Source organism: Rhinolophus ferrumequinum, chromosome 11 (genome assembly GCF_004115265.2).
Source record: "Rhinolophus ferrumequinum isolate MPI-CBG mRhiFer1 chromosome 11, mRhiFer1_v1.p, whole genome shotgun sequence".
Taxonomy (NCBI): domain Eukaryota; kingdom Metazoa; phylum Chordata; class Mammalia; order Chiroptera; family Rhinolophidae; genus Rhinolophus; species Rhinolophus ferrumequinum.
In genome coordinates, this window is record NC_046294.1 from 7,853,252 (window position 1) to 8,074,908 (window position 221,657).

General features: G+C 48.6%; 13 protein-coding genes, 1 long non-coding RNA gene, 10 other non-coding genes and 1 pseudogene across 41 annotated transcripts; 20 read left to right on the top strand and 5 right to left on the bottom strand.

The window, feature by feature from the left end:
* Window positions 1-33,610: 33,610 nt before the first annotated feature.
* On the top strand, window positions 33,611-54,563 carry SLC22A8 (solute carrier family 22 member 8). 2 transcript variants are annotated; one of them, XM_033120871.1, is made up of 11 exons: window positions 33,611-33,821; window positions 34,540-34,899; window positions 45,668-45,771; window positions 46,299-46,453; window positions 47,014-47,182; window positions 49,328-49,451; window positions 49,669-49,784; window positions 50,719-50,933; window positions 51,658-51,766; window positions 51,915-52,118; window positions 52,217-54,563. In XM_033120871.1, exons 2-11 carry the CDS (start codon window positions 34,564-34,566, stop codon window positions 52,416-52,418), a joined length of 1,734 nt encoding a protein of 577 aa, XP_032976762.1. In that variant the 5' UTR covers window positions 33,611-33,821; window positions 34,540-34,563; the 3' UTR covers window positions 52,419-54,563. The 2 variants fall into 2 exon arrangements, with proteins under 2 accessions (XP_032976762.1, XP_032976763.1); XM_033120872.1 differs by having other exon boundaries at window positions 52,207-52,429.
* A 4,456-nt stretch (window positions 54,564-59,019) lies between these two features.
* Window positions 59,020-66,267, top strand: LOC117030678 (solute carrier family 22 member 6). Of its 4 annotated transcripts, none has more exons than XM_033120873.1 (10): window positions 59,020-59,660; window positions 60,016-60,119; window positions 60,348-60,502; window positions 61,662-61,830; window positions 62,281-62,404; window positions 62,562-62,677; window positions 63,726-63,940; window positions 64,078-64,186; window positions 65,504-65,707; window positions 66,003-66,267. In XM_033120873.1, exons 1-10 carry the CDS (start codon window positions 59,298-59,300, stop codon window positions 66,091-66,093), a joined length of 1,650 nt encoding a protein of 549 aa, XP_032976764.1. In that variant the 5' UTR covers window positions 59,020-59,297; the 3' UTR covers window positions 66,094-66,267. The 4 variants fall into 4 exon arrangements, with proteins under 4 accessions (XP_032976764.1, XP_032976766.1, XP_032976767.1 ...); XM_033120874.1 differs by having other exon boundaries at window positions 59,298-59,660; window positions 65,636-65,707; XM_033120875.1 differs by lacking the exon at window positions 62,281-62,404 and having other exon boundaries at window positions 59,078-59,660; window positions 60,039-60,119.
* A 4,164-nt stretch (window positions 66,268-70,431) lies between these two features.
* LOC117030958 (solute carrier family 22 member 6-like) lies at window positions 70,432-90,420 on the top strand. Its single transcript, XM_033121223.1, is given in 12 exon segments — window positions 70,432-70,794; window positions 75,673-75,776; window positions 77,841-77,998; window positions 79,165-79,312; window positions 79,679-79,802; window positions 79,909-79,955; window positions 79,957-80,022; window positions 85,024-85,235; window positions 85,380-85,488; window positions 89,831-89,925; window positions 89,928-90,034; window positions 90,367-90,420. Coding segments are annotated over 12 exon segments (1,587 nt in total).
* An 8,217-nt stretch (window positions 90,421-98,637) lies between these two features.
* Window positions 98,638-109,884, top strand: CHRM1 (cholinergic receptor muscarinic 1). Of its 4 annotated transcripts, XM_033120878.1 has the most exons (4): window positions 98,638-99,170; window positions 99,605-99,696; window positions 100,459-100,657; window positions 107,370-109,880. In XM_033120878.1, the coding sequence occupies exon 4, from the start codon at window positions 107,446-107,448 to the stop codon at window positions 108,826-108,828; it is 1,383 nt and encodes a 460-aa protein (XP_032976769.1). In that variant the 5' UTR covers window positions 98,638-99,170; window positions 99,605-99,696; window positions 100,459-100,657; window positions 107,370-107,445; the 3' UTR covers window positions 108,829-109,880. The 4 variants fall into 4 exon arrangements, with proteins under 4 accessions (XP_032976769.1, XP_032976768.1, XP_032976770.1 ...); XM_033120877.1 differs by lacking the exon at window positions 100,459-100,657; XM_033120879.1 differs by lacking the exons at window positions 99,605-99,696; window positions 100,459-100,657 and having other exon boundaries at window positions 107,370-109,884.
* A 3,291-nt stretch (window positions 109,885-113,175) lies between these two features.
* Window positions 113,176-113,249, top strand: TRNAI-GAU (transfer RNA isoleucine (anticodon GAU)). Its single transcript has one exon. It is a non-coding gene; the product is annotated as a tRNA-Ile (tRNA).
* Window positions 113,250-129,551: 16,302 nt separating this feature from the next.
* On the bottom strand, window positions 129,552-155,514 carry SLC3A2 (solute carrier family 3 member 2). 3 transcript variants are annotated; one of them, XM_033120610.1, is made up of 10 exons: window positions 155,305-155,514; window positions 134,770-135,209; window positions 134,248-134,421; window positions 133,570-133,664; window positions 131,925-131,993; window positions 131,768-131,826; window positions 131,422-131,602; window positions 131,170-131,313; window positions 130,196-130,276; window positions 129,552-130,084 (listed from the first exon to the last, which is right to left on the bottom strand). In XM_033120610.1, the coding sequence occupies exons 2-10, from the start codon at window positions 135,194-135,196 to the stop codon at window positions 129,704-129,706; spliced, it is 1,611 nt and encodes a 536-aa protein (XP_032976501.1). In that variant the 5' UTR covers window positions 135,197-135,209; window positions 155,305-155,514; the 3' UTR covers window positions 129,552-129,703. The 3 variants fall into 3 exon arrangements, with proteins under 3 accessions (XP_032976501.1, XP_032976503.1, XP_032976502.1); XM_033120612.1 differs by lacking the exon at window positions 155,305-155,514 and adding an exon at window positions 135,895-136,116; XM_033120611.1 differs by lacking the exon at window positions 155,305-155,514 and having other exon boundaries at window positions 129,553-130,084; window positions 134,770-135,549.
* Window positions 150,813-150,987, bottom strand: LOC117031366 (uncharacterized; annotated as a pseudogene).
* Window positions 155,515-155,729: 215 nt separating the features above from the next.
* Window positions 155,730-159,233, top strand: LOC117029619 (uncharacterized). The gene is made up of 12 exons (XR_004424295.1): window positions 155,730-155,835; window positions 156,178-156,230; window positions 156,489-156,575; window positions 156,791-156,841; window positions 157,187-157,219; window positions 157,391-157,439; window positions 157,723-157,769; window positions 157,949-157,983; window positions 158,182-158,218; window positions 158,623-158,674; window positions 158,911-158,940; window positions 159,100-159,233. It is a non-coding gene; the product is annotated as an uncharacterized LOC117029619 (long non-coding RNA).
* On the top strand, window positions 156,300-156,375 carry LOC117031425 (small nucleolar RNA SNORD26). The gene has a single exon (XR_004424561.1). It is a non-coding gene; the product is annotated as a small nucleolar RNA SNORD26 (small nucleolar RNA).
* LOC117031424 (small nucleolar RNA SNORD27) lies at window positions 156,646-156,717 on the top strand. The gene has a single exon (XR_004424560.1). It is a non-coding gene; the product is annotated as a small nucleolar RNA SNORD27 (small nucleolar RNA).
* LOC117031423 (small nucleolar RNA SNORD28) lies at window positions 157,043-157,117 on the top strand. The gene has a single exon (XR_004424559.1). It is a non-coding gene; the product is annotated as a small nucleolar RNA SNORD28 (small nucleolar RNA).
* On the top strand, window positions 157,482-157,609 carry LOC117031429 (small nucleolar RNA SNORD22). The gene has a single exon (XR_004424565.1). It is a non-coding gene; the product is annotated as a small nucleolar RNA SNORD22 (small nucleolar RNA).
* On the top strand, window positions 157,811-157,877 carry LOC117031421 (small nucleolar RNA SNORD29). Its single transcript, XR_004424557.1, has one exon. It is a non-coding gene; the product is annotated as a small nucleolar RNA SNORD29 (small nucleolar RNA).
* Window positions 158,046-158,115, top strand: LOC117031426 (small nucleolar RNA SNORD30). Its single transcript, XR_004424562.1, has one exon. It is a non-coding gene; the product is annotated as a small nucleolar RNA SNORD30 (small nucleolar RNA).
* Window positions 158,360-158,428, top strand: LOC117031427 (small nucleolar RNA SNORD31). The gene has a single exon (XR_004424563.1). It is a non-coding gene; the product is annotated as a small nucleolar RNA SNORD31 (small nucleolar RNA).
* Window positions 158,716-158,841, top strand: LOC117031428 (small nucleolar RNA SNORD22). Its single transcript, XR_004424564.1, has one exon. It is a non-coding gene; the product is annotated as a small nucleolar RNA SNORD22 (small nucleolar RNA).
* Window positions 159,234-164,398: 5,165 nt separating the features above from the next.
* On the top strand, window positions 164,399-164,589 carry LOC117031433 (U2 spliceosomal RNA). The gene has a single exon (XR_004424569.1). It is a non-coding gene; the product is annotated as a U2 spliceosomal RNA (small nuclear RNA).
* Window positions 164,590-165,708: 1,119 nt separating this feature from the next.
* On the top strand, window positions 165,709-170,278 carry WDR74 (WD repeat domain 74). 2 transcript variants are annotated; one of them, XM_033118825.1, is made up of 12 exons: window positions 165,709-165,863; window positions 165,971-166,122; window positions 166,204-166,310; window positions 166,390-166,511; window positions 168,021-168,096; window positions 168,235-168,381; window positions 168,534-168,635; window positions 168,900-169,000; window positions 169,087-169,142; window positions 169,459-169,604; window positions 169,725-169,741; window positions 170,052-170,236. In XM_033118825.1, exons 1-12 carry the CDS (start codon window positions 165,856-165,858, stop codon window positions 170,092-170,094), a joined length of 1,077 nt encoding a protein of 358 aa, XP_032974716.1. In that variant the 5' UTR covers window positions 165,709-165,855; the 3' UTR covers window positions 170,095-170,236. The 2 variants fall into 2 exon arrangements, with proteins under 2 accessions (XP_032974716.1, XP_032974715.1); XM_033118824.1 differs by lacking the exon at window positions 165,709-165,863 and having other exon boundaries at window positions 165,905-166,122; window positions 169,685-169,741; window positions 170,052-170,278.
* Window positions 170,279-170,421: 143 nt separating this feature from the next.
* Window positions 170,422-170,821, top strand: TEX54 (testis expressed 54). The gene is made up of 2 exons (XM_033121231.1): window positions 170,422-170,503; window positions 170,610-170,821. Exons 1-2 carry the CDS (start codon window positions 170,422-170,424, stop codon window positions 170,819-170,821), a joined length of 294 nt encoding a protein of 97 aa, XP_032977122.1.
* Window positions 170,822-171,112: 291 nt separating this feature from the next.
* On the top strand, window positions 171,113-184,051 carry STX5 (syntaxin 5). Of its 4 annotated transcripts, none has more exons than XM_033121177.1 (11): window positions 171,113-171,267; window positions 171,925-172,168; window positions 173,196-173,266; window positions 173,423-173,478; window positions 173,596-173,666; window positions 178,231-178,347; window positions 178,432-178,488; window positions 178,665-178,746; window positions 179,219-179,325; window positions 179,490-179,611; window positions 183,300-184,051. In XM_033121177.1, exons 2-11 carry the CDS (start codon window positions 171,944-171,946, stop codon window positions 183,457-183,459), a joined length of 1,068 nt encoding a protein of 355 aa, XP_032977068.1. In that variant the 5' UTR covers window positions 171,113-171,267; window positions 171,925-171,943; the 3' UTR covers window positions 183,460-184,051. The 4 variants fall into 4 exon arrangements, with proteins under 4 accessions (XP_032977068.1, XP_032977071.1, XP_032977070.1 ...); XM_033121180.1 differs by having other exon boundaries at window positions 171,127-171,267; window positions 172,077-172,168; window positions 183,300-184,047; XM_033121179.1 differs by having other exon boundaries at window positions 171,129-171,267; window positions 172,010-172,168; window positions 183,300-184,047.
* A 1,163-nt stretch (window positions 184,052-185,214) lies between these two features.
* NXF1 (nuclear RNA export factor 1) lies at window positions 185,215-195,164 on the top strand. The gene is made up of 21 exons (XM_033121176.1): window positions 185,215-185,609; window positions 187,111-187,294; window positions 187,511-187,664; window positions 188,230-188,313; window positions 188,423-188,527; window positions 188,644-188,724; window positions 188,808-188,877; window positions 189,005-189,093; window positions 189,220-189,327; window positions 189,509-189,618; window positions 191,450-191,486; window positions 191,792-191,860; window positions 191,941-191,996; window positions 192,129-192,236; window positions 192,353-192,411; window positions 192,506-192,621; window positions 192,739-192,781; window positions 193,383-193,455; window positions 193,985-194,167; window positions 194,618-194,678; window positions 194,805-195,164. Exons 1-21 carry the CDS (start codon window positions 185,582-185,584, stop codon window positions 194,841-194,843), a joined length of 1,857 nt encoding a protein of 618 aa, XP_032977067.1. The 5' UTR covers window positions 185,215-185,581; the 3' UTR covers window positions 194,844-195,164.
* On the top strand, window positions 195,156-196,477 carry TMEM223 (transmembrane protein 223). The gene is made up of 2 exons (XM_033121182.1): window positions 195,156-195,626; window positions 196,057-196,477. Exons 1-2 carry the CDS (start codon window positions 195,311-195,313, stop codon window positions 196,347-196,349), a joined length of 609 nt encoding a protein of 202 aa, XP_032977073.1. The 5' UTR covers window positions 195,156-195,310; the 3' UTR covers window positions 196,350-196,477.
* A 100-nt stretch (window positions 196,478-196,577) lies between these two features.
* Window positions 196,578-198,793, bottom strand: TMEM179B (transmembrane protein 179B). The gene is made up of 5 exons (XM_033121181.1): window positions 198,637-198,793; window positions 197,588-197,775; window positions 197,373-197,507; window positions 197,134-197,212; window positions 196,578-196,928 (listed from the first exon to the last, which is right to left on the bottom strand). The coding sequence occupies exons 1-5, from the start codon at window positions 198,730-198,732 to the stop codon at window positions 196,767-196,769; spliced, it is 660 nt and encodes a 219-aa protein (XP_032977072.1). The 5' UTR covers window positions 198,733-198,793; the 3' UTR covers window positions 196,578-196,766.
* A 29-nt stretch (window positions 198,794-198,822) lies between these two features.
* Window positions 198,823-208,922, bottom strand: TAF6L (TATA-box binding protein associated factor 6 like). Of its 5 annotated transcripts, none has more exons than XM_033121170.1 (12): window positions 208,797-208,922; window positions 207,997-208,056; window positions 206,263-206,422; window positions 205,756-205,842; window positions 204,944-205,094; window positions 204,739-204,789; window positions 204,129-204,223; window positions 202,777-202,851; window positions 202,412-202,632; window positions 201,926-202,058; window positions 199,730-199,858; window positions 198,823-199,637 (listed from the first exon to the last, which is right to left on the bottom strand). In XM_033121170.1, the coding sequence occupies exons 2-12, from the start codon at window positions 208,002-208,004 to the stop codon at window positions 198,867-198,869; spliced, it is 1,881 nt and encodes a 626-aa protein (XP_032977061.1). In that variant the 5' UTR covers window positions 208,005-208,056; window positions 208,797-208,922; the 3' UTR covers window positions 198,823-198,866. The 5 variants fall into 5 exon arrangements, with proteins under 5 accessions (XP_032977061.1, XP_032977063.1, XP_032977062.1 ...); XM_033121172.1 differs by having other exon boundaries at window positions 207,943-208,056; XM_033121171.1 differs by lacking the exon at window positions 208,797-208,922 and adding an exon at window positions 208,581-208,763.
* A 3,536-nt stretch (window positions 208,923-212,458) lies between these two features.
* POLR2G (RNA polymerase II subunit G) lies at window positions 212,459-215,892 on the bottom strand. Its single transcript, XM_033119553.1, has 8 exons — window positions 215,756-215,892; window positions 215,525-215,634; window positions 214,104-214,263; window positions 213,473-213,523; window positions 213,303-213,368; window positions 213,128-213,199; window positions 212,893-212,926; window positions 212,459-212,675 (listed from the first exon to the last, which is right to left on the bottom strand). Exons 1-8 carry the CDS (start codon window positions 215,765-215,767, stop codon window positions 212,662-212,664), a joined length of 519 nt encoding a protein of 172 aa, XP_032975444.1. The 5' UTR covers window positions 215,768-215,892; the 3' UTR covers window positions 212,459-212,661.
* Between the last annotated feature and the right edge of the window lie 5,765 nt (window positions 215,893-221,657).

The window sequence follows — 221,657 nt, forward strand, 5'->3', positions numbered from 1 at the left end:
AATATTGTATGATTCTATTTATATGAAATATCCAGAATTGGCAAATCCATGGAGGCAGAAAGCAGATTAATGATTGCCAGGGACTGGAGAAGGCAGTGAAGGAATGGGAAGTGACCAGTTCATGGGTACAGGGTTTTCACGTGGGGTAATGAAAAAGTTCTGGAATCAAATAGTGATTATGGTCACACAACATCGTAAATGTACTTAGTGCCACTGAATTGTACAATTTACAAGGCTAAAATGGTAAATTTTATGATATATAAAAAGTCTTGGGAAGGCCGGATGGTTCAGTTGGTTAGAGCGTGAGCTCTCAACAACAGGGTTGCCATTCAAGTCCCACATGGGATGGTGGGCTGCGCCTCCTGCAACTAAAGATTGAAAATGGCAACTGTACTTGGAGCTGAGCTGTGCCGTCCACAACTAGATTGAAGGACAACAACTTGGAGCTGATGGACCCTGGAGAAACACACTGTTCTCCAATATAAAATTATTAAAAAATAAAAAAGAATTCATCTTTTTAAAAAAAAAAAAAAAGTGTTACTACACATACAAAGTAGGAAAATGTGAATAATTACTGAGTGGGAAAAAGTCAACAGAAACAGGTCCGGAGATAACAAAATTGTTAGAATTAGCAGAAAATGACTTTTTAGCAGTTGTTAAAAGTATACTCAAAGATTTAAAGGTAAAGATGGAAATAAAAAGTGAAAAGATAAGGAATTGCAACAAGAAGTGGAAATGATTTTTTTAAAAAGAATGAAATGGAAATTCTAAGACTGAAAATACAACTTCCAAAATGAAAATTTTACTGACGTGAACATAGCAGATTGGGCACTGCAGAAGAAAAGATCACTGAATTTTAATACATGCCGATAGTAACAAGAATAGAAAAAAGACTAGAAAAAAAGAGAACAAAGGCATAGTGACCTATGAAATAATAGCAGGCAGACTGACACACATGAAATGGTTTTCCAAAAGGAAAACATTTGAAGCTGAAAAAATATTTAAAGTAATAATGAGCAAATTTTTCCTAATTTGAAGAAAACAACATCTCACATATTCAAGAAGCTCAACACAATTCAAGCAGAATAAACAAAAATAAAATCAAATTTATGCACATCAGAGTCAAATTGTTGGGGGGTGAAGACAAAGAGAAAATATTAAATTAAAACAGAGGAAAAAACATATTACCTAAAGAAACAATACAAATGATAGCTGATTCCTCATTAGAAACAATTCTAGCCAGAAAACAATGAAAAAACATTTTCAAAGTGCTGAAAGAAAAAAAAAACTGTGAACCAGATTTCTATCTGGCAAAAGTATTCTTCAAAAATGAAGAAGAGGGCCGGCCCGGTGGCTCAGGTGGTTGGAGCTCCATGCTCCTAACGTCAAAGGCTGCCGGTTCTATTCCCACATGGGCCAGTGGGCTCTCAACCACAAGGTTACTGGTTCGACTCCTTGATTCCTGCAAGGGATGGTGGGCTCCACCTCCTGCAACTAAGATTGAACACAGCACCTTGAGCTGAGCTGCCACTGAGCTCCGGGGTGGCTCAGTTGGTTGGAGCGCATCCTCTCAACAACAAGGTTGCCGGTTCGACTCCTGCAAGGGATGGTGGGCTGTGCCCCCTGCAACTAACAACGGCAACTGGACCTGGAGCTGAACTGTGCCCTCCACAACTACGATTGAAAGGACAACAACTTGACTTGGAAAAAAATCGTGGAAGTACACACTGTTCCCCAGTAAAGTCCTGTTCCCCTTCCCCAATAAAATCTTAAAAAAAAAAAAATGCATTATACTCTCAAGACCCATCCATGTTGTCACAAATGTCCCTATATAATGCTAAGCGAAATAAGTCAGACAGAAAAAGCAGAGAACCATATGATTTCACTGATATGTGGTATATAAACCAAAACAACAAAAGAACAAGACAAACAAATGAGAAACAAAAACTCATAGACACAGCCAATAGTTTAGTGGTTACCAGAGGGTAAGGGGGGTGGAGGGTGGGAGATGAGGGTAAGGGGGATCAAATATATGGTGATGGAAGGATAACTGACTCCGGGTGGTGAACACACAATGGGATTTATAGATGATGTAATACAGAATTGTACGCTTGAAATCTATGTAATTTCACTAACAATTGTCACCCCAATAAATTTTTTTAAAAAAATGAAGAAGAACAGGGGTGTCTGAATGGCTCAGTTGGTTAGAGGGTGAGCTCTTAACAACAAGGTTGCCGATTCAATTCCCACATGGGATGGTGGGCTGCGCCCCCTGCAACTAAGATTGAAAATGGCCACTGGACTTGGAGCTGAGCTGCACCCTCCACAATTAGTTTGAAAGACAATGACTTGACTTGGAGCTGATGGGTCCTGGAAAAACACATTGTTACCCAATATTCCCCAATAAATTTTTTTTAAAAAAGTTAAAAAAGAAATGAAGGAGAATAAAACTCATAGATACCAAGAACAGATTTGTGGTTGCTAGAGGCAGCAGTTGGAGGAGTAGATGAAGGGGTGAGGTGGTCAAAAGGTACAAACTTCCAGTCATAAAATAAATAAGTCATGGATTGTAATGTACAGCAATGACGATTGCAGTTAATAATACTGTGTTGTATATTTGAACATTGCTGAGAGAGTGAATCTTAACTTCTCATCACAAGAAAAAATATTGTAACTATGTGTGTTACTAATGAATGTTAACTAGATTTATTATGGTGATCACTTCACAATATACACAAATATTGAATCATTATGTTGTACACCTAAAACTAATATTATGTTATATGTCAATTATATCTCAATTAAATAAATAAATATGTAAATAATTTTTAAATGAAGGAGAAATAAAGATGCTTTCAAATTAATAAAAGCTAAGCTAGAACTTGTTACCATCAGAAACGTACAACAGAAATGTTCCAGAAGTTCTTCAGGCTAAAGGAAAAACACTAGACACAAAATCACATCCACACAAATAAAGGAAGAGTAACAGAAATGGTAAATAAATAGATAAAAGCAAAAGACATTTTTCTCATTTATTAATGTCTTTGAAAAGCAACTGACTATTTTAAGCAAAAACAATAACATTACATCATAGCATTTATAACACATATAAATATAAAACCAATGACAACAATAGCATGAAGAATAGATGAGGAAAAATGGAAGTATTTTGGTGAAAGGTTCATATATTATACATGAAGTAGTATAACAGTAATTCAAGGTAAGCTATGGTAAATTAAGAATGCAAATTGTAATCTCTAGAGCAACAACTATTTAAAAGAACTATTTAAAAAAAAGGAATAACTACAAAATCAACACAATAGATAAAATAAAAACTAAGAAATATTTGATTACTCCAAATGTAGGCCATGAAAGGAGTAAAAAAAGAACAAACAAATGGAACAAAGAGAAAACAAGTTGCAAGATGGTGGTACATCCAAATCAATAATTACATTAAATGCAGGGGGTGGCTCAGGCTGTTGGAGCTCTGTGCTCCTAATGCCAAGGTCGCCAGTTCAATTCCCACATGGGCCACTGAGCTGCGCCCTCTACAGCTAAGATTGTGAACAACGGCTCAACCTGGAGCTGGGCTGCCTTAGGCAGGTGGAGCGCAAGGCTCATAACACCACCATGGGCCAGGGAGCTGCATCCTACACAACTAGGCTGAGAAACAACGGCTTGAACCAGAGTTGGGGGTGGGAGGAGGGAAAAAAATAATAATTACATTAAATGCAAATGGGTTAAGCAACCCCATTAAAAGACAAGATTGTCAGACTGAATATAAACTCAAGACTAATCGGGTGATGTTTAAAAGGGAGATGTACTTTAACTATGATGACACAAATAATTTTAAAGTCAAAGGATAAAATGAATACACTATGATGCATATACTAAGTATAAGTACTCGCCTTTCTCATCATAATGTCACACAACACAGACATCAAGACAAGGAATATTACCAAAACTAAATAGGGATATTTCATAATGGTAAAAGCTTCAAAATCATCAACAAAAAAATAAGAACTCTAAATGTGTATGCAACTAGCTTCAAGTATATATGACAGGAATAAAGGAAGCAATGGACAAATCTATAATTGTAGTTGAAGATTTTAATATTCCTCTGTTGGCAACTGATAGAACAAATAAACAAAGAATGAGTAAGTGTATAGAAGACTTGAACAACACTGTCAACCACCTTAAGATAATTGACACCTAACAACTGCAAAACATATTATTTTCAAGTACACATGTAACATCCACCACGATATACTGTATGATGGGTCATAAAAGGAGTCTTCTTAAATATCAAAAGATTGAAATTATATAGAGTATGTTCTCTGATCACAACAATATTAGATTAAAAATTAAAAATCTAGAAAATTATCATGAATTCTAAATAATCTTTGAGTCAGAGAAAAAACTCAAAGGTGAAATTTGAAAATATTTTGCACAAAATAATAATTAAAACAGACCATATCAAAATTTGTGGGATTCTGCTAATCAATACACAGAGAAAAATCCATAGTCATCATTGCTTATATTATAAAAGACATTTTTAAATTAATTACCTAAGCTTCCACCTTAAGAAACTAGAATAAAAATAATAAATTAAACCCAAAGTAAATAGAAGGAAGAAAACAATGAATAAAAACCAATGTACAAAGAATAAATAGTACACTGAAAAGTATAAGACAAGTATAAAAGACATTGAAGAAGACACAAATAAATGGAAAGATACTCCATTCTCATGGACTGAAATAATTAATATTGTTAAAATGTCCATACTACCCAAAGCAACCTACAGATTCAATGCAATCCCTATCAAAATTCCAATGGCTTTTTTTTTTTTTTTTACAGAAATAGAACAAACAAATCTGAAATTTGTATGGAACCACAAAAGTCTCCAAATAACCAAAGTAATTTTGAGAAAAATAAAAAACAAAGCTGAGTCATCATGATCCCAGATTTCAAACTATATTACAAAGCATTAGCAATCAAAACAGTATGGTATTGGCATAAAATAGACACACAGTTCTATGAACAGAATAAAGAGTCCAGAAATAAACCCATGCATAAATGATGAATTAATTTATGACAAAGGAGTCAAGAATACACTGTGGGGAAAAGGACAGTCTCTTCAATAAATGGTGTTAGGAGAACTAGACAGCCATATGCAAAAGAATGACACTGGACCATTATCTTACACCATACACAAAAATTAACTCAAAATGGATTAAAGACTTGAATGTAAGACCTGCAACTATAAAACTCCTAAAACAAAACACAGGCAATAACCTCCTTGATGTAGGCCTTGGCAATCATTTCTTGAATCTGACACAAAAAGCAAAAGCAACAAAGTAAAAATAAACAAGTGAGACTACATCAAACTAAAAAGTTTCTGCACAGCAAAGAAAACCATCAACAAAATGAAAAGGCAACCTGTGGAATGGGAGAATATATTCGCAAATCACATATCTGACAAGAGGTTAAAAGACCTCATAAAACTCAGTAGCAAAAAAACAAACAAACCATCCAGTTCCCATCAAAATGGTGGAGTAGGTAAACGCTGTGTTCACCTCCTCTCAGGACCATATCAGTTACAACTAAACTACAGAATAGCCATCACTGAGAATCACCTGATCACCTGAAGTCTAGCTGAACCAAAGCCCTACAACTATGGACATACAGAAGAAGCCACCTCAAGACTATTAGGAGGGCAGAGACATGGAGCAGGCTGGTCCCACACCAACCTCTGTGACCACTAAAAATCATGAGGGATATCTTGGCTGCAGAGGTACTCCCCAAAGGAGCGAGGGGTCCCATCCACATACCAGGCTCCCCGGCCCAAGGTTCCAGTGCCAGGGAGAAAAGTCTCCATAATTTCTCATTGTGGAAACCAGCAGAGATTGTAGATGAGTGAGATGGAAGGCAGCTGGAGACCCAAATGCTCCTCCTAAAGGGACCACACACGGAATTACTTGCTGACAGATTCATTTGCTCTGAACTCCAGTGCTGGAACAACAGCTTGAAAGGTGCGAGGGATATACAGGGAGAAACTAAATTCTCTGCCTTCAGGGTGAGGGCTGGAGGGGCAGCTTTCTCCTAGATGAAGGAGCTGGCAAAAGCCATTGTTTCTTTGTTGAGCCTTCCTCATTCTCCTGCATACAGATGTTGGCAGATGCCATATCTGAGTCACCATCAAACTGGCTAACACCTTTCATCTGCCCCACCCTACTGATTCCCTGAGACCACACCCCACCCAACTTTCAGGCACACCCAAGCTGCTTTCAGTGGCTTTTCCATACAAACAACTTGTCTTAGCTCATGCTGTGGACTTTCATAAAATCTCTCAAAAGTTCACAAAACCCAACAAAGCAGCATCTGGTTTGAGCATGTTGAGTACCTCTGGCTCAGCAGATCTAAGCCCAGCATTAGCACCAGCCAGCCTTGGTTCACAGATTGCCCTCTCAAGGCACCTCTAAGCCCAGTGCAGGGGGCAACCATCTGCGGATTTCTTTGTGGCTCATACCAGGTGGCCCCAGGCAGAGCACAGGCTGCAGCAAAACTTGGCATGCAGTGGGTCCCCTCCCAGGAGGCCCCAGTGCTGGCACACCTGGTGACCAGCTTCAGATCAAGCCGGAGCATCACCAGGCCACCTCCAAGGACAACACACCCAAACGATAGACTAGACAGGCACCAGAGCCCCACTAACACAAACTGTACTCTGTAGGGTCAGCCCTTGCACCCAGCCCCTCCACTGTAGTCATTGCCAGTCCTCACAACCAATCAGCCTGAGGGTCAATCCCTCCAATTTTTGTGTAAACCGCAACCAAGGCTCAACTACAACAGGAGGGCCCACACAAGGGACACACCTGGAGCACCCAGCCCTGTTGACCAGGGAGACTGCATCACTGTGTTCCACAGGACACCTACTACATAAGGCCACTCTACTAAGATCAGGAAGCATAGCAGCCCTACCTAATAAATAGAAACAAACACAGAGAGGCAGACAAAATGGGGAGACAAAGAAACACGTCCCAAATAAAAGAACAGAACAAAGCTCCAGAAAAACTAAACAAAATGGAGACAAGCGATCTACCAGATGCAGAGTTCTGAACACTGGTTATAAGGATGCTTAATGATCTCAGGGAGAACTTCAACAAAGAGATTGGAAACATAAAACTGGACATAGAAAACATAAAAAAGAACCAGTCAGAAATAAAGAATACAATAATTAAAATAAAGAATACATTATAGGAAATCAATGGTAGATTAGAGGAAGCAGAGGATCAAATTAGTGATTTAGAAAATAAAGTAGCAGAAAACACCCAATGAGAAAAGCAGAAAGAACAAAGAATCCAAAAGTATGAGGAGAGTTTAAGAGGCCTCTGGGACAACATCAAGCATACCAACCTTGCATTATAGAGGCACCAGAAGGAGAGGAGAGAGAGCAAGGAATTGAAAACCTATTTGAAGAAATAATGATGGAAAAACTTCCTGTGGGGACAGAGTCCCAGAGAGCAATTTCCAGGCTCTCGACCTCACGTGGAAAAGTGCTGGCTCGGGTAGTAGATGGCCATCAGCTGTAATGAGTTAGCCATTAGCCACTGATACAACTGCCATGGCTATGCTGGGGGGTGTGTTGGTTGGCAGAGAAGCATGGATTGTGGACAGCAAGGGGGATTGGTTGGCAGAGAAGTGGATGGCAGATTGCGGCCCCTGCTTCCTGTGTCTACAACACAGCTACCAGCGAGAATATAGTGGTATGGCTCCCCTACCTATGGCTCCATTGGTGTTCCTTTTTGGCCTCTCCATATCCTGCGTTCTGGTACAGGGAGTGGGACCAGAGACGCTGCATGACACTTCCCTAACCTGGCAACGGAAATAGATATACAAGTGCACAGAGTCGCAAACAAGATGAGCCCAAAGAGGACCACACCAAGACACATCATAATTAAAATGCCAAAGGTTAAAGACAAAGAGAGAATCTTAAAAGCAGCAAGAGAAAAGCAGTTATCAGCTGATTTCTCAAAGAAACTTTGCAGACCAGAAGGGATTGGCAGGAAATATTTAAAGTGATGAAAAGTAAGGACCTACAACCAAGATTACTCTACCCAAAAAAGCTATCATTTAGAATCAAAGGGCAGATAAAGAGCTTCCCAGACTAGAAAAAGCTAAAGGAGTTCATCACCACCAAACCAGCATTACAAGGAATGCTAGAGGGAGAAGAAGAAGGAGGAGGAGGAGGAGGAGGAGAAAGAGGAGAAGAAGGGAAAAAATATGAATAATAAAATGACAATAACTACATATCAAGCAACAATTACTTTAAGTGTAAATGGATTAAATGCTCTAATCAAAAGATAGGGTGGCTGATTGAATGAAAAAACAAGACCCTTACATATGCTGCCGACAAGAGACTCACTTCAGATTGAAAGGGACACACAGACTGAAAGTAAAGGGATGGGAAAAAGATATTTCATGAAAATGGAAACAAAAACAAACAAACAAAAATGCTGAGGTAGCAATACTTACACATGACAAAACAGATTTCATAACAAGAGATAAAGAAGGACCCAGTAATCCTACTTCTCGTATTTATCCAAAGAAACCCAAAACACTACTTTGAGGGGAAGTGTGCACCCATATGTTCATTGAAGCATTGTTTACAATGGCCAAGATGTGGAGACAGCCTGGGTGTCTGTCGATAAAAGAATGGATAAAGAGAAGGTAGGACATATATATAGTGGAATATTGCTTGGCCATGGATGGGAATGTGTTCTTGCCATCTGTACAGCAGCATGGATGGATAGAACTGGAGGGTATTGTGCTGAGTGGAGTATGTCAGACAGAGAAAGACAGATGCAATGTGATTTTGCTTAGATGTGGAATCTAAAGAAAATAAACAAATAAAACAGAAACAAACTTATAAATACACAGAACATCTTGATGGTTGCCAGATGGGAGGGTCGAGGGTGAGTGAGAAAGGAGAAGAGATTAAGAAGTACAAATTGGTTGTTACAAAGTAGTCATGGGGATGGAGGGTATAGCATAAGGAATACAATCAATAATATTGTAACAATTATGTTTGGTGTCAGATGGGTACTACATTTATTGGGGTGATAGATGGGAGGGAGGTTGGGGGACAGGATGAAAAAGGTGAAGGAATTAAGAAGTACAAATTGGTAGTTACAAAATAGTTATGGGACTGTAAAGTAAAGAAAAGAGAATATAGTCAATAATATGGGAATAACTATGTGCCACGTGGATAGTAGACTAGTCAGGGGGATCACTTCTTAAATTATATAAATGTCTAACCACTATGCTGTACACCTGAAAGTAATATAAAATCATATTGAATGTCAAAAATAAATAAATAAAGTGGAAAAAAATAGTCGGGAGACTTTTTTTTAATCCAATTAAAAAAATAATCAGAGGAAGAGTGATATCATAAAAATTGCGGCCTGAGGTGAGCCTCTTGAAATCTTCCCTGGAATTTACAACAAATTGACAACTGTAACTCCACAAAGGACTCCCTGCGCAGCACACAGGTAAGACTAAGAGGTGCACTACTGAAATCACATAAAGGTGGGCAAATTGCGTGAGCAGGGGAGGAGGGAAGGGAGAGGTGTGGAGAAGGGGCCACCTGGGCGCAGGAAGCAGACCTAGCTCGGTGCTCCGAGCTCACTGCATTCCAGAACTATTGCAGCTGTAAGAGGGGGAAGAACTCACACTGCTAGCGCTCTGCTTATGGTCCACAGGGCTGAGAGGACAGCATATAACACAGCTGAACCTAACGCTCACGGAAGAGACCTTGGAGCAAAGACTGAGAGAAGAAGGCTGAAAACAGTGGTTTAAGCCCTCACTTCTGAGCAGAGAATGGAAGCCTTAGGCACTGAGCCTAGCCACCGCCTCCCAACCCTCCAAGAGCTCACCCTGCCCCCACCTGCCCAGTGCTAGAAGTGGAACAGTAGCAGTGTCAGATCAAAACACCAGAATATTTGCAGTTTTGAGAACTGTGGTCTGCAGACAGGACTCACAGCCCAATTAGTTCCAGAAAAGGGGAGGGAGCTTTGAAGCAGGACTGGCTGTGGTAGTGGTTGCCACCATTGCTCTGGGTCACCTCTCACAACCCACCACGCCCCTGTCCCCACCTATCTGGGTGGATCCCTGCAGGAGTAAACAGAACGGCTGAAACACACAGGCTCTGAATCTGGTGCAGGAAGAGTTTTGGAACTTCAGAAGCTCTCCACATCCCCCACACGGAGGTGCCACAGGACAACTGTTCACAGAGGAGAAGTCCACCTTCCAGGGAATCCCCCCATTGTGTGAGAAGCCAGAATAGTGCAGAGAAAACATAATACTACAGTGTGAGAGAGAATAAAAGTCTGCAGTCGGAGAAAATAAAACATTCTACCAACACCTACTAGAAAACAAAAGAAAGACCTCTTTCTATCAACCTGTTGCAGAACCCACTCCTGTAGATGTCTAGGAAGAGAAATCATAAATCATTAATTGCTATGAATAATCAAGGCAACAAGACAGCTCAGAAAGAAAATAAAAAGTTCCAGAAAATGAACTTAAAGATATGGAAATATGTGACTTAAATGACAGAGAATTCAACATTGAAGTTCTTAAAAAACTTAACAAGATGCAAGAAAATACAGACAGGCAGTTTAATGAACTCAGAAACACAATCAAAAAACAAAATGAACATTTTACCAAAGAGATTGAAAATTTTAAAAAAGACCCAAATAGAATTTCTGAGATTAAGAACTCAATAAAAGAAATGAAGAATGAAATAGCCAGCTTAGGTAGTAGAGTTGACCAGATGAAGAAAAGAATCAGTGACCTCGAAGATAGAAATCTGGAAATGACACAGATGGAAGAAGAAAGAGACTTGAGACTTAAAAGAAATGAAAGAACTCTACAAGAACTTTCTGACTCCATCAGAAAGAGCAATATAAGAATAATGGTCATACCAGAAGAAGAAAGAGAGAAGGGAACAGAGAGTATATTCAAACAAACAGTAGATGAGAACTTCTCAAATTTATGAAAAGAACTGGATCCTCGAATCCAAGAAGCAAATAGAACACCTAATTACCTCAACCCCAACAGGCCTCCTCCAAGGCACATTGTATTGAAGCTGTCAAAAATCAATGACAAAGAAAGAATCCTCAAGGCAGCCAGGGAAAAGAAGAAGATAACCTACAACGGAAAACCCATTAGAATATAATCAGCTTTTTCAGCAGAAATTCTACAAGCCAGGAGGGAGTGGAACCAAATATTCAAACTATTGAAAGAGAGAAATTATGAGCCAAGAATAATATACCCAGCAAAGATATCCTTTAGATATGAAGGAGGAATAAAGACCTTTCCAGACATACAGAAGCTGAGGGAATTTTCTAACAAGCGACCTGCACTACATGAAATACTGAAGGAGGCTATTCGACCAGCATCAATAAGGATAATTTGTGGCAACCAAAACCTAAAAGGGGGGAGAGTAAAGGCCTGAACCGGAATATAGGAATGGAGAAAGTAAGCATGCTGAAGAAAATGGAATACTCTAAATATCAAACTTCCTTTTACATAAACTTAATGGTAACCACTCAAAAAAAAATCCAGAACTGAAATATATAACATAATAAAAGAAACAGAGGGAAAAATCATAAAATACCTCCACACAGAAATAATAGACAACAACAAAAAGGCAAAGAAACAATGGAGACACAGTCTTACCGGAAAACTAAAGATAGAATGATAGGAAATCCTCACATATCAATAATCACCCTAAATGTAAATGGACTGAATTCAACAATAAAAAGGCACAGAGGAGCAGATTGGATCAAAAAACTAAACCCAACCATATGCTGCCTCCAAGAGATGCATCTCAGCTACGAGGACAAACACAGACTCAAAGTGAAAGGGTGGAAATTGACACTCCAAGCAAATGGTATCCAGAGAAAATCAGGTGTAACTATACTGATATCAGATGAAACAAACTTCAGGATAAAAAAGGTAACAAGAGACAAAGATGGACATTTCATAATGATAAAGGGGACTATACAACAAGAAGACATAACAGTCATCAATATTTATGCCACTAATCAGGGAGCACCGAAATATACTAAGCAACTACTAACAGAACTAAAGGGAGAAATTGACGGAAACACAATTACACTAGGGGACCTAAATACATCATTGACAACTATGGATAGATCATCCAAACAGAAAATAAATAACGAAATAGCAGCCCTAAATGACACATTAGATGAAATGGACATAATTGACATATATAGGGCACTTCATCCTAAACATCACACTATCCACTTTTTTCTAGTGTACATGGAACATTCTCAAGGATAGACCATATATTGGGACAGAAAAACACCAAATTTAAGAAGAATGAAATCATACCAAGCATATTCTCTGATCACAAGGCTTTGAAATTGTATATCAACTGCAAAAAGAAAGCAGAAAAAACCACAAATACGTGGAGATTAAACAACATACTTTTAAAGAACGACTGGGTCAGAGAAGAAATAAGAGGAGAGATCAAAAGATACATAGAAACAAATGAGAATGAAAATATAACCTACCAAAATTTTTGGGATGCAGTGAAAGCAGTTTTAAGAGGGAAATTTATATCATTGCAGGCCTATCTCAAGAAACAAGAAAAGTCCCAAATAAATAACCTCATGTTACACCTTAAAGAACTAGAAAAAGAAGAACAAATGAAACCCAAGGTCAGCAGAAGAAAGGAAATAATCAAAATCAGAACTAAATGAAATAGAGAACAAAAAGACGATAGAAAAAATTAACGTGACAAAGAGCTGGTTTTTTGAAAAGATTAATAAAATTGACAAACCCTTAGCTAGGCTCACTAAGATAAAAAGAGAAAAGACACTAATAAGCAAAACCAGAAATGAAAGAGGGGAAGTTATCACAGATACCACAGAAATACAAAGGATCATCCAAGAATACTATGAAGAACTATATGCCACCAAATTCAATAACCTAGAAGAAATGGACAAGTTCTTAAAAACATGTAGCCTTCCTAGGCTGAATCATGAAGAATTAGAAAATCTAAATAGACCCATTACCAGTAAGGAAATTGAATCTGTCATCCAAAACCTTCCCAAAAGCAAAAGTCCAGCACCACATGGCTTCACTAGTGAATTCTACCAAACCTTCAAAGAGGATCTAATACCAATCCTGCTCAAACTCTCTCAAAAAACTGAAGAAGAGACAATACTCCCTAACTCATTTTATGTGGCCAACATTACCCTGATACCAAAACCTGGTAAGGATAACACAAAAAAAGAAAACTACAGACCAATATCTCTGATGAATACAGATGCAAAAATCCTAAATAAAATTCTGCAAATCGAATGCAACAATACATTAAAAAGATTATTCATCACGACCAAGTGGGGTTCATCCCCGGGGCACAAGGATGGTTCAACATCTGCAAATCCATCAATGTGATACACCACATAAACAAAATAAAGGACAAAAATCATATGATTATATCAGTTGATGCAGAAAAAGCATTTGACAAGACACAACATCCATTTATGATTAAAACACTTAATAAAATAGGTATAGAAGGAAAGTACCTTAACATAATAAAGGCCATAGATGACAAACCCTCAGGTAATCTCCTAATTAACGGTGAAAAACTGAAGCCCTTTGCTCTACGTTCAGGAACATGACAGGGCTGTCCCCTATCGCCTCTGCTTTTTTTTTTTTTTTTAAAGATTTTATTGGGGAAGGGGAACAGGACTTTATTGGGAACAGTGTGTACTTCCAGGACTTTTTTCCAAGTCAACTTTTTGTCCTTTCAATCTTAGTTGTGGAGGGTGCAGCTCAGCTCCAGGTCCAGTTGCCATTGGTAATTGCAGGGGGTGCAGCCCACCATCCCTTGCGGGAGTCGAAACCGGCAACCTTGTGGTTAAGAGGACGCGCTCCAACCAACTGAGCCATCCAGGAGCTCAGTGGCAGCTCAGCTCAAGGTGCCATGTTCAATCTTTAGTTGCAGGGGGCGCAGCCCACCATCCCTTACAGGAGTCGTGGAATTGAACTGGCAACCTTGTGGTTCAGAGGATGCGCTCCAACCAACAGCCATTTGGGAGGCAGCTCAGCTCAAGGTGCTGTGTTCAATCTTAGTTGCAGAGGGCACTGCCCATCATCCCGTGCGGGACTCGAGGAATTGAACTGGCAACCTTGTGGTTGAGAGCGCACTGGCCTATGTGGGAATCGAACGGGCAGCCTTCGGAGTTAGAAGCATGGAGCTCTAACTGCCTGAGCCACCAGGCCGGCCCCACCTCTGCTTTTCAGCATAGTGTTGGAAGTGCTCGCCAGAGCAATCAGGCAAGAGAAAGAAATAAAAGGCATCCAAATTGGGAATGAAGAAGTTAAATTGTCACTCTTTGCAGATGACATGATGCATAGAAAACCCTGAAGACTCCACCAAAGAGCTACTAGAGCAATATACAAATACAGTAAAGTGGCTGGCTACAAAATCAACATACAAAAGTCCATTGCATTCCTATATACTAACAACGAAATCCCAGAAAGAAAACTAAAACAAATAATTCCTTTTGCAATTATAACAATAAGAATAAAATACCTAGGAATAAACTTAACTAAGGATGTGAAAGACCTATATGCTAAAACTATAAGACATTTTTTTAAAGAAATTGAAGAAGACACAAAGAAATGGAAAGACATTCTGTGCTCATGGATTGGAAGAATCAACATAGTTAAAATGGCCATATTACCCAAAGCAATATTCAGATTTAATGCAATCCCCATCAAAATCCCAATAGAATTTTTTAAAGAAATAGAACAAAAAATCATCAGATTTGTATGGAACCACAAAAGACCCCGAATAGCCAAAGCAATCCTAAGAAAAAAGAACAATGCTGGAGGTATCACACTCCCTGACTTTAGCTTGTACTACAAGGCAACAATAATCAAAACAGCATGGTATTGGCTGAAAAACAGACACATAGACCAATGGAATAGAATTGAGAACCCAGAAATAAAACCACATAAATATGGACAGATAATTTTTGACAAAGAAGCCAAAAACATAAAATAGAGAAAACACAGCCTGTTCAATAAATGGTGCTGGGAGAATTGGAAAGCCATGTGCAAAAGAATGAAACTGGACTGCTATCTGTCACCATGTACCAAAATTAATTTAAAATGGATCAAAGACTTAAGCATAAGACCTGAAACAATAAACTGCAGAGAAGAAAACATAGGTACTAAACTTATGGACCTTGGGTTCAAAGAGCATTTTATGAATTTGAGTCCAAAGGCAAGGGAAGTAAAAGCTAAAATAAATGAATGGGACTATATCAAACTTAAAAGCTTCTGCACAGCAAAAGAAACCATCAACAAAATAAAGAGGCAACCAACTGAATGGGAGAAGATTTTCGCAAACAGTGCCGCCTCCGATAAGGGGCTAATATCCAAAATATACAAGGAACTCATACAATTCAACAACAACAACAAAAAAAACAACCCAATTGAAAAATGGGCAGGGGACCTAAAGAAACATTTCTTCAAAGAGGACATACAAATGGCAAATAGACATATGAAAAAATGCTCAACATCACTAATCAACAGAGAAACGCAAATAAAAACCACAATGAGATATCACCTCACCCCAGTTAGAATGGCTATCGTCAACAAGACAAATAGTAACAAGTGTTGGAGAGGCTGTGGAGAAAAAGGAACCCTCATACACTGTTGGTGGGAATGCAGACTGGTGCAGCCGCTATGGAAGGCAGTGTGGAGGTTCCTCAAAAAATTAAGAATAGAATTACCATATGACCCAGCAAACCCTCTCCTGGGTATCTACCCAAAAAATCTGAAAACATTTATCCATAAAGACATATGTGCTCCAATGTTCATTGCAGCTTTATTTACAGTGGCCAAGACATGGAAACAACCAAAATGTCTTCGATAGATGAATAACTAAAGAAGTTGTGGTATATACACACAATGGAATACTATTCGGTGGTAAGAAAAGATGATATAGGAACATTTGTGACAACATGGATGGATCTTGAGATTATAATGCTAAGCAAAATAAGTCAGACAGAAAAAGCAGAGAACCATATAATTTCAGTGACATGTGGTATATAAACCAAAAACAACAAAAGAACAAGACAAACAACTGAAAGAACAAAAACTCATAGACACAGACAATAGTTTAGCGTTTATCAGAGGGTAAGGGGGAGCAGGGCTCTAGAAGAGGGTAAACGGAGTCTAATATATGGTGATGGAAAGAGAACTGACTCTGGGTGGTGAACACACAATATGAGATATAGATGATGTATTACAGAACTGTACACCTGAGATCTATGTAACTTTACTAACAATTGTCACCCCAATAAACTCTAATTTAAAGGAAAAAAAATAAGCAGAAGACCTGAACAGACATTTTTCAAAACAGACTTACAAATGATCAACAGGTACATTCAAGTATTGTATATTTGAAAGTTGCTAAAGAAGTAGATCTTAAAAGTCCTCCCCACAAGAAAAAAAAAATTGTAACTATACACAGGAATGGATGCTAACTAGATTTTGTGTTGGTCATTTCCCAATATATACAAATATAAAATTATTGTTGCACACCTGAAACTAATATAATGTTATACGTCAATAATACCCTAATAAAAAATAGACATTTTTCAAAGAAGACATACAAATGGCCAACATATACTTGAAAACATGCTCAACATCACTAATTATCATGGAAATGCAATTAAAAACCACAATGAGATATCACCTCACATCTGTTAGAATGGCTATTACCAAAAAGGCAAGAGATAAGTGTTGGGGAAGATGTAGAGAAAGGTTACCCTTGTGCCCTGTTGGTAGAAATTTAAATTTGTTACAGCCACTATGGAAAACAATATGGAAGTTTCTCAAAAAATTAAAAATTCAACTACCATACAAGCCAGCAATCCCACTTCTGGGTATATAGCCAAAGGAAACCAAATCACTATCTCAAAAAGATAGCTGGACTCTCATGTTCATTGCAGCATTATTTACAATAGCCAAAACTTGGAAGCAACCTAAATGTCCATCAAATATTTTGAACAATTGACTTCTTTATGAGCATAATACAAAAGATAAACACTTGTAAGTTCCTAACCTTAAAAAAGGAATATCCTTTCCAGCTTTATCACTAAAAGAAACACCAGCACTTATGCCCACCACAAACATTCATGTGTACTTCCTAACCCCAGACTTTAATCACAATACTGTTCTCCACTGAAAGACTTATTGGAGGAAGTTTACATTAAGTTTGGAAACAGGAAAAATCCAAGATACAGCTATTATTACCAGAAATTAATGGTACTGTCAAAAACACCAGGACAATGCTTAAAGAACCAATAAGCCAGTTTACAGGGGCTCTCTTTTGCAATGTTGAGATAGTTCAACCTCAAGGAGAAGCATAAGGTGAAAGAGGAAAAGGAGGGAGGAAATGGAAAGAATAAAGGGCAAAAGATGGTTAATTGAAAAAAAAGTTGAGTGAGTGAAATTTCAAGAATTTGTAATAACATTTGAAGAAGAAAAGTTAATGCAAAACGTGCCCCCAAAACTGGGGAGATTAAAATACAAAACAAAAAAGTGAATGATTATTTTTGTTGATTTCTAATAAGTAGAAGAGTATATATTTGAGCTTTTCTAGTAAGTATATGCCTATCCATAAATAATTAATACGCATTTTTTTCTACTTGTCCATAGAGGAGGGAGTAAGCCAAATAACCTAGAAAGAGTAGGAAGTGTATGAAGAACAAGAAGGACTAATCGGCACTGATGGTAAATCGGATAGATCAGAGTTCCCACAGTGAACCAGCACTGGTGGTCACATGACGTGACCAAACACAAGGGGTGGCAGTCAACAGTGTGTTCCAAAGTGGTTAGTTAACCAATGGTTAGAGAAGAGAGCTGACTACTCAGACTTCATCACTCACCTCCTAGGAGATGAAACTCCCATATGACCCTATTAAACATAATAAGATGCCAATAAGGCAAACAGAAGTTTTTAAAAATGCTAACAGACCGGTTCAGCATAAACATAATGGCAGGACACCAGCCAAGGACCATTCTGAAGTACTGTTCCTGGGGGAGGCTCCAGCTTGTAAAATCTACTTGATGCAACAAAGCAAGTTTAACTACAAACAAAGAAGGAAGCTAAGCCTAATGACCAGTAGCTTGGATCTGAATCAGCTTGGAAGTCTCCCGCTCTAACTAAAAATCAGTCCATGTATAACCCACATTATTTAACCTCAGCTGCTTTGAGGATTTGTGGTTGAAATTGCCAATCAACCTCCAATATCTAGTTTTCCCTTCTTCCATAGTAACAGAATTTTGGCCACTCAGAAGAAAGACTACATTTCACAACCTTTCTTTAGAAAAATGTGGCCAATGAATCCTTATCAGCAGTGTTTCCTGGAAGATGGGATGTGAGCAGAAATAATGTGTACCAACGCGAGGTTGTGGTTTTAAAGAGAAGAGATGCACCTTTTCCTTCGAACTTAGCCTACCTCCAAAACAAAACAAAAGTACGTTCTTAACCATCGTGTTATATGTGTGATGTCTCCAGCTTCCTCTACCGCCAGCCCTAGGGTTTGCTTTCATCATCACGATCCAAAACGGTTCATTTCCCTGTCCCCATTCTACTCACCCTGAAGGGAAGAGATAGATGCAAACATTGGAGCCGCTTTCAGATCCCAAACTCTTAACACCGTGCTCTACTGCCCTCTAGTGGGATGAATGAGCTGGTACTTGACATAGTGGTTGAGTAATTGCATTAGCAAGGCTGAGGGCAGTGCGTGAAAGGGCCACCAGACCACCACGGGTCAGTGTGGAATGAGACCAATACTGGGATATGAAAAAGGGTACCAGCAGAACCTAGAAGGGGAGAAATTCCGATTATTCTCTCTACCACCTGACTCAGGACTCTCACCACTTTAGTGAAAAGCACTAAAAGTCCATGTCAGAACTGAGTACAGAATAGCCCTGGTTCCTTGTCTCAATTTCTATATATGTCTATCTTCTGCATCGTAGACGTATTGCCTCTGCACCGACAGTGCTAGGCACGGTTCTGTCTCTCGTGATCAAAACAAACAAGGTCTTTGCTCTCACAGAATTACATTCTATATAGAAGGAGATGGAAACAGGGGCAGGGGAAGAAAAAGACAACGAGGAAGAAATAAACTAATATACGTGGTGCCAGATTGTGGAGGGATTTGAATGCTGGGAGAAGTGAGTGGAAGCATTTAATGCAGGAGCCACAGTCTTGGATTCAGGTTTCTAAAACACTATTCTGGCTTCTAGGTGGAAAATGGATTACATGGGACAAGGATGAAAGCAGGCCCATCTGGAAGATTACTGCAGAGGTCCAGATGAGAGGGGAAAGGGAACAGCAAAGAAGATGAGAAGAAGGACTGGCCTACACTGTGCAGGTGATGTCAACCGGACTTGCAGATGGATTAGATGGGGAGGAAGAGTTGAGGAAAAAGGGAAGAAATCCAGATTTATATGTAGTTCTCTTTTCAGACCAGTGGTTCCATCTTTCTCGATATATCTTCTTGTTTTCTTAATAAAATTCCAATTTAAGGCACTGTCTAGGTGACAACTTGACGTGTCCTGCATAACACTGAAATGATTCTTGATCCAAAAGTGGGCAAAACCAGGTAAGAAGCCTTCTTCTAAGGACCGGCTTATTTTTGCTGTGGAAGCTGCCCACTGAGACTGTATGGTCCCTGGCCTGGAGCAGAGTGAGATGAGCCAGCCACCTCCAGGTAAGTACAGGCTGTCAGTCCTTCATCCCAAAGGCCACTATCCAAGAGGACTTAGAGATGCCTTGGCATAAGCCCTCCCAGGAATCCTAAGGATGTTCCCTCCTCCCAGCCCGTCAACAGCTCAATATTTCATGGCAGGAACACTTGCTAAAGGAAATACCCCTCCAGCCTTGAGTCCCTTGTCCCACATCTGAGGACAAAGAACGGTCCAGGTGGAACAATTGCCACATGTGGCAACCCAATGAAATATTTCCTGTGGCTAAAATTAGGACTGCCTTTAACCTGTCAGGCAAACTCTAGAGGCAAAAGTTTCTTAGGACATCAAGCTGAATGAGCAACTTCAAATAACTCCTTTATTAGGTAAAACTAAAGTAGTTTTTCTAACTCCCTTTTGGCCTGAGCCCAAATGTCCTAAATTCTACTCTTTTCAGTTCACTGGGAATTTGTTGTGGGTTGAATTGTGTCCCCACCCCACCCCCACCTCCCCTCCCCCCCAAAAACAGATATGTTGGAGTCAAATCCCCAGTACTTCAGAACGTGGCCTTATTCGGAAAGAGAGTCATTGCAGCTGTATTTAATTAAGTTAAGATGCGGTCACACTGGAGTAGGACGGGCCGCTAACCCCATATGACTGGTGTCCTTACAAGAAGACACACAGAGGGAGAATGCCATGTGAAGAGGAAGGATTGCAGTAATGCGCCTATAAGCCAAGAGACGCCTGGAGCTACCAGAAGCTAGGAGAGAGGCGCGGAGCAGATTCTTCCTAAGAACCTTCAGAAAGAACCAACCCTGGTGACACCTCCATTTTGGACTTCTAACCTCCAGAACTGTGAGACAATATCTATTGATTTAAGCCACACAGGTTTTGGTTCTTGTTACAGCAGCCCTAGGAAAGTAATTCCGAGTCAACTGCGTGGAGAAGGTGGTGGCTACAAGCCGTTGAGGGCCCCTCATATAAAAGCTGCTCTCGCCTCCAGAAGTATGGTGGCCCAGTGGAAAGGGCACATCTAGGGTGTGAACTGCATGGACCTAGGTAGGGATGCTGGCTTACTGACTGTTTATTCAGACATTTTTAACTTCTCTATGTCTTTCTTCATCTAGAAAAACAAAGGGAGGTGGGGATAATACAATCAAACTCAAATCCTGCTGAGGCATTTGAGTTGGTTTAATTGATGATTCAGGAACATGAACATTAGTTTTAAGATGTTTGGGTTTATTATCATAAATTAGGGAAGAAATCCACTATTAACCGTAAAAGTAATTAGATTCATTCTGTGTCTTACGTCTTTTAGATTTGGGACAGAATAGTAGGCGTCCTCTACGATGCTTCCAATGGTTCCCACCTCCTGGTACTTGAACTTTTGTGCAATCCCTCCCCCATAAGTGTGGGAGGCACTTATTGACTTGCTTCTAACAAATAGAAAACGCAAAATTGACAAGCTGTCACTTCCGAGATTCAGTTATAAAAGGACTATAGCTTCCATCTTGAGTCTCTCTCTCTCTCTCTCTCTCTCTCTCTCTCTCTCTCTCTCTCTCTCTCTCTCTGTCTCTCTCTCATCACTCACTCTAAAAAAAGCCAGCAGCCATATTGTGCGGTTGCCATGTGGAGGGGCCCACACAGTCACACAGTGAGGGACTGAGGCCTGACAATAACCACATAACAGTCATCCAGTGGCTTCATGACAAACCTTCTCCCTCCTGACCTCCCAGAGCCTGCTCAGTCACCCACCCACCCACCCACTCTCCCTTTCCACCTTTACAAGATTGAGCTGGACAAATCCAGTTTTCCAAAAATACACTTGGACTGGACTGAATGGTGGCTCCCAAAAAAGATACTTCTGCATCCTAATTCTTGAAACCTGTGAATATTACCTGATATGGTAAAAGAGTGAATACTACCTTATGTGACAAAAGGTGTGATTAAATTAAGGATTTTGAGAAGGATTATCCAGGCAGGCCATAAATTCAATGACAAGTGTCCTTATAAGAGTGACACAAAGGGAAATTCTACTGACAGAAGAGGAGGGCAATGTGACCGTGGATGCAGAGATTGGAGTGATGTGGCCACAAGTCAAGGAATGCCAGGAGCCCCAAGAAGCTGAAAGAGACAAAGAGCAGATGCTCTCCTAAAACCCACAGAAGCAGTGCAGCCCTGCTGACACCTTGACTTCTGTTATGGCAGCCTCACGAAACTAATACACCACTCTATTTCCATGCAGCGACATCTTCTTTGGTTCCTATATGCTACGGGCTAAATGTTTGTGTACTCTCAAAATTCATATGTTGAAGCCTCGATCCCCACTGTGATGGTATTTGGAGGTGGAACCTTTGAGAAGTGTTTAGGTTTAAATGAAGTCATGAGTGTGGGCCCCTCACGATGCGATTAGTGCCCTTATAAGAAGAGGAAGACAGAGAGATCGCCCTCTACATGCACACACAGAGGAAAGGCCATGTGAGTTTACAGCGAGATGACAGCAACCTACAAACCAGGAAATAGGATTTTAACCAGACACCCAATCTGCCAGTACCTTGATCTTAGACTCCCAGCCTCCAGAACTGTGAGAAATAAATATCTATTATTTAAACCACCCAGTCCTTGGTATGTTGCTGCAGCAGTCCAAGCTGACTAAGACACTGTGGTAGGCTGTGAAAATGGCCACAAATCCATGCCCACCCCTTACATGTATACCCTTGTAATGTGACATGATCTTCCCAGGAATACGTGGAGTCTCTTGCTCCATCCCTTGTCTGTGTAAATTGCTTTGGTCAAGGAGACGTTACCAATCATGATGCAGGCAGAAACTTGAAAATTGCTTGTTCCTGGAGCTTTCCTCTCTTGCTGAAGCCCATAGCTTGCTTCCTATGAAAACAAGATACAGAAATGAGCCAACCAGCTAAAGCGCCTCCTGCCAGCTGATCCCACCAGCTGACCACATACACAGGAGCAAGCCTGGCAGAGATCAGACAGAAGGACTCACAGATTCATGAGCCAAATAAATTATTGTTGTTTTAAACCATGACATTTGGAATAGTTTGTTACACAGCAGTAAGATAACTGATATACTTCCATAAGGTCACCTTGATTGGATAACAAATACTCATATCCACTCTCTGCTTAGCCTCTGCTTTTGGGACCCTGTTCCTTTCCAGGTTAACCTTCCTGGTTGAGCTGACTCAATTCAGTAAATGTTAGGACTGTGTCTGGCTCGTTCTGCAGGTGTGAGAGGAGCAGGGGGGAGGCTGAACCTGGGGCAGGACCAGGGATCTGGACGCACCTGGCATCTCTGTCATGAGCTCTTGATTCAAGTGTCCAGGCCCTGCCCTGCTGGAGCTCCAGCCACTGTCTGGCTTCACCTTCAACCAATAGACCAAAACGGTAAGAGTCCTCTGATCTGTACTGGCTGGCCGTCTGCAGACACTGTGACAAGTGCAGTAAACAGAGGAGACTAGCCCTGGGGTAGGTCCTTCCCTGCCCTCATGACTCTGCTGAGGCCCCAGGGCCAGAGGCACAGTGGCTTCTGCTGGACTTAACTGCCCGGTGACAAAAACAAACCTTTGCCCCTTAGCCCCAATCTAGGTACAAGGAGCTGAGAAATTCAAGAAAGACTGTTCCAAGTGAGAATTTCTTCCAAGACAGTTATAAGCCCAGGAAGAAGAGAGTGGTGTTTACACACACAGCCCACCAAAAAACACTCCTCAAGCCAGGTGAGGGGGACTTAGGAGCACCACTTAGAAGGCAGGGAGTTGCCAGAGGGGTCCCAGGCACCTCATCCCCACCCTTACCGCCCAGCCCTGCGTGTTGGCTGAGGCACTGACATTCAGGGGACCTGAGTGTGTCAGGAATGGACCAGGCAGAGCACACCCACCAGTACACCCCACATGCGTGACAGCAGCATAGTCCAGGAGCCCTCACCAGCCCTCACAGCTTCCTCTCATCCCTCCTCCCCTCTGGACCCTGAAGAAGCCAGAGAGCAGCTGCTAGCAGTGGGAGAGGAGGTGAATCAGAGAGCGGGGACACCCACCAGGACCACACACCCACCGCCCCCTCCCCCCACTGCAGAAAACCAGGTCAGCTTGAATAGGAGAAGCTTACATTGGATGGGAGATAAATGTTTTTATTTAGATAGGACCAGGCTTATTTTTCAACTTGGCAAAAACAGTTTCTTTTTTGCCCATCATTTTATAAGAATTTTCAAACACACAGACAAGTTGAAAGAATAACGCAATAAACACTCATATACTCACCATGTAGATTCAATATTTGTCGACATTGTGGGGTGTGTATGTGTGTGTGTATATGGTTGGTAGGCTGAACCATTTGAAAGCAGCCTCAGACATCACAACACTTCACTCCTAAACCTCAGTGTACATATCCTTAAAGAATCAGACTTGTTAATGTCTGAAGTTGAAATTGATCTCATACCCTGAAAGAAATCGGTGAAGCTATACTTAACTGACATTTTCAAGAAGGGGAAAGAGAGAAGCGACAGAGCAAGTGCTAGGATGGTGGTGGGAGAAAAATAAAACTATTTCCTGCCTGCATCCTACAAAGTCCAGCCAGTTGAACAAACCAGTTACATAAAGAAGATAAAGACCACTTCAGAGAATGATAGATGCCATGAAGAAAGAAAATAAAACAGGATAAAGGTGATCAAAGTCAGACTAGGAGGTGAGGCCACACTGGAGTAGGTGGTAAGGAGTGAAGTCCTCGAGGAGAAAAGGGGACATGTGTGTTAAGACCTGAACGAAAAGGAAAAGTCAGCAAATACAAGACAAGCGAGAATACAGTGTTCAAGGAAGAGTAGCCAGCAAGATAAAAGGCCTGGACGCAGAAAGGAGCGTAGCGTGATAGCTTGGGGACAAGAGGGAACAGAAAGTACGAGTGAGGAGAAGCAGTCATGGGTCAGATCTTGTCAGTCAAAGGGAGGAGTTTGGGGAGAATTTTAAGTCAGAGAGTAATGTGATCTGACTTACAGTTTTAGATTACCTGTGGCTGCTTAGTTGAAAAATACTTGGGCAGGAGGAGTGACAGTGAAGCCCAGAAACCAGGGAGGAGGCTGTGTGCAGTCCCCCAGGCAAGGGAGGAGGAGGGTGGTGGCAATGAGTTATGTATTATTGTTTCCCCCATTTTACAGATGAGGAAACTGAGGCTCAGAGAAGTTAAGCGACCTGACCAAGGTCATGCAGCCTTTAAGTGGCAGGTCCAGGATTTGGGGAGGGGCGGGGAAAGAAGGTAGTTTTTATTGTGGTAAAATATACATAACATAAAATTTACCATTTTACCCATTTTAAGTGTATCATTCAGTGGTATGTATTAAGTACATTCACAATGATGTGTGACCGTCACCACTATTTCCAGAACATTTTCATCATCTCACATGAAAACTCTGTACCCATTAAACAATAGCTCCCCACCCAGGCCCCGGTAGCCTCTAATTCTACTATTTGTATGTATGAATTTTCCTATTCTAGATACCTCCTACAAATGCAAAGTACTTGCAGTTTTTTAAATTATTTTTAACCTTTTAAACCACAATTACTTTTGCACCAAACTAATACAGGATTTGTTGTTTTGTTACAATGTGAGATATAGATGATGTATTACAGAATTATACACCTGAAATCTATGTAACTTTACTAACAATTGTCATCCCAATAAACTTTAATTTAAAAATATATATATTTGCTGTTTTGTGTCTGGTTCATTTCACTTAGCATAATGTTTTCAAGGCTCATCCATGTTGCAGCATGTATCAGAATTTCATTCCTTTTTAAGGCTCAATCATATTCCACTGTGTGTGTGTGTATATCACACTCTTTATCCAGTCAGTCATCTATCGATGGAGGTCCAGGATTTTTACCAAGTTGTCTGATTCCAACCCTAGCCTGGTGGGCTCTCCTCCAAGACCTTCCACGGAACCCAGTGCAGTGCCCCCTGTGGCCACCAGAGGGCACACAGGGACCCCAGGCCGGCGGCTGCAGGCACAGGCTGGTTTGTGGGAGGAAGAGGAACCTGGAGCCCAGCCTTTCGCACATGCAATTGTACACTCAAAATATGCAGATGAGAGGGAAGCTGGCTGTGAGGAAAGCGACCTGACTATAGGGTCAGCCTCAAATGGAAGAAAAGGGGGAGGTCCGGGTGGGAGGGGCCGCCCATGTAATCCTGGTCCAACCCCCACAAAGGAGACAGAAGCCTGCCACCCCCAGCTTCCCCTCCAGCTGTCCCCAGCTTGAACAACCCTGGTGCTGAGGAGCTCAGTGGGGTAGGCCGGGGGACTGAGTCCAGCGAGGCTCGGGCTCCCATTCCTGCCTTTCTCCAACAGCCGATTGACCTCAGGCTGTGGCCATTTTATAAATGAGGAAACTGAGGCTTGAAACCATTTACTGATTGTCCAGAGCAAGTGGAAGAGGCAAGGGTGAAATCCACCAAGTGGTTCTTGTGAACTTTTCTTTTCAGGCTCAGCGCCTGGGTTTCTTCAGCCGTACTTCAGGATGTGTGGTCTTTAGGCCTCACTCCCCACTTTATCTTGTGGGCTGGCTGGCAATGCAGAATGGTGTATGGCTCCTGAGGCTGGTCTGACCATTATGGCCTCCCTCCTTCTGAGCAAGGGCCTTCTCATGATGCCACCCGAGTTTGTCCTGGCTGGTTTGGGCAGTCACCTTCTGTTGACCAAAATTTCCATCAGCTTAAATCCCTTGGTTTTTCTCGCCTGTGCTGTTTGTGGGAAGCCATCTCTCCCCCCACCGCATCCATGTGCATCTGGGTCTTTGGATCCAAGTCCAAGAACTGACATTTATCCCTGTCAAATTTCATCTTGTTCATTCATCTGGCAAACATTTGTTCGGTGCCCACGCCGTACAAGGCACTGGGGATACAGCACAAAAAGGCAAGTCCCCTGCCCTTCGGGAGCCCACCCTGTCATTAACGGGCGGCAGCGACCACCAGTTAGTGAGGGCCTGCTATGTGCCAGGCACTGTGCTGGGTGCTGCCCTGTAGGTTGTCTCATTAACTCTCACTACCTTGCAGTGTGCATGACATTGCCCCCAGTTCGCAGATGGGGAAACCAAAGGTTAAAACATTCATGTGACTTGTCTGAAGTGGCATACCTAGCAAGTGGCAGGCTCAGTATTCAAGCCTCCGGCCACTTTGGATTCTGAGTCTGCCCTACATAGACACCCTGTATCCCAGCTCTGGGTTCTCTGCAAACCTGATCAACTTTCACCAACAGCACTGATGAAACTAAGATGAGGTCAGAGCCCTGCAGTGGGCCACCAACGTCCCCTACCCCAGATGGACAGCCATCTATGGTTCTGCGCCCTGTGGGTTCAGCAGATACAAATGCACCTGACCTTTCTTCCAACCCCACCTCCAGCCCCAGGCTCGCTCCGTTGTCCAAGCAGCTGTGTATCTGGTTGCCGGCACCTTTGCCATCAAACTGGTCCCCACAGCCAAGTTGTCTGCATGCAGGCGCACTTGCCTGCATTATGGTAAAGCTTCATCTGCCAATGTCCCTCCCCAGGAGGGAGACAAAGCCCAAGGACCAGGAAATGGCAACTGAGTTGGGATTTCTCAGTCTCTGAGCACCCCTTCTCTTCCCCCACTTCTGTGGCTTCTTCTCTTCTGTACCGTCAGCTCTCAGAGGCTCAACGCATCTTTTTCACTCAGCTCTTCTGCCAAGCTGAGGGAGACCAACTGCACAGCAGGCCTGTGTGAGGGCTGTGGGCAAGAAACAAGGCAAGCAGAATAAATGCACTGCTCAAGGGGAGGTTGGTGGGGGAAGAAGGAGATGAGCTCCAAGCTCCCCCCAGGACCCAGGGACACTATCCGGGACAGCGTTTGGGCTTAGCACCTCACATGACCACATGAACCCACCCTCCTCACAACTTCCAAGGTTGTACCCATTTTGCAAGCGAGCAAACCAAGGCTCAGCAAGTGGGGTCCATGGCTGAGCAGTACTTCTGCTAAGACTGCTTCCTGAAAAGAGATCGGAGGCTTGTGAACAAAGGGCATCTGCTGAATGTGAATTCAGTGAGCTTGGGCCGTAAGCCCAGTCAGCAGCAAATATAATGGGGCAGGCCTGCTCTCACGGCCTCACAGTCAGGGCAGGGGAGATAGATAATAAGTAAGTCCCTAGCTTCAAGAAGTGACAAATGGTATGAAGGGCACAAAGCAGAGAAGGCATTCCTAGAGTTGAAGGGAATGGGGCTGATCTAGCTAGCCTATTCCTGGAAGGCCTCTCTGAGGAGGTGACATTTGAGGACCTGAGAAGAAGCTGGCCTTAGGAATAGCGAGTGTAAAGATGCTAAAAGAGAAGGAGCATAGCATGGTCCGAATCCATCCACCCCACCAGGATGATTACAGGAAACCACATGGCTCTGATATAAGGAGTCAGCGGGGAAGCATGTGAGTGCCTGACACCTGGAACTGGCACCACCGCTCTGTGTCTTCTTCATTTTCTCCCATCTTCAACACTTTACTGCACAAGGCCCAGTCCCAAGCAGGTGCTGGATAAAGGTTTGCCAGATGAACAAACCGCAGAAGGCTCTGCTCACCAAATCCTGAGGTCCAGCAAGGACGCAGCACAAGGCCAAATCCGAGGAAGTCCTACTTTATTCTCCAGGGAATCTCTTAATGGAGTTTGTGGCTCCTATGGGTGGTAGAAGCAGAAAAGACAAAGGGATCCCAGAAGGTGGGAGGAGAGGTCGCCTACACAATTGGAAATTTTCACACAGAGTCCAGATTTCAAGCTATTTTTAAAATATCTGAAGATCGGCAACGCGGAGCCTGCATATCCCCATGGCAACACCAGCCGGTGCAGAGCGGCCACTGCCCCCTTCAGACTGGACATGCGCTCTGCGCTTCTCCACCGACCCGTCCACTCATTGTTGCCCACACCTAACCCCCACCCGGCTGTTCACATCACCAAGCCCCGTGGGCATTTGGTCGGACAACCCAAGTCTAAGACATTTGCTGAGCAAAAAACCGTGCCAGGGACAGGGGGACCGTGGCATCTTGTCCCATCAGCCTGCAGCTAGGACAGTGAGGTTAAGGTCCCGTCCCTCAGGTTCTTACAGCACACTGGATAGTGTGCGAGGTTCCCTGATCCACATAAATCCGTTCGCTGTGCTGGGGCTCAGGTAGCGGGAGGGCTCCACACCTCCGCCACTTTGAGGAGGCAAGAGATACAGTTCCTGCTGAGCACAGGCAGGGGGCGACTCTACCACAGGTCCTTCAGAGCGCCATGCCCGGGGCTGCCGAGCTCCATTTGCTAGAGTACAGTGCCTCGGTCGTCCTGGGTCCCGGAAGGGTCTTTGTGTCCCTTGCCCACTTGGGGACACCTGAGGCCCAGCCTGCCTGGCAACAGGATGGGTTCGGCAGTGATTGACTGGGCCACAACATACTCCAGGTGCCTAAGGACAGCCTCAAGAGCACACGCACCCACCTCAAAGCCCTTCTAGCCTGAGACCAAGAAGCCAAAGAGCACCCCTTGTGCCTTCCCTTCTCCCAGCAACCTTCTCTTCCTTCTCTTCTGAGACAACTCAGCCTTCCTGAGGCCAGTTCCCTCATGGTTGACCCTCAGATTAAGTACTATGTTCTTGTAATGACCTTACAAATTAAGCACTGTGTTCAGGGCTGTATAAACTTTATTTAAAACCCCAACAATCCTATCAGATAGGTATTGATCCTCATTTTACAAGGGGTAACTGAGGCTTAAACAGGTGACATCACCTGCCCAAAGCCACACAACCAGCAAGTGCTGGAGTCAAGATTCAAATCCAGGCCTGCAGAAACCCTCTTCCCTGGACTGCCTTGGTCCTGGGAAGGGAATTTTAGGATCAGCCCGTGGAGGGAAGAAGGGGTTGGTTAGGTTTTGAGGGCAGAGGACAATCCTTTGCTCAGGTCCAGCCTTAAACCACCCCACAAAGACCACCTATTCGTTTGGAGCTGCCCAAGGACAGGGGCTGAATCTGGGGCTCCTAAATCAGTGATGAAGGTCGGGGGCTTCAGCATGGCCACCAGGGGGGAATAGCTCCCAACCCTTGGGAGTTTACTCACTGCCTTGCCATCTCCACCTGAGGCCATAGTCTGAGCAGCAGGACAGGTCCCCATACATGCTACAGCTTCTGCCTTGAACCCACAAGGTGCTAGAGAGCAGGCAATCAGGCAGCAGAGACACCTGGAATGTTCAAATGACCCACTCAGCTGGACAGGACCTTTATGAGGGGCAAGAGACCCAGACTCTGCACAAAGTGAGTTTAGGTGCTTCCCTACTCCCAACTACAAGGGGACAGAGAAGCCCAGGGGATCATCAGCTCCTCTGAGACTATCACAGCAATGTCCCAGCCTGAGACCACGGTCACCACTGTGGTGGGAAGAGAGGTTCCACCTATGCTATATCATCCAATTTACTTCCCATCTTCCCAACGTGCCCTTCACTCAGACCCCTGGGCCTGCAGGTCTCACCCCCAATTCCCCCTGTCGATCCCCCCACCCAGTCATCAATGCCCAGTGTAAACGCCACCTTCTCCGGGCAGCCCACCCTGATCTGATCTCTCACACCTGGTCATTCTCTTCTCTCCTGAGACTGCTGGAGCTGTGAGGACCTCTCCTGCAGCATTGAGGTCCATCTCCTTTGCGCTACAATTGTTTCTGGGCTGCTGTCTTCTCTGACAAGCAGACCAAAGGTAGGGACCCATAGTTCTGAGCACAGGTCCTCACACATACAAGGCATGAGACTCCTTAGATGGATGGAAGGATGGATAGAAAAAAGGAAGAAGGAGAGGGAAGAAGGGAGGATGGATGGGGAGATAAACAGATGAACAGATGAGTGGATCGGAGGGTGGATGGCCCACAGTTCAGCGTGGTCCCTGTAATTGGCCAAAACACCCAGACTCCCTGTCATGCAGGAAACCCTGCTCGCTGCGCCATTTGTCGTGCGGGGCCTCTGCCTATGGGGTCTCTGGTCCCACTCCCCACATAAGAACGCAGGACATGGTGAGGCCAAACAGGAACACCCACGGAGCCATAGATAGGGGAGTCATACCACTATACTCTCACTGGCAGCTGGGTTGGAGATACAGGAAGCAGGAGCCACATGATCCACAACCTGCCGTCCACTTCTCTCTGCCAACCAACCTCGCTGTGCTAACTGCAATCCGCTGTGCTAACTGCAATCCGCGCTTGCTAGCTCAGCCACCATCCTCTTGCTAGCCCCCATTTGCTGCTAGCGTAGCCACGGCAGTTATATTTGTGGCCAGTGGCTCACTTGTTACAGCTGACGGCCAACTAGCCACAGCTGGTGGCCATCCAATCACAGTTGATGGCCATTTACTACCTGAGCCAGCACCTTTCCACGTGAGGCCGAGAGCCTGGAAACCGCACTCCTGGCTCTGTCCCCAAAGCGTGTAAGAAGTGATGGATCCTCTAATATAGTGGAGATGCCGCAGTGTGGGGACAGAGCCAGGAGTGCAGTTTCCAGGCTCTCGGCCTCACGTGGAAAGGTGCTGGCTCAGGTAGTAAATGGCCATCAGCTGTAGCTAGTTGGCCGTCAGCTGTAACCAGTGAGCCAATTAGCCACTAATATAACTGCCGCTGCTGCGCTGGTGAGTCAAGTCGAGAGAGTCGAGTCGGTCTTTTGGCAGGCAGAGAAGCGGACAGCAGGTTGCAGGTCGCGTGACTCCAGCCTTCAGTGAGACTATAGTGCCACCAGTGAGACCATAGTGGTATGACTCACCTACCTATGGCTCCGTGGGTGTTCCTTTTTGGCCTCACCATGTCCTGCGTTCTTATGTGGGGAGCGGGACCAGAGACCCCGCAGGCCGCCTCGCACGACAAATGGTGCAGCGAGCAGGGTCTCCCGCAGGACATGCAGACAGGGATGGCCTGGGGAGGAAGGATGAGCTTGTAAGGGAAGGGGGTTTGTGGGTTGTGGAGGGGGCCACTTTCGCTCTACCCTCTCCCCCACTTTAGCCAGTCCACCTCCTCTAGTATTTGTTTTATATATTGATCTTATGAATCCAATATATTGTTTGAATAAAAGATTTCTGGTGTTTTCTTTAAAGCCACTTAACTAATAAAGAGAAACGAGAGACCCAGAGGGAGGTGATTTGCCCAAGCTCATACAGCAAGTGCATGGACACCATCTGGATGGGCCTGGCTAATGGAAGACCTCAGTTCAGATGTAGTGAATCCAAGCACATGTGCTGGGGGCTGGGAGAGGGCTGCCCCTGACTGGGCAGCTGACACATCTATTATCTGGCTCACCTCCAGCAGCCTCAGTGGGAAATCACCAGGCTCCTTTAAACAACATTCCACTGGGACAGGAACAGACGGATAACTCAGGCCCAATTAGGAACCAGAAAACCTTGCAGAGGGCAAATGCCCAGAGCAGGGGGACTCAGGGCAGTGGCCCAGCTCTCCACAAGCCTCACAGTGGAAAACCTTTCTAAAACAACCCCTTGGCTGCCACAACCCCTTGGCTGCCTAGGAGCATAATTTAATCTTCCTTTGATGAGTCATCTGGCCCTGCCTGGGGCCACTCAGAGAACATCAACTTCTGCAGGGCCCACTGGGGAGCCGAGAGGGGCTAGACCTGGTTACCAGCTGACCCCGCCCTGGGGTGGGGGTGTGGGGATTGCGGAGGAGACTTTAGGGGGAACTGGATGCTGCCTGGGGTGGGGGAGGAAAATGGGAAACCCCTTCCCAAGCAGTAATGGGAGCCCTAGGTGGACCCCTCCCTTGCCCCAGAGCAGGCAGGTGGGATGGAGCAGCTGTGAAGTAGCAGTAGAAGGTGAGCTGGCGGCAGGCAGGAGTGCTGTGGGAAGCCAAGCCGGTGACTTTGCTAAGGGAGAGGCAGTACAATGTCCCTTAGACTGTGTAGAAAATATGGGTTTCAAGGGACAGAAGTGAGCTTAGGGCCACGCTGCCCCTGCTCTGCCATTTCCTGGCTGGGGAAGAGTGGGCAAGTTACTTAATCTCTCTGTGCCTCATTTCTTAATTTATAATGCCAGAATAGTAACAGGATTGCTGTGAGGGTAAAATGAGCCTCATGTTGGTTGCTAGAAGATGGGGTCTTAGACCACAGCCTTTGGTGAGCAAAGGGCTGGAAGAACATATATCAGCACACTCCCAGAGTTGGCTCTCCAGTGAGACTGGATGTTGCTTTTCTTTGGCTTGTTTTATTCCCTATGTCTTATGCATGAAATACATTATTATGTAGTTAAAATAATATTGAGGGAGAAAAAATAAAACAATAGAGACTACGGTTTGTCCCCACATGGAAGCAGCCAGTCAGAAGAGGAGCCTGACCGTTGAGAGTGGGCTGGAAGGTGGGGGTTCCCTTGGGTCCAAAACTCAGACAGGAAAGCCCTGGCTGCCCCAGGGGTGCCAGTCCTGAGCCCTTGGGGACACATGCAGGTGACATTTTCTGCCTGGGTGTGCCCTATCATTTTCTGGGAGGCAAGTTTCCAGGCCCCTTCTCAGGAGGCACGAGGCAGGAGAAGTTGGTGCCCTGGAAAATGTCCTCTGTTCACGGGCAGCAGAACCTCTCTCGAGCTGTTCTCAGCTCCGAGTCCTCAGAACGTCAGCTCAGGGATGACTCTGGGCCCTCAGGACTCAGTCAGACCCCCTCCCGGATTCCTCCTTCGGTGAGCCTGCCGGAACGACCCATCCCTCTGTCCAGCCAGCAGCCGTGCCAGGCTCAGCCACGTCACTGACCCAACCTTTGCTGAGGCAGCCCTTTGAGGAAAGCTAGGCTTGGTGGGTCCATAGCACACTCCCTGCGGCCGGCCGCTAATCCTCAGAAGAAAAGTCAAACATTAGCAGGGGAAACAGCTTGTGCCTTATGTAAGGCCCCCTGGGGAAGGCACAAACACAGCTTGTTGGAGCTGAGCTGCCCAACTCTAGCAGCTGCTGGACCCTGGACAGAGCAAGGGCTTCAGCCACCTCGACCACCAGCCCCACCGGAGGGAGCCAGGCCCAGCCATCAGGTGAGGAGGGATGGAAGACCCCCCCAGGAACTCCTGGGAAACCTCCAAAGCCAGGCCCTGCTTCCTCACTGCAACTCTCCAAGTCCCTAATGCCCTCTGGGACCTGCCTGGGCCCTTTCTGCTACCCCAGTTTAGTGGGCCTAACCCCAGGGGACAGCCAAAAGCCAGGAGACTCTGGGCTTAGGGAGGCCTTTCCCAGCAGGCAGCCTGAGCCAACCCTGTGTGTCTGCTCAGGACAACCAGGGACCTCCCTAACCTACCCCCACCATCCAGTGTCCAAGACTGGCCCTTTGGTCCCCGCTCCATGACCTTCACTGCCCCATGCATGCAGCACGTGTGACCGGCGTGGCTGGAGCACACGTGTTCACTCCCACAAGTCCACACACACACACCCCCCCAGGCTCACACAGCCAGGCCCTTATGCTCCAATCTAACTATACACATCCCTGTAGACGCCCTGTGGGACACATCTGTGACCTCACATCAATACGTGTCGTTGGGCGCCTGCTCATGCCGCCACACGCAAATCCGTGCATACACGCAGCTGAGCCCACACATCCTTATGCATTTATTCATACACTGTGCCACACGCTTGTGCTCCCACACACACCTGGGCACACCCTCCCACTTGTGTTTGCACACCTATCCACATGCCCACACGTCCGTCACACATGCGCCTACACACACACCGCTCCCCGGCCTGGTGCCTTGCCCGCAGCTCTGGACCATCTTGCCCGACGCAATGACCTTCTCCAAGCTCATGGACAACGTGAACAGCAAGGGCCCCTTCCAGTTCCTCGTCACGGTCCTGCTGGGCATCCCAATCCTGGGCATGGCCAACCACAACCTGCTGCAGATCTTCACGGCCGCGACCCCTGCCCACCACTGCCGCCCAGCCCCCAACGCCTCCGCGGGGCCCTGGCTGCTCCCCATGGGCCTGAATGGGAAGCCCGAACCATGCCTCCGCTTCGCATACCCCCCCAACGCCAGCCTGACCAACGACACCCAGGGGGACACCGAGCCCTGCCTGGACGGCTGGGTCTACAACATCAGCACCGGGAACTCCATTGTGACTGAGGTATGGCCACAGGCAGCCCCACTCCCTCCACTTCCAGCAGGCCCCCCACACCCTGCAGCACTTAGGAATGGGAGAGCAGGCTGGGGCCCAGTCTCCTAAAATCGGGGGACAGGCACTGGGCGGGCAGAGAGCAAGGACCTGGGTGCAGACGCACACCAGCAGAAAGGTTTGGTTTCTTCACACTCAGAGTACAAGCAGCCCGTTCTATGACAGGCATAGCTCTGAGGATACAAAACCCACGCCCCGATCCACAGCCGAGAGGGGGCACATCAACTAGTGAAAGTACCGCACAAAGACGTGTAAAATGCCAACTTCAAAGTACTGTGGCCTGTCACCTTAGAGACCACGGCCTAGCCCTGGGCTGGGGGAGGGGGGCGGGGGGGAGCGGGAAGGGCACTGGAGGAAAAGCATCCATAAAGAAGTGACCCTGGAGCCGGTATGAGAATGTCTGGTGACTGGCAAGAGTTAACCAGGCTAGGAGGAAAAGGAGGAAAATTCCATCTTGTTTGTGCCCAGGGTGGGAGGAGGAGGGAGTGGGCAGTGTAGAGGGTTGAAACATGCCTGAGCAGACCCAGAAAATACCCAGTCATTTCTGGGTTCACCCCCATGCATTCATGCCTCCATCATTCCCTGATTTGTTCACCTGCCATCTCCGGGAGTTACAGAGTTAAATCAGACTCTCGAATAAGCTGACAGGCCAGTCAGGAGACCGCAGTAGGATTAGGAGGAGGAAATGGAAACTGGCATTTATTGAGCGTCTACAAACTGCCAGGTACATTTTGGTGCTTTCCAGACATTGTCTCCCAATTTGATTCCCACAGTGATAGTCTGCTGAAGGTGATTTTATCTCTTTTTACAGAGCAAAAAAAACCTAAGACTCAGAGAAGGGGAGTGAAAGTCCAGCGCCACACAGCTGGTCAGTTTCAGGAGTGGAATTTAAAGCTAAAGTCCACAAGAGCCACAGGGGGACAAGTGTTTGTGGCACTTCAAAGTGGGAGGAGCCATAGGATGCTAGGAAGTCTTCCTGGAAGAGGTGGCATCTGAGCCGTGAGCGGAGGCCAATGTTTCCATTCTCCCCTAGGGGACCATGAGCTCCTCAAAGGCAGGATCATGCTTTTGCCTCACTAGAAGAGCTGTGTTTCAAAGTGTTTACCCAGTGCCGGTCCTGAGCTGGGCACGTTGTGTGTATGTGGGCTCCTAGAATCTCAGGAGATGGCACTTCAGCGAGGGAAGGATTATTAGTATCACAGACAAGGAAACTCAGGCTCAGCCTGGTTCCATGACTTTCCCAGGATTATACACAGTTAGTACCTGGCAAAGGTAGGACCTGAATCCAGGATTCCCTATGTTCAGAGTCTATATGATTGTTTTTCATTTGTTTAACTCATAGCGATTGACATATAAAGCACTTACTGTGTGCCAGGCACTGTTCTAAGTGTTTTATAAATATTAACACTTTCAACCTTCCTGACAACACTATAAGGTAGTTAGTATCATAAGCCCATTTCTCAGGGGGGCACGGGGACTGAAACACAGAGAAGTTAAGAAGCTTGTGCAAAGCCATACCCCTAGTAAGTGGCAGAGTCAGGATCCGAACCTGGCCAGCACCTGGCCCCAGAGCCAAGCTCCTAACCATGATAGTTGCTGACTCTCGTAGCCCCTAGATTATATTTCCTCCTTGTCATATGCATTTTTTCTCCCAGCACCAAGCATAATGCCTGAAATGCATCTAGTCGCCAACAAATATTTATTGACGGCTACATGCATGATACTGAGGACGGAGAGTCACAGAACACCTGAGCCCTGCCTGCCCTCCAGGAGCTCACCTCTAAGGAGGAGACAGGTCCAGCCCTCAAAGATTACCACCAGTGAGGTGGGACTTCCAAGCTTCCTGAGGCAGGGATTTTCAGCTGCTTTGCTCTATCCCCAGCAGCTAGAGCAGTGCCTGGCACAGAGGAGGTGCTCTGTGAAATAAACACTGGTGGAGTGAATCAATAGGAGCTTTATAAACTCAGAGTGCTCTTGGAGCCCAAAGGAGGGGCAGCTAACCAGCCTGGAGAGGACAGCCAGGAGGGCCCCCTGGAGGCAGCAACACCTGCGCTGAGTGTGCAGGTGAGAGTTAGCCAGCAGGCTGAGGTGGGCAAAAGGAGCTGTGTGTGGAGCCAAATGCACAGTCACAGAAGCATGAAGAAAGCAAAACAGGGCTGCAAGCAACCAATGAAGGCTGGAGTGGGGGGCAGTGGGGTGTGGAGGCTTCCGGACAGGGGCCTGGAGAGGACAGCAAGATGGCTTGGATGCTAACTCGAAGGTGTGGCCTCCATCCCGAGGCGACATGGACCATTGCATGGTGTTAAGCAGGAGAGTAGAGCTCTCAGATGGCCTCCTAAGGATGATCACTCTGTCTGCAGGGAGGAAAGTGGCTTGTGGAGGGTTTGGGTTCCCGCAGCTGGGGGACCCGTTAGCAGGTTGCCACAGGGCTCCAGGACAAAGATGACTGATGGGAAGGGCAGTAGGTACTGGACAGGCTGGGGAGTTAGAATCGGTGGGGCTTGGGAATTGAATGGATTTTGGGGGTTGAAGGAACAGGGAGTCGAAGACGTCTCACTGCCTGTAAATAAGTTTCCAAACGCTTGGGCAACTTTCTATACACCTGGTCCCTGGGAAGATGGGAGGAGTAAAAGCTACCCTCCATATCCTCCAAAAACACAGACCCTAGCCAAAGGAGCAAAAACTTCAAGGAATTGCTTGATTGCTTAAAAATTAAATAATTATAGTTGCCACCACTTCCTGCGTGCTGACCCCATGCCAAATAGTCCTAAGAACTTTGCACATGTTAACTCATTTCATCCTCACAACAACCCTCTGAGGTTAGCACCTTTATTATCCTAGTTTTACAGGTGAGGAAACCAAGGGACAGGCCCCTGGCTCAAGGCACCACATTTCATAAACGGGAGTCAAACCCAGGCAGTCAGGCTCCAGAGCCACCCCACCCCTGACCCCTGCATAACCCGGACCCACCATGGATGGGAATTCAGCTGTCATAGCTCTTCCCGCCCGCCCAGGCCCCTGGGCTTTGCCTCCCTCTGCGGCCCCCACTTAGCCCCCCTCTCTTGGGCACAGCACAGGCCTGAGTGCAGGTCCCAGCTCCAAGGCCATAGCCGCCAGTGACCTGTTGAGTCACCGGCCCCTCCACTTCAGTCCCCTCATTTGTAGAATAGGATAATAAGGAACTCCCCAGGAGAGAAGGGGCGAGGATGGGAGGGGGTGCCTCCCCCTCTATCCCCAAACTTTCCTGGCAGAGGTGACCACGAGTTCCTTTCTCTGGGTTCAGCAGAAACAAGGTTGGAATTTTTCCGAAGGACCTTTACTAAGACATTAAGAGGAAACAAAGGTCTTCCGTGTAAGTCTGGAGAGAGTGGGGAGCGTGGATTGTGAATAAAGGCCATGCCCCCTCAGAGCCAGGCAGGACACACGTGGCCCTTGCTGACTGCTCAGAGGCAGGGCACAGGGAACCTCGCCAAGAACAGAGGTTGCAGGTCTTGTACCTGGTTTTGCATCAGTTCTCATCCTTGCCAGCCAAGTTCCCAGTCTTAGCTGGCTTCCCTGTGGGCTCTGGATTCCCTGGACAGAAGCCATAGCCACAGCTCCCCCCCCACTGAACCTCAGCCCTGTGGGTGGGTGCCCAGCTGGGTCCAGGCACCCTGAAACCCCACCGGAGGCCCTCAGGGGCCTGGGCCTGACCTTGCATGAACAGGCCCTTCCCTCTAAGTTCCCTGCGATTCCTCTCTGGGGCTGGAGACTTCCTGTCCTGCCTCCAAGGCCACAAGAATCCTGTCCCTTTGCATGGGTCCCTGGAGGCTCCAGGTCAGCTGCTGGAGAAGCAGAGGCTTCCCAGTGGATCCTCCGGGAAGCAGGTCTCCACACTGGGGAGGTTCCCCTGATGAGGGTCTGGCCTTCCCCCATCCCAACTGCCATGTCCCCAGGCTGCCCAAATCCCAGACAATCTGCCCACCTCTTGTCTCCAGCTCTACCCTGCTGCACATCCCACTTGCTCCCTGTCCACCCTGCACTGGGTGCTCCTATCATCTCCCCTGTTCTAGTCTCCAATCTGACTCCTGGTAAGGACCTAGGAACCCCACCCCAGCCATGTTGCTGGCCCAGCCTGACCCCCAGTGACAGCCCTCACTTAGAAGGCCCTAATCATGTATGCAGGAGTGGCCTGGGGCCATCCTCTGGGCCTTCCAAGGTCAGGAATTTCCAAGGTCAGCACTTACTGTGTGCATGGCCCAGGGATAGTGCTTTGCACTTCTTTCATGAGCCTGTGAATATTGTCCCTGTTTTGCAAAGGAGTACACTAGGCTCATCACCACGGCTGATCCTCTCAGCTGTGGTGATGAGGTCAAGCTTTTACAGGAGGAGAAACAGGGGACCTACCTCCAGAATCCATGCGTTTTCTACTGCATCACATGTCCCTATAAGCACAGGCCTTACAATGCATATGACAATAAAGCAGCTGTCGTGTGTTGAGTGCAGATTGTTTGCGAAGGAACAGTGCTGGATGCTTTTCATTCCTTATGTTACTTACAATCCTGAGAAGCAGGTACTAGCATTACCCCCATAGTACAGAAGAGGAGACTGAGTCACAGAGAAAGTAAGTAACTGGCCCAGGAACACACAGCTACTAAGTGGCAGAGCTGGAGACTCATCCCCAGGTATCTGGTTCATCCTCTCCAGCCCTTGTGCCCCAGCACAGTTTCCATTGAGGGTCCAAGCGTCGGCAGGGGCTGCAGCAATTCTCCCCAAGGTCTCACCTGATTCTGAAAGACCCCAAAGCTAGAGAAGGTTGTTTCCTTTGTCCTTGCTCTGGGAGGTATGGCCCAGGTGTGGGGTCCCCTGGCAGAGTGAGCCCCCTCCCCCCACAACACACCACATAACAGGGCCCCATTTTGCTGATCATGGCCTTGATCACAAATGGCTCACCCTGACCTTTGACGGCCTGCTTTCTGCTTTGCCTCTGAGGGGCCTCCTGGCCTCTGATCTTGCTGCAGCTCCAGCTCCTAAGCCTGTCCCTCCCGCTCTGGACCTGATATCAGACCAGCCCACCTGGCTCTGGCCCTGGCTGCCTCCTCAACCACAATTCCAGCCCATCCTGGCCTACATGTCTTACAGGGGCTCACAGCAACTGCTCCCACATACTGAGCCTCCCCTCCTGCAGCCCAGAGCTCAATTAAGCACAAGTGGAGCATCAGCAAGCCAAGGTCAAGAGTGTCAGGTGGGGCTCCAGCAGACCTGAGTTTGAGTCTCTGCCTTGAGATGAACCGAGCTTTGCTTAGGAGAGTTATTTACCGTCTGTGCCTCAGTTTCTTTGTCTGTAAAATGGAGGTAATAATAGTACTTACTTCATAAGGTTATTACAGCATCATTTGCAAAGCTTGCTCCTGAGCACTGCAGACCCCCTTTTCCTCCCCTACCACATTCCTGGTGTATCAGCTCACTCAGGAAGACATGGCAGTGGGCTTTCTCCCCTTCCCTTCCAGAACCCAACTCCCTAGGGGCTCAGCAAACACTCCAAGAGAGTAAAAGGAGGCTAAGAATTTTGGACTAGGATATTGTGACCAAGAACTCTATGTGGAGTTGCCAAAAGTTGATGAGGAAGAGGTCAGTCCAGGCCATACCAAGGGCTGGAGGGAAGCACCAGGAAGCTCCATCCAACCAGCAAGTTATTTTTCCTGAGCCTCATTAGTAAAATATGGATAGTAACCCCAACCCTGTTCACTCATTAATAATTCACTGAACAAACATTAACATTGACCACGTACCAACTATTCTGTTAGGGAGAAAGAGTCAAAGGAGATCCTCTGCCCTCAGCGAGGTTACAGGATACTGGAGAGGCAAGTAAATAAGCAGCTAGAATGCTATATAACATGTGTCCTCTTGGAGGTACGGAAGACGCTGAGTGTGGAAGGAGAAATGAAAAATAACAGTGGGCATCTGGACATGCTTCTCAGCCACTCATCCGTTTTCACCAATATTTAGTGACCACCTGCTTGTGTCAAACACCGAGAAAAGATGTTCCTGGCACTCAGAAAAGATAATCTTGACATGAGTTTAAAAGGACTGGCAACATTATTAGAATAAGGAAATGGTGACAAGGGCAAAAGCAAAGAGAAACATAGTAGCATGAAGCTTTTATAGAATCACTAGTGTAACCAGATTAAACCCACAGACCCCCCATGGCCCAGCCTCTGGTGGAGTCAAAGGAAACATAAACCACCCTATTAACACCTTGAAGAATAACTGAGCCTTCAGCAAGAGGTTTTCTTAGCAGGACCTTCTCAAGGGTTTTGCACAGCTAGCCACACAGAATGTCACCAAAAATCTCTCTAAATATCTTTCCTTCCCCCTCAAATTCCAGGATATCTTTAAAATTCTCTCTGTATTGGATTCCCTCATTGCCATGCTCTCTATTCCCAATCCCTTCCCATCACCACCCACCAAGCCAGCAGGTACTTCAAGCAAACATACAGGAATCACACAGCATATTCATTTCCTAGGGCTTCCATAGCAAAGCACCACAACGTGGGTGGCTTAGAACAACAGAAATATATTGTCTCACAGTTCTGTCAGCCAGAAGTCCAAAACCAAGGTGTAGGCACGCTCTCTCAAGGGTCTCGGGAAGAATCCTTTCTTCCAGTTTCTGGTGGTTGCCCGCGATCCCTGGCACTGCTTGGCTTGTAGATACATCACTCCAGCTTTTGCCTCCAGTGTCCCGTGGTGTCCACCTGTGTGTGTATCTCTTCTCTTCTTAGAAGGACACCAGTCATACTGGATTGAGAGCCCATCTCTACCCGGGTAGGACCTCATCTTAACTAAATATATCTTCAATAACCCTGTTTTCAAATAAGGTTACATTCTGAGTTACTGGAGGTTAGGACTTCAACCTGTCTTTTGGGGGGACACAATTCCACCCATGATAGTTGCACATCTCAGATCTGAGCCCCCATGGATTTGTGTTGATCTTCAGAGTAACCATGGCCACGTTTTTATCTTCAGCTCTGATGGGCTTCATTAACCACGAAATCTCTAGGAGAAACTTAGAGTGAATTGAGGCCCAAGACATGTTCAATATGTACCCACAAAGTACCCCTCCTTCTGAGCTTCAGAACCTCATTTTATCATTCCCCCCCAACACCCCCAACACCCCGTAGACAGTTTTCCATAGAAGTTTTCCCAGTTCTTCTTACTAACATGTGGTTATGGATTTGATATATATATAGCCTAGACATTCTCCATCCTGACCTACACTCATTCTGGTGAAGGGAGGCAGTCCTCCACATAGCACAGGGTGTGGACCCTGTGACCTCTCACTGAGACATCGGCGTACCTCTAACCTCGAAGGCTCTCCAGCTCTCTGTTTTGCCCGTAGAATGTTCACTCATTCAATTTCACAAGTATTTACTGAGTGACTTTCAGGTGTCAGGCACTGTTCTAGACAATGGAAGTATCGTCATGAACAAAACAGACTTAAAGACTTGCCCTCATCAAGATGATATAGTTGGGGGAGAAAGAAAGAAAAGAAAGGAAAGAAGGAAGGAAGGAAGGAAGGAAGGAAGGAAGGAAGGAAGGAAGGAAGGAAAGAAAGAAAGAAAAAGAGAGAGACAGAGACAGAAAGAGGGAGGGTGGGAGGGAGGAAGGAAGGAAGGAAGGAAATATGTAATATGCCTGATGGTATAAGTGGTAAAGAGAAAATAAAGTACGGTAGAGAGATATGGACTGCTGCGGCTTACAATTTTAAATATGGTGGTGAAGAATGTCTTCTTTGAGAAGATAACATTTGAGAAAAGAGCTGAAGGAGGTGAAGGAGCAAGCCAAGTGGCTATCTGGGGGAAGAACATTGCAGGCCCAGAGAATACTACACACCGCGACTCTGGGGTGTGTGACATGTTTAAGGAACAGCAAGGAAACCAACGCAGCTGGAGGAGAGTATGTGGGGAGACAGCAGGATGAGGTGAGAGCAGGGAAGTGATGAAGATAAATATGGGGGCAGATTCTGCCGGGATGTGGAAGGACTGCGGCATATTTTAAATGTGACCCAAAGTCCCTCCAATGGTATTTTCCGCAAATTGCTCCGTCTTCTGGAAGAAACTGGCTTGCGACAGTTATTCTAAAGCCTACATCGTCACCAGTACCATGGGAGAAATGAAGACCCAGCAGATCTGGTCTCAAGACAGTAGAGCAGGGCAATAGACTTAAACTAATCCAAGCATGTCTGACACTGACCTTCTCAAGATCCAAACAGACTGATTGCTTAAGGCACTAAATAACACAGAGGAATGGCGGGGGGTGGGGCCCCCACCCCCCCAGGTGGGGGGAATCCAACTTCCATTTGCAACTTCTTGTGGATGTATCAGGATAGGCTATATTGCCATAACAACGGAGTCAATAATAATTCGATGGCTTAAAGGATATAGAAGTGTTTCCCTTTCTCATGCGATAGTTCTAAGGTGAGTGAGCATTTCAGGCCAATGGGTGACTCTGCTCCACAGGGACCCAGACTGACAGCAGCTCTGACATCTTCACCACATGGCTTCCAGAGTTGCTCTAGTTGTCACTATTCCCACCAACAGGAAGGGAGAAAGCATGCAAGTCCAGGCCAGGGATTCCCTCTTAATCTAATGAGGTGGTAGCACACATTTCTTCTATTCACATTCCATTGTCAAGAACTAAATGGTCCCACCCAGCCAGAGGACCACATATAGCTTTACACAGCATGCCACAGAATGCCAGAAGTCTCTCTAGACACCCAGCGGGATACTCCTCTTACACCCCCTCACTTCCTCCTTTACCCTTTTCCCTCCTCCACCCCCACATACAACCATGCAGGCTTCCTTTCCAGCCAGAAGAGCCCACTGGGTTTGCTTGCCACGCTGGGCTCCTCGGTGACAGCTGTAGAACTTAGGGTTTTATCCACCCCCATCCTTCCTCACTTCCAGCAGAGGAAAGTGGAAAGAGCTCCCTGGAATGTGTAGTTCTTCCCCTACACTGCTTTACTTCCAAAACATTCTTGTGAGGCCTTTCTAGTGAATAAAATTCTCCACTTCATTACACAAGTAATTCAGGTTAGCTGGACAAAGGGTGCATGTTGGGGATTAGCAAGAGATTAGGCCAGACAGGTAGGCAGGGGCCAGCAAGCTGAGGGCTTTACAAATCCGTGTTAATAGAGCTTTCTCTTTACCCAAAGGGCAAGAGGAAGCCAGTGAGTGCTCTAGGCAAGACAGGACCCTGATCTGAGAGGTGTTTTAGAAAGTCATTCCAGTTATCAGGGTAAGAATGGACAGGAGGGTCTGAGATCATAGGCTGGGGATCTGCCAGGAGAATGTCACAGTGATCGTCTCTGGTCTCAGTCTCTTCATCTGCAAAATGGGTATGATAGTGCTACATCATAAGGTTGTTGTGAGGATTGAAGAAGTGGAGGCACGGAATGTGCTGGGTGCATGGCAAACCCTCAGTAAATATCGGCCATTGTTCTTAATCCAAGTGCAAGATGACGAGGCCTGCACTAAGACAGTAGCAGTGGAAATAGAAGAATCCAGATTCAGGAAATATTAAAAAGTTACAAACTGAAGGATTGAATGATTATGAAGTGAAAGATAAAGAAGTTAAAAAAGGTTTACTAGTCACTGAGCTTGAGACCGTACAGGGAGTGGGATGATAAGGTAACTCTGAGATGCCCGTGGGACATCATCCATGTGGAGACTTCAAGTTGGCAGCTGAATCTACTGGTGTCAAGGCCAGAAGAAAGCTCGGGCTGAAGATATGGTGTTGGAGTCTTCATCATAAAATAGTGATTGAAGCCATAGGAACCAATGGCATTTCCTGGGGAGAATGGATAACAAAAGAGAGGAGAGCCTCGGGAAACTTAAGGGAGCGAGAGAAAGGAGCCCTCGGAGGAAAAGGAGGAAATCCAGGTGGAGGGAGAGGTCAGCGGTGTCACGGGCTGCCGGAGGCCCAGTCGGGTCAGGACACAGAAGGCTGCACGGATTGGGTGAAAAAGACGTTGTTGGTGGCTTTGATGAGTGCAGTTTCAGTGGAGTGGCAGAGGTGGAATTGAGACATCAGTGGGGAGAGGATGATGGTATAGTAGCAAGTGTAGTGCCTCCTGCGAGAGATTTGGCCTTGAAGGGAAGGGAGACATGGAGCAGACAGGGAGGGGAAAGAGGTTCTAAGGAGAGATTTGAGCCCATGCAGATGCTGACATGCGGGGTCAGGAGAGAGTGAGAGCGAGTGAGGATGTGTGATGGAATGAATGAGGTGGCCCCAGCGGAAGGATGTCCCCATGGAGGAGGCCGGGGAGGCTGCGGGTGCAGCAGAGGGCCTGATCTTGGATGTGTGAAGTGGGGAGAGAAGAAGCGGGGGGCCGCGGGCATGCAGGCAAGTTCCGAGGGGCTGAGGGAGGAGGTTGAGGACAGACCTAGGTAGATGTGACAGCTGAGCAGACTTTCTAAGTCATGTGAGAGGCCACACATGCTAGAGGGAGGTTGTCATTACACAGCCAGGGGTCAGGGAGCCAAAGAGCCACAGGCAGACCTAAGGAGCCCAGGGCCAGGCTGAAAGAGGCAATCGTGCCTGGGAAGCAGGGGGCCAGGCTCAGGGAAGTCAGATGAGGGTGCTGGGAGAGTGAGCGCGCATGTGTGGGGGTACAGGCTGAGCCTGACTGACAGGGCTGGTCTGCACTGAGCCAGGCTGGCGCTACCTTTCTCTTGCACAGTGGGACTTGGTCTGCGACTCCAACAAACTGAAGGAGATGGCCCAGTCTGTGTTCATGGCGGGCATACTGATTGGGGGGATCGTGCTGGGAGACCTGTCTGACAGGTGAGACATTGGAGCCTCCCAAGGGGAGGTGGAGATGACCCTGGCGCTCTCTGCTCCACCCATGAACCCCCAAAGAGGCAAAGAGCTGGGGGAGGCGAGAAGGATGGTCCTTGCTGTGTAACCTTGGACAAGTCCCAATCCCTTTCCCGGCCACAGCCTTCTCTCTGCCCCAAAGCCCTTGCAACTTTCCCCAGACCCAGCGGGGAAAGCCTCAAGGTTTCAGGACACAGTGCAGTGGCTGTGTGGCAGTGGAAGTGGGGTGAATGGACTGCTTAGAGATGGGTGGTTCTTTGACCCCTGCTCAAGCAGCTAAGCTATGTGTAGAGATGACTCATTAACTCAAACTTCTAATTGCAAACTTGTCCAAAAAAAAGCAATTACAAGCAGAGCGCTGTCTGGGGAGGAAGTTACACGCTGTGCCTGGGAGGTTGGAGGTAGAAGGTGAAGCCCTTTACTGCAAGCCTGCAGTCACTAACCTGGGCTGGCTCACAGTGGCTAACCCGCCCCCGCTCTCCTTTGAGCTACAGGTTTGGCCGAAAGCCCATCCTGTCCTTCAGCTACCTGATGCTGGCGGCCAGTGGCTCAGGTGCAGCCTTCAGCCCCACCCTCCCCACCTATATGGCCTTGCGCTTCCTGTGTGGCTTCAGCATCTCAGGTGTTAGCCTGAGCACCGTGATCTTGAGTGAGCCACAGGAGGGGGGGAGGGGACCGGGAGTTTAGGGAGCAACAGCCTGAAGTGGAGAGAGTAGAGTCTGGGCCTGGCTCAGCCATGGGCCCCCTATGACCTTGGTAAAGCAAGGTGTCACCCCTCTCAGGACCTCAGAGGCCCCCTCTAAACATAACGACAGCAAACATAGTAGCAGCAGCTGTCAATACTGAGGATTTACCCGGGACCTGTCACTCTGCTAGGTACATGATCTCATCCCGTCTACACACACTAGTAGATAATACTATTATCCCCATTATACAGATGAGGAAATTGAGGCAAAACAAGGGAAGTCACTTGGCACTGGAAAGGCAGTCAAGAGAGTGGCTTGGCAGCCAGACAGAGTCCTAAATTTGAGCCCTACCTTCTTGAGCCTCAGCCATAGCATCTGTAAAATGGGGGCGATGAAGCCTTAGGATCAGAGTCAGATCAAGTAGCCAGTGGGGTGGAGGGGTGGGCAGGAGCATGTGTTCCTTCACAGGGAGGTGCCCAGGGCCCAGCAGGCCCCTGATCTGGTCCTTGGGCTCCTCCTGCAGATGTCGAGTGGGTGTCTACCCGGATGCGAGCCATCACATCGACTACAATCGGCTACTTCTACACCTTCGGCCAGTTCATTCTGCCCGGCCTGGCCTATGGCATCCCCCGGTGGCGCTGGCTACAGTTAACCGTGTCCATTCCCTACTTTGCCTTCTTCCTGTTGTCCTGGTATGTGACCCTCTCCCCTTCACATCCTGTCTTAGGTCCACCAGAGCCAAACAGGGGAAGCCCATGCTTGACCAGGCTGGCCAACTACGCCTGTCCTGGGCACCACCATCTCAGAGTCAGGGCTTTCCAGGGAGGAGGAGTTACCCACACAAAGGCACGCTGCACAAGGGAGCAGGTGTCTGGGGGCATTCAGGGACTGCCTACGGCAGAAGGGGTAAGTTGAGATGGACGGGATGGGGCCAGGCTGTGGAGAGCACAAAAAGCCAGGAAGAGACAGAGACCACCTCTGACGGTGTCTGTGGTGCTGAAAGTTCTGACCGAGCTTCTGTTTATGAAATAACAGCACAGAAGGACAGGCTCAAGCACGTGGGGATGAGAGACAGAAGAAGGTGACTGTATGAGCAGGAGGAGCAAGGGGACAAGTCTGAGAGGCATGTTGAAGGAAAAACCACAGTTTGGGGACTTCTGGATTTGAGATATAAAGGAAAGGAAAGCTCAAAACCTGAGAACCTGGGACAATCTAGGCACCTGGGTCAGAGACCACCCCCCACCCTGGTAGGTCAAGAGCTCATTCAACACATCAAACCTGAGGACACTTTGAAGATAGGAAACGAATCTCCAGCAGGTAGTTAGAGCCAAAGAACAGGAAATAATGAAGGAACTCAGAAAAAGAAACAACGTTGTGGAGCGACCCTTTACTGAGTACTGACTATGTACAAAACCCTGTTCCAGGCATTAACCTATATTGTCTCCAACCCTCACAGCTGGAGGGGGCATTATTCTTCCCATTTCACTGATGAGGAAACTGAGGCTCAGAGAAGTGAAGCAATCAATCCCCCAAGGTTACACAAAAAGATACAGAACTGGGATGGGACCTCCATTTGGAAATGAGAAACAGAAGCTTCTAGAAGGGATGGGCAATCATCGGGGGAAAGATGGTCAGAGGGTCCAGGGTGCAGCCAGGAAATGTACACAGCCTTGAGGTGCGAGCAGAGAAGGAGCAGAGAGTCAGGAGACAAAATAAGGGCAGATGTCAACACAGTACAAGAGGTTAGGGCCCCTTCGTTGTGTAACCAGCCTCACTCACTCTGAGCCTCCAGGTTTCTCTAAGCAAAATGAAGATAATAATGCCTGTCACCCAGAGTTACATGCGCCTAGCCCTCAGGAAGCCTCACTCATTGGAAGCCACTTGTCATTGTTCTCAGGAAGAGGAGGACAAAGTCCAGGTCCTGATTGTGGTGACTGGGCGGAAGTCACTGACAATCTTGGGTGAGAGCAGGCTGAGAAAACTGTCAGGGCAGAAATGGAAATCAAAAGGCCAGGAGAGTGGGTGGGAGTCAGCCCTGGAAGCCACCACTATCAGCTGGGCCCAGTTGTTTGAGGCCACGTGACCAACGTCCACTCCCCTAGGACCTTGCTGGAGCCAGGTCCTGAGTGCCTATGGGGACTGATTTCACCTCAGACCAGCTTTCTCCAAACATCACTCCTTTCTCCCCACACTTCCGCCTCCCCGTTCCTCTTCACCTAGTGACCCTCAGGGACTGCTCAGGGCAAACCGACCCCGAAAGTATAGCCTGGAGGTGAGAAAGAGGGAAGTTGGCATCTCACTTGCCAATCCCAAGAACCCAGCATAGTCGGTCCTTTTCAGGGAGAATCCAAGGGTCCTCTAACCCATTCCCTAGGCCACAGCCCTAACCTTAGTTCCCTTCCCCAGCTGCCCTGGGACAGTAGCCCTGCCCCTTCTTCATCCAGGACCTGGAATACAGCCCAAGGAAGGCTGAGGAGGTGGATATGCAGGACCCTCCAGCTGTCCAGCCTCCAACGTGCTGTCCCTTCCCCAGGTCCCACCTGCCTTGGCCTAGGGCGCAAGACTCCTAGCTAAGGAAGATGCCCAACGATAACAAGCAGCCCAGGTAGGGAGCAGAGGAAAGGCTCTTGTGGAAGGAGAATATTACACTGGAATTTGTGCTGGCTGCAGGCAGCCCAGGTGCAAAGCTTGGCCAAGTTGAAATTCCATGAAATCTGCAGTAAGGTCGCTTGGGTTTATGGGCCTCCAACCCCTTGGCGCTGGCTATTGATGTTCTTCTAACTTCTCAAAAGGGCTTCTGGCATGGGGTGAGCGACTGTGATGATTCTGGCCCCCAGGTGGGTACCGGAGTCCATACGCTGGATGGTCCTGTCTGGAAAATCTTCAAAGGCCTTGAAGATTCTCCAGTGGGTGGCTATCTTCAATGGCAAGAAGGAAGAAGGAGAGAAACTCAGCCTAGAGGTAGGGGACAAGAAGAATCGTAATCTGGGGCAGGAAACTGGGCTCTGACCTTGGGCTGTACCCTCCTCTTGTCTCGGTTCCCCTGCTCACAAACCAGCCTCACATTTGATGCTCTAAGCAAGCTCCTCTCAAAGCAGCAGGCCTGTACCCCCCTTTCTTCTTCCTCCTGCCCACCAGCTGCTCACTAATGGCACCCCTCCCCTTCCTCTGCCCCAAGGACCTCAGACTCAACCTGCAGACGGAGATGTCCTTGGCCAAGGCCAAATACAGCGTAGCGGACCTGTTCCGGATACCCATCCTGCGCCGTGTGACCTTCTGTCTTTCCCTGGCCTGGTAACCCCCCACCCCTCCCTGTTCACACCCTAGCACCTCTGCCAAGGCCAGGGTGATGAACAAGGCTTCCAGCAGGCTCACCTCGCAGGTGAGCAAATCCTAGGGCACTTCCAAGAGGAGTCAAGAGATCCCCTACCCTGGGCTGCCCCAGCCTGGCCCTGACCTCAGAAATCTGCTGTGTCCTTGCCCCACACATTAAGGTTTGCTTTCCTCTGGGGTCACACTCACCCCACCCACAGGTAAAATGTTCCAAACCCCTTTACCAGCTCACATCTCCATGCTGTGCCTCTCTGCCACTGCTCCCCACTGGACCAGCTCTGCCCTCTGAGACCCCACAGAGCAGGACTGGTCCTCAGGGCTTGAGATAGACACTGTGTTCCTCCTGAGCCTTCTGTTCTGTCTGACATTCCACAGCTCCTTCAGAGCCCTTTCTGTGACCTGGTTCTAAGGCCCTTCTCCAGCCTGGCCACCTCCAAACAGGAACCAATGTATCCAGGAACTCTTCTTCAAAAGTGATCCCACACTTCTGAGAAGGGAAGGCCAGGCGCTGGACCCATGTGCACAGCTCAGCTTCCACCTCCTCCATTCTAGATGTTAAACTATTACCCAGCCAAGAGAGACCATTTACTGCCTCCTTTGGTCTCAGAGTCCCTCCAGCCCTGATATTCTCTGGAGTTAATTAGGTGGCATCTTTGCCACCACATTTCTGACCATGCCCATGTCAGACATAACCAATCAATCTCAGCACTTTCTCACTGAGTCCAGCCAGACACAATCTCAGAGACCTCAAAATGGTACTCAAGCAGTCCCTACTAATCAGTTGCAGGTGGCACAAAAAAATGAAACTATTCATCATCCTGGTGACCCATTGACCAGTACAGAGAAAGGCCTCAGCCTGGCAGAAGGTGCTAATCGATCCCTGCCTGCCCCTCAGGTTTGCCACCGGTTTTGCCTACTACAGTTTGGCTATGGGTGTGGAAGAATTCGGATTCAACCTCTACCTCCTCCAGCTCGTCTTTGGTGGGGTCGACATCCCAGCCAAGTTCATCACCATCCTTTCCATAAGCTATCTGGGCCGGCACATCACCGAGGCCACTACCCTACTCCTGGCAGGAGGTTCCATCCTGGCTCTCATCTTTGTGCCCTCAGGTGAGAAGCTGGAACTACCCCAGAACCTTCTGAAAGAGGCTGACCCATGCAGGCCAGTGTGTCTGTGGGTATCACAGGCTGCCACAGGCTGGGAAGTTGGGGTACCAGGGATTCCAGCTCTGCTGTCTCTAATTCACAGTGTTACCTTGAGCAGGTCCCTGTGCTCCCTGGGGCTCAGGTCTCTCATCTAGAAAATAATTCAGTTGAGCTAGATGCTATCAAAGCTCCTTTCCAGATCTGACTTGCACTGGGCAAAGTATGGTGACGTCTGGATGGTGTACAGAATTGCTCGAGGTTGGGTAGGGCCTGTGTGGCATCGCTGCAGAAAACGAGCTGGGATGGGGACTCAGCAGAGCCCAGTGCTCACGGAACACCCTGCAGCCTATTGCACCACGACTTTGGAAACGCCACTTCCATTTTGTAGAGACGTTTGTATGTTGACACACCTAAATCCTTCCAAAGGAACTTGGGATACTTTAGGACAAGAACACATACAACAAAATATAAATGGGAATTAGGAAAACGGAGCCAGGAAAAAATCACAAATGCAGCAGGACACAAACCTGGAAAGCCCTAGGAATGGCAGAGTGGCTATTACTCAGCTTTAAGTGTGGATCTGAGCTTCACAGCAGCCAAAGCAAAAAAGGGAGACAACATCTGCTGAGGAGGAAGAACACGCAGGTGCTCCTGAGCCCTAAGGCCCCACCTGTCCTTCCCTCTGCAGACTTGCAGACCCTGAGGACAGTACTGGCTGTGTTTGGAAAGGGATGCCTGTCAAGCTCCTTCGCCTGCCTCTTCCTCTACACAAGCGAGCTATACCCCACAGTCATCCGGTAGGTTCTAGGCCTAGGGCTGGCCTAGCCAAAGGATACAGGGTCAGGTGGGATTGTGGCATCCTCCTGACCCCTTCCCAGGAGTCCTAGCACTGTCCTTCAAGAACCTCACACACAGGCTGCCAATCCCTGCTCTGACCTCTCCCAGGCAAACAGGTATGGGCATCACTAACCTGCTGACCCGCGTGGGAAGCATGACCGCCCCACTGGTGAGAATCACGGGAGAGATGCATCCCTTCATCCCCAATGTCATTTTTGGGACCACCGCCCTCCTGGGAGGCAGTGCTGCCTTCTTCCTGCCTGAGACCCTCAATCGACCCTTGCCAGAGACCATCCAAGACATGGAAAACTGGTTAGTCCCCTGCTTCTGGCCCGATCAATGTTCCTCCTTGGGAGAGCAGGTCTAGGCCCAAGACTTTCCCTGAGCTTTCTTTCCCTAGGTCCCCACAGGCAAAGGAGCCAAAGCTGGAGTCAGAAGCAGAAAAAGCTACCCAGAGGATTCCTCTGCAGCCCTGTGGACTGGACCTGCGCCCCAGCTGAGGGCAGCAGAACCCCATTTCCCTGCCTCCAGAGACTAATCCCAGCCAGGTCCCTGCCTGCCTCTGGGCTCCGCAGGCATTTGGAGGGGCACTGGGCGGGTCCGTGCTCTTAGAACAAAGTTTCTGAGAGCTTGTGAAGGTTCTCAGCCTTCCCTTACCTCTCTGTCCTCATCCTCCCTGTAGCCCAGGCCCTGCCATTCTTCTGCCCAGTCCTTCCCCACTTTCACCTCTCCCATTGTTCCAGCTCCCTTTTCCTGAGGTCCCCCAGATTCCCTGGCTCGATCCTAACAAAGACAGCCTCCCCTTCTTGCCCTCCACCCCTTTCTTCAATGGGAGGTTTCAATAAATGGCAATGAAGAACGCATACTGCTCAGGAAGAGGGAAGGGGAAGGGGGCAGGCCACTGTGTACCCATGTGAGCTGCACATGTACCCATCTGTACTTGTGTACAAGCAAGTGTGGGCATGTAGGGTCACACAAGCTGGGCTGATGTGAATATGTACGTGCATGTGGAGTGCACTGAGCTATTTTATACACCTTACACATTAGTCTGCTCCAGCTGCTACAACAACCTGCCACTGACTAGGTCACTAAAACCACAAACACTTCTTTCTCACAGTTCTAGACGCCTCGAAGTCCAGGATCAAGGTGCTGGCAAACTCAGTTCCTGGTGAGGGCTCTCTTCCTGGCTTGCAGCTGGCCACCTTCCAACTGTATCCTCACGTGGAGAGAGAGGAAGCAAGTTTTCTGGTGTCTCTTCCATAAGGACACCAATCCCATCATGAGGGCCGCACCCGCATGACGTCATTTAACCCTAAGTCTCTCCCAGAGGCCCCACCTCCAATTACCATCTCACTGGGGGTTAGGCTTCAACATATGAATTTGGGCAGGGACACAATGTGGTCCATAGCAAGTCCTGTGCTTGGGTGTGTCTACATGTCCCAGAGAGCATGTGAGCACATGAGTGGACAAACCCAGAGAGGCAGCAGACAGAAGCCGGGCCCCTCCAGTCCTGATCTTCCGGCCTTGCTTGCCCCAAGTCTCTGATCCATGTCTAGCTCCACACCCATCAGACAGTTTTGTCTCCTATTTAACTGAGAAAACTGCAGCCAAAGCTGACCACCTTTGATGTCTGCTGCCATGTTTCCCACATTCCTTCTAATCGCAGCAGAAAAGCCCAGTCCTCCATTGGGGGCCTGCATCCAGCCTCTCCCACCAGCCACTATCCGCTTTTCCCCTTGGGTCTCTCCCCATTCCCTTTCTCCTGGTTCCTTCCATCACCAGTTAAAGAAGCTCAAGCCTCTCTTATCTTAACAAAAACCAAACAAGCAAACGAATCCTCCTCGGATCTCCTCGGATCTCCCTCCAGAGATCACACTGTCTCTTTCTCCCATTCATAGCCAAACTTCACAGAGGAGGCGTCTGCCTCCCCGGCCTCCACATTCTAACCTCATACCTCTCCATACTGGCTCCTACCCCTTCCCTGAAACTGCTTTCACCAAGGACACTCATCACCCCTCTGCTGAATCCATAGGTCACTTTTTGTCCCTCCTCTTACTTGGCTTCTATGCACATTGGTTCTACTGGCCACACCCTCCTTCCTTGGTTTCTGAGATGCCACATGCTTGCAGCTCCTTCCCACACTCAGGCTGTTCCTTCTCAGTCTCCTTTGGCATTTCCTCAAGGGTCTACATCCCCAGAACCTACTAACTGAACAGTTACATGACCCTATATCTCTGGACCAGAGGGCACTGCTGATCCAAATCTCATTAATCACGTGTTCTGTCCTCGGCGCAGTTTGAGCCATGGAGGTTCTAGTCCATCTCTTAGTCCTTGTCCTGAGAAGGTAAATTAGCAGGAGGGTGGGCTAGCCCAGATGCAAGTAGAGAAGAGAAAGCCAGCAAGCAGAGAAACAATGAAGCAGGTGCACAAAGAAAAGAACAAGTGACAATAGGGGCCCAGATAAATAGAACTGGTGAGACCATTTGCACTGATTCTTCATGGATTTCAAGTTCCAGATTCTTATCAGCCCTGGATGCACTTTCTGACCTAAGGTCTAGTAAAGATCCCTGAATTCTCCAAATAAATTCCCCTTTTTGTTTAAGCTAAACTTGAAGATTTCTATTCCTTATAACCAAATAATTCCAAAATCATCTCCTCTTCTTCCATCATCTCTTAAACACTGACATTCCTCAGAACCCATTCCTAGGATCTCTTCCTCTAATAACCTTTCCAGCACTGTCCAATGGAGATATGATGCAAGCCACCTATGCAGTTTAAAAATGCCTAGTAGCTATTTTTTAAAGGTAAAATTATTTTAATATTATATATAATAATAAATTTTATTTAACCCTGTGTATCCATATATTACCATTTCCACATGTAATCAATATAAAAGGTATCAATGAGATATTTTATAGTCTTTAGTTCATACTAAGTTTTCAAAATATGGTGTGTATTTTATGTGAACGGCGTGTCTCATTTCAGATGAACTTGATTCAAGTGTTCAGTAGTGGCTGGTGACTACCATACTGGACAGCTCAGACACACCCCAGGGCTTTGATTATCAGCCACAGAGCTAACTACTCTCAAACCTATATTTAGATAATTAAGGGAAAGCTTAATAAACATGAAAGAGATCACATTGTACCCCTGCTTCAACCTTTCAGTGACTTCCCATTGGGATGAAGTATAAACTCTGTTACAAGCCCTGTCACGATCAGGTCCCTGCCTCCTTCAACGGCTTCAGTATTTAGCACCCTCTACCTTGCACCCTGAAATCCAGCCTCATTCCACTTCTTTCAGTTCTTAGACTGCACCAACCTTCTCTTAGCCCTGGCCTTCTTCCATGCCCAGCATTTGACTTGTCCCCATCCCATCCCCACTGCACCTGGATTAGAGTCAGCTGTCCATGGGGCCCCAGGGCCTCCCTTGGCCTGACTGGATTTCAACCTGGAGGGAGAGGAACTGGGCTCCGTGAGGAACACTAGCCACCTTACTCTACCTCACCTTTCCGCTGTCCAGTATTCAGGGTAGCTCCCACGATGTGCTAGCCATTCCTATGCTGCTCCAGAGTATTTATTGCAAAGACACAAAGGAAGGGAAGGGAAGGTACCCAGTAAAGCACTTCCCAGTCACGTGATAAGGGCTTCTGGTGAACTGGGAGGCCAGTCAGGATGTACTGACCCTTCACACGGCTCATTCTTCTTGTCATTCCCAAACCCCTCTGGATCCCACCCTCTCTCCAGCTCCCCTTATTCCTCTCCAGCTCCAGCTCTTCCTGCTTCTCCCACTCTCATCTCTCTATGCCTGGGCAGGGCCTCCAAATGGCTCAGTGAACTGCCAATTAGTATGGAGCATCTTGCTCGGGCAGACTCCTCATGCTGAGCCACCTCATTGGTTACTAGCCTTATGGCCAGTCTTTAAATGGCAGTCTTTGGATGAACTTCTAATTTCTGCACCATCCACTGACTAGGGTGGCCAGGCTCATAGTTTGGCTCCTTGCTCAGAATCTTGCTATGGGCCTGACAGCCACTCAGGGTCTGTCAGACTTCTCTCCAGGTCAATCTTTTCAAATTCATATTTAGGGCATGTGATCTGAGCAAGACTGTTATCTTTGGTCTGTTATTTATTTGAAAAGTGTCAAAATAATAAAAATCAAAATCACGTGTAGTCACATTCCTTAAACCCCATTTATTTAACAGAATAAAATTATGCAAAGCCCAGGTGTCTCAGAAAATCTGGGATATGTGAGAGCTGCTAGCATGGTAGAAAGAGAGATGGAATCAAGAGGGCTGAGTTCCAGAATTGCTTGCTGTGTGACCATGGACAAGTCCCCTGCCTGCTCTGAGCCTCAGTCCCCTTACCTTCATAATGACACATTTTTACCTGTATGATGGCATTAATCTCTGATTGCCCGTGGTTCTGTGGCTCTTGGCCAATCAGAAGTCCCTAGATTTGACCCATTTGTCCCTCGAGGATAGTTCCTGGCTCTGCGAATCATTTGCCATGTGGCCATTTCCATTGAGAAACTCTCCAAGAGCTGGGAGGCTGGTGAGGAATTCCCGTGCTTACCAGATGATCCCAGGAACCAACCACAATTCAGTCCCTGGAGTCTCCAATTGATCCTTTTACAGACTCAACCTGGCCGGAAGCTGGTCAGGCACTAGGAAGGGCACTCTTCTCCAAGGCAGGGTTGGGCACAGGCTCAGAGAAGGAGGGACCCACCACCTCCACCGCTGCCCTCATCACTCCGCCCACTCCCCCATGAGGGCACCAAGTCCTGGCTGGAGACTGGCCTCAGAGCCCCAAGGTATTTGTCCAGCTGTCCTCACATCCCCAGGCCACAAGGCTCTTATATACTTTGGCGTGGAGCATGTTTTCAGGCATCTGGACGCCCACTGGGTCCCAGCCCAGAACCAACAATGAGTGGGAGAAGGGAGACCAGGCTGAGCCACATCCTTCTCTGGGCCTCCCTTCTTCTCTTCTGGACATATGAGACCGGATGGTCTCTAAGACTTCTTTAACTGGGCAGTCCACACCTCTAGAGCAACAGTGAAGAGGTTGGCTTTGAAGTTAGACAGAATAGGTCTGAGCAGTCTAGGAACTCATGCATCCCAGGGCCTCGATAAGCAATAAACACCCTCCCAATTTAATACACAAAAGTGGAATTTGTGTAAACTGCTTGACAACCGGGCATCTTGACTCCTTCCAAGAGAAGTCAGAAATCAAACTGTTTCGCCTCCACAAGATGGAAATTGTGCCCATCAGAAGAATTGAGAAGTTCTCCTTGCCCTCATGGCCCTTTGTATCAGTTAATTTGTACAGGGCCTGGGGTATTTCCTATAAAACTAGCCTCCATGTTCAGACGTATGCCAATACATCCGATGAAGAGGGATGGAGAGTCAGTCAGTAAGAACCAGACTGCAGAGAGAGACAGTCAGAGACCCCAAGTGAAAACACATCACAAAGGACAAGTGGTGGCCCAGCCATCGAGTTAGAAACATGGTGAAGAACGGTGGACTAGACACAGGAAGACCGGGTCCCCATTGGGCCCTTCAGGGGTAGGTCTGGGCAAGGAAAGAGTGGCACAGCACTTTGGAGTCCAGGCTATTCTGTGTACTCAAACAGAACATGGAAGAGTAGTTCTCTTCCTCACCTTGCAAAGAGTGTGCCCACTTGAACGAGAATCTTAGAAATATTTTCGTAGGAGTCGCCTGCATGACTGGAATATCTTTTGCCGAGCAAGATTGGTCACTGTACGAAATAAGTCTGAGATATCTTTTAGAGTGAGGTTTCTCAACCTTAGCACTATTGACATTTTGGATCCAGAAAATTCTTGGTTGTCCTGTGCATTGTGGGATGTCAGCAGCACCCCTGGACTCTACCCACCAGAAGCCAGTAGCACTACCACCCGCAGTGGTAACAACCAAAAATGTCTCCAGACACTGCCAAATGTTCCCTGCACGGCAAAATCACCCCAGTGGAGAATCACTCTTCTTAGGATAAGATGTGCTTGGGCATGTTTTCTCTCTAAAGTCAATATGATATTCTTATCTTTTTACCAAAATCAATGATAAAAACAGCTTGTAATCACTGAGCTATTGCGCAGGGGCTACTTGAAGATCTTTACCTATATTCGCTCATTTAACCCTCCAACAACTCAATGAGGCCAACACGACAATTCTCCCCCATACTGCAAACAAAACACTGAGATACAGAGGAGTTCAGCAACCTGCCCCTGGCACACAGCCAGTGAGTATGGAATGAAGATTTGAATCCAAGTAAGCTGACTCCAGAGTCCATGTTTTATATAATATGCAAATGAAAAGCAGAGGCTGTGACCTGCTCTCTTGGCACACACCCAAACCATGATCCAACCAGTCAGATCCCACAGATACTCACCCAATCGCAGCTCAGCACTGCCTTGAGCATAAGTAATGTCAGGTGATGTAGAGTTGTGGCGAGAAGTAAAATAAGTTCATGTTCATTGCAAAAAGGGGAGGGCGGCAGATTTGAATCAGGATAAGTTAGATGGTAGAAGCTGAGACACTGACAGAATCCATTTACATCATGTACGATGTTGGTCTTAGTTCCCACTCCTTGAAAAGCAGCCTCTGACCTCTATTGTTTCTTCCAGTTAAACAAACTATGGTCTTATAAGATGTGAGCTGTCCTCAGAAGACTGATGAGGGTTGCCGATTTTAGCAAATAAGAATACAGAATGCCCAGTTAAATTTTAATTTCAGATCAATAAATAATGTTTTAGTGTAAGTGTATCCCATGTAATTTTAAGGACATACTTACACTAAAAAAATTTTTTTTTATTTGTTAGTATGATATTCAAATTAACTGCGTGTCTTATGTTTTCTCTGGCAAGCTTCCCAAAGACAGACCGTTAGAATCCTATCTGCTGAAAAGGACAGAAGCCCCTTAAGAGGCCAACACACTTCCCACAACCCAGTCCTCTCATTAAAAGGAAGACGAGGTCCCACGCTGTCCTCTCCTCCCCACAGATGCCCAAATGGGTCCCCCTGGTCCATCCTCTCCCACTACCTTCACCTCAGTCATCCTTTCCTGTCCTTTATACCCACTTGGAGAAATTCCACTGGCACACGTATGCTTGGAGGGTTAATCATTCTGACACCAAGTCACACTTTAACTCCTTCCCTCCAGACCAAGGATTAAACCGTGCCCACGTAGGGGTCAGGACTATAGCAGGCCCTAAAAGCTGAGACCCCACCAAGTGAGAAGAGGCTACAAAGGAAAGAGAGGGATAGAACAAGGAGAGAGAGAAGGAAGGAGGGGTAACCTGGCCAGGCTGCTGTCCCCCCTACAGGGCCAGCTCAGATTCAGCTCTAGGAGCAACTCAGCTGAGGAAGCAACAGCAGCCCCTCTCCTCCAGCAAAGAACGGCAAACAGACACACACACACAGACAAAGGCGTTCGGACCAGAAGTCCTCAGCCCCCAGCCACTCAGCCGGGCCTGGCCCCATGGCCTTCAATGACCTCCTGCAGCAGCTGGGGGGCATCGGCCGCTTCCAGCAGATCCAGGTCACTCTGCTGCTCCTCCCCATGCTCCTGATGGCCTCCCACAACACCCTGCAGAACTTCACGGCCGCCATCCCCACCCACCACTGCCGCCCACCTGCCGAGGCCAACCTCAGCAAGGAGGGGGAGGCCTGGCTGCCTCGGGACAGACAAGGTCAGCCCGAGTCCTGCCTCCAGTTCACCTCCCCCCAACAGGGACCACCCTTTCCCAATGGCACAGAGACGGATGGCGTGGGGGCCACAGAGCCCTGTACCAATGGCTGGATCTACGACAACAGCACCTTCCCTTCCACCATCGTGACTGAGGTGAGGATACCTGGGGCCCCCTCCCTGTGCCATCCAGATTGTGCCTTCCCCTCTGAAACACACACACACACACACACACACACACACACACACACACACACACTCTGTCTCAAATTCTCCAGAGGCCATGTGAGAAGACAGAGAAAGTTCAAGACGGGGTCCTTTGTAGGAAATGTGAATGTGGGAGTTGCAGGGCCAAGAACAGTCTCTCAGCTCCTGGTCTCAGAGAGACAAAGAGCAAAGAGAAGTCTCAGGGGAAGAGAATGCAGCCCTCAGAGGGCCAGCCTGAGGGAGGGTAAGGGCTGCCCTGCAGCTCAGGCTCATGTCCGCCTGACCCGTGCCCCTCTCTCCACAGTGGGACCTCGTGTGCTCTCACAGGGTCTTACGCCAACTGGCTCAGTCCTTGTATATGGTTGGGGTGCTTCTCGGAGCCATAGTGTTCGGGCACCTGGCAGACAGGTCAGTGCTGGGATTGGGGGCTCCTTGGTTGGGCTCAGGGGGGCGTAGGTGGGTGGTGGGCATTCCTAGCTGAGGCTGCTTTGAGGACCTATAGCACCAGCCTCATGATACTTCACAGGTCCTCAAAAGACCCCCATCCCAGGACCTCACCCAGGGTACGCACTCCTCTGCCTGCCCAGCCCCCCACAGTCCTCAGGACCCCTCCTGCACACCTTCCCTCCCCCACAGGCTGGGCCGCAGGAAGGTGCTGATCTTGAACTACCTGCAGATAGCTGTGACGGGGATCTGTGCGGCCTTCGCTCCCAACTTTCCCATCTACTGTGCCTTCCGTCTCCTCTCGGGCATGTCGATAGCTGGCATCATCCTCAACAGCATGACCCTGAGTGAGGGATGCTAGAGGGCAGGGCGGGTCCCTCCACACTCTCCTCTCCCCAGCCCCCCCTCCTGAGCGCCGTCTGCCCTGGGCCTGTCCTTTGGGTCTGCCTTTCCCGCCAACATAACAGCTTTTTTCTTAGACTCATACCATCTTGAGCCCTCATTTAGATATGGGCTTGCAAACTCCACGGTTAGGTACAGGCGGTTCCTGTAAATGACTAGAGCATACTGGGTACAAGATGCATTAGGGAGTGGGGAGGACTGTGTCTGAAGGAGTGTCACACCCATCCAGAGGGGCCACAGCCACTCAGCTGGTCCAGGCAGGGGGTCTCAGGGCTAGCACATCCTCCCCTCTCCTTTTTATTATTGTGAAATAGCCCAAGTTTGTAATGTCGGGAATGAATTCTGATGTTCTGAACACAGGGCAAGCCAGCGTCATATAGGGCAAACACATTTATGGACTGCATATGGCCTGTCCAGGAGCCATCACTGTGCTCCCTCCTGATAGATCGCCCCCTCCCCATGTTTCTCAGATGAGAAACCTGAGGCTGGGGAGAAGGGAAAGGACATACCCAAGGTCATCCTTCAAGCCCTGAAGGGAATCAAGGATTTAAGATTCTCTGAACTAAAGGAATTAACCAGGACGAGGCTAGGGCCATGGCAAGACACCGAGAGAATCCGTCCCCAAGCCCAATCTATTTCCATGCTGCTGCCCCAGGAGCCCACCAGGGACGGGGCTGGGTCTCTTTAGACTGCACCAGAGAGGTGCTCTCCCTCCCACCTTGACTCTCCAGGACAGAGGAAAGCCGCGGCCTCCTCCAGGCTGCTCTGGCCCCTGAGGCTGGAATGGGCCCAGGCTGAGGAAGGCCCGAGAAATGGCTGCTGTTGAGGATGGACTCAGTGATCAGAAAGACTCTGAAGGCAAAGGGCACCCTAGCCAGGACTGTAGTTCAGAAGAGCAAAACACAGCCGGGGAGTAGCGGGGACAATCCTGGGGATTCTGAACCCACCTCCCCACCCCTGCCGCCACTGAGTCTTCCGCTTCCCCTATCGTGGTACCCAGCCCCATTTGATGTATCTTCCACTGAGCCTTGGGACAGACCAAGGTTTGGATGGAGACCTGGCAGCCCAGGAAGTTGCACCACTCTGTTCTAACCCTCTTTCCAGATGTGGAGTGGATGCCCATTCACACGCGGGCCCATGTAGGCACCCTGATTGGCTATGCCTACAGTCTGGGCCAGTTCCTGCTGGCTGGCGTGGCCTATGCTGTGCCCCACTGGCGCCAACTGCAGTTGGTGGTCTCTGTGCCGTTTTTCGCCGTCTTCATTTACTCCTGGTACGTGGGGCCCAGGGTGGGCGAGGGTGCCACAGGAGCCCAGAGGGTTGCGAGGGACAAGACATCCTTCAGATCTCATTAAACTCCCACCCCACAGAATCAGAGAAGGTCAAAGTCCAAAGGTCAAACCCAGACCAGTGCCTGAGTCTAATAGATGGGGAAACTGAGGCTGCTCCAGGGAGTCCAATTCTCTGGCTTCCCCCAGGTCTCCAGCCTGCCTGTACTGCTCCCTTTACCCAGTAGTACCCAAGAGCTGAGTTTCTGGGAGAAGGAGTCGTCACCAAGTTGGGCACTGCTTTGTGGTCCTAGAGAAAGGGAGTTGACAAAGTCCCTGTGCAGGGGGCTTAAATAAAATCCCACTACAGGCCCCTGGCAAGCCCATCCCCTGCCCCCAGCCCAGCTGACTGGTACTGAAGCCATACCCACACTCACCCCAACCCCCGCTCCCAGGTTCTTCATCGAATCGGCCCGCTGGTACTCCTCCTCCGGGAGGCTAGACCTTACTCTGAGGGCCCTACAGAAAGTGGCCCGGATCAATGGGAAGCAGGAAGAGGGGGCCAAACTAAATATGGAGGTGAGACCCCCCCAACATCTCCCATGACACCCCCCAGGGCTCCAGCCCGAAACCCTGAACTCAGGTCCCAGGACCCAGAGGTCTTCCCTAAGTAAGGGGCTAGGCTGAGAAGAGCTCCTGGGGGAGTCCAGGCCCTGAACCCTGCCCATCCTGGCAGGTGCTCCGGGCCAGTCTGCAGAAGGAGCTGACCATGGGCAAAGTCCAGGCCTCAGCCATGGAGCTGCTCCGCTGCCCCACTCTTCGCCGCCTCTTCCTCTGCCTCTCCATGCTGTGGTAGGCCCAGTAGGACAGACCGAGAGACAAACAGCTGGTTGGAGAGAGGGGATGCAATGGGTGGGAAAAGCCTGAGAGGGAGGGAAAGTCAGCTGGGCTACCATGAGGGGCAAAAATCCTCCAGCAGGGGGAGTCTTGAAGAAGCAGACGACCTCCAGCCTCAGTTCAGTTCTAATCCTCAAACTGGGCATCGAACTCTCCTCCATTTTCCTCACCTTTTATCAACTCTATTCCAATACAGAAACACTTCCTCAGGATTGGTGGCCCCCAGAGTCAATACAATTACATCATGAAGGCAGATACCAGTCTGGCTTGAAACCATTCGGAGAGTTTACTGGCCTTATGGTACCTGCCAACAGCGCAGGCACAGGCACTAACGTGCCGACAGCTCATCCCCAAATGCACATTTTGGCTAAGGCTGGTTTCAGTCAATAATCTTCCTTTCCCGTGGCAACATTCTCCATTATCCTTCTTATGTGCTACCCTCCTGATCCCATCCCATAGCAATCCCATGACAGTTAAGAAAGGCATGGTCAAAGGAAACAATCCCACCAATGAATTCTTTGCTCCCAACTTGGGATTTACTCGAGGCTGTAGGTTCTATCCAATAACCTGAGCTTCATTTTGTGGCCTTTTGACACCTTAAGAAGCACAATACCTATCCCAGCACCGTGGACAGGTCCTGGGAGGCTATTGCCACTCCCAAAGCCTTGTCCCTAAAAATACGGCTTGGATATCCACCTGTCTGTCCTCCCTCAGTCCAGTTTCAGTAGATATGATTAAGACCAAAACTATGCAAATCCTACATAGCAACCAAGTGAAAAGTTCCTAAAACACTAGGACACTTGTTATCGGAAGACTGAAAATTTGGAATGCTGCAAGACTTCCTCACCATTTAAACTGGATACTGAATGTTAGAAGAAGGATGAGCTGAGGCAGATTCCAGTTCCTTAAGCAGGGTGCTCAGTGCAGGTCACTCTATTTTGAATGAGCAGCCCACGTGGAAGCCTTCCTAATAAACCCCATACCCCTCATCCCTCCCCACTAGGTTTGCCACTAGCTTTGCCTACTACGGGCTGGTCATGGACCTGCAGGGCTTTGGGGTCAGCATCTACCTAATCCAGGTGATCTTCGGAGCTGTGGACCTGCCTGCCAAGCTCGTGAGCTTCCTTGTCATCAACTCCCTGGGTCGCCGGCCTGCCCAGATGGCCTCACTTCTTCTTGCGGGCATTTGTATCCTGGTCAATGGGATGATGCCCCGGGGTGAGCACTCACAAGTCCGTTGGTCCTTCATCCATGGCCTCATCCCCAGACATGACCCACCTTCTCAGAAGGAGGGGGGCCAATTCCTCCCAGCCCCCATTCCCAAGATCCTGCTAACACCCGTCCTTTCTCTCTAGACCAGTCCATTGTCCGAACCTCCCTTGCTGTGCTGGGGAAGGGCTGCCTGGCTTCCTCCTTCAATTGTATCTTCCTGTATACTGGGGAGGTATACCCCACGATGATCCGGTGAGTGGCAGCCTAATGGGGGATGTTGGGGCGAAGCATTCCTCTGCACTCAGGTCACACCTCAGAGCATGGTCCAGTATGACCAGCCCAAAGCCCCCTCCCAGTACCCAGCAGTGCAAGGCATATAGCAGCCACTCAATACACAGCTGGTGGCCTGGCTAACGTAGGTGTGACTGCCCACTAAGACCTTACCTGACCCTAGAAGAAGAGCTCAGAAGGAGCCACCGACTGGGACAGGGTAGGGAGCCAAGAAGACATATCTCAGAGGCAAAGAATTGAAGACCCTCACCTTGATCTTCAAAGTACAAGTTAGAATTTGACACCAAACTTAAGTTCCATCTATAAACCAAGTGGTGCATCTGAAACCAAAGACCCCAAATGTAGAAGTATTTTCCTATGAAAGAAGCCGTATTTGATGGTATGCCAGGTATGGATAAACATAGCACAGTTTGTCCAAGGGCCAAGATTGGGTGGAGGGAGTATTTTTGAATTTAGAAACAAGAAACTCATGTCTATTTTAAGAATGGGATGCAAAATCCACCCAAGATGTCAATGAAATGTCAGGCTTCCCTAAGCTACGCGGAGTGAGAACCCTGAGGGTTCATGGTTACTGTGGCATGGTCTCATGGGATTTCAGGGGAAAGAACAAATGTATAAGGTACTCACTATGTGCCAGGCGCTGTCTTCAACTTTTTACAATTATCAACTCATTTAATCCACATAACAAGCCTATCAGGTAGGTATTACGATTATTTTCATTTTACACATGAAGAAACTGAACCCCAGAGAAGTTAAGTGACATACCCAAGGTCACACAGCTTATAAGTGAAAAAGCTTGGATTTGAATCCAAGCAGTTTGTCTCCCGAATCAATGTTTTTAACCTCTGCTCTCATAGAGAATGTTCTTAACCTATTCTTACTTAACTTGCAGTTTCCAGGTCCATTCCCCTGGGGATTCTAATCCAATAGGTCTGTGTGGGGCTGGGGCAACTGTAACTCCAAAATCTTCCAGGTGATCTGAGAACAGTTGGCCTACCTCAACTGTCTGCTCTGACTGCTAAGGGAACTCAGGCCCAGAACGGGAAAGGGACTTGCCCAAGGTTGCACAGCAAGTTAAGGGCAGCAGCAAAATCAATCTCCCGATTCAGTGGCCGGGGCCTTCCCAACTTGTTTTTGTTTTTCTCTTTTAATCTCTCAAACAAATGCTAAATTGGCTCACTAATCAAATGGGGAACAGAGGAGGCACCCAAGGGCACCTGAGCACTTCAGCATTCATGCCAGGACACTAACAACATCTACCCTCCATGGGCCCCGCAGGCAGACAGGCCTGGGAATGGGTAGCATGACGGCCCGACTGGGCAGCATTGTGAGCCCACTGGTGAGCATGACCTCCGAGCTCTACCCCACCCTGCCTCTCTTTATCTACGGCACCATCCCTGTGGCTGCCAGCGCTGTCGTTGTCCTCCTGCCGGAGACCATGGGCCAACCACTGCCGGACACAGTGCAGGACATAAAAAACAGGTGAGCCCCCACCTAGAGAGAAGGAAGGACTTACCCCAGCTCACACATCCAGACTGGGGTGGCACTGAGACTCAAACCCACGCCACCTTTACCAGGCCAGGGATCTTTGTCCCTGTTTCCCTAGTTGGCTGAGTCTCCTAGCATCCTTCCTGGGTCCCAGCTTCAGGCAGGGATAGATATTTATGGCAGAGAGTTGGTAGCTGGGCACAGCTAAGTGGAGAGGCCCTGGGACCCCCCAGTTCTCAGCCCTGGCCTGGAGGCGGCTTACCTAGGTCACCAATCTCCTGCTCCCCAGGAGGAGAGGGAAACCGAAGCGACAGCAGCAAGAGCAGCAGAAGCAGATGATCCCACTCCAGGCCTCAGCACAAGAGAAGAATGGACCCTGAGCAGCGGCCTTACAGAGCCCTAAAGGAATGAGGGTCCTACAGGTCCCGGGCCACCCACACCAGGAGGGAGAAGGGGGAATGGCAGCCCAAGCATGAGGGGCTATGGTCCAGGGAAGTACCTCCCCAGGGCCCCCCTCTCTGAATAGATTTCACCAAGACCACGTCATTAAAAGGTTTTTCTGCGTGCGGCATCTCCCTTTGTCTGTCTTGTCTTAAACAGCCACTACATATCAGCCAGTTTCGGGCCCAAAAGGTAATATAGCCCAGTCCCTACCCTCAACCCCCAGGACTTTCCAAACCATCCCAGACCTTGACACCCTCCCCTGTTCCTTCTTTCCTCCCTCATTCTCTAACATATTCAAATATTTCTGTGAATTTTAAATACTTATTCCCTCCCCTTCCCTGTCAGACTGAAAATTAAAAAGGCACTAAAATGAAAGCAACCAATCAGAGGCTTTGTTTTAGGCTCCTCCTCCTCTGTGAGAGCAAATGGGAACCTCTAGCAGCAAAGGGGGAGAAAAAGGATTACCACAGCTGTGACGTCAGGATGCTGACCCCTGCTTCTTTAGATTCCAGAAGACTCCAAACTCAAAACCAGTTTGCCACTGCTGGAGATTCAGCCTGATTGCCACCCTAACCCTTCTGGCCGCACTTCCTGGCCTTTCTTTGCTGCTCTGTCTCCTGTGGTCCCTGGGCTGGTGCAGGGGAGAGAGGACAGAAAGGGGTGGTGTGGGGCGGGAAAGGGGTGGGGTTAGAACTCAGCCAGATAGAGCCAGCACTGCGTACTAATTTGGTGCCAGGCACTGTCCTAAGCTCTTTGCATATATTATTAATTCATTTACTCCTCCCAGTAACGTTCTAGAGATAGGTGCTATTATTATCCCCTATCTTACAGATAAGGAAATCAAGGCACAGAGTGGTTAAGTAACTTGCCCAAGTTCACACAGCTAGTAAATTGTGGAGTCAGGATTAGAATGCAGACAATCTGGCCACTGTGTGTGCCTGACTCCTCCACTGCCCTGGACTTTGAGGCACTGAGACTTTGGCCTCTTCCACCCCCAGGGCCCAGCTTCTTCTCCTACCTCCTGGGCTGAAAAGAGAGCAAGAGGTCTAAGAGGCAGAAAAGAAGTGATCGTGGTAGGAACCATGTGAAAGGAGGGGTGGAAGGCAGCTTAGGGGTCACAGTCAGGAAAAGACAGGGATACCCAGTCACCTGTGTCAGCAAAGGTGCTCACTTCAGAAACACCTGGGAGCATGGGAAAAACCGCCCTTTTAGCACCAACAGGCAGCAGGAGGGAGGGGAGCTGCTGGTACACAGCCCTTTACTCGTTTCCCTGCAGCCCCTCATCCTTTAGGGAAAGTCCATTCCTCCCAAGCTATGCACACTATCTTTCAAGAGGGACCCTAGGGCTTGAGCTGAGTCAGGGCAATCTGGAAAGGATAGTGGCCTGGAGCTCCCCACGAAAAGGCCACAAAGCCCTGGCACAGCTCATGGCAGCTCAGACAGCAAAACTCCCAGGACGAACTGGGCAGACCTAATATCATAACCCACCCATGCCTGAGACATCTGGAGCCTGGGTGTTCCCCCACGGTACTGACATTCCCCATGCTCCCACAAGAATTTCTTGGCCATCGCAGGACCCAGTAGATGTCCAAGGGCCACCAGCCCCACCCCTGCTGCTATTTCTCAGGCAGCACTGCCCTCGTAGCTAACAAGGGGCACCTAGGATGGAGCAGGGAGACCATGTGGTCTAGCCCTGCTTCTGCAGACCTGGGGGTCTTGCAACCCGTAACTTGCCTTACCCCTGCCTCAAAAACCCGCCAGCAATTCTGATACGTTCAGACTCCTGTGGGTCTCTCATCGCTGTGCTTAGATCACCTAGTACCTATATCTGCCTCAAACAGAGCCAGCCCCTGGCCTGCCCGAGCTGCGCACACACCCCAACTGGTACCAGTCCTGGGGCAGACTCAGGCAGCTCACACCATCTGCACAGAACCCATTTCCCCAGTTCCTGGCCTGGGACTTCCTACACTCACCTCATGCCCTTGACCAAATGGAGCCTTTTCAATTTGAAGGAGTTCCCTTTTGTTCTTAATTTGCTGCGACATTTTATGATGGACATTGTAGATGCTGAAGTTTATCAAATGCTTTTTCTACATCTATTGAGATGATCATATAGTTTTTTTTTTTAAGTCTATTACTACAGTGAGATACATTAGTTGATTTTTTTTTTAATGTTAACTCAATCTTGCATTCCTGGAATAAATCTCACTTTATCAAGATGCATTATCATTTTTATATATTCTTGGCTTAAGTTTGATAAGATTATATTAAGGACTTTGCATTTATGTTCCTAAGGGATACTGGTCTCTAGTTTTCTTTTATTATCATGTTTTTGTCTGGTATTAGTATCAAAATGTTATAGACTGAATGTTTGTGCCCTTCCAAAAGTCATATGTTAAATCTAACACCCAACCTGATGGTATTTGGAGGTGGGGCCTTTGGGAGGTGACTGGGTCACGAGGTGGAGCCCTCATGATGAGATTAGTGTCCTTATAAGAAAAGACCAGAGAGCCAGCTCTCTCTTTCCACCATGTGAGGCGACGTGAAGTCAGCAGTCTGCAGCCGGAAGAGGGTCTCAGCAAAGCCCGACCATGCTGGCACCACAATCTCAGACTTTCAGTCTCCAGAACTGTGAGAAATAGAGTTCTGTTGCTGATGAGTTACTCCGTTTATGGTACTTTGTTATAGCAGCCCGAGCTGACTAAGACACAAGGTTCATGTTGCAAACCAGAGGATTTATGGGCTTCTATGACTCAGGCACTCAACATCGTCATGGATCTAGGTTAACTTCACCCGTCTCCCCTGCCATCTTCAGCAGGTCAGCCACGCCCCTGTGATGGAAAAGGGGTACAGGTATCACCTCCTCACACAGCAGCAGCATCCAAAGGCAAAAAAGGGTAGTTACTCCTCACACATCTCTTTTAAAGGGCAAGATGACCTTTCCCAAAAATGGCCTCTTCCACAATGGGCTTTCTGCCATACTTCTCGGCTGGAACTGTGTTACATGATGGATATAAGTGACACCCTTAGGGGCTATATTAGTCTGCTTTGGCTGCCATAACAATATGCTACAGTCCGGGTGACTTACACAGCAGAAAGTTCTGGAGTCTGGAAGTCCATGATCAAGATGTTGGCAGGTTTGGTTTCTCCTGAGGCCTGTCCCTCTCTTGCAGATGGCTGCCCGCTCTCTGGCTGTGTCCTCACAGGCCCTTTCCTCTGAGCACACACATACCTAGAGTCGCTCTGCTTGTCTAAACGTCCTCTTCTTCTAAGAACACCAGACATATTGGATTAGGACCCTGCCCTTCGGACCTCGCTTAACATTAATTAACCTCCTTAAACACCCTGTCTCCAAATACAGTCACACTGGGGGCTGAGGCTTCAACATATGAATTTAGGGGGACACAATTCAGTTCATAACAGGGCCAAGATGTCAGATACCTGGATTTACCTGGGCTCTGTTGAGGGTATAAACCGCAACATACTCAGACTCCTGAAGAAGAACACTAAAGCATCTGATGGCTCCTTACTGTGTCCGGTATGCTGTCACAGTGCTGGGAAGGAGAAAAATCGGCAGTGGATTGTAGAGGCTGTCATAATGAGGAAAGAGACACCACTGATAGAAACCCCTGATGAGGATGTACTCCTTTGAGTAAAGGGGAAACTGGCATGGCCCTGGCCTAGGAGGTCCAGGCTCTGGGAGTCACGTGGAGACAGTGCTCACAGGTTCGAGGAGGTGAACACTGGCATTTCGGTGCGGGCTCTTCAGAGCCTTTCCCCAACTCCAACTGACTCAAAGTGGCATTGAGAAAAGGGAGTTCAGTGCAGGCTTCATGTTGACACCAGCTGGGGCCTCCCTTCCTGACCTCAGCACTTTCCCTTCTTCTCCAAGGAGGAGGTCACCTGCTCTGGCCTAGTGGGGAGACCCACGCCGTCAGACACGGGGGCTCTGTGCATGTACTCCTTCACAGGAGGTAGTTTCTTCCACCCGATACAACTTGACCTGCCCTTTAGATCCCCTTGAACAAACCTTTAACCCTGTGAGTGCTAATAATTGAATGTCTTACTCTTAAGTCACAGTTTAACTTGGTTCCTTAAAAGAAGTTATAAAAACTACTACTGGCCATCAGGAGGCCTAGGGCTACAACAGACACAGGAACTTATGAGTTAAGAAGACAAAAGGCAGTCCGTCTCCTCCCCCTGCGCCAAAAGACAGGAACCGGTTTGTGGGTGCGGGAGGCCTCAGCTCCAGTGCTCCCGCTAGGTCCTGCCCCATGGCCTTCAATGACCTCCTGCAGCAGCTGGGGGGCATCGGCCGCTTCCAGCAGATCCAGGTCACTCTGCTGCTCCTCCCCATGCTCCTGATGGCCTCCCACAACACCCTGCAGAACTTCACGGCCGCCATCCCCACCCACCACTGCCGCCCACCTGCCGAGGCCAACCTCAGCAAGGAGGGGGAGGCCTGGCTGCCTCGGGACAGACAAGGTCAGCCCGAGTCCTGCCTCCAGTTCACCTCCCCCCAACAGGGACCGCCCTTTCCCAATGGCACAGAGATGGATGGCGTGGGGGCCACAGAGCCCTGTACCAATGGCTGGATCTACGACAACAGTGCCTTCCCTTCTACCATCGTGACTGAGGTGAGGATACCTAGGCCTTCGGCCCCACCCCTTCCAACCCCAGCATCCCCATCTTACTATCCCCACACACAGACGCAGACCCTGTGACCCTGACCTGACTTTGTCTGAATGTGGGAAGACCCTGGAACTATGAAGAGCTTTGTCCAAAATGTAAGAGAACAGTGGTTGGAGTCGGGGGCTTCCTTGTAGAAAAGACATGGAAGTCCTTGCAGAAAGGTGCTGTCTGCCCTTCTACTCCCACGAGAGAGAGACACTGTTATAGGAGTTTAATATTCTCCTTTGTTTTCCCTGGGAGGGGGGTGGCCAATTCCACAGAGTAGGGAGGTGGGGAGATGGTACGGAGGAAGGGAAAAAGGAGGCTACAGGGGCATTCCTGAGCAGGAGATTCTGGGCGCAGAGTCCTAAAGACAAAAACCGTTTCCTGACTTCATCTAGAAATAGCTCTCAGCAGCTGGGTCCAGGAGATGGAGAGCAGCCAAGGCAAAAAGACGGGAAAGAGAACAGGGTTATGGGAGTCCTTTCATCTCTAGCGATTTAAGGCCCCTCCCCCAAATACACACATACCCATTTGCAGAGTCACCCCAGCCTGCTGAGTGGCTCATCCAGCTGAATCCTGCACTTTGTAGCTGTCACATTCATCGTGCTCTTAACATCTGTTCTAGTCAATGGTCTTTTGGTTGCAAGGAAGAGAAACTCTCTCAGATCAGCTCATGGGAAAAGGGGCTATTACTGCGAGGATACAGAGACTTCAGGGAATCCAGGAAAAGGAAATAAAGTGTGTCCAGGCCTCATGGAAACTGGAACCAGAAACTGGAGCAACAAGAGGCATCTCTATACACTTACTCTGTTCCTGTCTCCTCAACCCATTTCATCTGTGTGCTCACCTTGCCAAGTGACCACAAGTCCCAGCTCTGACCCATTACGTCTCAGCTTTAGGGCTCACCACCAACCAGAATGGTTCTGTGTCTCCTAATTCAAATCCTTAGAAAAGTCTCTGATTGGCTCAATGCTACACATTGATGAGCCTGGCCCCCCCCCCCACAGCTGGCTCAGGTGTCTACACTTCATCTAATCATGCCAAGGGGCAGTAGAGTGGGATCATGTAGCCCTTTGTCCATTAGTCAGGGCTGTGCAAGTAAGATGTCCTGAGTAGAGGCTGTGGTCAGGCATAGTCCCCAAACTTGCATGATGAAGCATCTGTCTGAAACTGATCAAAGTTAAGCCATACGCCCACCAGTGAGACCCAAGATGCAGAAGCAGAAGGTAACTAAGTATGGTTAGTCCTCCCTCCAAGGCATGCAGGTGTCATAGGCCATCCCCTCCGTGCATAGTTGGAGGGACTTTCTTCATCACTTTCCAGCCTCAAACCAAGTTCTGAGACAGCCACATCCACCCACCTAAGCCTGTATGTCATCAGTCCTTCCCACTCTGCTTTCTCGTTTCCCTTCTTAAAACTTGACACTCTGCTTTCCAAGGTCAACAATACTCCGGGAACTATTGGCCTAGCTATTGCTCTTCCATTCACACAGCAGGCAGTTTGATCAAAAGCTCAGATTTCTCGCCACCTAGAGCAGGGGTGTCCAAATTTTTTTCAATGTTTTTCACCAAGGGCCATATACGGTAAAATACACAAACAGCCGGGCCACTCACTCGAGGTGAAGTATGTATTGCCTCACCTGGTTTATTTAAGTAAACTAAATATATTTTTGGAATTTGCTGTGGGCCAATTAAAAATGGATTGCGGGCCGCAGTTTGGACACCCCTGATCTAGAGCAAAGAACCTGGGTGAGCAAATATCTTGGATTTCCTTCTAAATGAAGACTTGGTAGTCATTTCCTCATCATTTTTGGTTCCAAGGACTGACAAAACCAGATGCACAGTTACCCCATTCCCTGAGATGTGTGAACATGCCAGGAATAACCCAATCCTCTTCCAGTGGGCACTGTGGATGGGACCACCACCATACATGAGCACGGAGCACTGGAAGGCCTATTTCATAAGCACAGCCGGGATACCTCCTCCTTGGGCCAATAATGCCAGAGCCTACAGCTACACCAGAGAACATTTCATTCGGATAACAGGCAGCTTATATATATAACTCAGTGTGAAGCTGGACTTCTTGAGTTGTGAAGCAAATGAAACGGCTGGCAAGTTAACAGGGGCTGCTTAAGCAAGAAGCGTAATCACGATGAAGACACTCCACCTGGGCCACATGGCTGTACCTGGTAGGTACAACAGCACCATTCACCTGAGAAAGGCAAGTCCCAGCTTACCCCTGGAGAGGAACTCCCAAATGGCCCAGTATCCCATAGGGATACTTCAGCATGCTGAATGCAAAGCAAAAATTAAATAAATATAACAAGAAAAAGAGGCTGGCTATGGGTTATAATTAAAACCCTGACTGAGTGTGCTCTTCTCCTGATTTTCTTCTGAATTAAAATATCCCGAGCAACAACTAGCAGCTTCCATCTGCACTGTATTAGTCAGGACTCTTGTTTGCAAGTGGCTGTAATTCAACTCAAGCTAATTTGAGCACAAAAAGAATATATAAAGGCTCCCCTAACCAAACCACAAGATGGACAGAGGTGGAGCTAGTTCTAGGGACGATGGGAACCAGGGCCATAGACGTCATCAGGACCCTTGCTGGCTCTCATCTCTGTTTTTCTTTGCATGATGGGCATGTCTCCTGTGCACAGGATCCTTCACAAATTGGCTGCTGACCGCTCTGGGCTCGCTCCTAACAACTTCCTCACCAGAGAGGAAAAAAGGTTTCTGTCTCTCAGCTCCAACTTTGAAAAATTCTAGGAAAGACTGATTGGCTGGCTTGGGTCATGAGATTACCCCTTAGTCCAACGACTGTGGAGCAGGAAGGGCGTGGCTTATTATGAATGAGCCAACCGGAATCGCCTCTTCCTTCCCGTTTGGTAGATGAACAACAGCTACCATTTCACCTCTCTACTTTTCTTGTCCTGCTTGTCTTGTTTTCTCTTTCTCTTCTTTTCCCCTGAGGCCAGTCTCATAGCATCTGTCATTTATCATAGCCTTTATCAAGTTAGCCGTGCAGAGCGCTCTTAGGCAACAATTCTCTTAGTCTCCCTCAAATCCTATTCCTGGACTTCAGTTCCTGTTAGTAATAAAGTAATTTTCTCTAAAAGAGGCCCACAGAAATATTTGATCCTCGGGGTTCCAGGTGCACGTGAAGAGAACACGGGTTGGTAAAAGCCCATGCAATTGTTGCTTTTGCCAATGACAAGCACCTTAGAGCAGACCCGAGGCAAGAGATTCTTTTTAAGTATGCTGTATTTGTTGGCCAATTTCTAATCTGGACTATAAGTAGATTTCATCACTAGCCTGCATACAGATTTTGTTCTCTGTGCAGCCCTCTGACTTCTCACCTCTTTCCCACATCCTCTTGCTTCTTATTCTTCCATTGCTCAGTTTCCGTCTACAATATCGTAACCCACTCACCACTGTTTCCCACATCTCCACAGTCATATTCCTTTCACATATTTCCATTAGAGTACTGTTAACATTAATTCCTAGTCTGACACAACCCCAGAATCTTTCAAATAAAAGCTATACCAGAGAACACATAGAATTACAGAAGAGCCGTTATTTGAATAAAGCAGCGCTAAAGTCCATCGCTCTTTGGAAAAAAGTGTTCAAATGCCAACATCCCAAATTTTACATCATGTGGTATGTGCATCCTACATGATGTAAACGTCCTACAGTAACAATTATATTCACAAGTAAGGATCTCTCTCCAACCAAATCAAGATTATCAAGTAACTACACTTGAAAGATGAATTTGTTTGGCTATATGTTAACTCATCTTAGGAGGCATTCCCTAATCCTGGTCATTCCAGCCTGTTTTCCTTTTTACAATTAACAAAATGAATGAGTTTTAAAATCCACTAAAACGTATACAGAAATTAGCTCTTAATTGTAAGGGAAATGCCACATTTACTTAGCTTTTCGACTTAATGGCACATCCATCATGAGTATGATTTTCCTGCAGACTATAGAGCTATTTTACTCCACCTAGAGCGAAAGGACTTTCAAAATGAGAGAGATTTTTCTTATATTAATTGAAAAGCGCAACAAAATGTAAACCATAAGTTGTACTACCCAATTGCTGTTTATTTCAAGGCTGCAAATAACCACAATTCTCTCAAATTTGCTTATGGAAAGTTAATGGAAGGATGCAAGGGTATTTCACAGAACTCAAGGTCAAGAACTTGAGTCCAGTCTTATGAGGGACCGGGGTCAAATAGCTGAAGGGAAACGAGCAGCTGGACTCTCCATCTCTACTTCTCTGTCACTGACTGAGCTCTCACCCTGACTTCTTTCTGACTGGATTACTTCATTCTTCTCCTTCCTCCTCTTCCTCTCTCATGGGTCGGTCTCTCTCTCTCTCTCTCTCTCTCTCTCTCTCTCTCTCATCTCCTTCTGTCATGTTTTCTCAACTCCACTTCTACATTATTCCAAAGTTTGGCCATCCACCCCAACTTTAGATGTTTACATTTCCAAATTCATAATAAAAATATTCATTTAGCTCAGTCCAGCTCCAGAGTCAGGTTTCTCCAGCTGTGCCCAGGGAGGGACAGGTTCAGAAGCCCTGAAGGAGGGTGACGGGGTTAGTGCTCAGAGAAAGGAGCGTAGTCTAAGCAGGCACCATGAAAATCCTCTCTTACATGTTTTGAAATAACTTGAATTGTCACCAGGAGAAGATTATGAGAAAGTTTGCGTGGCAGAGAGAGAGAGGCGTTCCTCATGTGCTGGTCTCATACCAAGACCCTAGGCCCCACCAGGAGACGGAGAGTGGGGCTTCCCGGGAGCCAGCTGAGCTCTCCTTGACTCCATCTTCCTTCCTCACAGTGGGACCTCGTGTGCGCATGCAAGATCTTGCTCCAGTTGAGTCAATTCATTTTCATGGCAGGAATGCTGGTCAGAAGCTTGATGTTTGGGACCTTGACAGATAGGTCAGTAGTAGACAAGGCTGCATCAAGAAGCAAAGGCATGGGCGGCCGGATGGCTCAGTTGGTTAGAGAGCAAGCTCTTGGCAACAAGGTTGCCGGTTCAATTCCCGCATGGGATGGTCGGCTGCGCCCCCCTGCAACTAAGATTGAAAACAGCAACTGGACTTGGAGCTGAGCTGTGTCCTCCCCAATTAGATTGAAGGACAACGACTTGGAGCTGATGGGCCCTGGAAGGACACACTGTTCCCCAACATTCTCCAATAAAAAAATTAAAAAAAAAAAAAGAAGCAAAGGCATGGGCTCCTCTAGGCTGGTCACAGAGGGGAGTCTGGCATCCCTGAGAATCTAGGGAGGGTCACATGATTAACCCACCCAAACCTGATCACATCTGGAAAGTCCATACGAATCATACAACAGTCCATCAGCACTTTCCATGCCTCACTTCATTTCAGTTACTTCTCACAATACTCTTGTGAAACCAGCATGAGTGGTACCGTTATGTGCATTTACCAATGAGGGGAACTGAGGTTCAAGGATGTTAAAAACTTGTCCAAACTGTCTAGAAGAAACCAAAAAAAGTTAGCGATTGTTAATTCTGAGGAGTGGGACTGGAAAAAAGAGGAGAACTCTTCACTTTTCATTGCTATATTGTTTGAACTTTTATAATAATTCATTACATTTATAATTTTAAAAAGTAAATATTTAATGTTTGCCCTTTTTTTAACCATTCATACAGCTAATAAACGGCAAAAGCAGGATAGGAATCCAGATTTCCTGACATCCAAAAGAAGTCACTTTCCACCACTTCTGCCTTGAAAGTGACAGGTGAGTGTCACAGAAACAAACACAGACCTAAGAATCAGCAAGAGCTAGTTACAAGTCCAGATCTACCGCTAACTGTGTGTCCATGAGAAAGCTACACAACCTCTCTGAGACTGGTTTTTCCTTCTATAAAATGGTGGGGATGGTCCTATACACATAGGGTTATGGTGAAGGCTAAATTAGTACCAGGACCTCAGTGTTGGTTACTCTAACCCTTGACTATCTTGCAGGCCAAAGACCATAAACAGATCAGGGAGGGTGGAAAATAGAGGGCAATTTTCTACAGAATAAAATTTGCACATATTAGAAATGTCAAAACAGATCAAAGGTACACAAAATCTGCTTTATTCTTCATAAACTATTAGCCACAGTCATATCCATATTGCAAAAGCATAAACTTTGCAGAGCTTTTTCAAAGCAACTCGCATAAACCAAACTCATAAAGAGAGCAGCTAGGTGGTTGCCAGAGGCGGGGGTGGGAATGGGCGAAATGAGTGAAGGGGGTCAAAAGGTACAAACACCCAGTTATAAAACAAATAAATCATGGGATATAATGTACAGCATGGTGACTACAGCTACAAATACTGTATTGCATATTTGAAAGTTACTAACAGAGTAGACCTTAAAATGTCTCATCACAAGAAAAAAAAATTTTTTGTAATTTTGTATGGTGACAGATGTCAAGTAGACTTATTGTGGTCATTTCACAATGTATACAATTATTGAATCATTATGGTGTATACCTGAAACTAATGTAATGTTACATGTCAGTTATGCCTCAATGAAAAGATCTGACAGGACTCACCATCAACCAACAGTCAAAGGATCAACTACATCCCAGAGCAGCAGTTCCCAAACATTAGGAGCTTGTTAAAAATCATGTTGTTAGCCTACCTTCCAGAGAGTCAATAGGTCTTGAGTGGGACTCCGGCATCTCAGTCGTTTTAACACACCCCTGTGATTCTGATGAGAGGATTTGAACCCCTCCACCAAAGTGTGCTGATGTATGAGGACCTTGGACAGCAGCAACCCAAGGATCAACCTAATACCAGGGCCCCCCCAGATGTCAACCCTCACCTTATTACTCCCCACTTCCCTTCTCAGCACCCACCTCATGGGCACATATGGGCAGCCTCGCAAATATCCATTAGATCTCCCAAGGCACCAAAGGCAAGACAGCCAGGGACACAGGGCAAGGAGGAAGCAGTGTGCTCTTCAGACCCAGGTTTCCCCTCTCCCCCCCAGTCTGGGCCGGTGGAAGGTAATGATCTGGACCTACCAGCAGTTAACAGTATCAGAGACCTGCACTGCCTTCACACCCAACTTCCCATCCTACTGCACTTGCCACTTCCTCTCAAGCATGGCTATCAGTGGCATCAAAAACAACGCCCTGACATTGAGTGAGAGGGGCCCTGATCGGGCCAGGCTCAGGGGGACTCCTGAGTCACAGGGGTTCAGTAGACCAGGGGACCTAACAAAGGGACCTCAGCTCCTTCCCTGAGTACAAAGCTGAGTCCACCTGTCCCAGCATCCCCACCTATCAGGACTGCTCCTGAGATAGGCAGTATCCAGGGCAGAAAGAAATTAAGATCGCGGCCTCTTTGGTGGCTCTGATCATTTGGGGTTGGTATATATCCCAGATATTTAGGGATCACTGAAATGATGAACTGGGTAAAGACTTGATAGAGATTGGGTGGGGTTGCATAGAGAGGCCAAACTGTGAGCCTTTAATTCAACATTCATTTATTCAACACAATTGTAAAAGGCACCTAGTTTGTGTCAGACCCTGCACTGGGGCTACAGAAGTGAACATGTGGACACTACCCATGAACTCAGAGTTAACCGTCTACTGGGGCAGACTGCCAAGGGGTTACAAATTGATGTGCCAACGGCTGGGATGAGGGCCATCCTGGGTGATGTGGGAGCTCAGAAGTGGGGTGTTCAATTAGGACTTGGGGAGCCAGGAAATCTCTCCAGAAGGGTCATCTAAGCTCAGAACTGAATGCTAAATGGGGCAGAAAGAGAGAGGAAGTAAAGTTCTGGAGTAGAGTTCTAGACAAAAAATAATAATAATAAACAAGGACCAGAAGGTATGACCCACTGGAGGAAATAAAAGTGGTGTTGGACGGCCTGAGGGCAGGGCTCATTCATCTCTATTCCCCAGGCCAAGCAAACTGCATGGCGCAGAGTTGCTAACCCTAAGTGTTGGTTGAATTAAAATGAGTCGAAGGAAGTGCTGGTGGAATGGCTGTAGACAGGTCAAAGAAGGTTGGAAGAAGCCAGAATATATGAATGTTGGGGTTGGAGACTCTGAAATAAGAGCATGCCTAGGAATTCAGAGCCTTCCACCTATTCCTTGCTCCACACATACACTGAATCTAGCTGGTGATCGAACCACCCTTGCCTTATCCTCTGAGGGGCCTGGAGGTGCAGAGCAAGACTGAGCTCAAGAGAGGAGCCCTTCTGCTCTGATGTGAGGATCTTCGTCCACCTAGGAGTGACTACCACCCGCAAATACACACTCATATACCCCTGACTTTGACCTAAGCTTTTCTCCTCTCCTCGGGCCTGGAGTGGCTGCCCAACCATTCCCGGCCATGTCTGAGCCTCTTAGTTGGATTAGTTTCCAGCACAGGCTGGCATGGCTTATGCTGGCCCTACTGGTGCCACCTGCAGCTGTTGTTTTCTCTGCCCTTCTTTGTCTTCATCTACTCCAGGTGTGTGGGGCCTAAAGGTTGGGTAGAGAGTTCACAATAATAAATCACAGGTGGGCAGAGCATCTCCTAAAACATCCCCTACCTTCCCTCTTTCCTCCTAGCACCAAAGCAGGTTAAAGCAAAAAGAATCAATACCCAATTTGATAGATGGGGAACACCATGGCCCAGAGAGGGGCAGGACTTTTCCCAGGTCTCCCAAGAAGACAATGCCAATCCTTGGAGTTGAACCCAGAGCTCCTAACTCCCAGCCCAGAATTCTTTCCACCTTTCCAAGGTGTCTTCCTGCTCTGGTCGGTGCCCTTCTCAGGCAGCCACAACTCTGTCATTCCAGGCTGAAGTCATTCCCATTCCTGCCCCCACCCACAGGTACTTCACTGAGTCTGTCCTCTGGTCCTCCTCTTTGGGGAGGCTGGACCTCACCCTGAAGGCCCTACAGAGAGTGGCCTAGATCAATGGGAAGCAGGAAATGGGAGCCAAGCTGAGTATGGAGGTGAGGACCTTGTGTAACACGCCACCAGGGCTCTGCCTGTCCCCAACCTCATCCTAAAACCTGTGCTTCCCAGGACCCAGCAACTGAGCGCCATCTATCTAAGCAGTTGCTCCAGATGAGTCTACAAAAGAACCTGACCATGGGCCTAGCCCAGCCCTGTGTTACAGCTGCTATGCTCCCCTGCTGTTCACCACCTCCTATTCTGCCTCGTGTCACTGTGGTAGGTTTACCGTCACTCAGACAAACTAATGGAAAGATAAGCAGACTGAGAAAAAAAAACAGGCTGGGAAGGTAAGAGGCTGAGAGAAGCCCCAAGCAAGCAAGAAAGAACATGGGTACTCTGGAGGCTCAGGGGGTTCCCCACCTCTCTAGGGAAAGCCCAACTGTCCCTCAAACTGCCAAGTTCTTTCCTCCCCTTCCAAGAGCTCTGAGCTCAGCCAAGTGGCCCAACTGACCCTGGGGGAAAAAAGAAGCAGCTATCCCAGGAGCCCTCAGCTTCTTGCCCTAAGAGCTGTGTCACAGGCAATCACATTCCGCTGAAGATGTCTGTATTGTTCTATTGCCATGGAACAAATTACCACATAGTTAGAAGCTTACAATAGCACACATTTATTATCTCACAGAAGTCCAGGCAGAGCTTGCCTGACTCCTCTACATAGGGCCTCACAATCCTGAAACCAAAGTGTCAGACGGGCGACATTTGAAGGCTAGACTTGAGAAGAATCCACTCCGAAGCTTACCCACGTTGTTGCCTGAACTCATTTCCTTGCAGATGTAGGACTGAAAGCCCTGCCTGCTCTGCTCTGAGAAGCCTGCTTCTTGTTGGCTCAGCTTCTAGAGACTGCCCTCAGCTCCTCACGTGGGCTCTTCTCCCAACATGGCTGCTTACTTCATCATGCCAGCACGGAGAGGGTCTAGAGTGGGTCTGCTAGCAGGGGGCCACCCTAGAGTCAGTCTGCCCCAATGTCTTCCTAAATACTGTACAATGTGTCCCTGGCAATGGGGTCACCGGCAGCTGCCAAAGGGACAGCCATGATCTCACTTGATTTGCATTTTTCTGTAATACCTCTGAAGGAAAACTTACAGGCAATCCATGTTTATAAAGTAATGAGGCAGTAAAGATAAGCAAACAAAAAAATTTAATAATTTCCTAATCCTGTATTTCCAAAATAATCTATGTCATGCGGGGTGGCATGCAGGCGCTCAGCTCCCACTCCCCACATAAGAACTCAGGACATGGTGAGGCCAAAAAGGAACACCCACGGAGCCATAGGTAGGGGAGTCTTACCACTATATTCTCGCTGGGGGCTGGGTTGGAGACACAGGAAGCAGGAGCCACATGATTCACAACCTGCCGTCCACTTCTCTGCCAACCAACCAACCCCACTTGCTAACTGCAATCTGCGCTTGCTAGCTCAGCCACCATCTTCTTGCTAGGCCCCACTCACTGCTAGCGTAGGCACGGCAGTTATATTAGTGGCCAGTGGCTCACTGGTTACAGCTGACGGCTAACTAGCGACAGCTGATGGCCATCCAATCACAATTGATGGCCATTTACTATCCGAGTGAGCACCTTTCCACATGAGGCTGAAAGCCTGGAAACTGCACTCTGGGCTCTGTCCCCACAATCTGAATGTATGTTCATCCAAACTTTTCCTGTTTGTTTTTTTGTTTGTTTGTTTGTTTGTTTGTTTTCAGACTTTTCCTGTTTTCACATACATCAAACACAGTAATTCATACATGTAGTTACAAAACTGCAATCGTACTCTTCCTACAGTTCTAGAATATTTTTGTCCTTACTATTTCATGAACATCTTTCCATAGCAATAAATGAAGACCTACCTACACAGTTGGCCCTGTATTCTCGTGATTCACCCCCTCCAAGTGGACTCCATCCCTTTGGCTGTGGCAGGGGGCTGGGAGAGCAATAAAGGCAGCAGGTTGCCACAGTGACTCACAATGCAAGTCACCTTGTGAAAGGCATCAGGAAAATGAGGCTCCACCTGTTTCCAGCCCAGGTTGTCTCCAGGCAGTGGTACTAAGGGATAGGAGAGGTAGGGCAATTCACAGGCATGTGGTTTATTTGTGCTGGTGGCACCCAGGCCAGCAGCAGAAATAGGAGGCAGACTCTTGAAGTTTAGGTGCACAGGTGACATTTATTCTTTTTATCCACCACTCAAGCCTTCCACCTTATTATTTCATTCCTTTCCTCCACACAAACACCTCCCAAACTCCACCTTTGTCATCTCCTGTCTCTTCTCTCTCTCTCTCACACTCACACACACACACACACACACACACACACACACACACACTAAAAAGCATCGTCTCTTCCTCTTTATCCTTGATTGTCTCCAAGCATCCTGCTCCCCAGGTTTTTCCGGCTGCTGTTGATGAGAGTGATCACGTTTATCCAATTGTACTGACTGAATGGCTTCCCTTTCTAACAACAAAGCATCACACACAAAATATCGCCAAATATACAAGATCGCATACAGAATCTCTTCCGAATGTTTACTGTATAGATTACCTTTTCTGGCAATTCCTCCCTATGTTATTATAATAAAGTTCCCCCCACCCCCATCAGAACTCCATATTTAAAGACTACATAGTATTCCATTGTCAGGCAGGGTCTCTGGTCCCGCTCCCCGCACAAGAACGCAGGACATGGTGAGGCCAAAAAGGAACAACAATGGAGCCATCGATAGGGGAGTCATACCACTATATTCTCCATGGAGGCTGGTGAGACACAAAAGCAAACATCCTCCAGTACCCCAACCAGGGGTCTTCTTGCACCCCAGTCTCGCTGGCAGCTGGGTGAGACATAGGAAGTAGGATCAACTTGAACCGCAATCCACAATCCGCTTGCTAACTGCACTTGCTAGCCACAATCTGCCATCTACTTCTCTGCCAACCAAACCCCCAGCATAGCCACGGCAGTTGTATTAGTGGCTAATGGCTAACTGGTAACAGCTGATGGCCACCCAGCCACAGCGGATGGCAATCTGATTACAGCTGATGGCCATCTAACAACCGAGCCAGCATCTTTCCTCGTGAGGCTGAGAGCCTGTCCCCACATGCACATTTTTGTAATTTATTTTACCAATACCAGTGGTGGGCACATAGGTTCTTTCCAGCTCTTTCCAACAATAAGCAAGGCTGACATAATTATCCATATGCAAGCATCCCCATTCATCTCTCTGATATCCCTGGAGGTTAACCTTACAAGTGTGCTTACTGGGCCAAAGGTATGAATATATGTAAGGGTGTTTTTCTGAAAAGGATGTGTGTGCAAAGGGTCCCCTAAATGCCAAAAGAGCCGAGAGGCCAAAGAACTCCCAGACAAGTCCAGCCTGTCCGTTTAAAGTCCAGCCTGTCAGTTTTAATTGGGAACTTCCAGAGGTGCAGTCCTGGGCAGCAACAAGCCAAAGACGGATCCCAGCACGGTTCACCCCCTAGACCACCAGCTTTACATCGCCCTAAGAAATGGACCCAGTACTCTGAAAGGAATGCAGGGGTGGTCGAGGGGAACAAAGGGATGAGATCTTGGGGGCTCTGGCACCAGAGCAAGTTAAAAGGTAACTAACACTGAGGGTGTCTTTCCCCAAATGGAGAGTTAATGGTGGAGGAAAGATTAATGGTCATTTGTGATTAACCCTCAGCCGCTGCACATCCCAGAGTCCACCCAGGGAGAAAAGGGGGGTGGGGGGGTCTTGAGGGTTCAGGGATATTAGTTTTAAAATGGAATCAGCTTTATCTGGGCACCAACCTACTCTCCAGTAAAGCAGTATTTTACAAAAGTTTTTAAAATACCCTCATCAACACTGAGTACTATTATTCTGAGAAGTAGAAAATAGTATCTTGTTGTTCAGTTCACATTTATCTGATTCTGGAGGAAGTTGAACATTTCCTTGATGTGATTTTGATCTATTAATATTTATAATTTTTTGTAAACTTCCTATTCATATTCCTTGTCCATATTTTCCTTTTTACTGACTTGTCAGAACCCTCTTCTACATTAAAGATACTAACTTATTACCATGTATGATCAATATTTTTTGCATTTTAAACTGTCTTTTAAATTTATAACGTTCTGAAAATAGAGAACTTTTATTGCTTTGTCTAAACACATCTACCCATTTTTTTAAAATTCAGCTTACATTTAGGTTACCCTCCTCCTGAATATTAAACTATTCACCTAGATTTTCTTCAAATATGTTCACAGTTGTTTAGGCTTTCATATTTTATGATAATCCGTCTGACATTTAATTGAACATAAGGAAGTAGGATTTTTTTTCTAGATTAGTTAATTATATCAAACCCATTTAATGCACGGTCCATCCTTCCCTGGTTGGTGTGAAACACCATCCTTATCTCATACTGTTTCTGGACTATTCAGTCCCATTGTCTTGTCTATACTATTCTGTTTAATTCTTAATTCTAATGTGGCTCGTATAAGATTGTCTCCTGTAAACAGCTTCTCATTGTGGTCTTCATCAACCCTGAGGCAGAACAGAGCACTTTACTACATCTCTCAGGAGCAAATCTGCCCCACAAAGTATCACTAAACATTGTGGAATTTATGAAGACTCCATGGGAGATGGAAGAGATGCTTATATCACACACCACACAGCCAAAAAACTTCGAGGTATTTCTATTCTCCCTCAAGTCCTGTTAGCCAAGGATGTATTCCCTTCTCTCTCTCCTGACTCTTATTTCCTCCACATAACCTCTAAAATCTCCTAAGAATTCATCTCTGACTGGAAATTTGCATACATCACACAGCAAAGCAAAACCCCTGCCAATTAAATAAGTCCTTTTTTCTTAGAATTCATCAGTTATTACTTGAGCATCTCTAGGAAGTGGGGTCTCTTACAAACACCCTCTCCCAGTGCAATCAACTAATCAAAGCATTCACCTATCAAAAGCCAGTCTCTAAGGCAGGGAGTTGGGGATAGGAGGAACCTATTGCCAAGTAAAAAACATGATTTTCTCCTAGATAATTTTAAAATATAGGCTAATATATGATAAACAATATTGCCTTTTAGAATTACGGGAAGACTTTTTTATCTGCACTCAAAAGAAAGGAAAAAAAAACTTCACAGGGCTGAGGTGAGGCCTAAAAGAAAGAACAGATGTGAGAGCAGTGTACCAGCTGCAATTGCTATATCAATGTAGCATGGATGTTACCCGAAGCAGATCGCCTCTGCTTCTGCCCCAGGTCCGCAATCTTCTTCAGCTTCTATGGTTTAGTCATGAGTCTGCAAAGTTTTGGGATTAACATCTACCTGATGCAGGCGCTCTTCACAATTGTAAGATTATTTTATTTCCTGGGCTTTTTGGCCACCAAATTGCTGGACCTCAGGCGTACCCAAATGGCCTCCTCACTGCTGTCAGGGATCTGCATTCTGGCCTGTGTGATGATACCGCTGGGTGAGCACATGCCCCATTCCTGCTCCTGTTCCGGTCCTTTCCCAGACCCCAATCTGACTCAAACCAGCTACCTAACAGGTAGAAAAGACCCAAGCCTCCTCCCAACTGTTCCCAGCATCCTATCATCACTTCATTTCCTTCCAGACTTGTCATTCCTTCACATCACGATAGCTGTGTTAGGAAAAGACTGCCTGGCTAGCTGTTTGAACTGCATCTTTATGTATACACCGGAGCAGTACCTCACAGTAATACGGTAAGTGGGGTATGGAGCAGGAGTTCCTGGGATGGCACAATTAGGCCCTAGAACCAAAAGCTTTCCAGTCAGAAATGGCACAAAGATCAACCAGTTGTTTTGTAAGGCAAGAAAGGAGGACAAAAACATATAGAAATTAGGACAACTTAAAGACAAAAAGTAAGATGGTATCATTAACCCCAAATATAACAATCGCCACAATAATGTAAATGGATTAAACCTACCAATTAAAAGGCAGAGATAGTCCAAGTTGATTTTTTTTAATCTAGTTCACGAAGTTTACAAGAGACCCATCTAAAATGGTAATGCATTAAAAAATGTTAAATGTAGAGAAATGGAAAAAGATATACCAGGCAAATATTAACCACAAGAAAGTTAGGTAGATATATTAACAGGAGTCAAATTAGACTTTAAGACCAAAAAAAGTACAATGTTTAAGAATATGGCTTTGGGATATAAGGTAACTGGTCCAAATGTAAAACACCGATAATAATAATAGTACCAGAAATAAATTAAATAGAAAACAAAAATATAAAAGAGATTCAACAAAATAGAAAGTTGATCTTGAAAATATCAATGAAATGGAAAAATCCCTGATAACAATAATCAAAAAATAAGTAAAGGACCAAAGACATGAAAAAATATTGGGAATAAAAAAGAAACAGATCTAGAGAAATTACAAACATGTAAAAAAAAGAAATATATGAACAAGTCTATGCTGATAAATTTAAAATTTAGATGAAATTGATGAATTCCTTAAAACGATAATATAGGAAACCTAATTCTATAATAAAGTAAAAATCTGAATAGTGAACTTTAAAAATCTTGCCTCAAAGAAAACACCAGGCCCAGATAATGATACAAATGAGTTCTGCCACATTTTTAAGGAACAAATCTTCCAATATTATACAAATGCTTCCCCGAAAAAGAGAAAAAGAGGGAATTATCTCAAAGTCAATCTATGAGGACAGTTCATACTGAAACCAAAGGAGGATAGCTGTGAATTTAAGATTATAGGCCAGGAGCAGCCAGATGGCTCAGTTGGTTAGAGCGCAAGCTCTGAACAACAGGGTTGCCAATTCAATTCCCGCATGGGATGGTGGGCTGTGCCCCTGCAACTAAAGATTGAGGATGGCAGCTGGACTTGCAGCTGAGCTGCGCCCTCCACAACTAGATTGAAGGACAATGACTTGGAGCTGATGGGCCCTGGAGAAACACACTGTTCCCCAATATTCCTCAATAAGATTATAGGCCAATATCACTCATAAACAGATACAAAAATCTTAAACACAATATTAGAACAATGAATTCAGTGATATATAAAAAAGATAATATATTATGACCAAGGAGAGTTCACCTCAGGAAAGCAAAGGCGGTTTAACATTAAAAAATATATTAATATCACCATATTAATAGATTATCATCCCAATAAAAGCAGAAAATCTTGAATAAAAATTAACATCCATTTAAAATAGCCTTAGCAAAACAGTAATAGAAGGAATTTTAGATGATATGAACATCTACCAGAAATCCAAAGCAAATATATATATATTTTTTAATTTTTTTGGGTAAAAGTGTGTTTTTTCCAGGACCCATCAGCTCCAAGTCATTGTCCTTCAATCTAGTTTTGGAGGGTACAGCTCACTGGCCCATGTGGGAATCGAACCGGCAACCTTGTTGTTAAGAGCACACGGTCCAATCAACTGAACTAACTGGCCGCCCCACAAATATTATTCTTAACGATGAAACATTCGAAGCATTCCCTTTAAACTTGAGAACCAGACGAGCATGCCTGCTGTCTCCCCCTCTATTCAACATTACACAAGAGAATGTGGTCAGTGCCTGGGATTAGAATAACAAATAACAGAAATAGGACCAGAAAGGAAAAATCAAAACTGTCACTATTTACAGAGCATATGATTGTCTATATAAAAAAATCTAAAATCAGGGGCCGGCCCGGTGGCTCAGGCGGTTAGAGCTCCATGCTCCTAGCTCCGAAGGCTGCTGGTTCGATTCCCACATGGGCCAGTGGGCTCTCAACCACAAGGTTGACAGTTCAATTCCTCGAGTCCCGCAAGGGATGGTGGGCTGCGCCCCCCTGCAACTAAGATTGAACATGGCACCTTGAGCTGAGCTGCCTCTGAGCTCCCGGATTGCTGTTGGATGGAGCGCATCCTCTCAACCACAAGGTTGCCGGTTCGACTCCCACAGGGGATGGTGGGCTGTGCCCCCTGCAACTAGCAACGGCAACTGGATCTGGAGCTGACTTGAAGCTGAACGGCACCCTCCACAACTAAGATTGAAAGGACAACAACTTGACTTGGGGGAAAAAAAAAAAAGTCCTGTTCCCCTTCCCTAATTAAAAAAAAATATATATATATACATGAAGCTCCTACAAATCCACAGGAAAAGGAAGGAACCCTAGTAGAAACAGGCAAAAAAAAAAAAAAAAAAAGCGAATGGGCATTTTAAAGACAATGAAACCCATAATGCATGAAGAATGAGATCATCACTTTGCACACATTAAACTGGCAACATTAAGAAGCTGGATAATGCCAGGTGTTGGTGGCCACGGAAGAATACAGGACCCCTACATCCACACACATGGGCCACATGTGCCGCGGGTGGGAGTGAAAGTTGGTGCCATCATTCTGGAGAGCAACTAGCAGGATGCATGTGCCGGCACACGTACACACACACACACACACACACACACACACACACACACAGAGTGACACAGCCATTTCCTTCCTGGGCCTGTATCTCAGAGAACTCTTCACAAAAAAACCCCTAAGGATCCATATACAAGGACAGTCACTGCAGTGTTGCTTGAGGTCACATGTGGCAGGAATCTAGACATTTCGGTAAACCGTGGGGAGATGCACCCTGTGGCGTTCTATGCAGCAACAGGTACACATACATCAGCATGAAAATATCTTTAAAACAGAGTGCTGAAGGAAAAGAGAAACAGAATGAGGTCTATTATTTATATCATTTAGGTAAACTAAAATATTTGCACACAGCTGCCGTGGGCTACCGTGGGCTGCCAGGAGCGGGCGGTGGCCAACATGAGTGGCCGGCAGCCATAGTGCGCAGCTGACAACCGGCAACCAACTGCCTCAGCCGCGGGGCGCACAAGGCTCATAACACCACATGGGCCAGGGAGCTGGGTCCTACACAACTAGACTGAGAAACAACGGCTTGAACCGGAGTGGGGGGGGGGGAGGCGGAAGAAGGGAAAAATATATATACATATTTACACACAAACACCATACAGATTTTACAAGAACATATACAAATAAAAGAGTACACATTAAACACAATAGATTGACTTTGGCGGGGACGGGATTAGGAGTAGGTAATGGTGATAAAGAGGAATAAACAAGTAAGGGGGGATAAGGGGACATTGCACAGACAAATAAGAGAGGGTCATGAACAGAGGATTATAATTTACTCAACCCTCTGCACCTGGGGTAAAAAAACAAAAGTAGCAAAAGAGAGAGGGAGTAGCTACTAGTTCAGATAAGATGATCAGAGTCATCAGGTATGTCTCCTTCATAAAGATCAAAGGTAAACAGTAAGTCTGAAGGCCTTAATGAGAAAACAAAAGGACAGGGCACATGTCATGCGGGGTGTCAGGTGGGGTCTCTGGTCCCACTCCCCACAAGAGAACGCAGGACATGGTGAGGCCAAAACGGAACACCCACGGAGCCTTAGACAGGGGAGTCATACCACTATACTCCACGCCTCTCTGCAATCCGCTCTTGCTAGCTCAGCCACCATCTTCTTTCCAGCCCCCATTCACTGCTAGCGAATGTACATGGAGAGAAGGGGATTAACTCTGAATGTAGTTTCAGAGGAAGAGCCATCCAAATTCCTACTTCGGATGTGAGGTAATAAGGGAACAGGAGGCATTCAGGGTAATTAGATACTTGAGCTTGAGCAACTAGTGGTTCGAAGTGCCCTGTCCCAGGATGGGGAAATCTAGGGGAGAAGCAGTCTTGGAGGGAGAAGTGAAGGGTTCCTCAACTACATAAAATTTGACCTTTTAGACATCCAAATGAAGAGGTCAAGTGGGAAGCTGGATATATTTATGTATACTCTGGAGCTCAAGGGAGCGGTTGTTTGGGGACTTGTCCACAGTCACGTAGCAGGTTCAAATTGGGACTGGAACCCAGGCTTCCTGATTCCAAAACTATTTGCTTCCCCCTTTTCTTTTAGCTAAGGTAAGCGCAAGCATTTGGCACTGCAGGGAATGTGAAAAGAGGAAGCACCGGTGGCAGGCAGAGTTAGGGCTCCACAAGCCCCACTGGGCTCTCCAGGGTTCTCCTCCTCCCCACAGGCAGAGGGATCTGAGCATGACATCAACTTTGGCCAACGCAGGCAACATCCTGAGCCCACTGGTGGGCATGGCCACCGAGATCTACCCCTCCTTGCCCTCTTCATCTACGGAGTGGTCTCTGTGACTGCCTGCACCGTCACCATCTTTCTACCAGAGACCCTGGGCCAGCCCAACACAATTCAGGACCTGGAGAGAAGGTGGGCTGCACCCTCCCTGACCCACCTCACCCATAGAGCTCACAGCTCCTTGATCCAGCCCAGCTTGACAAAAAAAAGCCAGACCCAGAGGACAGCAGGGATTTACATAGGGTCATTCAACTGGACTCTGGTGGAGCCACGGTCTGAATCCAGGCCTCTCGTCTCCTGGGCCTCCTGGCTCCTGTTCTCACAGATAGGCTGAGTCCCCTGGAATCCTTCCTAGGACTCTCAGCTGTTGAAAACAGTGGGAAGTTAGGACATAAAGTGGGACAGCTGAGCACAGACGCCTAAAAAGTATCCCCAACTCTACTCCCAACCCCTGCTTCTCCTTCCCCATAGGTGGAAAGAGAATTGGGGCAGGAGCAGCAGATGGTCCTGCTCCAGGCCTCCTGAGGACAGAAAGGGGGCAGAGAGTGGAGGAAGAAGCCCCTGCATCTCCTGGATGTCCACACTAGAGCAGGAATGGAGAAACGGCAGCCAGGGGAGCATAGGAGGCACCTCTACTGGACCTGTGGTTTCAAAAACTCTTCCCCTAGGCCCCCCACTCCTAGCCAGAGTCACTCATTAAAAGTCATTTTGCACAACTTCTCCCACTGTTCCTCTCTGGCCCACACACAGTGGCCGATCCACATCAGCCAACCCTTGGTTCAAAGAACCATTCAGAGGGCCAGCCCTGGGTGGCGCAGGTGGTTGGAGGGCCGTGCTCCTAAACCTAAGGTCGCCGGTTCTATTCTCACATGAGCCAGTGAGCTGTGCCCTTTACAGCTAAGATTGTGAACAAAGACTCTTTTCCTTGAGCTGGGCTGCGGTGAGCAGCCGGAGGCCGACATGGGCTGCTGTGTGCTGCCACAGGCTGCTGTGTGCTGCCATCGGCTACCATGTGCTGCCAGGAGCAGCCGGCAGCCCGCAAAAGCTGCTGTGAACCACCGTAAGCCACCATGAGCCACTGTGAGCAGCCAACCGACGACCAGGGACTGCCTGCCTCAGCAGGGGGCAGTGCAAGGTTCCTAATACCAGCATGGGCCAGGGAGCTGTGTCCTGTACAACCAGACTGAGAAACAACGGTTTGAACCAGAGTGGGGGACGGGGGCGGAAGAAGGGGAAAGAAAAAAAAAATCATGCAGCGATCACCTATGCAGAAAATGCAGTGCAACCTACAAATGCAACTACAACTAAAACATGAGCTCAGCAAGGTTGCGAGTTACAAGATCACTATTTTAGAAGAATTGCATTTCTGTATACTAGCAATAAACAACTGGAAATCAAAATTTAAAAGACAATATCATTTACAGTAGCATCAAAAAATTTGAAATATGTGGAGACAAGAACAAGATCAGTGGTTGCCAGAGGTTCAGAGGAAACGAAGACGGATATATAGAGGGACCACAAGGGATTTTTAGCGCAGGAAAACTATTCTGTATGATACTATAACGTCATTATGCATATCAAAACCCTCAATAAACTATAAGGTAAGTATTATTATCCTCAGGCTGAGGAAGGTTATGAGACACAGTTAAGAAATAATGGAGACTACACTTGAACACAGAGTTGACAGAATTCATGCATGTGTACACACACACACACAGTGTTCCCACCTTCCTCACCATTTTTCTCTGCTCCCCTCAAGGCTTTCTTAGAATTAGTGAAAAACCTTATACATCTTGCTCTGCCACCACCACCTCCAGAGACAGGCACACATTGTCCCAACCCCAAGGGGGAGGCGAGAGGACTGGTATGACAAGCACCTGGCTCTGCAGGGACCAGGGCACACAAGCCCCCGCAGACCCAATGCACAGAATCCCATTGGTCCTGGTTTCTGTTTCTAGACCCACCCTCTTCCCTGCCCCATCTGGCCCCTTAGCCTTGGCCCTGCCCCTGATTCTACCAGCCCATCTTAAAAGAACGTCAGAGCTGGGAGAGTCCTTTGGGACCATCTAGTCCATCTTCACCTCTATCCCCACCCCATTTATAGATGGGTAGCCTGAGGCTGAGCGTGAGGCCATGGCTCCTTCTCTCCCACAAGGTTCTAGACTGTGCCTCCAAAGTGACTCCAATAGTCTGGAGTCCTGACATACTACATAACCTACGGAACTAAGTCATCGTCCCCAGCCAGGCCTACACCCTCCCCACTGGGGCCAGTTCTCACTGACAATCTCTCTACCTTTCTTCACCTTTTTCCCTGTTTCCGAAGTTCATGGGCGCTGGTCTGCCCTGGTATCTTTCTTTCCCAAGATTATCTCATCTCCTTAACTAGCTCGTCAACCCTATGGCTTCTGGGCTCTCGTTTCTTCTTCCCAGTGTTGAGGACAGTGCTGGGCATAGACTCCAGACTGTTCCCTTAGGATGGGGCTGCATTATCAACCTGGAGGAAGTAGGACATATGATAGGCTGCACTGTGTGGTTGTTAAACAGTGACTATTAGTTGAAAACTCTGGAAGCCTGTCCCTGATTGTATGTAGGGCAAGGGAGCAAAGGAGCTTCAGAAGGAGCGTTGAGCTTGGGCTAGGCTTTAATCCCTGTCTTCTCCCATCTCAGGTGGTTTGCAGAGTTACCTCACTGGCTGTTGGTGGCAGGAAAGCTAGAGTGGGCCAGGCGTGTGCTCAAGGGAGAGGTCCACAAGCCTGGGAGAAAAACATAGAGATAGATACTCACCCCAAAAGTGAGGCAGCTTAAGGCCCAAGTAGGGCTGCTTCCCACTGTCCAAAACCCAAACCCAGCCTGGCTTCCTACCTCCCTCCCAGCATTGGCTCGTTTTCTGTTGGGAGGCCGCCCTTCAGTACAGGGTTTCCTCCTTCCAACATGCTCCCAGCCCCTGGCTTTCTGAGCCTCCCTTTCTCTGTGGAAAGGGGAAGGGCAGGGGAGGTTGTCCACGCCCCCAAGGGTCACATGCTCCCTATCTCCGGCGGCAGGGCACAGACCCTTCTCCGACTCCTCAAGGGGGCTCCAGCTTCTGACAAACCCCTGATGCCTCCAGGAAGAGGCAGTTCTAGCCAGCAGGCCCCTCCCACTACCCGGCCTCAGCCGCGGAGCTCTGGCCCTAACTCGATTGTGCACTGTTAATCAAGCGAGTGCCCGCGGGCGGAGTAAACAGGCAGCCTCCAAGGTCCATTCAAATTCATCAGTCCCTGCCCTGGTCAGGCCTCCTTCAGCGCAGGGGCTGGCAGGAGGTGCAAAGGGGGCGGGGGAGGAGAGCCTCAGACCCTGGCAGAAAGGCTGATTACCCCCACAGTCCAGGGATCTGGGGGAGGCGGGGGAGACGATGTGGATACATTCATGTTGACATTGGGAGGACCCTCAGGATAGGGGCTAAAGCAGTGATCAGAAGTCAACTGGCCTAATTCTGGCACCTACTAGCGATGCGACCTTGGACAGATTGCTGAACCTCTCAGGGCCTCAGTTTCCTTATCTATAAAATGGGGGTAGTAATTCTCCCTATTTCGTGGGGTTATTACGAAAATCAAATTCGTTAAAATATGTAAAACATTGAGAGCAGTGTCGACACATACTTAGGGGTATGTGTTTGTTAAATAAACGGGACAGCCGAATGAAGGGCTGGGACAGACACTGGCCTAACAAATTCCCAGGATACCCCTCGGTCTCATAAAGGGGCCAAGAGGGTTATCAGCTAGTTAGGCTCCAAGCTGGGGGCAAAACCTACAAACTGTAAAGGAGTCAAGAGGGCTGACCCTAACGTCTCTGGGCCTCAGTTTTCTATCTACAAAATTGATATCAGAATTTCACCTGATCATGGAGCTGTTATGAGTATTAAAAGAGAAAGTGCACGTAAAGCGCTTGTGAATGCGGTAGCCAGAAGTAAGCACCCCGTGAAGGGCAACCAGCTCCTATTCCTTCTGAGAGTTAGATCTGCACCATCCCTTCCCCACTCCGCCAACAAAAGTACTCCACTCAAGGCACGAAGGAGAAATTTGTACCATTATTATTATTCTCTCCGCGAAGGAAAATGGGCGCTTCGTACCAGGCACACCCCACCCCAGGAACCCAGCCTCTCGCCGCGCCCATCTGGGCACCGAGCTGGGCAGGCCACTAGGGGGCGCGGCGGGCGGTACGGAGAGCTGTGGGTACAGCTGGAGCGGACGCAGGCAGCCCGGGACCACCCCTAGTAGAAGCTGCGGGTGCGCGACGCCGCAGTCTGGAAGGGTGAGGGACGGACCCTGCCCACCCACGGACTTGCAGAGCCTGGCAGGGGCCAGGGTCTCGCCGAGAGGTGGGTGGGAGGGGGAGTGGGCTTAGGTGGTTCCACTCGCCGGCCGGGTCCCACTCCTCGCCATAGAGAGCTTGCAGCTTCGGTCTCCGCCTCGGTGGTGACTCGAGGACAAGACGTACACGCCCACGGGAGTCGGGGGAGGGATATTACGAGGAAAAGAAGCAAACTGAACAGAATCGGGGACAGGGGACCCCGAAATTGGTCTTGCCTAACCGAGTCACTTCCTGGGCGCGCAGACTCCGCTATGGAGGTGGAGAGCTGGGGAGAAGCCTTAGGAATCCTAACCTCAGGTCCAGGTTCCGATCCGAAGTTCCGGCCCGAAGCTCACCCACCCCACCCCACACCACGCCCCGACTTCTCTCCAGCAGTGTCACGTCGGGTCTAGGCCTGGGCGCCAGCTTTCACAGCATGTGGCGGAAAACTGGGGGCTCCGTGTCCACTGCCTAAGCGAAGCCAAGTCAACGCCGTTAATTAGATTTTTCCGGCTGTTTTTGGCCATAGACATCTGAATGGGAAGCACCCGCCTCCAGAGCGCGAGGGAAAGCGCCCCTTTCCTCATCGAGGCCGCACGTCCACGATGCGTCCAACTCCTCGGCGGCAACAAGCAGGCTTCCGAGGTCCTGTCCTCATAGGCTGGACAGAGAACGCTCCGGAACGCCCAGTGGGAACGCAGCTCCACGCTGCGGCCGGTCCCCCCAAGAATCAGACTCGTCCAGGATGCGTTGCCTCGGTTCCCAGCATTCACCACCCCGCCCCACCCCAGGTGCCCTAAACTCCGCCGCGTCACTCGACCCGCTCGCTGTAAGGATTGGGAAGCGCTCGGCTCAGGGCCGCCCCAACCCCCGTTTCTTCCGGAGCTGACCTGGAGGCTTGGGGGCAGGGGAGCGAAACTGCTTGGGGCCCTCCCCCTGTCCCCAGGCTCCCAACAGAGCTCCGCGAGGAGGCGAAGCGCCCTGTACGTGGAGGGGTATTGTTTCTGCGTGGCCTTGATTTCGGAACCAGACCCAGAAAACCCGATTTCCTGTCCCAAGATGATGCCTTTGTTGTGGCCACTTGAGCCCTGGCCCTCTGGCGGTGGGGACTCCCGGGCCCCCTACTAGGCCTACTGTGTCCGCAGCCCCAAACCTGGATTTTAGCGTCGTTTTTAAATCTGGGAATTAGTCTCCCCCGGGGTCCTCGCCTTGGGGTGGGGGTTAGGGTAGGGGGCGAGGCTAAGGGCCTAAAACAACGGTGGGGTGGGGGGAAGGAGGAATGCCCTCGGGACGACCAGCTGCCCCTGACCACTGCCCCCCTCCCGGGCTCCCCCGATGGAAATCACCTCGATGGCGGATGAGAACACACGCCCCTTCCCGAGGAACTAAGGACCTACCAGCACCGCTTCAAAGATCTGGTGGGGGCGAGGAGGACCGTCCATTTCGGCCTCCTCCCAGGTCTGAGGAAACATCACCGAGAGGTGGTGAGATTATCTGGGTTTGATCTGAGTTGGGTTCAAGCCGAGGGCAAGTGTTTAAATACCGTGGAGGGCGCTCACTTCCTTCCCGCATCCCCTCGCGACATTCTGACAGGATCCCCGCCTTTTAAAAATGCTGTCCCACGGGTCTCTGCTGTCCTGGAACTGCCCCTTGCATACTCCCACCGCGACCCCAGCCCCAGCCCCAGAATAGCGCCAGGCACATGGACCGCACCTTGCGTGAATCCCCTGGGATGCGCATCTCCTGTCAAATGTACTCATCTGTACAATGGGAATAAGAAGAACATCCCTCAGAGAGTTGTGGAAAACAAACCAGTTCGTGAATGCAGAACGCTTAGCAGCGCCTGGCACTTAGGAAGTGCTCAGTGCAAGTTATAAATAACAAGAATAACTGCTTTCACTTGTAGCAAACGCCAGTGCCACGTTTAACCTGCAACTAATCGTCAAACAGCGCCGTCAGAGAGGTGTTTCTAACTCCCACGACATTGATGAAGAAACTGACCTGGAGACTTAGAGCGGGGCACTAACATGCGGTTCAACTAGGAAGAGACAGAATTGGATTCGCACCCAGGGCAGCTTCTCCCCTCCTCCACCGTGGAGAGGCTGAAAGAGGGGCCCAGCTGCGCGGGGTCGATCCCGCGCTCCCTCGGAGGCCTGGAGGAGTGAATCCTTGGCCAAGAGATCAAAAGTAGCAACCTACAGAAGCGAAGACCCAGATGTCCTGCACCAGCCCGGTCCCACCCGGCCAGAGAGAAGACAGAACTGGCTGAGGTCAGGCCCCGCCGCTCCAGAGTGGCTGCGGGTCGCGCAAGGGGGGGAGGGGAGGCGGGCCCCCACGTGCGCTGCCTGCGGCTGCTTCGCAAAGCCCTTTGTCGCGAGCAGCAGCGTTCGTGCCGCACTCGGCGGCTTAAAATAAAGACAATGTTCCCAGCCTCCCTGTGGCTAAATCGGGCGCGGGTGCGGGGGCGGTGAGAGAGCCGGGTGGGAGAGCTTCTCCCGGCCTTATCTCCCTTCTCCCTTCCTGCCTCAGTTTCCCCATCTGGTCATGGGACCTAGCCATGAAGACCTGGGCAGAGAAGAGTCATACAGCCACGGCAGGGGTGAGGGTGAGGGAGCGGCGTCACACCCTGCCTCCGCGGCAGCACGGACTTAAAGAGGAAACCGCTTGGACTGGGGAGGACACTCTACAGGAGGCAGGGGAAAGCTGGACACCCTCCTCTCCCGCCTACAAAATAAGTGTTTTTATTTCTAAAGGGACGTGTGCAGAGGCGGTGGGAGAAGAGAAAAGGGAGACCAAGGAGATTGGGGGGAGGGGGCAAGGAGAGAGCCTGATTCAGACTCGGAAATGGATGTTGAGCGTGGAGGCCTAACACCCCCACACTCAGCCACGTGTACGAGCACAAGTGCACGCAGCCCCACCGCGCAAGAGCCTCAGCCGCAAACCAGGACAGCCCAGCAGGGGGCAGCCTGAGTCCAAGCCCACGGGCAGGGACTGGTCAAGTTCTAACGCACCCCTGACCCGAGGGCTGACCCTGGGGTGGGAGGGGAGTGCTCAAATTCCTCTCCAAGCTTCATTGTCTCCTCCACCTCAGAAGGGAGGTGAACTAGGTGGCTTTGAGAAGTAGAGATGCCCCCACATGTGCCTGCCTCCTCTGCCTACCACTGGCATTGGATGGCTGCTGGCTAAGCCCAGGAACTCCAGTTTCTGCTCCACCTGGCACCACTGGCAACTGAACTCCAGCATGAGGGAGCCCCAGGTTACCCTCAGGCATCAAAATCGAGAGGGGTGCTTGGTGGGGAAGTGAGCAGGGGAAAGTGGTGGAGCAGGTCCACACCCCTGACCGGACTCCAGAGCCTTGGGCTTAGAGCCAAGGGACCTGCATCCAAACACTCACCCACCACATATTAGTCACACCTCTCTGCTCTTTGGTTTTCTCATCCATGTAATGGGGATAATAGATTATCCTGGTCCTTCCTACCTTCAGTGTGGCCCCATGGGGCACAGGACATAGCAGCCCAGCAGTCGCCTCCCCCACTCTACCCAGTGGTCAGCTCCCCAGGAGGTTTCTAGGGCCAGGTGAGGGTAGTGCAGCACCCAGGTCTCTATGCAAACGGCCCCCAGGGGTTCTATCTCTGAGGAAACACAGAAATCCAAACCAACCTAGGGGCAGGGGTGCTTGCCAAGCAGTGGGTCTAAGGAAGGTGGTGTGGAAGGGCAGGTTCATCACTTCCCAGGTACACACCTGTGAGCCTTGAGTAGGAGTCAGGGGAGACAGAATTTGACAAGCTGGGAGGAGAGCTATCTGTCTGCCTGTCTGTCTGTCTTCCAAGTGGAAACTGGGGGTGGAGCAGGCAGGGAGATAGAGGCTGCCTCGCTGTCAGAATTAACAAGTTCCACAGTTGGGCAACACTCAGACAGACACACACCAAATACAGACACACGTGTACACAGTCATCCTGGCTCCAGACCAACAGGGTGACACCTGCATTTCCACAGGCTGCATGGTGACATGTGTGCTCAGGGACACATATGTGCGAGGCACTCAGCAGCACCTGGAGAAGGCACACAGCCCCCCCCCCGTACCCCCCCCCCCCCGCCCTCATCTCCACAAACCAGACACCCGTATACCCTCACACCAGGCTATGCAGCACGGACAGATGCGAGAGCACACAGCCCGGCATCCAGGCGTCTGCTCAGCCCCCAATGGAGGGGGCCGGGGTGGGGGGAGGTACGCCAGCCCTCTGGGTCTGTTCCAAGTTGGAGCCTCTCACGTGAGGCCCAATGTGTCATTTCCAAACAGAAGGAATCTAGCTCCTTCACAGCGGGAGGAAGAGCAGGGTGTGGGGCTGGGTGGGTGGGTGGGTGCGTGGGCATGTGCAGGGGGCAGGGCGTGTGTGAGGAAAGAGGCATGTGAATACCACAGGGGTTGTGTTGGGGGCCACGGTGCATGCAGGTTGGGGGCTCTAAGGTTGGGTGGGGGAAGGAGTCCAAGGAAACAGAGTGTGCCTTTGTGAGGGTGTGTGTGCCGCTGAGTCTGTGCGGTGGGTGTGGGTGTTTGTCTCCCTGTATCCGCCTTCTTGGACTTTTAGTCCTCCTGGGCTTTTCTTCCTCATGTCCTACCCCCTCCTTCTCGTGGCTCGAATTGGGGACCCTGGTGGAGTAGAGGGTCACACTCCAGGACCCAGTCCAACCCCAGACGCTGCCTGAGGCTTCCCTGCAGCTCCGCTCCCCTCCTTTCCTCCCTCCCTCTCTCCCTTCCTCCCTCCACCCCCCCCCCAGGCTGGCGTGCCAGGGGGTGGGACATGCCAATCACTGGCTGTGCCTCTCCGGCTGCCAGCACAGGGCGCAGCTCCCCCTGGGAGCCAGGTGTTTGGGTCCCTGGAGACGCTGCCGGCCCCCAGGGAGGCAGAGGGGTTGAGGACCCTACAGACCCCTCCAGCCCCATGGTGAGTACATTTGGAAGGGTTTGGGAGGGGCTCCCGTGAGGTGGGAGCTGAAGAAGCAGCGTCCCAGGAGCAAGGTAGGGACCATAACTAGAAGGAAATGCGGATGGACCTCAGAGAAGGGAGGGGTCTGGGGAGGGGTCTAGAGACTAAAGGGGCTCAGCAGCATTGGATGGGGTTCATGCCCTATCTCCTGGCTTTGAGTGGGTACACCTATGTTTTTCTGGGGTTCAGAGGAGATGGAGACCCCCTTAGGAAACTGGACCTGGAACCCAGAAGGGATCACGCTGCCATGTAGCAGGCACAGTCCCCAGAACCCCAGGGATAGAGTGGGAAGGGCAGGGGGCCAAGGGGCAACCCTTGCCATCAGCGCCCTGTGGGAGATTGACCCCCCAATTGGGATGCCAGTCCCAGAACCCCTTCCTCTCCGTCCTCAGGGAATCCTGAATCCCACCATCCCCATCCACCTTCAGCCTCCCAAGATGAACTGAACCAGGCTGCTGGCCAGATGGACAAGCCGGATGCCAAGGTGGGTGTCGGGCCAGAAGCCAGCAGGAGACCAGGCCAAGAGCCCCAGGGCTCTCCGGGGACAAATGGGCACATGGATGGCCATGCCGGCCAGGGAACGTGGCGCTAACATGTGCAGGGACCCTCCCTATGTCCATAGTATCTTGCGCTCCCACAGGGCAGGTCCCAGTCCTATGCCCAGGTCATGCATGGACAGTAATGGGCACCCATGCCAAGTACCCATCCTAGTACCCCCAGACTCCACAATGTGGGGATGGGCTGGAGGCCAGGAGCTCTGATTCTTGCAGAGTTGCCAGCTCCTGGGCTGGCAGCTGGGGAGGGGTGGTCAGCTGTCACTGGGTCATTCAGACAGTGCTGCTCAGGTGTTATCAGTGCCAGTGGACTGGGGTCCACCTCTTCCCACAAAACATACCTGCAGCTCCACCCAGACTGGCCCAGGCCTTGCCCAACTGGCCGGAAGGAGTCATAATGTCTCCTGCAACCAGACAGTCTCCTGTCCCTGGATAATCAGCTGCTCACTGAGCTGTCAGATGACAGTTAGTTCTCTGCCCCCTGACCTCAGCCTAGGCAAGCGGTGATCGTCACTGCGATATAGAAGGCAGGGGAGGAGATGGCGAAATGGGACTGCATAAGATGTGACTCTTGGCCTCCCAGCTGGGGCCTCGAGGTCTGAGAGCTGAAGTGCAAAGAGGACTCCAGAATGTCAAGAAGGGGTTAGGCAGAGATCACGTCAGACCTAGAAAGGAACCTCCCCATTGTACAGGTGGAGAGACTGAGGCTGAGAAAGGGGAAGGGACACGCTCGTGATCACAGAAGACATACTTAGGAGTCCAGTGGGGGATTGGACCCGATTTTCCTCGCCGTCGGCATCGCGCTACCCTCCCACTTGCCTGAACAGGATGACGGGTGGGGAGCGGCAAGCTCTATGAGGCAGAAGCTTGGGCTCTGACTGGCGGAGAGAGGTGGGTGAATATTGCACTAGGTTTCTGCTCTGCTTGATGCCATGGTGATGCCTAGAAGGATGGGGGAGGGAGGGAGAGAGAAGAAAGGAAACAGGGAAGGGAGCACAAGGAGTGAAGAGCAGGGGGCATGCGGAGAGGAGGATGAGGGGCCCAGCACTTCTGATGCCACCGGGCAAAGTGAAGTCTAGGCCCAGCCTGCTGACTGCCAGGCTCTGGCATGGCCTGGCTGAAACCAGGCCACTGGTTAAGGTCCATCAACAGTGAGTGTATTTGGCAGTGGTTCTAGGGCTGACGCTCCTCTTCCGGCTCAGCAGTGCCTTTATGAGCATTTCACTGATGGCTGCTGCCCTCCTCAGGGCTAGTTGGCTCTCTTAGTGGTAACTGTGGAGCCTGACTGTGTGATACAGTGTACTTGTTTACCCCCTCATTCCCAAGGCCAGGCATCAGAAGGGAAGTCTTGTGCACCTTTGATGGGTCAAGAGCAGCCTTCAGAGAAAAGTGAACCCAAGGGGAAGAGGGCTACCTCGGACAGGCTAGCTTCTGGGTTACGGCCCCAGCAGAAGGGACAGGTCAAGAGACCCTCCTCACTGCCCAAGTGAGGTCCCAGGTGCCCAGCCCCTCAGCCCGCACCTCGGACCTCCTCCTCCCCAATATTACCCGTTCTCTTCAGTCCAGGTTCTGCCAGCTTCCCGGCCCAGAATCACAAGATGGTTTCATTCCTCCCTCCTGGATCTCTTCCCCAGCACCTCCTCATTCTCTGCCTCCCCTTCTCCACTCCTTGGCCAGTGGTAAGACTCTGAAGACACTTGTGTTCAGGAATCCCTCTCCCCAGCAATCTCTCCCAGCCTCCCCCAGTGACTCTCTCCCCTCCCCCTCCTCTCATCAACCAGATCCCCAGCCCCAGGGGATTGGTCCAGGGCGCTGGCGGTCAATAGTCTGGCCTGCCATGCTAGAGGCTCTGACCTCATCCCTTAACTCTTTGAGTCCAGGAAGACTTTTTCCTCCCTTAACACTGACAGGCGCCAACTCACGCCCATGCCTATCCTGTCACACCTCACTCAGCTTCCTAGTGGCAGGTGAGGCTGGGTTTCCTTGGTCCACAGATGAGGATGCCCGAGGCTGTTCTCCTGTGCTCTCAAGCCAGGCAGGACCTCACCCAGGGGCGAGGGGCTTGGTAGGTGAGGAGTTACAGGAACTGGAGGGAACAGACGGACCAGGCTCTGGAGCTGGCCCTGACCTCTGCAGGCTCATCCTCATGCCCCTGGGCCTGAAGCCCAAGCAGGATGACCCCATGTACACATTCATGTATTTATTCTACAAATATTTATTGAGCAACTACTATGTGCTTTAAAAAAAAAACAGTGAATGAGGCAGACACAGCTCATACCCTGCCTCTCGAGAGCTATGACAGGACCACCCCCTTCACACCACCCTGTCATCATACATCACACAGATAACGATAGACACTGTCACACACACACTGACCAGATTCTGAAGAATGACTGGCTCCTCACTAGTGACTGATTCAAACTAGGGTTTGGCCAAGCTAGTCAAGGAGGGCAAGAAAGCTGTTGAGTCCCGCATCCCCACAATAGCAGTTTAGAGTAGGGGTCCAAGAGGTTAGTCTTAGAGGCAGATTGCCTGGGTCCAAATCCTGGTTGCATTGCTGATGAGTTAGCTCTAAGGTCCTTAAGGTCTCAAAGCCTCAGTTGCCCCTTTTGCAAATTGAGGATAATAGAACCTGCTTGGCAAAGAAGTTTAAACAGGTCAATTAACTCATGTATATAATGCTTAGAGATATCGGAACCAGTCAGTAAATACCAGTTGCTATAATAATATAAATAATATTATTAAAAGCTCCCAACAACCTTCACAAAGAGGCCACAGTCCTGGACAGAAAAGCACTTCCCTGCTTCCTTGCCACCTTGTTGGACCCCAAACGTGACACCCTCAGAGAATGAGTCCCAACCCATCCCCACAAAGCTATAGACTCCCCCCCAATTCTTATTCTTACTCAGCAACGCACACACCCTCACACAAAAAACACTCATCGTCCAGAAGGGTTACCAGGTCAGAACAGTGACTTGCCCAAGGTCATACAGCGAGACAAGAACAGAGACAGGGCTTAAAGCTAGGCAGAAGCAACGCCAAGGACTTCCTTGGGGAGTCCTCCGCCCATCCCCTGCAATCCCCATTGACCAACTCTTCCCCCCATGGATGTTTCACAGAATATACTGTGTAAATACAGCTTCCAGCCTCACTTTCAACCACATGGCTGACCCTAAGCCCCTCCTTTGCAGAAATTCTGGAGCACTCCTGAACCCTGGCACCCCAACTCTCAGCCCAGGGCTCGTTCCCCCAGGGGAATAAGACACAATCACAGGAAGGCTGCTTCTTTCACAACCATCATCATGCTGACCCCCAGGAGCCTTGAACAGGCAGAGAATTGCCCCCAATCAAGAGTTAAGGAGACTTGTCCAAGGTCACACAGCAGGGACCTAAAGTCACACAGCAGGGACAAGAGCAGGCCTCCAGGAACTTTCACCTGACGAGAGATGTTTGGGGGAGGACACCCGCTTCTGACTGTGGAGAAAAGGCAGAGTCACTGACAGCTCTGCTCCAAGCTGCATCTCAGGGGATCAGAAGCCCCAGGGGGTAGCAAGAATCGGGGTCCAGCTCCCCAGAACCTGTAGCCTTCTTCCCCCAGTTGTCTCAGATGGGAGGTCTTAGCTCTCACAGTTCATAGGTCAGCCAGGTAGAAAGAAAGCAGGCCCTGGAGCCCACAGGTAGAGGCAAAGTCCCTGTGAGACCATCAGGGAGTCATTCAGCCTCCAAGCCTCAGTGTCTTAACCTATAAAACAGAGATACGCATCCCCTGTTGGGGTGTCCTGTGGATTGAGGGAAATAATATCATACATCAAGTGACTGGCACACTGGTGGTGATTAATTATGGTGGCTATCAATATGGCTATTAAAATGAACATGTTGGAAGGGACTTCCAGCCATTAAGGAGAGGGATGGCCAGCCTCCTCGCTTCCAAGGACCACTTCTCCCAGGTCCCCCATTCTGAATCCTCTCATTAATTCATCAAAGCTCTAGCTAGCTTCCAACCAGAGCTTGTATGGGCAGCGGTTGCCATGTTCTCACCGTGAGGAGATGTCGTTCCAGCCCCAGCTGAGAGAACCTAAGTAAGCTGTCAGCCTCTGCAGCCTCGCCTCAGGGACCTGGGTCTTTTCTGTTCAGCATCTTTAGATGTTGGCTGCAGGACTCTGTATAAAATCTCCACAGATGCCAGGCTGATCCATCCAACGACTCCACTGTACAAACAAGCAATCTGGGGACCAGAGAAAGTCTGTGCCTGGGGTCTGGAGAGGAAGGGGCAGGGCCAAAGGGGCAGGGCCAAAGGGGCTGGGTGCTGGATCAGAATGAGGAATCAGGAATAATAACAGAGGCCTTTAACTGTCGTTTCAGTGCCAGGCACTTTGGATACTGTTGTCCCCATCAGCTGGGGGATGCAGGCAGCCAGGGAAGGAATGGTTAGATGATTGCTGATGGTCACACAGCTAGGAAGGGACGGCTTTGACATTCAAACCCAGGGCTGTGTGTGGTCCACGATGCGGGAATCTAGGTCAGGTGAGGGAGGCACTCCCTCAGAGTGAAATTTAAGGGGACACAAAAAAACCTCCCCAGTCAAGATAAATACTATCGTAATATTTTTAGAAATCAAAAAGCAAAGTACAGCCCACAGGCAGGTGGGCCATCTGCTTTTGTAAATAAAATTTCACTGGAACCAGCGCCAGGATTAGGGCGAGGCATGGGGGACGGGATGTTTGTACAAGTGCAGGGTTGGGTCCTGTCTTTGTTTAAAATTGTCCATAATGGATGTTTCGCATTAATTTCCATTTTTTTAATATTACATTAAACTATTATTTTCTTGATTATTGAGATTTTGGGCACCACCTTCAAGCTTGCACCCAAGGCAAGAGCCTCACCCGCCTCACCCGAGTCCTACCCCTGCTGTGGTGTAAGGCCCGGGTACAGTGGTGAATGAATGGAGTGCTTGGCCCAGTGTTCAATGGCTGCTCTGTTGAAGGAGGCCCCTGCAGCTGCACAGAGTGTGGCCTCTCAGACCAGCAAGCTCCTCTTCTAACAAAGCCTTTTCAGGGCTTGGCCCAGGTTGCCAGTTGGGGCTACAGAGCTGCTCAGAGGTACCTGGGAGTTGGGGAACAGGGAGGAGCAGCACCCAGTCTAGAAGCCAGGAGACGATGGGCTACACGATGCTTTCTTCCCCCTTTTCTCTGGACCTCAGTTGTGCTATTTGTTCAATGGGCATTAAACAGCTCTGAGTTCTGATCAGAGACAAGTGTCGTGCAGGGCAACCCATCCAGGGTGGTGTCTACCAGCAGCCTCACGGGGTTAGCCACAGCAGGTCCATCTGATCTCAGCCTCCCACCCGCGCCTGACTTTGGTTAAGGAAGGAGGGTGCAACAAAACTAAGTAAGCAAAATATGTAACATTTTTATGTAATCTTTTAAAAGTTCAAATTGGCAAACTATGCCCGCCCCCCCCCCCAGGGCCGACCACCAGTTTTTATAAATAAAGTTTCAGTGGAACAAACTGCTTGGGCTCAAATCCTGGTTCCTACCTTACTTGTGTGCCTTGTGCAAATTCTCTTGCTTTTCTCAGCCTCAGTTTCTTCATCTGTAAAATGGAACAAGGCTTAGCTCATAGGCTCCGGTGAAGATTAACTATCATAAGGCACATAAGCGCTTTGAGCAGCAAGTGGCACTCAGGGAGAACTAAATAACAGCAATGATCAGTATAACAACTCGTTGCTGTTGACGTATTAGGAATCTTTAATCAAACAAACAGACACTACTAGGCAGGAGGGAGCCCTCATTGCCACACATGCTAAGACTCCATGGGAACCGTGCTTACCGTGTGTGGGGCTGTTCTAGGCACTTTACATCGATTGACTCGTTTAAGCCTCACAATAATTCCTTGATTTGTTAGCTAGGGACTAGTATTATCCCTGTTTTTCAGTTGAAGAAACCGAGGCACATAGAAGTTATGTCACCAGCAGAGATCGCACATCCAGTAAATGGTGTAGCCTGGAGTTAAATGCACACAGTCTGGCTCCAGAGTCCAGGTCCTTCTACCAGGATGTTACATGTGCCCCGTCACATGCAGACTGTCCCACACGTGCACTGACAGCCGCAGTCTTTCTTGTCCGTGGGTCACACTCTGAACTCCCCACACTGAGAATCGCTCTCACCATGGTGACAGCTCACCATGAGCCGTGGAGATGGCCTCCGCCACACACACTCTGGGTTACACACCATCACAGCCACACACCCATAGGCCATCTATCACCCAGCAACCCCCTCACAGGTATGGCACTCTAGTCTCTCTGTCACAGACAAGGTCCCCAGGAACACCAATGGTTGGTAGGTCCTTGCCCTAAATCTCTCCCTTGGAATTTTTCCAATGTTATATCCCCTGAAGCTACAGCTGCAGGCCTGCAGGAGGAGACCCCAATCTTGTCAATGGACAGATGGACATCTGAGGCCCAACACAGGAAGGGACCGGCCAAAACACAGCAGCAAGGCCATGGCCGAGCTGTGGGTACCGCCTGCCAGGCCAGGAAGTTGCTAAGAGCCCTGGGTTTTCCTTTTACCCACATTTAGTTCCTGGGCTTGACTCCAGCTTCAAGAAAAATCTGGGGGATCTTCCTGTTCCCCTAGCTGCCCCCCACTCAGCTGGAGTCCTGGAACAGAGTGCGGAGATGGAGGGGGCCTCCCACACCCCATCTGGGGCCAGACCCCCGCTTATCTGGGAGCTGAGTCCCTCGCCCCTGCTGCCTGCTTTTACTCCAGATCTCCTGCCACCAGGGGAGCGTCCAGGCCCAGGGCAAGTTTCCCTGCTGCCCTCAGAGAGGGTCACATCCAGCTCCAAACCATTTCTGTCTCTCTCTCTCTCTCTCTCTCTCTCTCCATACACACACACAGCGCCCCTCTGCTCCCGTCTCTTTCCCCTTCTCTTCTCTGGAGCCCTCCCCTACCTTCTCTCTCTCCTTATTTGATGGAATTATCCCACTGGAGCTCCGCATGCTCAAAGAGTGAGAGAGAGAAGTGTGTTCTGATGATCCTCTCCACCTGTGTCGCCGTGGCCAGGCCTTGTGGCTGCTCGGAGCTAGGGTTGCCTCAGTGAAATGAGGATTATAAGAGACCTTCCTCCTAGAGATGTACAAGAGTTAAATTAGATAATTCAATGAAGTGTCTGGTGTGTAGCAACTACTCCGTACATGAGAGCTTTAATAAAATTGAGTGAAATGCTTTGAAAATTTGGCAGTACTGTATTCAAAGCGAATCTCCCGACTCCTTCCACATCAGTTAAGCAAGACAGAAATTAGTAGCAATTTCTCAGTGAGAAAGTTGAGGCTCAGAATCTAAACGGTGAAGCTGGAATGAGGACTCTGGATTCCAAAGCCACCCCACCTCCATGCTGCTGGCAAATCCATTCATGGCTGGGAATGTGCATTCTAAATGACCGTGTGTGGACACCAGAACAGGAAGGGACCAGCCGGTAGGGGAGGGTGACGCAGTCTGGCCTGAAGCTCTGGGAGGGCAGTGGCTGCGTTCCTAGCACCGTCCACTCCAGGCTCTAGGGGATATCCAGCAGCCCAAGCAAAGCCAATGTCCTCTCTTTTCAGGTGATGACCTCCCCCTGAGGAAGCCCTGTCGTGTGACTAGAGGAAGGGGCTGCCCCCCGAGCCCCACCTGGCCACCATGAATACCTCAGCCCCACCCGCCGTCAGCCCCAACATCACCGTCCTGGCACCAGGAAAAGGTCCCTGGCAAGTGGCCTTCATTGGGATCACCACGGGCCTCCTGTCACTGGCCACAGTGACAGGCAACTTGCTGGTACTCATCTCCTTCAAGGTCAACACGGAGCTCAAGACAGTCAACAACTACTTCCTCCTCAGCCTGGCCTGCGCCGACCTCATCATCGGCACCTTCTCCATGAACCTCTACACCACCTACCTGCTCATGGGCCACTGGGCTCTGGGCACGCTGGCCTGCGACCTCTGGCTGGCCCTGGACTACGTGGCCAGCAACGCCTCCGTCATGAATCTGCTGCTTATCAGCTTTGACCGCTACTTCTCCGTGACCCGGCCCCTGAGCTACCGCGCTAAGCGCACACCCCGCCGGGCAGCCCTGATGATCGGCCTGGCCTGGCTGGTTTCCTTCGTCCTCTGGGCCCCAGCCATCCTGTTCTGGCAGTACCTGGTCGGGGAGCGGACGGTGCTGGCTGGGCAGTGCTACATTCAGTTCCTCTCGCAGCCCATCATCACCTTCGGCACAGCCATGGCCGCCTTCTACCTCCCTGTCACAGTCATGTGCACACTCTACTGGCGCATCTACCGGGAAACGGAGAACCGGGCCCGGGAGCTGGCGGCCCTGCAGGGTTCTGAGACACCAGGTAAGGGAGGTGGCAGCAGCAGCAGCTCAGAGCGGTCCCAGCCGGGCGCTGAGGGCTCAGCGGACACCCCTCCAGGGCGCTGCTGTCGCTGCTGCCGGGCCCCCAGGCTGCTACAGGCCTACAGCTGGAAGGAGGAAGAGGAGGAGGATGAAGGCTCCATGGAGTCCCTCACGTCGTCAGAGGGTGAGGAGCCTGGCTCCGAGGTGGTGATCAAAATGCCCATGGTGGACCCGGAAGCACAGGCCCCCACCAAGCAGCCCCCCAGGAGCTCCCCGAATACAGTCAAGAGGCCAACCAGGAAGGGGCGCGAGCGAGCGGGCAAAGGCCAGAAGCCCCGAGGGAAGGAGCAGCTGGCCAAGCGGAAGACCTTCTCACTGGTCAAGGAGAAGAAGGCGGCTCGGACACTGAGCGCCATCCTGCTGGCCTTCATCCTCACCTGGACACCGTACAACATCATGGTGCTGGTGTCCACTTTCTGCAAGGACTGTGTTCCCGAGACCCTGTGGGAGCTGGGCTACTGGCTGTGCTACGTCAACAGCACCGTCAACCCCATGTGCTACGCACTCTGCAACAAGGCCTTCCGGGACACCTTCCGCCTGCTGCTGCTCTGCCGCTGGGACAAGCGCCGCTGGCGCAAAATCCCCAAGCGCCCTGGCTCCGTGCACCGCACCCCCTCCCGCCAGTGCTGATGGGCCCCTCGCTGCATCCCCCCACCCCAGTCCCTGGGAGAGCCGGGTAGAAGGCGAGCGGGCAGGGGCTGTGACTGCAGACTCAGGGCCCTGCTCAGTCCCCGCCAGGCATCCCAGCCCCGAGGTCACCTTCCTGGACAGCCCAGAGAGACCCTGCCAACTTTCCAAGCTTTGCTGTTCCCAGGCAGGATGAGAACCCGGGGAACAGGTTTTTCTGTTCCCTGCTAGGTGGGAATGGGCTCTTCACCAGGAAGAAGGCCTGGGAGGAGGATCTGGCCTTTGGATTCCTTGTTTGCGTTTAGGCAGGAAGTCTGTCCAGAGCCAGCTGGGCGGGCCAGGAGAAAGGTTTGCCATTACAGTCATCCTTGGTCCAGTGGCTGGTCTGGATTGGCGGTGGGAGATGACAACCCCTGGGGACACAGCAGGGAACTGACACAAACCACTGAGAGAAGCTTGGCTCAAAGGGAGCAGCCCCTGGCTGGGGATCCCCTCCATCCACAGGCACAGCCCTCTCTGTTGGGCCCTAGACACACTCTCCAGGATTGTCCAGCCTCCCTACCAATGTCCCCAGAGCATCCCTTTTTTGGGTCACCCCCACGGCAAATGTCCAAGCATCAGCAGGTCAATGACACCAGAGGGGATCGGCTTGGCTAGTCACACAGGAAGTCCAGAGGCAGCAGGAGGACCCGGCGCCAGGTGTCCTGTCTGTCCCACTCTGTCATTTCCCTGGGAGTGAGGGGCAGGGGAACCTGCTGTCCAGCCTCACACCTGTAACCCCTGCCCCAGAGAAGTCCTCCGTCCCTCCCTCCCTAGTCCACAGCCATCACCTGGATACATCTGCTCCATGCAGATCACTCCAGGCCCCCTGCATGCTGCCTGCCTCTGGTTGCCCCACACAGGCCTGGCCCAGCCAACAGGCTCTCTTCTGTGAACTCCCCAGTCCCACCATGCATGGCCTCCCAGCTACCCTTATCTCCAGGCCCAGCCTGGCCCCAAGTGTTCTTTCCTTCCATCCTCAGCAAGTGCTGAGTCTGTAAATAAAGCCACATAACCAGCAGATGCTAAGAGTCCTTCCTCTCTGTATTGGATCAAGGACTTGGTCTTAGGCTTGGGCAGGATGGGGCAGGGAGGACCCAAGTACCGTGGAATGTGGGCCACTGCCCTGACAGGGTCCCAAGAGGGACAGCACTGAGTGACAGGATCTACTGAAACCTGTGGGCCCCAGCACCCCAGGGTCCCTTGCTCAGGTGAGTAGAGCTGTAATGGGCAGACCTGGCTATTGGAAGTAGGGAAACTAGGGGAGACAAACTACCCCTGCCCATAAACCAGCATATTCCTTATCAGCTTTGCCATATGTGGCTGCTCTGGGAGCCCTGTCACACCCAGGGAGGACAGAACTGCTCCAAAGCCCCATTTAGAGACAGGGAAACTAAAGCCCAGTGACCCAGGAGGACTGCTCAGGGTTACCCCACAAAGCAACACCCAGGTTTCAAGGCAGTTCACAGCCTCCTGACCCCTGGACTGTGGAGATGAGGCACCTGCGGTCCAGGCCAAAGAACACAGCAAAGCTGTTATACTCAGGGTTATAGTTTATTGCAGTGAAAGGGTACAACTTAAAATCAGCAAAGGATAAAGGCACATAGAGCAGAGTCCAGGAGAGACCGGGGCAAGCTTCCAGTTTCTTCTCCAAGTGGAGCTATGGGACAGCACTTAATCCTCCCAGCAATGATGTGTGACAACATGCATGAAATACTGCCAACCAGGAAAGCTCACTGGAGCCTTCGTGTCCAGTGTTTTTACTGGAGGCTGCTCATGTAGACATGGCCGACCTTAGTCTTCAGCTCCTCCAGAGGTTAAACTGATACCATACGGCCAAGGCCCTCACTGTATATAAATCACATTGTTAGCATAGACAGTCTGGTCTGGTTCCAGGCCCTCAGGTGAGCAAAGACACTCTTATCAGGCAGGATATTCCAAGGGCTTAAGGATTACCTCCCAGGAGCCAAACAAGGGTCAAACTCTTCTTTGGCATGTGCAACGTTTGGAGAACCCAGACCTGCTAAGCTAATCCTGCAGCGCACAGTGGTCCTAACCAGCAGCATCAGCACCACCTGGGAACTTGCTAGATATGTAAGTTCTCAGGGTCACCCCAGGTTTACTGAATCAGAAACTCTAGGGGTAGAGCCCGGCCATGTGTTTCAACAAGCCATCCAGGTGATTGTGACGTAGGCTGAAGTTTCAGCAATGCTGGCCTACAAGTATAAGGTCCTGGGTGGGGCTGAACCCTTGCGGAGAGGGGGACTGGAGAGTTACCCCACACATAACCGTCAGGACTCCCAGAATCCTTTGAAAAGGAAGCTTCCAACACTATGGGCAGGGACAATCCACCGAAGAGGTGGACAGAATAGGCTGGCCAGGGCTTAGCAGGAGCACAGCGCTGTGGTCACTGACGCTAGGACACAAGCCCCTCCCCTACCACCAGCACAGCTTCCTGGGTTGTCAGCTCAAGACTCAGAGAGGGCCCCCCCCTTCCCACTGCTTCCACTTAGCCTTGAGCCCCCTATAGAGCTAAATGCCCTGCCCTGTGTTAAAGGCATTGTTCCTGGGAGGCAGAGGGACTGAGGAAGCTGAGAAGTGTGGGGAGAGCAAAAGTGCTGGAATGAGACTGGTGTGGCCTCACTTTGACCAAGAGGGGAGGTCAGAGCTGGTGTTTGGATCAGGAATGGGGCTGGCAGTTCACAGTTGTCCCTTGTCCCAGGCACAAGTCCTGCCTCACCACACAGCCTTAGGCAAGTCTTATTTTCAGTGTCCTCATCTCTGAAAGGGGAATGAGCCCCTCAGGGAAGAGTTAAGATGAGAGAGACTGTAGGGACAGCACCTCAGGGGCTCCACCGTCAGTGTTATCACAGCACCAGGCTGTTCACATGTGAAGACCAGAAACCACATCTAGTTTCAGACACACACCTTTCTCTACTCTTCCAGTCTGCTCTTTCAAGAGTCCAGAGTCCCATCCCTACCCCACCCCCAGCCCAGGAGGAAGAAATGGTTTGGAAAAAGGAGTATGGGGAGCAAGCCTGGGTGGCAGAGGGCATGTAGTCCAGGATGCTTCTCAGAGATGAGGTCTGTGCCCTGCAAGCCTCGGAAGCAAGATTCCTACAGATCCAGCTGCCAGAAGATGGAGGAAATGGCTTGAGCTGGGCAGGAGAGGGCATCTGGACATAAATGGCATCAGTCCACCCTCCACAAAGCACCCCCTCCCGCCTGAAGGAGTCTTTCTTGGCCCCAGAAACAAGGGCTGTTTCTTGCTTGAGCAGGAAGTAGGGAAAGAATGAGGAAGCTGTGAACGCCACCCCTCCCCCCTACCAGGTTGGAGCAGGCCTAAAGAGGCACTAGTTAGGATTCTCTAGCCTCCCTCTGCCCCAAGGCCTGTTCCATTCCCATAGTATCACTTTGGCGCCATCTGCAGGCGATAAAGGGAATAGTTCTTCCAGGCCTGGGCTGCTTCCGAGAGAACAGGACCGCAGAACCAATGATAGAGTAGATGGTCTTGGCCACCTCAGCAACTGCCCCCACATCTCAGCAGGAACCAAGGCCCCCAAAGGATCAGCTCACTTGGCTGCTACTCTAAGCCTGCAGAGGCAGGCCCTCCCTCTCCCCAGTATCCAACCTCACCAGACAACTAGGCAATGGTCGAGGGAAGACTTGGCACCTAGGGCCAACCCCAAATCCTCCCGGTGCCTCCACAGGCTTTTGGTTTCATTTTTTGGAGCCTGGCTCTGATTTGACAGAGCTGATGCTGATCCAACTGGAAATTCAGACAGGTACCAGTTCACCTTTACAGCAGGAGAGCCTTTGGAATGCCAGGTGTCCCACACCAGCCTCAGGCCCTAAAGAGTTTGAGATGTTTGTTCTTAGCATCTTTGGTAACACACACAAATGGCATAACTCAGAAGTCAGACTGTCACACGAAACAGGCAGGGAAACTATTCTCACTCTTCCCTCCCGGCCCCAATATTTCCCCTGCACCCCAGTTCCACTCTCCCTCTTGGCATTCCTGGACTGGCTAGCACCACCCATTCATTCAATGCTCAACCAAGAAATCTGGAAGTCGTCTTAGACTTCTCCTTTCAACCCTTGTACCCAGTCAGACAGTCTACCTCCTAAATGGTTCCCAAATTCATCCAGTGTTCTCCATCCCCACTGTCACTATCCCAGGGCAGTCTCTTGCCTGAAATGCTAAAATAATCACTTAATTCAGAGGTTGGCAAACTTTTCCTGTAAAGGGCCAGGTAGTTAATATTTTAGGCTCAGTGGGGCAAGAGACAAAATTAAGGATCCCATTGGGGTGGCCAGTTAGCTCAGTTGGTTAGAGTGTGGTGCTGATAACACCAAGGTTGCCGGTTCAATCCCCGCATGGGCCACTGTGAGCTGTTCCCTCCTTAAAAAAAAAAAAAAATTAAGAATACTGATATAGAATATTTTCTTTGTGCCAGAATCGTGTCTCAATCCTTCCGAAGAATGGAAGCACAGACCAAGGAGAGGCGAGGAGTAAAAGAGGATAGTTTATTAAAAGTAAAGAGTAAAGAGTCACAGCTTTCGGAATGAGACGAGGTCCCCACCAGGTTGCCCGTGACTAAGGCAAAAGTTTTTACTTTTATACCTTCCCTTGCCTGCTTGGAGAAGGGCGCTTTTGCCTTCTAATGGAATTCGTCTATCAGGTTTGTCCTGTTTGCCCACCCTAAAGGGATTAAGAACCCATCCCTATTTATCATATCTGCTCCTTTGTCCTGCCAGAAGGGATTGGAGATAATTTATTAACCTCAAAGATATTCTCATATCTTTGTCCTGGAGTGAAAGAGACATTCCAGAACGTGGAGTTTTAGGATATGGCTGCCTTTTGTTTATTCTACCAGGGACCTCCCTGTCTGCCTAACGACAGGCTAACTAACCTGTCTCAATACTACATAGGTACTTATGTGCTACAGTGTCGGTCGCAGCTATTCAACTCTGCCATTGCTGTCAAAAGTAGCCATAAACAATATATACATGAGGGGCCGGCCCAGTGACTCAGGCGGTTGGAGTTCCATGCTCCTAACTCCAAAGGCTGCCTGTTCGATTCCCACATGGGCCAGTGGGCTCTCAACCACAAGGTTGCCTGTTTGACTCCCGCAAGAGATGGTGGGCTCCACCCCCTTCAACTAAGATTGAACACAGTACCTTGAGCTGAGCTGCCGCTGAGGTCCCAGATGACTCAGTTGGTTGGAGCGTGTCCTCTCAACCACAGGTTGCTGGTTCCCACAAGGGATGGTGGGCTGCGTCCGCTGCAATTAACAATGGCAACTGGACCTAGAGCTGGATGGTGCCATCCACAACCAAGATTGAAAGGACAACAAACTTGACTTGGAAAAAGTCCTGGAAGTACAATAAAGTCCTGTTCCCCTTCCCCAAATAATTAAAAAAAAAAAAAAAAAAAAAAAAATGCAAGCTCCTTAAGCCTCCAGAAGCCTTTCTTTCAGCCCAACTTTTTTCTTCAATCTCTCCGCTGACTCCTTGCCACCGATCCCAGTCCCAGCCTCTGAAATTCTCCTGGTCCTCACACAGGCCCCAAGCTCACTCCTTCATGATTTTTACTCCTTCCGTTTCCTCTGCTTGGAATATTCTTGCCCGCTAAAAGGAAAAACCAGTTTCCTTTACACTCTACTCACAAAACTTCTGACACCAAATGTGTAGGTTTTCTTCCCATACCAACCAATTCTCCCAACACCATCCCGGTAACTTATGATTCAATTCCGACACTACCTGGAATTAACATCAGATCCCACAGGTAAAGAGCTCAGTCCTACAACTGTCCCCACTTCAGACACCAGTCACAAGTAGTGAGTCCCGAGCTCACCGACATTTCTGTTTAACTTGACTATAAGTTGGGGATTCCCAAGAGCCCCTATCCAGATTCAATAATCTTCTTTCTTTTCTTTCTTTCTTTCTAAGAATTACACGGGTAATTTTTATTTTATATTTTTACTTTTCCTTAAAAGCATTTAACTTTTATTTTATTTTTATTTTTTTTATTTACTGTACTTAAATATCACCATTAAATACTGCTGACTATAATGTCCAGTTTTGAAATGCAAAGATGGACTGATGGCTTTTAAAATGTGATAGATATTGCAGAATATATTGAATTAAGAGAATTTAGGGGGTAGTGAAATTCTGTCTATATGCATTTAGTGGCATAACTATGAACTAGGGACAGGTAGACATGAAAACTTGCAGTTGGAGGAAAAACCCATTCGGGACTGAACTGAGGTCCTTGGTTGCTGACAGAAAGTCCCTTGGCTTTCAAAGACTAAGTCTTTGTCAATATACAAAAACCACTTGATTGTACAAAATCCTTATCAGGAGAAACAGTAGCAATAAAATAGATTAAATTATTGGCACGTGCCAATCTGGATTGTGGGGACTAGCCAGTCTAAAGGGAGCAGGGCTGGCTGGAGGCCAGAAATCCAGCTGGTGGTTGCAGCTCAAGTTCAGGATCTAGGGTACAACAGCGGCCTGGGAAAGTCTAGAGAGAAGGGTTAGTGCACTCATCAGAAATCCTCATTTTCCAAAACAATTCCTAGGACGCTTTTCTCAAACAGGGAATGATTTTCTACTAGTATAACAGCTCACAGAACAGAGGGAAACACATTTACCAGTTATATAACAAAGGCTACGATAAAGGACACAGATGAACAGCCAGATGAAGAGGTACATAGGGCCACGAGGTCCAGAAGGGTCCTGAGCGTGGGAGCTTTTGTACCCATGGAGTTGGGGTGCACCACTCTCCCAGCATATGGACGTGTTCACCAACTGGAAAGCTCTCTGAACCTTGTACTTTGAGGATTTTTATGGAGCCTTCATCCTGTAGGTGTGATCAATTATTAACTCAATTTCTAGCCCCTCTCCCTTCCCTGGAAAAGGAGAGGTGGGGCTGAAAGTGCCAAGCTTTTAATCGTTTAATCCTTGTTTGGTCTTCCTGATAACTAGCCCCCATCCTGAATCTATCCAGGAACCTATCGAGAGTCACTGAATTAGAACAAGACTCCTACCTATCACCCAGGAAATTCCAAGGGATTTAGGAGGTCTGTGTCAGGAACCAGGATCAAAGACCAAGTACTACATCAAAAGATGCTCCTAGCACCCCATCACTCAGGAAATTAAAGGCAAGTTTGGGAGCCAGAGTTTGTGAACTTGAACAAATTACTTCATTATTCCAAGCCTGTTTCCTTATCTGTAAAAGGAGATAATCATGCTGGGCCTGTTTTATACTGTGGTTCCCTGAAAATAAGACCTAGCCGGACAGTCAGCTCTAACGCGTCTTTTGGAGAAAAATTAATGTAAGAGCCGGTCTTATTTTACTATAATATAAGACCTGGTCTTATATTAATTTTTGCTCCAAAAGACACGTTAGAGCTGATTGTCTGGCTAGGTCTTATTTTTGGGGAAACAGGGTATTGAACATTGAGGAAACATTGGTTTCCTTCCCTACCAGCTTTCCTTCACTTTCCTTTTCTCATGTTCCTCTGTCTCTGCCCAGCCAAGTCCAGGGGGTGCACACGTCAGCCCATGGCCCCTCAGGATCAGTGAAGCACTGGGAATATTGTGACGTTGTAGACAACAAAGGATCGTTATATTTTTGCCGCCTTGAACAACTGGAAACCAGACAGACTCCTACGAGCACTGTTCCCTCTCTGACATATGAACAAACTCTCATTTTGAATCTTGAAAATCCCTCGTGTTAGATGTTACTGTCTCTATTTGTAATATAATAAGAAACAGGGATTTGGTCAAGTCCCAGTTCCTGATACAGACCTTCTAAAAACCTTGGAATTTCCTGAGTGATAGAGGTGAGAGAAGCATCTTACTTTATCCAGAATAAACCCCTTTTAACCACACCTGAGTTTATGCTAATGAGGGGACTCTTGGCTGGGGTGGGGAGCGGGCCCTAGATAGCTTCAGGTTGGAAGCTGGTTGCCAGAGGAACCAACCACATGACTAAGGGTTGGAACTTTTAGCCCCACCCCTGACTTCCAGGGACGGGCAGGGGATGCAGACTAAGTTCAATCACTAATGGCCTGTGATTTCATCAATTAGGCCTACATAATGGAACCTCCATAATCACCCCACCTGGCAGAGTCCTGAGAGCTTCCATCCAGGTCAGTGAGTACACAAAGGGGCTGGGAGGGTGATGCACCCAGGGTGGCTTGGAAGCTCACTGTGCACCTTCCTCCCTATATACCTTGCCCCATGCATCTCCTTTATTTGGCTGTTCCCGAGTTGTAGCCTCTGTAGTAAACTGGTAATAATAAGCAAAGCACTGTCGTGCAGGGTGTCCCACTCCCCACATAAGAACGCAGGACATGGTGAGGCCAAAAAGGAACACCCACAGAGCCATAGGTAGGGGAGTCATACTGGTACAGGAGAGTTAGCATGTCCCTAGGTAGACAGGGAGGTCCCTGCTGGAATAAACAAAGACAGTCATATCCTAAAACTTCAGGTTTTGAAATCACTCCTTTGCTCCAGGACATAATGTAACAAGGCCTTGAGGTTAATCATAAAATTCATTTTGGCCTGACAAACGGAACAGATAAGATAGATAAGAGTGAGTTACTTTGCTAATTCCTTTAGGATGGGCAAGCAGAACAAACCTGGTAGACGAATTTCATTAGAAGGCGCCAGTTCCCTTCTTCAAATAAGTTCCCTTCTTCAAACAGCTCCCCTTCCCCAAGCAGGCAAAGGGAAGGTATAAAAGTAAGAGCTTTTGCCTCAGTCATGGGGCACCCCCCATTCGGGACCCCCTCCCGCTCAGGAGCTGCAACCTCTTCTCCTGCCTTTAATAAACTATCCTCTTTTTAAAACTTTTTGTCCCTCCCTGGTCAGTGTTTCCATTCTTCAGCTTCACGAGACAAGATCCCAGCCCACACTCAGAAACTGCTAGCAGGTCCAACATCACCTATATCAATACCGCTATAGTCTTACTGGCGGCTGTGTTGGAGACACAGGAAGCAGGAGCCCCCCAATCTGCAACCCGCCGTCGGCTTCTCTTCTCTGCCAACCAACCTCACTTGCCAACAGCAATCCACCATGCTAACTGCAATCCGTGCCTCTCTGCAATCCACAATCCCTAGCGTAGCCACGGCAGTTATATCAGTGGCTAATGGCTAACTGGTAACAGCTGATGGCCAACTAGTCACAGCTGACGGCCATCTACTACCTGCGCCAGCACCTTTCCATGTAAGGCCGAGAGCCTGGAAACTGCTCTCTGGGACTCTGTCCCCACAAGCACTTTCCTGAGTCCTGCGAATCATCCTACAGAACTACCGAGCTTGAGGAGGGAGTTATGGAAAAGCCCTGAATTTATAGCCAGTTGGTCAGAAATACCAGTGACAACCTGGGACTTGCAACTGGTATCTCAAATGGGGACATCTTGTGGGAATGAGCCCTTAACTTGTGGGATCTGATGCTGACTCCGGGTAGAGAGTATTAGAATTGAATTGAATCGCAGGATACCCAGTGTCCAGAGAATCAGAGAATAGGTTGGTGTCAGAAGTGTTGTGAGTAAAAACAGTGCCAACTCTCTCACAGATGAGGAAACTGAGGTTAAGAGGTTTAGTCAGGGGTACAGCAAGGAGGCCCTCCCCAAATGATCTCCAAACCCATGCTCTCCTCCTGTTCACCCTGGCTGCCACTCCAGCTGGGTGGCTCATTCAACTTAGCAGTGCCAGTGTCATGATCTTCTCAGCCCCAGGGAGCTCACTCTCTATCCCATGTCAGCCATGTCAACTGCTCCCTCGTGGACAGCTTAAACTCCAGTGTCTCCCTGTGGGGACAGAGCCCCAAAAAGCAGTTTCTAGGCTCTCGGCCTCACATAGAAAGGTGCTGGCTCAGGTAGTAAATGGCCATCAACTGTGATCAAATGGCCAGCAGCTGTGGCTAGTTGGCCGTCAGCTGTAACCAGTGAGCCATTGGCCACGAATATAACTGCTGTGGTTACGCTAGCAGAAAGAAAAAAGGGGGAGTGTGGGGACAGAGCCCCAAAAAGCAGTTTCCAGGCTCTCGGCCTCACATAGAAAGGTGCTGGCTCAGGTAGTAAATGGCCATCGACTGATCAAATGGCCATCAGCTGTGGCTAGTTGGCCGTCAGCTGTAACCAGTGAGCCATTAGCCATGAATATAACTGCCAGGCTAGGCTAGGAGAAGAGGCTAGCAAAGAGAAAAAAGAAAAAAGGGGGAGCTAGCAAGAAGATGGTGGCTGAGCCTGCAAGCGGCGCAGTAAGGGTTGAGAATTGTGTTGCTCTTGGTTCCTGTGTCTCCAACCCAGCCGCCAGTGAGAGTATAGTGGTGTGACTCCCCTACCTATGGCTCTGTGGGTGTTCCTTTTTGGCCTCACCATGTCCTGCGTTCTTATGTGGGGAGCGGGACCAGAGACCCCGCCGGACGCCCCGCACGACAGGGAGCTAGCAAGAAGATGGTGGCTGAGTCTGCAAGCGGCACAGTGAGGGTTGAGAATTGTGTGGCTTCTGTTTCCTGTGTCTCCACCCAGCCGCCAGTGAGAGTATAGTGGTATGACTCCCCTACCTATGACTCCGTGGGTGTTCCTTTTTGGCCTAGCCATATCCTGCGTTCTTGTGTGGGGAGCGGGACCAGAGACCCCACCGGACACCCCGCGTGACACTTGGCGTAGTCGGCAGGATCCCCTGCACTACACATGGCGCAGCGAGCAGGGTACGGTGTCGGCCAAAGCTCCCCGAAGGGCAGTGAAACAGTTTGTGCATATGAACACTCAGTTGCAGGAAGACCAGGAGGAGCAGCTGCCTGAGAGCTGGAACCCCGTGGAGGGGTGGGAAGATGTGGACGTTTCCCCAACCAGCAGAGGCCGGAGAAAGCGAAGGTTGTTGCGGCCCTGTGGGCTGGGAAGTGCTTGCTGAGGCAGCCCGGATGCAGGACTTGTAGTCCCAGGAGGAAACACTTGCTGAGTCCTCCGTGGGAGCTGAGAGTGAGGTCAAGGTCATCCCTCACCCCCAGGACAGCCCTGGCGAATGACTATGGACTATGGGGAATTGCCTTCCATCCCTAATTTAATGGACCACTTGACTGTTTGGGAACATACCACAATGTAGTGGAACTGGTGGATGTTTGCTTTTGTGTCTTGACCGGCCGCCATCGAGAATATGTAAGCACCTTGACTGTGAGTCGCTATTGTTCCAGCACAGTACCCTGAGAGGCCAAGAGAGAGTGGCAGTGCCCTGAAAGCCCTGGCTGTGTCCAGGAAGTCTGGCTTTGTCCAGAGAGAGTGGCAGTGCCCTGAGAGCCCTGGCTGAATCCAGGAAGTCTGGCTGTGTCCAGAGAGAGTGGCAGTGCCCTGAGAGCCCTGGCTGTGTCCAGGAAGTCTGGCTGTGTCCAGAGAGAGTGGCAGTGCCCTGAGAGGCCCTCGTGTGCCCGGGTAGACTAGTGGTACCCTAAGAAGTCCAGGAAGTCTGGCTGTGCCCAGAAGTACTGGTGGTGCCCTGAGAAACCCTGGCTGTGCCCGGAGAGACTAGTGGTACCCTAAGAAGTTCAGGAAGTCTGGCTGTGCCCAGAGGACTGGTGGTGCCCTGAGAAACCCTGGCTGTGTCAGGGGAGACTGGCGGTACCCTAAGAAGTCCAGGAAGTCTGGCTGTGCCCAGAAGTACTGGTGGTGCCCTGAGAAACCCTGGCTGTGCCCGGGGAGACTAGTGGTACCCTAAGAAGTCCAGGAAGTCTGGCTGTGCCCAGAAGTACTGGTGGTGCCCTGAGAAACCCTGGCTGTGACCAGAGAGCTTGGCTGTGTCCAGGAAATAGCATTCACCTCCAGGCTCCTCGCACAGGGCCCCTTGCGGAAGACGCTTGTCGCGTAGATTGTGAGGCGAGACCCTGTAGGGGTGGAGTGTGGGGACAGAGCCCCAAAAAGCAGTTTCCAGGCTCTCGGCCTCACATAGAAAGGTGCTGGCTCAGGTAGTAAATAGCCATCAACTGTGATCAAATGGCCAGCAGCTGTGGCTAGTTGGCCGTCAGCTGTAACCAGTGAGCCATTGGCCACGAATATAACTGCTGTGGTTATGCTAGCAGAAAGAAAAAAGGGGGGAGCTAGCAAGAAGATGGTGGCTGAGTCTGCAAGCGGCACAGTGAGGGTTGAGAATTGTGTTGCTCCTGGTTCCTGTGTCTCCAACCCAGCCGCCAGTGAGAGTACAGTGGTATGACTCCCCTACCTATGACTCCGTGGGTGTTCCTTTTTGGCCTAGCCATATCCTGCGTTCTTGTGTGGGGAGCGGGACCAGAGACCCCACCGGACACCCCGCGTGACACTCCCCCCTCACACCAGGCTCTCTCATCTTCCTCCAGACCCTGTCTTTTTTTTCTCCCAATCTTTCAGCTCTGTTCCCTGCCATTGCTCTTCCTTCCCTGAGAAGCCTGAACTGTGCAGTCTTTCACAACCACACCACAAATATCCACAGCGCCTTGGCCACTTGCTTCCACGGCAAATATACTACCCTGGATCAACCCCACCTTCCATCTTCCCTGGTCTTATACCTGGGAGGTCAGGCACTGCTGCAAAAAAATTGTGCTACCTGGAAGACTGGCTCCAGAACAGACGCAGAGCTCCTGATCCCTGCCAATGGCCTCATAGTGCCATCTAACTATCCGTGTATCTGTCCTCAGTCAGCTCCCTTGCCTTGTTCCCAAAGGTATTCTCAACTTTCACCTCTCTCCTCAAGCTCCTTACCCTCCACCTCACAACAGGTGCCCTGGCCTCCTCTGCATTAATTTAAATGAGACAAGACAAACTCTTTATTTAAGAAATCACACAATCATTGGGTTTATTTTACCTCCTGCACGTGGGAGAAGAGGGATGTGCCAATGCTCCCCTTCTGGCTTAACAAAAAACTCACAGGTGTTTATACCTTCTAAAAACAGACATGGAATTTAAACATTATTGCCAGGCAACGCATTATTGAGGAAGACAAGCAATCAGAATCGCAAGCCTTTTAAAAATTAAAGGTTACTTTCACAGGACAAAGCAACAGCCTCTTAAATTTAATTGTCTTGATAAGATACCCTTGTTAGAGATAATATTTGCAAGGATGTTTTGTGATGCAGAAAGTGATCTGCTTTTAATTCTGTAGCTTCAGAAAAAGATGGAACATTTTCTCCTTATTATACTGAAAAGAAAATTTTTTTTTCTTTTTTGGTCATCACCAGTTAGAGGGACCTAAAGTTTTCAAGATCAAGCGCTGAAATTCCATTAGTTAGCTCCAAGAGAAAGAAAGGCGTGTCTGAAGTGGGCTGTTCACACTGCCTGTCAATCAATCTACATTTCCCTCAAACAGTGGCTCCACCATTCTCCTACATCAGGACTTGTCCAACTTGAGTGTGCATAGGGGTCACCTGGGATCTAAAATCAGCATCAGATTCTGATTCAGTAGGTCTGGGGTGGGCCTGAGACTCTCATTTCTAACAAGTAGGTGACGTGGTTGCTGCTAGTTCCCAATGAGACACTGAACAGGAAAGTCCTGGGTGTTTATTCATATACTTTCTCCCCTCTCCTCAAACTGCCAACACTTGGGAGGCTCCAATCCTCACTCTCAGCTGATGACCTGGTTTCCTGTTTCACTGAGAAAATAAAAGCTATCTGTGGGTGGAATTCCACCAACTCCCAGGACGTCTACCCACCAACTCATATACTCTCCTTCTCTGTGACCAGCTCCCAGTAACAGCTGGCCCTCCTCCCCCCTCCCACACTAGCCCCCATCCCCTCGTCCTACCTCAAATGCAACCGTCCAGCAAGACACCTCACCTCTCCCTGGCATTTTCCCCTCTACTGAAGCAAACATGCTGTTATTGTTCCCATCTTTTTATTTTTTCATTAACCCTTTATTACATGCTCTTATAGAAGTCTATGTGGACTTAGGTGAAAATTATTGCTCCCATCTTAAAAAAAAAGCCATGTATTGCATATTTGAAAGTTGCTAAGAGTAGATCTAAAAGCTCTCATCACAAGAAAAACAATTCTGTACTAGACTTAGTACGGTGATCACATTGTAAGGTATATAAAGGTCAAATCACTATAGTATACACCTGAAACTAATATAATATTGTACACCAACTATACTTAAATTCAAATAAATACATTTAAAAATTTTGTATGGTGACGGATAACTTAGATTTATTGTGGTGATCATTTCATAATATATACAAATATCAAATCAGTGTGATGTACACCGAAACTAAAATAATGTATGTAAATGACACCTCAATAAAAAAATAAAATTCAATAAAAAAAATAGTGAAATACACACACACACACAAAAGCCTTTTGGCCCTTTTCGTCCTCGAACCACTGGCCTCATTTCTCTCCCCTCCTTAACAGCACGGTCTACAGTCACTGATTCCAAGTTCTCTCTCTCCTCTGATCCTCCTAAACCCCTTGCAATCAGCTTCTGCCCCAGCCTCAATCAAAACCACTCTTGTCAAAGTCACCGAAGACTTCCATGCTGATAAACCCCACAGCCCCGTCTCTGTCCTCCTACTTGGTCCCCAGCAGCATTTGACGGGATCGGCCATCCCCTCCTGGCTTGGCTGCAGGATTGCACCCTCCTACCAGCCTCACTGCTCCTCCTCCTCAGTCTCTCTTTCTGGCTGCTCCTCACCTCTCCGACCTCTGAAGGGCTTGGTCCTCAGTCCTTGGTCCCCTTCTCTTCCTTCTACACTCACTCCCGTGGTCATCCCTTGTCCAGCTAACATCCTGATATTTCGCTTAGGTGTCTACTGGATCTCAAAGGCACCAAAGCCCAAACTGAGCTGTTCCCTTCGCCTTTTAAGCCCATTCCTTTGGCAGTCTTCCCCACCTCAGTAAATGGCAAATCCAATCTTCTAGCTGCCCAGGCCAAAACCCTTAAAATCATCCTTGACTCTGCTCTATCTAGGGCCCCGCTACGTGTGAATTAGAAAAGCGTGCCCCATCAGTGCAAGCACAGTACCACGGTGTGTGACTCAGCAACTAGACTGAGGACATGTCAGGGCCATTGCAAGTGGAACACGTTCTGGATCTCAGCATCATCCTCCCCTACCCCAACAGCCAAAGGCTTTGTGGCCAACCACACACACATTGGTGGCAGCCTCCCAGGCTGTTCCAGTTAAAAGACAATTGTACTTCCTGCTGCTTGGTGCTTACTTCCTGACCATTTTCCAAGTCTGGTCCTGCCTCCTCCTGGCAGTTCCTGATTACCTTTCAATGAATTATTTTGCTGCTTAAGAAAACCAGGGGTCGGCCTGGTGGCTCAGGTGGTTGGAGCGCCGTGCTCCCACCAGTTCGATTCCCACATGGGCCAGTGAGCTGCGCCCTCTACAGCTAAGATTGTGAACAACAGCCCTCCCTGGAGCTGGGCTGCCGTGAGCAGCTGGAGGTTGACGTGGGCTGCCGTGGGCTGCTATGTGCTGCGGTGAGCTGCTGTGAGAGGCCAACTGATGACCCGTGACCGACTGCCTCAACCGTTGGGGAGCGCAAGGCTCATAATACCAGCATGGGTCAGGCAGCTGTGTCCTACACAACTAGACTGAGAAACAATGGCTTGAACTGGAGTGGAGCGCGGGAGGCGGATAAAGGGGAAAAAAAAAGAAAACCAGGAACTCTAACTGATACAATCTAGAAACTTGTACAAATCCCTCCCACCCTTACAATCAGAAAAACCCATTTCTCCACCATGCTCTGGAAGTGCTCTGGAGAAGATTCCTTGTCACCAAGTCTGAAGACCAGCTGGGACAGCTCTGCTGACACTGACCTGGCTTCTTCCTCTGCCTTCCCATCCCAACCCCACCCCAGGGCTCTGTTCTCTTCTGCTCTCCCTCCCGTGGGTCCCTCTCCCACTGTCTGTCCTGTAAGTGTTGCCAGTCCTCAGGGCTCCAGCCTCACCGTTCTCACCCCTCATACTCACCGGGGCATCATTCACACTCGGTGTGCACCCCCACCTCTACCCTTAGGGCTCCCAGATCTTCCCCTACTGGAAACTTCCACCTGAAAGTCCGAGAGCACCTAAACCCAGCACATCTACATAGAGCCAATCGACTTGCCACCCACAGCTGCTTCTTACATGCACTTCCCGCCTCCCCCACTCACCCTGCACAGCTCCCTCCCCCCATCACATCCAGTCCATCCCTCCCGGGCCATCAGGAAATCCCGGGACTTCTTCTCTTGAACCATCTCTCCAAACTATCTCCTCCTGTCCAGCCCCACAGCCTCCTCTTCGTCCCCGTCTTCTTGGGCTATTCCAAATGGTTCCCTGTGCCCGGTACTGCCCACCTTCAGCTTTTTCCTCCACAACAACAGAGCCACAGGGAGCTTTCTGGAACTCAAACCTGGCCATGTCACTCCCTACCAAGCACACTTCAGTGGTTTTCCCACCAATGAGAACAATGTTCCTTTCTCATGCTTATCTGAGCTTTTTACACGGATACTGGTGTCCTACCCCAGCCCCTCTGAAACAGAACATCCAGGAGAAAAATCAGGATTTTTCTAATCATTGTTGTCGTGCGGGGCGGCCGGCGAGCTGTGGTGAGGCCAAAAAGGAACACCCACGGAGCCATAGGTAGGGGAGTCATACCACTATAGTCTCACTGGAGGCTCAACTCACACGACGTGCAACCTGCTGTCCGCTTTGCTGCCAACCGACCCATGCTCCTCCACTCTCTTCCACTCTCCTCTGAACTTCCCTCCGTAGCCACGGCAGTTATATCAGTGGCCAATGGCTCAATGGTTTCAGCTGACGGCCAACTAGCCACAGCTGATGGCCATCTACTACCCCAGCCAGCACCTTTCCACATGAGGCCGAGAGCCTGGCAACTGCTCTCTGGGGCTCTGTCCCCACAATTGTCTTCTGGCATAACAAAACAAATTTGAGAAACTTGATGTAGTGATTCTCCAACTGCTGTGAGAATCATTTCAGAAAGTTGGTTAAAAATAGACTCCCAGACTCACCCCCTTGGAGATTCTGATTTAGTGGATGTTGGACAGAAGAGATTTTTCCAGAGGATTCTGCATAACCAGGTTGGGAACCACATACGGGGCAAAGAGGACCTACAAGCATGGCTTGTTTAAGCCTTTTATGCTTCAGCCTCTGCCTGGCTCTCAGCACTCTCCCAAATTGTCCAAAACCATGTTTTATGGTCCCTCACACTCGCCATGCTGTCTTAACTGAATGGTTGTACATAATGTCCCCTTTCCCTGGGGGGCCGCATCCTTCAGTGCGTCACATGAATGCCTACTGGTGCCTCACCCTCAGCTCGAACAAGCTTTCGGGATCTCTTTTAAACACTTCCTCTGACCTCCAGGCCTGGCTCCCTGCTGCTCCCCACAAAGCTTTGATCTCTGGACTGCAATTATTTGGAGTCCATCTGTTTCCACTCCCAATCAGTAAAGCCCAGAACTGCAGGGCAGTCTTTTATTCCCCATTCTGTCCCCAACACTCTAGCACATTTACTGGCACCGGAAGAATGACTCAGACTGAATGTCAGTCCCTCCCCCAACCCACCGGCAGGTCATTGGCCAGGGGCCCTGGGGACTCAGTCTGGGGGCACAGGGAACTTGACCACGGAGCTAAGGCCTGGGTCCAAATGGCAGCTCCACTGGTAACCAGGAGGGTCCCTTTATATCTCTGGGTCCTCCGCCTCCTCTATAAACACGGTTCCCACAATCCTTATAGGTGTCACGTGACTTAAAAGGAAAAAAATTCTCATGAAACCGATGATCTCATTTAAAAGTGTCCTTAACCCTTAAGAGACGGCCTTCAGAGCTTAGAACTCCACCATTTAGGCCTTTGGGGACTGGAAACCGTGTGAGGGTAGGGTCTCGGTCACCCAGAATCCAGAAGGTTGAGGATGGTACCAGGAACAGAGCAGTAACTCAAAAGATGTTGAGTGATTAGGAATAGCAGGGGTGCCTTTGGGCTGTGGGGGCCTCCTACCCTCTGCACCCCTGCTTCAAGCGAGTCCGGCCTCAGCCCAGACTGCCTTGTGGAGAAGTATTCTGGCCATTTAACTCATCTGTGACGTCAGGGTGAGAATCCCTCCTTCACAGTAGTTGGGTGGCTACGGAGACAGCTCCTGTGGCTGCATCTGGCTTGGTTTCCTTCTTTCTTTAACGTGGGAAGTGAGGGACAGACAGGTATGGTACAGCTCTTACAAATCTCAGAGGCCTTGCAAGTTCATGTTCTCACCTGTTCTCACAGGTCAGGGCACCACCACCACCCCTCCCAGCGTTGCTGAAAATCTTCATTGAATTTCTGGCTTATTTATTTTCTGTTTTAAGAACAAATTTGGTGGGAAGTTAGTTTAATGGGGACAGTCTCAGTTTGGCATCACGAAAAACTTCTGGAGGTGAATGGTGGTGATGGGTGCACGTGAGATACTTAATGCCACGGAACTGTACACCTAAAAATGGTTAAAATGGTCAATTTTGCTATGTATATCTTACAATTTTTTTTAAAAAGTGTTAAGTCCACAGTAAATTGCAAAGTATGCATCAATGATGAGCCTCCTCTGTAGTGACACCATGATACAGATGGTGGGGTAGAGGGGAGGCCAGGAGGCAGAGGAAGAGAAGGGAGGGCTGCAGCTAGGACCCTGGGAAAGGACCTGAGAAGGGAAGAGGTGGGGAGCCTCAGGAAGAGGAGCCTGGATTAGACAAAAGCCCAAAAGGTGGGGAGCTATCAGGAGGGAGAAGGAAAATCCTAGGCAGAGCAGGGCTGAGGTCCGGCTGGCTGGCTCGCTGGCTTGTGCGGAATTGTACTGGAGCAGCTCAGAGTACACACTGAGTATGCACCTTCCCTCATAACCCTCAATCACAGATGCAGAGCAAGGCAAACCAAAGTGAGCACACAAGGACTGGGTCTTAATCTGGGACATCTAGTCTCTTGATCTGTCCCCTATACCAGGACGCCCTTAAAGGCACAGTCCCACCCCAAGCACCATCCATCCCCCAGAAACCAGTGTTCTTTTTCAGAAGAAATCTATGGGGGCCAAACTTAACCAAACTTAAGGGTCACAGCCCTTAAGGACCCAGACACTTGTCAGCACCCCCACAGCTACCACCCTAGTAGGTCTTCTAAGTAGCAGCAGCAACTTCCTAACCAGCCTCCCTGTCAGTGGAACAGCCAGGGAGCCAGTTGAAGCCCAAATGGGACCGCAGCACTCTGCTCAAAACCCTCCAACTCCCATGCCGTTCCCTCAGACCGTGTGTACAGGAAGAATTCATCTTAGCTGGGAGGCTGGCCTTTGCACTCAGCTACTAGGAGGTGATCTCCAGGCCCTTGGAAGGTCCTGACTGGCAGGAGTGTCTTTGTCAGTACAGGGACTTCAGACATCAATCGCACAATGTGATTTATGATGAGGGCTGTGGGACATGCTATCTCTAGAGGAACTGAAGGAAGATATCAGCCTGAACCTCTGGGAGAGGCTGGAGAATTCAAGGTCAGCCACGTGGGCAGTATGTGGTTAGGCCCGAAGAAATGCTGACACCCAAGGCTCCGGGGAGCGTCCCTGCCTGGCTGCTTGTGTTACACACCAGGTCTCATGTCCAGGACTCCACTGGGAGAGGACCATCACTCACACGCTTCAGGTTTGCATTCTGCCCCATGCATCTGTTCTTTGGTCGCTTCGTCCTAACGTGTATCCTTTCGCTGTAAAACTATCATCTCAGTGCTTTCCTGAGCTCTGTGAGGTGTTCTAGTGACTACCCACTGAGGATAGTCACGGGGACCCTGAACTTGCGGCTGGAATCTGAAGGGAGGGCCATCTTCTGAGGACCGCACCCCCTAACTGCCAAACTCAGCGCCCACTTACAAACTGTGAGCACTTGACTATGGCCTTCATCTGCCCACCCCTTGCCAACTAGACCTCATCCCCTGCCCTCCCCACTCACACTTGCCATCCTCACCAGTCAGGCCTGCTCCCACCCCAAGGCACTGGAAAGCTCCTTCCCCAGGTATCAGCCAAGTTAACTCCCTCATTTCAGGCCTTTTATTCACGTCTCCTTGGTGAGGCCTCTGCTAGCTCCCACAGCAAACTCCACCCCCAGACACCCACCTTTTCCTGCTTTAATTTTTCCTCTTTGAACACTATCACCATATCCCCCACACTCTAAAGTTTATTCATCTTATTTCTAATCCGTCTTCTCACTAGAATCTAAGCTTCAAGGAGATGGATTTTTGAACCTTGTTCCCTCCTGTAACCCCAGGACCTAGAACATTTCCTGGTCATACTGAGTGCACAATTAATTCCCGTTGAATGAATGACCTCTAGTATCCTTTAGAAGTACTCTTAGAAAACAGGCCACCCCACTGCCACTCTACCTCCCTGAAAGGCTAAGTCTGCAAAAAAGGCAACACTGACCACCATTGGCTGGAGCCCACTGCTGAGGAGGAAAGAGTCAGCAGCAAGACCCCAGACCTCCAGGAGAGCAGCGGCTCCGCTGGGGAAGGGGACATGGGCGCTGGCCCCAGCCCCAACACCTCCACGCTGCTATGAGCTTGGCAAGCCACTTCCTCTCTGGGCTGGAGCAGATGTATGGACCTCTCAGGCCCTGACCACTGTGGGGCAGGTCCAGGTGTGGAGAGGGGAAAAGTGGGAGAGAAATCACTACCATGACAGAGCCGTGGAGAGAAGGCAAGACCTCACCTTCTTGTAGGAGTGTCTTTTATTTGAAGCCAGAAAACACCCTATTTGGGGTTCATATGTAATCTATGACAGTAAAAAAAAAAGAGAGCGAGCGAGGGAAAACAAAATGCAAAGGGCCTAGGGAGGGGCAGAGAAGGGTAGTGGGTCCCGGTCAGGGCACGTAGGGGAAGCGGAGCAGCAGCCCCTCGTGGGGCTCCAGTTTCAGGTGCTCCAGCTCTAGCGAGGCGCCCTCCTCACGGCCTGTCTGGGTGCTGAGTAGCAGGTCAACCCTGGCGGGCAGGCTGGCACTGGCGGGCAGGCTGGCACTGGCGGGCAGGCTGGAGGCCCCTAATCTGGCAGGTTGTCCCATATCCCCAAAGTTGAGCACTACCAGGAAACGCTCGTTCTGGTCCCACTGACGGATGTAGGAGAAGAGGTTGGGCCCCGAGGATAGTGTATGGAAGTCTCCGTGCAGCAGGGACCGCTCCTTGCCCCGATGGTCGCTCAGCCGCCGGAACAGCGTAAGGACGGAGCCAGGGTCTTCACTCTGGTCCTGCAAATGATTAAGACACAGCAGGAGGGGATGAGGAACTCCCCTGGGTGTAAACTGCAAGCCCCCTGGCCACCCTCTGCCGGCCAGGCCCTGCTCACTTAAAACCCTTACCTTCACTGACATGTTGGAGCTTATAGATCCTGAGGTGTTGAAGCTGGATTCATCCCATAGCATGAAAGGGGCCTTCATGGGCTGAAAGGCAGGAGAAACAGGACTTGGAAAAGGCCTTGGGCCCACTGTCCCTCCTGTTCCCACCCCCGGTCACACAAACACTCCCGCACTGATGCCTCTCTTCTGCTGGATGAGCAAGACAGGCTCCTATGCCAGGTGCTTGCATACAGTCCCCAGCCTACAGGACAGCCACAAGCTAGTTCCCTCACCTCCCTCTCTGCTCAGTTGTCTCGTCAGGTTTTCTGTGGCCACTCAATATAAAATATACCTCCCGGCCCCTTACCCTGCTTTCTTTTGCATAGCACTCATTGGCACCCGGCACTTTACTTCATCAGCTGATTATCTAATTTCACCACCTCCAGTCCTTTTGTGCACTGCTGTATCTCCACGCATGGCACCTAGGAATTACTCTATAAACCCCCATGGAATGAATGAATGACTGGTTCTGTAAACAGCAGCTCAGGTGTCAGCCTCCACGCCTGCGGCTAAAGCTAAGCAAGAGCCTTCATGGTCTTACCCCTGTGACAGCATGCTGCTGTGTCTTCCTCTTACTCATCTGGCCCCCCCACCAAAGTAAGAGTTCCTGGAGGGCACAGAGTACCCACTGTCCAACGAAGGAAGGAATGAATGATGGCTACCATACTGAACACCTGCCAGGTACCAGGTACTACATCTCAAAGTAAGCCACCATTTAATCCTAACTACCTTACAAAAAATGCCAGTATCACAGAAGAGTTGACCAGGACTCAGAGAAGTGACATACCATGGCAAGGCCACACCGCTACTGACTAGGTGACTGCCCAGAAACCAAATGCAGTTCCACCCCACGGCTCAGGTCTGTCTGCTGACAGCCGCAGAACCATCGTGGAAGGATGCGACCTCCCACACTGTGCTGCGGAGGCAGCACACACTACCTGTCCAAGAAGGTCAGCTGCCTGCAGGCCAATCTCATCCCCATAGCTGAAAACCGGGGTCCCTGGCAGGGTGAAGAGCAACAGCTGGTAGAGCCGAAGGAGGTAAGCCGGCACCGAGGAAGTCAGGAGCTTCGCCTGAGACAACTGCAGGAATGCACACAGGTGAGCGGCCAAGCCCGCCACACACCCATCTCCCAACACCCCTTTCCTCCAAAACACCTCCTGCCCCCCTCCCACCACTGTGGTACTCACACTCCAGCTGCACCAGTGACTGTCAGTGAAGTTCAAATACTGGGTGACCAGGAATTTCACACGCTCCCCAGTTAAATTGGGGTCTGACAGATATGAGCTAGTCACCAACAGGTCGTTGGCGAATTCGAGTAGGCTCAGGATATGCTGAAGGTTGGAGGACTCAGTCCCTGCAATCAAGAGCCTGCAGAGAGCAAAGCAGGGGTCACGGTTGGTACAGGACAAGAAAGGAAGAATGGAGGTGGGGTGGTTCTTTGGACTAGGGGCTCCCGCTTCCCGAGGGGCCTAGCACTCCACTGAAGGGCTCCCACAATGGAGCGGCACTGGGGACAAGAAGTGTGGCACTCACCTATCTTCACTGAAGTTCTTGGTGATGTTCTGCCACTCAGCCAAGAATGCAGATGCGTTCTAGAAGACAAAAAGCAGAGTCAAGGGGCAGAGAACACTACCAGGCCCTGATGAGTTTCTCATCCAGGCTCTGCCTCTCACATGCAAAAGGACCTTACCGCCAGATTCTCTACATCCCGAACCTGGAACCCATCCACGCCAGCCTGCAGCCAAAAACTCAGAGCATTCTACAAAGGGGTGGGGGTAGGGGGGGCAAAAGAAAGAGGAAAGATATTAACACTCTGATGTAAAGGCTCTGAATATTGCAGCCCACACTACACCTTGCCTGCCATGCACTTCCCATGACCTTGGGAGAGTCACTTGAATGAAAGAGCCTGGAGTGGTCTCACTTTCCCACTTCTATTATAAAGGTTTAGCCCTCATTCTAACCTATCATTCACTTCCAGTGCTATAGCATTTCACTTTTCCATTCCTCCCACGGCAAATCACACAGCTTCACCTTTGACGACCACAGACATGGCCCAAGAGAAAGCGTTCGTAAACATAACTTCATTTAATACTTAACACATGTACCCATTTCAGAGATGAGGAAACAGTCTCAGAGAAGCAAGAAGGGATGTCCAAGACCACACAGTCAAAGAGCAGCAGAGACAGGACTCAAAATGCTAGTCAAGATCCCAAGACAAAGGTGCTTACTCCTTCCCCAGTGCCCTGACGCTGGGGGAGGGTGAGTAAAAAGTCAGTCAGAGCACAGCCAAGCATGAAAAAGCGATTTTCAAAGCAAAGCCCCAGGGCAGTTTAGATGAAGATTCGAAATAGCAAGCTCTGCAGAACAGGCCCAGGCCTGAAGCCCTGGCATTCCTGGGGCATAGAACACAACCCCACTCCCACTGGCCCCAATTTTCCCTTTTTCTCTCTGTTCCATGTGCTCTCTCCTCTCCCTTTTCCTCTGAGGCTACCTCTCCTCACGCCATTAACATCTGAAAACTTCCTTTATCAATAACTTTTAAAGAGTCTCCCAGCAATTTGCTGATGAACTAGAAGTCCCCAAGGGTCTTCTGGAAATGCTGGGAATATGGAATTCTACTTCAGAATCAGGGAATCAAGAGCAAAGTGTCAGGGTCTGCCTCCATTTTTGTTCTACCCGTGCCAAACTGATCAGTGTCCTAGAAGCCAGGCATTAGGAGCTAGGATGACATTCAAAGCCCCACTCCTGGCCCGCTGGGTATTAAGTTTGAGCCAATACCTTCAGGGAAGGCGGAATTAGAGAAATAAGATTACCTGGGACCTCAAATCCCAGACCCACCGAGCCCTTTGAACCTTAGAACCCTCATTTACAGAAACGGACAGTGACAGGGACCTTGCTTGGGTACATAAGTGAAGGTATGTATGAGGGTATGCAGCGGATTCGAGAATGGATATAAAATACTTGGCAAAGTCCCAGACACACAGAAAGACCCCAGTGCTTAAAATTTCAGACTGGGCTCCATTCCAAAACACATCAAACGAGAACTGGGAAACCGGTCAGGACAGGATACCCACTGAGAAAGGGTTTCCTCTCCCACAAAGAAGGAAAATCAAGCCCAGATTGACATCTGAGAAGCTCCCTTCCTGGCACGCTCACCACCAGAGTCAAGGAAATAAGAAAAATGAGCGGTCATAAAAGGAACAAGCAAAAACAGGGGTACACTGCTGGCCTACGTGGGAGGAGCAGGCTGAAAGGAGCAAGAGCCCCGCAGCTGAATCCGGGCTAGGTTTACAGGGCTTGCTGTGAAAGGACCAGCACAGACCCAGCACACTCACCTTCACCTTGGTGGTCACAGTGTCAATCTGAGAGGGGTGGAACCATGAGTTCTGGCCCCTGTAGTTGGGAGTGAGGTCCAGAATGACCCGGATGCCTAGAACGATGAAGAAGCAGTCGTGAGAAAGACTTTGAGGTGAAGGGAAAGGAGGAAATCAACAAATACAAGTCTGTAAAGTGTATCTTTTGTACTACTTGGTACAAAAGCTCAGATTTGAACCCTGGCAAAACTCATTGTATTCAAACAGAGATAGGAGCTAGGAGAGGCCTTAACATCTTAGGGAAGGTTGTAGAGAAGGCTGAGCTACGGGGCCCTGGGCTCCCACCCCCAATGTGAACCCTTTTAAAGTAAGACAAGATTTTATGTGTTTGTTTGTTTTCAAAAGGATCCACTCTTTTCAAGTTTAAAAACCATTGATTTGGTAAAAGCCTACATTCTGTAAACAAGGACGCGGGAGCCCAGAAGTGAAATGCTTGCACAGCTAAGTAGAAGGTCTCTAAAGCACTTGACAAATCCATTTTAGCTGCAGCCTAACAAACCTCCTTTGTGCCTGCCCTAGGCACACTCAGTCAGTCAGGAGTAAAGCAGACAAAAACCCTAGCCTGCCTTTCCTCTGGCCAGAAGGCCAAGCCCTTCCAAGAAGCTGCTTCCTTGCCAACCTCAACGCCAGGACACCCACTCTTTTTCCTGGCCGACTGCAGGAGACTGTCAAAATCTTCCTTGGAGCCAAGAGTGGGGTCGACCTGTTCCAAGTTGGTCCCACTGACGTCATCCTTCAGGTTCTTGTGAATTGGGCCCAGGACAATGCCCTTCACCTTCAGGCTGCTCAGGTAATCGACACGCCCGTTGAGGCCTGAAATGCGGAAGGGGGTTAAAGTGAAGCCAGTCTGAGAGTCCCCTGATCTCGCCTATTGGCTCCTCTCCTTGGGGCTAAGTGTTGGGGGTAAGGCTGGATCTCCAGACTTGGAGTTGCTAAAGCAAAGCGACGGGGGGGGGGGGGGGGGGGGGGGGGGGGGGGGAGGAGGAGTGTTCCCTCAAAGAAAGAAAGGAGGACCTACGTCCCAGAGAGCGGGCGCCATACTGGGGTAGGGGGTGAGGGGGGTACCGTCCGAGTCAATCTGGGGACGGGATCAGAGCCGGTGACCAGTTAAACCAGGGAGCACCGCGTGGGGCGTGGGGGGTGGGGTTACATCACGCTCACCAGCTAGGTTGCCCGCGTCGCTGCCCAGGAAGGCCTGAAGGTCGCCGATGCGATAGAGGGCGCCCTTGTGCCACCAGCTCTGCGCCGGCAGCTCCCGGCAGCGCGGCGCCCGCACGATGATGACCACGGCGCCCGCCAGCATGCCGAGCCAGCCGAGCCAGAAGAGCAGCAGCAGCGCCCAGCGGGTGCGCACCCAGCCGGGGCTGCTCGCCACCTTCAGCAGCTCCTCTTTCGACAGGCCCGTGAACTTGGAGGCTACCTCCGCTTCGTCGTCGGCCACCTTGTTCTTCACCAGACCGTTCTTTTCGGCACCGCCCGCCATGACCGGGGCCACGGCCGCCCCCGATGCCGCGTTCATCGGCTGCTTCTCGGGTTCAAGCTCGTTCAGCTCCACCTCCTTCATGTCCACCTCAGTGTCCTGGCTCATGGTGCCTGCGGGACCGGCGACACGACGCAGTCTGCGGTCAGATAATGGCTGGACAACTTTCCCGACCTCCGGGCCTCCGGACGATCTCCCTGGCTTGCGTCACCCGGTGCAGCTCCGCGGCGGGGAGGAGCGACCTCGGGGAACTAGCGGGGAGCCCCGCCCCGGCCCGCCCCTTAAAGAGGAACGTCGGGGATTGCTCTTTCTGGGACCGCTCGGGTAGGCGGCGGAAGGGGGATTATGTCTGGAACAGGCTTCCGACTGCTGTGTGGTCTAATTCCTCATCTCGAAACCCTCTACCCCTAAGGTTCCTTCGATCCGGATGCTAAAAAGGCTGAGCACCGAGCCACCTTTAGATGGGCGGGCTCTGCGATTTGTCCCGCCCCAGGTTCCTTCTGATCCCTCCGGCCACCGGAAAGTGGGCGGAGAGGGGACGTCCAGCACCGCGGGGGTCACGAGGCCCCTCTTCGCCCACTCTGAAGGCTGGTGACTAACTCGGACACTATACTCCATTTGGCCCAGCACTCAGGCCACCGCCTGCCTGGTCTTCCCAACTTCGCAAGGCCACTTGCGGCTCACAGCCAGCCAAACTCAACTTCCGCCCTTTCCCCACCGAGGCTTGTCTTCTCAGGCCTCTGGGACTTGGCACCAGACCTCCGCTTGCGCGGAGGGCTTACCCCCACTCGTCCCTCAAGACTCACCTTGAATTCAGTTCAATTCATCAGACTGCAACTATTTATGGAACTCCCACTACAATGCTTTAACTTGATTGAATTAACTCTAATCCAGTCTTCCCCATGATGTTTTACAATGAATCTGTTTGGGCAGGAGAGTTGTTGCCACTGCCGGTCTTACCCTACCCCACCCCCAGTTTCTGGCGCCAGGATGTCCGGCAGCTAGCAATTCCACATCCCTGAGAGACTGATAGACAACCTCTGGGCTGTAGCAAAAACATTCCTGGGCTTGGCCTCAGTTAGAGGCATCCACCTTTGTCCTACGACACATCAGAAGATGCCATGGTTAGACTCTTTCCCCACCTTGCAGGGGAAAAATTATTATTTTCCCCTCACAGATTATTCCCGTCTCCCCAGGCCGCCAGGGTTCCCCTACATCCCCAGCACTTCACTATGCTGGGTCCTGGAGCCAGCTGGTACTGCAGAGGCCTTGAAGGCCACCCAGCTTCCCTCCACAGAGATCCTTGAATTGAGGGTAAGTGGGGCAGAGACAAGGTTCACAGCAGGGACGGCTGGACATTAACACCGTGAGGTGCCAAAATCTCAGGAACTTGTTGTTCCTGAGCAGTGCCAGCTGGGTTATTTTCAGAGAGGAGCTGAAGGAAGGAAGTTCTTTCTCCGTCTCCCACCTGGGCTGGAAGCCAAGATGGCTGTGTATTTGGAAAAAGGCAGAAGCCAAAATCTGAAGAAACAGATGAGAATGGATGCCAAAAGAGAGCCAAGGGTGTGAAAGGCTCATCCTCTGCCATCCCCTTCCTCATCTCAAAGCCCACACCTCCCCCGACCCTTGGAAAGCCAATTCCTAGAGGGGGGCAAGCAAGTGGGTAGAGGTTGGAGTTCAGACCAGTGCTGGATGATGATAAGACGTCCAAGGTGCCCCGGGCATGCAGATAAGTGCCAAACGGGTTCTGCACAGACTTCATCCCCGGCATGAAAGCTCAAAGTTGCGAGTTGTGAGGTCAGAAGCTCTCTTTGAGATGGCCCAACATAACCCCCCCAGGAATCCAGTATCTCACTCAGCCCCCATGGCCCCAGACAGATAAAGCCAATCCCTTCCGCCTGGGATCAAGAAGCTAACAACTTACCTCCCAGTTTATCGTCCACCACACCTGCCACAGGGACCACCCTCCAGCCACATCAGCTTTCGAACACCTGCCAAGCTCACAACACACTTGGCTTTGTCAGGCCTCTCCGTCTTTGTTCGTGCCATTCCCTCTGTGTTTTGCCCTTCCTGTTCTGCCACTCTGCCTCGCAAGCTCCTATTCATTCAAGACAGCTCAAATGACAGCTTTTCTCAACTCCCCCAAAAGAATTACTTTCCATCCACTGTGCACCTACCTCTGCTAAAATTCATGTACCATTTGTTTATTATGTTTCCTTGTCTGAGTCTGTTTGCACTTCAAAACATGCGGCAGGGGCCTTGTGTTATTTGTCAAGGACCTGCCTGCTCACAGGTAGCGTACAGTAGGCACTTGTTTCATAAATGAGTGGAAGAACTATCAAACCCAAATATTTCCCTTCTTAGACAATTCAACAAAAGTAGCATGTGAAGATAAAGGGATAAAAGTGAAAAGAAATTTAAACAATATCAAGATGAAGCTGTTTATGCAGGAAAGGAAACGAAAACATATATAACTATTCAACCAAAATAAAGCAAAGTACTAAATCAGGGGTAAGGGGAGGACAGAAAAGCAACTGTAGAGAAAAAGGGCAGAAGGTGGCTACAGAGCCTCAGATCCTACAATGAATGTTGATAAATATAAAACAAAATTTACTATAGGGATGCAAACTATATAATTTGTCAAAAAGAATTGAGCCTTTAAGACGGGTGTCCAAACTGCGGCCCGCGGGCCAACTGTGGCTTGCAATCCATTTTTAATTGGCTCACAGCAAATTCCAAAAATATATTTAGTTTACTTAAATAAACCAGGTGAGGCAATACGTACTTCACCTCTAGTGAGTGGCCCGGCTGTTTGTGTATTTTAGCGCATATGGCCCTTGGTAAAAAAATGATGAAAGAAGTTTGGACACCCCTGCTTTAAGAGAAGCTGAGACAAAGCAAAGGAAAAAAAAAAGGAGTTCAACAGTCCAGAGGCTAAGAAGGACCATATGAGGCCACAGTCCTCAGTACTTCCCACTCCAGCAGGCAGATGGGGTGGGGCCCTGAAACGCAGAGGGCCAAGAGAAATTCTTTCCAACTCACTATTGCAAAAATCCATGGCACATATTTCCTAACAGATGAGGATTACTTGATCTTGGTGATAAGAAAAGGACGTTATTCCCCCCCATCCCCCCACTCCTGCCATGTGTAAAGGATTTCCAAAGACAGAGCAAAGACGGGAGGATACTTAGAAAGTCAGGAGACTGTCTCTGTCCGGCAGACCCAGCAATTCTGCCAAAGCCAAGGGCATTATTCCAAAGACCCAGGGGAAAAACGAAAACAAAACATTCAGGCTCTGCTCTCACAATACCCATCAGCCTGAAGCAGTTTAGCCATTTGAAAAAAAAAGGATGATGGCTGACGTTAAGGAATTGAGTGCAGTCAGAGTGCAGCTGAGATTAAAGCAGATCCCAACCAAAGGGACTGACTTGGCAGCTGTTATTTGAAGAACTGATGTTGGAATAATATTGTTATTACAAATCCTGCAGGAGGGACATGGGCAGCTAAAGAAGAGCCTTGTCTTATGGAGGGTGAGGGGGGTAAAAGCCAGAAAGAGTCAAGGAAATGCAACTAAGACCCTCTCTTAGGAGAAGAGAAATAAATGCACCATCGAAAAAGTATCTGGTACTCAAATAAATTGGACGTAAGCATCCAAAATGGCTAAATGTTACCAGAGCTTTCCAAAGATACAATCATAAAGACACATAATGAGAAGTTGTGATCTTAGATTTCAATTTGTGCTTCTTGAACATAAATTTTCCCTTTATTCCTTGGCTACAAGTAACTCAATATTTGAATAACCCCGCCCACACCTGCCCCTGTCCCAACCTATTCTCCTTTCATGTCAATTATAGGCCCTTCTTAGGGCCTTCATATAAAGAAGCAGATGACTACGTTTTTAAAATACTTTTTGTATTCAATAAGGTGGAAAAGGGGTATACAACATTGAGAAGACATTTAGGCATGGAGTAATAGAAGTCTGCATTTGAAATAACCACTCTGCAACTAAAGTGGTTAATTTCAACACCAACTAAAAAAAATTGGACTATAGAGAAATTAAAGAAAAAATTTTTAAAAAGTGAAGCACATCACTAAGAAGGGAAACTCTTTTCTCTTTTAAAATAGAAATTGAAACACTAAATGGAATGCTAGTTAGAATGTAACCAATCTGAGAACAAAACTGTTGCAGACCCAGACCCTACTAGGATAGGGACTAACTGTTACATGATTACCACAGCCCCACTTAACAAGCTTTTTTTTTTTTTTTTTTTTTTTTTTTAACTATTGTTAAGTTCCCCATAGCACATATTCCCAGAGGTACTACAATTCCAGGCTGTGATATTGTGATGTAAGAAATACAGATGCTCCTTAACTTATGGTGGGGTTACATCCCAAGAGACCCATCATTAAGTTGAAAATATCATAAATTGAAAATGCATTTAATACACCTAAGCTACCACACATCCTAGTTTAACCTAGCCCTTCTACTGAATTCTTATAGCTTTCACAACATTGTGAAGTGGGGAAATCCTAAGATGAAACACCGTAATTTGGGAAATGTCTATATATTCATTTGATCTTTATCCCTTTTTCCTGGCACAAGAGCTACTAACAACCCTTGTAATTCCTAGAGCAGTAGAGGTGATGGGAGCATCTTTTGTTCTAATATTTGGTCTCAGACAGAACTTCTAAGACCAAGACCCTTGGAATCTCTAGAGTAGTAGGAGTGTCATTTTGTATGTTAATAAGCTGACAGGTGAGGGTGGGGAGAGCCTAGATACCTCCAGGGTAGGGGCTGGTAGCCAGAGGAACAAATGGTGATTAGGTTAGAACTTTCAAGAACAAATGGTGATTAGGTTAGAATTAGGCCACTGGAGAGGGGCGAGGGGTGGGAGATTGAGGGAATCATCAGTGGCCATGGGTCATGCCTGCTGTAATGGCACCTCCATAAAAGCCCTAAACAGCAGAGTTGGGACAGCTTCCAGGTTAGTTAACACATCCCTGTGGCAGGAAGATAACACACCCCAAGTCCACGGGGTCAGAAGCTCCGTTGTTTGGAACTCTTTCACACATGGTCCCATGTACCTCTTCATCTGGCTATGCATCTGTATCTTTTATAAGATCTGTGGATATAAAAGGGGCCACATACTAAACCTGACAAGCTCAGGGGAGGCCAGCATGACAGGCCCTACAAACTCAGAGACCGAAATTAACCACATAGGATGGTCTGAACATAACAATTCCTAACTAAAAACAAGCCATGGCCGGTAGTCACATCCTTGGCCTGTGGCTTCCTTGACAAACGTCAATCTTTACCTTAAGTGAACCTGTCTATTGTCTTTTTGCCTCTAAGATAACATACCCCTGGAATGTCAGAGTAATCCCTTTTTCCGGACCCCTCAGGGCACAACCCACAGCAGAGACCATAGAACCCCATTGTTATCTTGTTCCCTGAATACCATTTCCGTGTGCTGTAAATGTTAATTATTAACTAATGAACTATTCTGTGGCCAAGGTAAAAGAAGTATGTGTCTCTCCATTTTACTTTTATCCAGTCCCAGAAATGTCCCCACTTTGCTTTCTCCCACCCCCTTAATCTACCACCAATGGATTTCAAGTAACCTTTACGTAGGTCTCCTTTGATTCTAATGTATAAAATAAACCGTGAGGGGGTGGCTGGTTAGCTCAGTTGGTTAGAACGTGGTGCTGATAACACCAAGGTTGCCCATTCATTCCCCACATGGGCGACTGTGAGCAGCGCCCTCCTTTTAAAAATAAATAAATAAATAAAAATAAACAAAATAAAATAAGCTGCAAAACTGCCATTTTCCAGAGCATTTTCTTAATCTGTTGAAATTTTGCTTCCCGGCAATTATCGTCAGTTTGGCTCAAATAAACTCATTCAACTTCTCTACAGGTTTGGATTTTTCTTATGTTTACATATCCTTTATAATAAACTAGTAATATTTAGTTGCCCTGAGTTCTATGAGCTGTTATAGCAAATTCCAACCTGAGGAGGAGGCTGTGGGGACCCCTATTTGTAGCCAACTCCGATAAAAGTGTGGGCAACCTGGGAACCCACTACTTACGGCTGGCATCTGAAGTGGGGAGACAGTCTGTAGGACAGTCTATAGGACTCTCTTGGGGTCTGTGCAAACTCCAGCTAGTTAGTTTCAGATCTGAATTAAATTGTAGGACATCTAACTGGTGTCCGCACAGAATTGGAGAATTGCTTGGTGTAGAAAACCCACACAGAAGTATTCTGTGCAGAAAACAGATCATACCATGTTTCCCCGAAAATAAGACTTAGCCGGACCATCAGCTCTAATGCGTCTTTTGGAGCAAAAATTAATATAAGACCCGGTCTTATTTTACTATAAGACTGGGTATAATATATAATATAATGTAATACCAGGTCTTATATTAATTTTTGCTCCAAAAGATACATTAGAGCTGAGGGTCTGGCTAGGTCTTATTTTCGGGGAAACACAGTGGTAGTAAACAGGCAGTAAGAGCAGATTCTTCTTACAGACCCTGGGTAAACTGCACTCAAATCCAGAAATGTTATTTAAGAAAGCTTTTTCTTATTCATTACACTGAACAGAGAAGGTAAAAAATAGCTACAGAAATGCAGACATTTAGAGGCATTATGAAACAGCAGAAATCTACATTCTGGCTATCACTCTTCCATGAAAATAGTGAGTAATCTTGAACAAAAATTTGTCCTTTTAAAGGTGTTGATTTAAAATTCAGAAATTTAAGGAAAATGGATCTTATAGCAAGTTGGGTCCCTTTTCATTCTCAAGTTAGAGAGCAGCATTAGAACTGAGTTCCTATGTACCCGTTTTCTTTGAAATAGTAATATCAGTAATTTACAAAACACTTTTATAGATAACTAACATTTGATTTGGGAAAAAAGTTGAGAACTATTATGTTGGTGCAAAAGTAACTGCAGTTTAAAAGGTTAAAAATAATTGCAAAAACCACAATTACTTTTGCACCAATCTAATAAATGTTTTTCTCTACTTCCAGAAAATAAAATTCTATACAGAAAAATCAAACTGAATCTGCAGATAAACTATGTAGGATAAGCGAGTTCAATAAAATACTAGACACAGAACAATATACAAAAAATCAATTCTGTTCTGTACAACAGTAGCAAACAACTAGAAAACAATGTTTAAGTTGCCATTTATACTAGCAACAAAAACTGAGATCTAAGATTAAATCTAACAGTAAATAGATAACTTATTTATGAAGGAAAGGATAATATTCTACAGAAATACATCCACACAAAAAATACTGAGTACCTATTATACACCAGGCACTGTTCTATAAGCTGGGGATGTAGCAAGGGAAGAGTCCCGGCTTTCATGAAGCTTACCTCCACTGAGTAGAAGAGAAACAATAAATATATATATATATATATACACAAACATGTATGTCAAATGACTACAAGTGCTACGAAAAGATAAAATAGGGTAAGGAGACATTACTGAGGGAAGGCACCTCCAATAAAGTGACAGTTGAGTAGAGAACAGAGGAGGTGAGGGAACAAGGGAGCTGTCAGAAAGAAAGTTTTCTAGGTGAGGAATAGCAAGTGTAAAGACCAAAAGGAGAATATCACGGATTCATGAATAGAAAGATTTGATGTCATAAATGAATGCTCCCAAAATAATCTATAAATCCACTGCAATTCCAATACAAATCCTAATATCTGTTCTTGGGAACTTTGTAAGATGGTTCTATAATTTGTGGGCAAGAGGAAAGGGCCAAAAATAGTAAAAATATTTTTAAAGACAAACCCTACCCTAGACTAAACATGTTATATTGCCAAAGTAATAATCATAGCATGCTAAAGGCACAGGGATGGACAAATGGACCAACACAACAAAATAGGGAGCCATAAAGTAACCCATGAGTATTAGAAACCTTGATATATAGAGAAGTATTATAATCAGCAAAGATTAATTATTCACCAAATGGTGCTGGAAAAAAATAAAATAAGATCACTACTTAACACCAAACACAAGAATATATTCCAAGTGATTAAAAGACCTACATATGAAAAGCAAATATTTAAAAGTTTTGGAAGAAAATAAGAATATCTTTCTGACTGTGAGGTAAAGAAAGAGTTCTTAAACAAGACACAAAAGCACAAATCATTAAAAAAAGAACTGATGAATTCTACAACATTCAAAGAGAAAAGTCTATGCATCACAAGAGACCATAACAAACTGAAAAGACAAATCACAAATGTTAAAAGGTATCTGAACTAACAAAACTAATAGTCTTGGGGCGGACGGGTGGCTCAATTGGTTAGAGCGCGAGCTCTGGGCAACGGGGCTGCTGGTTCAATTCCCACATGGGCCAGCGAGTTTCACCCTCTGCAACTAGAATGAAGTTAATTAGCTGCCGCTCAGCTCCTGGGTGGCCAGATGGCCCAGTTGGTTGGAGCGAGTCCTCTCAACCACAAGTTTGCCGGTTCCACTCCCGCAAGGGATGGTGGGCTGCGCCCCCTGCAACTAACAACTGGCAACTGGACCTGGAGCTGAGCTGCACCCTCCACAACTAGGACTGAAGGGAAAACAACTTGACTTGGAAGAATCCCGGAAGTGCACACTGTTTCCCAATAAAGTCCTGTTCCCCTTCCCCAATAAAATCTTTAAAAAAAACAACAACAACTCATAGTCTTGTATAAAAAAATATAAAGTATGATGAAAAATCAGTGAGGAAAAGACAATGACCCAGTAAGAAAAAATTTTACAGAATAGAAACAGTCAATTCATAAAATTGGATTCACAAAAGAAAGGCCAGTGAACTCTTGAAAGATTACATGACTGTATTAGTAAAATGCAAATTAAAATCATAACAAAATATAATTTCATGTCCAGATTGGCAACGTTAAAACATCTGACTGAACCAAGTGACGTTAAGGACATGAAACTGCGTAAGTGGCAACATTAATGGGTTCAACACTCTAGGCGAGCAATGTGTAACAGCCTGCAGAATTGAAAGTACTCATAGCCACTACCCTGCAATGTCACTCCTAAATTCAGACCCCAGAGAAACTCTCACACATACACACAAGGCAACATACAAAAGATTTCATTGCAGCACTGGTTATAGTAGTAAAAATTTAGAAAACTGGAAAATGGCCTATCATTAACGGACACAATAATTTGTAGAACATTTCTAAAGAAAATACTATGTAAGCGACTAAATCTTAAAGACAGGCAAAACATGTCAAAAATATAACGCTAAAAAAAAGGGAAATCGTACGTTCACCTCAATTTTTCCCCCACAAAAAACAAAAGATACTGTGGAACGCCAACAGTCTGCATTTCAACTGACATCTATCCCAAAAGGGAAGACTACGCCACTCGTGGAAGTCCTGCAGTATCAGGTTGATTTGTGGAATGGATGGAGCAAGTGTCACTTAATCGCCCTGTGTCAAAAATCCACTTGATAAAGTGTCCTCAGGTAGCTAATTTATGAGATGTTAAATGCTGAGAACAGATACCATTTTTGATCTTGGTCCAAAAACCAAAGAAACAACCTACAATTAAGATTCCTATCAGGCCTTGCTTCCATAAATTCCACTCAAAACAACAAAAGCAGCCTGAGAGCTGTTCTTTATAAAATGCCTCATTTTCAACTCTCCCCAACCAGTCTAATCCTTCCCAATGGCACATTCCTCCACAGTTTAGGAAATAAGGAAATTCTGTTCTCACACTGAATTTGTGCCACAGAGATGAACGTCGTCCTCCTCCTGGCTCCGGGCGGAGCACTGCTCACTGGAGCATCTCTGCTCATCTAATAGAGGCAGTGCTTCCTGCGGCCAGGAGGGGGCAGAGCGGCTCCCTGAGAAAAACGCCCCAATGGGCTTCCATCTTCTAAGAGATTCCTGTTAGACGCTGTCTACAGTTCAAAGGTATTTCTCCCAGCAACCTGTTCAGGAGTTTACATCATAGCATAGGTCAGGCGATCAATAAATTATCGGGATTTGCATTGTTCTACGTGATGGGGATAAAATAATAAATTATACAGATACCGATTATACAGATATAGATATATAGATATAGATACAGATATATAGATTTCTGACCTCGGGGAGATTATGCAGGAAAGGGGTCAAGGAGAGCAAGGGAGGGAATAGAGTGGTAGTATTGAAATTGAAAAAGGCACCGGGGCCTTGATGGCTCTGTCGACAGGTACAGACTTTCACCTAAGAGCAAAGGGGGAGCGATGAGAATTGTGAGCTGAAAAGATCAGATTTTTTTATTTAGAAAGATCTCTCTGGCTATAATGTAGAGAACAGATTAGAAGCAGGTCAAGTCAGAGCCAGGGATTAGGGATTTGTAGCGGAAATCCGGGGGTGCATGGCTTGAACTAGAGTCCTGAGAAAGAGAAAAGCAGCTGCTGACATCCAGAAGCTGGCCTGCCACTCACTCCCAGGCCTTGATGTCCTCCTGTAGAACATAATTTCCCAGATCGTCAGCATCGGACAAGGCCCCTCCGAGGTCATGATGGGTTAAGACAAAACGAGACCATTCCATAAACATGTCTAAACACAGACCAAAACATGAACAGTGTCCAAATCACAAAATTCCAAACATCTCCCTAACGTGGCTAGTATGAGTGACTGATGCTGCTTTAGCAATCATAGCTTTAGCTTCATTCTAGTCTTCCCTCTTTCCAGATAAAACTTAGGAAGATATCGAATAATAAAATGATCCCACTTCCTGAAAACATCCCCTCCAAAGTAAAGCCCCACTTGCTGAAACCCTCCCCAAAAGCACCTAACACAGCCCAAATTCTATAAGTTCTTTCTAACACCCTCTTACTAAGACACACCCTGGTTCCCCCTGGTGTGTGTTCTTCCTCGCTCTAACAAGTAATAAACCCAGCTTGTTCCAATACAAGGATGTTCCTTGAGCAGGAGGGCATTTATAGTATGGGGATAATGACCACAATTCTGGTGTAGACAATTGAGTAAAAGAGGGCATGGTGGAGAAGGAACAGATTTGTGGGGAAACAACATGAATTCAGTTTTGGACAAGTTGAGCTGTGCTATTTATGGGCCACCCCAGTGAGGACGTGTGGCAGACAGGTGCATGGATCTGCAGTCCAGGAGATCCTGGGCAGAGATGGCAGAATATATATGGTAAACGAAGCCATTGTTACCCAACAAGGGGGTCCGCACACTCACCATACAGCAGAGCCAAACACTGAACACCGAGTTTGAAGTGGAGAAATTCAGATGGTTTCCTGGCAGGGCGCCGAGCCAGGAGAACAGTGAGCTAGTGCTCAAAATCCAACTTCCCGATGGTTTTAATCCAGTGTTTTTATAGGCAAAGACTGAGGGTTGAGGGTTAGGGGTCATGGATGAAGCTGATTGGTTAATTCTTGTGTAAATTTCAGTGGATTTCCTTAGTCTGGTTAATTCACTTCCTGTTGTCGTCTTGTCTGGTGCCTTCGTAATAGTGGTCGGGTGACCTAACTGCGCTGAAGAATCAAGGTTCTGTAAGACATCTCATGATTGTGCATCAGTGACATTATCTTTAAAGCAAAAGGCAGAAACTAAATGTCTTGTGACCATTGTTATTAAGCTATCATTATTTTGCGCTTAACTGGGTACATTTTTCTATTATCTATTATCAAGCAAAGTGTACTTTGAAACATTTTTTCTGGAACTTGCTTTATAGGCAGGTCTTCAGGCCATAAAGAACATACTTTATAATCTTTGCCTACGAGTGACTAACATATTTTCTTAATCTTTGACTACAAGCTATGGGACAACCAAAGCAACTGAAACATTTAGTTTATAAACATTTAGCCTATAGCTCTAGATTCTATGTTCTAATACCTACCTACACATGGTACTGGTAACTGTCGGTTTCACCATGGCAATGGATAAGTTGGTCTAGGCAGAGTATAGTGAGTGAGAGATCAAGTGGACCCAGGAAAGAACCCTGAGAATGTGTAAGGAATAGACAGTGAAAATGGTCAAGAAGTAAGAGGAAACCAAGGAGAGTGACGTATCCCAGAAAGCAAGGGGAGAGAACACTTCAGGAAGAAGGATCAGGTCAACAGCGTCAAATGCTATTGAGGTGAAGAAAGATGAAAAGCACCTTTTGGGACCGAGTGAGTAAAAGGTCACTAATGGCCTTGGGGAAAGCAGTATCAGTAGAGGGGCAGGTACAGGGGCTAAAGTGCAGTGGGTTAAGGAGAAAATGGGAGGTGAGGAAATTGCTGGTCAGGACAGGGCACTTTTAAAGCTTTCCACTTTGTCTTTCCCACTACAGCTCTTTTTCACAGGCCAAAGACCCAATGCAGGGGTTACTACAACTCCAAGTATATTAAATCCCATTAAACACTTGGGGACCAGGGAAAGGATCAGTAGATAAGAATCCACTGACTTGAGGGAAACTTTCTTGGGACCCAGGACTTAACACCCTGAAAAAGACGCCTGTGGATGGGGGCAAAATCACTGCTCTGGTGGCTTGTAGAAGCCTGGATAAAGCAGTCCAAGCTGAGTGAAGTATCATAGATGTGCCTGAGATGCCCTAGTGGACGGCAGAGGAAGTGATACAGAGGCTGAGGAAAGTGGGCATACTGGAATGGAACTATTATTTGAGGCCAGTGACCCACCAGAGAACAGTGTTCCAAAAAAGGGCCCAGAGGACACCATATTCACAAGGCCATCAGGAATGCACTATTGAGAGGGGCGTCAGCATCACTAAGGCCAGTGGTGGCTCTCCTCTGCAGGCCAGAGCTGACGACAGGAGAGGCAGTCACAGAGCTGAGCTACTTAAGATGTGAGGATGACACTCATCCTTCTCCCGACCATCATCAAGTACAGTGGTATCTCGGTTTTCGAACGTAATCCGTTCCGGAAAACCGTTCAGGTTCTGAAACGTCGGAAAACAGCCGACAGCTAGGCCTCAGGATCTTGCACTCAGCGGAAGTTGCGTGACATGTTCGACTTCCGAGGCGTGTTCGAAAACCGAAGCATTTACTTCCAGATTTATGGCGTTTGTAAACCGAAATGTTCATCAATGGAGATGTTCAAAAACCGAGGTACTACTGTATTAGAGATCAGGTATAATAGAGGCTTAACTGCCAGAAGACAGAAAGCTGTAATTACCATAAGAATGGCAAGATTGGAGAGGTAGCCATGGGGGCTTAACCCACAGAGAGTTGTGGATATAACAGACAATGGTGTCCCGGGGAACCAAGGAGGATGCTGCTGTACACCTACAACCTGAAGAAAGGAGCGGAAGGCTAAGGGGGTCACCACAATAAACAGTCAGGAGCTCTTCCTCAGTTTCTGGGTCTGAGCCGATTTTCATGTCCAAAATTCAGTTACTAAAGAGGTAACCAAGTCCTCTTTAGTAAGCATCCTGAAATTATGATGATTCTACTAGTTCTTCCCTAAAGGGAACTCATCATCTACTCAGGTGTGACTATATATTTAGTAAAGGAGAATGTGCAAATATTTTGAGGATTTTAGACACCGGATCTGAGCTAACATTGATGCCTGAAGACCCAAAGTGTCAGCATAATTCCCATTAGAATAGGGACTTACAGGTATCCAGTAATTTCCTCAGTCCCCAAGGGTTTAATGGGATAGCTATACTTAGGAGTTGGAGCAACCCCTACATTGGATCCTTGGCCGAAGAAGTAAGACCTGTCACGGTGGAAAAGGCAAAGTAGAAATCTCCACCCTCACCTTTCAGCGATGATAGTAAATGAAAAGCAATTAACACATACTGGGGAGAGGGGGCGAGGGATTACTGTGTTTTCCCGAAAAGAAGACCTAGCCGGAGGATCAACTCTAATACATCTTTTGGAGCAAAAATTAATATAAGACCCGGTATTATATTATATCACACGCAGTATTATATTATATTATATTATATTATATTATATTATATTATATTATAGTATAACTGGTATTATGTAAGACTGTGTCTTATATTAATTTTTGCTCCAAAAGATGCATTAGAGCTGATGGTCCGGTTAGGTCTCTTTTCCAGGGAAACGAGGTAGCAGAGATTAGCACCACCACTAAAAACAGAAAGGATGCATGGACGGTGATACTTATCACCTGCACACCTGGAGGTATAGTATAGCTCCCACCTATATAGCAGGTGACATGGTCTGCTATATCACCTTTGATATAGCCAACTTTGAGCGCAGCCCAGACAGAAAATGGCTCTGAGCAAGTCCAAGCTGCAGTGCATGACGTCCTGCCACTCGGGCCATAAAATCCAACAGATCTAATGGAATGGACGTATCAGTGGTGAAAAAATATGCACTGTGGAGCTCATGGCAAGTGCCAATGGGAACAGCAGGTGCCTGAGATTCCAGAGCAGGGCCAAGTTATCCACAATGGAGAATTATATGCCTTTTGAGGAACAGCTCTCGGCATACTAGTGGAACACTTGATTACGAAGCACCAAGTGACCATGAACTGCCCCCATTATGAGTTGTACCTATCAAGTCAGAAAGTCAGACCAGCTCAGCAGCAGTCTTTCAAAAGATGAAGTGGTACTTCTGGGATCAAGACTAAGCAGAACCAGAAGACACAAGCAAACTGCATAGCACAGACCCCCGTGTTACAAACCATACTTGTAAAAGCACCCATGATCCTATGGGGTGTCTCGTATAACCTGCTAAGGAAGGAAGTAAAGGCCTGAGTTGATTTACAGATGGGTAACTTATGGGTGCCAGCTGAAAATGGACAACAGTCATATTCAGAAGTGGTCTTCAAAGATAGCAAAGAGGGAAAATCTGCCAGCAGTACTCCTGATGATCTACTTTGTGTAAAAGAAGAAATAGCCCTAGGTGAGAATACATACACATTCCAGGGTGATGGCCAATGGCCTGTCCATCTGATTAGAGGCCTGAAAGGAAAAGGACTGGAAGACACAGGCAGTGAGGTCTGGGGTGGAGGCGTGTTCATGGACATTTGGGAGTGTACACAGAGCAGGAAGATTTCTGCATCACACGTTAATGTCCACCAAAAAGCATCCACCATGCGGTGGCTGGTTAGCTCCGTTGGTTAGAGCATGGTGCTAATAATACCAAGGTTACTGGTTCAATCCCTGCATGGGCCACGGTGAGCTGCGCCCTCCTTAAAAAAAAAAAAAAAAAGCATCCACCGTGAAAGAAGCCCTGAACAAAACAGACAACAGGACTTGGCCTTCATCCGAAAGCATGAACCAGGGTTCAAATAAGGTGAACCAGGGTTCAAATCCAGACAGTGTGACTCTAGCCACTCTCTTAATCAACACAATGACTTATAAAGAAAATGTTTGAACTTCTATTTATATCTCACCCTTTAAAAAATTTCCCTCCTTTTCAAATAATTGTTAATGTAGAGAACAATATACTTTAAAAAGCCTTCATATATTAGGGTATTCCAGTGTTTTTCTTTACTGAGAAGGAGCATAATCCAAAAAGTTTGATGAGCACTGTTCTACCCTGCCACTACGTGAACAGTTACTAGAGTAACACTGGTTGTTCAAATAATAAGCATGCTTGTTAGTCTAGTTAGACAGCTTCACGTGGTTTATATTACCTCTTGCAAGTCCATACTCAAATCCTTTACTAATCAATCCAGTTGCCGTAATTTATCATGTTCATTTTTCAAAAAGAGATAGAACTCCACCGAAGCTATCTAGCTAACAAATCTTTTAACAACTAAATACCACTAAAGGGGTGCACCATTCCTAGCAATACTGCAATGTCAGGTCAGTGCGTGGAACAGACAGACCAAGTTCCTGTTCCAAAATCAATGTAGTACATTGTCCTCGGGGGGAGGACACATCAGATATTATACTGATAAGAACAGATATTATATGATCTTAGCCAAAAGGTTAAGGATTGATATTACCTGTATCAACTCCCCATACATTCCTCACTCAGGTCCACAAATACAGCGTGTAAGCCTGTCCTTACAATCTTCACCATCTTCATCTCTCCAGAGACCAGGCTAATCCTCCCCAGTGTCATATTTCCCCACCATCCAGGAAATTCTGTTATCAAATAGGGCCTTCTCCTCCACCAAGGTTACTGTCTTATCTCCCAGTTCCTGGCAGAGCACTGGTCATTTGAATCTCTTCCTCCATTAAGCCAGGCAGTGCCTCTTGCCGCCAGATGGGGGCAGGGTTGCTATATGAGCAAACTCCCCAGACCTCTCTTAGGAGTAGCTACAGCTCATTGGATAAGCAGGGTAGTCAATGAATTGAGGCTGGACTAAGATCATTGAAAATTTTATAGAGATAAACTAATACACATTGAGTCCTACTTTGTGTCATGCATTCTGCTAGGCAATAGGGATGCGATGATGATGTCATGCAGGGGCTCTGGTCCCGCTCCCCACATAAGAACGCAGGATATGGTGAGGCCAAAAGGAACACCAATGGAGCCATAGACAGGGGAGTCATACCACTATTTTCTCGCTGGTGGCTGGGTTGGAGACACAGGAAGCAGGTTCCACACAATGCGCAGCCGTCTGCTTCTCTGCCAACCAACCAACCAACCAACCCCCTAGCCTAGCCACGGTAGTTATATTAGTGGCTAATGTCTGATTACAGCTGATGGCCAACTAGTCACAGCGGATGGCCATCTGATTACAGCTGACAGCCATCTAATAACCGAGCCAGCACTTTTCCACAAGAGGTTGAGAGCCTGGAAACTGCTCTCTGGGACTCTGTCCCCACAGATGATTTACCCAGACATGACCTCAGGGAGTTTAAGGTGGGTGGGCAAGATGGCCACAGCTTGGGGAGGGAGGGATAGTAAGGAAACGTGCAAAGGAAGCAGGGGTTTTAACCACTATATTGATGATTTAGACTTTAGCTTAAAGACTATGGAGGGGCACTGATCTGAGACATGATCATATGGAAGGACTATGATCTGAGACGTGAGACTTGACCAAATTTTTTATTTGGAAAAATCAGTCTGGCTGCAAGGTAGAGAATGGATGAGAAGGGAGGAAACCAGAGCCAGGGAGCTATTATAGAATAAGTCTGTTATAAAAACCTCCAGGTGATCTCCAACTGCTAAGACCACCAGCTTTTTTTGGTGCTGTTAATGAAAAGAACCTGAATCTGGAGCTGGCCCGGTGGCTCAGGTGGTTGGAGCTTGATGCTCCTAACACCAAGGTCGCCGGTTCGATTCCCACATGGGCCAGTGAGCTGTGCCCCCTACAACTAGGACTGTGAACAACGGCTCTCCCTGGAGATGGGCTGCCTTGAGCCAGAGGTTGGTGTGAGCTGCTGAGGTCAGTGTGGGCTGTTGTGTGTTGCCGCTGGTTGCCGTGGGCTACGGTGTGCTGCCAGGAGCGGCCGGTGGCCAGTGTGAGTGGCCAGCAGCCAGAGTGAGCGGCTGGCAGCCGGTGAGAACTGCCATGAGCTGCTTGCTGTAAGCAACCGACTGACAACGGACTGCAGGGGGGGGGGGGGGGGGGGGGGGGACACGGGTGGGCGCAAGGCTCATAATACCAGCATGGGCCAGGGAGCTGTGTCCTACACAACTAGACTGAGAAACAACAGGGGTGGACGGGGAGGCAGAAGGAGAAAAAACAAAACAAAAAAGAACCTGTATCTTTGGAAATATTAGAAAGATTACGGGCCTTGCTGAGGACGATTAGCCGGAGAGCAGAGCTTCAAGAAGTATTGAAACAGTGCTCTAACTTTGGGAAAGAGGGCAGAGGCAGGAATAACTGTAAACGACATCTGGTGAGCTGGTGAGTTAGTTAGAAGTTTCAATTAGGGTACATACAGTTCAATACTTAACAGTTTTACATCTAAGGGAAGGGATGTATAGAAGATAGGTGGAGTTGCCATAGCCCCTGGTGTCAGTTTTAATTTGGGTCTGGAAACAAATTACTTCAAAACTCTTAGAGGTGGTTTTTATCAGGATGTAGAAAGAACTGGCACTGTTACCTATAATCACTGATCTTTAGTGTTGAAACTGTAGCAGCTATATTACCCCCAGTGGTTTGTGCCTTAGTAAGGAAATGTAGGAAGGGGCACTGTTCTCTTGGTTACTGATTAGGTCAGAGAAGCTGAAGCACTCTTTCCTTTCTCAGTGATTATGCCATTTAACCACTTTCTTCCAAAAAGAGCCTCCAGTTTTTGACATTACTCCTTTCAAGTGGATTCTATGTCACCACAGAGATGCAAGTTCAGTCATGGCCACCTTTGGCTCACAGGCATATCTCGATTGGGTCATAGAATGTGCTTAAAATTGGAAGTTAGACACCAACACTGAAAATGGGCAAATAAATATAGAATTCTGGATTTCTGGATTCCCTTGGTCAGATTTTTTTTTACAGAGACAATACTCTAGTAGCAAGACAACAATCAGCTGGAGCTAAGGGCTGCCTAGGTTCACCAGAGTCCCCACCCAGTTCTTACCATTTATCTGCATTACCTCCATTTTTGCAGGTGAGTTAGAGACCCCTGACCTAAATTCTCTCCTTTCCATTTCCTCTGCCATTACAGAATCCACTTACCTGTTGCCTAAACGCCTGTGACAATCTAAGTAATGTCCTTGTGTCCATCTTATCCTTCAATTCTTAATCTCCCTGCTCAAAAACTTTCACTGGCTTTTTTTCTCACTATCTACAGTTCAAATTTAGCTTTGCATTCCAGGTCCTCCTCTTCTGGCCTTCTCCAGGAAATCTTTTCCACTTTTATATTCTACTATTCCTGTTCAGCCCACCTTTCATGAATGATATCCGTGTAATATTTCCTTCCTTTTCCAGTTCCAAGCCTGTGCTCACGTTGTTTTTTCAACTGGAACTTCCTCCCCCGGTCTGTTTATCTACCCTTCAAGGCTCAGACACTCCACAAAGCAATCCCCAATTCCCATTCTGGCATATAACCTGCCTCGCCCTATCTGTCTGCTCTGGAACTTCTGGATTTCCCATAGTTTATCTTTCATTTTCTACACATTTTGTTACAATGTTTCAATCATGTACTTGAACAAGCAATACTTACTGAGTAAATGAATTTATTTCAGTTCATAACTGTGTTCAAACTGGAATTCTCTCAATATTGTGTAGTGTCAATTGTGATGTTATCCTAGGGACGCATGGAGACAATATTGCCCCCAAAGGAGTGAAAATTGGTTCTTGGTGGGGGAAAGGGGGCAGGGAAATCTTAGATATTAAAAAGATATTTGGCCCTCCAAAGGGCTACAGTACATAAGCAGATATACAGTATATCAGTGGTATTAAAAATTCTTGGGGGGGGATTGGAGAAGGAAATGTCTCTTTAGGGCTCCTGGGGAGGGGGAGACATCAATGAAAAAAATTGAAAACAGTGCCCAGGGATCATTCCACTCGTTTCCTGTGTATTTGCTTGCTCTCCGGCTACCTTGAGAACAGTGTGTGATGACAGCAGTAAAGCAGTGGTCAAAAGGGCAGGCTCTAGAATCAGACTGCCTGGATTTGCATCTTGGCTCTGAAGTTTCTTGGCTGGGTAACACCAAGCAAGTTACTTAACCTCTCTAGGGCTCAGGTTCCTCATCTATGGCATGACCTTAATACCTCACTCCTAGAGTTGTAGATGAAGTGAGGTCATTCAGAAGAGCCTGTACAATGAGCTTAGTAAATACAGACGGTGCCCAAAAAATGTATACACATGTTAAGGAAAAACCTGTATTAAAATGTAATACTCAATACATGCCAATAATAAAAGATGAATACAAGGTATGTGTATACATATTTTTGCCCCCGCCCCAGTATTTATAAAATTTGCACATACACTAGGTGCTTGCATGATGAAATGCAAATGTCTGATGAAGCCATGCCGGTTGGTCTCAGTAACCAGTCTATAGATGACTGGAACCACCTTGACAATCAGGAGGGGAGTTGCAGGTAGCTCAAGAGCTCTTTTTACACCTGGGGTCCCTCATCTATAAAACGGGAGTCGTTATTGTACCTACCTCTTGGGAGTTTGGAAGACTAATCATCAACTCATTAGTGTGCGTAAAATGGTGCTCCGAACGTTAACCCTGCTACAAGCCAAGCTCCTAGCGAAATCGGACCGGACAGCAGGACATTTGTGGCCAGTGAGGAAAAATCAGACACTATCGTAAGACTCAAATGGAGCACTTACGGCCTGATTCACTACCCGAAATGGCTTCATGCAAGGGACCTCCACCTGAGCTCAGCCCAGCCCGGGGCTCAGTACCTGCGTCACCTCCAGAGCTGGGACACTGAGCACCAGGCCCGGAATGCGCGCTGGGCGGCTGGCGTGGAATCGAGACGACACCGGTCAAGAGTTCAGAAGATTTAGGATCCATACAGGCGGGGCCTGCACACGGGTTTAGAGTGTGTGTGGGAAAGAGGAGCTCACAGGAAAGAGTGTGGGGGCAGGCGGCTGGGACCCAGACCGAACGTCAGTCCAGGATACGCAGGAAATCGCCGGGAGCCTCAACGCTCCAGTGCCCCAGGCAGCCGTTTTGAATCCGGGTCTCAGCGCGGGAAGGCGTGCCTGGGTACTGCCCTAAGGCGCAAGCGCGCCTTTTTCGCGCCGCTGGGGGCGCGCATTCCACGCTCGCCTTCTTTGGAAATCTCTACCCACAACTCCCCAGGCTCCCACGCACCCTCCTCATGCGCGTGCGCCCGCCACAGTCCCGCCCTCAAATCCCATGGGTCTCTGCGAGATGGTATTTAAGCGTTTCAGTGTGCAGCTTCGGTCTCGTTTTTGCTGCTGCTCTCGGTGAGTGTACTTTGTGTTTCATAAAGTAACCGCCGCGTGAGCATGGCGCACCTTTGGCCGCCTTCTGTGTTGCATTTATTTAATTGGCGGGGTGGGGGAACTTGGCCGTGGCCTCCAGGCCTCGAATCTAATGCAGGGCTTTATGAAGGACAAAATGGCGATGGCAGGCGGTGCTTGCGGCCTTCTCTGTGTGATGAGAACCTTTTCACAGACCTGTACTGATTTCCGTGAGGATGAGAAACTCTGAGGAGACTGGCCTTGCGCAGCCGACGCAGAAGACTCTCCGGAAAACAAAGCGTTTGCGAAATACCCAGTGCTGACCTAATGTTCTCTTGTCTGCAGGGTTCAGGGGCAAGTTTGAACGCCAAAGAATCGGGAACAGCCCTTTTGTTAAAGTAAGTGCTTAAGGCTGCCCTTTACCATTGTTCTTTCATTGTTGAGTGTTTGGAAGGCCTATGGATGTGCTACGGGGATGATTTTAAGAATTGAACTCTCTCTTTCTGAGGGATTAGTGGAGAAAATATAAAAATTCTGAGTAGCACCATCTGCAGCAAATGTTTGGGGTTTTTTTAGCTCGGAGGTGTTAAGGCACTAACATGAGACAGGCTGCAAGGTCTAAAGCTTAAGTGAAAGGTGCTCTTCGTTTTTTTCAGACATGGTTCAGTTTAAAAGAACTTGTAGGTTGGAAGATGGGACAAAATCTTTTCCTGTGCAAATCAAGTGTTACAGTGATGCTCCAGGTATGTATACAATGGTTTATGCAATTGTGGGTGGGGGCAGTGTCTAGATGGGCGTCAAATTGGGCTGGCCACTCCATGATGAATATATAATGACAAGCATATGACTGAACTTGGATGTGATGTCATCTTAATACTGAGAAGTGGGCCGAGAGTACTGAAGTACTCCTTTGCAGGCTGCCCTAGGTACATATAATGCCTCCCTTTTCTGTTTCCAGCATCTCATCACCAATCCTGAGGAATTCAGCTGTGTCTCAAGGTGACTACAGGTAATTGTTCAAATGGGATTGGTGTGTCATCTCTCCAGGGTTCCCCACAACCAGGAGAGCACATGGTCAGTGGAGTGGTGTTGCTTTTTGCTCCTTCCAGCTTGTTCCTCTTGGAATGATTTTTTTCTGGGGAGGGAAAGAACAACCAGCAACACAGTTGGTTTTTGAGAGGGTGTGCTTTTCCCTCACCCACATGTCACTGTCAGATGATTTGAATTGTTATGCTGATGTTCTGTGAGGTACGACAGTTAATAGCATGTTAGAGTTCTGATGGCAGTTTCTATTCATGAAGAAATTTTATTCTACCCTAATACTTTTAAGTAATTATTTGCTCCTTATTTGCAGACTGTCCTGATGATATATTCATCTATTTTAATGGTAAGTTGCTTCTCTCGTGGTAAATTAACATGTGAACCCATTATCCAAAGGATAGCATCATCATGGGTTGTTGTGATATTTTGTTTTGTTACCAGAGCCCTGATTGACCCATATAGCTTGCTGGTTCCCCTTGGTCCTTGTAGTAATGTTTCTTAATCTCTCATCTACTAGATGCCCATTGATATGCCCAGGGTTGAACTACTGGAAAGAGTTGGAAGTGGTGAGTACTTGTAACGTGGTTGTAGCTTGCCCCAGAGTCCAGTACCAGTGAGGAGAACAAACATCCCGTCTTAACCCCTGTTCTAGCCCCAGAGCCAGTAATGGTGAACCCACTGGGGCTAACTGGGAGAGAGGATGAGAACTTGTTCCATGAGGAACTGTCTGAGGTACAACAAATAGCCTGTAGATAGCATTTGGTTAGTTTTTCTTGGCCTATCCATTAACCATAGCTAGAATAGCTTTGGCTGTTTTAGATATTTTGCTAATTACATGATCTTATTTAGGAGCACCTTGTTCCTGTGTACTACTGAAAAGCTGACAGAGTTAAAAGGTTAGTTGATTAATGTCTGGTTTATATCACCAAGTAGTCGGTTTCTATGATGAATCAAACTAGCTCACTATGACTTACACAATGAAAACATTTGAACACCTGAGAAACTGGAGAAGACGGTAGTAGGGGGATACAATGTGTAAGGAACTTTTGTCACCCACAGCTTTGTCTTTCCCTAGGTGCTGTTAACAGTAACCTGTTTAACCACTAGAAGGTGAGTGGTTTTCCTATGTATTGGTGCATGCTGGGTAGAAAAATGCCCTGTTAGGCCTATACATACATGATGATTTACATGGAATCTCGTTCGGCTGATGAATTGCTGCTGAGACTCGGAAATCTGATTTTTAGGAACTGGCTGAGGTGGGAACAATGCAGGAAATAAGCATTGTTGACCCAATCTTGTTTGTTTCAGGTCCAGCACCTTCTCTGGAGCCCAAGAATGATTTGAGGTAAATCCCTTTGCAACATTTTCAGTCTAGGGCTGCTATATAAGATTTGCCAGTTTTTGTATGGCACTTTAGTCTGGATACCTGTGCAAAGACGTGAACCCATTGGCTTAATCCAGTTTGTCTTTGGTCATTACTGAACCACTCACCAGTGATGAGTTCAATACCGCCCCAGTCTGATCACTGTGACTGAAAGGTATTTTCTGAGCTGTGAGCTTGCCTTGGAGTGAAAAGTGACAATGGGTAGTTCATTGAGTAGGCTGTACAGCCAGCAGGAAGTTCTTTGGACTTCTTGGTGGTTCCTATAAAATGTGTTAAAGCCTACATAGCCTATACAGGTGTACCTTTCCCCCAAGCAACAGGGACTCCTAGGGCTGGGGACTTAGTTCCCAATCGATCTTTTGCAGAGAAAGTGTAAGACAAGCCATATTTCTGCTCAACTCCAGTCTGAAGTTAGAGGTGAGTAAACTTAGATGCCAGGTATGGGCCAAGCTAAAATTTCCCGGTGAAGAAACATTCACATGTCTTACCTCCTGTCCTCGTCCCAGAGCCTGTAAAGGTGAACCCACTGGGGCTGGCTGGGGGAGAAGAGGAAAGTCTGTTCCAGAAGGAGCTGTCTGAGGGATCATAAGGATTTCTGAACATGGGGAAGGGAGAATTAAATCACTTGTTGAAAATTTGTATATTTTTTCCAGGTCTAAAGAAAGAACAAATCCTGTATGATGGTAGGTATCTGCCTGTGTACTGGTGTTTCGTATTTAGTACAGACATGATTTAATAAACAGAGAAGCATGTGGAGGTGGAAATTGGTTTAAATTAGCCCCTTATAAACTCAGTGCATATTCTTTCCCATTCAATAAACTCACTTTTCTTTTTCTGTACAGGATTCCAACTCTTGGAGGACATCAAAAGGGGAATTTTTTAAGTCATTTCTTGTACCATGTAGAATTAACATAAAATTCAAATTAACATGCAATCATTTCAGTCTTTAAATAAAACATTTTTTGGTTTTTTTTAATCTTCACTGTGATTCATGTGTTTGAGTAGGTCTGGATTAGCTATTCACCTAAATAGGTACAACTGCTATGGCAGGTGAACATTTGTTGAATGAATGATACAATTGGCAACAAACATCCATCTTGATCTACATGTACCATTAATCTGAGCATGAAAATAGATAGCTACTTGAGAATTTACAGGCTCATCCAAATGGGTTCCTGTCCCCATGCATACTCAGGTAAAGGAAGGGCGGTGGTGTAGTGCATGGGTGGGGGTGGTGTGGGTGTATGTGTATGGTTAGGTCAATGATTCTGTCTTTAAAGCAGTTAATGTGGTTTTCTAAGCCTGGAGTGAAATCTATGTGGCTAACATGCACTCCTGCCCCCTTCCCCTGCCCCCAACTTCTCCAGGTAATTGTGATATAAGTTCAGATAATGATTATATTTCTCAATATTTGATATTTGATAGAATAGTGATGAATTAAGGGATACCCACCTATTTTATTAACACGTGAATTTCAGAATACAGCCCCTACCTCTGTCCTGGGATATTGATTCCAGGGTCCCTGCGGATACCAAAATCCGAGCATGCTCAGTCCCTTACATAAAATAGTGTATTTGCCTATAATCTACACACTCTTAGGCTTTGTCATCTCTAGGCTACTTAATACAAGTGCTGTGCAAGTACTGTTTTCCCGAAAATAAGACATAGCTGCACCATCAGCTCTAATGTGTCATTTGGAGCAAAAATTAATATAAGACCCAGTCTTAGTATATATAATTTTGGAGGAAACACAGTAGTTTACACTATTACAATGTAAATGCTATATAAGTAGTTCCGCTGTATTTGGGGAATGACACAAGGTCTATGTTCAGCACAGACACCATCAGACCTAACTACATAGTACCTGTCAGCAACTACAAAGTTTTTTTTTTTTTAACATTTTATCTTTGGAATTAGCTTAGACCATGTAGGTGGAAGTCGTGGGTATGGAGGGCAAACTATATGCATTTTGTGTCAGAACTATGTTTTTGTTCATTAAATGATAGCCATACAGATTTGAGAGTTGTCATCAGTGATACAACCAGAATAAGCAAGGGTTGGTCCTGAAAGTGAATCAACTAAAAAGGTGCCAGGACCCTGGGGAGCACCAGCATTTAAAGGGGAGGAACAGTAGAGGAGAAAATCAGAAAGGCACTGCAGGCAGTGGGAGAACCTGCAGAGATGCCTGATCTGGTAACCAGGGAAGAACACCCCAAACACGGGATGAAAAATGTCGAAGCTACAAAGAGGTCAGGTACAACTGACTGCAAGCGTGTTGAGCTTTATCTACAGACAAGTCTGCATTACCTCCTCTCACCCTCTCACCAACCCTGGGAGGCATGTGTCAAAAGCACCCTTGGATAGAGGAGGACACTGAGGCAAGGAAAAGCTAAGCAAATTGCCCATTGTCACAGTTAAAATAGCAGGGGAAGGGAGGGTCGGTTACCAAAGTCCCAGGGGCTTAACCAGTAGAGCAGGCCATTCTAGGAGTCTGGGGGCTACTGTTGCTCTAACCCAGATCTGGGAAATACAGCAAGGAGGTGATAAAACCAGATAGGCTGAGCCTGGCATAGGGGCCCGGCAGGGTCCACTGGAAGTGTCTGGTAGATAATGAAGCCTTCCTCAAACACTATTTTCAACATTTGGCAAATTAATTCAAATTAAGACCCAAATTAATGGCTAGTTGGACTGAGACATGAAAAGATGTACAACTGGGACAATGAGAAGTGGGGGAAAGTTCCAGAATGATTGAGGCCGGGCTCCTCACGTTCCTTCTGCACGCGGGTGACTCAGGACTATGATGTCTCTAGCCTTGGACCTCTTCCCTGAGCTCCAGGGACATCCAACCACCCCCTACCCTCCCCCCTTTATATCCAGTCAGACATTCAGACCCTTGATCCCCTGTTCTGCCTGCGCCAGCTCCTCCCTCAGCTTCCCCACCTCAGTTAAGTGGTAACAGCGCCAACAAACTGCTCCATCCCAAACCTAGCAATGTACTCCCCAGAAGAGCCAAAGCCTTGCTCTTGCCTTTGGGTTACATTCTAGAAGAGGGAGAGGCAAAATAAGACAGCCAGCAAATACGATTATTTGAAATAGCACAGTGGCTCTCAACCAGGGGTGATTTTTGTCCGCAGGAGACATTTAGCAACCCTGAGTAGCCAGTCTTAAATCCTGGAGTTAGGGCTCCTTCTTGGACTGCTTTTAGACAGGACTCCAGGACCCCCAAGTCCTGTTCCTCCACTGACGTGGCCTCTTTTTAGGTATGTGGACAACTTCAGCGAGATTATCTGTCTCTTCTAGGGCTGTAGTTGTATACTTACAGATTAGCAAATGGGTTTCAAGGGACTCTTAAGAATCCCACCAGAAATTGTATGCAAACCTGTGTGAGACAAATATGTGTTTATTTGGGGAAAGTTTTCAACAGATTCTCAAAAGGGTTGGGGGATGCAACAAAAATTACAAACCTCTTCAAGTTGACTAGCCATTTCTTCGACGTGCTTTATCTTGTGTTGGTTTTTAAGTTTATAGCATCGTCCTCAAGAACACAAAAAAATAGGAAGTCAAAAATTGTTCAATCGATTTATAAATATGGAAGAAAGTACCATTAAAAATAAAAAGTGTTTAAAGAGTTAACAGAAGAGTGTAAAATGGGGATAGTTGCTATAAACCTTTGAATACTACTTGTTGATTGATATGAATTTCATTAAAATAAAACATTAAATTACAAAAATTAAATGTACCCATGGAAAGAACATTCTTGCCTTGGCCTCGCTTTGCCTGTCACCAAAGCCAGTGTTTCTCTGAACTCTTCCACTTATCTCCATCTCTGCTACCACAGCCCCCTTTGTCTCCCACCTGGAGGATCACAGGAGCCTTCTCCCAGTTTTCCCCAGTAGACTATAAAGGTCATGAAGTCAAGGTCCATGTCTCATTTTTTTTTTGTGGCCATAGATAACTGCTCAATAAGCATAAACAAATGCATTTCCAAGTTCTCGTGGAGCCCTCATATCAGCCTCCCGCACCCACGCAGGAAGAGGCAGAGGTAACAGTAGAACAAGAGTGAAGGAGCCAATCCCCACTTGCCTTTGCTTCAAAGCAGGAACAGTCAACTGCTGACTGCACAGACCTACCAAGAGATGGGGTGCTTGGCTGTAGCCTGGGCAGGACTGAAGCCAAGCCAGGGGGCTGTGGCTTGCACTAGGTTGGGTCTTGCAGAATTTGGAGAAGGTTGGGATTGAAAGAAACTGAATTTTGCTTTTGCGCTTGTATTAGTTTTGTATTGCTGTTATAACAAATTACCACAAACTCAGTGGCTTAAACAAAACAAATTGATCTTATGCTTCTGGAGGTCAGAAGTCCAAAACGAGTCTCAACGGGCTAAAATCAAGCTGTGGCAGCAGGGCTGCCTTCCTTTCTGGAGGCTCTACGGGAGAATCATTTACTTGCCTTTTCCAGCTTCCAGAGGTCATCTTATGTGACCCCCTTCCATCTTCAAAGCCAGCAAAGGGTCATCAAATTCTTCTCATGCTTCATCATTCTGACACCAAGTCTGCTGCCTCCTTCTGTCCCGTATAAGGACCTTTGCAATGACACCAGAGGGGCCCACCAAATCCAGGATAATCTCTTCTTCTCAAAATCCTTAATTTAATCATATCTGCAAAGTACCTTTTGTCATGTAAGATAACATATTTAGAGGCTCTGAGAATTAGGACATAGGTGTCTTTGTGGGGGGCATTATTCTGGTAACCACATCCCCCAATTCAGCTCTTCCCTGGAGGCTCTGGTTTGCTTATGGGAAACTGTGGAAACTGCTTCTGTTTATTAACATCAGGGACACAGTGCTGAGAACCTTGACCTTGTTCTATTATGTCACAGATTATCAGTAAACCTTGCTAGTTGAAAGCATATCGGTGAGAATGAAGCGACCTAACTCTTGCCTTAAGGATCTAACTTTGACGCAGAGACACGGCCTTCAGCCAGCTATAGAGCTTCAATTAAGGAGGTTTCCAACAGAATATTCCACATTTATGTTAATATAGTTTCCAAGGAAACAGGACCTCAAGTCCCTTACAGCCAGGGCCTGATATCCCTTTCATACAGCCAGGCTTTGCTTTGAGTCGATAAATGAACTGCTCATTTAAATTTTCCCTACACTGGGCTTCACCATCTCTTTCCCACCGCGGGACGCCGAGTTTAGGAATCAGGAACCTCCGAAGAAACGTCTTTCTCAGGGTATCTTTTCCCCTCTGTGAAGGGTCCACGGTGGGTGATGGATGGTACAAACGGCAAGGTAGAAGCGAGTTGGGGGTGAATGTGACAAGTCTGGGAGGAGGCACAAAAGGGAGCCAGAAGCCTCAGGATGCGAGGGGAATGGAATCCTAAAGGCCAACCTTCACTGAGTGTCCTGCTCTAACAACCGCCCCATTTAACAGGGGGCAGGAGCCTACGCAACATGCCTCAATTCATCAAATCAGAAACTGGCTAGCAGGAATCCCAATGTAGAAATTTGGATTCCAAAACCTGTGCCCCGGAACCGCGGACTCTCCAAATGCCGTGTTTCCCGGAAAATAAGACCTAGCTGGTCGATCTGCTCTAATGCATCTTTTGAAGCAAAATTTAATATAAGACCGGGTATTGTATTGCATTATATTATATATTAATTTTTGCTCCAAAAGACACATTAGAACTGATTGTTCGGCTAGGTCTTATATTTGGGGTAACACGGTGTGTTCCGGCGCCGGCGCCGCCACCCGCCCCACCCTCAACTGACTAACGGAGCGGTCGCCCCCATGGCGTGCCTAAAAGCCTTCAGAGACATGCCACAGTCTGGGAGAAAGAAATCAAGCGGGCATTGAAACGTGGGCATTGACTTGTATGTGGACCAATCCCAAGAATGTATAAAAGCAGAGGGGCGGGTTCATGCAAAACACGTCGAACAGTGAGCTGACAGACGAAGCGGTAAAGGACCTTATTTAAGGTCTGTTTCAAAAAAGTTACTATAATTATGAATAAAAATAATAATAAATTAAGTTTAAGAAAGGTTGTGTGTTGGAAAAAAACTAATAGTTATGCCGTTAAAGTCACCACAATTGTAAAAGCTACAGAAAGGATAAGGTAGGCTGGGAGGTGAAAAACAAAGGCATCGCTTCTCGGCCTTTTGGCTAAGATCAAGTGTAGTATCTGTTCTTATCAGTTTAATATCTGATACGTCCTCTATCCGAGGACAATATATTAAATGGATTTTTGGAATTAGGAGATGGAATAGGAGCTTGCTCCGTCCACTCCACGCATCGACCTGGTATTGCAGTACTTCCAGGAACGGTGCACCCCTTTTAAGGGGAACTTATCTCGGTTTGAAAATAAGATAATGCTCGGTTTTACGAATAGTTGCTATTGCAGTTCAATTTAAATGAGGTTTTAGAAACTTCAGTTAGTTTAACCACGGGTTTTTTTTTGTTGTTTTTATATTGTAAAGTGGGTGTGTGTGTGCGCGCGCGCGGGGCGGGGTTTGGAGGAAAGCACTAAATTGGTGTTTCCCAGCCGATACAATATTTTGCCTTTTAGCTCTTCTGATGCATTCTTAAAAACAGGAAAATTGACTACGATAATTTTTTTTTTTTTTTTAGATCTGTATTGGAATAGCAGCTTCGTTTCCTCCTTATTTATTAGAAACGCTTTACTGGTTTTTAGATTTTTTTATCCTGTGTACGGGAGAGGTCTTTCTTAAGGGTTCAGTTTGGCTTCATATTAAGTGGCAGACTGTTAGTTTAACCTCATCAGCGTTAAACCCCAGCTGTGTCCCCGACTTGTATTACAATGAGGAAAGACCGGCACAACAGAGGAATGGTTGGATGTCTTAAAAAAAAGTTACAGGATTTTAAGGAAAGATGGAGTTCAGGTTTAATTTAGTTTAAATTGTGTTCTGATAGGTTCAATAAAAAGGGCTGTGTGCAAAGAGATCAACATCAGGCCTGCACTCCGAAGGGTGCTCTTTCTTTGGTAATACAAAAATAAGTGTGGAATGTTATGCTCAGAACTCTATTGCCAGGCTTGCAGCTGCTCTGAAAACATAGCTGCTTCTCCGTGGAGGACTTAGGTCTGCCAGGCAAGAGTGGGATACTTTATTCTTACTGATATAATTTCAAACAGCAAAGTTTCTGATAGTCTCTGATTTCATAAGAACAAAATTTCTCAGAAAACAGTCAAAGAAGGAAGCCGTTGACATTTTAATTATGACATTTTAAAGTTGCAGCTTTTGTTTCTGTTACCTGCAGATTTTTACTTTCAGTTTGTGTTCATTTTTACCATCACCAAACCTCAATGTGAAGAAATAAAAACGACACCCCTACTTCCACCTTTCCAAAACAGATACCTGTTTTAAAGATTCTCGGTTTTATTTTCTCCGTCTTTCTTCGTTTTGTGCCTTTTATACTCTAGGTTGAAGCCATGCGCCACAACAGTGATTTGAATCGATTCTGAAGTGGTCTCTTGTCTTGTACAGAAAACAAAACATGATGCTTTGCAGCAGGGAGACGTACTAAGGCTGGCTTGACCCGGCATCTCGGTCTACCCAGGATGCGTTCCACTCCAAGTGTAAAATGGTCCAGTTAAGTCTTCAGATCCCCACAATTATCTCCAGAAATCGTTATCGTAAAGAAAAACAAACTGGAGCAGGCGAGTGATCGCTACTCTCCTCGCTCTTTAAACTCCCAGAATCAGCGTTGGTCCGGATCCACCTTTGCGCGCGCGGGTGACGCAGACGCTGCGCCGGAAGTGCGGCTGTCGGCTGCCAGACTTCGGTATGGCGGCTGCGGGGGCTCGCTGGAACCATGTGTGGATCGGCACGGAGACTGGGATCCTGAAAGGTGGGTGGCAGGAGCGGGCGCCGGGAAGTGGGTAGGTCTCCAGCTGGCGACCCCGGTGCGACTGACTCCCGCGTCCCGTAGGGGTGAACCTTCAACGCAAACAGGCGGCGAATTTCACGGCGGCGGGACAACCGCGACGCGAGGAGGCGGTCAGCACCCTGTGCTGGGGCGCTGGAGGTGAGACACAGGTGAGCGGCCGCTTGCTGGGACGGAGCTGGGGTACGGTAGCCTCGCTGTCCTTACCATTCTGCACTCCTCTACCTGCAGATCCTGGTGGGCTGTGCCGACTGGACAGTGAGGCACTTCAGCACCGAGGAGGGCAGATTTCAGGGCCAGAGGCACTGCCCCGGAGGGGAGGGCACGTTCCGAGGCCTTGCCCAGGTCGACGGGTAAGACCGAGTCCCTCGCTGAGCCCCTCAACAGAGAGCGATGAGGCTTCCGCAGGACCGCCGAATAATGATCAGCCCTTAGATGACACAGGTCTGGGCTGGGTGACGGACCTGTGTCCTGCCTTCTTTCGTTCATTCCTATAACAAGCATTTATTGGACACCTACTGAGTTTCAGGCATTGGGCGAAATGCAAGGGCTGCAGGTACACCAGACACACACAGTACCTACTTTCATCCTCCAGGGATTTTCTCGTTTCCATAATTTTTTGAGTGACCCTGAGCAAGTCATTTAATAGTTAAGAGGATGTTTTTAAACGGGGCTAACAACCACCAACAAGGTGATGAAGGTCCCAAAGTAAAGGATAGGAAAGTGGTGTCTTGGGTTAGGTTACCGGCCCAGCTTTCTTCCAAAGATGGAGAGAGGAGGTTGTGAACAGGCTGTGTGTGTTTGGTAGTAATAATTCTGACAGGCGAGGTCTAGGAGGCTCTGTGTGGGTGAGATGTTTGAAGTGAACCTTGAAGGATTGGTAGAATTTGGGCAGGTGGAGAAAGGGGTAAGGGCATTCTGGGAAGAGGCTACTGCCTTGGCAGAGGCCAAGGATTGATGTCTCACTACAGGGTACCTTTCAGGGGCGATCAGTAGTATTTGGGGGTTGAAGCTGAGGAAGCGTTTTAATACAAGATAGGCAGGGTAGGTTGGGTTTCATTGTAAAGGGCTTTAAATGCCAGGCTGAGAGATTTGTACATTTGTAGGTGGTGGGGGTTACTGGTTTTTGAGAGGACAGTGCTGTGGTCAGAGCTGTGAGCCTGTAAGAGTGTGGAGGATAAATTGGAGAGGAAGCAGTTCAGAGACTGTTGCCATAATCCAGGGAAGTGATACAGACCCTGAACCAAGGTGGGAGGGTGAGCAAATGTGAGAAGGACCATAGGTTCGGGCTGTACAGCTCCTGGGGAGAGACTTGCTTGGGCTTTGTGGGAGGGGTACTTTGAGGGAGAGATCGACATTTAGCGTCTGGAACCCAGAACATGGAACTCAAAAGAAGCTGGTGTCTGACTTTGGCCAAACCCTAAATCCAAACCAGTCCCATTTCAGTCCTTTCAGAGTTATTGATTCTGACTCCCTGGTGTCTGACTCAAGAGTCAGAAAGACCTGTGGGGCCGGGTGACCCCAGATGGAGCTGTGGAATACAAAGGCATTCTCTGCTTTGGAGTATCACAGACTTGATTTCCAGCTCTGGTTCTGACATTCACAGCTCAGTGGGCAAATCTTTTAATTGCTCAGAGCTTGTTTCCTCACTTATAAAACTGGTAAAGCCTCCCTCTGTTGAGGAAATTAAACAACGGGAAGCTGGAAGCTGCCAAGCCCTGTCCAGACCAGAGTTGCCTAGAGGCTTCCTTAGGAACAGGCCTGTAGGAATTTAGTTTAGTTAATTTGGGGGTGGGTTGAAGGGAGCCTAGAGGATACTTTCACTTTTTTTTTTTTTAACTAAGTCTATCTTCCCTCTGCAGCACCCTCATCACATGTGTGGATTCTGGGATTCTTCGAGTCTGGGGTGACAATGACAAGGAGACATCCTCCGGCCCAGTGAGGCTCCCCTGCCCTGATCCCTGTGGTTGGGGAAGGAGGGGGCCAGGGTGGGAGCTGAATGAAAGCTTTGGGGGAAGAGGATTAAGGACTCTGGAACTGACTCTCATCCCTCATCTCATCTCCCATTCTTTTCAGCTCCTGGAACTGAGGGTGGGCCCTGGGGTGTGTAGGATGCGCCAAGACCCAGTGCACCCCCACGTAGTTGCCACGGGTGGGAAAGAGAATGCTTTGAAGGTGTGGGACCTGCAGGGGTCTGAGGAGCCTGTGTTCAGAGCCAAGAATGTGAGTGATGGGTGGGGAGGGGCTGGGTCTGAGGTCCAGGGAACTGAGGCCATTATGAGTCAGAGACCATGGCTTTAGGGGTGATGGAGGGCCGAAGGAAGGGACACATTGAGCACCCCACAACCCTGCCCCCCATCTACCCACCCCACCAGGTACGGAATGACTGGCTTGACCTGCGAGTTCCCATCTGGGACCAGGACATACAGTTCCTCCCTGAGTCACAGAAGCTTGTCACCTGTACAGGGTACCATCAGGTGAGAGACCACCCCATCCCTACCTCCTGGCTTAACCTCCCAACCTGGAGGATCGCTTCCCTCATCCCTGTCCATTTATGCTCCTAACGGCTCTCCCCCAACCCCCTAACACTCAGAAGAGGGATATATTTCAAATGAGAAAGTTTCTCTAAGAGTGGGTTATAAACAGCAAAGCAGTATATGAAGGGGGTGTTGAAGACGTGGGGAAGCCATAGGGGGGTATGTGGAGTGAGGGTACCCTGTGATACCGCAGTCTTCCTCCAGGTCCGTGTCTATGATCCAGCCTCCCCCCAGCGCCGGCCGGTTCTAGAGGCCACCTATGGAGAGTACCCACTGACAGCCATGACTCTCACTCCTGGGGGCAAGTGAGTGTTTAGAGGGCAAAGAGTGGGGTCAGGAAGGACTCTTGGAGGCTCCTGCTGACCCCACTTTCCTCTGACCTCCTCCTCAGTTCAGTGATTGTGGGGAACACTCATGGGCAGCTGGCAGAAATTGACCTTCGGCAAGGTAGTGGACTGGGGAGCCTTGGGGGAGGGGAAGGGTAGGATGCCCTCTAAGGCACGACAGTAGAGCGGTTGAGCCCTCATTCAGGTATTAGGTTATCTGAGTTCAAATCCTGGTTTCAAAAGCTGTACGACCTTGTACAAATTACTTTGACTCGCTGTGCCTTAGTTCCTTCACCTGTGAAATGGAGATATTAATGGTAATTTCTACTTCAGCGTTATGTTAAGGATTAAATATTGAAATGTAAAGTGATTTGAATAGTAAACAATAAATGGTTGTTGGCTGGTCAGCTGGCACTGATGCTTACCCCCTTCTCCAGGGCGCCTACTGGGCTGTCTGAAGGGGCTAGCGGGCAGTGTCCGAGGGTTGCAATGCCACCCTTCAAAGCCCCTCCTAGCCTCCTGTGGTTTGGACAGAATCTTGAGGGTACACAGGATCCGGAATCCACGGGGCCTGGAGCATAAGGTGAGAGCCTGCTGCCAAATGTGCCCCCATTCATGTTTCTATTTCATGCTTGGTTCCTTAAGGTACCTCATCTTTTGCAGGTTTATCTCAAATCTCAACTGAACTGCCTTCTCCTGTCAGGCAGGGATAACTGGGAGGTGAGCAGTTGTGTCTGGGAATGTGGGAGCCAAGGACGTAGATGTGAGGATTTATTTCCCTGTGGGAAGAAAAAAGGAAGCAGCTGGAACAGAGACCTGGGACTATCCATCTACCTGTCGCATTACTTAATTTTTGTGAGGAATGTTAATAGTTACAGTCCTGACAGGGTTACTGCCAAGGGTGACAGGAACATGGGTGGGAATGAGTTCCCAGAGCAGGAAATAAAAGTGATTGTTTCCCAGCTAGAGCCTCCTTCCCAGTGGGTCTATGACTGTGTCCTTGACACTGAAGCTCTTCTCCACTCACCAGGATGAGCCCCAAGAGCCTCAAGATCCCAGTAAGGTGCCCCTAGAAGACACAGAGGCAGATGAACTTTGGGCCTCTTTGGAGGCTGCTGCCAAACGGAAGCTCCCTGATTTGGAACGGACCCCAGGAGCTCTCCAAACCAGAAAGAGAAACAAGAAGCGGCCTGGCTCCACCAGCCCCTGAAGAGCCTGTGTTCACTTTGTAAATAAACAGCTCGACACCCACCATGACTCGGAGCCTTTTGTGATGGTAGAAATGAAAGAGGGGTGGCTGCTCTCTAAGCTGAGGCGATGGGATATCTGACGTCACAAAAGCCTGGTGAGAGCCAGGTGGGCTGGAGTGGGTGGTACCCAGTGCCGGGCTTGCACAGGCCATGGGCTGCTGCCAAGACAAGGACTTTCAAACCTCCAAGGGTCACGCCAAGGAGGCCCAATCAGAGGAAGTGGAAGAGGAAGGTGGGATGAGACACACCAGGGGACCCAGGGGGCTGGAGAGGGGGAGGGCCCAGGAGGTTGGACGGGGAGGGTAGAGCTGAGCTGAGCAGCCTTGTCATTCCCGCAGACACCGAAGGGATTGATGTGGACTCGTCGGACCACCAGAATCCCAAGCGTAACAAAAGCCTGTTGATCACCGTGCTGTGGAGGCGGCTATCCATGTTCAGCCGTCGGGGCTCCACGCGGTCAAACAGGAGGCAATCAATCCAGAATCAAAAGCATGGGTGTATGTTACAGAACAACGCGGAGAAGGTCCTGGAGGAGCCGGAGAAGGGGTGACCCCAGCCCTGCTCTCAGTTCACCCCATTCAGAGAATAAAGTTTCTAACGTGTACTTGCCGGAGCGCTTATGCTTCGGCTGCCTGCTCTGGGCGAACAAGGCACGGGAACCACCGGGGCTGCGGTCTCTTTAAGGCTCCTCCGCTGAGGCTGGCCCAGCCCCCTGGGTCCAGGCTCTGGTTCCTAGGGAGCGGAGTCAGGGGAGAGGCCTAGCCAATGGGAGGGCGAGAGCCTCCCATTGCGTTTGGGTGGGGGGCGTGTCCCTTGGGTTGCCGAGTTCAAAAAGGCGTGGCACCGCCTCCTCGTCACCGGGGGTGGGGTTACGTGTGGGTGACGTGGCGGCTTCTAGTCTTTGGTCGGGTTTCCGCGGCTTCGGCGCCCGGGGAGGAGGTGGTGACGACCCGGGAGATTGTGGTAGCGGCGGCAGCGGCAGGCGGCAGAGAGGAGGTAGGACTCGCTCTAAGAGGGGTCTGGCGGCCGTGTCAGCCCCCGGTAGTGGCTTTCCGGAGGTGGCGATGGGCGGGGGGAAGGGAACTAGGGGCGCGCGGACAAGTCCTGCCGGCCCGGCTCCGGGTGAGCGAGTACCGCGCCGTCCAATCAGGAAAGCTCCTGTTGAGAAAGACGTCGGCATTACCTAATCAATAGTTGCCGTCTTCCAGAAGGCGGGGCTTGAGCGGAGGTGGGACTTCCTGTTTCAAATAAACACCCAGAGATTTCCCCCCTCCGCCCACCGAAGTGTGTACCCCTCCGGAGGTCGGTCTTCGTTTCTCCCTGAGGAGTCGAAGAAACCCGTGAATACGAGAGGGCCCAGTTAGGGCCTACGGCAGATGCACAGACTGGGCTGGAGCCTTGGGTCCACGGGACCTGCCTTTAGCCCTGTCTCTGCTTCAGGGACCCCGGCCCACGTTCTGGCTGCCTGAGCCAAGGTGGAAGAAGAGGCTGAGGAGGGGAACGGCTTAGGCCGGAGAGGAAGCGGGGGGTCCTGCCCATTGAGGGCCGGCCCCAGGATCTGAGGGTGGCTTTGGGACCCAAGGATTTGCTGGTTGGGGGGAATTTGTGGGGAAGGAGACTGCCTGGAGAATGACACTCTCCCCTCCACAACAGTCCGAGGTTATGCGTCTCAATGATCCCGCGGAAACGCTACGGGTCTAAGAACACGGATCAGGGTGTCTACCTGGGTCTCTCAAAGACACAGGTCCTGTCCCCTGCAACTGCTGGCAGTAGCAGCAGCGACATCGCCCCTCTGCCCCCCCCAGTGGCCCTGGTCCCTCCCCCTCCCGACACCATGTCCTGCCGGGATCGGACCCAGGAGTTCCTGTCTGCCTGCAAGTCCCTGCAGAGCCGTCAGGTAAGGACCAGAAGTGGGAAAGGCAGGAATGAGCTTTACTCAAATTTGGGAGAGGCTGTGCTCCAGCACTGTTGATTGATGTAATTTTTTTTTTTTTTTGATTGGAGTAATTTTTGTCGGAAACTCTTGGAGAACTGATCAGGCTTGCAGGCTTGGAGGGGGCAATAGAGAATCTACTAAGAGGTGGGCAACCTATCTAGAGGCAAGCATCCAGACTTTTTTTGTGAGGAATCCCCTGGAAGGTAGGGTTGCTATTCTGGAAGGAATATCTCAGGATGAGAGGTGGCTGCAATATATTTCGTTTGGATAAGGAGCAGGTTCTCAAAAGAGCCTTTAACCCAGAGACAAGCACTTTGAGTTCTAGTTCTGGTGGAGTTCTACCACTATTTGCTCTGTGACCACGGGGAAGTTAGTTGGACCTCAGTTTTTATATATGTAATTTTTATCAAACTCACTTTGAAGTGCTTTTCTTAAAAATTGCTTTCCCTTGTCTCAATCCGGACTTTATGAATCTAAGTGGGATCTGTGTGACTGTAATTTTATTAAATATTTTTACTGCTCAGCTCTTGTTAGCAACTGTTCTTCTGTATGAGCTTTCCAATTATCCTCTTCAATTCCCTGATTGGAGTACAGTGGTAGAGTGGTGATAGGAACTATTATTTATTTGGTGTTCTCAATGTTCCAGCTATTTGGCTAAAATACTTTGCAACCGTCTTCTTGTTTAATCTTAGCAACGATAATATGAGGTGTGTGGATTGTCTTCATTTTATAGAAGAGGAAACAGATTCAGAATGGTTTCAGTAACTTGCCCCCAACCCCCCAGTTAGTAAGTGGTGGAGTCAAGATTTGAACCCAGGTCTTCCTGTCTTCAACTATGGACTCTAAACTACTGCTACTGATAAAATTAGACCGTCTGGTGGAGGATGCCACTGGTACTAGACAGAGAGTTTAGTGGACACCTGAAAACAGTGAAAGCTGGAAATGGGGAGGGGGAATTAAAGTTTCACCTGTTGACATTGCTTTTCAGAATGGAATACAGACAAACAAACCAGCTCTGCGTGCTGTCCGGCAGCGCAGTGAATTCACACTCATGGCCAAGTGAGTTGGGAGAAGTTATGTGGTGTGCTGATACAGTGTCGGAGGAGAAGTGGGCTTGCCTTTGGTGGCCTGGCAGTGAGGGCAGGATTGGTTGTGCTGGAGCTAGTGTGGAAATAGACCCTTTCCCACAGTGTTCTCACTCTTGCGTCTTTACAGGCGCATTGGGAAAGACCTCAGCAACACATTTGCCAAGCTGGAGAAGCTGACAATCTGTGAGTGTTCTTGCGGTGTTTCAGAGATGGGGCAGTGAACCAAAGAGGGCTGAGGAATTGACTCCCTGAGCCTTGTCTTTGACCTCACCCTTCTTGCCTTCTTGTTTGTCTCTGCAGTGGCAAAGCGCAAGTCCCTCTTTGATGATAAAGCAGTGGAAATTGAGGAGCTAACGTATATCATCAAACAGGTGAGCTACTAGCTAGCAGGAGAGCCCAGCACTCCTGTCGGGTCACATCCATCATTTTCCATTGCCATGGAGACCCAGAGCAAGTTCCTAGAGCCAGCCCAAACATCCTGCTCATCCATTGAGTCAATAGAAACTTACTGATCATCTGCTGTATACAAAGCGCTGTGATGAGCACTTGCCTTACAAACATGAGGCAAGATTTCTGCCTTCAGGGGCTTATTGTCTAGAAGAGGTAACCAGCCCCATAAACTCAGACTTACAGTGAATAGGAGGAAAGTGTGCTGAAAAGATCATACAAAAAGATAAATGAGATAGTCTAGGGACACTGGGAAATATTTCATAGAGGAGGTCAAATCTGAGCTGGTTTCAAGGTTTGTGTAGAGGCCGTGGAAGAACATTCCAGACAGAGGAAACAGTGTTTGCAGAGGCATGGCGTGTACAAGGGAAAGCTCAAGTCTTTGCTCAGGTGTTATCTGTTCAGGGAGGCCTACCTTGAACATGCTGTTTAATAATCTAGCACCAAAACTCTGATCTTTCCTACCTTAATTTGTTTTTGTTTGTTTATTTGTCTTTAATAACGATGTATTCTAACATTTTCTATAATTAATTTATTATTATTTGTTTGTCTCTCTTTCCTCCCACCTACCTCATCCCTCTCAAAAAAAAAAAAAATAAGTGTCACAAGAGCAGAGATTTTTTTCTTTCTGCTTGTTCATAGATATATCCCCCAAAAAACAGTGTCTGGCATATAGTAGGTACTCAGTATTTGTTGACTGAATGAGTGATTGGCAGGAGATGAGGTTGTAAAGGTAGATTGGTGGCTGGTAGTGAAGGTCATTGTAGAATCAACTGAATGCCATGGGCTACAACAATTAGAACCTGGATCCCAATTCTGTCTAAAAGACATCAGTATAGCACAGTTCTGTACAGTTGTGATTCCTTCCTTTCCCAGCAAAATGTGGTAAGAATAAAATGTGAAGTTGAATGACGAAGACTGGAGGGGGAAAAAAAAAAAACCCTGGAGCATAGATGGGCAGAGAGGCTAGGAAGGAACCTGCTGCAGTTGTCCAGGACGCAGGTGATTATGGCAGAGCCAAACGGCAGACACATTCCAGATGCTGTGCTGTGTAGAAAAGAGAGGGTTCCCCTAACTATTGGGGTGTTAGCTATTACACTAACTATTGCAAGGCGTTCAAGAACCACGACTGGATTCAGACAGACTTGAGTTCAAATCCCAGGTCTACCCCTTATGGTGTGACCTTGGGTAAGCTATTTACTCTGATCTTCAGTTCCCTTATACATAAAAAGGGGATAAGAACACTACATACCTCATAGGGTTGTTGTGAGGATTCCTTTATTTTCCAATCACTGACATTAATTAGTGCCTTTGACTGCCTGGTTTTGCTGGGGAGTCCGCAGTGAACAAGACAGATAGATGTGTGGTCCCTGCCTTTGGGAACTGAATGGGTGAACTAGACACTATACAAGTAAACAGAAAAGACAGTTTCAGATAGTAGTAAATCCTTTAATAAAAAAATAAGGTGAGTTACTCAGGGTAGGGCCTACTTTAGATGAGCTGATGTAAGATGGTCTGGCTGAAGAAGTGACACTGAGACCTGAATGGTCAGGAGAAAGCCAGTCATCCAGAGATCTGGAGGGAGCACTTTCCAGAAAGTGGGAATAACAGAGGGAAAGGTCCTGAAGTGTGGGTGACCTTGATGCATTTGATAAACATGAAAGAGGCCAGTGTGATTGCAGCATAGAGAGAGAGAGAGGAAGAGACAGATAGGAGATAAGTTAGATAAATGGGTGGAGCCAGATCAGATAGAGCTTGTGTAAGCCGGGTGAGGAATTTGGGCTGGATTCTAAATTTAGTGGGAAGCTCTGGGAAGCTTTCAAGCAGAGGGATGGTGTGCCCCATTTTTCTTAAAAGATCACTCTGGTTGCTGTGTAGAAAGTGGATTGTAGGGAAGTAAGCTCTAAGGGAATGTCATTTAGGAGGCTCTTGGAAATTTTTTAGAGAGAAAAGACGTTTTGGAGTAGGATGGGTTCAACAGAGAAGGAGATGAGTGGACAGATTGAGAGGATGTGTTGGAATCAGCTGGGTTCTTGGTGGGTTCCAGCTACATTCTATGTGGATAAGGGGAAAGGGAGGAATTGAGGATGGCTCTTAAGTTTTTGGTCTGAGCAGCTGGTAAAGGGTGGTGCCATTCACCAAAATGAAAAAGAAGGATGAAGGGGGAATAGCTTTGGGGGGTGTGGGGGTGGAAAGTAAGAGTTGTTTTCTAGTATGTTAAGTTGAAGCCAAAGAGAAAGCTGTAAGCTGCTTTGAATGTTGCGTGGTGCGCAGTGAACAAACGCGAGGCTGCTGTTGTGTTCACACGGGGCTGAGTATGTGGTAAGCACTCCATAGAACGCGGTTGTGTTCTGGTCCTAGCGTGGGTTAGGGAATGTGTGAGTATGTGACTTAGAAGCTTCTACCTTGGGCACCGAAGTGGGAAGTGGTGCCATTTTCTAAGCTAGAACCCCGAGGGGAGGTCATATGGAGAAAAAAACCTGGAATGTAGTTTTGGCTATGTGGAGGCTGCATTAACTTTCCAAAGAGAAGAGACAGACCAGTCAGCAGTGGGAATTGTCCTGGGCTCTCAAGAGACTGGTTGGGGCTGGGATACTAATTAAGGGTATACTAATGGGGGGTTATTGGACGTTATCTAGTTTTTCATCTAGCCTGTTTGTTCGGTTTTTTTTAAAAGATTTTATTGGGGAAGGGGAATAGGACTTTTATTGGGGAACAGTGTGTACTTGCAGGATTTTTTTCCAAGTCAAGTTGTCCTTTCAATCTTAGTTGTGGAGGGTGCCGTTCAGTTTCACGTTGTTGTCCTTTCAGTCTTAGCTGTGGAGGGCGCAGCTCAGCTCCAGGTCCAGTTACTGTTGCTAGTTGCAGGGGGCGCTGCCCACCATCCTTGCGGGACTCGAGGAATTGAACTGGCAACCTTGTGGTAGAGAGCCCACTGGCCCATGTAGGAATCGAACTGGCAGCCTTCGGAGTTAGGAGCATGGAGCTCTAACCCCCTGAGCCACTGGGCTGGCCCTAGCCTGTTTCTTGAACTCACTATTCTAGACCTCTTTTCCCTCCCCCGTCTCCTCTTTGTCTGACCCCTCCCTGGCTGGCTGCCCTGGGCCAGGCTTTCTCTGCCATCCCCTGGCGTTCTCCTTCATCTCTCGTCTCAGGAGGCCCTTGGCAGGCCGTGTTGGGGAGTGGATGAGGCGTTGGTCTGGTGAGAAAGCCTGGTTGTGCTACTCATTGTGTGTGACCTTGGACAAGTCACAGATTTTACTTTTGCAGTGATGATTTTTAAAAGGGATTCTGTATATAAAAATTACTTTGCTGAGGCTTCTGGAAAACCACAGTGCCTTTGACTCTTCCCTTCTCCCGAATATTACACTGAAGGAGCTTTGTTAGTCAGCATGTTCTGGGTTCAAGATTTTGGCCTTTTAAGTGGTTCTGTGACTGTGAACTTGGCCTCATGTCTTGTCCAGCACAACACGGGCAGTGAGGGAGCGAGAAGGGGCAGCGTTAGGTTAAAATTTAAGAAAGAAAGAAACAGAGACTTTATGCAGTTAAATCTCAGAGGACAATGCTACTTCCTTGTATGTTTATCAATAAAAGCCACCAGTCGGTCCAATTCAGGACTCCAGTCTCACAGCCTGACAAGAGACTGGAGCCCCGAATCGGACCGACTGGTGGCTTTTATTGATAAACATACAAGGAAGTAGCATTGTTTTTTACACGGTCTGTGAGACTCATCCATCATATCACAAAAGTGAATCAAATCAATTATTCCCGTCCACTAGCAGCCAGAGCAGAAAGTCCTATGATGACTTAATTAAGGTATGTACCTTCCTGGGGACAAGTCTCTCGTGTTGAAACTGTTCTGTTGAGCTAAGCAGAAAGAGTTGATCTTTATCGCTCTTATGACCTCTCTCACAGTCAGGTGAGAGAGGAAAGCCAGAGTCAGCAATGGCTTTTCCAAGCAGGGGGAAGGGGAGGCAATGTTCCTTCCCAGATCTTCTAAGGCAGCTCATTGGGAGTCCCCACACGGTTCCGCCTGTCTTAGGTTGTTCCTCACATGAGAAATCTTACCCGTCCTTGCCTGCAAACCATCTTTTGGGGACCAGAGAGACATGAGTTGTAAGCATCATGATAAAACAAAGTCCCAAAAAGGCACAGTCTCACAGACTCTTCTTTCTTTAAGGAAAAATACGGGGGGACAGTCGGCTAGGCTGCTGCGTGACAACAGCCTCACAAGGTGGAGTGGGGCCGTTGGGTGGAGGGAGTAAACAAGTCATTTGTAAATAGATGAGAGTGTATTTTGCCTCTTTCTGGCTCTACTCTGCAGGGACTGAACCAGAGCAAGCTCTAGAGCTTGCAGGCCCTTTTGGTCTGATAGTAACTGCTGGTAACTCCCATTCTGCTCTCCCACCAGAGATGTCCAGGTGGGAGAGAAGCTACTGGCTGAGGACTCCTTGGATGATACTGTTTTTCTATTGGCTCTTTCACCAGGATATCAATAGCCTCAACAAACAAATCGCCCAGCTTCAGGATTTCGTGAGGGCCAAGGGCAGCCAGAGTGGCCGGCACCTGCAAACCCATTCTAACACCATCGTGGTCTCCTTGCAGGTGGGATCTGGGGTGGGAGAGGGGGAGACAAAAGGGAGGAAGGTGTTGTCTTCCTCTGGCTGACCCTCTCTCTCTTTCTTCTAGTCGAAACTGGCCTCCATGTCCAATGACTTCAAATCAGTTTTAGAAGTGAGGACAGAGGTGAGAAGAATCTGTGCAGGAGGGATAGGAATCTGGGAGTAAGAGCCCGAGGGGGAAGGGGGAAAGGGACAAGTGGAAGGCAAGGGCAACAGGCTCATGGGCCGACAGGAGGGGTCTCTTTAACATACCTGCTTTCCAGTGGCCTCAGGACCTTTGCATTTCTTCCCCATCCCCAGAACCTGAAGCAGCAGAGGAGCCGGCGGGAGCAGTTCTCCCGGGCACCCGTGTCAGCCCTGCCCCTTGCCCCCACCCACCTGGGTAAGTCAGGCAATGTGAGGAGTCCTGAGGGGTGAGGCTTAGTTACTCTGGTTGTGATGGCATCCTCTCAGGATACGGGTTCGGTAGGAGAATGAAGGGGCAAGGAAGTTGTTAGGCTTTATCTCTCAGAGGTCAAACGTGATTGCTGGCATTCATGATCCACCCTTAGTCTCCCACATTCTCATTGTTGGGGGTGACTTCAATCATGTTCAGACGAAGGACAGTTTCTAATATTTTTCGTGCACTTACTCACTGTAGTCACATTCTCATTTAATTTTCACAACTGCCCTTTGAGAAAGCAACTATTATTCCCCATTTTACAGGTGAGGAAACTGAGGCTCAGAGAGCTTAAATGACTTGTCCAGGGTCACAAGGCTAGTAAGTGCCAGAGCTGGGATTGAAATCCAGAGCATGTGGTCTTTGAAACAGCTTTTAATCAATAAAAAGTGCCATGTTTTCTTTCTTTGTCCAGGGGGAGGTGCTGTGGTTTTGGGGGCGGAGTCCCGTGCCTCTGGGGATGTGGCCATCGACATGATGGACTCTCGGACCAGCCAGCAGCTACAGCTCATTGATGAGCAGGTACCCAGGCTCTGAGCTGGGGAGGAGTTGACCCTCTGTCCTGTGGGCTACATGTGAATGTTTGGAATGTGCCATGGGTGAATTGGGAAGCCGGGAGGGTCCTAAAGAGGCAGGCCCTACCCTGAAGAAGCTCCCAGTGCTCATGCGCGCTCTCTCCTCTGAAGGACTCCTACATCCAGAGCCGGGCAGACACCATGCAGAACATTGAGTCCACAATTGTTGAGCTGGGCTCCATCTTTCAGCAGTTGGCACACATGGTTAAGGAACAGGAAGAAACCATTCAGAGGTAAGACTCTTTCTTTCTCTCTTCCACTCTAAAGAGAGAATCTTCCCCTCCCTGTGGGTTGGCATCCTGAAGGTCCCCAGGGGACAGCCCTTTGGAAGAGTCGAGTGACTCCTGCCCCCCCCACAGGGATCAGTTCACCTGCCTCCATCCATTCAACAAGTGTCTCCTGAGTACCCGTCTTGTGTCAGACACTGTTCCAGGTGCTGGGGATACAGCAATGAGTAGAACAGCAATGTCTCCACTTCATGGAGCTTTGCAGTGTGTACGTAACTGAGTAGGGTGTGTGAGGACAGCTGCTAAGAACTGACAAGAAATTGTCAGGCAAGGAGAGGGCTATCCAGAGAATTAAAAGTCGGATGATGTGTTAAGAGAGTGACTGACTAGGAATATCAGGTTGGGTGGCAGAGAGGGCTGATCTCAAGAAGACATGATGTTGAGGCAGAGACCTGAATGACAAGAGGGATCCCACCATGTAAAGAAGAGAGAGAATATTCTAGGCAGTGTGGACAGCTAGTGCAAAGGCCCTTTGATGGGACAGTCTTCTGTATTCCAGAATCAAGAAGGCCAGTGTGGCTAGAAAGTAATGACTAGTGATATAAATAGATATAGACATTCTTATGTTTGCTTCCTGGATGCCAGTGGATCTGGGTTAAAAACCATGATTGGGTCCAAATGTACTTAGTATGTAGATTTCTGGGTCCCACCCTAGAATCTCTGGAGGTGAGACCTAAGAATTTGCATTTTTGAGATGCTCAACAGGTGATTCTTATTTTTTCTGAGGTATGCAAACTGCTGATCTAATGTTACTCAGTCATTCCGAACATCCTCCCGCCCCCAATTTGTAAATTTAAAAATTTCAAACTACAGAATAGTTGGGAGGATATCACAAGGAACGTCTGTATTCCATTCACTTGGATTCACCAGCTGTTCACATTTTATCACCTTTGCTTCCTCTTGTTCTTTTTTTTCCTGCATCATTTCAAAGTAAGTACAAGCATCATGATATTTTGTCCCCAAATACTAAAAGCTTGCATCCTCCAAGAACAGGTATTACCCTGAACAGCCACAATACCATTATCATACCTGAGAAAAGTAGCAACTGTCCAACACTATTCAGTACGCTGTCCATGTTCAAATTCTCCCAGCTGTTCTAAAAAATGCTTTTAGCTTTTTTCTTTCAGTTGAAGACCTGGGTAACATTCACACATTGCATTTGATTGTTATGTCTCTTTAATCTGCCTTTGTTTTGTTTTTCGTGACACAGGCTCCTTTTTTTTGGAAGAGGCCAGTGCCTCTTGTAGAAAGTCCTGCATTGTATTTGTCCAGGGTTTCGTTGTGATTCGATTTAGGTTAATATTTTTGGCTGGCTACATAGGTGATTGTTTCAGTTAGCACTTGATGAGGTTATCTCTTTTTTGGTTATGACAAGTTTGGTCACTTGTTTAAGGTGATGACCATTAGGCTGTCATCTGTGGAGTGATACTTTGAGTCCTGTGGGAATGTCCAGGGCCTCAGCCCCACGGTGATCCTTGCCTGACTCATTTGTGAGATTGAGTGATGGTAAAACGGTAATTTTCTGATCCTCCCAGTCCTTCTACATTTATTAGCTGGCATTGTTCCGGAAAGAACGAGCTTCCTTTAAAATTACTGTGGAATGATAGTAAAAGTCAATGTATTACAATCCATTACCATCATCATTCTTGATTACTACATCTGGAGCTACTTTAAGGCATTTTCTGTATCCTCTTGAACATAACCCAAGCATCTTGAAGTTTGGGGGAAACTGAAACTCAAAAATTAAAATCTCAGATCTCTTAATCACAGTCACATAATCTTTCCAGTTCTTGGGCTCACTGTCTTTGGTTCAAACTCCGTTTTTTTGTTGTTATTGTTCCCAACTTATACTCACCTTCTAGTCTTCTGGTTTTCCAGGCCTCTCACATCAGTGTCATCAATTATCCTTTCTGTTCAGCAAGACTCCAGCTTCTTGATGCTTGATTCTTTCCCTCTGGTTTTTCTTTCTCTCCATAAGACATTCTTTTGTCCTGTTCCCCATGTAAACTTTTCCTTTTAAGTTTTCTTCAGCCCTCTCTTTCCCAAGCCATTATTTTCAGCCCTATTCATTTCCATTTTCTAACTCCCTGCTACTTCTCAGTGTCCCACTGATTACTAATTTTTTTTTCACCACCAGTGTTCCCTTCTATTAGTTTCATTCGTGGACTCCCATTTAAAATCTTTTGTGTGTCAGATTGCATTTATTGTTTTTCCATTTTTGTTCAGCGGAGCCAATGTGAGCTTTATTGAGTATGACATGACAAATGCACCCACACTGAGAAATGTAATTATAGCCCCAAACTAGGAAACCTGGTACTTTAGTTAGCCTCTCTGACATACGAGGGAATCATGTATAATCTGGGCTTCCGTATTTGGACAGAGATTAGCTGGCAGTTTTCATGACCACCTTCCCAGGACCTGGGCCTTTCCTCTCATATTCCACCTAGATTGCAAGGCTCCATCAACTTTTCTATCCTCAACAGGTTGGAAAGGTCTCTAACTCCCAGGGACTCACTTTGCAAGGACCAGGGTTTGTATTTGGTTTTTAGGATTGCATATGCAGGTCGGCTGGGAAATGTTTCCTTTTCCTCAACAATCTCTCAAGAGATTACCCTTTCTCTGAGGACTTCTCTATACCCTGGAGAGACAGTTTCTCATAATATAGGGCTTTTCTTATCCCCTGACTGCCTGTTCGTGTCATTTTTTTCCTTCTTGTCTCACTCTGAACCAGGATTTCCTGACTATGATGGCCTGTGAACTTTTCTCCCTGTTACAAATGCAATACATATTTAAGAAAAGTCAATAAATACTGATGAACAAAACATTATAATAGCTAACATTTTGGGGGCTTTTAGTATGGGTTGGGCACTATATAGTTGTTAACTTAGGTAAGACTGACAACAACGAGAAAGGTAGGGTTTGTGTTATCCTCACTTTTCCTTCTTTTTCAGTTGAGGAAAATGAGATTTGAGGTTAAATGACTGGCTTAGGGTCATCAGCTAATAAGTTGTGGAGCTGATTTTCAAATCAGATCCAAGACTTGTTTGTATTACCCTTCCAGAGCTTTTTGTATACACAGATACACTGGGGGTGCCAAAAAAATGTACACATTTTAAGAGATGTTATCTACGTATTACTTTTGAAAGTTGATTTACGGTATCAATGTGCAATATGATGTTTGTTCAAAAGATGGCATTAGGGGAGGCCAGATAGCTCAGTTGGTTAGAGCATGGTGCTTTTAATAAAGTTGCCAGTTTGATTCCCACATGGGCCACTGTGAGCTGCACCCTCCACAACCAGATTGAAACAACTACTTGACTTGGAGCTGATGGGTCCTAGAAAAACAAACTTAAATACATAAAAATTAAAAACAAAAAAAAGGCGTTAATCAAATGAATGCTAGCATCATTTGTTGTATTACCATTTTAATATAATACAGTTTTTTCCTTTCTTAAAAAGTGTATACATTTTTTTGGCACCCTCTGTATATGCACAAAAATGGAATCATATTGTGTATAAACACTTTCTACTTCCACCTATTGTGACCATCTTTTCCTGTCAGTAAATATGCTTCAATAGCTTTCTTTTTAATCTAGTGACCTTCTGTTCCCTCTCTCCCCGGCCCTATCCCCAGGATCGATGAGAACGTGCTGGGAGCCCAGCTGGATGTTGAGGCCGCCCATTCGGAGATCCTCAAGTACTTCCAGTCGGTTACGTCCAACCGGTGGCTCATGATCAAGATCTTCCTCATCCTCATTGTCTTTTTCATCATCTTTGTGGTCTTCCTTGCCTGAACCCTCTCTGCTCTGAGGCACTCCGCGGGGGTTTGGAGCTCACCTGGGAGGGCAGGTGGCCACTGCTGCCCCTGAGCCTGTGCAAGGTGCTTGGAAGAAAGGCCCTGTTTTCCTGGAACTGCTAAGAATGGCCACTGCCCCTGATTCCCCACCCCTTGCCTCTGGCTACCCTGTCCTCCCCTCACCACCCTCAGGCCCACGAAACACACATGGTTCTGGATTTGGACTCTGCTGTGAAGTGGCTGGAAGGGAGCAGAGGCCAACTGGGCGGCCAGTGGGGGAAGTTGTCTCCACTAGGAGATTTTTATAAACCCTCCCCAGCCTCTCGCAGAGGAAACTTTGGCAGCAAGGGGAGATGATGCCCTTCCCCACATCCTGAGAGTGAGGAGAGGAAGTGAAACTGCCCCAGGGACCAACTTTCCCATCTGGGTTAGAATTTGACCTCTTTCTTCTTCCTCTCTTCACCATGTGAGGTGGGGGCCCTGAGCCCCTTGGCTGCCTGCACAACCCCAACTTTGGCTGCTGGTGACTCTCAATCTGCCAAATGAGCTGCAGCCAGTTTCTCCCAATTACAGCAAGACCGTCAGCCTCACTAGCCATGTTGTCATTTCTGGGTGGGAGCGTCGAAGGGCCAGGCAGCAACTGGAGTGAGCCCCCTGCCCTGTACCAGAACTTTTCAGGTTGGGCTGATGGCTGTGAGAGGCAAGGCTTTGGGCTCTGCACACGGCAGCCTCCGGGCAGGGGAGAACCAAGTGCAGCAGCACTTCATTAGCATGGCAGCTTCCCTTCAAAGGGGGACGCAGGATCCCAGAGTGGGTTCCCGACTGGTGGCAACTTCCAGGACCATCTCCAGCAGTATTTGGACCTGTTTCACCTGCATCCTCCAACCAGTTGGCCCCAATTTTCCCCTGAGCTGGATGAGGCAGGAGCTCTGTCTGCTGCCAGGAATGAAAAGTGAAGAATTTGTTCTCAGCTCCAGCTGAGGTTCTTGATCCCCTCCAAGCCCCTCACCAAGTCCAAGCCAGTCACAGGAGAATGAAGGTGAGACGTACCTGGAATACCCGCCCTCCAGGGAGGTCATTCGGAGATCACTGGATTCCTCCCACCTCACACACCCCAGAGGAAGCTCAAACTATAGACGACAATCACCATACACTCTGCTGGCCCTAGTACTTTGGGGGGTCTAGGAGAGCCCATGTCTTTCCTAGCCCTGGCATTTTAAATTTCTCCCCCCTCCTCAGCCTCTGTTCAGCTGGTGGCCCTGCTAGAATCTTTACTACCCAGTAGACACACCATGTGGGCCTAGGACAACACATCAGTTGTGGGTGGGGCTGTTTGTGAAGACAGTTGCTCCGTCAAAGCCTGACAAATGGCAGCCTTTCTCATTTGATTCCGCAACTCTTCGGGGGATGCATAGATCAGAAATTCATTTATTTCACAAATACTTGTTGAGTTCCTGCTATGTGCCAGGCATAGTACTGAGTCAGGTGCTGAAGGAAAAAAACCGTGAATTATTCAAAGTCTCTGCTGCTTGGAGCTTACGTTTAGTTTTCTATATCCTGATAATCCATTTTACAGGCGTTGAAAACGAAGCGTTGACCCGCAGCCCACAGAGGGCTGAACTGAGACAAATACGGGTTATATCCCGCTAGGGGTCTGGGAGCCTTCACTCCCGCTCGGAGGCCCAGGTCTCCCATTCCTGGGAAACCCTTCATGTGGCCCCTCTTCCCCGCTCCTCTCGGAGTCCTGGGCGTCAGGAGCCTGCCCTCTGCTCCAGCGCTAATCCTGGAGGTGCTGGCGTAGCCGCGGACGGAAGAAAGCGGGCGGCAGGGCGAACCAGCCCCAGCCTTTGGCTAGGCGAGCTCAGGTCTAGGGCGAGTCGGGCAGCGGCGGAGCCCCGCTGCGCGGCGCGGCCGTTCGCCCAGTGCGCACGCGCGGCCGTCTGCGCTCCTCCCCGGAGGCACCGCCCACTACCTGGGGACGTCGACGGCGCGCGGCGCTCTGGGCCAGATAAATGCGGCGCTGCCGGCCGTAGGGGCGCTTCGACCTGGATCACCTGGGCGTTCTGACGATTGGTGGCGTTGTGGCCCGCGCCTGAGCCCGCCCTGCTTTTCGCTGTGCCATGGCGGACGGGGGGAAGTCATACAACGGTCAGTGTTGTCCCCGGGGGTGGGAGCGGGGCGATCTGGGCCCCGGGTGGGCGGCGCTGGCCTAGGCCGCAGCCCTGGGGCTGGAGGCCGCGAGGGGCCCGCGTCCGCGGAGAACGGTGGAGGCGCGGGTCTGGGGCGAGGCAGCCCCGGGGGTCCCACCGGACTCGAAGGTGGGAGCCCGAGTTGTTGACTCCGGAATCCTGGCGTTGCGAGGAGCTGCGGCTCGGTGCGGGTGGTTCGGCGGTGGGGTGACGAGATTCCTTTGAACTTTGTGGGTGGTGGATCCCTGTCATTTCAGTTTGGCGGCCAGACTCTTTAATGTGAGTCAGTGCCCTTCTCCTGAGCTACCTGTGCCCTATTTTCTATCGCGTCCAGTCGGTTTTGTCCCCCTTCCCTGCGGTTTTGGCTTAATATTTTAGATCTACACACCATCTCGATGTTCTAGACCAAACACTATACTGGGTCCAGAGTAGTGGTTTGGAGCACATGACAGCCGAGATTTCAGTCTTGAGTTGGCTACATCAAGCTTGAGTGAGTTAAACGCTCAGGCCTCATTTTCTACTCCCTTAATGCAGGTAGAAACAGTACCTACCTCCTAAGTGTGTGTGTGTGTGTGTGTGTGTGTGAGAAAATGAGATCATTCATATCAAGTGCCTGGAGTATGGTAGTGCCTGGCACTGGAGAAAGTTCTCAGTGAATGTTAGCTGTGCTTTCTATTCATTTCTTCTTTTTTTCTAGGGTCATTTCTTGAAGTTCATTGTTTGCAGGGTGCTGCGCATTAGGCAGACCTTGTTTGAAGTCATCGATCTTTTTTTAAGAAACCATTCCTACACACCAGGATTCAGAGGGTCATATTCCTAGAGAGCAGTCGAGAACTCTTGGTTAAGCACCCTAGCTGCCATTAGAACCTGCATCTAGAATTTGTCTTCTGAGTTAAAAGACATTTCTGGCCAAGGAAACAAAGAACTCACTCCCAAAACTTCAGAGTTTGAGAACAAGACTTTAAAGAAGTCCTTAAATTGGTCACATTTGTAACATACACTGTATAGGCAAAACAAGCATCGTTTATTGAAAGCTGATGTAATAGTTGTGGTTGCTTGGTTTAAGGGGATGGGAGAGGTCACCATTCAAATACTGAGTAGGGTTAAGTAGGTTTGAGAGTCCGAGTGAAAGCAGATTTCATTCAGGTGACTTTTGAGGGGTCTGAGTTGTGCCCAGTTTCACTTTTGGGTCACTCACATTTCCACATTGTGTTTCTCCTCTCTGTACTTCCAGTTTCTGCTTCATTTTTCAAAAGCCCTGCATGGTTTCCCAGTGGTTTTTCCCTTTTTGGTGCCATCCCACACAGAGGGTTCTTTCTCTGGAAAGGCGGGGGAGTTTGCTTGGAGGTAGCCTCTGCAGTTAGTTTGTATCTCATCCAATAGTGCAGCGATACTGTAATTGGTGCCACAGCACAGCAGCTGGGCCAGTTTTCTAGTTTGTGTTCTGTTCCCAACTCCAGAGCATGATGATCGAGTTAATTTCCCTCAAAGAAGAAAGAAAGGTCGGGGTCCTTTCCGGTGGAAGTGTGGTGAGGGGAACCGTAGGTCTGCAAGAGGAGGTGCTAGCATTCGATCTTCCCACCTTGAAGAAGATGACAGAGATGTGGCGATGAGTGATGCCCAGGATGTTCCCCGAGTAAGATAGTGAGTAACCAGTGGATCTGGTTTGAATTTGTCGACTCTTTTACTTATATACTGTTACTGTTTGTGTCGTTTCTCTTCCTACCTACAAGAGTGAGGACTGCCAGGACCAGCTTAATGGTTGAACAGTCTTAGTTGTAGTTCTCATAACAGTGCAGCAAAGACTTTGAGAAGCCATTCCTAGTGTTTATGGACATTTTATTCTCTATTTCCACACAGCAACCCCTATGCTGCACGAACTAACCGTCGGGGCGATAATTGGCAGGATCGAGACCGCATTCATGTTACTGTGCGAAGAGACAGAGCTCCTCCACCGAGAGGAGGGGCTGGCACCAGCCAGGACGGGACCTCAAAAAAGTGGTTTAAGATTACAGTGAGTATCTTGGAAATAGATGGTGTAGGAGAGATGAGAGGCAGGGCTCAGAGTGAAGGTGTTTACCCTTCACACCACAAAATTAGTCTTCTGAGCTGTTTACTCCACAGTCAGGTATCCGTCCTTTGGCATAAGGATCAATGTCTTAGAACCTAAGGGCAGGTGCAGAAAAGGAATAGAAAGAATAGGCAGCACGGGGAGGAAGGCAAGGCCATCTAAAGGGAAACGTGATGACTGATTGGGAGGTGACATAACTCCTTTGGATGTCTCCATGTGGCTCAGACTGAGTCGTGGGGGTTGGGGCCCCTTGACTTCTGAGGGGCAGGCAAGGTAGAAATAATATCTTAGGACTTTTAGAATCAAACAATTTGATTCTTTTGATGAATAATAAGTATAAATAGACAAAAAGGAGGTTAAGGAATCCATGTCTGACTCCAGTAGTAAAGCTTTAACTGGTGTTTTCTTTAGAAAATCTTTTAAACCTTGGCAGACTATATGAAGCACTAGGTTGTATCTCCTTTTCAGCCTTAGTTTCATATTATTCCCGGCCCTTTCTCTCATGTAGATTCCTTATGGCAGAAAATATGACAAGTCATGGCTCCTGAATATGATTCAGAGCAAGTGCAGTGTCCCTTTCACCCCCATTGAGGTAAGTTAAGGCCTGAGTGGCTGGTTGGGCACCAAGGAAAGCGGAGGGGCCAGGCGGGCCAGGGGCTCTGGGCTCCCAAGTCTAATGCTGTTGTTTTCTCTTATTGCAGTTTCACTATGAAAACACACGGGCCCAGTTTTTTGTGGAGGATGCCAGTACTGCCTCTGCATTGAAGGCCGTGAACTATAAGATTTTGGATCAGGAGAACCGAAGGGTATGTATAAAGGGCATGGCTGGCTAGGGGAGGAGATTGGTGCTCAGGCCACTGGGTGTTGGTCCTGGGACTGAGGCTTCCTAGAGTTCACCCTGCTGTCCATGTTTTCCCTGCAGATATCCATCATCATCAACCCCTCCACGCCACCCCGCACTGTACTGAACGAACTGAAGCCGGAGCAAATAGAGCAGCTAAAGGTGAGGCAAGCTCTAGATGTGTGTTTCCACCCCTCCCCGCACACAACCCCAGTGACCACTGAAACCTTGTTCTTCCTCTGTAGTTGGTCATGAGCAAACGATACGATGGCTCCCAACAACTACTTGACCTCAAGGGCCTCCGTTTAGACACAGGTATAGTTCATGGCAGCGATTCCCAGATAGGTGGAGACGAGGGTATCTTTCAGACAGGAAAAGTCAGAGTGGTTTGGTGCTAACGCTGGCATAAGCAAGCCCTCTCACTTCCCTTTCCTTCCGGAAGATTTGGTGGCCCAGAACATTGATGTTATCCTGAACCGGAGAAACTGCATGGCGGCCACCCTGCGCATCATTGAGGAGAACATTCCTGAGGTGAGGCCTTTGCCCGGTGTCAGGCGGGGGGAAGCAGGGTGGAATAGATAGGAGGGAGTTGGAGGCAGATTTGTCTCTGATGCCTATCCCTGGTGATACTTCCTCTAAACTCTTCTCTCCCCACAGCTGTTGTCCTTGAACTTGAGCAGTAACAAGCTATACCGACTGGATGACATGTCCAGCATTGTGCAGAAGGCACCCAACCTAAAGATCCTAAACCTCTCAGGAAATGTGGTGAGGATTGAGACCTGGCTTTGTTTTGGTTGGGGTGGGTAGAGGGTAGAGAGGACTTGCGTTGTGGTGGCAAGAGGCAAAGGAAGGAATCATAGAGATGAGGGTGGGGGTAGGGTATGGGGATATATCTGGCTCTCTTCACCAGGGTCTCTTTCCTGCCTCTTCTCCCCATCCTTTGCAGTTGAAGTCTGAACGGGAATTGGACAAGGTGAAAGGGCTGAAGCTAGAAGAGCTGTGGCTTGAGGGAAACCCCCTGTGCGACACCTTCCGAGACCAGTCCACCTACATCAGGTCAGTTGTGGCCTGTGTCTCCCCTCCTGGGGACCTTCACCCCCTGGGAGGCTGAGCTAATGCACCCTGACCAGTGCCCGTCTGCAGGAGATGTGCAGCCCTGAGCTGGAACCACCTGTCCTTTGGGAGGATCACGTGCTCCTCCCTTCCATTTGTCCATATGTCCCAGCTTTGCCCCACGTCTCCTTTCCTTTCTTTTCACCTGACTGCTAGTTTGCTGGTTCTGTGGCCTTTCTCCTTCCTTCCTGAACACAGCCTTTTCTAGAATCTCCCTACCCTTTTGTTCCAGGAAGGGCACCTCCTCTTTTCTACCATGACTGGTGGTGTCTTGTATATTCCCCAAACATGGAGCTGTCTTGTGCCAAGAGCCTGGTATCCCTGGGCTGAGAAAGTCTTCCACCCTGGGACTTCCTGCTGATGGGCCGTCCCTGCTTTATCCTATATTGGCCCCTCTTGCCCTTTTGTCAAGAGGGACCCTCTTCTCACAATCCACTTGCCCACGGCTGTCGCCTGGGCTCTCCTGCCCATGCTGAGGTTGAGACCTCCTGATGGCTGGTGCCATGCACTCTGTCTGTCTTGCCCAGCGCTGTGAGCTGGGCCCTCCCTGGAGAAGAAACCTGGGTTCCCCAAGAAATGTGACCAGAGCCGGGGCCCCGCCAGCAGGCGGGAGAATCCCAAGGCAGGTGCTGGGCGTGGAGGCCACGGGGGCATAGGCTACCAAGGAGACAGAACTGACCCTCTTGGGGGTGCTGTTCCTCCCTCACTCGCACACCTCACATCACCCTGCTTGGCCCCGGAGGATGGCTGGTTAGCCAGAGACGGGTAAGATTCCTCAGGGAAGGAACAACCTAAGACAGGCACAGTCGCATAGGGGCCATCGGAGAGAACTTGGGGGCCAACAGAGGTGGGGCACAGACCCTTACCCCCCCAACTTTGTAGGGGCCTGAACCCTCACCCCTTCTGAGGGAGGTCTCCTGCCCCCATGGCTGCTTTGCTTCCCATGCCCATTGCTTCCCACGCCCAGCTCAGGTCGGGACCCAGGGAGCAGACAGAGACCTGGCCTACGGCAACTGCCGTCGCAGTAGCAAGGATTTTTCTCCCTTGGATTTCTACCTTGGACCATGGGGAAAAGGGAAGCTGAAGGAAAGGGCTGTGTCAGGGGACGTTCTTCCCTTTTTTCTTCCCTCTTTTTCCTAAGTGCTTCCTTGCCTTGTAGTTCTTTTGCTTTCGTTTTCCTTTTTCTCTCTACTCCCCTCTACCTCCCCATCTCTCCCTTGCTCCTGCCCCATCCTACCTTTTCTCTCTTTTCCTTCTCGTTTTCCTTCTCTCGCTTCCTCCTTTGCCTCCCCTCTTCCTGATCCCCGCCTTGCTCATCTCCCTGCCCCAACATCCTTTGCCATCCCTGTGGTGTGTTTTGGTCTTGGCCACAGCCAGACCTGGCAGAACTGATGGATACCTGTTGAGGCAGCGGAGCCCCTGGGCTCCCACCCCATTCCCTCCTCCCGGGGCTGCACAGGTGAGTAGGTAGAAGGTAAGGGGGGCAGGGAGGGGAAGGAGGTCCTGGGCTTAAAGCCTGGGCTGGGAGTGCTGCATCTGTGGCACTCGGGGTCAGGCACAGAGAAGAGTCAGCTTTCAAGGCAGTCATTTCTGGGTGCCTCAGATGAGGTGGGGAGTGGGGCCATTTTTCTTGGCGCTCAGAGGCTGGGGAAGAGTGAGAGGATAAGCAGGATGGGATGGCCTGTCCCTTGGGTGTTGATGTATTTGCTCCTAGAGCAGCCCAGGAGGCACAGTGGCTCTGAAGCGTCACTTACTTCTGTCCCGTTCTTGACAGCGCCATTCGCGAACGATTTCCAAAATTATTACGCCTGGTAAGTGCATAACTTTTTTCATTATTTTCTAATAAAAAGCATCTCTCACCACCAAGCATGCCTAACGTGTGTGTATGACCATTACTTTGGGGACATGGAACTCTTTGAGAATCCAACAAAGGCTAAAATTCTTCTTTCCAGAAAAATACCTGCAGACAAAATAGCATCTATCAGGATTCCAGGACTCTTTCCATGTCTCTTTTACACTTGATCTCTGTTCCCCTACTCTTAGTTTTCCAATCTAATTACTCACCCAGCCTTTTTTCCTCTGGTTTACATTGTCAACTTTCACTTCCTTTTGGCAGGACGGCCATGAGTTACCCCCACCAATTGCCTTTGATATTGACGCCCCCACGATGTTACCACCCTGCAAGGTGAGAAAGGGGGACAGAGTTAGAATTTGTGTTGGGAGGAGAGTATTGGTTACATGGTTCTAATATCTGTTTGATTCCAGGGAAGCTATTTTGGAACAGAGGCCCTAAAGAATATGGTCCTGCACTTCTTGCAACAGTAAGTATCCTAGGGTCCCTGAGGCCAGGCAGAGGTGGGCTAGTCCCAGCATAACTCACTGTTGAGAATTGTTGGGACCCTTTGTGGATCCAGACTATGGAGCAGAGACCTTCCCTTTGATTTTCCCCACAGGTACTATGCAATTTATGATTCTGGAAACCGGCAGCGACTCCTGGATGCCTACCATGATGGGGCCTGCTGCTCCCTGAGCATCCCTTTCAACCCCCAGAACCCTGCTCGGTGAGTGTCACATCCCAGAACCTGCCCAGGACCAGCTTTTTTCAGCAAAAGCAGGCCAGCGCCTGCGAGTGTCCGTGCTGCTCTGACCACTGTCCCCTTTTCCTCTTGTTCCGCAGAAGCAGCTTGGGCGAGTACTTCAAGGATAGCAGGAATGTGAAGAAGCTTAAAGACCCTAGTAAGTGTGTGATACGAGCAAGAGGGGTTGGGGAGGAAACAGTACTGGGGCTCGGGTGCAGAGCAGCCCCTAACCTTGGCTCCTTTGCCTATAGCCCTGCGGTTTCGGCTGCTGAAGCACACACGGCTCAACGTTGTCGCCTTCCTCAATGAGCTGCCCAAAACTCAGCATGACATCAATTCCTTTGTGGTAGACATAAGCGCCCAAACAGTAAGCCCTCATTTCTTCCCTGACAGCCTGGATTTGGGGAAGGGGCAGTTAAGAGGCAAGAGGGGCTCAGGCTCTGGCTGGGAGCCTGCATGGTAACTGTTGCTGCTTCTTTTTCAGAACACGTTGCTGTGTTTTTCTGTCAATGGGGTCTTCAAGGAAGGTGAGAATCTTTGGAGTGCTGTTTGAAGAATGCCCTTTCCCCCAGCTAGAGTCTTTCTCAGAACTCCCGGCTTCCCGGCTGCCCTCTCTTCCCTCTTCTTCCCCGACCTCCTGCTCCTGCTCCTGCTCTGCCCCCAAGCCGTCTTCATTTGCCTACCCTCGCTACCTGTCTTTTCTGTCTGGGATATGGGGAAAGCCTGAGGATTAGGACACAGACTTTGGCGTCAGGCACGTCTGAGCTTCCATCCCCACCTTGGTTTGATGTGTCCGTGGGCAATTGACATTACTTCTGAGCCTCAGATTCTTTATATGTAAAAGGGGGTCAGTAATAGCCATCCCGTGGTAAATGGAGTGACTTAAAAAGTGCTTGACACAGGGCTTGGCACATGGATGGATATCCTATTAGTGGGATAATAGTGGTTATTGCTGTGCTTTCTGATCTCTGACCCTCCTCCCCACTTCTGCTCCCTTGTACCCACATAATCATCCGCCTGGCCCACTTACGGTTCTTTGTATCAAATAAAAACCACGATTTGAGAAGCAGTTTGTAAACATAAAGCACGAGGTACTCTCAGGGGTCATTGCCATTGTTACCGTTGCAGTGGATGGAAAGTCTCGGGATTCTTTACGAGCATTCACACGGACCTTCGTCGCTGTTCCGGCCAGCACCTCAGGGTAAGTGTTTGGCTTTACCACGTGGGGGCCCAGTCCCAGTCCATGGTCAGCATTGTGGGAATTGGAGGGAATGGGGTGGACTCAGTCCTCAGGGTATTTTCAGAATTTCAGGAAGGTAAGGGAATCAGAGGAGGAGGCTCACGTGGTGGTGAAGAACTTGACTCGAGCATTGGACTGGCTGGGTTTTTCAGCCTGGCTCCACCACTTGTAGCTAAGGGCCAGTGTCCTCATCTGAAAATTGGTGTAACTACGTATTCACTTTCTGAGTCTCTTGTGAAGGTAAATGGGAGCTAAGAACTGTCCATGGGTTGGGTTGGGGCAGAATGTACAATAATAGACTGTTCGGTAGTTGACCCCATCTGTGGAGTCCATGGGAAAGTCCGTATCAATAAAATGATAAAAGGTAATGGCTAAGAGTGGGAGGGGGGACCTTGTACGTACTGAGAGAATCTTGAGTGTCAAGAGTAACGTTGGGGGGATGAGGTTCTCTGCGTTTGTCCAGCTGTCTAAGGTGCTTTTTGTCCCCAAGGTTATGTATCGTGAACGATGAGCTGTTTGTGCGTAATGCCAGCCCTGACGAGATCCAAAGAGCTTTCGCCATGCCTGCACCGACACCTTCCTCCAGCCCTGTGCCCACCCTCTCCCCAGAGCAGCAGGAAATGCTGCAGGCATTCTCTGCCCGGTCTGGCATGAACCTTGAGTGGTCCCAGAGGTGAGTGCTGGGCGTGTGTAGGAATAGGGGTAAACTGAGGTAGGACTGGGAGTGAATAGTGAGTGTGCCTGAAATTTTAAAAGCCAAAACTTTTTTATTGCTTAAAAAAAGGACAGTCCATATAAAAATTCCTCCATGTATAAATTAGCATAACAAAATTTAAAGCTAAAATGAAGTCCCTTTTTCTGTTTTTACTTATCCCGTGAAAGTCTTCCGTCAGCGTAAAAATTATCTTTTGTTTTCTTGTTAGCTACTTAATACTCCTTTAGACCATTGATAGACATTTGGATTTTTTCTACTTTTCCATTTGTATAGATTGTGCAAGAATGTATATAATTGTTGGCCAACTTGGACAAGTGTTTCTAAAGAAAGGATTTCGAAGTGGCATTTAGTGATCATAGTGGCTGCATGTTGGTTCTAATGGAAGTGCCTATTCTTCCCTTGCCACAGGTGCCTTCAGGACAACAACTGGGACTACACCAGATCTGCCCAGGCCTTTACTCATCTCAAGGTAAAGTTTGGGAATACAATGGCAAAAAGACAGGGGTCTCCTGGCCTTTAAGAGGGTCAGGTAATCTGGCGGTTGCAGGATGGTGGGCCTATGCGGCTCTATACTGATTGTTCATTTTTCCCTAAGGCCAAGGGCGAAATCCCAGAAGTGGCGTTCATGAAGTGATCTCAAGTCATGCCCCAGAAGAAGCCCCTGTAAATAGTCCTTGGATATAGATGTCTCCTTGTCATGGTTGTTGTCTCCTCCTCCTCTCTGGCCCCAAGGCCACCCTGTGACTGTGACCCACGAGAGAGGGCTGCTGGATCCCTCTCTTCACCTGCCTTCTGGAAGACTCTGGAAGACTTTCAGAAGATTGAGCCTGGTGCCAGGAAGCCAAAGGTTACTTTGTAGAACTGACACTAAATTACCCCGAAGGACTGAGGTGCTTTGTGTACTTACCCCCGACTCCTCCCTACTTTTTAAGATAAAGAGTGATACTGTATTTTGTGTCCTGCGCACTGGTTTTGGGCCCGCCCCTATGGTCGAGGGGGTGAGGGGTGGGGTGGAGGCTGCCTGCCTCGGGCCAATTGCGGAGATACGGGGGCGGGGCCTGCCTGCAGGAAGTCCACCCCGGAAGCAGTGTGGCGCCGGCCATGGCGGCACCTGGCAGGCGGTGTCCTGTGCAGCTGCTTGTCGCGCTGCGGGGCCTAGCCACACGCCGAACCCTACACGACGCTACCCCGCCACGGGATGTGTTGCTTTTCGAACACGAACGAGGCCGCTTCTTCACAGTTCTCGGGCTGTTCTGCGCCGGCCAAGGTGTCTTCTGGGCCTCCCTGGCCGTAGCAGCTTTGGCCCGACCCTCGGTCCCGGCGCGGCCTCCGGACACGGAGTTCCCAGACCGCGGCCGTTTGGACGTGCGCTCCGCGCTCTGGCGCTATGGCCTGGCGGTCGGCTGCGGCGCCATCGGTAAGGCATGGGCTGATTTCCCACTATTGGAATGTGGGGTGGCTGGGCACGACCCCCCCCCCCCCCGCTTAAGCAATGAGTAAGGGGCTCCTTACCCCCCAGGATGAGGAAGGGTGGGCAGGCCACCCACTATAGGAGCGTGAAGCACTGGAGATGGAAGGCCCTGAGCGCCAAACCCTCGGATAGGCGTAGGCTGAGGTCTTCCTCTCACCGCGACCTTGACCAAGTTATTTCACCCCTGGACCTGTTTTCCCGTCTTTAAAATGGGGATGGGCATCTATTCAAGTTGTTGGGAGGAACTAGTAACAAAATTCGGGGGTATAAGAGGAGCTCAATAAATGTTACATCATCAGCATTTGTTTTTGTTCGCTACTAGAAGGGTTGCTTCCTCGCCAGTGAAAACCCTCACCCCAATCTGCTCTTCCTGCAGGTACTCTGGTACTCGGTGCTGGTCTTCTCTTTTCCCTCCGCTCTGTGCGTTCAGTGATGCTACGGGCTGGAGGGAAGCAGGTGACCCTCACCACTCATGCGCCTTTTGGCTTGGGTGCCCATTTCACCGTTCCCTTGCACCAACTATCCTGCATGGCCCACAGGGGTGAAGTCCCTGCCATGTTGCCTCTGAAGATTAAAGGCCGGCGCTTCTATTTCCTCTTGGACAAAAGTGGACATTTCCCCAACACGAAACTCTTTGACAGCACTGTGGGTGCATACCGTAACTTGTGAAAAAACAACCTTGGGACAGTCACCCCTCCCAGAGGGGAATAAAAGCTGAACCTTAGGGATGGGGTGACACAAGGTGACCCAAGATTCACGAACAGCAAATAAAAACAGCCATCCCAAGGGCAGCTACGTGAATATACCTCTAAGTTTGATCCATGTCTATTTAGCCTTTACTCTTTCCTCCCATCCACCTACCTACAGTGCTTTAATACGAAGAACTCAGTACCAACATGAAGGAAGAAAGGAATATATTTTGGTACAAAAACAGCTGTAGGAAAAGAGGTGGAGGGGACCTGTCGTCATAGTTCCCTTATGGAGGAAAAACTGAGGCTCCCAGCATAAACAGGGCCAAGTGGGGTAAGAGGATTGCAGGCACTTGGGCACGGAGTCTATGGCTGCAGGAAGCACTCTGGTTACTCTTCAGGAATGGGAAAGGCGTGGCCCAAAGAGAGCATCTGTTTCAGAGCTCCACTCAGAGTCCCCACTCTCCAGAGGCGGGTATGGGGAGGCTTCAGACTTCCACTGCACGACCTGGAGCACCAAGACCATACACCACAATACCAGATTGACCCAAGAAGAGTTCTGTGGGAGACAGGGACAGGCGTGTGAGGAGTGAGGCCATCTCAATCCATTTCCACCCACATGACACTCATCTGTTTGCTGTTAGGCTGAGGAGCCCTTCAACTCTTCAGCCTGTCACTGATGGGCACCGTTACAACTACAGATGTTTCTATGAATCTGTGTATCCCTGGGTCTCCACCCAGTCTTTTATATCCCAGGACCTCACTTCAGCATTGTGCAGGTTGGAGTAGAACTGCAGAGCGGTTCCAGGGGGTGTCCATGGAATTTTCTGGGCTTCAGAGCAGCTGTGAGGTCAAAAAGACAGTTGTTGAGACGGGATATACCCCAAACACTCCTGTGCTTGGGTGCCTTTCGAGATGAGAACTGATGTGGATAAAAAGGGATCCCTTTGTCAAGGGAAGGTACTCAGCCCCAGCCAGGCTTCCCTTCCCCCCCTCCCATTACCTAATTGTAGCGTTCAGGGAGGTGATGGACTTGCAGAGAGAGCTGGTGCCAAATCGGAGGACACAGGCAGACACTAAGACCAGGAAGATGGCTATCGCTGAGATGGCCAGTGCAACACGAAGCCCTATCCGGCCTCTATGAGGAGGGAGAACAAGCCTTGTAGTTGAGGTGGGACTCCTCCTACCTCAGCCCCTGGCCCTAAGTTGGAAAGTCACCTGTGGGAGTCCTCGATGCAGCTGCTGTAGACCCAGAAGAGCAGAAGCAGGAGACAGTAGAGAGCCAGGAGGCCAGAGGCCCCAGCCACAAAGTAGCAGAGGGAAGGAGCTGAGGGTCGGGATAAGGCCAGGGAGGAGCGATTCAGGGAGACCACACCATACAAGGGACAGCTGCCACTGAAGGAACCCTGTGGAGAGAAGCTGCTGAGTCCTAATTTTCAGGTTAGTCTCTCTAGATGCAGGCTCATGGCAGGTGTTAGAGATAACATAGGCCAGGGCCACACTAGGGAGTTATTTGTGTACTGTGGTTCCCTGTTTCTGGGCCAGTAGACGGCTTGCTGGGGAAATAAAACCTGCAGTGGCCAGGATCAGGAAATAGGCGTTGGTTATAAAATACATTGAGCTTCAGAGGTGCCTTACAAGTTCTGGTCTCCCCTGTGCAGAAATCCTAGAATAAACCCAGTACTTAGGTAATGTAACGCCATCTGCGATGCTTCCCAATCTCTAACATAGTGCCTATTTTATAGGGATTAAATGAGCCTATGTTTACTAACAAGATTGCCTGGCTGGAGTAAACACTCAAGTGTAAATTATTGGCTTCTGTTTTATGTAAGCGTTTTCCACGTCAATATTTTGTCATTTAACACATTGTGTTGCAATCATGTGGTAGCTTGACCATCTCCACTACACTATGCTTTATTTCTTGGCGTAGCTCAGCACAGTAGTGTCTGATTTCAGGACGAAGGCAGGGCTTGGGCCGACTTGTTTCAGAACCAGGGTAAGGTTATGCAGCAGGAGCCACGAGACCGGGCTGTGTCTGGTGCTGTACGTCACTCCCAGAAGACTTGTTCTTTTGCCGAGGGAATGACTGAAGCATGTCCTGGGCAGACGGAGCCACAGAACGCGATCAGCATCGATCCATTTCTGCCGCCCTGCGCCCGCCGGCCCGGCCGGGACCGCCGAGTAGTGGTCTCGTGTCAGGACCGGCCCGCCCCCCGCCCCGCCCACCCACCCTACCTCTCTCCACCCCGCCCGCCCCGCCGCCGCACCTGGGTCCGCGTCAGCGCCGCGGCCGCCACGGCCCCGCACAGGAAGGCGGCAGCGAACAGCGCGAGCTCGGCGCGCTGCAGCCAGGACAGCGCCATGGCGCCCTCGCCACCAGGAAATGCGGCCGCCAGAGACAACCGCCCAAGCCCCGCCTCATCCGGCGCGACCCACGAGCGAACAGATCTCACTTCCGGGCGCGGGATTTATTTACATTGGCAGGAGGCGCGCCGCCTCAGAGCGGCAGGTAGAGCGAGTAGTCCGAGAGTGCCCAGCGGCGGGCCGGGCGCCCGGTGCGGCCGATCATGGGCAGCTTCTGCACGTAGCGGGAGGCCGGACTGGGCCCGTACGGCGCGGGGAAGGCAGTCTGGAAGAGGCGCCCGCGGCACCGCCTCCCGGCTTGCCGTCCGGCGATGATGAAACGGAAATGGGGGGCGCCGCGCGGCGCGAAACGGCTCTTCTGGAAGACGTCGCGGGTACCGGCGCCCGGGCCCTGCTGCCGGGGCGCCCCCCGCGCTCGGTGCACTCGCGGCAGCGGCCTGTTCTCAGAGGCGGCGGGTGTAGAGGCTGATGAGTGACCGCTGCCCCGGGGGCTCTCGTCGCCGTGCGGGCTGACCATGGCGTTGGCCGTCAGCTGCGGCATCTTCCGCACCGAGTCCGGGGCGGCAGCCGGCTCCTTCTTGTCCCCCGGCGGCCTGGGGGCCGTGGGCGCAGGCTGACCTGTCCCAAAGCGGGTGGCCAAACTGTCACCGAAGAAAGTGTAGAGCTCCCGGTAGATGTCTGCCAAGGTCACCGAAGGAGTAGGTTCCTCCGGCCCCGCACCTCCTGGTGGCAACGGGAGGCCAGACCCAAAGCCTGGCTCTGCGCTGCCCCCAGAAGGAGACTCCTGCAAGAGAAGGCTGTCCCAGGGCAGGTCATCCCAACGCCGGCACCCCCTGCCGCCTGGGCCACCCTTGCTGGGCTCTGCTGCCTGGGCCTTCATCTTCAGCAGTCGCTCTACAGCCACCTGTAAGAGCAAAGGGATTGGGACACACAAACATCAAGTATTCCAAAGTAAAGCCTGCTGAGCTCATGCAAGGAAGCGGGGCTGGCACTCACCAGAATAGCTCCATAGACTTTGTGCCCATCTGCTTTAACCTGGGCATTAGATACCGAATAGTCATCTAACACAGCCTGCAGATTTGTCCAGTAAGTGGACAGGTGTGGGTACAGGACTCGTTCTACTGCCTGGAAGGGAGAGAAGGAATGCAGTGAGTGCCTCTTTGTTGCTCACTGCCTCTCAAGAACCCTTTCCCATGAAAGACCTGCTTTTATCTGATACAGGACAATGCACAATCCTAAATTTCCTACTTGGCATACTCCGCCAACATTTACTTGGAACCTACTGTGTGCCCAAGACTTCACTAAGTACTAGGAATAAATACCGGGTACAAAGACAACATAAAGTAACCCCACTATCACTGACATAAGAGCTAAGAATGCATATGTTATATGTGATACCCAGTGCTAACAATAGTTTGCCAACCGCTACTCTATACAGTCAATAAGCAAGTACTGTCCTCACTTAAACTGGGACTCAATTCAAACCACAAAAACAACAACAGATCAGAGACCTGGACTCTTGATTATATAATTTTAAGTCCTGTGATTAATTTGGGGAAAGCAATTAAGACTTCACAAAGGAGACATTTTTGATGGGCTTTGATGGGTAAACGTTTTTTGGTTAGTCATCACTGCTTGAGGATTTGAAAATGTTGACAAAATTGACAAGCTCCTAGAAAAACATAATTCGTTGCTGACTCAAGATATATGGAAGCTGAAATAATTCTATAACTATGGTAGTTAAAAATCTAACCACAAATAAAACATCAAAATTTGCAAAATCTACAGATATTCAATCTTATTAAAACCAATATAAAAAAGAAATCCTCCCTACCTCATTGTATGAAGTCAGTATAACCCTGATCCTAAAACCATACAAGGACAGTACATGAGAGGAAACACGAGTGACTTCACTCATGAATATAGATAAATACTTGAAAAATTTAGTAAACCCAACAGTATATAGAAAATGCATTATATTCCAATAAAATTTTGGATCTTTCTAAAGACTGCATACCATAACCAAATTGAGTTTATTCTAGAACTGTAAAGATGGTCTACTATTAGAAAACCTACACATACAATTAATCACATTAACAGATAAAAGCACGAAAACCTGAGGATCAATTCAAAACACAGAAAAAGCATTTGATAAAATTTCAACACAAATAAATGATAAAACTAAGAATATAATTTTCTTAATCTGAGAAAGGTTATCTATAAACACAAAGTAAACAACAGCCTCAATGGGAAAGGTTATTAGCACTTCCTTTAAAATTGGAAATGAGAATAGGTTGCCCGTCATCATAATATGTAAAATGATATTAGTGGTCCAGGCAATGAAATAATAAAGGGATTAGGTTTAGAAAAGACGAAATAAAGCTGTCATTATTTGCACATATGATCTACATTAAAAACCCCAAAGAATCCACAGACAGAAATGACAGTTTAGTAAAGTAGATGAATCAATACACAAATCAATTGTGTTTCTACGCCAATAAGAAATTAATACTGTGAAAAGAAGACACCATTACAACAGCAGCAAAGAACATAAGGCTCTAGAACTAAATTTAATAAAGTATATGTACGTTCTCTTCAGAGGAAATTATGAAAGGATTCTGAAAGACAGTGAAAAACCTAAAAAAAGGAGAAATTATGACATATTTGTAGACAAGATTTAGTATCATTGAAGAAGTCAATTCTCCCCAGAACTGATCTAATAGATTCGATGGAATTCCAGTGACAATCTCAATGATAGCAAAAGAATTTACTCCAGGTAGGCAAGAGTGATTCAGCAGAAAAACCCATTCATATAACCTGTCAAATTATCAGGTGCATAGGCATTTGATAATCTCTACAGATGCTAAAAAGGTATGTGACAAAGCTCAATATCTAGACATGTTTAAAATATACTCAACACAAGAAGAATTGAGGGTTAGTTCCTTAACATGATAACACAGAATGGGCGGGAACTTATGAAATGGTGGTCTATTAATATCTGCCGTGCTTCTGAAAGGATAAGACGTTTCTATATGGTAAGTCAGGCCGTCACTGAGCCTGGCCTAAGGCAAGACCTCAATACACGATGGCAGTAAGCATATACCCTTTTTATGATAAAAGATACCCAAATAGTATTTTTCTAACTACAAATGGGAGCTCTTATGGCTCTGTGAGAAAGGCCAGGGTCCTCACCTTCCAGCCAAGGGCATGCAGCCCCACCACAGCCCCATAGTGAGAGCAGAGAGGCCGCACAGGGTCTGCCAAGACCTTCTGCAGGGAGAGCAGGATCTGCTGATAGAGACCACTTACAAGGTCCCCGTGAGTCCTGTGGGAGCAACACTCGGTCAGAGAGGGATGAGGCATGGCACCACCCAACATGATTCAAGTCACAGCACAGACTGAAAACAGCACTTGTACAGCACACTGCGGTAAATGAACGAGGTAGCCAGGGGTGACTGGCCCCAGCCCTGAAGGTCTGAAGGACCAAACCCTTGACACCTTTGTCAATGTGTAGAATCCCAGTGTGCCACGGCACACTGACCAGGAAGCTCTAAGGGAAGGGGCTCCTGAGCACTCAACATATGACCTCAAAGCCAGAAGTCTCACCCCACCTCCCTAGCCAACCCACTCAGCTCTCAGCCGTCCCACCCTGCATTCAGCTCTCGGCCCAGTGGCTACCAGAAGATGTGACTGAGAAGGAGGGCAGCACCATCCCGCAGAGTCCAGTGGTCATTCAGGGGATTGATGGAGGCAGCCAGTGGCTCCAGGACACAGTAGAGGACACTGCCCACCAGGGAGCGGACATAGGGCCCCAGACAGAGGTGTGGGTTCCGAACCAGGCTCCGTGCCACTTGCAAGAGCCGGTGTAGCTGCTCCAGGTCGTGGCTTACAGATTTCACCTGTTAGTAGAAGACGGTAGCTTAGGGGGACACGAGGGTGCACAGGGGTTTGCCATTCTGATGGCCCCTGCCACGAGCCCTACATGCTACTGGGTCATCTCCTTCCCACAGAACTTTCTCCCCGACCCCAGCCTGGTCACTTACCCCACTGACCACATAAACAAAATAAGGCAGGAGTGCTGCAATCTTGGAGTTGGTCTGCAGGTCCTGGAGAGCAATCTGAAAAGGAAGGGGCCAGTCTGCACTGGGTCCACCAGCCCCAAGTAGAAATCGACATTTTTTTTAAAGGACACTTTATCACTTACGTACTAAGGTTTCCAATGTTCATATTCTTTGATTCAGCAATTCGAACTCTATAAATTTAACCCAAATTTAATCCACTACAAAAGAAACCCACTCACATACCCACACACAGCAGTGTCTGTAACAACAAAAAACTGAATACAATCTAAATGCTCAACAAATTTTTACCTGAGAAAAGCAGTTCTTCTAAAACCAGATGTTTAGATAATACCATTTTGGTTTATACTAATCGTTTACACATAGAAAAAAAAGGTGAGGGTAACTCTACGGGAGACTTTCATTTTCTACTTTGTAAGTTTTTATGGTATAGTTCTTGAATACACATATATGCTGGTATTATTTTTATAAACAGAAAAAAGATATCAGAGTAAGTAAATGAGTAAAACCGTCTTAGTCCCAAACCTCTGCCACCTGTGCCCTCCAAACTCCTCTGGATAAAGACCCCAAGCTTCAGCGCTGTGAAAGCGGACAACAGGCTCGTGAGGAAGGAGCGCAGCTCCCAGGCCCCGCACCCAGCCCCTGCACTGTGCCTGGGGGACAGGAGCCAAGCTTGCAAGACAGGAATGTATGGTAGCAACATTCCTAATTTTCAAGGGAAATAACAGCAGCAGCCAGACATGTGGAGAGCGGAGGATGTAAAACCCTCAGAGAGAAGCCACATGGTTGAGCAGCCCACCAAACTAGCCCTCATCTGGCTCTGGACAGAAGAGGACTGACCACGGGTACTGTCCAACAGGCCCTGTGGAGCCCCAGAGGCTAAAGCAGCAGGGGCTGGTATGAGGCCTGGGGACTAAGGACTGAACAGCTAGTCTCAGAGCAGGCCTGGCCAGCATCCTGACCTGGCTCCCCTACTTCTTCTCTTCTGCCCCGCCCCCTCTCAAGTCCAGGCAAGTGGAAGCTGCAGTGTGAATACCCAGGTCAACAGATCCTCCGAGAACGGGCTGTGGGACTAACGTGTGGGGAGACTGATCACCTGCTGAGCTGCCCATTTCCTGAAGGAACAGGACCCCTCCTAGAGTAGAAAGGGGAGTCAGCACTGGAGGAGAGCCTGCCTCAGAGCACCCCGCTGCCACTGAGGACAGCTTGCACACACATCAGTCAGTGTGGAGAGGACAGGAAGTAGGCATCTGAAAGAATTTCACAGGAATTCGAAAGCTGGAGTTTGTGTCCCAAATTCGGACCCACTTACTCACCTTCATCAGCTGTGGATCATCCCCCAGTACAGCCCGAGTCACTTGCTGGTAGTACTTAAGAAGGTCATCGGTCAGTGAAGACACAGCGCTGGGTACTGCGAGACCATGGCAGGAGGTGGAGAGGGTGGACAGCCCAGCCCTCTCTCGGGGCCTCCCCTGCCTGCTCCCCCACAACCACCATCCCCACCCCCAAGGAGCCCACTCAGAAGGGACTCCTGGAGTACAGCTCCTGTGAGCAGCTTTACAGGTTCTCTACACCTCTGTGCTCTTTACACTGCCTCCCACCCCTCCTCTGCCAGGCAGATAGTTTTTCCTGCTCAGTTCTCAAGCCCAAGCTCTGCTCAGCAGACCCTGGACGTGAGACATCTCCACTCAGGGACGCCAGCACGCTGCCCAGACTTCCATGCTAGCATCCAACACATGGCATCATGACCGCTTACAGGTCTGGGCTTAAATCTCCAGCTCTGACCCCTCTGGGTAGGGACCAGTGCCCACTCAGAACAGGGTGTTGGTAAATACTTGTCAGATGAAGACCCCGGGGTGCACCACCCTCAGCTGCTAAAGGGAGTTAGGTCCAACCAGAGGGCCCATTCCCCACACTACCCCTTACCCGATCCTTGAGGTGCCAGGTTCCCTTTGCCATCTAGGTATGAGACGTGAACTAAAACCAGAGCAGAGAGAGGGTCAGCCTGGGGTTTTGCCCCTTATAGCACCACGCACCACACTGAGTTCTGCCCCATCCATGAGCCAGCCAGTCGCCACTCCTCTGACAACCCAGCTCTTGTCCCCACCCCATGCAGGACCCCAGCAGTCACCTCTCACAGCCGTCTCGGCACAGCCTTTGGGGATATTGGTGGCCAGGGCCAGCTCGACCAGGTTCACCTCTCGGTCCTCAGGGAAATAGAGTTCACCCTCCCTGGCGGCGCGCAGAGGCAACACCTCCTGGGATCCGTAACCACACACGGCCTGAGCAAAGAGAGGATCGGAGAGCAGGCTGAATCCAGGGAGAGGAGAGGTGCTCTCTGGTCGGGGCAGGGAGCCCACGTTTGAGGTAAGTCCAAAAGCCCGGAGAAGAGGGGATGATGTCTGGGGCTTCAGGCCCATTGCTGGGAACTTGGCTGGAGCATCCAGTGCTGACTGCAGCAAGGGGCAGAACGTGGTCCCTCCTCCCAGATCCACAAAGGCTCTGAGCCCACCCCCCACGCTGCTGGTCCTCCTCACACTCACCCAACTAGAAAAACACTACTGTCTTCTAAACATGACCTCCTTCCCTTCACTCCCTGCCCCAGAACAACTACGCAGGACTCTAACGCCCACACTGTGCTCAGGCTCCTCCCTCACCCCAAATGCCCCCTCTTTCCCTTAGTCAAGCCTCCCTTTAAGGCCCAGCTCAAGTCCCATCTCTTCCAAGAAGCTTTCCTTAACCTCCTGGCCCCCGTGGCCTCCTGTCCCTCTTTTCTGAACTCATAGGCCTTAGGGGCCTGAGCCAGGCACCCGGTCCTGCGGTTGCTGTGAGCTCACTTCGTGTGTGCATTTGGTCTTCATGTCTCACTGCATTGCCAGCCCTGAGCTGGGCATGGAAGTGGGCTCATGCCAGCTAACCCTCTGTAATCCATGCTCCACTCACCTCCACGCTGCTCCATCTGAGGGCCCTGTTGAAATCCTCGACAGTCAGCTTCCGGCGTTTGGTGTGTTTCATGAATTGAGAGCTATTCTGGGAGGGGAAGAACAGAGTCAGGGGACAGGGAGCAGGAGGGATGGGGCCCCCAGTGCAGAGAGGCAGCCTGGGGAGGAGGCACAAAGGACAACAGACCAGCAATCAGAAAGCCTGGATTCCAGCACCACTCTTATGCAGACAACCCCCAACCCCGGTCCTTCTCTGGGCCTTGGTTTCTCACATGCAGAATGTGAGTATGAATCTGCTTGGCCCGCCCAGTGAGACTGTCGTGAGGAGCACAAGAGAAAATGCAAGTGCTGTGTTTGCTGAAAGCCCACTTGGCTAGAAGGGCAGCTCTGGGAAGGGCAGGACTGCCTCCACTGTGTTCCCTCAAAGCACAGATCCATTCGGTGAATAAACCCTTGTGGGAAGGGGTAACCAAGGACAGCTGGGGGTATTGGCGTGGAGGGAACATACCTGCGTGGCCTCTCTGAGGCGGTAGCACACATCCTCTGCGAGCAGGGCTGCCACCTCATCACTCAGCTCCAGGCCTGTGCTCTCTGCCATGAGCCGGACTGACTCCCGGGGGATCTCCACAAACCGCCGCTCTTCTCGCTCCGACATGGCTCCGGTGGAGCTAGGAGCGGGGAGGGAAGTTTGAAAAGCCACCCATCCCTTTCAGAGCCCAGAGCCTGACTCAAGGCACTCTAAACCGGTCTTGCAGCTCTGGCTCCGGAATCTCAAACAAGGAGCCACAAAGGCTCTCAGTGTCCAGCTGGGGAAACTGAGACTCAGAGCAAGAAACAGATTTGAGCTGGGCTACTGGGGAGACAACAGTGACGCCTGAGGAAGTGCCTGGCGCTGGGTCCACCTCAGCCCTGCCCTACCACTTCCTATGTGAATTTAGCTGAGACCTTCATCAGTCTGAGCCCTGTAAATTGAGGCAATAATTCCTGCCCTCCCAAACTCACAGAGTTGCTCTGAGGATAAAGTGAGATAATATATAAGAAAATCAGGGACTAGAACACTACACAAATGGAAGACGTTACCATCGTTCATTATAAACAAAAACTTCATGCCTTCTTCCTTTTGATTCTTCCTACAACCACTATGTACTAAACCTTGATGAAAACACTACTTTTATCCTGATATTCCCTTGCTTGAAAATCTTCAATACTTCCCCACTGTGTATAAAAGGAAAGCCCAAACTCCCTGGCTTGACATTTTGTGTTTGGTCCCAAATCCCCACAGCTGTTCAAGCTGATCCCTTCTCCCAGTAAGACCAGTCTGGTGCTTTCCAGCCTCCCTATGCCTCACCACCAGTGCTCAGGCTGGTCTGTCGCCCTGTCTACTTCAAACCCCCACCCCCTCCTCTTTGCTAAGGCAAATCCAGTCACTCCTTAGAGGTCTTCTGTCCCATATGCCATCTAGGACTATAAGACTTCTAGTAGTTGGGTTTCTGCCCATGTGTCCGGTCTTCCCCAGTTTGGCTGAAAGGTCTAAAAGCACAAACCTGCTCTTCTGTTCACAGGATATGGCAGAATAAGAACTCAGTAAAAAAATTGCAGCTGGGACTGACTTCAACACACACCCATGCGAAGGTAGGCCCCCATGAGGCATCAGCCCCACCAGCAGCAAGGCCAAGTTCCACGGTGATCCACTCAGGTGCTGCCCCACTACTCCTCTCTAGCAGGATTCACTGGGTCACCAGTGACCTCCAGGTTCCTAAATCCAACGGGCATCCTACCTGGCCTCCCCACAGCATTTCTCCCAGTGGCTCCCAATTGCCTTCGGAATAAAGAACAAACCTATACCATGGGTCCAAGGCCCTGAATGTGTACCTACTTCTGCTACACCTCTTCCTACTCTCTTGTTTTCTGCATTCCCGTCTGTTGCCTCTTTCCATTTCCTCAAAACACCTTATTTCAGGACCATCATACATTCTGTTTCCTCTACTTGAAATGCTCTCCTTCACCTCATCCACCCTCAATCCTTCTGTCTAATGAATGCCTAGTCGTTCCTTCAGATCTCGGTTCAAATGTCAGTTGCTCAGGGAAGTCTTCTCAGACCCCCACAATGTCCCAATACTTTGCCTTTAAAGCAGTTATCACAGTTTGTAATTATGTATCTTTGTGCAACTTTTTGATTAACACCTACCTCCCCACTAGATTGTAAGCTCCATGCTGGCAAGGATCATGCCTGTTTGCTCACCTTTGCATCGCCAGTGTTGGGCACAGTATCAGCACATAAGACGCCCTCAATACACGCTTGCTGAAAAAACAAAGAATAGCTATTTTTCTAAGCACATGCCATGCCTGAGGCACTGAGCTAAGTGTTTTATACTGCTGATACCTCATTTTATCCTCATTAACAATAAAATGGGTATTATGTAAGTATTGTGTCTATTTCACAGCCAAGGAGGTCAAAGCTCAGAGAGGCTAAATGTGAAATGATTTGTCCAAGACCATCCAGCAAGCACTAAGAAAGGAGCAGGGACTCAAACTCTTGCCCTAAACACCAGGTGCGGAGGGCTGTGCGCGGAACAAGGCCTGGATTCCCAGCCCCAAAACCTGGCGTTGGAGACCCGCCAATAGATAATTGTTAAGTTTCTCTTTCCCAATCTGTAAAATGGGAGCATGAAGTCCTGCCCAGCGAAGGCGCGATGGGAGTTTCCCTATTATGTGCCCACATTAAGACCCACAAAGTCCGGCCTCGGACCAAGGTCTCTTCTTCCTCAGCCTCCCCTCCGCATCCTCAGCCACCAGCCACAATTGTAAGGAGGCGTGGGAACTGACCTCTACCGGCCTCCGCGAAGCGCATCCTCCCACCCAGCTTCACTCATCCCAGATCCAGAGGTTGTGGGGTGCGGTGGAGGAGGTCAAGGGTTACCGATCTTGGGTCACGTGGTCAGCGAAGGGGGCGGGCCCCCAGCGGAGCGGGTTCTAAGGCTAGTGGGAGCACGCAGTCCGCAGCAGGACAGGGAGTCCTTGAACTTTCTAGGTCTTGCTCACCTGAGGGCTCCTGTGCGGCGAAGGAGGCTACAGAGACGGCCGCGACCGCGGCACCGGCAGCGGCAGCAACAGCGGCGGCTCGCAGTCACCCAGCTCACACTAATTCCCTCTCTGGGCGCCTAGGCCCCGCCCTCCACGAGCACAGCCAACCGGAGAGCACCTTGCGAAGTTCCCGCCCTCCAGGGGGCTTCCAGTCACGCGATTGGCCACGGTGAAGGTACTGTGAAAGACCCAGGCGCCGGGGTCACATGACGCTAAGATTTGCGCTTCTTAAAGCAACAGCTCTTGGGAATTTTGGGAGTAAGTGTGCATGGTTTGGTGTACGTTTTAATAACCGTGTTCTCAAGGAGAGCGTCCCCATTCCCTTGGTCATGTCTGCTCCTGAGTTCCCGAGCACTTACATTTATGCGACAGCAGCTCAACTTCACCACTCCATCACCTGCCACTTTCCCTTTCCAAAAGGATGGATGGGGCTCCTGGTAGGTAGGTAGGTATTCTCTGCGGGTAGAAGGGTCTTCTGACTGGGCCACACCCACGTGCAATCGCCAGACCCCAGGACTCTGCTCATTTGGGCACCCTATCGCGTATCTTCTCCTGTTCCCGTCCAATAAGCCAAATATAAGCCCTCACCTGCCTCGCAGACTTCCTTGACTGTTTTACACGCACACATTTTCCCGAACTCGGGCAGTTCTCAGTTGAGAAGCAAGTGGGCTTATTGCATAAAGGATGATATTTGGAATCAGACCAACCTAGGTTCAAATTCTGATACTGCTTTTGGGCAAATAACCTAAGCACATTTCGCTCCAAGTGAGATAATGTCTGTGATGGCACCTGGTAGAGTTGGTGGTTGAACTTTCACTCACACATCATGAGACAGACAGTAAATGAATTCCTTTATCTTCATCCAACATGGGGTTGTTTGCATGGGCTATTCTTTATAGAACTGAGTTTTCTGTAGGGGAGCATGGATGTACACATCCTCACCCTTCATTCCTTTCAGAGTAGATGCTGCCTGTAGAAAAGATCCTCTGAGACCAGAGCTGGGAAAGCCAGATGGATGTGACTGGGGTTGCCATGGCAACACCACCTAAGGAGACTGTGACCCTTGCTGTGTCTCTTCCATATTCAGAATGGTATTTGGAGTTCTTTCAGTACTGTGCTTGCACACTGGTTTGTTTGTCCACCTATGCATGAAGGGAAGGATCTCTGAGGTCCTGAGTCTAAGATTAGCAGGACCTGGGCTGCTGGCAGATCTCTTTAAGGTATCATTGGTGTGGACAGACACTGGCAAACTTGGAGGTATGAAACAATGAAGGAAGGCCCAGGGGCCTGTGGGATATAGTGAAACTGTTTTCAAGCTGTCTGGGGCTCATTTGGCCCCATCCTGAGTGGAGGCAGGGGCCAGGGAAAGCAGTAGTGAGACCCACATGGCCACATATGGGAAAAAAATGGCTCTTTCTCCCCAGCCACCCAGTGCTGGATAAGAGCTATGATTGCTTTGGAGTCAGACTTGGCAGTTTAGGAAAAATTCAAAGCTCCACTATTCACTAGCTGGGTGACCTTTAAGCATATTAGATCATCTCTCTGACCTTTTTTATCAGCTATAGAATGGGATAACAGAACCTATTTCATGGAGCTATTGTGAAAATTCAGTAATGTGTATAAAGGATTTAGCATGTTACCCGGCAGGTACTCCTGTTACTATCAGCCTGTGATCTCGTTAAGACCTCTTTAACTCCTGTAGTACCAAACCTTAAAAGATCAGAAGAGTTCTAGAAACCATTTCTAGGCCATGCCCATTTAGTCCTTTCTCCACAGTGCCAGCCTTCTTGGTGGGTGCCACACTCTGCATCCTCACCAGCACCCACATGCTTACGTTCCATGAGCTGCTTCTCTGTCCATCAGTCCCCTCCTTCTAGGTCTGTTGTTACTTCTGGGTAGTCTCTGACACAATTTACAGCTGGGTGGATCCATTTGAGAACTTGGGAAGAATTTTACTCTCACTGAGACACATGGTGTTTAGGACTTAGGGAAAATCCCTACAACCTGTGTATAGTGAAGTGGTTTCACAACTTTAACACTGTTTCCACTAGAAAATTCATTGCAAATCCAGCACAGCAACTTTCCTGGATTCAACAAACTTGGAAAACCTGGCACAGTGCCGAGAGCTGGAGATACAAAAATGAAAGGGAAACGTGTGTCTACAATTACCTCAAAAAAAGAATTGCAACTTCACGTAATAAAAAATGAAAAGGGAGACAGTAACAAAATAATGTTTTGTGACCCACTAGAGGTATGAATGTAACAGCCTCTATAGGTCCAGGAGTGTTGAAGGTGAGGGGAAGGGAACCATATTCCTACGTGTTCTACGTGCTATTCTGGATGCTTCCTATGAGGGTTTCCGGACCTTGGCACAACTGACATTTGAGGCCAGATAATTCTTTGTTGTGGGGATATGTCCTATACACTGTAGGATGTTTAGCAGCATCCCTGGCCTCTGTCCACTAGGAGACAACTGTACCGCCCCACCCACTTGTGACATCCAAAAATGTCATTGCCAAATGTTCCCTGGGGGCCGAAATCACCCCAGTTGATAATCACTGCTTTCTATGTATTATATAGTAGTGATTGTATTTAACAGTTGAATGGCTATCGTGGGCCAGGCTCTATGCCAGACACTTGCACAGACAGTAAGTCCTCACTTAACGCCATTGATAGGTTCTGTGACTTTAAGCAAAATGATATATAACGAAACCAATTTTACCACAGGCTAATTGATATAAACAAGAGTTAAGTTGCTCAGGTATCTCATCAATGTTATAATGAAACAGCATCGAACGAAATGACATCATTCAACGACCTGCTGTATGACAGTAGCAGCAACCATCCAAAGAGGGTCATATGCCCATTTTACAATGAGAAAACATAAATCATCCAGCTAGGACTGGAACCAGTTCTGTATCAATCCAAATACCAAGCTTTCTACTACACAGCTCTGCTTCCCAAGGAAGTCAAGAAAAGCTGAGAAAATATACATATACATGGCTGAGATTTGATAGATTAGTAGGCAGCAAGCAGATAGGCTGGGAAAGGATACTCCAAGGAAGATAAAGAGTATTGTGATGGCATAGTGTGAGGGAGGGTAGTATGTTTGTTTAATCTAATAGTCATTTCCTTTATTTTTGTTGTCACCTTAATGAGATAACAAGCCTTTTCACACCTTCAGGTCAGTTTAGTATAGTGATTGATCAGCACATAAAGCCCTCTGTTGTTTTTGTACCCATCCTGGAAAGGGCTGTGTTGGGACCCCACACTCTGTTATTACTATCCTCTTATTTACCTCTCCCTGCCTGCTGTCTCCTCTCCCCAGCTATATTCTTGGTTATTTTTAAGGGTGGGGGAAGGGAAAATACTGAAAAACCAGATTGGCACTCTGAGTGGCTCTAATGACAGTATCATATGCTGGAAGCCAAAGACCCCGCATTGATGCTTTTCCTTCAATGAGGAAAAATTTAGACCTTGGCAAAGGGTTAGTCAGATCCCCTCAGTAGCTGAGGCCAGTTGAAGCATCAGGCCAAAAACAAAGAAGGGCTAACGAGCAACTGCACCCCAGCCTTTTAAGAAATAGTTGTTCTTACCAAAGAAAGGAGATAACACCACCATGAGAACCAAGGACCTTTTATGGTTAGAACACACAGTCAAAATCTGGAAGTGGCTGCCAAGCCTCAAGAAAAGCCAGATGTCTGGGACAAGGAACCTTCTTTGCCTCCCCTACAGCAGTCAGACTGGGCCTCCGGACAAAATGGGAAGTGTGACAGTCACACCTCCTAGATAAGGACCAAACCAGGTAGGGAGGCCCTGGTGTTCAGCTCACAAGCCCTGGGAGAACAGGAAAAGCACATCAGTTAAACTCAGAGCTGGGGGCAGCTAGAACTGCATACTTCGCATCCCAAGGGCCACATGTCCTGGATCTTCCAAGCAGATAGAATGAGGGTTTCCTTCATCTGTGACTCAGGCATTAAATCCCATCTCCACCCTGGCCTCCACACAACCCTTCCCCAGGCAACAACCCTGGCATGTATGATCAGGCACTCACCCAAGTAATCATCCATCAGGGAGCCAATAGCAAACTGTAGGAGGGAAGGTAAAAAGGAAATGAAGCCTAAGCCAGCACAGAACTATCCTCTAAGCCCCAGCCCCAGGCCTTCTGCCCACCCATCCCCTCTTCCTGGCAGAAGAGGAGCACAGAACATCCAGGAACTCTGGGTGGTAAGAAATGAACAGCTCCTAGCTCTGCCTGGTACAGTCAGGGAGGCAGGCAAGAGACTCACGATGTCATTCTTATCCACACGGGTCCCCACAATCTTCAAGCGGATCTCATCGTCCTGCTGAATCACAATGTCCTGGGAGATGGGAACAGTATACTCAGACACCCGCCAGCCAATATTCTCCCTCAGAGCAGCTAGTTCCCTCCTCCCTCTCACTGACTTCTTCCTACCCACTCACCTCATCCACTGTCTTGTAACATGGTGGGTTGGAGTTAGGATCAAACTCCATCTCTGATGGGATGGACTTGAAAGGAAAATGATAATGGGTCAGCACTTTAAATGGATGCTCCAGTAGATGGTCAGGAATGAGTGTCTCTCCTTGGCCCCACCCACAATGCCCAGACTTACATGTCGAGAGATGAAGCAGGACATAGGTCCAATTTCTGTGAAGAGTCCAACCTAGAAGGAAAATGAGTGACCCTTGCTCTTTCTTTTGTTACCCAAAGTCTTCTAAGCTTCCCACCTGTATCTGATTTCTAATTATTTTCTCCATGTTTGAAACCACTCTGAATTATAGCATTTGTTTTCATTTCCCATTTTTCAAGTTTCATTTTAAGTTTAGCAAATATGGTGAAGTAGTAAAGAGCTGAGACCTGGGACTCCTGTCAAATCCTGTCAGTCCAGGATTTGAACACTTGTTGGTCATGTGACACCGGCCACTAGACTTAACTTCTCTCAGTTTAAGCTTCTACAAAAAAGGATAAAAGCACCCACCTTATAGAGTCGCTGTAAGGCTTTATACATGACCTGGCCTGCAATAACTACTCAATCAACAGAGGCTACTATTGTTATGACTATTAATATGGACTTACATGCCCTGAGTGAGGCAGGGCGAAATTATTACACCTTTTGACAGGTGAGGGAACTGAAGCACAAAAAAATGACTTAGCCAAAGGACATAGACTTAGCAAGTGGAGTTGGGACCTATCCCCCATCTTCTGAGAGATCACCCCCCTGCCTCCTCTATCTGTTGTCTCACCTTGTTGACCTGAGTGACAACAGCGTCCACGACTTCCCCCTTAAAGGGCCGGAAAACAATGGCCTTGTACTTCACTGGATAAAGGACAAAACCTCGGCCTGGCTGGATCACACCAGCACCAATATTGTCAATGGTGGTGACAGCAATTACAAAGCCATACCTGTGAGGAGGATGAGAACAAAAGGGACTGTATGTGGAAGAGCTTCTAAAACCATCTGCAGGGGCAGCCTGGGGGGGAGGGCAGCTCAGTTGGTTAGAGCGCGAGCTCTGGGCAACGGGGCAGCCGGTTGGATTCCCACACGGGCCAGCGAGCTGCGCCCTCCGCAACTAGAATGAAGTCAATGAGCTGCCGCTCAGCTCCCGGGTGGCCAGATGGCTCAGGTGGTTGGAGCGCGGGCTCTCAACCACAAGGTTACTGGTTTGACTCCTCGACTCCCGCAAGGGATGGTGGGCTGCGCCCCCTGCAACTAACAACAGCAACCGGACCTGTGTGAGCTGCGCCCTCCACCACTAAGATTCAAAGGACAACTTGACTTGGAAAAGTCTCGGAAGTACATACTATTCCCCAATAAAAAATAAGTAAATAAATAAATAAAGCCATCTGCAACAAGACTCAGTGAACCTGGGGGTCGCGGGCCAGTACAAAGAGGAAGCAGATGGCATCCCTGACGCTAGAGAGCCTAACGACCAAGAAGGAAGACAGGATGATCAGTATATATAACGCCCAACACTGCTCTCCTAATTTCACAATACATGTTCAATAAGGCTGCAGTCCTTGAGCTAAGAGACCTCAGTCTTTGAGATCCTCAGAATCACCTGGGAAGAACTTATTAAAATGCAGATTCCCAGGCCCGTCCCCAGAGTCCTGATTCTGCGGGGAGGGGATGAGCCTCAGGAAATTTCACGTTCAAGAGATACCACAGGTTATTCTGATGATGGCGGCCCAAGTAGTCTGCAGCCCTGGTCTCATCCCAGCTCATTAACACCAGTGTGAGCGACCTCTGTGCGTAGCCCAGAGATGTGTCATGCCAGTCCCTGGGCATGGAGATAGAGAAAACCAGGAGAATCACAGACAGAGCAGACACAGGAACAATGATTGGACTGTGGGCTCCATGACGGCTGGCCTCATTCTATATCGTTCCCAGGGCCCAACACAGGCCCTGGCACACAGCAGGAGCTTTAGAAACGTGTGCAGAGTAAGTGAATGACCAATCTAAGCTGAGGGAAGTAAATCTTGAGATCCAGCTTTGCAGAGGGCGCCATGGGAACCCAAAACAGGAAGCAACAGACTGCTTGGGGCGCCTACGAGTGTGTGAGAGGGTTCCCCAGAGTAATTGGCAGGACCTTGCAGAATGAGTAGGAGTTGGGAAGGGGTTGCCTTGTATGCATAGATCAGGTGGAACAGAGAGCACGGCACTCACTTGCCGGTGCAGGTCCCCTCTACCTCCGTAAAGAGCTTCTGTTTCACCGTGTTGAGCAGGTTGGGGCCGAAGTAGCGCGGGTGCAGCAGGATCTCGTGCTCCAGGGATATCTGTGGGGAAAGTGGCATGGAGACCGGGCAAGGCGCAACAGGAAGATGCGGCAACTCTTCCCGGCGCCCCGCTTCGTCCTCTCTCGACCCTGCCCTCGCCGCCACCCCGTGCCCTGCTCACATGGTAGAACATCTTCCCGGAGAAGGAAGGAGAGCAGCCGAGTCCACACCTTCGCGGGAAGCGGTATCTCCAGCTCAACCGGAAACACAATCTTTCGCTGCAACCCCGCTTCCCCACCAGAGGGAGCTAAGAGGGCGGGACTCCGCCCTTTCCACGGACCCGATTGGGCCTCACTGTGGTGGGCGGGGAATCCAGGAAGCTCGGCCCTCCACCCCGTCCACCAGCGATCAAAATCCGCTCTCTTAAATTAACAGTCCCTGGCCCAGAATACATGCTCAATAAGTACTTTTAAACGGAATTAATTAATTAATGAAAGGTGGCATAAATAAAGCTCTTTAGCAGAGTGCATTCATTTACCACTCCAGGTAGATGGTATCAAAATTGAGTTAAATTGTAGGACACCCAGCTGGTGTCAGAATTGCTTGGATGGAGGGGTTGGGGGTGGCGGGGAGCACCTTGTAATTGGAGTCAGAATTCTTAGTAATAAATACTTAAAACTGATCACTTCCTAATCATTTTACTACAGTTTGCCATTGTCAATACTCTTGAGGTTATTTATACCTATTTTGTCTGTGTGGTGTAAATATTATATAATTGTATATGTAGGTATAAGAGTTCCAGTTGCTCTGATATCCTCACTAGCCCTTGGTATTGTCAGCAGTTTGTTCATTTGTTTATTTGTTTTTGTTTATTTAACTATCCTAATGACTGTGTAGTAGTATCTCATTGTGGTTTTAGTTTTCATTTCCGTAATGACTAATGACGTTGAACATCTTTTCATGTGCATATTTGCCAAGAGTGATGGTTTCAAAACTGAAATCAAATCATGTCACCCCCCGACTTAGAACCCAATGGCTACCCAGAGCACTAGAATAAAATCACTGTGACCTACCAGGCAGGGACCAGATCCAGCCAACTCCTTTTTCTGCCTCTCTTCCTTTTGCTTTCTCCACTCCAGCCACATTGCCCTCCTCTCCCACCTCAGGACCTACACACTTACTATTTCTCCTGCCTAAAATGCTCTTAGCTCTGATACCCACCTGCTGGGGGCGGAAGGGGGCTCCTCATCCTTCAGGTATAAGCTCAGTATCACCACCACCAAGAAGCCTTCCATGACTACCCTGACTCAAGTAGCCACACCCCAGTCATTCCTTTATTGTATTGCCTTGTTTCATTTTCTTCCTTGAACTTAGTCATATTTGGACTCATTCATTTAGATATGTGTATATTGCCTGTTTCCCCTCAAGAAGGGCAGGTGTTCCTCTATATTCATAATACCTAGAACACTACCTGGCACACAACAGATGCTCACTATCTATTCACATCACTGAGTCAATCTCTAGCACCTAACAGAGCACTCTGCAAATAATGGAGTTTAACAAGGATGGGTTGATTGAACCTCATTCTAATAATGAACATATTACTATCTTTTTGAGCTCCCCAGGCATGGGTTGGCCATGATAAACTCTCCCCTAGCCCTGATCCTTTTGCTTGCTAAGCTTCAGGATCAGAGACAAACTAGAATAGAAAGGGAAAGTAGCAATGGAGAATAATCAGCTCTCTTGAGATTTGGATTACAAAGAAAGTTTGTTGGAGAATTGTTTCAGTTATCTTTTGCTGGACAATAAATCACCGCCAAACTTAGTGGCTTAAAACAACGACAATAATTTATTGAGCTCACAAATCTACAATTTGGGCAAGGCTCAGTAGGGAAGGCTTACTCCTGATCCATGAGACATCAGGTGAGGCAGTTCAACAAGGGACTGGAGGATCCACTTCCAATCTTGGCTCAATCACATGGCTGGCAAATTGAAGCTGGTTGTTACCGTGTTTCCCCGAAAAAGAGACTGTGAGGACAGAGCCAGGAGTGCAGTTTCCAGGCTCTCGCCCTCACGTGGAAAGGTGCTCATTTGGGTAGTAAATGGTCATCAACTCTGATTGGATGGTGTGGGGACAGAGCCCCAAGAGAGCAATTTCCAGGCTCTCGGCCTCATGTGGAAAGGTGCTGGCTCGGGTAGTAGATGGCCGTTGGCTGTGGCTGGTTGGCCGTCAGCTGTGGCTGGTTAGCCAATTGGCCACTGATATAACTGCCGCGGCTGCGCTGGTTGGTGAGTCAAGTCAAGGGGACTCGGTCAGTTGGCAGAAAAGCGCACAGCAGGTCGCACATCATGTGAATCTAGCCTCCAGTGAGACTATAGTGGTATGACTCCCCTACCTATGGCTCCGTGGGTGTTCCTTTTTGGCCTAGCCACATCCTGCGTTCTTATGTGGGGAGCAGAAGCTGAGACCTCACAAGCCGCCCTGTATGACAAATGGCCATCAGCTATAACCAGTGAGCCATTGGCCAGTAATATAACTGCTGTGGCTACACTAGCAGAAAATGGGGGCTAGTAAGAAGACGGTGGCTGAGCGAGCAGGAGCGGATTGCAGTTAGTGTGGCGGAGTGTGGATTGAGGATTCTGTGGCTCCTGCCTCCTGTGTCTCCAACCCCGCCGCCAGTGAGACTATAGTGATATGACTCCCCTACTTATGACTCTGTGGGTGTTCCTTTTTGGCCTCACCGTACGCTGTGTTCTTATATGGGGAGCAGGACCGGAGACCCCGCAGGCTGCCCTGCATGACACATGGCGCAGTGAGCAGGGTACGGTGCTGGCCAATGCTCTCCGAAGGGCGGCGGAGCAGTTTGTGCAAATGAACACTCAGTCTCAGGAAGACCAGGAGGAGCAGATGCTGGAGAGCTGGACCCCCATGGAGGAGTGAAAAGACGTGGACGGTTCCCCAACCAGCATAGGCTGGAGAAAGCGAAGGTCCTTGCGGCCCTGTGGGCTGGGAAGTGCTTGCTGACGCAGCCTGGATGCAGGCCTTGTAATTCCAGGAGGAAACGCTTGCTGAGTCCTCCATGGGAGCTGAGGGTGAGGTCAAGGTCGTCCCTCACCCCCAGGACATCTGTGGGGACAGAGCCCCACAGAGCAGTTTCCAGGTTCTCAGCCTCACATGGAAAGGTGCTGGCTCAGATAGTAAATGGCCATCAACTGTGATCGGATGGCCATCAGCTGTGGCTAGTTGGCCGTCAGCTGTAACCAGTGAGCTATTGGCCACTAATATAACTGCTGTGGCTACGCTAGCAGAAAATGGGGGCTAGCAAGAAGATGGTGGCTAAGCTAGCAAGCGCGGATTGCAGTTAGGACGGCAGATTGCAGCTAGCAAGTGGGGTCGGATGGTTGGCAGAAAAGCGGATGGCGGGTTGCAGATGGTTTGGCTCCTGCTTCCTGTGTCTCTGGCCCAGCTGCCAGCGAGAGCATGGTGGTGTGGCTACCCTGTCTGTGGCTCCGTGGGTGTTCCTTTCTGACCTCACCATGTCCTGAGCTCTTGTGTGGGGAGTACGAGCTGAGACCCCACAGGCCGTCCCACATGACAACAGCCCTGGCGAATGACTATGTACTATGGGGAATTGCCTTCCATCCCTAATTTAATGGACCGCTTGACTGTTTGCTTGGGAACATACCACCCGGTAGTGGAACTGGCGGATGTTTGCGTTTGTGTCTTGACTGGCCACTATCGAGAATATGTAAGCACCTTGACTGTGGGTCGCTGTTGTTCCTGCACGGTAACCTGTGAGGCCTGGAGAGAGTGGCAGTGCCCTGAGAGCCCTGGCTGAGTCCAGGAAGTCTGGCTGTGCCCAGAGAGAGTGGCAGTGCCCTGAGAGGCCCTGGCTATGCCCAGGAAGTCAGGCTGTGCCCAGAGTGGTGGTACCCTGAGAGGCCCTGGCTATGCCCAGGAAGTCGGGCTGTGCCCAGAGAGTGGCGGTGCCCTGAGAGGCCCTCGCTGTGCCCACGGAGGCTGGTGGTACCCTAAGAAGCCCAGGAAGTCTGGCTGTGCCCAGAAGGACTGGTGGTGCCCTGAGAAACCCTGGCTGTGCCCAGAGAGCCTGGCTGTGTCCAGGATATTGCATTCACCTCCAGGCTCCTCGCACAGGGCCCCTCGCGGAAGACGCTTGTCGCACAGATTGTGAGGCGACACCCTGTAGAGGTGGAGTGTGGGGACAGAGCCTGGAGCGCAGTTTGTAGGCCCTCGGCCTCACGTGGAAAGGTGCTCACTCAGGTAGCAAATGGCCATCAACTGTGATTGGATGGCCATCAGCTGTGTCTAGTTGGCCGTCAGCTGTAACTAGTGAGCCATTGGCCAGTAATATAACTGCTGTGGCTACGCTAGCAGAAAATGGGGGCTAGCAAGAGGATGGTGGCTGAGCGAGCAGGAGCGGATTACAGTTAGCACAGTGGAGTGTGGATTGCGGATTCTGTGGCTCCTGCCTCCTGTGTCTCCAACCCAGCTGCCAGTGAGACTATAGTGATATGACTCCCCTACTTATGGCTCTGTGGGTGTGCCTTTTTGGCCTTACTATATCCTGCGTTCTTATGTGGGGAGCAGGACCAGAGACCCTGCGTGACTCCCTGCATGACAGAGACCTAGCTGGACCAGCAGCTCTAATGTGTCTTTTGGAGTAAAAATTAATATAAGACCCGGTATTATATTAATTATATTATATTAATTATATTATATTATGTTATACCCAGTTTTGTATTAAAATAAGACCAGGTCTTATATTAATTTTTGCTCCAAAAGACGCATTAGAGCTGATGGTCCGGCTACGTCTTCTTTTCAGGGAAGCACACTAGCTGGAAGCCTAGCTGTGGCTGTGGTTGAAACACTTACATGTGGCCTCTTTGCATGGCCTGGGCTTCCTCCCAGCATCATCGCTGGGTTCTAAGATCAAGTGTCCCAAGAGGACCAAGCATAAGCTGTATCCCCTTTTATGATTGAGCCTCAGAAGTCACATACGTAGCATCTCCCTCGAGGTCGCAATCCCTCCCAGACTCAAGGCGAGAGACCTTACCCTATAAAAGGAGCAACGATGTCATATTTTAAAAAGATCATGTGGGAAGCCAGATCTTGTCAGGGCCATCTTGGAAAATACAACCTTCTGCAAGAATAGAGTCTTGTCAGCCTAGATACTAGTGGGGAGGAGCGCTTGTGATGATGTCTGTCACCTGTTTTCCAAAGATTCACAAACAAGCAGCAGGTCTGGCCCCTGGAGGATAATCTCTGAGCAAGGATCATCCATCCCAACTGCCCCTCTTCCTGGTTCTGGACTCCTTCTGCGCCACCAGTTCTTCCAACAGCTAGGATAAGCCTACGCCCCACCGAGTCTGAATCCTCTGGCCATGGGTACTACAACAACTCTGAGGACCATGTTGGGGACACTCTAGAAAGACAGATGTTCAGAGTGGTTAGGGGTGTGTCTATGAAGATAGACCAAGATTCAAACTCAGCTCTGCCTTGTATTCACTGTGTGGACTTGAGCAAGTTACTTAACCAAACTGAGTGTCAGTCTCTTCCGTCTAATGGGGACAAGAAAGGCTGTTATGGAATTAGAAATTATATCTTTAGCATACTGCTAGCACTTACCAAATGCTAAATAAATGGTAGGTCCTTTTTTAACTTCTACTAAAATACAGACACAGAAGCAAAAATTTTCATTCTTTTTCCTTGGGTGAAAGTTACTGCTATAAGTAAGAAATTTCTTCTATTTTAGCTTTAAACTTCACATACAGTTTTGTTTGTTTTTAGGAAAGTCAGCTGATGTTTTATTGCTTTGCGGGGGGTGGTGCTCAGGAGCTCTTGGTCGGGGGGCCCGCTTCCTCTTCAGCATGGCTTCTGGCTGTGCAGGAGGAGGTGGCCAGCTTTTGCTGGCCAGATCTCCACTTCATGACAACTGTCTCAGCTTTGCCATAGGCTGCTGGCTCCATGACCACCGTGCTGTGCTGAACCAGCCTGTTGTACCTATCAGAAGGAGACGCGGGCTTTCAGATTATTGGGTTCGGTGCTGTAAGTCTGCTTGTTC

What these genes read in the sequence shown, in the direction of transcription:
- SLC3A2 (XM_033120610.1), bottom strand. Translation starts at nt 135,196, where the DNA reads ATGAGCCAGGACACTGAGGTGGACATGAAGGAGGTGGAGCTGAACGAG. An exon ending in CGACGCGGGCAACCTAGCTG is followed by an intron (nt 134,422 to 134,769) that starts GTGAGCGTGATG and finishes TCCGCATTTCAG; the next exon opens with GCCTCAACGGGCGTGTCGAT. An exon ending in CAGCTGACCTTCTTGGACAG is followed by an intron (nt 130,277 to 131,169) that starts GTAGTGTGTGCT and finishes CCTGCCTTTCAG; the next exon opens with CCCATGAAGGCCCCTTTCAT.
- WDR74 (XM_033118824.1), top strand. Translation starts at nt 166,059, where the DNA reads ATGGCGGCTGCGGGGGCTCGCTGGAACCATGTGTGGATCGGCACGGAG. An exon ending in GGAGACTGGGATCCTGAAAG is followed by an intron (nt 166,123 to 166,203) that starts GTGGGTGGCAGG and finishes CGCGTCCCGTAG; the next exon opens with GGGTGAACCTTCAACGCAAA. An exon ending in CAGGCAGGGATAACTGGGAG is followed by an intron (nt 169,742 to 170,051) that starts GTGAGCAGTTGT and finishes TCCACTCACCAG; the next exon opens with GATGAGCCCCAAGAGCCTCA.
- LOC117030678 (XM_033120873.1), top strand. Translation starts at nt 59,298, where the DNA reads ATGGCCTTCAATGACCTCCTGCAGCAGCTGGGGGGCATCGGCCGCTTC. An exon ending in CTTCCACCATCGTGACTGAG is followed by an intron (nt 59,661 to 60,015) that starts GTGAGGATACCT and finishes CTCTCTCCACAG; the next exon opens with TGGGACCTCGTGTGCTCTCA. An exon ending in GCCGTCTTCATTTACTCCTG is followed by an intron (nt 61,831 to 62,280) that starts GTACGTGGGGCC and finishes CCCCGCTCCCAG; the next exon opens with GTTCTTCATCGAATCGGCCC.
- TEX54 (XM_033121231.1), top strand. Translation starts at nt 170,422, where the DNA reads ATGGGCTGCTGCCAAGACAAGGACTTTCAAACCTCCAAGGGTCACGCC. An exon ending in AGAGGAAGTGGAAGAGGAAG is followed by an intron (nt 170,504 to 170,609) that starts GTGGGATGAGAC and finishes TCATTCCCGCAG; the next exon opens with ACACCGAAGGGATTGATGTG.
- TAF6L (XM_033121170.1), bottom strand. An exon ending in TTGTTTATGTGGTCAGTGGG is followed by an intron (nt 202,633 to 202,776) that starts GTAAGTGACCAG and finishes TTCTACTAACAG; the next exon opens with GTGAAATCTGTAAGCCACGA. An exon ending in CTTCTCAGTCACATCTTCTG is followed by an intron (nt 202,059 to 202,411) that starts GTAGCCACTGGG and finishes TTGCTCCCACAG; the next exon opens with GACTCACGGGGACCTTGTAA.
- NXF1 (XM_033121176.1), top strand. Translation starts at nt 185,582, where the DNA reads ATGGCGGACGGGGGGAAGTCATACAACG. An exon ending in TCCCTTTCACCCCCATTGAG is followed by an intron (nt 188,314 to 188,422) that starts GTAAGTTAAGGC and finishes CTCTTATTGCAG; the next exon opens with TTTCACTATGAAAACACACG. An exon ending in AGCAAATAGAGCAGCTAAAG is followed by an intron (nt 188,725 to 188,807) that starts GTGAGGCAAGCT and finishes CTTCCTCTGTAG; the next exon opens with TTGGTCATGAGCAAACGATA.
- TMEM179B (XM_033121181.1), bottom strand. Translation starts at nt 198,732, where the DNA reads ATGGCGCTGTCCTGGCTGCAGCGCGCCGAGCTCGCGCTGTTCGCTGCC. An exon ending in CGGCGCTGACGCGGACCCAG is followed by an intron (nt 197,776 to 198,636) that starts GTGCGGCGGCGG and finishes TTCTCTCCACAG; the next exon opens with GGTTCCTTCAGTGGCAGCTG. An exon ending in TGCATCGAGGACTCCCACAG is followed by an intron (nt 197,508 to 197,587) that starts GTGACTTTCCAA and finishes CCCTCCTCATAG; the next exon opens with AGGCCGGATAGGGCTTCGTG.
- POLR2G (XM_033119553.1), bottom strand. An exon ending in GAGGGGACCTGCACCGGCAA is followed by an intron (nt 214,264 to 215,524) that starts GTGAGTGCCGTG and finishes TCCTCCTCACAG; the next exon opens with GTATGGCTTTGTAATTGCTG. An exon ending in CCTGCTTCATCTCTCGACAT is followed by an intron (nt 213,369 to 213,472) that starts GTAAGTCTGGGC and finishes TTTCCTTTCAAG; the next exon opens with TCCATCCCATCAGAGATGGA.
- SLC22A8 (XM_033120871.1), top strand. Translation starts at nt 34,564, where the DNA reads ATGACCTTCTCCAAGCTCATGGACAACGTGAACAGCAAGGGCCCCTTC. An exon ending in GGAACTCCATTGTGACTGAG is followed by an intron (nt 34,900 to 45,667) that starts GTATGGCCACAG and finishes TCTCTTGCACAG; the next exon opens with TGGGACTTGGTCTGCGACTC. An exon ending in TCTCATCTTTGTGCCCTCAG is followed by an intron (nt 50,934 to 51,657) that starts GTGAGAAGCTGG and finishes TTCCCTCTGCAG; the next exon opens with ACTTGCAGACCCTGAGGACA.
- STX5 (XM_033121177.1), top strand. Translation starts at nt 171,944, where the DNA reads ATGATCCCGCGGAAACGCTACGGGTCTAAGAACACGGATCAGGGTGTC. An exon ending in AGTCCCTGCAGAGCCGTCAG is followed by an intron (nt 172,169 to 173,195) that starts GTAAGGACCAGA and finishes ATTGCTTTTCAG; the next exon opens with AATGGAATACAGACAAACAA. An exon ending in GCTGGAGAAGCTGACAATCT is followed by an intron (nt 173,479 to 173,595) that starts GTGAGTGTTCTT and finishes TTGTCTCTGCAG; the next exon opens with TGGCAAAGCGCAAGTCCCTC.
- TMEM223 (XM_033121182.1), top strand. Translation starts at nt 195,311, where the DNA reads ATGGCGGCACCTGGCAGGCGGTGTCCTGTGCAGCTGCTTGTCGCGCTG. An exon ending in GGTCGGCTGCGGCGCCATCG is followed by an intron (nt 195,627 to 196,056) that starts GTAAGGCATGGG and finishes CTCTTCCTGCAG; the next exon opens with GTACTCTGGTACTCGGTGCT.
- CHRM1 (XM_033120879.1), top strand. Translation starts at nt 107,446, where the DNA reads ATGAATACCTCAGCCCCACCCGCCGTCAGCCCCAACATCACCGTCCTG.